The 239,590-nt window shown below is 44.1% G+C and overlaps 4 protein-coding genes and 1 non-coding gene across 6 annotated transcripts; 1 reads left to right on the top strand and 4 right to left on the bottom strand.

The window, feature by feature from the left end:
- Positions 1 to 4,731: 4,731 nt before the first annotated feature.
- On the bottom strand, positions 4,732 to 123,051 carry Usp13 (ubiquitin specific peptidase 13). The gene is made up of 21 exons (XM_059265342.1): positions 122,851 to 123,051; positions 99,224 to 99,349; positions 91,535 to 91,595; positions 86,389 to 86,510; positions 76,826 to 76,968; positions 74,118 to 74,302; positions 61,727 to 61,821; positions 59,924 to 60,111; positions 49,829 to 49,900; positions 49,417 to 49,510; positions 39,878 to 40,003; positions 38,790 to 38,943; positions 35,112 to 35,286; positions 30,248 to 30,336; positions 27,369 to 27,491; positions 26,786 to 26,812; positions 25,685 to 25,828; positions 23,540 to 23,697; positions 22,096 to 22,249; positions 9,158 to 9,242; positions 4,732 to 6,877 (listed from the first exon to the last, which is right to left on the bottom strand). The coding sequence occupies exons 1-21, from the start codon at positions 123,010 to 123,012 to the stop codon at positions 6,784 to 6,786; spliced, it is 2,577 nt and encodes an 858-aa protein (XP_059121325.1). The 5' UTR covers positions 123,013 to 123,051; the 3' UTR covers positions 4,732 to 6,783.
- Positions 123,052 to 171,096: 48,045 nt separating this feature from the next.
- On the bottom strand, positions 171,097 to 171,228 carry LOC131913928 (small nucleolar RNA SNORA70). Its single transcript, XR_009379999.1, has one exon. It is a non-coding gene; the product is annotated as a small nucleolar RNA SNORA70 (small nucleolar RNA).
- Positions 171,229 to 178,269: 7,041 nt separating this feature from the next.
- Ndufb5 (NADH:ubiquinone oxidoreductase subunit B5) lies at positions 178,270 to 196,070 on the bottom strand. The gene is made up of 6 exons (XM_059265341.1): positions 195,911 to 196,070; positions 187,087 to 187,175; positions 185,644 to 185,710; positions 183,968 to 184,029; positions 182,999 to 183,105; positions 178,270 to 178,469 (listed from the first exon to the last, which is right to left on the bottom strand). Exons 1-6 carry the CDS (start codon positions 196,032 to 196,034, stop codon positions 178,349 to 178,351), a joined length of 570 nt encoding a protein of 189 aa, XP_059121324.1. The 5' UTR covers positions 196,035 to 196,070; the 3' UTR covers positions 178,270 to 178,348.
- Positions 196,071 to 196,363: 293 nt separating this feature from the next.
- On the top strand, positions 196,364 to 206,767 carry Mrpl47 (mitochondrial ribosomal protein L47). The gene is made up of 7 exons (XM_059265340.1): positions 196,364 to 196,463; positions 198,951 to 199,096; positions 199,570 to 199,630; positions 201,650 to 201,746; positions 203,482 to 203,612; positions 204,793 to 204,888; positions 206,554 to 206,767. The coding sequence occupies exons 1-7, from the start codon at positions 196,366 to 196,368 to the stop codon at positions 206,675 to 206,677; spliced, it is 753 nt and encodes a 250-aa protein (XP_059121323.1). The 5' UTR covers positions 196,364 to 196,365; the 3' UTR covers positions 206,678 to 206,767.
- Positions 206,768 to 207,473: 706 nt separating this feature from the next.
- Positions 207,474 to 226,666, bottom strand: Actl6a (actin like 6A). Of its 2 annotated transcripts, none has more exons than XM_059265338.1 (14): positions 226,442 to 226,666; positions 222,967 to 223,043; positions 222,643 to 222,817; positions 220,083 to 220,183; positions 219,109 to 219,206; positions 215,813 to 215,907; positions 215,456 to 215,562; positions 215,269 to 215,358; positions 214,076 to 214,137; positions 213,759 to 213,873; positions 213,483 to 213,563; positions 211,776 to 211,871; positions 209,145 to 209,231; positions 207,474 to 207,921 (listed from the first exon to the last, which is right to left on the bottom strand). In XM_059265338.1, the coding sequence occupies exons 1-14, from the start codon at positions 226,464 to 226,466 to the stop codon at positions 207,841 to 207,843; spliced, it is 1,290 nt and encodes a 429-aa protein (XP_059121321.1). In that variant the 5' UTR covers positions 226,467 to 226,666; the 3' UTR covers positions 207,474 to 207,840. The 2 variants fall into 2 exon arrangements, with proteins under 2 accessions (XP_059121321.1, XP_059121322.1); XM_059265339.1 differs by lacking the exon at positions 226,442 to 226,666 and adding an exon at positions 225,978 to 226,293.
- Positions 226,667 to 239,590: the final 12,924 nt, after the last annotated feature.

Genomic DNA, 239,590 nt, shown 5'->3' with positions numbered 1-239,590 from the left:
CTAAACAAGAGTCCTAAACTTCAGTCAGATGGGTCACTGCTCTGCTGAAGACCCTTGATGGTCTATACTCTGGAGTCTTGCCCCAAGACAGCTGTCCCCCTCCTTTGACCTCCTGTCCCATCATGCCCTTCTCTCCAGCCCTGCTGACCCTTCACTGCTTGTACAAGAGAGTAGACATGCCACCACTGGAGGCCTCCACACCAGTTCCCCTCAACACCCACCTGAATGGCTCCTCCTCCTGCAAGTCTTGGTCTAGGTCTCATATCACAATGCCACCCCATCCCTGGATACCCCGTTTATCAGAATCAGCCCCCGTTCCCTGTTCCATGCCCCCACGGCACTCCGTATCTTTACACACATCACAGAACATTACTATTTTGTACCTTTAGCATCTGGTGTTGCTAGGAAACTAATTCAACAAGGGCAAGGAGCATGTCTACTTTATTTACAGACACACTGTAAACAAAATGACACATAGAACATGGTAGATGTTTGTTTATTGTAGGATGCACAGATTAAAAAGCCAGTTGGCTGAATGAAAATCTCCAGGAAAGTTTGTTTGGAAAGTAGTCATTAACTGTGGTGAGACATTTATTTTTAAAAATACCTTGGACTAAAACAAGGGCTCAAAACCCCCCACAGGCTGCAAGAACCATATTTGGTTTAATGGGTCCCGTGTCCACCAAACTATCATGTTTTTCATACCTCATCTGAAGAATCATACAAGGAGAGATCAAGTCACACTTATGCAAGTCAAGTGAAAGGGATATGACGTTGAGCCTGTATGCCCCATCCCTGACATGCTACCTCTCTACTATCCCACCTTTAAAAGGATTGGCCACCTGCAAAGACAAATTTCACCTTTTCCTATTACATTTTCCTACGGCGACTGCATTCTGTCACTGACTACCTTGGAAAAGTTGAGCTAAAGAATCAATAGCATATAGTTGAATGATGAGAAGGGAAGACTCTGCTGTTAGGCAGTAGCAGCCAGCTTGCAAGCATTTTTCTCTGAACCATAAATAATATCTCACCATGCCAACCATTCTTCTCATCCTCTCACCAAAACCATGGCCTGCCACTGACGTCAGGCAATGACTAAGACTTTTAAAATGCATAGGTTCGTTCTTTTAAAACCTTTGAGCCACAGAGATATATTTGCAAAAAGTACCATACCCTGTGTGCTAAGCAAAACAGTGTCCCCAACCCCAAAGACATTACTAACGTCTACACTCTAATACCTGTGTGTTATGACTGTGCTGTCTGGTATGGCCAAAGGAATTTGTAGATGTGATCAAAGTAAAGGTTTTTGTTGGTTTGCACAGGGTCTCTTGTAATCCAGGCTGGACTCTAACTGCCTACATTGCTGAGGACTCTGAACTCCTGATCCTCCCGTTTCCAGCTCCCTGGTCACAGGAATATACTGAGGTTAAGGACTTTGAGGTGGGAGTGGTCTCAATCACCAGAGTGAGTGAATGCAACCCTGGAGTTCTTATAGGAGTGAGACAAGGGACTCAATGGAGCATGGCTGATATCAAAGCTATCAGGACTCTGCCAGCCTGAGAGAGAGAGAGAGAGAGACCTGGAAACCACAGGAACGAATTCTTCCTGCCCCAGGGTTTTAGCATAGGATGAGAGAGCGGATGTGTTATTTTAAAGCAACTTTGTGGCAAAGTGCTATAGTAGCAATAAGGAACTTATACACAATAGAAATGTACTGTCAGATAGGCTAAATCCCCCATGTAACACATTCGCTCTGCTGCTATCACTGGAGAGCCAGAGCCACAGAGGTTTCTGTAACAGGGAAAGTCCAGATGCAGCCTCCTGGACCTCCACCATCCCAACCCTCCTTCAAGGTGCTGACATCTGCTGGAGATGGGGACCAAGGCTGCCTGGTCACATCAGCAAGCCATGGTCAAAGGAAATCAGGTATGGTCTTGAGTTCCCCATTTACCACGGACATCATCAATTTATTTGGCATTTTTCAAACAAAAATAAACAAGAGTCATAAAGGGACCTGAGTTTGTGAGAATAGCTTTTAATTTAAAACTATCAAAGCAATAAATTATCCATCTCTTTCCATCACAGGCGAGTACTCTCCCAAACACTTGAAGTAATTTCCACACCAACCGTGACTAGTGCAAAATAAATAAATACCAGGTCTTCCAGCAACCAACTACAACCCTGTTGGGCAGGTGGACACAGGTCGGGCTCAACCTCCAAGCTGAGGAGCACTGAGAGCCACGAAGCCTTTCCACATGCCCAGCTGTGAACAGACTAGACGACACCCAGGGAGGGGAGCCACAGGAGAATGCAGCCTGAGGAGGAAGCAGTGTGCTCAAACGCCTGCCACAGCTAACACCCACAGCACGCCGAGGATGCTGGGAAAACAGGTGCTGGTCCACAGGGCAGCGCCAAAGCAAGGATGAAGGACGGCCATTGGGGATGCACTACGTTTGTCTCTAAACTGGGGAGATGTATTTTCCTACGCAGAAAGATCTTGTAGTTGCTGGGGCTTGTTCAGTACCTCAGGTGTTCCCGATGTGTTGCTTTGATTTGGAGCCTCTCTAGAATTCTCTTCTTATACATGGGATTCCCTGCCGACCTCACACTGTGGCGCACTAATGGAAGGACATTAGCCACAGAACCAAATGTTTCAGTAGCCCCACTAAGAACAGACGGCAATCTAGTGAAACTAATTTAAATATTAAGTTACCATTACATTAAATCAATGTATCCCACGTCATTTGCAAACCACATGATAAGATAGACTGTTTGTTGAAGCCTTCAAGTTTTTGTGTACATTTTAAGTGTGCAGGACAATCTTACCACACTAGAGGGCTACAGAATCTTCCACAAACTCTGATGATTTATTGAGTAGGTGTACTGATTAAGTCTTGTCTGTTTTTGTTAATTTGACCCAAGCTAAGGTCATCTGGGAAGAGGGAGCCTGGATTGAGAAAATGTTTCCATTAAGATTAACCTGTGGGCAAGCATATGGGACATCTCCCTGATTAATGATTGTGGGAGGGCCCAGCCCACTGTGGGTGGGGCCACCCTTAGGCAGGTTGTCTTGGGTTGTATAAGAAAGCAGGCTGAGCAAGCCATGGGGAGCAAGCCAGTGAGCAGCACTCCTCCATGGCCTCTGTCTCAGCACTTGCCTTTAGGTTCTTGCCTTGAGTTCCTGCCCTGCCCTTTCTTCATGGTGGACTATAAGTTATAAGAGGAAACGAACCCTTTCCTCCCCAAAGTGCTTTGGTTGTGGTCTTTATTACACCAATGAAACACTAAGTCGGACAAGAGGAAACCCTGGTGGCATCAGCAAGGAGGTCCTATTCAACAACTTAACAACACGGGCCTTGTCTGTCATCTGGAGTGTTTACCTAACAGGAAGAAGCACATGTATCTAACCCCATCGTCTGTTCGGCCCAGGTCTCCTGGCAGCTCCTCACAGGCTCTAAAGACCTGTGGTGAGTGATGAGGAAGACAGACTTTCTAGGACAGACAGCTTTGTCCGCACTCATCAGGGGATCGGGGCTCTCCTCAGGGGAATCGGGATTTTAAAGCATTGTTCATGTTAGACTGAGCTGAAGGTCACTCTGAGACTTTTCCAAGAGGGTGTCACAAATGGACTACTGCTTGCTTTTGCTTTGGAGAGGGACAGTCACAAAGGCCTCACAGACTGAAGAGTTGTGAGCTCCAAAGAAAACAGACCAGGAACAGAAACAGGGTATAACCTAACAATGACAGACTCAGACACCCCAACTTCTGATGGCCACAGCTCAGGCATGATTCTGGTTGTAATCACTGAAAAGTAAAAACAAAATGTGGTTGTAGGGCAGAAAGGGACTTCCCAGATTATCTGGTCTAACCTCCTGGTCCACAGACAAAGGCCCGAAGAGGAAGGATGACATAGGCAGATCACACCGCGGGGCAAAGCCAGGATGTAAGCTCTAAGTCTGCAGCTCAGTTAACAGGAGCCCAGACGGATTCAGGAGAGACGGCAGGCACATTCTCTTGTAGGTTTGGGGAAACGGCAATTCCAAAGTACTACAGCAACATCGATATAAAACGTCATCAAAATATGATTCTTCTCAGATTCTTTCCGTTTAGAAGAAAAAGAAAATCTCAGCTGTACCAAATTGGATTTCTGACTAGTTATTTGGGTATTTAGACCAAATGACAAAACAGAAACTTTGATCCATTTTCCAAAGACACATTGGGAGTCTACACAAGTGAATATCAAAAGCTATTTACAGGAAGAAAGCTCTGCCCTTCACACAGATGGCGACACATGGAGAGCATGCCACACAAACACACCACCACATCTCACACAGAAGACTCCTGGCAGGTGGGTCACCCGACAAAACCCACACACCGTTCCAGGTGCAGCCAAACACGTGTCCTGTCTACACACACGTGTAAGTGGTCTATCCCACTGCTGCTCCAGAGAAGCCTGATGTGCATACACCAGGAGACACAGGCAAGCACATTTCTAACAAGAAAGCCACTGCTCATTCCGGTGCGGCCAGCTCCTACTATGAATGAATAGCGCATATACAAAACCTTGCCAGGAAATAGCCCTTGTGTTCGTGAGGCAGGGGGGAGGCGGCCATAATACACTTTCTTCAAGTATGTCTCGGCATCGGAAGGGCTAATTTGCTTAGTCTACCTAATGAAATTAAGGGGTTTATAGCCTGAAATCTTTAATGCAGATTTTTACACCATTGATATTGCAAAGTTTTTATAAAATTTTTATTTTGTTCAAAATATACATGCTATCTTTGACCACATTTGAATTCAAACTTCCAAAGAGCCCCCTACCCCCTCAGAAGGCCTTTGCTTTGTAACACTGCAAACCAGCCACCAGTAAGGTGTGTTCAGAGTCATTATTCCATGACATGTGGCCCTATAGGGAGTGGGTTTTGTAAGGCTGCTTTGTGTGGGAATTCCCACGGGGGTGGGGTGAGGGGGCAGGCTGGTCAGGGACACACATAGCAGACTCGGGATCTCAGAGCCAAGCCTCAAGGGGTCAGTGGGACAGTGTGGTAGAGAACGACTGCATCATGCACTCCCTCCCGCCATGTCCTTTGTTCCCAGAGGGAAAAAGCATCAGCTAGTCGAGGAGGCAGGGATCGTACTCTCCTGGTCTACCATGCTCCACCTTCTGTGCTCTGTGAAGGTTCCTCGCTGGTCAAAGCCTGCTAGAAACAGGAGATGCGCCACCTCACCACCATGCAGATGAGGAGTGAGGCACAGGTAAAAGGCAGGACTGGCCAAGGCCCACAGCCAGTTGAGGCAGCACCCAGGTTTCCGGGCCTCTGGCCCCAGTTCCACAGCCCGGGCTTGCAGTACACATGACCTTCCTTCAGACAGGGACCCTGGCTTAACAGAACCCTGGCTGTTCAAACTCACCACATCCAAGTCCTATGCCTCTGCTTTACTCAGCCCAGTTAGTTTTACTTCTTTATTTTCCTGCAGTTTCTAGAAAGATCTTTCCAATCAAACAAGTAAGCAGACAGCAATAAATCCTTTTTCACTTGATCGACTAGTCTGAACTAGAAACTCCAGGGACAGGAGTTTGATGAAAAGCAGTAAGTACATGACAGTGAGCTCATTCCTCTCCATAGCACATTCAGAACTCTGCTCTGATCTCAGGCTGCAGCTAAGACACTGAGATGAACAGCTGGAAAGGACAGCTGTCCAGATGTTACAGAAGTGCCTCTGCAGCTCACATCCTAAAGTGCCCAAGGTCACACTTGGGGTCACAGCAGATAGGCAGCAAGGGCAGAGGTGAGGCTGGGCCCTGAGAAGCAGAGAAGCGAAAACATGAGAAAGTTCAGAAAATCAGACAAACTAAGGGCATTTAACATGATTCCAGGGACTAAGCACAAGGCTTAGGAGACCACTGACCTAGCTACAAATAAACACAAAGCTTTGAGGGAATACGCTGCTGAGGAAGAGAAGCCATCTGCCTTTGGCAAAGCACAATAGGACAAGACTTAGGCACCTGGCATTGATGTCAACTGGCACAAACCCACATGAATGCCAGAAAGCACTTAGAGGCCACAGCACAGCCCTTTGTACTCCTTAAAATCCAGGTGGGGAACTAATTTTTAACAATTGTTCCTGAGTTATAGGTTTGTTAAAATGTTTGCCTGCCTTTTCCAAATATGCTTAACAGCAACTATTGGGCCTTTGAACACCAACCCATCAGATTTCCAGCGGACTACAAAGGCCACACATACACTCTCACACACATTCATACAGTGGATTATTAAGTCTGATGTGATTTAAATTAAAAATAGCTTCCATTGCAGATGTCCTAGTACACATAGCTAGGTCAGAAATTATTGTGGGAAATGAAAACATGATGCTACAAATAAAAACCAGCCCAGGTTTTGATTTCCCATTTAGAGGCATTTTTCCACTGTAGGAGAGGCCTCACCACTGACCCCCAAAGTGGAAAAGAGAGAGAAGGACACTCTGTATCTGATGTGCTGGTGGCCATGTCTTTGCTTACATCATCCACTCCCTGAACAGTTACAAAATTCCCTACAGCAGAGTATTGCCACCAATAGAAATAAATGTCTTCTCGTTCTTCTCCAGGAGGCGTCCAGTTGAGTGACCAGGCTCTTGGAAGAGGCAATAACTAGCCATGTAGTCCTCTATGTCCAGCTGTCCCAACTTTTTTCCTTTACTTTTCTGTTTTCTTTCTTTTTTTTTTTCTTTTTTGGCAAATTAAAAAGATGTATGGCTTCTTCTCGCCAACTCTTGTGAGGCTTAGCTTGGTATCCTACGGTAAAAGTACATATATCCCAGGTCTTTAGGAGGCCTTTCTGAGGCACAAACTCTGTGGTCATTGTAGATCACCCATCTGAAAACAAAGACAGAAGCATGTGGTGGGTTTATGTCAGCAATGGACATGCGGTAGAAAAAAGGCATTGTACACCATGGACGAGAGTCCTTAACAGCTCAGAGGCTTCCCCATGACCACAGCCCAACCATTGCATAAAAGGAATGGAATTCTAGTGAAAACTCCCCACCCACCCCAAATCTCTCTCTCTCTCTCTCTCTCTCTCTCTCTCTCTCTCTCTCTCTCTCCCTCCCTCCCTCCCTCCCTCCCTCCTCTCTCTCTCTCTCTCTCTCTCTCTCTCTCTCTCTCTCTCTCTCTCTCTCTCTCTCCCCTCTCTCTCTCTCTCTCTCTCTCCCTCTCTCTCTCCAGACACGGTTTCAAAGCTCAGGCTGGCTTCAAACTTGATAGCTAGCCCAGGATGCCCCTGAACTGTGCACCATTCCCAGTTTATGTGGTGCTAGGAACTGAGCTAAGAACTGTTCATCAACAGTCCACCAACTGAGCCACACCCATAGCCCTGCTTTTGAGTTCTTGAATTCAATCAAAAACTAGTTACTAAAATGTATTGGAATTATTCAAGTTATTTAAATTTTCCATCCCATAATTCTCTTTGTGGAAACCTATAAAGAGCCTCAAAAAGCAATCCAAGAATTATATCCAGTGATATGTATTTAAATCTTGGTATAGAACAGCCTAAAATTCAGAGGTAAACATGCATCAGTGAACTATTAAATAACATTTCTTCAAAAAATATTTGATAAAGCAAGAAAATAATTATAATATAGTATGAAGATGTAATATGGACAAGTCACAATAAAACATGGAAGGGCAAGCAGGTTATATTTAGTAATATATATGTATATGCATATATGCATGTAAGCATGCAACAGCAATTAACCAGAAAAGAGGCCAAGAATTTGAAAGGGAGCAAGGAGGGGAATGTGGGAAGGTTTGGAGAGAGGGAAGGGAAGGGAGAAGAAATGTTGTAATTACATTATAATCTCACAAATTTTTTAAGTTAAAAAGAAAAAACACAAATTCTAAGCAAAAACAAAAAAACAACAACAACAAAAAAAAACAAAGAAAGGGTACAACTCCCTGTACATACTTTAAGATTCCAAAAAGGTGAAAGTGCATGTGCACAAATGTGTGTGTGTGTGTATGTATGAGTGTGTGAGCATGCGTGTATGTGTGTGAGTGTGTGTGTATGTATGTGTGTGTGAGTGTGTGTGTGTATGACTGTGTGTGAGTGTGTGTGTGTATGTATGTGTGTCCTCCCCCAATGACGCCAACAGAAAAAAGAAAGAAAGATATCAATATGCAGACAATGGCTATCCTTACAATTACAAAATACATATTCTTTGCATTGTTTTGTACTGTCCTAATTTGTTACAATTATTTGTACTGATTTCTCTAATTAGGCCATTCCTTGAGGTCATCATGTATGTAAGTTCCTGTGTAAAAAAAAAGACTGTCCATTTTCAGCACGAGGTGCATTTAGGGGTTTTAGAAAGGAACAGGTCTCCTGCTACAGACTAATCCCAAGAAAGGGCAATCTCAACTGTTCATTGGATAAGGCTCTGTGTCCCAAGCCAATGAGATAAGGAGTTTGGGACAAGACCCGGCCAACAGAAGTTGCCAGTTAGGCAACTTGAAAAACCACTGTCTTGTACCAGATGAGTCCACCAGCCATGTTTGCCTTTTCTCTATGCTGTATCCCCTTCTACAGAATGGTATGTTAAACACTGCTTCATTTTCAGCAGCCTCTTGAATTTGTTAATATCTTATTTCCAATCACAGACCTGTGTTCTCTGCTTGACTCTACTGATCAAGCTGAGAAGCTAAAAGACTTGAAAAAACAAAAAGAAAGAGAGAGAGAGGGAAGGAGGGAGGGACGGAGGGAGGGAGGAAGGAAGGAAGGAAGGAAGGAAGGAAGGAAGGAAGGAAGGAAGGAAGGAAGGAAGGAAGGAAAAAACAGTTGAGTCTGGACAGGAACAAACTGTCTTGGTCATGGGAGACATGGGTGAAAGGTCAACACCCTACCTGGGTGGGCAAGCATATGTGTTATGCTACTGTCCATGTGATGTGAACAAGCAAGAAAGCCCAGCATAGGCTACAGCAGGAACAGAAGGGACCCCCAAGGAGAAGGTGTGAGGTTATGTCGCCTCATTCCTACCTCTTTGCAAATCTCCCAAGTTTGACTCGAGAACCAGAAACGACATAGAAAATACTAGTACAAGAGTTGAACCCAGAAGGGGCTCAACACCCCAGCTATCCACCATCTTTCTAAACAAGACTCACCGTCCCTCCTTTTTGATATGGCAGACATAATGGCCACTCATTGTAGATGTTCCCATGTGACTGATGAATGCAAATAACTCGTACACTAGGGAAAAGAAAAGAATTCAGTTACAAGGCAGCAGTCAAGAACCCAGTATGCTTCTGAACAGCACCTGGAGCCAAGAGAAGACTCACAACTGACTATCTGGACTCACAATTCAAGTCAGTTAACCGTGCTGTTGATCGTGTGTTCACACACACACACACACACACACACACACACACACACACACACACACACCGATATGGAACCCTACCAGCAAGCAGGAATAAACTGTCAAAGCACAGCAAGCTCTGCTGGTGCTAAACTCAAATCCAGAAGCAGGACCCCCACCCGACCCCCCAGTCTGCAGCACGCTCGCAGGTCTGAAAGATGCACGAGGGTGGAAAAGTTGCTCCATCTTTTTGAGTCTGTTTCTATCACTGAGTTGGAAGAAAACAGAAAAGGGAGAAAAGGAAAGGAGAGAGGAGAAGAGGAAGGAGGGCAGAGAAGAGGGGGTTGGGAGAAGGAGAGAGGGAAGGTTGGAGGGAAGGATGGAGGAGAGGGAAGGAGGAAGGGATGGGAAACTTAAACACCACCCACGTTGCAGAGCTTTGTGAAATTTAGAGTCAAATGTCATGAACTGTCAGGAATGTGAGGAAGAACATTGCTGTTAGTTTTAGAAAGGGCCAATGCTTCACACAGGATGTCTAACTGACTCATGCTACAACCAATGGGCATCAGAGGATATCAGCTTCCTGCTTTTCTGGGGATGTGTAGACCCCGTAGAGAGCGGGGCTATCTCTATTCTCTTCTCAGTAGCCTCTGTCACCAAGCTCAGTGCTCTGATCAAGTTCTTGCTGAGTTAATTTCAGTTCATGTTGCCGCTACTAATGCTGGACTCACACAGCACAAAGTGAATCCATGGACAAGTCCCTATGCCCTCAACAAACTGTTATGGATGATAATGAGGTAACTAGAAGACAGAGCAAGTATTTGCAGACTTTCACAGTCACTAGTGGGTGCTGTGGGATAATGCTTTTGTACACTGGTTTAATAAAACACTGATTTGCCAGTAGCTAGTCAGGAAGTATAGGTGGGGCGAGCAGACTAAAGGAATTCTGGAAAGAGGAAGGAGATGCCAGCCACCACTAAAGGAGAAGCAGGATGCCAGCAGACTGGTAAAGCCACAGAATACGTGGCAAAACATAGATTAATAGAAATAGGTTACTTTAAGATATAAGGGCTAGCTAGGAAGAAGCCTGACCCATAGGCTTTGAAAGTAATATAAGCCTCTGTGTGTTTACTTGGAATCAAACGGCTACAGGAAGCAGAAGGGAGAGATTCGTCCTGACCGCAGGGCAGGACAGGACCGGAGAAACCTGCAGACTACAAGTGGGAAATATTCCTATGTGAGTAAGAGGCATAAAAATGGGCTTGCATATCCATTTTTAATACCCAATTTTTCATTATCATTTTCCAAAAAAAGAAAGTTCTGGACCCAGCCTCATCTCACTCTCCTCTTCCCTTCTCTCCCACTTGCTTTTTACCTGCTGATCAAATACTTCTTCTCCAAATACTTGTCCCTAGACATGACCTCTTGGCTACCCAGAACCCATACTTGTGGTCTCCTATCTGTCCCATCTGTTGGCAGCCCCCTTATCTCCTTACCTACCGAAGTCAGTGCCTGTAGCTTTGATACCAGATATTTATTTCTTCCTCTCTATGCAGACATCCTCTTTCTGGTTAATCCTACCCAGTCTCCTAGAGCAAACGCTATTGCTTTCATAGTTTCATTTCTAGAATGCTAATCCTTCATACATAGCATAAAACTGCCCAGGCATGGGGGAGCATGCCTGCAATCCTAGAACTCAGGAGGCTGAAGCAGGAAGATACAGAGTTTGAGATGAAACCCTAACTCAAAAAGCAAAAGAGAGAGAGAGAGAGAGAGAGAGAGAGAGAGAGAGAGAGAGAGAGAGAGAAGAAAGGAGGAAGGAAAAAAGAAAGAAAGAAAATGAAACAACAGCATAACCCTGAATTTTGTACCTTGCTCTTATTTCCAGCCAACCCTGCAGTGCCTAGTTACCAGTTCTAAGAACCTGAATAGAGTCCTTAAGGTTTTCTACATGTAAGACTATGTCACCTAGATACCTTTCATTAGGTCGAGGAAGTTTCCTTCTACTATTCTTAGTTTGTTGACAGCTTCCCCTCAGCCTTACCATCTCAATCAGTGGCAAGTCCATTCTTCTAGTAACTTGAGTCAAAAATCTTGATATCTCTCTTGCTCCTTCTACCTAGCCAAATCATTAGCATCATCTCCTTCAAAACGGATCCAGAACCCAGCCATCACACCCTCCCCCACTCGTGCTCCTGGGTCCGTGTCGCCATCGCCCTTCTCAGGACAGGTTACAAGTCTCTTAACTGTTCTCTGTCCTTCCCTTGTCTCTGATGACGTGCACTACTCTCAGCATGGCTCCCAAAGCTGTCTTTTACTTTCCTTATTCTTTTTGAATGGAAGTCAAATTGTGGTCATTAGTCCTCCCAATGCCTTCTGTGACTTCCAACAGACCACAGGAACTTCCGATTCTTGCAACAGCTCATGAAATTCTCCCCACTTCTTCCCATCTTTCCCCTTACTTCACTCTAGCTACTCTGGCCCCTAGCCAGGCATCTTGCATACCCGGTGAGCTCTGTCCTCAAGCCTCTACACCTACCATTCCTTCTAGCACAACTTTGTCCTTCAATCCTCACATGACTCAAGGTTGCAGGTCAGATGCCACCTCATCAGAACCACCTCATCAAATACTCACCTCTTTCCCTCCTCATCTCTCTCACCCTGCCTTATGGTCCAAACAACACAAAATACCACACACTGACACATACTTTTTGAGCATCTACTTATCATCTACCAACTGTTAGCCCAGTCTAAAACACAACTTGACAAGGACAGAGAGTTTGGAGTTTTTCTTGAAATATTCTAGGCACAGGAAAAAAAAGTGATTTTCATGAGGTTGTTGAATGTTTTAATAAATAAGTGAAAGGGGTAATTTTTCTCATGTCCACAATTGTTTCTTTAACTTCTTATATTGTATATTTTTCTAAACCTCATACCAACATGTAAATTTAGGTATATGCCGGTAAATCAATATTAACAGGAAATCAATCAACTGCTAAGTGTCTGTTGCTATCATGTTGACTGGCTGAAATATAATCCCAGTTTAGAAATTAGAAATTTAAGTATGTACACTCAGCATCATAAAAATAAGAATTTGAAGTTTAGCATGAATCTCAGTCTCATAATTTAAACAGTCCAATCAGGCAAAGGCTGTAGAATAATCCTTTTGTACACTGTGAATATGTGTTGCTCTCATTGGTTTAATAAACTTCTAACTGGCCAATAGCTAGGCAGGAAGAGGTTAGGTGGGAGAGTCAGACTGAGAGAATGTGGGAAGAAGAAGGGTGGAATTGCTAGCCAGACACAAAGGAAGCAGGAGATGAACATACTGTGCTTAAAAAAAAAAAAAAAAGGTACCACCATGTGGTAGAGCATAGATAAGAAATATGGGTTAATGTAAGTTGTTAGAGCTAGCTAGTAACAAGCCTAAGCTATTGGCTGAGCACTTATAAGTCTCTGTGTGGTTATTTGAGAGCGGCTGGCAGGACAGAAACTTCTGCCAACAGGCAAAACCATTGCAATGACAGTTATCATACCTGGGATTCAATTTTCAAAAAAGGTATCCAGAGATTTTACATTTGTCTGCCCTCCTCTGAGCCTCCCTCCCACACTAAGAACCCACTCTGCCTCAGATGGCTGGGAAGGCAATGGGGGAAACCATTCCTTAATGCCAAGTGGTTTTGTAGGCAAACACCTTTGGAATAATTTCATATCAAATCCTAAATTTTCAGCTGAAGAGACACAACGCTGCTATCCCCAAATGCAGCTCCCTCTATAGTTCATGAGGGGAGCAACTGTTCCCTAAACAGTAATTTCTGCATTCAATTAGAGCACCAAAGGAGCACTCCCCACCCCAAAACATATTGTTCATATACCCACACAGCCGAATGCTCAGCCAGATGGAGTAAGACAGACACACACCCAAATATTCTCAATAGAGCCACACTATTAAATCCTATCTTGGTTAGTTTTATAATGAGGTGATAAAACACCACGACCAAAAGTAACTTGGGGTGAAAAGGGTTTATTCTAGTTTATGATTCTCAGGTCACAGTCCATCATCAAAAGAAGTTGGGGCAGTAACTGAAGGCAGGAACCTAAAAGCAGGAACTGAAGCAGAGGCCATGGAGAAACACTGCTTACTGGCTTGCTCCTTATGGCTTATTCAGCCTGCTTTCTTATACCATCCAAGGCCACCTACCCAGAGGTAGCAACATTCACAGTGGGCTGAGCCCTCCCACATCAATCAAGAAAATCTACCACAAACTTGCCTACAGGCCAATCCTTTCGAGGCATTTTCTCAATTAAGATTCTTTCTTCCCAAATGACTCTAGCTTGTGTCAAGTTAACATAAAATTAGCCAGCACAGTCCCCAGAGGTGCTTTCCCCTCTTCAGTAAAGAACTAAATGTATGTGTATAGTCAGAATCATAAAAAAATTTAAGTATGTACACTCAGCATCATAAAAATAAGAATTTGAAGTTTAGCATGAATTTCAGTCTCATAATTTAAATTCGCCATGTTTATCAATATCAGCAACTTCCGCATGCATTATTCAAAACCTCCTGCTAGGGACTGACAGCAAAAGGGGAGACTTTCTTTCAACACATCTGCAGAAGCTAAGTAAGCTAGAGATGCCGACTTTTATCTGTTCCCAAAAGAACTGGGAAGAGCAGAGCCAACGGGAAAGCTACCTGGTTCTTCTCCATGTCCCCTGAGATCCCACCCCAAACAATAGCCTCATCACGCATGTTCCTCCCGAGGCAGAGGGAAAAGGGAGCTTGAGTCAAAAACAAATGGTTCAGAAATGGTAACTTTCAAAGAGAAACACTCATCTGGAACAATTTGAGGTGCTTAAGATGTGGCTAGGTCCTCCATCTGGAGAGAAGCAGCTCAACGACCAGGCTCGAGCTACACGTGAAACAAGCACTCTGCACCTCACAGAAGGTGCTCTGCTTGAACTTTATGAAAACCATCTCAGTCTTTCAAATAAGGAAGGCTTGGTTTCGTAGGTTTTTTTAATATCACATGGTACCACCACTATCCCCATCCAACGTAACACCAATTGTACTCTATACTATTGTTTTTTGAGAAAGCATCTGTCAGGAAAATTCCACGGAAGTTCAAAGGTCAAAGAGGCTGACAGCATTTGAATGTCATGTGGAGTAAAGGTCACCCAGAGATCACCCTCAAGACAGAGATTCCATGACTCGAAGTCTGCCCTACAGCCTGCTTTTTTTCTGGTGGGAGGAGTTATGACTCGGCTGTGAACATGACTGTCAAATTCTGAAATCACAGGGTTAGGGTTGCACTCTAACAACTCAAAACTCCCAGAAGTGATGACATTCGAGCAGGTCTGCCGCTCCCAGTTGAAAAGGTCAGCTTGGCTCCTCTCACCATTTATTGCTGAAGTCCCAAACTTTGAAGTTATGGTTTCTGTCCCATGGGACACACAAGCTCATGGGTACACAGTTTGAACACATCAGCCTTTGGCCAAACTCAGACAAGCTCACCCTAACCTTTCTTTGCTAACTCTTTCTCAAGTAGCCCAGCATCCTGAGCTAGAACAGTGACTCAGAAATAGACCTCTTGCCTGGTGTGCACAAGACCCTGGGTTCGATTCTGAGCACTACAAAACAGGAAATAAAAACAAATATCTGATTTGTTATTCTGATGTGCTACACAGTGGTGATGTCCGACTGATTGATCTGAGAGTTATGTTCATTTCAAATTCAAAGTCATGACTTTGCCTCCTTGAAAATCACACTTTAACTACATGTCATTACACTAATCAACTCCAGCTTTGGAGCACCTTGGTATGAACCTACTGTCATAAGCAATTACTATACACAACAAGCACCAGTGTCTCCTAGGGGCATGAATCCAGTCTGCACAGAAGAGAAGAAAAAGCTACTAGACCATTTAGAGGCTGTGGAGCTCAGTGGTTCACTCCCATTAGCTGTACTGTGGGGAACACCTTTGGCATCTGCATCCCAATGCTAACAGAGACTCAATTGCTTTTCAGAAACTAGGAAGCCTGGCTACCTTAATCCAGTTGACACCATCCACAGCCTTTGAGACAGGGATTGGTGACACCATGGCAATTCTGGACAGATCACTGGAGCCTTAGCTCATAGCCTGTTACCCATTGAAAATGTAGCATGTGATCTTCCCTACTCACTCTCCCAACAGTCTTAGCCATGGAACTCAGGAGCATAAAAGCCAGGTGCCTCTGCCGTAATGTCTCCAATAACAAACTAGCTAAACAAATGAGATTGCTGTGTGTCCCCCAAAAGGACAGAAGGTAAACTAACCTCGGGGTCTTAGTCTGCTACACATAAGAGCTCTGTTTTCCACACCAACTCATAAGTTCTAACAGCTTCAGTGACCTGTGCTTGTCACAAGGCTGGCCAGGCTGCCATACAATCAGAGTATCTGTGTAGTGTGGTTAATGACGACGGAAGAAAGGCAGCCATTGCTATGGTGAGCTACTTGCCCATTGCTCAAGGCATGACTACAGAAAAGTCCCTGGAGTTCTGTCAGAGGGTGCTCTCTCCCTTTTCCATGGGGCTTAGCCTGTATGTTCAGAACTATTTGCTTTGTTTTCATTTCTCTTGTTCTTGAGCCTAAAAATTCTGGTCTCCAGTCTCCAGTCTCGCTGGTACTGCACAAATGTTAGTGAACATGATAAAGCGACACACTCCACCTGGAGTACCGAGACACCGCTTTCTGAATAGAGCCCATGGCATTTGCTTGTGTATATGCACAGACCACAAAGTCCTGCATGTCTGTCTGTCTATGTTACTGTGGATTGAACCAGGGCTTTCACATGTGCTAAGCAAGCTCTCTACCACTGAGCTGTATCCCTATACCCCACCTTATAAGGCTTCACATTACCAAGACCACATGGATTCCAAATATAAGGGTCCTCAGGCATTCATTCTTGGATGTAAAATAACTGACTCCAGAGAGCGGTCTTTTGTGGTGTTAGCTACCCCTCGGGGTGGGAGCTCTGAAGTTTGGGTGCCCAAGTACTGAGAGGATGAAGTAAGTCTCTGCTTCCTGGTTGAAAACTCTCAGCTGCTGCTGAGGCTGTCTGAACCACAACAGCAATGCTGGAAGGGTGCAGACTTGAAGCACTCACAGTGTAATCATATGTTAATTACACCAGCAATCAGTGGGCTCTTTAAAATGTTACACACTCATTAAGTGCAACATTGAAGGGGGATGGATTTGTAGGAGCGGGAGCCCAGACAGGCCAGAGTAAAGGCTTGGTTTCCCAGTCTAGAAAATGTTCAAAATCAACAGAAAATGAGGTGCTAGGCCTAAAATGTGAAGGGCCCAGTGATGAGTAAGCCTAGTGAAATGAAGGCCTTCACATCCATCCCAATATAAAACACAAAACTAGATGAAACCCTGAGAGAAACAAGGAGAAAGGGAGGCCATATGGTGGCACCAGACCCTCCTGCTGAGCAGAAAAGGAGGAAGCCCAGGGCAGGCAAGGCTGAGAGGACAGCAGCTGCTTCGTGAAGGGCTGAGAGTGTAAGTGGCCCTTCCCAAGCAGTGACATTCTTGCTCAGTCAGAAAGACAGGAGCATCAGTTGGTTCATTATCCATTACCCAAAATACTTGGGACCAGAAGTGTCCAAAACTACAGATAATTTTTTGTTTTCTGTTTGTTTTATTTTTAAATATTGCAAATGTTGGGACCTAAGATAAAACACAAAATTCCCTTGTTTCATACACATTAAAAAAAAAAAAGTGTGCCTGCCTCTGACTGTAGCTACTATTAGGAGGTGTGGCCTTGTTGGAGGAGGTGTGTCACTATGGAGGCAGTCTTTGAGGTCTCATATATGCTCAACATACTGCTCAGTGTCTCAGTTCACTTCCTGTTGCCTGCAAGATGTAGCACTCTCAGCTCCTTCTCCAGCATCTGCCTGCCTGCATGCTACCATGTCCCACCATGATGACAATGGACTAAACCTCTGAACTGTAAGCCAGCCCCAATTAACTGTTTTCCTTTATAAGAGCTGCCATGGTCATGGTGTCTCCTCACAGCAACAGAACACAAAGACACCATCACAGAAGCTCAGGTGTAACATTTTTCATTTGAGGCATCATGTCAATACTCAAAACTTTTGGACTTGGGAGTATTTGGAATTTCAAATTTTAAGATGCTCAGCCTGTAGCTCTTCATAACCCATAAATCCTCTACAAGAAGACCCTGAACAAGTCCTCTTTTAACCTCTATTTTGGCAGTAATCACTTCTGAGTCAGGCACTTACCTCACTGTGTGCAGTGCTAACCTAGTGTGGAAGGTTCTGGAAGCCACTCTCTACTTTCTTACAGCTATATTACCCTGATATTGCTTTTCAGGGGGTGGTTCTCAGGTAAAGACTGCATTTCCTGGCAGACTTGTTGAGCTATGTGTGTTACTGGGTGCCCCAGAGTCCCAAATTTGGCAGATCTGAGTAGGGCCCAACCATTTTCATTCCTGACATGTTTTGAAGAAAAGTTCTGCTGGCCCAGCCTACATCAGAAGCAGGCTTTCAGAAGACTCACTCTGCTCTTCTCAGCTCACCTCTGAGCTTCCTGTGTGGGGCACATCACCTGAATAGAGCGTATGATAGAACACAGACTCTTGGAACCTGAGAAGGCTGGAACAAACCTCTCTGGGCTGGTCACAACCAGCAAGACACAGCTGTGAAGGAGGACCCTGGAGGCCATCCTGGAGCTTTTGGGGAGAGCCTGTCTGAGAGTGGGACTGAAACAAAAGCCACAAGAGGACAGCGGCACCCAACTCCTGAGCCTTGTCTATTTTCCTCTGTCCCTAATGGAACAGCTTAAGCAGCAGCTTAAGCACCTGAAGTCCCTCGAATAAGATGACAACACCAGGAGCCTGCCCTGGCAAATCAATTAGAATCTCTCTGTATGTTGGGAAATGTCTCTGTATGTTGGGAAATGTCATGTAACTATCTCCTTGAAATTAAAACATTCCCTACAGAGAGGGAGCAGAGGTTCTTACAACTGAGGAAGCCAATGAAACTCACAAGGCTTAGAAAACTGGAACTTACAGGACTCACAAGCCCTTCCCCAAGGTTCTAGAGCAGTGAGCAATTGCTGGGGAGAGGAGACTCCAGTGGAGCAGCCTACAAGCTGTGCTCCAGGGATGCAGCATTAGGTCTTCACCCAGAGTGGGATGAGCTTTTTAATGATGTAGCTACCTTTGCCTTCCTTGTGTTCCTGTAATTAATCCAATAAACTCACAGGTTCAGTAGGCTTGACTCGGGTGGAACCATTTGATTACTGCCCTATTTAGGGTGAGCAGACTATTGCTTCTGTCTCCACAGTAAAAGTACCACAAAAGAGCTTGGTCTCTCTGGTCAGTACCAATTCCCTTCTGTTGGTAACCTGAAGCCTCAGTTCAACACAGGCCATCTTGCCTTTATGTGTCCCCACATGCTTGACCTCATCTCCTTTTCATCCTTCTCAGGTAACAGACCCACCCCCAGGAAGCCAGGACCTGGGACCTTTCAGATAAAAGCTATTGCATCCTGATTGCGTTGGTTAGGGTCAGTCCCGCCTCCATCCCAGTAGTTGCCAGATTTTGTGAAATAATATTTTATTTTTGCTTACACAAGTTATGCTCCCCAGTTTTCAGCTCCTCAAATAGGGATATCTTATTTTGAATGGCATTCACTACATCTAAGTCAAACATCTCAACCAACTAACACGGGTAGAAATGACTTGGGAATTTAAAACAATATACTTGAACAGAACACACATCTCCCCTGGTTAACTTCTGTGTTCAATGTAATTACAATCAAACCCCACAGAACAGCCTACCACAAGGCCAACAACTATACAACACTCAGTAGTCAAAGGAATGCCACCCCCTTGCATTCATTTCATTATCTCAATGATTTGTATGCTGACCACTCACCATAGGCCAGTGACAACTGAAACAATACACAGAAAAACATTTTAAATAAAAATTTTAAAGGAATATCATTCTGATAAACACTAAGCCAGAAACATAATGATTGTTTATAAAGAAAACCAGAGAGCTCTGCAGAGGTAGGAGGAAGGAACCGATGGAGAAGTGTAGCATTGTTCTGCCCAAAAGATTTAGTTTCAGAAAACTCTGAGGTGTGCCCAAATTAACCTATAACAACAAGAAATTCTCATGCTGATCAATTTTAAATGCACCTGAAAACCTCAATAAAAAATGGGGAAATGGCCAAAGGAAATGAGGAAGCCATTCACAAGAGAAAACTGGGTAAGAAAGATCAACTCCAAGCCCCACTAGGGGAGGGGTGGCCAGTGAGTACATGTTTCTGGAGGTCATGTGACAGGGAGCTGCTGAAGCCTTCAAAGTTTGCATCTCTCACTTGAAAACCTCACTTACAGAAGCTTAGTTTAAAAAAGAAATAAGCTGAAGGCCTTGCACAGCTCATTACATCATTTATATTCTTTTCCTTTTCTATTTTCATGGGTGTGCAGTGTGTGGAGGGTGGGTGCATGTACATGTAAAGGCCTGACGTTGACATCAGGACTTGCTCTGGGTTGCTTTTCCACTTCATTCACTGAGGCTCTCTCAATCAAACCCAGAGCTCATCTATATGGCTGGTCTTGCTAACCAGCTTGCTCTGACAATCCCTTCTCTCTGCCTTCTGAGGCTGGAATATAGACACATTTACCACGTACCTTTTCATAACACTTCTGAGAGTCCTCATTCCCCACCAGCACCCTCAACTCCATGGTCCAACCCAAGTGTCTTAAAGATACTTGAAATAAATTTTATAGTGTCCTTCAAGGGCAAAATTCAATATGCAGCAAGATGCGAGTATCCTCACATGGCCCTAAGACACAGTAAGCCTGAGGGATTATGTGTCTGTTTCTATCATTAATGACCCCTCAGAAGAAAGGAAACTCTGAGGATCAGAACCCCCACCACCCAAGCCTAATGTCGTGGCAGCTTTACAACAATCCAGTCCTGAAGTCCATCCTTCTGCCAAAAGGGTTCAGCATCTCCAAAGACCATGAGGACATCTACGAAGCAGTGGACCAGTGGTCACAGAGTGTGGAACAAATTCTGCTAAGAATCACCGAGAGCTTGTCTATTAGAGCATCCTATGTTTGGGACTACTGCTTTCTGGAACAAAACACAAGGCTTTGTAGATGAACATAGAATTTGGGAGAACCGTGTTCTATCCTTTTCCTAATTAGCCAGAATGAAGAGTTTTAGTGAGTAAATTCCCATTTTATAGAGAAAGAGGGATAAAGGCATGAGACAGTGGAAGGAGGAAAAGAAAGAACAGGAGGAAGTGGAGGAGAAGAGATCATGTGGCCAGTGACAGGAGTGGGTATTTCACAAACAGCGATTTGCCTGGCAAAGGCCTGGAGCAGACAAGAAGAGGGGGTGGTGGCTGAGTGTGGTACTGTGCTGCTGTGGTGCAGACATCTAGGCTGCAGGAAGAAGGATGCAGAACTAACAGATATGGTTGGCTGGGTTGTGACTGCAGGGCATGTCAAATGGCAGGCTAAGGAGCTAAAAGTCATCCCACAGGAAGGAACAGCCCGACAATGGGATGGCATGATGGTAAGAACATGGATAACGCATCTGAACTGTCCCCACCTCTGAAGAGCTGTATGACCTTGGGCACTGCACCTGCTCTTCCCACTCCATTGCCTCACCTGTGAAGTTGGCTATGGTAAGAATTTAAGGAGTGTTTACATACAAAGTGCTTACAACCATGCCTGGCACCCAGACATAACATAAGAGTTGGCTACTGAAAGATGTAACACTAGTCTGCCTGTGGCACCACTTCTATGAACAGTCCTTCAGAAATCTGCCAGCAGGCAGCCTGGAAACAGGAGCATCATCGTGGATCTAAGAGTGCTTTCCCATAGTCAAAGCATTCCTCTATGAATATAAATGCTTCTTTTGGCCACGCTGCCACGCTTCATGAAGAAATGTAAACCTCACTGGAAGGGACAAAGCTGGGTTGGACATGTAGCTCCATGATAGAGTGCTTGCCTAATCTAACCAATATCCAGCATGCACAGAAAGGAATATACAAAGTCTAAATTGGTACCTAACACATACACACACACACACACACACACACACACACACACACACACACACACCAACACTCCTGTGGCATGACTCTACATTATCTAGGTTTTTATAAAACCATGGCAGCCAAAGTGGCAAGTGCTGTGGGATGGTCTGTATGTCAAATGTGTTGTTAATTGGTCAATAAATAAATCACTGATTGGTCAGTGGCCAGGCAAAAAGTATAGGCGGGACTAACAGAGAGGAGAATTGAGAGAACAGGAAGCTGGGTGAAGGAGACACTGCTAGCTGCCATCAGGACAAGGAAGATGTAAAGTACCGGTAAGCCACAAGCCACGTGGCAAGGTATAGATGAATAGAAATGGATTAATTTAAGCTGTAGGAACAGTTAGCAAGAAGCCTGCCACGGCCACACAGTTTGTAAGCAATATAAGTCTCTGTGTTTACTTGGTCGGGTCTGAGTGGCTGTGGGACTGGCGGGTGAGAGAGATTTGCCCTGACCGTGGGCCAGGCAGGAAAACTCTAGCTACAGGCAAGATACCCATTTATGAGAAGATAGCTCTGTGCTGAAGTGGAATGCTGTCAAAGGGTTTGGTACACTGAGGGAGGTGTAACCTGAAATACATTCAGAGCGCTGCAATGATGTCTAGGGCAGGGACTCACTTCCAGATCCATCCTTGACTCGGGGCCCTTCAGGCTTGGCCTCAGACATGATGTTTGCATTGGCATTGTTCTCCATCTCAATCACAAAGTCGCTGTCCTCTTCAAACTCCGGGTGGCTGAAGATCCAGTCCAGTGCCCTTTCCAGGTTATGATTCTGAAGAAAGGAAGTTCACAATGTTTCAGTGTCCAGGCCTCATCACCTCCTGAACATTTGCACCAGGTGTCAGGCATCCAGGCAGGAAGCCTGAAGTAATTGGCTCTAAGCACCTCTTAGTGAGGAGCTCAGACTCTGCCACTCTCCCACACATACCCCACCACAGCAGTCACCAGAAACTGAACTCCAAAGTCTACATCTGTCTTAGTTCAGCATTATTGCAGGCTGGTACCAATGATAAGGGATGCAAAGTGTCCAAAGGAAGGGCGGTATTTCTGCACAGCCCTTTCTACAGCCACAGCAATTATATATACCAATGGCATCTTTTGCAGATACTTTGTAAGATAAAGGTGCCAATGTGCACGCTGGGTTAGCACCTCCTTGCCTTAAATATAGGAAGACTGCAGAACAAATGAATGTCTAGGTTAATGGTTGCTTTAGTAGAATCACATATGGTTCAAATCAACTAAACATCAAGTTATTTCCACCTTTCCCTGTCTGTGACAGCACTAACAAGCTAAAGAATTTGTATATAGAGACTTCAATGAAACAAGAAGGGCTCATGAAAGTACCCAAGTGAAATACTTTGTAAGAATTTTTAAAGGAAAATTCCCATGACCTGATCAAGACTCACTATGATCTCAGCAACAGGCCTGGGCAGGCACCTAGTCAGGACAGGCAAAAGGACCTGGGAGCTGACAGCCACTCAGAATGAGTTCTGATGTGGCAAGGGAAGGTGGGTCTTAGCAAAAGTACTTCCCTGACTATTAAAGAGATACCTACATCACTATCCCATTGTTGCATAGTCCCTGCTGATGAATCGAGACATTCGTAACTACAGAAGTTCTTCTCTGCACAAGGGAACAGCAGCAGAGAATCCCAAGGACCTTCTACAAGGACCTTCAAGACATATTTCTCCAAAGTCTCGATATCAAAACAGCATAGTTTCACCTTAAATTACCAAGCCAGAACCTTGTCATCTACTTTGCTTGAAGCTGGCAAACTCCAAACAGACCTGTGAGCCCCACTAAGGAACGTTCAAGATCCTGATCATATTGCCCCAGCTCCATATCCCCTCATACCTGAGCTCACCTCGAGTTGCTCACGCATTCAGTTTAGCTTTGAGTGTACTACATGCAAATAAATCTTCACAAAGTGTGATGGGACACAGTCAGACAAAGATGACTCCAAATGACCAAAGGACACTGGGAGGTCTCTGTTGCCAGGGACCAAACTGAAACCACCTCTAGCCAGGGCAGAATTCCCTAACACGCAGTCCCCAGTGCTCACCGTTGCTCGGAGGGCCTGCACTGCCTGATTGCGCTGAAATCCCATGGAGGTGATGATAGCTATGCTTTCCTCAGGAGGTTGGTTGTCCAGTCCAGCAGCACCAAAGACAGAGGCTCCAGCCCCTCCATACCCAGGTACAGCCAGTGGTTCAGCAAAATCTGAGGAAAATAACTGTACTAAAATTTTTCTGGGTTTTTGTCTTGAAAACAAACATTGTAGGTATAAAGTGGAAAAATATATAGAATTGTATAATCAAGGGATCCTAGAACCAGATCTAAGGCTAGACATACAAGTCAATTTAACAGAATTGGGAGGTCAGAAAGGCCAAAGATCAGGTGATTTCCAAGCAGACTTTTCAGCAGGAAAAGACAGCCTTTTTAACAAATGGTGCCAGGACAATTAGCTGTCTGCATACAAACCATAAAGACACATGTCCCTCCTCATGCAACACACAAAGTCAACTCAAGGTGAATCATTGTCTTAAACACAGGACTAAGGGTATTAATTTTAATTTTTTTAATTAAATGAGAAAACACGGGAGTCAGTCTTTGTGACGCTGGGTTAAGCAAGAATTTCTTGTATACAACACAAAAAGTATAATTCATAAAACAAAAAGGTAGCTGTATCACACCTCATCAAAATTTAAAAAGTGTCTACTTCAAAGACATCACTAAAGAAGGAAAGACACAGCAGAACAGGAAAATATCTCTGCAAATTATGTGTCTGAGAGGAAACCTGTATCTAGAATTTAAAAGGAACTCTTAGAACTTAATAATAAAAAGACAAAAAACTAATTATACCCCCAGTGTTATTAGTCACTAGGGAAATTACCTCTTGAAATCACAGTGACATACCATGGTCCACCCAGGAACCACTATAACAAAATCGCTAACAGTGGGAATTCAGAGAATCTGGATCCCTCATTCGGCATGGGTGAGAGTGTGCAACGGTTCAGCCACTGTGTAAAATTGTTTGACAGTTTTTAAAAAGTTAGGCATAGAACAACATCAATTCTGCTCAAGAGAAAAAAATTATAAATACACATATGCAAAGAAGTTTCTGTTTACAGCAGCATTAATAAATGCCAAAAAGTAGAAACAATCCAACTGACTCTCGCCCTACGGTGAAAGCACAAATAAACCATGGTACAGCAATACAGTAGAACGCAACGCATACAGCCATAAAAAAAAAAAAACTACTGTTCACGCTACAGTGTAAGACCCCTAAACACACTATGAAAAGTGATGGAAACCTGACACAAAAGGCCTCATGCTGTACAATTCCATGTATATGAATTGTCAATATAGGCAAATTCATAACAACTGTAGGACATCCAGCGAGTAGGTTAGTGAATGTTAGGTACTAGAGAGAGCAAGAACGGGAGAGATGGTGTCCTAGTCAGGGTTTCTATTGCTGTGAAGAGTCACCATGACCACAGCAACTCTTCTAAAGAAAATATTTAATTAGGGTGGCTTGCTTATAGTTTCAGAGATTCACTCCATTATCATCATGGTGGGACATGGAGGCATGTAGGCAGACATGGTGCTGGAGCTGAGAGTGCTATATCATACAGGCAACAGGAAGTCAACTGAGACACTGGGCAGTTTCCTGAGCACAGGAAACCTCAAAGCCCACCTCCACAGTGACACACATCCTCCAGCATGGTCATACCCATTCCAACAAAGCCACACCTCCTAATAATGCCACTCCCTATGAGATTATGCGGACCAATTATATTCAAACTACAACAGATGGCTCCTCTCTACAGTATTTCTTTTGAGTATACAAAAATATTCTAGAATTAGACAGTTGCTTAATTGTGAAGTGACTAAAATCCTTGTGAATGTACACTTCTGATGGATAGATATGTGAATGATATCTTCAGAAAGTAGAGAAAACAAGAAGCTAAGGACAGGGCCTCCATTTCTTCAGTTTTCTATTCCAAGCTTGAAACAGACAGCACACCTTTCTAATGATCTTTTGATCAACCAAGTGTGGACACCTTAAAGGAGGAAGTTAGTCCAAGAAAGTTGCTGTTTAAAAGATTAAGTGTGTGACTTTGCCCAAACTGCAATCTGAAAACCCATCTTTAGGGACACATCCTTGAGGACATGAACTCCAAAGTGCTCCCACACTGCCACCTACCAGGTTCCTCCATGTGCACGATAATCCAGTTGAAGGCCACCTCAGCTCCAGTGTTTCCAGTGAAGTACACAGCCTTCCGGCAGGCTTCCAAAGGGAAGCCCATCTCTGCCAGCTGCATCACGGAGGATTCATCAATGTCTGAGGCTGCAGAGCACAGCAGGATATCCCACCATGAAAAACCGAACTTTCCACTTCTGCCCGCCTCCATTGCTCTTCGACCCCTTATCTACAGACTCCCTGAAGAAAGGTCCATTTTGTTGGGTCTTAATTTAACTTCTTTATAGGCCATCTAACTATTGAGCTATTCATGATAAGAAACGATATTATTACCTCAGTTTACAAATGAGGTAGCTCAGGCATATAGAGTAGGAAGTAAATATTTCCAGGCCACACAGTCCTAAGCAGCAAAGCCAAGGTTCCCCCACAGGGCTGCTGGCTCTCAAGCCTACACTCACCCTCCTGAGCCTTAAGGGCCTCATAAGCAGTAAGTCATTGGTCTCCACCTGTTGCTTACTCAACTTACAGACCCTTCCAACAACTGCATATATCCAGCACAGAATACTACTTTGCTGAACTACCTCAGAAAAATTTGTCACACTAGAGGGCTGGAGAGATGGCTCAAGAGTTAAGAGCACTTACTGCTCTTCCAGAGGGCCCAGGTTCTGTTCCCAGTGCTCACATGGGGGTTCACAACCCTCTCTAACTCTAATTCCAGGGAATCTGACACCCTCTTCTGGCCTCTGTGGGCATCAGGCATTCACATGGTATACAGACATGCATGCAGGCAAGACACTCCTATGCATAAAATAAAAATAAACAAATTTTAAAACATGTCACACTAGGCTGGAGAGATGGCTCAGAGGTTAAGAGCACTGGCTGCTCTTCCAGAGGTCCTGAGTTCAATTCCCAGCAACCACATGGTGGCTCACAATGAGATATGGTGCCCTCTTATGGTGTGCAGGTAGAATACTGTGTACATGTGTACTTAATAAATAAATTAATTAAAAAAAAAAAAAAAAAAAAAAAACAAACAAACAAAAAAAAAACATGTCACACTAACAACAAATGTAAGACACCAAAAACATTTTTAAAGATACCTACGGTCTATCAACTGGTTCATCAGGCGATCTGGAAATGAAGGGACAGGTCATAAATGAGAGCTAGCCCCAGCCAATAGTTTTAGAAAAAAGAAACTGCATCAGTCCAGGACATCCTCAGACCCTCTCACTCCTGCTTACCCACCACACACCACCTGTAAAACATAGTTCATTATAGTAATGAGGGGAAACAGCAGCCTTTGGGCACTTAGACACAAATAAAACAGAGGTTCTGACATCTCGGTGAGCGAAATGATTTCCCTGCATTTATTTCTAAGAACACTGTCTACTTGCAAATCAAGGGTTCTAGCCTGAACATTACTGGTAGGAGCCATATGAAAAACTGCCCTGGTCCCCCTGTTGCTCACCACTGTCAGTCTGTAAGCCCTGTCAGGGGCCACCTGCCACCAGGACCCAAATCAATGACTCCTAGTGCATGTGTTTCAAGTGTACAGTGACAGCCATGCTTCATTCCTATGTGTTTAGGTTGATGACCTCACAAGGAGCAGATTAATGGTGGATCAGTGGCTGTTCCTGGCTGGAGGAGGGTGGTAGGGAGAGAGTATCCTTCCAGTAGGAGACAGTACCTTTGGAGTCATCAGGAATGACTATAGGGGGACTGATGTCTGGCAGTTCCTCTTCTCCTGGCTGTAAGCCCCTGGCTCTGAGATGGCTGATATCTAGTAGGTCTGGCATATCAATAGAAACATCTGCAAAACAAAGGATTATATTCACTGGACACTCCAGAGCCCACAGTCAGCTCATTAAAAATCCGCTTGTGTTCACTACATGCATGTATCTAGACAAACTAAGGGACTTAGCAGATTTGTCAAGCCACATAAGAGATTAATGGAGGGCTCAGGACAAGGGCAGAGAGTAGTGGGACGTAGGTGTCACACTGGACAGCAACAGTCAGATAAGCCAGAGGTCACACACTTGCAGCTAGGCTATCTGTGGTCTGGACACATGCCATTTTGCATTTTTAAAATATGGACAAGATTCAATTTAGACTTCTAGATTTCTAAAACCATGAAGCTGCAGCACATTCTCCTGTGTTAACTGCCTGAGCCTCCCTTTAGCTTCCATTGTGGACAGTGGTGGCCTCTGTGACCACTTCACACTGACCCCACTGCTCTGGACGGCCTCAAACGTGCACATCATGCACATGGGAGAGGATGTCTCTCTGACCTATGCGATTACACATGGTGGAGCCCACCAGGAGAGCAGGCTGTGTATGCCCGTCAGGAGAGCAGGCTGTGTATGCCCGTCAGGAGAGCAGGCTGTGTATGCCCGTCAGGAGAGCAGGCTGTGTATGCCCGTCAGGAGAGCAGGCTCTGTATGCCCGTCAGGAGAGCAGGCTGTGTATGCCCGTCAGGAGAGCAGGCTGTGCAAGCCCGTCAGGAGAGCAGGCTGTGTATGCCCGCCAGGAGAGCAGGCTGTGTATGCCCGTCAGGAGAGCAGGCTGTGCACCCCTCTACCCAGCAGCTCTTCTTTCCTACATGTTGCTTCCCTGTCCTTGGTTCACATTTAAGTTTGAAAACTCCTTGTTTATACTTTTTTCAAATCATGACAGATACTATGATGATTCTAAGTTATAAATTATAAAGCTCAAAAGAACTTGACTAAATCCTAAGTGCTCACCCCTGGTGCTCTGGGAGGAAAATAAAACCCTCTTGGCTCAGCTGCTACTGCATTTGACTTGCTCAAATGCAAGCTTTAAAAGCCAAAGAGCATCTGAGACTCAGTGCTGCACCTATGCCCAGGAATAGAAGTAGGTTCAACTACAATCTCAGGGTTATGACCTTCAGGCCTGAAGAATAACTGCCTCCAAATGATGCAGATATGTAAACCCTACTTAAGACAACAAAGCAGGCTGGGCGTGGCAGCCTATGCCTGTAAATACAGAACTAGGGACATGGAAGAAGAAAGATCAGAAGTTCAAGGCTAGCCTCATCCACACAGTAAATTCATGGCCATCCTGGGCTACATGAGATCCTGTCTCAAAAAACAAACTGAATAAATAAGTATAAATAAAACAATAACCCAAGAACAAAAGCTAAGTTTGAAAAGTTAAATTTTAAGGACCAGTAAATCTAAACACAAGGTAAGACTCACCAAATTGATACAACTGTTCCTCAAGAGAAAAGCCCAGGCCTTCCCTGAGACTCCTTTAAACTCAGTCAATAAAATCTGATTTCATTTTTGTTCCTTCACAAAAATTCCAAGAACAAAAAGAAGGAAGGAAAGAAGGGAGGGAGGGAGGAAGGGAGGGAGGGAGGGAGGGAGGGAGGGAGGGAGGGAGGGGGAGAGAGAGAGAGAGAGAGAGAGAGAGAGAGAGAGAGAGAGAAAGAGAAAGAGAGAGAGAGAAAAGAAAGGCTGTGCAAAGCAGCCCAAAGTTTCCTATCTCAAGTATCTAGTCCCTCCCAGAAGCCAGTAGAGAACAGAGTGGTTAGTGCCCTGCCCTCAGACCTTCTCTGCTCCCTAAACTCTTCCAGCAAGAAAGTCAAGGGTCTCCTGAACACCGGGAATAGCCCAGCACAAAGGATGAGCAAACAGTCACTGTGTGCCCACCAGCACCAGGCTCCCTAGAAAATCACCCTGGCTGATTTTCCTCCTCACTCCCTGTCCCCTTCCACCAGGATCTGGATGACTCTGAAGACTTGCAGTGCTTCTTACAGAAGTGCTCAAACACAAATCTGTAAGAGACTGGCAAACAGTTTGAAGTCCTTGCTTGAGAAGCTATACAGGACAAAATACACATTTTTCCACATTCTGGAGCCACTAAGACCCATCAGATTCAACCCTGGTAGTGGAGAAAATGGCCTTTATGCCTTGTCTGGAAAATAAGCCTTCCACAATGACCAGCGCCTTGCATATGGGTGAGAAGAAAGTCCAGTGGAGGCCAAACCACATCCTTCTTTCAACTGTGCAAAGCAACTGTTTCCACATGACTGTTAGTAAAATTTATATGATTTAGATGAATGTCAGCAGCACCTACTGTGTCTCAGAGGCAGGGGAAGGCTGCTAAGAGGAGCGTATACCTCCAGCTACCTACGACTCCAAGGGTGGTGTCTAGACTAGCAATGCCAACCCAAGGCTGTGAGTCCAGAGAAAAGTGGGGTGGATTCGGAACACAGTCTCTCAGCCCACCCTGCATCTGCCAATTAGCATCTGCATTTTCTAAGGATCCCAAGTGATAACTATGCACAGTAACATCTGGGATGTGCACTTTCCCTCTTAAAGCCTGGTCCTTCCAGGGCTCAGTAGTGAAGGGGTCGTTAGCCGACGGCATTTCTTATTGTTGGTGTTTATCATAGGCTGTGAGTCCAGAGAAAGGCGGGAGTTAACAGAGAAGCAATGGGTTGGGCACCTTGGGGGCAGATGTTCCCACAGCCTCTTCCACATGCCATGTCTTGTTAAGGGGCTCACTCTATAGTTTAAGCAAAAGCATGCAAAGGATACCTACCAAATTTTCTGGGAACCCAGTCAAGACCAAAAGTGAACTTCTTTATCTGCACTACCAAGTATTCGGGGAATGAAGCAAAGCGAGATGTTCTGGGAAACACAAGGGGAGGAGATCAATCAAACAAGGCAGAACGAAAGGCAAACGCAGTCTAGGCACACAGGCAGCTTTGTCTGCGGCGCCCGGCAACGCCCAGGACTGCCCTGTGAGGAGGAACTGGACCACAGTCAAGCGCACAGCTACTCACACACTCGCTCCACCCTCCTGGCCTCTCCACAAAAGAAAACACTGAATGGAGGACATAGCGAGCATGGAGTGCGGCCGCTTCACAGCAGCTGCTTGGCCGCGACGTTCTGAAAAGTGCTTTTACATCATTTGGTTTCCCAGCATCTTGCAGGGTTTCCATGCATGCACTTGTAGGTGTTCCAGTCAAGCATGCACCGTGTCTGTGACATTCTCGAAGTGATTCAGAGAAGCCTTGCTTCACTGCAGCCTAGAATGATTGCCTCCTGGCAATGGCTGGTGCAGGGGAGACTTACCAAAATTGGGTTTAGGCTGACCTTACAGAGTCTCTTCAAATACCTGAATCCCTGGTAGCATGAGTCCTACAGACAGCTCCGTTTCAGAGTAATTATCTAAACTATCTAAATCTAAGCCTTCCTTTTGAGAAGATTTTAGTTTATGTGTATGAGTATTTGCCCGCATGTGTGTATATTCACCACATTTGTGCCTGGTCTTTGCAGAAGCAAGAAAATGGGGTCATGTCCTCTGGAACTGGAGCTAAAGGTGGTTATAAGCCACCACGTGGGTCCTGGGAATCAAACCCTGGTCCTCTGCAATAGCAACGAGTTCTCTTAACTGCTGAAGCATTTCTCAAGCCTCCTAAACTTTACATTTTAAAATTAATACGTTAACTCTGAGTTCACTTCAAACTGAAAGACCAGACATCCTGGGCTCGGTTTACCACTTCTATGCACAGGCTGACTATTCTGTTGTACATGAAATCCGTGCCTTTGTTCCTGCTCATTCAGTCACCAATCATTTCCAGCATCCAGTTCTATTTGGTTGTCTATGCAAACAAACAATGAGCCACATCATTTCTCAGCCTTTTAGCTAAAATCAAGGATAGAAAATGAGCCATGGACAGTACAATGGGCCCATTTTAAAATAAAAGATTCTGAGCTACCTCCTCTAAACCCCACTTTTTGAATTAGAGCCTTCTATTTGGAATACATCTTTTCCCAGAATGCACAAAGCAAATGTCAGTGTTTTACTGCCCTCTACTGCACAACAGTAGACACAGCACAGGGCTGACCAGGAGCAAAGAGAAAGGTAGAGCTTTGGTCTTCAGTAGGCTCCTTAATTCACTCCAAATCTGGGTAAATCACTGGCCTTCTGAGGCTTTTTCTACATCTAGAAATGAACTCACTCGTGTATCTGCTGCCAGCGTTGTACAGTGCTCACACTAGTGAGAACCTCTTGACACACTAGACACACTAGAACTGAAGTGAATTGTCAGCCCTGAGGTCTTGGACACTGAATCGGTCCATCATTGGCCTGTATTTTCCCCCAGACAAGTTACATAGCCTGCTGTGTCTCAAATTCTCCATCACAAGGATGGTAGAAGGGAACAGGCCGTAATGCGAGGCAGCTACTAGAGCTTGGTCTTGTCAAGGAACTGATCTAGGATTGTCCTGGCTCTTGGAAGAAATGTATAGTCCCTGCAACCAGGTTCTCTGATTGTCTGAGAAGCCTCAATAAACATCATTCTCACTTAAGTGAAGCCAAGACCTCCGGTTTATCAAAACCAACAAATTCACCTGCTACCATGGCATTATAAAAAACCTGCTAAGTAGAACAGAGTACTAGTCCCTTTCTACTAAATGTGCCAAAATATGATAACTAGTCAACCACATGCAGACCACATGATCCAAGGCAAACACACACTCACACAGACACACACACACACACACACACACACACACACGCACTCACTCACTCACTCACTCGGAAGATCATAATAGTGACAATAAGGACACCACCCATCCTACAGCTACTGACAGGTGTCATGCAAAGCACTTTGCTCTGCTCAGCTCCCTTGGACCACCTCAGTTCTATAAATACTCCTGTTATCCCTGCTTTACAGATAGGAAACAGGGCCCTGGGAGGAGGGTCATTTGGCCAAGGTCACATCGCAGCTGACCTGGAGAGTCTTCTCTGGAGCCCACACTATGCTCCTCTCCCCCAAATGACAAAGAAGAAATGGAAATCCCTCCACAGCCATATGGGCTCAAGGACAGGAGGTGAGTCTTGTCCAGTCCTCTGCAGATGTTCCAAACAATAACAGTCTTCCCAGACACAGTCTGCTAGGGTCATTTACACCAGTGCTTCTCCACCTTCCTAATGCCTGGACCCTTTAATATAGTTCCTCATGTTATGGTGACTTGCAACTATAAAATTATTTTCGTTGTACTTTATAACTGCAATTTTGCAACTATTATGAATCATAATGTAAATCTCTGCATTTTCCAATAGTCTTAGGTGACCCTGTGAAAGGGTGGTTCAACCTCCCGAAGAGGTCCAGACTCACAGGTTGAGAACCCCTAATTTAAAGGATCATTATGTCTGGGCCATCCTGACCTACAGACCCACCAAGATCAACCCACTCTTGGTTTTGTTTTTTGTTTGTTTTTTGTTTTGTAACACAGAGGTGTGTATGTAGCCTAAGCTGACCCTGATCTCTCTCTCTCTCTTTCTCTCTCTCTTTCTCTCTCTCTCTCTGTTGTCTAGGCTACCCATGAAAACTCATCATCCTCCTGCCTCAGTTTTCCAAGTTCTGGGATCACAGGCATGCACTACCACACCTGGCCACCAAGGATACCTTTTGCCTTTTTCTGGCTTTTCAGGCTCTGGGTCTAACAAAAGGAAAGTTCAAGACCTTACATTAACAAAATGTCAGTCGAGTCACAGCCTACATTGCTAAAAAATAAATTAAAAATAAAGAATTTCCAGAAGTTCACTAGCTGGATTTGCTTATCATTTGAAACATTATAAAGTATAATAAGGAACACTAAGCATGGCTACACATGGACATGAGCATAATATGGTGGGTAACAGAGACAAGCCTGGGTTAAGTAGGAGTGCCGTCCCTGAGCGCAGTCAGACCAGTTCTATCTCCTAAGCATGCCATTCACTGGCAAACTGCTTCTTCTTCCATTGACCCATCTATAAAGTGAGAGACTAAAGGAACCTACCTCACACCACTAAGACATATTACATCTGATAACTGGTGGGTGGGAGGTTGGCCTACAGCAAGACCCTATCTCAAAACACAACAAAAATAATAATAAAGAAACAGCTGACGGCAAGTTCATTGCCAGCTCCTCAGTAAATAGTAAATGGTGGGGATTTTAGCAGCTCTAGTCCTTTTCTTCCCCACGAGGACTGTTTCTTCCAATAATAACAATTGTTATACAACACTAATTCTTTTCACACATAGAAAAAAGTATATGCAGGCTGAGGACATGGCTCTTTGGATAAAGCCCCATAGGTTTGGGGTCCTGGGTTCAGATACCCAGAAACCATGTAGTGCCAGGCAGTGATACACTCAAGCGTCCCAGTGCTCCTACAGTGAGGTGAGACATGGAATCCCTGGCAGCTTGCAGGCCTGCTGCAGCATGGCTGATATATGCAATGGCAATAAAAAGAGAGGCCATGTGTCAAACCAGGGAAAAGTGGGAGAAGACTGTCCTCTGACTTACACATACACATTGAGGTAAATGTGTACCAGTATGCACTGCACATGCTTACACACACACACACACACACACACACACACACACACACACACACTTCAGAAGTCCCTGCAACAAAACTTACCCAAGGATAGACAGCTGATAACAGAATGAAAGGCTACCAATCCTCATCCACATTGGACCTTCTCAAACTTACTTTGATTAAAAATGGGGCTTTTGATGGGTTTTGTTTTATTTTGCTTTGTTTTGTTCTTTTGGTGTCTTTGGTTTTGCTGTGAGGTGTGTGAGGACTTGGCTTTTGGAGTGGTAGTTGTTTTGTTTTGTTTTCTGTAGTACTGGGAATCAAACCCAGGGCCTCACGCCCACTAAGCAGGCACTCTACCACTGAGATGCACCTCTAACCCTGAGTGTTTGAAATAAGGTGTTTTGTTTTCCCATCTCTGGCATGTGAAGTCTAATATGAAGCAAAGCACTCTTGCCCCAACTCAAGTGGCAATACGAAGAGTGTCAGCAAGGACTGACTGTATCAAATGATTAAGTGGAGGAAAAAAACTGCATGTACCTGACAGTCAGACTCACAATACGAACATGAGGTATCTCCTGACTTGGTCGTAAGCAGCTCACCAATGCTCATGCCTATCTAGCATGCCCAAGACTTCCCCGGAAGGCACACAATCAACCAGGGCCTATGCTAAAACTTAACTGTAAAATTACAACATAATGCAGTGATGTTTACATATTGAAGGCTGTCATGAGTACCTTTGTGATGTATTTATCAGTTATCATTCTTGCCATGTGGGAGTGAGGGTGTTTCTCAACCCTACTCTCATGGCAAGAGAAAAAAAAAAGGCAAATTTTAGCTGCAGAATAAACCACAATTTTGCTTTAAAAAAAAAAAAAAAGAGGTGGACCCTCCCCCACTCAGCACAGAACTCAAATCATAGGACTGTCTTATTGGTCAGGCTCATCAAGTGACATGAGTGACAGTATTTCACACACCATCCCACCCTCATAAATAGCATTCATGGACTCTCAGAACACCCAGCCCCCTCCCCTGCTTCAGCCCCCACCTCAGTAGCCTCTCTTTCCCTGTTAAGGGAGGCCTTACTCACTTCACCCCTGCAGACTTGGCCTGCAGGGCACTGCTCCAGAAGTCGTCCACGTTGTCTGGTTCAGCAAAGGCCTGAAGGCAGGCACTGAATGGGATCTTGGCTCGCACCAGCTCGGGAAGGGGTCTTCGGTTTGCTTCCGCTTCCCTTCTCATCAGTTCATAGGCGATCAGCTCATCTGAGGAACAGGAAGGAGCCTGCAGTCATGCTTCTCTTCCTCTTGAGTGAGGGCTGCTGCCTGTCTGTCCGTTCTGGAGAAGCCTGCCCAAAGCCCCTTCCTAAACCTGACAGACTGTGTAGAGTCAGAAACACTCTTTACTTCTATTTTTCGTGCGTTTGCTTGTTTGTTTTGTTTTGAGACAGAATTTCTCTGTATAGCTCTGGCTGTCCTGGAACTCACTCTGTAGGCCAAGCTGGCCTTGAACTCACGGAGATCTGCCCACCTCTGCCTCCCCAGTGCTGGGATTAAAGGTGTGTGCCACCACTGCTATTACTTCTATTTTTTTATTCTTGTTTTTGCTATTTCATTTTGAGACCAACAAGAGGGAACTGAGTTCAGATCAGATCATGTATGGAACATCAATGATACGGGGGACCTGCTGCTCCATTTTCCCAGCCTGTGGTGACCCAAGTGCTGCTCTTCATACTTCACCCTAGAGAGTTCTGCAGCTGTGAGAGAGTCAAGGGCTCTCCTCTCCCCAGGCCCTTCACTCCCCTGAAGAAGAAACTGAGGCTGAAGATCAAAACTAATCAATCACTGACAAGCCTAGACACTTATAGTCTTGGTCAACAAACACAGACGAGGCCCAAAGGAGATGTAAAATCGATGTAAGGTGCTAGCATTCTGAACCGCCCCTTGGGGACTCGCCCAGCATCTTGATGTCATCTTACATAAAGCTCCCTTTAAGAGGAAAAAAATCCCTCCTCCCCTCTTTTCTCTCTCTCTGTCTCCATGGGGTGTGCACCTCCATGCTTTCGCTTCTCTCTCTCTCTCTCTCTCTCTCTCTCTCTCTCTCTCTCTCTCTCTCTCTCTCCCTTCTCCCCCCTCCCTTCCCTTCTCCCTTTCCCCTTTAATAATAAAACTTTCCATGTGAATGCATGGTGTGAGTAACTTTCCACTGTGCCCCCTTGCCCCCCGCCTGCATGGTGTGTCTCTTTGGCTCAAATCCACCAAGGCCTCTCTCACGCCGCTTCACAACACAAGGGGTCAGATTTTTCAAATGATCAGGTGTTTGGAGGCGGCAGAGGAGGGGTGGGGTGGGGGGTGGGGTGAGAGGGAGAGGAAGAAAAAGAAAATCCCTGCTGCCAACTTCAAGTTGTCCGGAAAATAACATGACCAAGGAAAGGAGATGACATCAGGACTGTCGCTGAGCTCCAGACAATGGCCAGAGTCGGTGTCTCGTGCTTTCTGATTTGGTTCCTCCAGCAACTGTGACTGTGGTCATGGGATCCACAACGGCATGCAGGCATGGGGAGTATGTGTCTAAGTTTGCCCTTATCCACCAGCACCACCCCAGAAGTACACTGGGGTGTACTTCAACACTGATGAAACAGCATCCAATCCACTGACCGGAGGCCTCTCAGGCAATCTCTACTTATAAAGTGATCAGACAAATACTACGAGGAAAGAAATGAGTGTGCTGGGAACCCTTTAGGAGTCAGAGATCTGATCCTATTTTGACACTAACTGCAGTTAAAACATCACAGGTACTTGGAATGTCATTTCTGGTTGATTATTTCACAATAGCAATAACAACAACAAATAGTCCCTCCTAATAGATTGGCTGGTGCACACACTTATTTCCTAAAAGCCCCCCAGAAAGCTTTTAAAGCCCCTTCTCTGTCTACAGTCAGCTTGCAGTGTAGTACTTCTATCTAGCATACAAATGTTAAGTAAATCTCTTTTCTTAAAAAAGATTACCACTCACATAGTACAGCGAATTAGAGATCACAGGACTGTGAAAGCTATCAAAATCCAAATTCTGCCATTCATTCTGATTCATTCTGCCAAACTCTACCAACCAAATAAGCAAAGTAAGCGTTAAGGGGGGGAGAGGGGTCTTGTGCTTCTACCTGGCAATAAGAACTATCACAAGAGGATCCGATCACAGTCTTGCATGGAAGCTGCTTCTTCTGCAATGACACCCACTCGGCCTGAATGCTGCTAAGCCTATTAATCCTATAGCCCGGGATTCCTGTATGCCACCAACTTATGCAACCCTCCTCATTTTGCATTTAAGAAGGTCCCTCTGCCTCACCATCCTTGAACACATACACAACTTCCTATACATCGTGTGCATTCCCTCTGCATTGACACTCTCAAAACTACATTAATTTTTGAAAACACTCTTTGTCACCGAGGCTGACAGAACTGAACAGAACATTAAGTCTGAGGTGAGCAAGTAAAACTGATTGTTCCTTCTAATGGCTCAGACTGATTGTCAACTTGGCAGGCGTTCCCATCATCTAGGAGGTAAAGCCTTCAGGCACAGGTGTCAGGGATTATCTAGATTAGTTTAGCCCCTGACCGTGCCTGTGAGGGATTATCTTGGTTAGGCTCATTGGAGTGAGAAGATCCACCCTAAAAATGAGTAGCACCATCAGCGTCCTGAGTGCATTAGAAGAAAGCAAGCTGACCATGAGCATTCATCTCCCTCTGCTTCCTGGCTGGAAAACGTAATGTCACTGGCTCCCATCAACATGACTTTCCTATCACGATGGACTATATGCTGTAACTTTGGCACAAAGTAAACTCTCTCTCTTCCTTCTCCCCTCTTTTTTTTCAGCAGTTTTTGTCAGGCACTTTATGACAAGAGGAAAATTAACTAAGATAGCCCTCACTCTCAAAAGGCAACAAACTGCACACTCCACAGCCTTCCGTACCTCGGATGATGGACAAGAATCTAAATGTAGTCCAAAGCTGTGTGCATACATAGACAACGGAAATAATTTCATCTTCAATCATCAGAGTCATCACTTCCCAAAATCACAGTAAATTAACTCCCCCAAAGAGTAGCAATAGGCGCTCAGAGAGGAGTTTTTACAAGGATGGCAAGTACCCCAAAAAGAGCAACAGCCATCTTGCCCTTTTCTTCTCTAAGACCTGAACTCTAAGGGATACTGTTCATCCCTTCTACCTGGAAGAATCAGATCGTACTGATGGCATGAGAAGGAGCCATGCCCTGAAAGCCATGGCGGCACCTCTCCTGAATTTCAAAGTCCAGACATTCTCCTATTGGGCCTCCTTGCTACAGTGTGCCCGGCCACAAGTTACCTCCCAGGAGGCCTGCCTTAAAGACCCAGACAGAAAGCATGGTTGCTTCCCAAGGTTTCTGATTCCACTTCTAACTCCAAAAGAAGCATTTTCATCCAAGTTTATACCACAGCATATCATCAATGACATGAGAGCATCCCTACCCACATCACCACAAGTAACACAATTGTGCCAACTGCAGCCTAACCATGAGTCACATTTTCTGGGCTCTAAAGTAGCCCCTGTCCATAACTCCTCCACCAAGCCTGCTATGATACATTTAGCATCCTCCACAGACAAGTCACACGGGGACTTGGAAAAACATGAGAAGGACCGTACAACCCAAACACAGCCCATCCCAGGGACTGGGCTCCTTGTCTCCGGGGCAGGGAGACATATGTGGCTCTTTTCTCTTTGGGGACCGTTACCTTTGTTGGTTGCTGCCTCCATGGCCACAGGTAGCTGCATGAGATAGTCCACCCGCTCTGTGTAGCGGACTTTTCGGGTCTGACAGCACTGAATGCGTTCCTCCACCAGAAACCGGAAGACATCACTTGGGTTTTCTGAGCCAATTCGATTCCTCTGAAGGGCAGATAACACCAGGTTAGCGGATGCAGGGGAGTGAAGCCACGGATGGAAAATAGCACAATGTCAGCTCTGATTCTGCCATTAAGAGCTTGCTTTACATAGCATTTTTTCTGGACATTACAGTCAACAAGACTAAGACATTGTGATTCATATTGTGTCCCAAAATGAGAGGTTGGGTAAATAAATTCAGATTCACCTGTGAGTAATATTACACAGTCATTAAAATCATAGACAGTTGAGTATGGGTGGAATTAGAAGAAGGAAGGGAAACAGGTTAATGAAATAATAGAAAGAGGAAAAAAGTCTGTCCTGGGAAAACCAAGGTATGTTTGATACAATTTCAAATGTATTTAATGTAAACTATATATACATAAAGAAACTGCTATATTAGGATACACAAGGATATGGCAACATCCTTCCAACAGGTTAAGGGAAAACACTACTCACAAACAGAATTCACACCTGATTGGGAAATGGCTGAAGGATTAGCTGCTAAATGTTAACTCAGCCATTGCTACTGTGGCAGTTCCGATTTTCTCCTGAGTTTCCTCCCTTTACCATAAAGAATACTTCCATAATCAAGGGGAAAGGCTGCTGTTTTGTTTTCAGGTAAATTCTTCATGGCTTCTACAAGCTGCACCGGAAGTGTGATCACGTGAGTGGCAGCTGGATATCATATACCTGGAGAGGCTCTCAGGGGGCTCTGTCCAGAGACCATCACACCCATAACAGGCACAGCATGAAAGCCACACAGAGCCAGCAGCATCTGGAACCCAAATGGGAGAGGCAGCCACATCAAGTGTACATGGCAGAGACAGCCAGCAAGAGGCCCAGTGAGTGACTGATGGAAAGAGAAGGGGCATTTGGTGAAGCCGTACCAGAGCAGCTGCTGCACTTCTGACCACCCCGCAGGATTCTCAAGACTTACCTCCACTAGATTGACCAAGTGCAAGAAAAACTCCTGGGCATCTTGCTGTCTGTTAGAGGAGAATTCTGGGTGGCTCTTGCTGACAAAGGCCTTGAACATGCGTGGAGAGATTCCATTCTGCTGAGGCTAGAGTATAAAGACAAAATCACCTTATATAGGTGAAACCCTACTACAATTATTCTGCTTAAAGGGACACAGTAATAAAATGCCTCGTAGTGACATAATGCTATACCCATAGATAAGAGCATCACTTGGCCCACATCAGAGAAGCTTCTTGGGTAATTACCACAGAGTCCTACAACTGAACAATGGCAGAGAATGAGACTTTACAGAGCACCCGGTCCTAAGTCCCTTCAAGGCTCAGGAATCTATGCAGAAGAGGAGGCAAAAAAAATTGCAAGAGCTGGAGGTGATGGATGACTCCAAAGAAACAGTGTCTTCCAGACACAACAGGACTGATGCACCCATAAGCTCACAAAGACTGGTATCATGCACAGGACCCGCACAGATTCAACTAGATAAAATCCCAGCACTGAAAGAGGAAAGTGGACACGTGATCCCACCTCTAACAAGGAAACTGTCTGCAATGGTACTTGCTGACAGAGAAGACTGTTTTCTTTAATGGAGCATCACTGGATATAGCAACTATACTTTAGGAAAGGCCCTGTGGCCAGTAGTCGGCAACACGAAATGAAGTCCATGTTTTGTTTTGTTTGTTGGTTTTTAATGGGCTTTTTGTTTTGTTCTGTTTTGGAATTTTGTCTTACTGTTTTTTTGTTTGACTGTTGGTTTTTTGCTTTTGTTTTTGTTTTTCATTTTAGAGAAAGAAGAAAGAGCATGAAGTTGGGTAGGTGGGGAGGATCTGAGAGGAGTTACAGGAGAAGTGTTAGAGCCCACAGAGGTTTCCTAGTGAGAGCTGAGCTTGCTTTACCAGCAGGGCTGCATAAGAGGATGACTGGACCACGGGCCTGGGTACCAGGTGTTTGGAAGGGTCTACACTTGGTTGTATCTAGCAAGAGGGGAGGTCTTTTGCCTTGTTCCTTGGCATTGTTATAAAAAGCCCTTTTGAATAAAGTTCTGGGCTGGTGGATAAGAATGCAGGCCCTCCCGAGGCTATCCTGTGTTTCTGTCTTTTTCTCTCCCCTCTGTCCTTCTATCTAAATCTCTTATCCCTCTCTCTTCAAGAGTACCCTGGGGTAAAGGTGGGGACAGGTCCTTTATAAATAAACGCTAAATTAAAAGAATAATAAATCAGCAGATAGCCCTTTCATATATATCTGAAGCCTGAATGGCAAGTGGGTCCAGTCTAACTGTAAATTCCACCTTTCAAATGAGGGAAAAGGTAACCATGACAAGAGCCAGCATCTACAGGATATGGGGACAATGCTCTGTAAACTTTATGAGAACAGGGATGATTCCACAGCAAAGTATTCATCTAGCATGCATTAAGCCTGGGGCTCCATCCCCAGCACCATAGAAAGCAGGTGGGGTGGTACCTAACACTCAGGAGCTGGAGACAGGGAGATCAGAAGTTCAGTGTAATCAGAAGTTCAGTAGTACATAGCAAGTTCAAGAATCACCTGGGATCCATAAGGCTGTCTAAAAATACAGACACATATGTATACATATATGTATATGGATATACAGAGACACACACACACACATACATAGCGAAACCTTACATGAGAACAAATTGGGACTCTTCCTGTGGACTCAGAGATCAGGACAATGGGTGAGCAATGTCCTACTTTGTTAACAGGCTTGAGGCCCATCCTCACAGTACGAGTGACACACTGGTCAAACTTCAGAGCAAAGTAGAGATGCGCTGTGGAGGGGAACTCTGGCAGTTAAGAGGAGAAGCTGGTTCACGGGGCCAGGGAGGTGACTTGACAGTTAAGAGCACTCACTGCTTTGCCAGAGGATCTGAGTCCAGTTCCCAGGCCCCACACCAGGCTTCAGGCAGCCCACAACCACCTATAACCTTAGCTTCAGAGGAGTCTGATGTCGCTGACCTCAGCACACACCTGCACTCACAAAGGTGGATTATTGACGCCTGTCAGAGCTCAGAAGGCTCACGGGAATGCAATATGCTTTGCTCTCTACACACAGATGCAAATTTGATTTTTTTCTTTTTTAGTTTATGGATATGTTCATGTGTGTGTGCAAATGTGCAAGCATGCACACGGAGGCCAGAGGTCCATGTTGGCTGTCGTCCTCAGTCACCTCATCACCTTCCTTTTTGAGACAAGATCTTTCACCAAACCTGAAGCTCATGCACCAGCTAAACCGCTGGCCAGTATGCATCAAGGATCACCCTGCCTCTGCCTCCCCAGACTGGGACTGGAAGTGACTGCTGCCTCCCCTGGCTTATTTCTGCCGCTTCTGATGGATTGTTCCCAAAGCCCTACATCCAAGGTTGATCTCTAACCACTAAATGCATGCACACACAGACGATACACATACACATACACACATACACACATACACACACACACACACACACACACACACAAGCAAAAGGCTGGGCTCTGCATACGACAATTTCTAAAAAGTCAAAATGAAAATTACAGAATGGAGTTACAAAAGTCACACTTTCCCTTTGACAGTGGCCTAGTGACATCACCTCAGAGTTCCTACAGCCCTAGCATGCAAAATGAGGGCAGAGGATGACACGTGGCCTGCTGTCTTGGTTGTAAGCTGTCTCTTGACCATTCACTTTGTAGAAGGGTGGCCCAGAGTCTCCATAACAGCAACCTCTGAGGGAGCCTGTGGTCCGACTAGGTTACTGTACTTCTTTCTCCATCAGCAAGTGGAAAAGAGACCAGCTAAAGTTAGAGAGGACTACAGTGCTCAGATTCTCCCAGATGCTTGCACAGGACTTTCTAACAGCATGTTGGCACACAGCCAGCATCCACTCATTCCCCAGAGCCCAGTGCTTTAATTAATAAGCAAGAAGTGAGCTAGCTGGAGCTTCCAGCACATCAGAGCAATGCCTGAAGATATGTCTGACCACAGACACAGCTCAATCTGTCCCTAACACGTGGTGATATTTTACTTGTGCTGAAATGTGATATTTTATTTGTATGTTAATAAATAAAGTTTGCCTGAAGATCAAAGGTCATAGTCAACCATAAACAAAAGTCAGGTGGTGATAGCACACACCCTTAATCCAATCACATGGCAGGCAGAGTCTCTGTATGTTCAAGGACACAGCCAAGTGTGGTGACATATGCCTTTAATCCCAGTACCAACCATAGAGACCTGGAGGTCTGTATAGACAGGCAGTGACGAGGAAGTGATGAGGCTGGGCTTAGAGCCAATGAGAAGGCAGAACAGCAAGGCAATAAAAGCTCAGGTTAGACAGAAAGAGGCTCGCTTGGGAAGCAAGGCGGTGTGGTGAGCTAAGGTTAGTTTGGTGGCTATCACTATTGCTCTGATCTCTATGGCTTGCACCCCTGTATTTGGCTCTGTGTTTCTTATTTAATAAGACTGTTTAGAAGTTCGTCTACAAACACACAAGTTTACAAGACAGTTGCTGGTCAGCTTCAGTAAGGCACAGTACTTGGAGGAAGAAGTGTTAGCATGACTGCTTTGAGTAACTGACATACAGGAATGCTTCAGTGTGCGGAGTATAACTGGGAATGGCGAGTTCCACTGGCAGCTCATTCTCCAGCAGCTTCAAGCCCAATGGGAACTGCTAACACTGAATCCCAGGCAGTCCTTTCTCCTCCTCCTCCTCCTGTTTGTCATGTGATTTAAAACAAGCAGCTGAAGTTGGTTCATTTGAGTTACATGACAACTCAACATGGTGGAGGGAGACACTTGAGGGAGACTGTGTCTACGGTTTGATTCTCGTAGAAACACTATTATCTTGCACTTATGTGCAGGGAAATGTGCTTTTTCATGTTAAGAAAAAAAGACAAGAATGTTACATTTGCCCAAGAGGGGTAAATACAAGTTAAAGAAAGCAAATCCAATGCTTAAAGCTAAAATCCTATCACCTCAGTGTGGCAGGAGGCTAGCTACCTCGGGCGATGCTAAAACGCACAATGGTGTCAGCCAAAATTATTTAATCTGGGAATCAGTGTCCCAGACACAGTTTCTCAGAATACACGACCACTTCAAACATGCTATTTTTAGGTGGAAAAAGCTCGAAGGGTTTCCACTGTTAAGTGGTTTGAAAGCACTTGTCGAGCATGAACAAGGAAGGATCTGCGTGTGAGCCTCAGCATACACAAACAAGTACAATAAATATCAAGAACAAACTCTTAAGGGCATGGTAGAGTCCTCCGTATCAAATACTGGGCTGGAGAGACGACTCAGCAGTTAAAAGTGCTTGATTTTCATTTCCCTGATGACTAAGGATGTTGAGCAATTCTTTAAGTGTATTTCAGCCATTTGAGATTCTTCTGTTGAGAATTCTATTTAGAGATGCACCCCATTTTTAAATTGGATTATTTGGTATTTTGATGTCCAGTTTCTTGAGTTCTTTATATATTTTGGAGATCAGCCCTCTGTCAGATGTGGGGTTGGTAAAGATCTTTTCCCATTCTGTAGGCTGCCATTTTGTCTCATTGACATTATCATTTGCCTTACAGAAGCTTTTCATTTTCAGGAAGTCCCATTTATTAATTGTTAGTCAGTGTCTACACTGGTGTTATATTCAGGAAGTAGTCTCCTGCCCGAGACAGCTGACCTGAGCTTATGGGAGATCCTTGACTCTGGACCAACAGTTAGGGAGCTTTCATGGGACCGAGCTAGGCCATCTACATGAGTGTTGCAGTTGTGTAGCCTGCTCTCTTAGTAAGGCTCCTAGCAGTGAGATCAGGACCTGTCCATGGCGCTTAGTGAACCTGTTCCCCACACTAGATTACCTTGCCCAGCCTTGATGCATAGGAGCTAGGTCCTGTCTCAACTTAATGTGCTATGCCTTTTCAAGCCCATGGGAGGCCTACCCTTTCCTGAATGGAGATAGGGGAGGAGTGGATGGGGAGGGAGGCAGATTGGGAGTGGGCAGGAAGAGAGAAGGGAGGAGAAACTGTGTAAAAATAAATTTTAAAAAATGTTAATAAAATAAATAAATAAAAATTTTAAAAAGTGCTTGATGATCTTCCCAGGTTCAGTTCCCAGCACCCATACTGGGCCACTTACAATCACCTAATTCCAGCTCCAGGCAATCCGAAGCCCTCTTCTGGCCTCCACTGACATATGCACACCTCTCTCTCTTCTCTCTCTCTCTCTCTCTCTCTCTCTCTCTCTCTCTCTCTCTCTCTCTCACACACACACACACACACACACACACACACACAAATAATAATAACAACAACAATATCTTTTATATTAAAACACTGGGTGGATGTCAATGTAACACAAACTCAGACATATCTGAGAAAATAAACCACAGTTGAGAAAATAAATGCCTCTCTAAGAACGGCCCATAGGCAAGCCTGTAGGCAAGGCATTTTCTTAATTAGTGATTAATAAGGGAGGACCAAGCCCACTTTGGGTGGTGCCACCCCTGGGCAGGTGGTCCTGGGGTGTATAAGAAAGCAGGCTGAGCAAGTCATGAGAAGCAAGCCAGTAAGCATTGCTCCTCTATGGTCTCTGTGCCAGCTCCTGCCTCCAGGTCCCTGCCTGTTTAAGGTCCCTCAGTGATGGACTGTTCCCTAGAAGTGTAAGACAAAACAAACCTTTTCCTCCCCAAGTTCTTTCTGGTCACGGAGTTTTATCACATCAATAGAAACATAACTAAGACACTGGGATTCTTTATAGATGAAATGGTTTATTAACCGAGACATTACTAACAATCCAGGCCTTCCCTTGGTCTATGGCAGATGGTCTGATATCAGGATGCGTATCTATCAGGAATGAGCCAAGATACAAGACAAAATGCAGAGGTGAGAAGTGAAAAGCTCATGCTACTGAGCTAGCAGGTAATTTGCACACTTGAAATGTCCCATCTACGCAAGTGCTGGAGCAGGATCGCAGAGCTGTCCACAGCTGCACAGACACCAGATAGCCCGGGTCAATTCCCACATCCACAGCATTCTACCGTTCAGCATGGATTTCTGTCTCCACACAGGAAGAGCCTGGCCCCAGCAAACATGATGTGAGCTGTTTGCAGAATAATTCCCTCCACCATCAGAAGTAGAGTTCTGCTGTGGACTATTAGTCTATATGAAAAACTGCTTAAAGCCAACATGCTCAGGACTACAAAAGAAAATATGCTCAGTCCCTGTTCTACCCTAAATGTCACAGGAGCCACATCGATGTTGAACCAAAAGCCTACTCCCACCCTCCACCCCCAGACAAGACCTTCTCTCTACCTCCAGGGAGCACAATGCAGCTACTCATGGTCAGAGGTTTTTTCTTTTTAACTTTTGTTTGTTTTAGGTAGGGCCTCATTTAGGCCAGGCTGGCCTAGAGCTCACTATGTCCCTTGAATTTATGATCCCCCTGTCTCCACCTCCTGTTTGTTAGAACACAGTCCATTGATGGAGTCATGTGAGGAGAATTCTGCATGCTTGTGAAAACTCCAAGAAAACAAGACAAGAGTCTCATTGATCCCAGTTTCTTCAAAACATGGAATTGTCCTTGGAATGTGTTTTCCTGCTCCTCCCAGGTGCAGCAGATAGGAAGGAGTTTACTTTAGATTACTCATTATTGCTTGCCTTTGTTGATCAGTGTTTGAACTATCCTTTATATGCCTCCATGAAAAAACATGTTTTTGCCATGTGCAGCTTGTCCTTGTGATTGTATACAGCTTGAACTCATGCGAACTTTACTGTTGTGTTTTTTTGTTTGTTTGTTTTAATTCTCTGACGCTCTGAACAAAGACTTCAGCCTTCCTCTTTGATCGGCTCCGTTCTCCCAGGTCTGACTGCCTCTACAGCAGTGACACTTTGTGACGGGATTACAGCCCTACACCACCACACTGTCTATGCAGGGCTCTGTACGTGTTAGGTCACTGCTCTACCAATAAACACTCCAGGACTCTTTCCTCCAGACCAATAGTTTCTACACTGCAGGGAAGTGTTTTCTAAGTCATCTAGACCAAATGTCACAAACCCAAATGCCAGGAGCACTAAACAGGTCTCAAGTCACAGCGATTGGAGTCATCTGGGCATCGTGTCCTTCCTCATATTAGAGGGCTGCCAGTGGGCTCCAGCTGTCACTGAGGGGCTAGGGCTTGCATAGCATGCATGAACCAAGAAAACACACTCAGCCCAATGTGGCCCAAGTGAAGGCAGTCATACTCCGCCAGACAGAGTAGAGGTTCCCACTTGCCTGCCCAGCCGGTACCAGCAACTGGATCGGATGCTGAAGGGCGGAAGAGCTGCAGGCAGTTGTCTGTGAGATGAAATATATTGTACCCTGATCATCCTAAGAGCTACCTCTTCATCGGTGGTCAAGGACATCATGATAAGAGCAAAATTCAGTTTTATTTCCAGACACTGCTCACCTGGAGAGTTTACATTTCCTTAAGTAAGGGGATTCTAAAAGCACAATAATGGTCATAATCGCACACAGATTTTCCCATCGTCAGGACACTCCTAAAAGTACCCCAGCTGCAGCCATCTGAAGGCTGTGGCTTGATGATCTGCCTATAGTTGCACAGCCCTGCAGGACCAGGCTCCTTGTCTCCACCAGACAAGGTGGAGGAGTTTCCACCACCCCCCCATAGAGTTTCCCGAGGCCCAGCCTAAACAATATCCCAGAATAATGAGATCAGAACACCTAAACAATGTCCAAGAATAATGAGATCAAACACAATTTTGTTTTAATCAACCATCACTCCTTCAAAGTTTCATGGAAGCTAGAGAAAGAAGCCTGGGTGATGCCACAGCCCAAACATCCCCCGTGTGTCCCCAGTGAGGCTCCCTTGTGTCCTGATAGATCTGTGGTCCTTATCCTACAATGCTGGGTAAGAAGACAGCCTGAGAAGGTGTACTCTCCTGGGCTCTCTAAGCAAAGCATCTGTTTCCCTACCTCCCTCCTCCTTCCTAGCATGCTTCCCTCTCCCCATCCAGAAACCTATGTGGATATACTCCCCTTCACATCCTCCTATCCCTTGTCCACTTCCACCAGCAGCTGGCTCCATATGACTAAAATGAACTCTATTTCCACTCCTGCTCTTAAATCATGTCAGTTAAGGATAGCTGAGCTAACTGAGGAGCACAGAGGTCAAACCTTTAAGACGCAGCATGGAACAGGTCTGAGCACTACAGTGTACAGGTGAACACGGGGTACTCTGAAGAGACAGAGGAGGAAGCGGGTCTGGGTTTCACTCAGGACGCTTGTGGCCATAATTGTGAGGCATGCTGAACCCATCTATACAGGCTGTGCATTGCCAAGGGCACCATTCAGAAGAAGCGGGCTGCAAGCCGTGTCCCTGGAGCTGTGTAAGACTGAGGCTGGGAGGAGATTGCAGCTCAGTGTGCACACGGAGATCCAGCAAACCCATTTTTCAGTTAGTCTACCTATTAGCAGCAAGCAGCCGACTGACTTTCCCTAGCTGAGCATGCTGGGAAACCACTCAGCAATGTTCCACCAGCAAGAACTTAACAGAAACTCTTAATCCTCAGCTCTGGGAGAGGCTGAGGAACCCATGTGCTGTGGTTTAACAAAAGAGAACCTGTAGTGAGCACTGTGGAAGCTGAGGCAGGAAGATCAAGAATTCAAGGCCAACCTGGGAATCTGTTGTAGAGCTTCTAATATTTTCTCCCAGTTGAAACATTCTCTCCAGAGACTGTGCACTCAGGAAACTCAGGAAACTTACAAGACTAAGGATGGTTCAAAACTTACAAGACCCTCCCTAAGGTTCTATAAGCAATGAACAATTCTTAGGGAAAGGAAACTCTTCACTAGAGCTGTCTGCAAATTGGACAGAGAGCCATAAGGGATGCTGCTTTTCTGAGTCACTGCCCATCCTGGGGTGGGCTGTCTTTGAGGAACCCACACTCTGTCAGTCATCCCTCATCCTTGTTTCTCGGAGTACTCCCCAAGAAACTCACTGGTCCCCCAAATCAGACTTAGGTAAACTGTTACAGTGGCCTGTTATGGGTGCCCTACCTCCAGTGAGTCCATGCTGTTCATATCTCTGAAGAAAAAGTTATACAATGCTAGCCTACACAGGGAGACTCTTTAGAAGGAAGAAAAGGGGGCAGAGAGGGAATAGAGAGGAAGGATGGAGAGATGGAAGGAGGGAGACAAGGGGACGGAGCAAAACTATCTGGAGCTTAAGATAAACACTGAGAGGCCCAGACTGAATCAGGGAAGGGGTAGGTTTTAAGCTTCATGATCCGATCCCAACTCTGCCTTAAGAAAATCACAAGAGCACACATTATCACCCATGTGTGACCCACGTCAGTGGAAATTGACACTGCCTTTTTTTTAAGAACACAGGGACAAGGACCCACTCACAGCTACCCTGACAGCCTCGCTCAATTTATAGCAGCTTTTTGCCAACACAGGAATCCCACATCACTGACCAAAGTCCCGCCCACCTACATGTCAACATGGCACACAGGGACACCTACCTTGTGTTCCTCCTTCATCACCTGCTCAATGAGCTCGGATTTCACGGGAGGCTTCGAGTACTGGCCAGAGAGGAGGCCATGCCCCAACTTAGTCCTAGCCAGGAGAGAGACAAACAATAAAGAGGCCACTGCTGTTTCCCACAGAGATGTGAAGGTCACCCATGAGTTCTTGTGGCGGGGGCTGCTCCTCACAAACAGCTTGGTTTTTGCCTCTGCTTGATTCTGACTCCACTCTCAAAGTTTCCTCAGTACTTTATAACTTTATTAATCTCTTCTTATAAAGGTAACACACACCCATTCTAGAACACTTAAAAATACAGAAAATAAAGAAGAAAAAGGAATTGCCTTCAACTCAGCAGTAACCAATGCGAACACCCCACCAGAAACTTCAAACACAGCATTGGACACTTACATCTGGGTGTTGAAGTCCTGCGTTGGATCTAATGGCGAGTAGTCAAATATCCTTGGGAGGTTTCCTACATACCTAGGAGACAACAGAACAGTCACCACAGAAACGGGACATCAGAAGCAAGGTGTCGCTCTACTGACACCCACTTGAGCAAAGGCTTTTCTGAGGTCCTCCCTCCACAGCAGACTCATCCCCAAATCCACGACGGACAGTCTCACCCTCCCTCGAGGCTCTGTGAAGCCTTCAGATGTGCCCATCTCCTCACCTGAGACAGAGGCTTAAGACTTAGAATTCTCTCAACAGTCTCCCACGTCATTCTGACATATCAGAAACCATGTCACTACAATCACTGCCTCAAAAACAAATGGCATCCAGCAAATGGGGAGGGTAAAGGAAGAGGGTTGCGAGTTCAAGGCCAGCCTGCTTGTGCTCCACAGTGAGACCCTGTCCCACACAAAACAGGTTAGGTTAGTGAGAGCCTTCTTCAGGCAAAGGGAAGACCAGACCCTGAACTCTGCCTGGCTCAGCTGTGGGTTCCTCCTTGTCCTTCCTTCTCAGAGTCTTTCTTTTTTTTCTTTTTTTTTTTTTTTTTTTGGCCTGTGAATTTTGCTCTATCACTTTATTGAAAGTCTCCATCCTCAGTTACGCACGATTGTGGTCTAATACCAACAATAATCTGATTGTAGGACTTTTATATAAAAACATTTTCCTTTACTGTTAGGAATTGTGCCAGTAACTTCAGGTAACAGCAATGACGACTACCCTAACTGCCTTTCTTGAGGTAAAGGTCTCTTGAAAAGAGACTTCTGTGAGGCTGAAAAATTTTTCCCTGCATCCCTCTGATCAAGGGGTTGATATTGCCATTATTTCATGAGAGAGATAAGAACTTGGGATGCACGTTTACTAGGTAGCACCCAAGTCACCCAGGAGTAGATGATGGAGCCCAGAATGTACGTACGTACGTACGTACACACACACACACACACACACACACACACACACACACACACACACACCTGGCTCCAAAGCTGAGCTCTGAAGCTGCAGGCTCTCACTGCTTGGCCACTCTCCCCCTGAAGGCCACAGTCCTGACAAAGCAGTAGGAGCCTTAACCCTGACATCTAATATTAACTTGTACTCACTCCCTCCACTCCCACAGCCCATGTCCTGTCCACCCTCTCTACTTTTTGTTGTTGTTTTGTTGTGAATTATTTGAGACAGGGTGTCACTCTACAGCCCAGGCTGGCCTCTGTCTTCATGAAGCCTACTGTTGCTGACTTTTCTGATCTCATTGTAAGCTCTCTCCCCATGTCCATGATTCTCCAGCTATTCACCAAGCTCACCCCTGCTTCCAGACCAGGCCATCTGCTGTCTCTTTTGCTAACACTTGATAACTCTTCCTCAGGTCTGTTGAAAGCCCCTTCCCAGACTGGGCAGAAAGAAGAGTAGCAGTTCACCCTCCTAGCTCCCTGCTGAGCTTCTCAACCTCCATCACTAGCTAGGATTACACAGTTTATTTATATTCTTTGTTATTTTCTGTGACTCCAGATTCCATACTAAATGCAATCTGTGCGAAGACAGAGACTCTATCGAGGCAGCATCTACAGTAACAGAACAGTGTCTAACATGGGAAAGCCTTTGGTACCAACTGAATGGGCTCATGTCATCTGTAAGGTTAAGGTCCCAGGAAAAAAGAAAAGCCACACCTGTGTTAAACACAAGCAATGCCTGAACTTAAAGATTATGGAGAGTGAAAATGTAGCAGACCAGAGCTAAATTATCTTAGGCTATTTTCAGTCCCTTTGAAAGTCATGTAATGCATCTAACCTAACACACTATTTATTAAGGTCTTTAAAATGTATTCTTAGCAAACAACTAGTTTCCACAAATCCAAAAGCTAAAACGCCGTTAGACAGTATCAATACCTATGGCAGATTTTCTGTGACCTGTCTGCCTGTGGTTCCCAGCAATGCATTTGGTAAACACTCTGATTTATGACCTTCTTTGTGCTGTAACTAACAAAATCTCATGTGACCAATCCACAGTGAGCATGTCTCTTGGGGCAACCTGAATACATGTTGTTCGCACATGTCACTCACGTTTGACCCAAGCATAAGCTATCTCTGTTCCTTTTGAGATGAGAGCTATGTTTACACACTGAAACGTCACATAGCCACTTTCAAAAATGACTCCCCATAACCCAACAGGGAATGCACTGCTACTCCTGGATGCCTGTCCCCAGCGGCCACATGTTCACAGCTGGTTCCCCAGCCTGTGGCATTACTGGGAGGTGGGAGCACATTTAAGAGGTGGGTCCTAGTGAGAAGAAGTTAATCCCTGGGGAAGTCCCTTCAGAGCAGACAGTGGGACCTCTCCACACCACACAAAGCACCCATGAAATGAATGAGTCTCCTCCACACACTTACTGCCACCACATACTACACCATCAAAGGCCCAAAGCAATGAGGCCAATGGTCAAGAACAGAGAGAGGTTTAAATCTTATATTCAATACCCAGGCATGAGCTAAACATTCATTAAAGAAAACATGTACAAAGTTAATTATTTGTCAAACTTCACAATGTAGAAAAAATTTCCTAGATAAAAAGCACTAAAAATGTTGAAATTTGAAAGAGCACAAGTTTCTTCTATTATAATTTAAAATAAGTAATAATTATATGCCACCTTCCAGAAGGGCATTTTACAAGCACTTCAGAAAGAAACCTTGAAGTGCACATCATGTAAGACAAACTTACATTAGCCCATACTCAAGAGATGATAAAAGACAGAAACATGGGTAAGAATTTATGAAAATAATATGATCCATAGTACATGCCTATGAAAAAGTTCCCCACGCTAGAACTTCAAACTTCCTGCCCCTTTCCCATCCCCCCATTCAGCTCTCAGTAGATGTCTCCCTATGACTGCCTTCTCCCCTTACCTTCATGGGATAGAGCACCTTCCTAACTATGTTCTTACACTCATCTACCGAATGTCTGTCTTGTGTGTTGCCTCAGGCCAGATACCAGACCCCTGAGTTTACTCTTGAATCACACACACACACACACACACACACACACACACCACACAACACACACACACACACACACACACACACACAACATAACATAGCTTATTCTTTACTGGAAAGCGGAAAAGTACATGTGGAAAATTGACAACATATTTTCAAAGCCAGAAAACAGCAAAGAACGGCTAAGTACTCAAATTCTGAGAGGAAAAAGGAGATTATCCGACCTAACATACCCTATGTAACCACGAGGGCTTCAGCTCCATGTGGGAGAAATAACGCCTTGTGCTGTTCTCGGCATGCTCTCTGCCAGTCAGTCTATCTCAACACGAATGTCCTCTCCCACACTGAACCCAGTGTGGAAACCTGCCCACTCTAGAGTCCTGGGCTGTGAGGCTTCCTGTCCTAAGCACAACCCAAGGCAGAAAATGTCCACAGACACAGCAACGTGTGTGGGGAGGCACGGGGAAGAGGCCACCTTGTACCTGCGGAATTAGGACGCACCCTAATTGGTGTGCCCAGAGAATCTGCCTGAAGAGTCAAATTTTCCAACTCAGATAGATGATAGCCATCATAAAAATAGTTAATTGTGAAGGGCCCAGGAATATAGACATATACAATTCTAAGTTTAATAAATAAGAGCTGACAGTCATCAGCTCTAAAGGTTAACTGCTAACAATGCTGTCTGCTTCACAGCCAGCTCCTCTGTCACAGCCAGGGGTGAACTGTTAACCCCCTCCCCCCTTATAGCCAATGACTGCCTGGACCAAAGTTAACTTTTAATAGTTGTTTCTACGGACTCCCAGCATGCACCTCATGCCTGATGTTTCTGTGTGACTCCTAGCATGCACCCCATGCCTGATACTATAAAAGGGGGCTGGTACTCGCCTCCATTGCCACAGCCCCAGAATTCCAACATTGGCTGTGGCCTCAGCTAGCTGATAAGCTTTTGTGCCCTGCAGTGTTTTAATTTTAAATTTTTAGTTTTCTGGAATAAAGTTTGCTTCTGGTTTAATAGACTTGGTGGTCTGTCCCCATTATTGTGTGACCCCAGACCCAACATTTTGGTGGCCCCTACTGGTTTTGGCCCATCAGTAGGTTCTGGTTCTGGTTTCTGGTGTCGGAGAGACTGGAGCTCAATAAGAGTAGGTGGACGCACCAGTGACCTCTGAGCTGGACGGGAGGAGGATGCTCCAAACCCTCTTCTGGCCATTCGGTTGCTTATCTGCAGCCCTTCCGGACTGGTTGGCATCCCGAGGTCCCTGAGCACAGCATTCTCCCTTGTGAATGTCTCCTCTGTTCTGTTGTCCTGTCACCTGTGGTCAGTCTCTTTGTGATGATTGTCAGTAAATTAATGTTTACCTGGGCCAATGTCCTCTAGCCTCAGGCCCCTTTCAGGTTTTGTTTTCTCATTTCTAGGATGTCAGGAACGTAAAGGGAGTTTTGCCACCCTGCCCTGCCCTTGGCTGCCTCAGGAGTCCAGGCTTCCCAAGGCAGTTGAGCTTGCTCCAGTCTTGGGAGCAGCCTGCAGCCAGGGAGAAGATTGCCCCTCCCCCCCTGCAGGTACCACAGTCCCTGGAATACCAAGGAGGAGCCCAGCAGGGGAGGACAAAAGAGACTATGAGGCCAGGCACCTCCGGTGGCCACTGCCAGCCAGTGCTTCTCCTGGATGATCTCTCAGGGAAGCAGGAACAACCTGCCGTCACCCCCCACCCCCCTACACCCCCACCCCCCACCTCCACCTAAAAATTCAGCTGAGGAAAGTAAGAAAAGTTTTGTCTGGTTTGAATGCATGAAGGTGGCCACTAAATGCTTATTTCTAAATGTACACGTCACTATGTTCACTATATACTGGCTGCAGCCCTTATTTGCTGCCCAAACTTAAAATGTACCTCTGGATGCTCTGGTCCTTAGGTCTGATATAATAAAGGTAAATAATAAGAATAATATTTTAAATTATACTATACACTCATATCTCAAAATTTATAAATTGCTTTTGAAATATGATTTAAATCCATTAATTTATAACAAAATTTGGCTTTAAGCTTATGACAAAGGGCTTATAATTAAAGTTCCATACATGGGTATATATATTTAATTCAACTCTTGTTTAAGATATATATGCACATATCCATATGTGTTAATATATGTTTTGACATATAGTTAAACTTAACTATATATATGAACTGGATTTAATTATGCATATATATGCTTATAAATTTAGACACAATTATTATTAAAAAACTGCTGGTTTCAGATGCTTCACGTTAGTACAATGTTGATATAAACTTAAAATTATTCTTGTTATGGTATATGCATATATTTCTGTTCTTATCTAAAATATTGTAACCATACAATATATTCTAGACTACTGAGTGAAACCACAAGGAAGATTTTGGTAAAACTTTCTGAGTTGTGTGGAAAACAACAAAAGGCCAGAGGGGATATAAACTATGTTGGTTATGGTTTCTCATACCTACACATACTGAACTTAAAATTTGACCATATTAGGTTAATTCTGGTTGATTTTCTTCTTTTTAAAATAGCTAATGATCCTTCACACAAAATGTGTATGTTAATATAGAGATATATACATATATGTACACAGGCTGGAGAGATGGCTCAGAGGTTAAGAGCACTGACTCTCTTCCAGAGGTCCCAAGTTCAATTCCAGCAACCACATGGTGCCCACAACCGTCTATAATGAGATCTGGTGCCCTCTTCTGGTGTGCAGACATGCATACAAACAGAACACTGTATGCATATATGAACATATAATTATTGTTTAAAAAACATGTTTTAAACAACCACGTGGCTTTTGGCACCCATCTTTTACTAAGGTTATAAAGATCTATTCAGATTAACAAAGGCTGACTTGGAGATTTACACCTAAATATTTATGTCATTGCCAAATGTTCAACAAGCTTCTAGAAAATTTAAATAAATGGCTACATATGTCTAATAGATAAAGTACTTGATAAATATTATTAAAGCTGCACCTCAATGCTTTTATACAAAAAAAAAAATGTACCTTGCTCTGACAGCTAAACTTTATAATTTAAGAGTCACGCAGATGATAAGATGATAATGGTTTAAAAAACATAAAGGATCATAAAAAACAACTAAAGATTACAAATATATGACAGGGCTAGAGTGCCAAAGAGAATCCAGTTGCAATGATGGATCTTAACAGTTTTAGAAATGCTAGGGCCCAAAAAATGATTCAAGCCTCTAAGTAAAAGAACCAAAAGAATTATAAATGAATCCCAGATATTGAAGTTTGAGATTGTTTGCACTCTGGAGCTTGGTTTTACTTTATACAGATTATGGTTATGCCATGTTTTCCCTTCTTTAAGTTAAAAAAAAAAAAAGGTATTTTATTTTTGATATTGCAAAAAGACATTTGAGAGATCTTAATCTTTTTAAGAACGGTTTTTAAAATATTTAAGTTTATAAGGCTATGGGACATTTTCAGTTTATAAAATGCTCTATATTATTAGTATTTGGGCTTAAAATAAAAGACTAAAAATTAAGGTCACAGCCATGAACACCAAATACTAACCAGAAACTGGGATGTTCATTTCTTATGATGCAGTAAGACAACAATAACCTAGACAAAGGGACTCCATGAGTCTAGACCCTTCAAGGATTAAAACAAACAAACAAAGAACCTTTTACAGGGGTGGCCTAGGACCACCTGTATGTCAGATGTTTACATTGAGATTCAACAATGGCAAAACTACAGTCATAAAATAGCATTGAAAAAGTTGAAAACCATTGATTTGGAGAATGTTTCTCCTTACCCAAGGTACATTCAGGCCTAAGAATGTTGTCTAGCTCCTTGTCTTTGCTAAATTTGTTAAATTTAAGCTATTTAGATTAACTGAGTTATATTAATGTTGTTATATCAGTATTTTGTTTTGGTTTCTTTACTGAACCTGTATTTGATACTAGAAGAGATTCATTTCAAAATCATTGTTTTTAAGGCTACTTATTGTAGACTGTTAGAAAACATAACTAAATAAACAATCATAAATAATCAAGTTTGTAGTGGGTAGCCATTCCAGCTTAGATCTGGAAGTTCCATGGAATGGCTACCCACTACACAAGTTCTTTAATTGTAGTCATGGTAAGTACTGATGTAATTAATTATAGGGATAAGCTTTACTTAGTCCCTTGCATATATTTTCAGGATAGAAACAAAGTTTGTCTATTCAGATATACCTGGACAGCCCTCATACTTCAGAGATCTGCAGAATATGGCATTTAAATGTTGATCTAAAAGCTTATTCTATCAGACAGACCCCCAGACCCTAGCAGTGACCCAAGGTCTCCAAAGAAGCCTACATATGGGGCACCACTATGTCTCTGCCTGGATTAAGGCAACACTGACCACAGGGCAAGATGCCCCAATGCAATGCCTGCCGCAAGGACCCAGCCCAGACTGTGGACAAGCAGCAAGACACTGGAATTGATTGCACCCTTTTGCCTGGACAAAGTAAAGTCAGTCTTCCGTTTCCCTATTCCATAGGAAAAAACTGCCTTATGGGCCTGATGACCGAAGAAGATGATGCTGTTCTGATACTTGTGATTCCAACACTATGGAGATCTGGGTATGGACTGGTCCCTGTCATTTATAGAATTGGAAGCTGCTTGGTCTGCACTCAGATATAATTTATCCTTCTCAGATCTCTGATAGTACTGATAGTAGGCTAGCTATAACTTTGTCAGCTTGACAGCATTAGACAACCAGATCTATAGCCAGCTTGTTAGCTCGTGTTTAAGAGAATGTTCTAAGACAGAAAAGTTTAAATAAGTCATAAAGGTTTAAATATGGGTCTAGAAAAAGGTTTGAGGATATAAAAGCTTATAAGCTTTGAGGATCTCAAAAAATGATTTAAAATATAAATATAAGTTATAAAGAAATAAATAAATGACATTATAAAAAAATGTTTCAGATTGTTCTCCTGTTCTATGATATAACAGTTCAGAGCTTTACATTTAATAGAGTTCTAATAAGCTGGTAAAACAATGATTACTTACTGTTCAGTCACAAGCTCAACATTTTAGATTTATTTTAGATGTCATCTAAATATATCTAAATATAAACCTAAAAGTATTTCTCATAAAAAAAAAAACCCTCTGTCCAATTTATACCTGACTCTTACATGCTTTTAACTCAAATCTGTAGTTCTTGTTGGTAATCAAAGGTATGAGTCCACTCCTGCTGTTTTGCAGGTACTCATTACCTGCTTTGTCTACGATATGCATTTCAGTACAGATTGGTAATACCAATGTATCTAAAACTTTTATGTCATTTTGTAAGATAGTTTATGTAGGGCTCAGAGGATTAAAAGAGTTGGAAGACCTAGATCCACTTCACAGAGGTTGAAAGGACCTCAGATGAGTACAGCTTATTCCTAAAGATGATATTTTTTTTTTTCTCTCTCCTGGTCTTAGGACTCCTGAGGATATGGACCTAAGGGTTCCAAATAAGTTCATAAATTTTAACTTCTGTTCCTAGTTTAAGTTTGTCTCAACAGGTTTCCACTTGGCTGACAGACACTCCAAGCTTCAGTTGCTGACTGCACTGTTCTGGACTTGCTAAAAGATGACATGGACTAGCCTAGCCAATGTGAATGCTCCTTGTCTCCAGCTGGGTAAAATCAGATGGTTGTCATAAGTGCCCCATTTCCTAAATTCCCTCCTGACCTTTGACTAGCCTTTTTTAGCCTTCCTGGATCCTGACCAACTATGTCCCGATTCAGCTTGAAGAAGCTATAGAAGAGAATACATCATCCCTGCTCCAAAACAGGCTAAAAAGGTCAACTCAAAGAAAAACTCCCTGACACAGGGGAGTCAAATTAGCTAACTATAATGCCCATTGATATACCAAGGAAATGGGCCCAGGGTTATCAATTGATAGATTAACTAAAATGATTCTACAGTAATATAAGACATTTAACCTTCTTTATACAGAGCCAAAAAGGTTATTATATAGCATAAAGTTATTATTTTATATAAATCATTCAAGATTATAATCTGGCTTATATTTAGACCTAAAAGAATCAAAGGTTTGATTCTGATTATAACTCAAGGGGAGAATGAAGGGTCCAGGAATATAAAAATATCAAATTATAAGCTTAAGAGATGAAAACTGACAGTCATCAGCTCTAAAGGTTAACTGCTAACAATGCTGTCTCCTTTACAGCAGCTCCTCTGTCAACAGCCAGGGGTTAACTGTTAACCCCCTCCCCCCTTATAGCCAACAACTGCCTGGACCAAAGTTAACTTTTAATAGTTGTTTCTACATGACTCCCAGCATGCACCTCATGCCTGATGTTTCTGTGTGACTCCTAGCATGCACCCCATGCCTGATACTATAAAAGGGGGCCAGTACCCACCTCCATGGCCACAGCCCCAGAATTCCAACATTGGCTGTGGTCTCAGCTAGCTGATAAGCTTTTGTGCTCTGCAGTATTTTATTTTAATTTTAATTTTTTTTTTTCCTGGAATAAAGTCTGCTTCTGGTTTAATAGACTTTGGTGGTCTGTCCCCCATTATTTTGTGACCCCGGACCCAACAAACTGGACATATGAAATGCCCCATATAAGATGTAGTGATATCAAATCACTTCACCAGTCTCTAGGAGCTTCATCAATGTCCACTTTTTCCTTACTGTAGACCCACACCTAGCAGCGCAGGCCACTATCTGGGAAGTACACTCCCAGTAATAAAAAGTAATAACCTAAAGTTCTCCACAGAATTCTCCTCTGGAGACTGGATGCTGACCACACAGGTCACTAGCCCTCTACTGGCCCATCTACAGAAAGGATCTGGCAGGTGTGCTATGAGGATGGACGGCTGGTCTAAGAGCCGTGATGACTGACAGTGGAGCTGCTCAGTCTCCAAGCACTCTTCCTGTCACCTCATCTGTAGTACTAGGGGTACTGTCAAAGGGGGCAGAGGAGGATGCAGCAGAATCCCCAAGGCAATAGCAATGGGTTTCCCCATCACACAGGATGGACTAGCCCAGAGAGACTGGCAGCCATCAGCAGTGGGGCCCACTTACGCTCTCTGGAACTCTGGGATGCTGAAGATGGCCTGCATGACAGAGCTGAGGTAGCAACTGTTCCCCAGGTTCTTCAGGCCCGTGTACCCTGGTCCATACATGGGCTTCAGCTTAGTCCCTGACTCTTGGATCACTTCCCACTCGCTGACTCTTGGCTTGATGTCATTGTCCCGGAGCCCATTCTCTGTCTGAGACATCATGAAAGAGAGAGAGAAGAATAAGGCTTTAAGGGGGTTCACAATCAAAACTTATGAATTATTTCTAATGTAATAGTTGTTTCTGCCATTTTCCTCAAATTACATGGGGAAAATGAACAATCTATTTAAAATATTAAGAGACAATGATGATTACATAAGAATGTAAATGTACTTAATGTCACAAAACAGTATACTTAAGATTAGCTAAAAGGACAATTTTATGTATATTTTACCACAGTTTTTTAAAACATGAAAAGATTTTGGGTTTTTGTTTGTTTTGTTTTGCTTAGTTTTTTCAGGAAAGAGAAAGAACAAGAAGGAAAGAGATAGGAGGCATATAAAAAAAGAAGTCAACACATGAAGGATGCAGCTCAAACACTTGCAGAGCATGAATGAAGTCCTAGGTTCCATCCCCAGCACTACTGTAGAATATTATTTTAAGATGTGTTACATTTGTCTATGCTGTGGAACATATGTTTAATGATGCAAAGATGTGTTGCATTCTTTTATGTTGCATTTTTTTTTTTATCTCTGTGAAGCTGTGTTACTTTGCCTGTCTAAAACACCTGATTGGACTAATAAAGAGCTGAATGGCCAACAGCAAGGCAGGAGAAAAGGTAGGCAGGGCTGGCAGGCAGAAAGAATAAATAGGAGGAGAAATCTGGGGAGAGAGGATGAAGGAGCAAGAAAAGAAGGGGCCAGCCACCCAGCCACATAGCCAGACACGAAATAAGAAGTAAAGATATACAGAAATAGGGAAAGGAAAAAGCCCAGAGGCAAAACGTAGATGGGGTAATTTAAGTTAAGAAAAGCTAGCTAGGAACAAGCAAAGCTAAGGCCAGGCATTCATAAGAAAGAATAAGACTCCATGTGTGTATTTATTTGGGAGCTGGGTTGCAGGCCCCCCAAAAGAGTCAAAAGAGTAAAGAATAAATAAAACAGCCAATTACACAGCACCACATAACCTGGGCGTGGTGCACACTTGTAATCCCAGAACTCATGAGGTAAGGCAGGAAGATCAGAAGTTCAAGGTCACTTTCAGCTACACAGTGGGAGGCCAGGCAAGGCTGCATGAGATGCTCACAAAAACTAAAGTAAACAAACAAACAAAACTCAGGTAGCAAGACAAGGGGATGACCAAGGACCTGCAGTAAACAAAAAAGGCAGATAAGGGGGAGAGGGAGGAGAAAGGGAACCATCTGAGAGAGGGAAGAAAGGAAAGGGTGAGGAAGTGAAAAGATGGGCATTAATGAGAAAGAGCCCAGCAGCATGAGAGCATACAGAGTGCTGGCCCAGCAGGGGAGCAAACACAACTTCACACCACAGGCCTCACAGGCAAAACTGCTCCATCATCGTGGAATGGCATCAAGTTAGAACAAATGAGAAGCAAAGTTTACAAGGTTTACAACCGTTTACTCCACCCACTACCCAGCAGCCCTCATTCCTTTTAGAAAATTCAACTAATTCAGCAAACTAATGCAACAATTAAAACTATAAAGTAAAGATGCACTTCAGTAGAATTCTATATTAAATAAACTAGAGATGTCCCCCCACACACACACCCATCACAGACACAGCGTAGAATTAGAGACAAAAATTTTCTCACCCTGTTCGCATGAAGCATGTCGATCCCGAAGTGTGCTAAGTGTTTGGCCAAATGAGGATCCAAAACAGGTCCCTCTTCTTGAAAAGAATAAACATCTGGAGGGTGAAGAGAAAACAGCGCTAAGGTCTGTACATGACATCCAGGCACACTAAGCCTACGGGGGGGGCTGGGTGTACCAAAGAGCAGACCACAAAAAATAGATGTAATAAATACACATATTTTATAAACACACATCAATTCTCTAGAAAGTCTCAAAGACTTAAGAAAAAATGGGTTTTCTAAAGCTAAGTGGGGAGAAATAGCTGAAGGTAAGATAACTTAAAATGAGATGAATATGAAGACCTAACCATTGGGCTTTATAACCAGTACCCATGAGGGCATAATTCTAAGGCTGGGAAGCAGGGCGAAAAGGGGTGGGGAGAGGGTGACAGCCATCTGCCAGGGCAGAAGACCCTTGGAGTAGCCAGGGGATACACAGGCCCTGAGGTGCAGCTGGATCACCGGTGAGATGTGGTCAGACGGGCTCCTGTCTCTATCCTTTGGGCCATCTCCTTCCTTTCCCTTTGCCCTTCTCTCCTGCCGTAGTGTCTATGATTCACAGAGCTAGTGAGAGATGGAAGTGAGAATGCAGACCCATGCAGCTTCCCAAGACAGCCACTCACCCAGCAGCCCACATCAGAACTGAGGAGGCAGGCATGCTCACCCTGGGACTCACACCAGAACTGAGGTTGGCAACATGATCAACCCATCATCCATAACACTATTAAAAAGGTAGGGATGTGCTCCCAGACTGAAGAGATATGCTCACTCTGAGGTCCACACTGAACCTAGGGAAATGGACACATGATTACCCTAAAGGCCCCACACCTGTACTGAGGAGGCAAGTGACTGAGGAAGTCTCAAAAGTTATTCCCCCTGTGGCACCCTGGTGCTCGAGGGCAGTGTCTGGCCTCGGGATATTAATATCCCACAGGATAACATGTTTTGGGTAAAGCCCCATCAAATGCACAGACCGTGGACCATGAGTCGGGGCTCCTTGGAAATGTTCCACCCCAGACTTACCCAATCAGACTCTCCATTACCAACAAGACCCCAGAGACACAAAGTTTCAGAAGCACTGTAGAGCCCTATCTGTCCTGAGAGAGTAATGCAAGGAGGGAGAAGAATGCACATTTCCTGTGTCTCATGGAGAGACTAATAAAGGCTAAATGATTCCCTCACATCTCACATGTGGCCCAGAACCCTAGTGCCTCACTCCTGTCCCATCTCCTTCCTTCTATCTCAGCATATTCAAGGTTTCTCAGGCTATAGATGGTAAGGTACCATCCAGGCACATTCTAGGAATGGAGACCCCAAACCACAGTCTCTTTCCTTCTAAATTTGGAAAATAAAATGCTTTAAGAAAAATAGATACAAGGTTGGAGAGATAGCTCAGAGGTTAGGCGTGCTGGCTGCTCTTTCCTGAGGTCCTGAGTTCAATTCCCAGCAACCACATGGTGGCTCACAACCATCTATAATGAGATCTGGTGCCCTCTTCTAGCGTGCAGGCAGAATATTGTATACATAATAAATAAACAAACCTTTTTTTAAAAGAAAGAAAAATAGATATAAAGACATCATCCTTTAGAACAGTCTCTTCAGCACTGCCTAAGGAGTTTTCTACTCCTTGGGACTTGGAGGATTGACAGAGGGATACTATGCAGATGCTATGATGCTAGGGTGGTCCTCTGACCTACTGTGGCAAAGGGAGTTGGCGTTCTATCACAAACAGATGGGCTGTTGTAGAGATTTCTCCCTCCACTTTGTATTGTGGGTAGCAGCCTTCACCAATGTCTGCTTAACTATAATTCAAGTATTCTCGAAAGCAAAACCAAAAGATGAAATCCCCAATTCAACTCAGGCAGTTTCGAGAGAGTGGTGATCTCTGGATCCTAAGACGTAAGGGAGACTGCCTCTGTGTGAAAGGTAAAAGGTTCACAACAGGAAAAGACTTTATCACAAAGACAGAAGTAAAGGAAGAGTGCCGAAAACCCACAAAGGAAGTGAAAAGATTCTGTTGTGAGATGTTCTGTATGTTACGTGTGTTGCTTGATTGGGTAATAAATAAAACACTGATTGGCCAGTAGCCAGGCAGGAAGTATAGGCAGGACAAAGAGAAGAGAATTGGGGGAAGTGGAAGGCTGAGGAGAGAGACCAGCCAGCTGCTGCCATGACAAGCAAGAAGTAAGGTACCGGTAAGCCACAAGCCACGTGGCAACTTATAAATTAATAGAAATGGGTTAATTTAAGATAGAAGAAGTAGATAACAAGAAGCCTGCCACGGCCATACAGTTTATAAGTAATATAAGCGTCTGTGTGTTTATTTTATAAATGGGCTGTCAGACTGTTGGGTCTTGGCGGGACCTGGAGAGAAAACTCTCCAGCTACAAGATTCTAGAAAAGAGTAGAAACAACAAGTTTCCAAAAGGTTTAAATTTAAAAAGAAAAATGCTTTCTGAACTAACAATTTGAAACAAATACATTAACATTTTTAATCAATGAGTGAGAAGAAATAGAAAATATCAAATACTTGGCAGAATGTGAAAAATGACCGTCCTACGGCACTGCTATTCTACTTTCTTCAACCGGTGAGACTTTGAAAGCTTAAGTCACAGCTCTATTAGAAAATAATGAAGGCCGGGCAGTGGTGGCGCACGCCTTTAATCCCAGCACTCAGGAGGCAGAGCCAGGCAGAGTTCTGTGAGTTCAAGGCCAACCTGGGCTAGAGAGTGAGATCCAGGAAAGGTGCAAAGCTACACAGGGAAACCCTGTCTCAAAAAACCAAAAAGAAGAAGAAGAAGAAGAAGAAGAAGAAGAAGAAGAAGAAGAAGAAGAAGAAGAAGAAGAAAATAATGACACTGCTAGAATAACCTCACCCCCACCCCCACCCCCACCCCCACCCCCACCCCTAGAGACAATGCCCCGGGATCCTGAAGTAAGTGAAAACTACAGTGCCTCCGGCAGTCCTTAACCTACCAGGTTTTCTTACACTAAGAAAACACCATTTCCTACTTCAGGTAGCTAAGTGTCCAAAGATACCACATGATTTCGTCAAATATGATAGTTATTTCTCATGTCAATAGCAAAAACAATTTAGGGAGTTCAATACTAGAAACTGAACATGAACTTAATCCTCCTGTGGCAACTATGAAGATCTGTACAAATGACACAAGATGTCTTCAGAGGTGAGTGCTGCTGCCTTCTGGGTTTTCACTGGAAAATTCACATTCTCTCCCAGTTCAGCTTAGCAAAACCGTCTTGGAACTATCAAGAACTATCCTAGCTTGTAAGTATTGCTGGCCAGGATGCTTCCACACTCCCTGCCATGGCATAAAACCTGAGTCAGAAACCGCAGTGATGAAGCCCAGGGAGAGGCTTCTGGGTAGTACAGACAGTGCTCAGTATTAGCTGATTGGTCGGTTCCAGTTCAAGGATAAGATAAGCCAAAGAGCCAGAGGTTTCAATCCACACAAAAGATAAAGGAGAAGGTTAGAGTGGAAATGCCCCATGCATGGGAGAAGCATGTTACAGGTTCAAAGGACAGTGAAGGAGCAGGCTGGCAGCAGAAATGGACACTGGCACTGAGGTGTGAAACAAGAAAAGGATCTGTAAGAAATAACCAAAACAGTAACCGTGTGTCACCTGAACAGAAAGATTTATTTTACTTTTTTCTATTTTCTCACATTGATTGTAGTATTTTAACTGAAAAATATACACATGGCCTGGCAGTGTCTCTCAGTTGCTAGCACGCTCGCCTAGGAAGAAAAAGCCTTAGGTGTGTTCCTCAGCACTGCATAGACCAGACCTAGTGCCACATACCTGCAATCACAGCATTTGGGAGGAAGGATAGAAAAGGGCCTCAGGTGTTCAAGGTCATCCTTAGCTACATAGAAAGTTCGAGGCCTGCTCGAGTTACATGAGATTCTTTTGTTTTGTTTTGTTTTTAAGTTTATAAGTAATTCCTACAACTAGGACAATTATCTTACATAATATGTTCTTAGGATTCGTAGACCTCTAGACAAACTTGTTCAGCCACATTGATTAACCCATTCATTACAGTCAACAAACACAACTGAACACAAAATACACACAGACAGGAAGGGACAACGTCGGGTAAAATAAGCAGGGTCCTTGCTCTCATGAATGTAAAGTCTAATATCCCCAAACAGTCCTAGAAGTCATGCTGGACTATGGCGAAGGACCACAGACACCATATTAGAGAAGGCTCGTTTGTGTGGTCCAGGCTCTTAACCTCAAGGAAGCGCTCAAGCTTGGGAAGGAACCAGGTAGTCCCACTGCTGGCCTCCCAACTTAGAGACCCTGTCAGATACTATGGGAACAAAAGGCCGAGGAAATGCAGGCTGGTCCACAGAGGCACACCTCTCATCAAGAGCTACCTGTGTCCCTCAGGCCATCTGCCAGCCACAGAAAAGAGAAATGAGAGGCTGTGCCAGCAATAGCACTAGAAAACTAAACACAAAATGGATGTACTGACGACCTATGGCCATCCTCGGGGCAGGCAAAACCCACACTGAAGTCAGGAAAGGAGGCCTGCTGAGACTAAGCCATCAATCGGTATCAATGAGGAGCATCTCTCCTCTATTTGTTCACTGCACAAATCCTTACAGCGACTACTATGCAGACGGCAGAGTCAGAGGGCAACAGAGATGCTGTCCAGGCTTCACTGTCCCCGTTACCCCCACTAACCTAACTGCCACAGGGTCCTGTAACAGCTCCGCTGGGAACCAGCACAAGGTGCTTCCAGCACACCAGAAGAGGACAGGCCACGTTAAAGCTAATATGAAGTCATCAAAGCCTTGATTCCGACCCTGTAGGCTGTGAGAGATAGAAGGGAGCTTATGTCCAGGTCAAGGGTGAAAAAAGCCAAAGAAGGAAGGCCCAGGTGAGGAGCCACGCAGCTGGCACAGCCAGTGAGATGAACCAGTTTGCAGCTGCCTTGGGCATCTGGACTGTCTGTGTGCAGTCATCCTGGCACAGAAGTACCTTCCCAGGTAAACAAGCCGCTTCCATGACGGGATTAATACAACCCTCTCCTACCTCCAGCTCATCTTACTCCCTTCCTGACAAGAACCCTCCTGGCTTGGCCAGAGGGCGTCTCCTCCCACACAGGGGAGCTTGGTTTGTTTGTGTGGTGATTTGGTTCTTGTTTTGTTTGTGCTGTACCCATGGGGACCCAGAGTGGAACTGGATACGGGGTCCATTTTTATGAAACATGCCATCATTTTGGCCTACCCTGCCGGGTCAGGACTTCTTGGGAAAACAAAACCCTAAGCAGAGGCCTTATGAATGGAGAGGGTCTCACTGAGCAGGTACAACGTCACTGGGAAAGGAACCAGGGTGGACCGACCAGGATACCACTGGATATTTGAATACACAACCTTAGATTCCATGTCCACCTAGCAATCTTCTAAATATAATTCAGCTCCCACAGGGAAAGAATGTACTGGTTGAGTTGACATAAACAGCCCACAGATTTGCAGTAGTGGTTCTCATTATGACCTAAAAAAAAACAAATGTCCTGACTTTGAGACTGTCTTTTTCACAAATTAGCCTGAGGGACCTATTGAGTGGAGAAAACCATTCCTCAGTTACCCTGTCCCGCAGCAGAATTATCTGCCCCAGAGTGTATCCCAAATCCCACACAGTAGGCACCATGTCTTCTTCCATGCTTCAACATCCTAAAGGCTCAATACTGAACCCTTAAAGAAACCTACATTGTTAGGAATGTATTTGGCTTGTAAAGAAGTAGAAAGTTGAAGCTAACCATCTATTTAAAAAGATATAAGGGGAAACCACCTATTAAAAAGATGCAAGAGAACAAGCATTGATTGCTGCAACCAACAACTAACAGGAAATAATCAAGAGACTGAACAAAGACTTTAGGAAAACCAGCACCACACAGCAGGGGTTCTCAGCCTTCCTAAAGCTGTGACCCAAACCAACACCACATAGCAGTGGTTCTCAGCCTTCCTAAAGCTGTGACCCAAACCAACACCACACAGCAGGGGTTCTCAGCCTTCCTAAAGCTGTGACCCAAACCAACACCACACAGCAGGTGTTCTCAGCCTTCCTAAAGCTGTGACCCAAACCAAAACCACACAGCAGGGGTTCTCAGCCTTCCTAAAGCTGTGGCCTAAACCAACACCACACAGCAGTGGTTCTCAGCCTTCCTAAAGCTATGGCCCTTCAATACAGTTCCTCATGTGGTGGTGACTCCCAACCATAAAATTATTCCATTGCTACTTTACAACTGTAATTTTGCTACTGTTATAAATCATAATGTCAATATCTGTGTTTTCTGATGGTCTTAGGGGACCCCTGTGAAAGGGCTGTTCAATCCCCCAAGGGACATACAACATACTGACATACAACAAACACAAGAAATCAAAGGCTGATCCTTTTCCTAAAGTATGAATTCAGAAAGTCTCATGTGGGGCACACAAGAGGCTTGCTGCACTCCCCAGAGTATTGGACTCTACATGAAAGACTTAAGAGCATGTATTCAAATGACCTTGGCTGCCCTGTAAGACCAACCCTCAAAGTTCTCCAGTACTCCACCTTTACAACAGCTATGACAGATAATAATAGAAAGAATCCATAAAACCTAATAAAAATACATATATATATATATATATATATATATATATATATATATACACACACACACACACACACACACACACACACACACACACACACTGATAAGAAAAGACCCTAAGATGCTACCTGTGGCAGCCTATATCTATTGTGGTGATACTGTGTTGCCCCAATATATTGTGCATCCTAATAAACTTATCTGGGTTCAGAGAACAGAATAGCCACTAGACAGACATAGAGGCCAGAAAATGGTGGCACTCACACCTTTAATCTTAGCATTCTGGAGGCAGAGATCCATTGGGATCTCTGTGAGTTCAAAGCCACACTGGAAACAGCCAGGCATGATGACACACACCTTTAATCCCAGGAAGTGATGGCAGGAAGCAGGAAGGTATATAAGGCATGAGGACCAGGAACTAGAACCTTGTTAAGCTTGAGACTTTTGAGCAGCAGTTCAGCTGAGATCCATTCAGATGAGGACACAGAGGCTCCCAGTCTGAGGAAACAGGATCAGCTGAGGAATTGGCAAGGTGAGGTGGCTGTGACTTGTTCTGCTTCTATGATCTTCCAGCATTCACCCCAACAACTGGCACCAGGTTTGTTTTTATTAATAAGACCTTTTAAGATTCATGTTACAATCTATAATTGAAGACTAGGAAGATCACAAGTTCAGGACTTCCTGGGCTACTGAGTGAGTTCATGGCCAGCCTGGGCTATATATACAACCAAGACCTCATATTGGGGAAAAAAAAAAAAAAAAAAAAAAAAAAAAAAAAAAAGATACTCTAAAATTTTCAAGAAAAAAAAAAAAAAAACACAAGTAGCCAAGAATATAATGAAAAGCTAGGTATGTGGTACATGCCTGTAATTCCAGCACTCAAATTTAGAGGCAGGATGGTCAGGAGTTCAATGTTAGCCAGGGTTACATAAGACCTTACCTCAAAAAAAAAAATCAAATAAATAATATAATGAAAACTGTTTGACCTCAGTAGAAAAGCAAATTCAAGTAACATGGCAGATCAGCAAAGATTTTTAATGATCCCCAAATGTTGTAGGATATTTGTGTACTGTGTGAAAATGTATTGCTGTGATTGGTGTAATAAAAAGCAGAACAGCCAATAGCTAGGAAGAGGTTAGGAGGGACTATTGGGGACAGAAAGGACTCGGAGAAGAAGAAAGCCAGAGACTGGAGAAGACACAGGGGAAGCAGGATGGGCAGTACATGACAGAATATAGATTAATAAAAATGAGTTAATTTAAGTTATAAGACCTGGTTAAAAACAAGCCTAAGCTAAGGCCAAGCTTTCATAATGAACAAGTCTCCGTGTCATTATTTGGGAGCTGGCTAGTGGAACAGAGAAAGACTCATTACACCCAAAGTCATCCAGGATTTATGGGAAGGGGTGTTCTCATACACCTCTAGTGTGTGAGAAATGATGTCTCTCTAGTTACAACTCTAGTGTAACTGAAATGATGACAACTTTAAAAGAGAATCTTGGGGCTGGGAAGATGTCTTAGCCAGTAGAGTGTTTTCCACACAAGCATGAGGATCTGAGTTTGATCCTCAGATACACGTAAAAAAAAACCAAGCATGGTGACATGGAGCTGTAATCCCAACAGAGGAGAGGAAGAAACAGGTAGATGACTGAGTTCACAGGCCAGCAGCCTGGCCCAATCAGCATGCTCCAGGCCAAAGAGAGGCCATGTCTCAAAAAACAGCAGCGGAGCCTAAAGAACCATGCTCAAGGATGACCTCTAGTCTCAACACACATGCACACATATACACACACGCTAAATAAATAAATTTAAAAGATACACAGGAAAGAGAATTAACCTGTGTTATCATGACAGACACACAAACAGAAGCTAATTATTTATTTAAATACTTATTTACCAGTTGGTTAACAAAAATATTTTTGCCTAATATGCCTAAGATTTTGTGCAGAATCCAAAGATGAGTGAGGCATAACCCTTACTTCAAACTATTAGTGTGGGTATTCTGTTTTGTGCAGGTCCGTGGAAGAGTTAGGGTCACTCCAGGGTGAATTTTGGCTCAGTCAGTAGAGTGTAAGACTCTTAATCTGAGGGTCCTGAGTTCGTGCCCCATGTTGGGTGCCAAATGTAGTCAGAAGGTTTTCTCCAATCCTGCCAGGCCTCACAGTCCCACGGCTGCTTATAAAATAATCATTCAGAGGCTTATATTATTTGCAAACTGTATGATCTATGGCAGGCCTCTTGCTAGCTAGCTCTTATATCTTAAACTAACCTGTTCTACTAATCTATGTTTTGCCACATGTTCCATGACTTTACCTGCATCCCATTACATGTTGCTCCTTGGGCAGCTGGCTTGCATCTGCCCAGATTCCGACTTTCTCTTTCCTGTTTCTCTCCTTTCCTGCCTGCCTCTAAGCTGCCTTGCCATAGGCTAAAGCAGTTAATTATTTATTAACCAATGGGAACAACATATATTCACAGCATACAGAAAGACATCCCCCAGCAGCAGAGCAGCAAGGGTGCCAGCTTCTGGTGAACTCACTGCCCATTGCTTCACAAAAAGCCTTTTTTGTTACATAATTTACACCTTAGCAAGTCAGTTTGCACGAACCAAAACCTCTTACCTGGAGTCCTGAAGGAACCAAATACCTGAGCAATTCTCAGTCACAAGAACTCTCGGTTTTCCAAGTGCTCTCCTCACTAAGGCCTTGAATCCTTCAGGAAGAATTTGGCTAAGGTTCAAACACTTCAAACAAAAGGTATCAGTAAAAAAAGGTAACCACACAAGGCAGTTCAAAGCCTAGGTGCTTTGAACACTCTGGAATCCAAGCCAGAGGCTATGCTCCTTGGGATCCCCTGCTACACATTAGAATTGTAAACAACCCACATTTGTAGCTAGGTGAAGTGTTGATGCTGTCGCTACTGTGACAGAACACCTGACACAGGTGACCTAAGGAGGAAAGATTTATTTTTATCACAATTCGAGGGTATGTTTCCACTAGGGTGAGGGAGTCAAGGCAGCAGGCATGTGAGACAGCTGGTCATGTGGCATCCGCACTCAGGAAGCAGACAGGGATGAATGCTTCCGCTCAGCCTGCTTTCTCCTTATTCTGTAGTTTGGGACCTGTGGGGTGGTCCCATTCAGGGTCAGTCTTCCCAGTAAATTAACCCAAGCTGGAAACCCCTCACAAATACGTCATAGGTGATTTTAGGTCCTGTCAAGTTGACGAGAGAAACCATCACAGTCAGGTTGTTCTGAGAACTGAGTTTCTTATATACTGGTCTCCACTGACTAATTTTGTCTACTTGACAAAAGCTAGAGCCATCAGAGAGAAAGAAACTTCAACTAAGAAAATGCCTCCATAATATCAAGCTGTAGGCAAGCCTTTAGGGTGTTTTCTTAATTAATGATTGATGTGTGAGGGCTCAGCCCATTGTGGGTGGTGCCATCACTGAGCAGGTGGTCCTGGCTTCTATAAGAAAGCAGGCTAAGCAAGCCATGAAGAGCAAGCCAGTAAGCAGCATCCCTCCATGACCTCTGCATCAATTCCTCCCTCTAGGTTCCTGCCCTGCTTAAGTTCCTGTCCTGACTTCCTTCAGTGATGAACAGTGATATGGAAACATAAGCGAAATTAACCCTTTTCTCTCCAATTTGCTTTTGGTCACAGTGTTTCATTGCAGCAATAATAACCCTAAGTCATGGCTCTACAAAACACTGCCCAATACGGCACATAACATAGGAAAGTCTAAACTGTAATGTTCTCTTCTTGCAGTAATTGCTTTTTAGTAATGATAAAATATCATGATCAAGGCAACTTATAGAAGGAAGAGTTTATTTGGATTTATGGTTCCATAAGGCTAATCTATAATGGTAGGGAGGCATGGCAACAGGTGTGCAGAGTAGAAAACTGAGAGATCACATCTCAACCTCACAGAGGAAGTAACAAGAGTGAACTGGAAGTAAAGGAAGGCTATATAAACTTTCAAAGCCCACCACCAGTGACACACTTCCTCTAGCAAGACTTGTGTTCTAAAAGTTCCATAACCTCCCCAAACAGCGCCAGCAACAGAGGATCAAGTGTTCACGTTCATGAGCCTACAGGAGATATTTCTCATTCAAATCATCACAAATTCCTGAATTGCACATCTTTCTGTAACCCCTAAAGAACACAGAGAAAGCTTTCTGTATCTGGTTTCCTCATTATTGAGTTCTCATTACCCATCAGGCGGTATTGTTACAGTGTTGGCCATCACGTATCGGTATCATTGCAGTGTGGACCCCCCAATGCATGGCCTGAATTTCTCTTTAAATCCCAGAACACTCAGAATAAGAGTTGGTTTACAGAGCCATTCACTTGGAAGGAAAATGTTTCATACCCGCAACTCATACTTTTGCAACTACTTTTCTCTGTTCAAATTATGAGTTTAAATAATTCCCTGATGAGAATGACAAGTCCGAGGCCAGTCTAACTACATAGTGAGTCTGAGGCCATCCAGATATACAGTGAGACTGTCTCAAAAAAAAAAAAATAAATAATAATAATAATAATACCACCATTCTATGAAATCTGGATGTAGGAAAATTCTCCAAAATGTAAAACAAAAGAATCCCTCCCACCATTTTGTGATGGAAAACTTGAAGACCAACTCTTGAGTAGGAAGACTTTGGCCAATGAACTCTGAGACAAACTAACTCATCACAAGAAACCACAAAGAGGAAAGAGAGAAGACAGGCGTCTTTACTCTTCTACAGACAGACATCATCACAGCTTAGAACAGAGAGGAAAGAGACATAAAAGCTGAAAAGATGGAGACACCAGGGCTGATTGCTGCTCTAGATGTGAGGTTAAAAACTGTTTCCAAGATGGCAAGATGACAGGTCCTCATGACCACTGCTCAGTGTTTAAGTTTTGTGTCTTGACCTGGTATTACTTCCCTTTTCCATCACAAAATGGTGGGAGGGATGAATGCGGTGTACAGATGTGGTCCAAAGCCAACCATTTAGAGAAGATGGATTGAGAGCAGAGAGGGACAACACAGCTGGCTGTCTGGGGAGCTGAACCTTCTGAAGGTATGAGAATCATCACTGCTGGGGCTCGAAGCACAGGAAAATGTTTCTGTTTATTGATTTTATTTTCACATTTTTATCTATCTCTTTATTCACACACACACACACACACACACACACACACACACACACGCATGCATCTGCAGGTACACACTCTTGCATGCCACAGCACACATGGAAATCAGTGGACAACATGTAGGAGTTGTCTTTCTCCTTCCGCCATGTGAGTCTCGGGATCAAACTGTTCAGTAATCAGCTTGTCAGGTTTGGATGCATTGTCTTTACCACTGAGCCAGGTACCTCTACAGCCCCACTGATTTCTCATATATCACTCATCCCTGAATGGTACTAATAATGTCCACAGTGAATTCTAGTGTTGTCTTCCGCCATCTTAACAGAGGATTCAATATGCACATTCACTCCCTAGATCCATTTTCCTGCTCGGGTCCCCACAGCCATGAGATAAAAAACAGCAGTTAATTTTACTCACACCTTACTGAACACCGCTGGACTAAAGGTGTTACGCTCGTGAACAAACACAAGAGAAGCTCCATCAACGTCCCCAGGATGAGGAATCTCAAGCACTCATACCACAATTAATGAGAGGCAAAGGTCAGGTCTCAGACCTGTGCTGATAAATGTGAGATGCCAGTCACGCAAAGCCACACTCACCTGCCCCATCGGGTGTGATGGTGCCCAGCTTCACGGCCAGAGGATAGCCCATGTCTCTGTAATGCTCCAGTGCATGGCCATTGCCCCCTGAGCTGTCAAAAAACCACTTCCCACACAGAACAGAGCCGTCAGTCAGATTCAGCCAGAGGTTCTCCCGCAGGTCACACCGGGCACACTTCCAGCCGCTAGAAAGGCACCAGAGAACAGTGAGAACAGCTAGCACATCAGAAAAACACTGACGTGTGAAAAATGAACAGCATCTCCTACAGGCAGCACCGGGTTCTCACCCCAGGACAGTACTGCTCCCCATCCAGAGCACAGGACCATCCATCCAGTGCCCTGCCTGCCTCCCAGACTGAGCCAGAGACTATCAGCACCTCCGGCATGGCTCTTTAAAAAAGTGGCACATGATATGAAGGGCAAGAAAGAGGTCATGTCCTCCAAACTCCCACTTACAGGACAGTGGCTCCTAAACAAAGTGCAAATGTGGAGGATCCCATGTGGACGACATTTCCAAAACATTACCCATACACGGTAAAACTGACGTGGATTAAAACTATGCTGTAATCCAACGTGGGCATGTCCCAGGAAGACCTGTACATTAAAGGCACGGTCCTCAGTATGGCATTATGAAGCCAGCATAGTTTGCAAGTGGACATAATGTACCTGTAAAACAGTTGTCTCAACATTTACATTTGGGGTTGGAGATCATTGGTACAGTCGGCTTTGGTCAAAGGGGTTTCTCTTTGCAATGGGCAGCGGGGACTACAGAGACTAATAACTGGTCAACATGCTGAAAACAAGAGGCTTTTGAATGCTCAGCCATACATGGGACTTCTACATCACCTCCCCTAGGGCTCAGAATACTGCAGAAAGAATATGAGAGGTGGAGTGTTGTGGAACACTGTCTTCTAGGCACGACACAGCCACTGCCCTCTTGAATTCATAGTGGTTGTGTCTACAAGATTGGGCCCATTCTATCACAAAGTACGAAGACGCTCATGTGTTTACCCACATGTAAGTGCACTGTGTATGTGCTGGTGCCAGTGGAGACCCAAGAAGGCACAAGATCCCCTAGAACTGGAGCTAGATGGTTTTAAGCCTCCATGTAGGTGCCGGGAACCAAACCCAGGTCCTCTGCAAGAGCAGTAAGTGCTCTTAACTGCCGAGCCACCTCTCCAGCACCCATTGGGAAATACTTTCAAAGGGCACATTAGAGCTCAGGACCCCCTCCTCTCTCCTTTCACTCCACCATGAGCTAAACAGCCTGTGCCACCGCAGATACCCTACCTGATACACTGTATCACCACTGACTAAAAGCAATGGCCAACTAACCATGAGTGATGCTGCCAACCATGAGCCAAGACCAACTTCCCTCCATTAATGGCTGATCTAGCTCAAGCGTTTGCTATAAAAGATGACTGACGTACCCTACTACACTACAATTCTAAATTAAGAAAATAAGTCACCCAAACTGAACACTAAATGCCAGTTACGGGTCAAATGGCTAGCAGAAAGTCCTATCATCTAATTCTAGAAAATTCTACAGAGGGAGAAACTGAGGTCCAGAGGTGATGTGCCTTCTACAAAACTACTTTCTTAAAACAGACAGCAGTGTGGTCATGGGTCAATGAAACTGGACATATTCCTAAGCACCATCTGTTCTTTCCCCCTGACATCTGCCTTCAGAGATGCTGCTGAATCCCACTGAGCACTCTGGCCTGCTGGAGACAGCCCAATATTGCTTCAAGTCAGACCCCTGAGAATGAACTCAGACACATCGATCTGGATGTGTGGGAGCTGAACCCAGCAGAATGGGGACAAGTAAGAAAAGGCAGAAGCCAGCACAAGATGTCACCAAGTGACCATGACCACTACGGGGCCTGAGCTCAGGCCTGATGAGGAACTGCAGGGGATAAGTGTTCCCCAAGCGGGAAGGGGCCGAGTGTTGATTCACCCACTCCACTGCCAGCGTGAGGTCCCAGAGGACAACAGCTTCAACTGGCATGTCTGACCATCCCACGCACTGCGCAGCTGTTGCTGCCAAGTGCAACATCCCTGCACAGAGCTGCAAATGTGTGCAAACACCAGCTTTGCTGCAGGGCAGGACCTGGGCTTAGGTTTAGGGCCGAGAGCACTCAGCACCACTGTAAAGGTCTAGGTACGTTCAGGAAGAGGTTTTTATCTTTGTTGGGTTTTTTTTTCTTTCTTTTGTAAAACAATTTTTAAAGTTAGCATGCAAAATGGTGGGTCTCATTATGACATTCCATGCACGTGGATCATTATAGTTTGTTCTAATAAGTCTTCCTCCACAGCCCCCCTCATGCCCACACTTCTCCCCTCTGCTTTCATATCCCGTGGGTTCTATTGTCCCCTTTTACTCCATCACTTCAGATCTCTTCCTGCCATCATGACCCCCTTTCAAGTTTCATGATCTGCACATACACAAATGTGCAAATGTGTATATGTGTGTAAACACTTAAATAAATTTAAATCTAAATATGTATATGAGAGAAAACAGACTTTGTCTTTCAGAGTCTGACTTATTTCTATGAACAATTTCCAGTTTTTATTGGATTTGTAATAAAAGGCATCTGCTAAGAAAATATTTAAAACTCATAATTCAGAGAAAAAGTAGAAAATCAGATGTTGCTTTGACCAATTTGGGGGGGGGGGGCTAAAGTTCCATTTTTCTAGCAGACTCTCACCTGGGAGGAATCCTGACCCCGTTGTCCAGCTGGGCCAGATTGCTGGCATACTTCGATACTGGCAGTTCATTCTCCCACGTGTCTGGATCCTGCTTCCTATAAGGCGACTTTGAGCTGAGCACTGCATCACATGCAATTGTTACCTAGGAGGCAAAGCCAGGGAGAACAGTGAAAACCCAGCTTCCAGACATGATCATAGAGGCTTAGAAAGGAATGCAGCAGCCTCGCTGTGGGAATTCAGTTACACCACGGTGAGGTCCGTTCCCCTCCATCTGCCTAGACTGGACCCTGGCATGGGGCTTGGGTACTGATATTGACAAGAAAACATGGAAGCAAATTCCAGTCATCAGCTCCAGCTTAGCATTCACACGGAATAATCCCTACCACTTAGCAAGTGGGGTGAAAAGGGTGAGGGAGCAAGCCAGGAACAGGAGTGCCCAGAATCTGCCCGAGGGCTGTGTTTCCTCCTAATGTACTAAGATATCCAATATCCTCGACTCACATGGCATGGGGTCAAGGGCACTTGAGTGGAATGCACACAGCACAGCTCCACTTCTTAGTCTAATGCAGATATGAGGTTGGCAGAGTGTTCCTGAGTGTTCCTGGGCTAGATGGGTCCGCTCACAAGCAGGTGTGATGCCCTGCTCAGTACCCTCTGCTCTCTCTCAACACACCTGCCTAATGCTGCAAGCTGTTCTCTAGCTCCTATAAAAGTTAAATTCTGCTGGAAAGTAACAGTACAGCCACTTTGAAAGCAGACCAGTCATCCTTCAAATGATCAAACAGTTGCCGCAGGACCAAGCAGATCTACAGCTAGAGGTATAACCAAGAGACGTTGAAAACATGTTGTTACAAGAGGACGGATTAAAAGACAGCTGTAATAGCATGTTAGCTACATAACAAAAGCAGCCCAGATGCCTGTCAATAAGGAATGAAAAGCCAAATGTAGGATGTTCATACAATGGAATTTTACTTGTCAATAAAAAGAAACAGGATTCCAACCTATGATGCAATGTGAATAAATCTGGAAAATGTATGCTGAGTGAAAAGAGCCAATTATATTCTTTGGGGCCTCAGAAAGCTTAGTAGCATGAGTGGATAGTTAGACCTTTCAAAGTGGACACCTACTCATCTTGTAATGGATACAACCTGCATTGAGCTGTCCTGTCAACAACCATCACAATGCATCTCCCACCAGTATACAACCTGCAGTGAGATATCCTGTCAATAACCATCACAATGCATCTCCCTCCAGTATACAACCTGCAGTGAGATATCCTGTCAATAACCATCACAATGCATCTCCTGCCAGTATATAACCTGCAGTGAGATATCCTGTCAACAACCATCACAATGCATCTCCTGCCAGTATACAACCTGCAGTGAGATATCCTGTCAACAACCATCACAATGCATCTCTTCCACCAGTATACAACCTGCAGTGAGCTACCCTGTCAACAACCATCACAATGCATCTCTTCCACCAGTATACAACCTGCAGTGAGATATCCTGTCAACCATCACAATGCATCTCCCGCCAGTATACAACCTGCAGTGAGATATCCTGTCAACCATCACAATGCATCTCCCGCCAGTATACAACCTGCAGTGAGATATCCTGTCAATAAACATCACAATGCATCTCCTGCCAGTATACAACCTGCAGTGAGATATCCTGTCAATAACCATCACAATGCATCTCCCGCCAGTATACAACCTGCAGTGAGATACCCTGTCAACAACCATCACAATGCATCTCCTGCCAGTATACAACCTGCAGTGAGATAACCTGTCAACAACCATCACAATGCATCTCCCGCCAGTATACAACCTGCAGTGAGATATCCTGTCAATAACCATCACAATGCATCTCCTGCCAGTATATAACCTGCAGTGAGATATCCTGTCAACTATCACAATGCATCTCCCACCAGTATACAACCTGCAGTGAGATATCCTGTCAACCATCACAATGCATCTCCCTCCAGTATACAACCTGCAGTGAGATATCCTGTCAACCATCACAATGCATCTCCTGCCAGTATATAACCTGCAGTGAGATATCCTGTCAACAACCATCACAATGCATCTCCCACCAGTATACAACCTGCAGTGAGATATCCTGTCAACTATCACAATGCATCTCTCGCCAGTATACAACCTGCAGTGAGATATCCTGTCAACAACCATCACAATGCATCTCCCACCAGTATACAACCTGCAGTGAGATATCCTGTCAACAACCATCACAATGCATCTCCCACCAGTATACAACCTGCAGTGAGATATCCTGTCAACCATCACAATGCATCTCCCACCAGTATACAACCTGCAGTGAGATATCCTGTCAACTATCACAATGCATCTCTCGCCAGTATACAACCTGCAGTGAGATATCCTGTCAATAACCATCACAATGCATCTCTCGCCAGTATACAACCTGCAGTGAGATATCCTGTCAATAAACATCACAATGCATCTCCTGCCAGTATACAACCTACAGTGAGATATCCTGTCAACTATCACAATGCATCTCCCGCCAGTATACAACCTGCAGTGAGATATCCTGTCAATGACCATCACAATGCATCTCCCGCCACCTGGCAGATTCCATGCCTGGACCGGAAGTCCTGCAACCCGTGTCCTCAGCGCGGCTTCCCATTGCCAGCAGGAGCTTGTTTTCCCAGCTGCCTGGCATGTGCCATCCTTCTATGCATTTTCTCCACATACCACACACACATTATTGACAGGGGTTTTGACTTACAACAGTCAGATAAAAATCTTTTTTTCTTTGAATATCTTTTCAGAAGACATCCAACAAATTTTCCTCAGGCCCCTGGGGCTGCCATAACACACGGGCCTAGTGTCTTCAGAAATCATCCTTTTCGTGGGACCTCAGCCAAGGTCAAGCTGATGCTCCTGTGACTACACTGAGTTCGTTCCCCTGGAGGTGATGCTGGACTGAAATGAAGAGACCTGGACTCCTCCTCAAATCTCAGAGGCCTCAAATCCCTGGAACTGGCTCCTGAGAATTGACTGTTAATTTTAAAAAAATTCAGTATCCTTATATTTGTCTCAATGCTATTCACAATTGTCAAGGAAAGAGAAATAACTGCGTGTCTATCAACTGATGACCGGGAAGAAAATGATGTTTGCGTACAATGGAATGCTGTATACCCATGGCAGTGAACCAAAACCCTGTCACTTGCAACAACATAGAACTGAAGATCATTACGTTAAGTAAAATCAATCAGCCAGGCACAGAAAGACAGTACCACATGCTCTCTCGTGTGTGGAACACTACAAAGCTAATCCCATTAACTTTAGCAGTCTGGTGGTTACCTGGAGCTGGAGAGAGGACTGAGCCAGGAGATGAAGGTTGGTTACTGAGTACGAGGTTGGCTAGATAAGGGAATTCGGGGTACTCATACACAGCGCAGACTTCACACGTAATAAAGGATTCTGAATGTTTTTATCATAAAGATGTTAAGTGCTTGAGAGGACAGATATATTTTGTATAATACTAGAGGAACCAGCCTCAATATTATACATCCCAGGGGCTCAGGAGAGAGAACTACTAATGGCGAAGACTATTTTCGGGAAAAATGAATCTCAGCACACCGAGCTCTTGGTCCATTCACTTTAATTTTCCCCATCATCTCTTGCTTTACACTTATATATCCCCCAAAAATCACAATCCTCCCCTCTACCCAGGACACCCAGCTTGAATTTCCTCAGGCAGTGATTGTCCCATATCAGGATCAAATGGAGGGGTGATAAGAATCACAAAGAGGGGCAATAGTTGTTAATTACCATTTGCAACCCAAAGGGGAAGTGACTAATGAATTAACTAAAGGCTAAATTCAGGTAATATCTAAGAAGAGGGATCTTATGTGCACAACTATAATCTTAAATGTGTTTGGTAAAAAATGTTAAAAATCTATAAGTTACTAGTGTAAGGATTCTGTCCTTAATTACGTCATCAGCCTGTGATGGCATCCCAGCCTAAAAAGTGGGTGGGCCCTCTGTGAGTCTCTCTCTTTCCTTTCTGCTCCTTCCTTCCATCTGGACCTCCTCCTTCTCTTTCCGCGCTCCCTCCCTCTCTCTCTCTCTCCCTCTCCCCCCCCCCCCAATAAAGCTCTAAAAAGGTAACGATGGCCTGTGATTCCTCCTCCAGCACTCTCCTCCATCGGCATGGCTGCCACGGGCGGCGGCCAGCCACGAGCAGCATGCCATTTAACCAACATTGGTGCCGAAACCCGGGATAGACCACTGAGGACCTGCTGACTGCTGCTGCCTGCCACCTCCTCCCCCATCCAGCGAGACCACGAGACGACAAGCGTGCATACATCCCTCGCCTCCCCTGGACCCCTACACAGCTACCACTACTGCTACCGCCATGATTCTTCACCACAGTGAGTGAGTCTGCCGTTCTCACGGCTGTAGTCTGAGCTATATTCTTTGCAACAGACACCCCGGCAGTTGTCCTCAGGCTGCGCTGACATCGGCAGACACATTTTCGCTCCTGATGAGGTGGTCAATGCTGTCTTGGGTCTACCAGGTGGACCAACTGCAGTGCAGCCGCAGCCCTTCCCATCCCTTGACGAAGAGGATGGTGAACTTGAGCTGATTCTTAGATCTCTCTTCACTCTCGGGGACGCCCGAGATTGGAGTCTGATCCCGGTTTGTTATTTTAATTTTTTATTTTTCTCTTGGCTACAGCCATGAGACAAAGGGGTGGATACGATACATTTACCACCTACAATTGGCGGATGGGGCGGGCACCAGTAAACCTGGCAGCATAACAGCGTAAACCTGGCCACATAACAGTGTCGCGGGAACTTCTGCCAGCAAATGGGCAAATACAAGTTACTTTATCCCCAAGCTTTCTGCTAAAGTTCTAAACCCTTCTGTTTCCCCACTTCTGTGTCTGCCAGTGCAGCCTTTTCTGTCTGACTTCCGCCAGCAGTGGGCGGGCTCAAATGGGCGGCCTTGGGTGGCTTCTATGACTTGCCCTAACTCACCTTAACTCCACCCACTCATTACAAGCTTTTCTCTTCCCAGTTGCCTGTTCTAACTCACTGTTCAGCCAATGATACAGGACCATCACAGAACCGGAGTCCAGAGATTATCAACATCTTGTCAAACAGAAAGTTCTCAGCCACAGCCAAGAGGGATACATGTCTCCAGAGCAAACGGATGACAGACAGCATCCCACAACGCCTGTCGACCTCAGAAAACTCCCCTTCTCCATTCCCCCCAGAGCCAACCGATGTCCAAAAGTCAGCTGGAAGCAGTTTTTGAGAGGAACAACGCCCCTATTCCCATCTACCTGCTTTTTTTATAATAAGCGAAAGTCTGGGATGTAAGGATTCTGTCCTTAATTACATCATCAGCCTGCGATAGCATACCAGCCTAAAAAGCAGGTGGGCCCTCTGTGAGTCTCTCTCTTTCCTTTCCGCTCCTTCCTTCCATCTGGACCTCCTTCTTCTCTTTACACTCTCTCTCTCTCTCTCTCTCTCTCTCTCTCTCTCTCTCTCTCTCTCTCTCTCTCCTCTCTCCATCTCTCTTCCTCCCACTCCCTCTCTCTCCCTCTCTATCCCTCTCTTCCCCTCTGCCCCCGTCCCAATAAAGCTCTAAAAAGGTAACCATGGCCTGTGATTCCTCCTCCAGCACTCTCCTCCGTCGGCATGGCCACTGCGGGCGGCGGCCAGCCACAAGGAACAGCAGCGCCATTTAACCAACAGCTAGGTCAATGGGAGAAAATAAAACTGTCTTCTTTTTTCCTGTGGTTCCTATCTGTCCAAGCTGTCTGCCGTTTTTCTGCAGGGTGGGAGAAAGTGTGCTCAGTCTCTAGGCAACCTGTGTACAGGTGATAATTACAGGGAGGCTTGAACTGGGGTTCTGGCTGAGCATAGCTGCTAGCACACAGGTTATCTAAATATTCCTAGAAGTGGTTAGTTAAGGAGTTAGAGGTCTAAAGTTAGTAAGGCTGTAAGAAGGAAGAGTCTGAGCTAAATTGTATAAAGCTACTACTTAATGTCTACCTGACCTAGGTGGTGTCCCCTTGTGGAATTTACCTTAAGTCAGGAGAATTGTATGTGGGCTGCTATCATTGTTAGTCCTTGAAAGTTGGGCGCCCACCTGGGCAGTGTCTCCTTGTGGAATTTAAGTCAGGAGACTTGCACATGAGCTGTTATCACTGTTAGTCCTCAGAAGTTGGGCAACCACCTGGGCGGTGTCTCCTTGTGGAATTTACCTTAAGTCAGGAGACTCTCCTGTGGGCTGTTATCACTGTTATCCTCGGAAGTTGGGCGCCCACCTGGGCGGTGTTTCCTGTAGTCTTTGAAAGTGGCTAAGGGAGATATCTGATTCCAGAGAAAGCCTTTCCTGAGGCTGTTCTCCAAATACCTGGAATGTGTATGTCCAGAGAGTAATCAGTCCACACTGTTAGCCCTTCTTAGGGAAAAGTCAATTGGGAAAACTATGAAGGCACACATGATTTTTCATAACAGAATACAGCTGATATATAACAAGCCAAGTAACACCAAAAACTCCTTGGGATTTGGCTTCCTCTGAAGGAACTCCCTGATCCCTCCAGGTAGTGACTGCCATAACCAGCTGAGTTCTTATGATATATTCCTGCAGCCTGCAGCAGATATGAATCCCAGCACACAACCCAGGAGTCATGAGGACTCTGAGATGCGACACAGCCTAGGCTATGCAGCGAGGCCCTCCCTGTCTCAGAGCAGAACAAAACAAAAGGCCATTTCACAGTATAATTGGCACTCTGCCCTAAGATTATGTTTTAAATATATCAAGTAATTTGAAAAAGGAAAAAATTAAGAAATTTTGCTAAATGACTTAATTACCCTTGAGAAGGCCACATACTCAAACTCCGATCCTTCCTCATTGCTTTACTGTAACTTTCAGTCACCCGTGCTCCTGATGTTTTTACTTCTGTGTTAGCTGGATGTGGCAACTTCCAAACAGTAGTCTTTCTTCCCAATACATCCAGGGATACCTCATTGTTGGCCTAGAATCAGCTATGGTGGGGGTCTACTGTAGCGATCACCACTCAGAGTTGTTGAGCAGGACAAGCACACCACTGGCAGATTCCAGGCTCTGGGGTACCCGCTATGAGCCCCTCCACTCAGAGGTGGTCTGCTCTCTGGTAGGACTTACAGGATAATTCAAAGTGTTCTGTGGTAACACACCTAAGAGACGTTGAACACTTTTTTTAGACAAAGCATTTTCTTTTTAATTAAAAGTTCAAAAGAAAATCCTCAAACGCTAAAAACCTAGCAGCAAACGCATGGAAAGAAGGTGAACTAACTAACTAGCTAAAGCCTGTGGCTTAGCATTAGAGATGCAAACCCAGGCTTCCCTCTCAACCGGCCCACCTTCAGAGTTCTCTTGTTTTCCATTTTTTAAACCATTTCTTAAAGAGACATTTTATTCAAATTTTCACTTAAAGTACTTTCAAAGACTGTTATTAAGGATTTTATGTATCTTGCTAGTTTGGGATTTCTAGGGCACGTTCTTAAACCTTTCAACTTACACTCTGAATGAAGAAATGTTTTAACAGTAGTGTATGGGGATGGTTCTTCATTTGTTTTTTGAGTTTTTTGGGGGGTTGGTTTGGTTTGGTGGAGTTTTTTGTTTGTTTGGTTGGTGTGGTGTGGTGTGGTTTGGTTTGGTTTGGGGTTTGGTTGTTTGTTTGAGACAGGATCTCACTCCATAGCAGTAAATTCCTAGCAATCCACCTGCTTCAGCTTCCCCAGTGCGGGATTACAAGCATGACTCACTGGGCCTGGTTTGGGGCTTTTTCTTAATATTTACATTTTTCACATAAAAAGGTGAATGAATGAAAATTTTTCATGGCATTTATTCACAATATGCTCTTTACTTCCTTCCCCACAGCAAAACCAGAGTTTTATTGAACTGGAGCATAAGAACTCTCAGCACTGGGGCTGGAGAGATGGCTCAGGGTTAAGGTTCAATACCCAGCACCCAGAAGGCAGCTCACAACTGTCTGTAACTCCAGTTCCAGGGATCTGATACCTTTACACAGACACACAGGCAAAACCCCAATATGCATAAATTAAAAATAAAAGAACTCTCAGCATTAGAGACACAAGTGTTGGTACACTTCAGGTTAAGACCATTTTATCCACTAATGTATTTTATTCCTGGTAACAGCCATGAGTCAGCATGGGAAATCCGAGAAAGCGACAGTCATTCATTTCCACAAGCCTCACTGAACACCTCATGCGAAAAAGGATGCCTTACATTTAGTAAGTGGGAGGGCTGCAGCAGCTAGATGCACAATGCTCTTAATTCTATGGTCTTAAATTTAGCTGTATGATAGATCAGAAGAAAATAGGTTACGTTAGAAACTTTGTCCCTCTGAACATGGAAACTCTAAGCACAAGCATCCCCTTTTGGCAGGAGCAGCTGAGCAGATGGTTCTCGCTGGTCAGGGTCTGTCGAAGGTTCTGGTGGAGTTTGAAGAGGGGGAAATGAACTGGCATGTTTAAATGGAACCCACCTTGTCCCATTGCTATCTGGGGCCAGGCTACAGGAAACAGGTATCCGTGCACACAGTGAAGAAGGGGGAGAGAGTTCTGGAAGCCACACAGGAAGCGAGGGAGGAGAAGCAAGGACATCTTGGGTCACAGAAGCCCTGTGACCTCTCTGAGGACTCCAGAATCAAATACAACAGGCAGCTTGCCCATCCTGCCACCAACCCAGCACCCAGTTCCTCCAGGAAAAGCAAGACCCTTCCATGAAACTGACTCTGAGAAAAGAAAACAGGAAAAAGGAAGGGAGTGGAGGAGCGGGAAGGGGCTCACTACCAAAACTAGGAGACAGCCATCCTGGTTCCCGGAGGGGCGAAGCTGAGGTGAGCGTGTCTTCCCCGGGCTCTCCAGGCCAGGATGTGAGAGCAGCTGGTTCTTTCTATAACTGTGCTGCTACTGTTCCAGCAGGCAAACTCTTCCAATTTTTCAAACAAAATCTCACATGGACGGGCAGCATAAAAACCTAACAGACACGTTGTCATCCCTCCGACCGAAACACAGTCCCTCTCCAGCTGTCCCAGCACCTGTGAGGTGCATTCTGTGACAATCCCAGCAACAGACCGGCCAAGACATAGGAGCCAGCCCAGGCCAGAGGAGCCCAGCCTCGTGGGCAACGAATACCAAATAGAGGTGGCAAGGTGGTGTGGGCCAGCAATAAGGAAAGGCCACTCTGTGGACCTTGGAGGAGACAGATACTCCTGTCCATACTCTGTCTTTATTTACTTATTTGAGGTTTTTGTTTTTTGAGACAGGTCTTATTATGTGGCCCTGGGTGACCTTGAACTCGCTATTTAGCTCAGGGTAGCCTCCATCCCAACCTTAGTGCTGGGATCATAATCATATGCTCCACTTTATCCTCTTCTTCCTCTGGACCAGCCTTCCCCACCCCGCCTCCACACACAACATACAGCCACGTGCACACACACACACACACACACACACACACACACACACACGTAGACAACGTGCATACTCACTGACCAAGGCTGGCAACTCCTCGATGTTTGGAAGGTCTATTTCATAATGGTCTGGGAATATAACAAGTTTGGCTTCATCTTCATATTCATAATCTTCACTATTTAAATCGTCATCCGAATCTAGATCTGAGGAAAGAATAAAAACAAAAGGAAGTGAGGAGAGGGTAGGCCATGCCAAGGCAGCTCTCACAGGGAATCCACAGGCTTAGAAGGACACTAAGGACAGGATCTGACCCTGACAGAACCGACCATCCTCCCACCCCACACCAGGAGAAGCAGGCCCTCCCATCTTTCCTAAGAGGTGTATACTTGTTTATCAATGACTGTCACATCATAAAGCCTCACAGAGTGGGCACACGTGCTAAAATCTGAATTTATAGGCTTTAAAGCAACAGATGTTTCCACTATGAATTTAGGGCCATACTTTCACTAGAACAAAGAAAACAAATTGTACGTGTGTGTGTGTGTGTGTGTGTGTGTGTGTGTGTGTGTGTGTGTGTCTAGGCCAAAGGTCAGGTATCATTCCTCAGGTGCCATCCATCTTCTATTTTGAGAGAAGGTCTCCCACTAGCATGAAGCTCACTGATGCAGTGAGACTGGCTGGCCAGTGAGCCCTAGAAATCTGCTATTTTGGCCTTCCCAGTGCCGGCATTACAAGCATATACCACCACATCCATTTTGGAGGGAGGATATCTGGGGACTTTCCTAACTGAGCCGTTTCCCCTGCCCAGATGCACGTGGGTCTGAGAGTGGGTAAAGCTGGCTCTAACGCTGGTCTACACATTTAACACAACTTTAAGTAAGTCACAAACGCTAACCTCAGTACTTTCATCATGTTCAGCGTGAAAAGGGTAGCACTCCCCTTCAGAGGGGAGAAATGAGACACGGTAGAGAGGAGACCCAGCCCAAGGTAGGTTCCAATAAACAGTAGCTGTTACTTAGAAACCCACCCCATCTCCATCATTGCCTCTCCCTTCTCTCTGTTCTCCCCATCTCTAACAGTGGTTGAAATCTTGAAAACCAAAAAGAACCCATCATGTGAGAAGTCCTGTTGTCCTAGGGCCTAGAAAATTCTCTAAGTAAAACAAGCCTCTCTGACCCATCCTCTGCCAGGCCACCCTTGTGCTTGGTCCATCGCTGGTAAAGGTTAGGTGACAGTTCAGGGGAATGTCTTGTCATAATATTTACATGGACAGCACAGCCTTGTCCTCAGGGCTGCCAGCATCCCAGGTCATGTTTGTGTGTTTATATGTTTGGGACTATGGTGATGAAAAACAGTCAAGTGATGTTCCACTCACACCCAAAGCCACACACACAAATGGACTCTGTTGACAGAAGGAAACCGCTGGGCTGCACTACAGCAGGGACCCGAGAACCAAGGGTCTAAATTCTATTACCACCGTTAATGAAACGCTGCCCTACTTCTGTCCTGCCTTTCACTCTCAAAAGCAGGACCATTCTAAGCAAAAAATAAGACACAGCAAAAATATAACCCAAACATAATAAAAGACTCTAAATCTTAAGATTCAGAAACACCAAAATAAAGACCCCAACGTTACAAATTGCTCACTTAACAAAAGGCAGTTTCAAAGGAGAGTCTAATAGTTTAAGAAACAACTCAAAAAACTTACTTAAAGGGAAAAATTCAAACGAAAAATACCAGAATTATCCAAAATTCCAGATATTTTTGTTTTCTGTTTGTTTTATTTTTAAATATTTGCAAATATTGGGACCTAAGATAAAACAATAAATTCTTTTGTTTCATACACATTTAAAAACAATAGTGTGCCTGCATCTGATTGTAGCCCATCTATGGTAGTTTGAAAGAAAATGGCCCCAAAAGGGAGTGGCACTATTATGAGGTATAGCATGTTGGAAGAAGTCTGTCACTGTGGGGTTGAGCTTTGAGGTCCCATAAATGCTCAAGCCACGCCTATTGTCTCAGTTCACTTCCTGTTGACTGTGGATCAAGATGTAGAACTCTCAGCTCCTTCTCCAGCACCATGTCTGCCTGCGTGCTGCCATGTCCCACCATGACAATAATGGACTAAACCTCTGAAACTGTAAGCCAAGCAGTTAAATGTTTTCCTTTATGAGCATTGCTGTGGTCAAGGTGCCTCTTCACAGCAATAGAAATCCTAACTAAGACACTGTGTTATAAAAGATTGAGGCTCCACCATCTGTAACAAAAATTAGAACCAAAATGTTCAATGAAAAGCATGGTCAGTCTAGTACTACAGCAGAAGTATGGAAATGTTTACTCTGTATAACAATGGAAGTAAATAGCCTGGGACCCTCACGGCAAAGGCAACTTTGGGTCACTCCCACGTTCAAAAATTGGAAAGGAAGGAAGGAAACTGAGCAAACAAAAATTTCAAATGAGTTGCTCCACTTCATGCTCCTTTATTATTCATATATTATTCACACAGCAGTTTTAAGGAACAGAGTATAAATCTTGGGCTTTTGTGAATAGACTCCATACACACAAGATATTACCCATTTCTTTCCTATAGAGAACAGTCACTTAATGCTACTTCAAACATTATCTGGACTGAATAAAGTGAAGGAAAAAGACCTGCTCTAGCATTTACTAAGAGTGGAACTATGGGTGAGTTACCTACTGGGCAGTCAAGTAGATTCCACAGAATCAGGTCTTCAGGAACCTCAGGTCAGGTCTGAGATGCTCTAGAGTCACCACAGGTGACTGCCTACACCACCAAGCTCCTCATCATCTTCTTAAATTCCTAACAAATAACACGAGGAGCCTCCACACACACCCCAGGGTGGTCCAGCTCTGAAGCAAAGCTGACATAAGCTTCAGAAAGACCATGGTGTCACAGAGGGCTCTTGTGTGTCCCCTAGGTGTGGAGAAGACAGGGACTTCACATGCTTCTATAAAGTTAAGCTCAGAGAAAGAGGACAGGTATTATCTACCTCCCTCATCCCAGGCCCTATGTATTGGTGTCCCGAAGCCTCTTTGACAGCATATACTACACAGAACACCGACAGCTGTTAAAAATGCTTCAGGATGCCAATACAATGCTATGCTCAACAAACGAAAACATCGAAAGGGGTATAACTGTTACACAGGTAACCAACCACTCCTGATTGGATTAGAGGTCTACTCTACAGGAGGGAATCCATGCCTGCTACTATAAAGTTGGCTTAAAATACATATACACATGGTTGGGCAGATCATAGGCCATATAGGGGAACTGAATATTATTGCTTAGCTTGCCTAACACACAATCAAGCTGCCTACTAAATACATCTGTTTACACCCATAGACAAGTGCTACTCTCAGACTTAGTCAAGAGACGCTTCTCTTTCCAGTGAATGGTGAAGATGTAGAGACTCATGGCTCTATGTGGTAATGAAAACACGTGACAGAAGACTGCTCAGCCCTAGACAAGACATTTATAGCCTATCCACCAGAGCTCAGGGAACACTGCAGAAGGCAAAGCAATAAGAACACAAGAGCAAGAGAGAGAGAGAGAAGAGCTATGTAGTACCATCTTTGGGGCATGGCACAGCCATTGCAATCACACATTCCCAGCAGCTCTGGATGCTTGCACTAGATCTGCACAACAACGGGACCATCCAGCGCTCCTGTGAGCTTCAGAAAAGCCTTTTGTTTTCTGAGTTGTGGACGGCTGAGGAAGCACAAATTGCAGCTTGTAGCAAAGGCCCCACTGAAATGGACAGCAACAAGGCCTCAGAGGCTGCCTTCCCATTCGTTTTTAGAACTGTGACTTGACAATAACCGTAACAATCAAAATAATCGCTAGAAAAATAAAGCCTCAAAATCCTTCAACACCATGGTTGCAAGCAAAGAAGTCAGCTAACTCCTTCATGCAAGCCAAGAAAATGTTTCGTTTTGTTGTTTTGTTTTAAAAAGCTGAACATAGTGGCCCACACCTGTGACCCTAACACGTAGGTGATAGAGGTGGGAGAGTCAGAAGGCCATGGTCAGCGTCTACTGCGGTGAGTCTGAGAGCAGCCTGGACTACAGAAGACCCTGTCTCAAAAAACTGATCCACAGTAACAACAGAGTCACACTGTTTAATGACTTCCACCTCCACAGTCATGCTGACGTCATGTGACTGGCAAACAGTCCCATTCCTGATAACAGTGGCAGGCGCCGGGAGACCAATCACTCAAGCACTTCACCCTTTCAGTCCTGGAGCTCCTTTCGAGCTGTTTTCCGGTGGCTTGGTTGGTTGTCTGGTTGGTAGGTGGGGGCTGAGGCACAGGGTGAGCTATGCAAAGGAAAAGTGAAGGAAAGCTGCTCCAAAGAGTCTTGAGGTGACTCTCCTCAAGAAAACCACAAGCTGGAGAGCCGGAGAGAAGACATGACCTGGGTGGCACACAGTGCTGAGGACCAAGCCAAGAGGCAAACTTAGCTTCACGGCTGCTTCACAGGCTTCACGTCTCAATAGTTAACGTGTCTTTGTGTGTGTGGTGAATGTATGTCTGTGTGTGTGTGTGAGCGCATGTGCATACATGTTTGCACATGCAAGGTGAAGGCCAGAGGTTGTCAGTAGTCATTTGCGTAAGCAAGACTAGCTCTTCTTAATGAAGACTATCACACAACACTACCAACCATTGTTGCAGGCAAGAACTACTGATGGGTGCTAAAATTAGTAGGCCAACCCAATAGGTGATACCTTTGGGACGTTCCTGTGTGTACGTTTTATTATGTGTAGTTGTATGCGGCTGAAATCCCTGTGCTGGGGAGACAGAGACATGAGCATCCCTGGGGCATGTTTGACAGCGAGTCTAACTGAATTGCTGAGCTCTAGGTTCAGTGAGAGTCCCTGTCCCAAAACATATGATGGAGAGCGATAGACTCAACCACCAGACTACATGGGGCAGGGTGAGGAGGAGATGATACAGAAAGAGAGACAGAACAAGACAGAAAGAGAGACACAGACAGGAGGCACACAGAAAGACCGGAAGCAGGACTGTAATTCCTCTCTAGCTGCCATAATTGCTTCAAAGCCCGGGACTCCATGCTCAAAGCACACTTCACTGCTAGGGAAATGGAAAGTGAAGGCAATGCTTAACCCAGCATACCTCATCCCTACACCAGAGACCACAAGACAGAGAAAGACAGAATACAGCATGCACACTATTGATAACTGTGTTACCTAAAAATAACTTGGAATTCCTCCTTTTGGGTAAGGCTCCAGCTGATGCAGCTCTTACCTTCTGAAAAGAAAACAACAGATCATTAAAACATAACCCATAAAACAGTTTGCTAACAAAATATGTGACCCAGAGGCTCCCAGTTGAAGCCAAGAGGAAACTGGACCCCGATCCTTGCAGAGGGGTGGAGGACCATTCTCTTGTCCCCATGGCTATTTTCAGAGTTATAAAGCGATCCCTCTGGAAACGGGAGGTACAGACCAGAGATGGAGAGGAAGCGGATGCTTGAACTTCAGTGGTCAGTGCTCCCTCCTGGAGTCCACACTGAAGGACAGACAGACGTGAGCCACATATCCCCTTGCCAACACAGAGACCGTCAGTCCTTGGCCCGGGGTGTGCTCAACACTAACTGTTCAAAGATTTACTAACTGTTGATACACAGTCACTGATACTCTGATCGTCTGAAAATGTAAACCGACCCATCTAAATGGTGTTTGGAGGACCACCAGAGGGCCAGCTGCCATGTCCAGCTTCACGTGTGGTCCGCCACTGGTGGGAGTCCACAGCAGCAGTGAGTGAGTTCCCATCTCATGGCTGGACAGAAGCAGTCAAATATGATTATAATAATTTTCTTTCACTCATCTATTTTCATACCATACGTCTTCTTGACTATTAGAGAAGAATACAGATTCATTATCTGCAGGCCCACCCCCAGCACCTCTCCACACAGTCACATGCGTCAAGGTCACCCTGTGCACTCAGTATTTCTTTGTTTTCTCCTTACTTGTCTTAGGAGTTCTAAGTCGAGTTTCCCACATTTTATTATTTGCTGCTAAAAGCCAGCTCATCTTTGTACAATTCTCATATTGTTTTAATAGCTTCTACTATGGGTTCAAAGTTCTCCTCAGAGCAATCTCAAAACACTCAGCTCAAAAACATGGGTCTCCAAACTCTAATGCCACTTCTGTCTTAGACTCTCTCTCTCCTCCATGATCCCAGAACCTCTGTCCCCTCCCCACCACTCACCTTCCGAGAGAGAGAGAGAGAGAGAGAGAGAGAGAGAGAGAGAGAGAGAGAGAGAGAGAGAGAGCGCAAAACCTGGACCAAAGACTCACTTCACAATCCCAGGGGTCACTAATCTCTACAGAGAGTGAAGACTCTTGTCTCTACAGACTTCTGTGGTGTATTCTTCCATCTCTATTTCTGCATGATCGAAGAGGAAAATGAAAAAGAGGATCTACATGGAGACCAGCTGGAATATGTGTTTCTCCCTGATGGTAAGTTCAAATCTTAGACTCAGATCAGAAACATCCCCTGAGGGTAGGGGGAGAACAATGGGACTTCCAACTCAAGACCTTTGCTCCTGCTCCTAGGACAGGGCTCAAGCACTAAAACTCCTCCCTTAGCAAACAGCACTGCGCCTGTTTGTCAGGTTCTGTGTGAGAGCAAACTGAACACATACAGGATTCTTCTCCTGGAGAGCTCGTCAACATGGAAGGTAACTGAGTGGAGGCAGAAAGTGAAGAGGTTCTGAGAAGTCCTAAGTCTAAGAGACAATATGATGTTTGTGGAGATGTTTGGTTTATCTGGAGGGAGCGGGATGATCAGGATTGATCATGTGAGAAGAGCATTGGTCCTCAAATATAGAAGGTACTTAGTAATAGGGACAGATCAGTGGATGAATGGATAAATTAATAGATGGATGGATGAATGGATGGATGGATGGATGGATGGAGGGTTGGGTGGGTGGGTGGGTGGGTGGATGGATGGATGGGTGCTTGGATGAATGGATAGATGGATAGATAGATAGATAGATAGATAGATAGACAGACAGACAGACAGACAGACAGACAGACAGTAGATAGATAAACAGATGATAGATCAACAGACAGACTGACAGATGGACAGATGGGTGAATGGGCAGATGGATGGAATGTCACATGGGTGAATGAATGGATATTTTTAAGAATACAACAAGTAAAAGAGAAGTAAGGATAGAAGTAGAGAAAACACACTCACGTGTAGAGAACACATGTACATAGGCACTAAATCATAGTACATTCCATAACAGCTATGTGGAGAAAACAAATTTGGTGCAGTAAGAAAGGGTTAAAAAGCTATGGGGCCCAGTCCTGAGCACCTTGTAACTACACTGAAGAGTTTTGGACTTTGGCCTGAAGGCATGTCAGATGGCACAGACAACAGCAGCATACATTTAGAGAGATCACAGGGAGGGCGTAATATAGCCTGGCTAGGAGTGAAAGCTATAGGTTTAAAAGAAGAAAGATGGCCAGGCCGTAGTGGCACACGCCTTTAATCCCAGCACTCGGGAAGCAGAGGCAAGTGGATCTCTGTGAATTCGAGGCCAGCCTGGTCTACAGAGTGAGTTCCAGGACAGCCAGACTGTTTCACAGAGAAACCCTGTCTCGGAAAAAAAAAAAAAAAAAAAAAAAAAGAGGAAGAAAGACGAATCAGCAAGCTACGGGACAAGTCCACCACAGGAACAGGAAGACCTAATCAATGACAGCAGGGGTGGAGGAGACAGGATGGACTTCAGAACTTCAGAGCTGTGTGGGAAGTTCAGACAACAACACCTGGTTACCAGAAGGATCCACAAGGAAAACAGAGCCCAAAAAATATCTCACTTTCTGGAATTCACAAGAAAGGACAGTGTTGACAGAGCGGATATTGTGTGTAGTCTGGCATGTTGAACCTGAGGAGCTTATGAGGTCCTAAAAAGAAAATCAGAGGTCAGATTTGGATGGTCCAATCCAGTTCCAGGAAGGTATTAACTTGGAAACCTACACTTAGAACAGCAAAACAAAGATATAGAGAACACATGGAGAGGAGCATCTCCAGAGAAAGAAGGCAGACTGGCCAAATGGCTTCCTAGGAAAGGCAGGTAACTAACGACTAAGGGAAGGAAAGGCTTGAGCTTAAAAGGCAGCCGGAAGGGAGAAAACAAAAAGAATGCTGAGGAAAGGAGAGTGAGAAACAGCCTCAAATCTTCCCTGACTGTAAATAACCTCAGACCCAACACACATGCAGCAGGTGTGGCGACCAAGCTCTCCTGAGGAGCCAGGCACTCCCAGTGATCAGCAGCAGCGCTGCTCAGTCAGATGCAGTGTGGGTCCTCAGTCCTGCAAGGACACAGGGTGATGACTGGAGAAGAGAGAGGTTTCTAAAAGGCTTCAATTGAAGATCACAATCTAACCACAGCAGGATAGAAGGGACAGGGACCGTTCTGTGCAGTGCTCTAGCAAAAGACTGGAGGAAAGAAACCAGAGAAAGGAAAGCTGAATTAACCATAGTGAGTTCCCCAAAGCAGGGGGACTCCGGACCACAAAGACAGGTGAATGCAGCTTCCCGCTGGGGTGAGGGGGAGAGGGATGCAAACCACAGGTAGCTTCCAGAAGGTGAGAAAAAGTCCCATGAGTTGCAGTCAGGGTCTCTGCAGAGGCTGTAGAGTCCCAGTCTAAACACAGTGGCACATTGCTCTACTCAGCCAATGCTCAGTGGCCACTTGAGGAGCGGGAGAGGACACAGCAGGACACAGCGGGTGAGGAGACCTAAGAGCAAGGCCAGGCCAGGACCCAGGACTGCACTGCTAAGTTTGACATTGTGTCTCCTACCTCCCCTCAAAGGCTCATGTGTTAAGTCTGGTCCTTTGCGTGGTATTGGGCAATAGTGAGAACTTTAAAAAATGAGGTAAATTGGGATATCAGGGTCCATTCTCAGAAGGAATCATGGAATCCTGGTCTCTCTGTCATCCTGTTTCATAACGTGACTTCCACACATGCACACACTGCCATCTATGAGCTCTCTGCAGGGCTCTTATCAGGACCTGTACAGTGCTTTTGGGATTTCCAGACCCCAAACGATGAGGCAAATAAATCTCATTTTTTTATAAAGCTAGTCTGTCTTATGATAGTAATACAAAATGGACGAATATCATTCCAAACCCCGCAGTGGTGGGAAAGTTCTGGCATTTGTGCACAGAAGCACCAATGCATCGACTGGGTAACATCTGGAGCATTGTTGAAGACGAGGGTCAGCTAAGGAGACTGTTGTTGATACAGTGTTTTATGCCATGAGTCATAAGAGGCAAGCTGAGCAAGTGACGGGCCTAGGGGCCTGGAGCCTGGAGAACAGAGATCAAAATAGGAACACACGAGCAAAAGGGCAGACCGAGTGGCGGTTGTCACCGAAGAGTGGATGGCTAACCTAAAGGCTTAGCTGCAGAATCACAGGTCCCTCATTGGAGTCCACAGTGCCACCGCCAGCTCTGGGACCCAGACAAGCAGACTCTCTGGGTCTCAGTTTTAACTTCGTCACTTTACACTAAGACGTGAAACGACCTGAACTTTATAAGAATTATTCCAGATCCCAACAGAAGAAACATGTAAGCAGGACAAAAATCAAATGATTTCAAAGCTTATCTTTGAAACTGTGACTTCGCAGCATATCAAGCAAGGGACAATGGAAATAAGTAAAACTCAAATCTAAATTGACTACTTAGAAGATAGTTTATAAATTATCAAAACTATATAAGATGGATATTTGAAAACTACCAATCTCAAAAATCAAATAAATATGTAATAAAATAAAAGTGGTCACAAAATGTAAGGTTGGAAAACTAAACTAAAGTTTAAAAATTAAAAAAAGAAAGAAAGAGAGAAAGAGAGAGCGAGAGGGAGAGAGAGAGAGAGAGAGAGAGAGGTAACAGAAGGTAAGGGGCCAGACATGGCTCTTTGCTGCAGTCTAATGATCTGAGTGTGATTCCAGAAACACAGAGTAGCAGAAGCAAACTGACTTTCAAAAGTTGTCCTCTGACCTCCACACACACACACACACACACACACACACACACACACACACACATCTGTGGCAATGTAAATGAAAATGGCCATAAGCTCATATATTTTAATGTTTGGTCCTATGGAACTGTTTTGGGAAAGATTAGGAGCTGTGGCCTTGTTGAAGGAGGTGTATCACTGGGGATAGGCCTGTCTGTCTCTCTGTCTCTCTGTCTCTGTCTCTGTCTCTGTCTGTCTCTCTCTCTCTCTCTCTCTCTCCCCCTGCCTTCTGTGGATCAGATGTAAGCTCTTTCCAAAGCAACAGAGCCATAACTATAGAAAAGTAGCTAAGATAACAATGATAATCGTAATTTCCTAAATGGGTGATAAATACATAGGAAAATATTCAATCATCACAGAATGAAATGCCAAATATTTTTATGTCACTTCACAATCGTTAGACTGGCAAAGATTGAATATGGCCAAGGAATGGTAATGGTGTGGACAAACAGACATTCCTCACCTCTTAGACAGGGGATGCACTAGCACAAACACACTGGGAAGAATTAGCCTTCTCCTGACAAAAACAAAGCTCAGCACCCACAGGCCAGTGGGGTCACTAGCTAAGTTCTTACAGAAACAAAGGTTTCTGTAGAAAATGTGTTAAGCCAGGCGGTAGTGGTGCACGCCTTCAATCCCAGCACTCGGGAGGCAGAGGCAGGCGGATCTCTGTGAGTTCAAGGCCAGCCTGGTCTACAGAGGAAGATCCAGGACAGGCACCAAAGCTACACGGAGAAACCCTGTCTCAAAAAATTAAAACCAAAACCAAAAAAAAAAAAAAAAATGTGTTAAAATGTCCACTGTGGTATTGTTTATCATGGCGAAGAACAGAAGCAATCTAAATGTTCAGCAATAGGAGGAGAAAGGAACTTATAGATTATTCAAGGAGAAAATACTAAACATCTCTTAATATGAAGTAAATAAATCCACAGGCATCTCAGTGTGGCTGGAGTCCAGAACAACACTTAGTGGTGAGGAGCTATGCAGAATCATAGATGAGAGTGTGAGGATATGCATCTGTATCTTTAAAACACACAGTCATACTACATACTATCCATACAGAAATGCAGTTAAAGATATAATGATATGCATGAAAATAACAGTGAGAATGAGTGATGGTCACTTTGGGGGAATGAAGGGCTCCAGAGGGAACTGGGGATGTGGTTCCGTTGACAGAGTGCTTACCTGGCATGCACAAAGCCCTGAGGTCAATCCCCTGCACCACACAAACTGGCCTTGGAGCACACAGCTATAATCCCAGAATGTAGGGTGGGTTAACCAAAACTAGGGATGTATGAAAAAGCCTTATATGGACACCCACTAGTTAGTAAGCTAACTTCAAAATATAACTTTAAAAAGAGTTCAAACAGAATTACTGTGCATCAGAGGACAATGCCACTCCTACAAGACATGGGTTATTAAATGCAAGGTCAAAAGCCCCAAGAGGTGTCCAAAACAGCACAGGCTATTGCCACTGCCCTTGGCCACCCACCACAACTGCATGGTAAGACCCTGCTGCTGAATATGCCACATGATCTGGCGGCAGGCCATAGCGAAATCAAACAAACTGAGAACCATCCTCTCCACTGGCTAGATTTCACAGTTTCGGGGGCAAACTTCTGAGAAAGAAAAGAAATCATTGTTCTTATTGTGTGCTGGGCCCTGCATGAGGGAATATCAACCTGGCAGGCAAGATGTACCCACTGATGCCATAGTGGCATGTCAATCACAGGGTAACTAACTGCTTTCTGGTTGGATTTGAGGCCTGCGCCACAGGAGAGAAATTCATGCCTGATCCTGTAACCCCAGTCAAAAGCCCAGAGCTACAGGAGGTCATAGACCCTATTATTGTTTTGATAAATGGTCATGTTGTCATTGCTTTCTAATATTTATGTTTATACACAGGCCTAGACTACTCTCCACTTTGGTCAAAGAAACTTGGGCAATCAGTCAACGGTGAGATGCATGACCAGTCTAAGTGCTGAGCATTGAGACTGAAGGTTCAACCCGAAGTGGGGCATCTTTCTCCACCATTACCACCATGGCTGAGGGAACATGGTGGAATAAGAGAAAGAATGCAAGAGCTGGAAAGTGGGAAGTAGGGCCTTGCCCTCATCGGCTCACGGCAGCAGTGATGACCTGCACAAGATCTTCACAAGAGCAAGCCAGCCGAAGTTCCAGCATAGGTGAAGCCTGTGCTCTCCAGGCCCCACTGCTTGCTGAGGAGCGACCAGCAGCTGACAGTTGCTGGAGAGGGAAAGGCACTCTTGTCTGAACACGTGGCCACTGGTACACTTCCCATGTTCCAGAGGGTGGTCCCACACCCGTGCACATATGGGTGGCACTAATCAGACTCAGTGGGTTATCAAAAGAGATAGAACACACCTTATGGAAAGGGACATGTTGGGGGCAACTTGGGGATGTAAGTTGGAGGAAGAAATGGGGTGGCTATGATCATGTTTTATACTATAAATGTATAAAATTCTCAAAAATAAAGAAAAATTATATTTTTTAAAGAGACAAAAGGATGTGGACTTTCAAGAAAGTTTTCCTTTCACTTAAGGAAAACATTGGGATGCATTAGGTTTGCACTTTTTCATAGTTTTAAAGTTAAAATTACTTTTTCCAATCAATCAGCCACATAGCTTCTTAACTCCAACCGGTGGTCTAGAAGAAGAAAAATAAAACTGGCTAAGGTAAGGGCTTGGGTTAGAGGGAACCTCTGAGTGTCTACAGAGTGCTGCGGTTTCTTGACATCAAAGAGGATTCGCAGTTGTGAGGGTCTAGTAAATTCCCTCTGTGGAGCATGCAGGACCCTCCAAACACCCATCTCACCTCTCGCATGTGCCTTTTCAGGTGCATGTACACACTCTGTCCAGTTTTTCGAAAATGTCTTTCAACGTGCTCCCTTCCAAAGGCCAAAAATGTATTCATGCATACATAGAGTCCACCTTCAGAGTTCTAGAAGAAAGAGAAGGGGTACAAAGTTACCAAGGGCACCTGGCCAAGCCATCAAGATACAGACAACTGGAAGAGGAAGAAAGGTAAATGATTAAGGGTCAACCTCAGCAAAGGGCTACAATGATTCTTGGTGTCTGCCAGAGCCTGAATGGCTTCACACCCACCCCAGTAGAGCACCATGTTTATTGAGTACAGGCTACTTTCACCTCAGATGAGAAACGTGTATGTGACATTTCACATAGGGCAAAGGAAGAGAGACAGAAAGGAGCTATACATTACAGCATGCCATGAAGCGCATCTCAACTTTCAGTTTGAGTGGAGCTTCTGGGTTCATCGAGTTTCCAGAGAATTCACTAAGAAAAGAGCCCTGCCCTTACCATGGGCGCAGCAGCCAATAGGCCAGGGGCTAGATGGGATAAAAGAGGAGTAGGAAGAAGCGTTGTAACACACTCATTTTCTCTGCTTCCTGAATGCAGTGAGGTGAGCAACTCTGTTCTGCCACACCAGAGACCACAGCAATGGATCTGGCCAACCAGGGACTGAGACCTCTAAAGTCATATGCCAGAATAAATCCTTCCTCCATCAAACTTTTTCTCAAGTGTTTGTCACAGAGACAGAAAGACTAACAGACATGCCTGGTATGCTGTCCAAGAGAATATGTAATAGCTGCTGTTGTTAGCCACTTCAAGTTATTGATTAATATTTCCATTTCATAATTTAAAAAACTAATCATGAGTCACTTTCCCCAAGTATATACAGCCTGGAAGTTTCAGAGCTAGGTTTCAATCTGTTTCTCTTTTTCTCTCTCCTTGCCACATTTCAAAACACATAAAGTTATTTCATCTACTTGCCTTTCTGTCTCACTTTCGTGTCTTCTTCTCTTACTTTGCCTAACAGCACCCTCTGAATACCTAGTCTACTAAATTACCCAGCCTTTCTTCAAGGAGGCGGATCCTGTGAGACCACTGCCAGTCCCCCCCTCCAAAGAAAATGAGAAAAAGATGCAACAGGTACACAGACATCCATGCAGTAAAACACCCATGTGTGTAAAATAATATAGGAAAAATAAAATAAAAAAATAAAAGGAAAACAAACCTGAATGGGAAATACTAGCCAGCCAACACATAGAGAGATTCCTTACACTAACATCAGGTGTATACCTGTACACCTGTGAGTCCAGCACTCAGGAGAGTGAGGCAGGAGGATTGTGAGTTCGAAGCCAGCCTGGGCTACAAAGTGAGATCAAAGGAAGGGAAAGAGGGAAGAAGAAAAGAAAAATCCTTTAAATAAAGGTAACATTCACCTGATCAATACTTTAGAGAAGCCTTCAAATGTTTTTCTTTTAAGCAAACATGATCTCTAGCATAGCTGTACTCAATAGATAAAAACATACAAATATAAAGATATTATATATACATATAATATCTATGATGGTCATTGATTTATTACATCAAGCATTATATTGTGATCAGGAAAAAAACACTTCCATTTGCTCTCAATAAAATGTTAATTCAATTAAAAAAACACTTCCATTTGCTCTCAATAAAATGTTAATTCAATTAAAGAATCTAAACTGTAAGGTATGGGGCAGGGTAAGTGACACATGGAATCTGTAACAAAGGTCATGAACGAGCCAGCCAGCTCTGCAGCTTGATGGGATGCTGAGAACCTTGGGCTCCATGTTATCCAGAAATGATGCCTTGGTAACTCCCACCTCATGAGGCTGCTTAAGTAGAAAAGAGAAAAAACACACCAAAGAGCTTCCTGTGCTACAAAACATTACACAAATGTTGGCTATCCACTGTTATGAGGTAATTAATTCTCCTACTAGTGCAGTCATTCTATAATTGGGGAGATCAGCAGAAGGGAGATGAAGCAATTCTCACGGCCATGCAGGCTAGGGCCAAGAAATAGTCATCAGTCAGACTGAAGGAAAATGCAGGCAAACAGTGAGAGAAGAGAGAAATTGGTAAATGGAAGAAGGAAAATGCTACATTATAACATTTTCCTAAAGACAAATATATAACTGCTCAATAATGCATATTCAAAAGAATAGCCAGGCTAATCCTTTGATAATCTATTAAAGCCATCTAACAGTTTTTGTTTGTTTGTTTTTTACTTTCTAGTGCATTTGATAGAAATTTAATACATCAAGCACTGGTGGCATTGTCCCAAAGTCCATAATCAAACAGAACAACTCTGGACAAGAGAGAGAGACAGAGACAGAGAGACAGAGAGAGAGATGGAGGCTGTTATAAACATCCACAGACATCTTAAACATCCACAGACGTCTTTCATCTGACACATAAGATTGGCCTCTAAAACAGGAAGTGGCTACTGTGCTGCTGTGAAGGTACTTCATGGGGAACTTGTCAATAGGTGCAAAGTTCAGGGCACACAGGACCAGAGAGCTCTGTCAAAGCTCCCCAGCAAACAGTCAACAAGCAGTCCAGTCTAATGAGCTACGCTCTCGTCCCCCTTGCCTCACTAATGTCTACATACTGGTCCCAGCTAGATGGTGTCTCACGTCTCTAATCCCAGCACTCAGGAAGCTGAAGCAGGGGAATAGCCACTAGTTTAAGACTTAGACTACAGTCAATTTCAGGTCAGTCTGAGCTACAAAATGATACTCCATCTGTCCTGGATGGGTTTTTATCAACTTGACATAAGCTAGAGTTATCTGGAAAGAGAAACCTCCATTGAAGAAATGCCTTCATCCAGATTACCTGCAGGCAAAAGTCTGTAGGGGGTGTGTGTGTGTGTGTGTGTGTGTGTGTGTGTGTGTGTGTGTGTGCGCGTGCGCGCGCGCGCGTGTGCGTGATTGATGTGAGAGGGCCCAGCACATTTTGAGTGGGGCCACTCCTGTGCAAGTGGTCCTGACTTGTATGAATAAGAAAGCAGGCTGATCAAGTTATGAAAACCAAGCCAGTAAGCAGCACCCCTCCACAGCCTCTGCTTCAGTTCCTGCCTCCAGGTTCCTGCCTTAAGTTTCTTCCCTGAGTTTCCTCCGTGATGGACTATGATGTGAAAGTATAAGACGAAATAAATCCTTTCCTCTCCAAGTTGCTTTTGGTCATGGTGTTTTATCACAGCAATAGAAACCCCAATTGAGACAGATATTAATACAAGGTATGGGGTACTGCTTTGAAAGGCCAGATTTGCAGTTTGGGGAGGACTGTGGGAACAGTTTGGAACTTCGTGCTAGAAAAGCCACTGAGTGATCAGATTTAATGAGCTATTGTGAGAACTTAGAAGATAATGCCCAGAGTGGTGCAAATGATAAAGTCCTGGATGAGAAGTTGCACAGGGAGGTTTGAGAGTCCCTTAAAAGCTTTGTCAGGGTCACTCAATATTTTGAGACTTAAAAATCTGTGGTACTAAGTCAGTTAGGGCTGAATAATTAGCTGTGATTAATGGGAGACCAGAACCACTAAAGTGATTCTTTGCTAGGAGGATCAATACTAGCCAGCTGGGGCTGAAGAATCAGCTGTGCTTAACAAGAGACCAGCATCCTCGAGGTGGCATCTTCTGTGAAGTGTTTCCTCAGGTCAGCACTCAGGAGCTGTGGTCCAGAGGCAGCCAAGGATGTACCTCATGCTGGCAGCTGCTCTTGGTAATATGTAAGAGTCTCTCAGTAGGTGCCTGTTCTTGAAGGCTTGACAGCACTGAGGCTTGGCATTGTGAGAGGCAAGGAGGGGCCACTGGTGAAGGTGAGGCCTCCACTGCAGGAGAAGCCCCGGGACTGGAGTGGCCATGGAGAGAAGGTGAGGCTTGGTACCATGTGGCAGGCCAGAGACCCTGAGGAGAGCCCAGGAGAGGCTACTGGTGAAGCTGCGACCCAGGTGCAGTGGAAACACCAGCATTTTGGAGATGCCAGTACCATAAAAGGACCATCGAGAACAGCAGCAGCTGTGGAGTGGAGCCCGCCTGAGCCTGTGAGACAAGCCGTATGTGCTGTGGACGGCAGAGCCCGAGACCGGCAGAGCCCGAGACCGGCAGAGCCCGAGACCAGCAGCTGCTCAGACCTTTAGAGCCCAGAAAACCATGAGTCCCAGACGGTGGACGCAGAGCTTCACACGGTCGGACTTCGATCTTGCTTTGATTTGATGGCTTTGGTTCATGACTGTGCCCTGGTTATTCACTCTTGGAATAACAAAATTACTTGATTTTACAGAAATCCACAATTATGAGACCTTGGATATTTTAGAGAAACTTGGTAAATTTTAGAGAGACTCCAAAGTTTCAGAGAGACTCTAGAGTTGTAGAGATTGGATTTTTAGGGAGACATTGAAATTTTTAAAGACTTTAGACTTTTAAATATTAAAAATTTTAAGGACTGTGAGACTTTTAAAACTTGGAATGCTTTACATTGTCCTATTAATGACATCTTGGGAACAAGAAAGGAAAAGTTACGGTTTGACAGTGATGTGTTTTTGTGTCAAGTTGACAAAAGGTCAATTTCCTGGTTTTTTGTTTTGTCAATTTGACACAAGCTAGAGTTATCTAGAAAGAGGAACTTTAATGGAGGGAAACGCCTCCATCCAGAGGGCCTTAGGCAAGTCTTCGTGGCATTTTCTCGATTAATGACTGATGGGGAGAGGCCCAGCTCCTTGTGGGTATGCCACTCCTGTGCATGTGGTCCTGACTTGTGTAAGAACGCAGGCTGGGCAGGTCACGAGGACCAAGCCACTAAGCAGCACTCCTCCATGGCCTCTGCTTCAGTTCTGGCCTCCAGGTTCCTGCCTTCAGTTTCTTCCCTGACTTCCCTCAGTGATGGTCTGTAACGTGGAAGTGTAAGATGAAATAAACCCTTTCCTCCTTAAGATACTTTTGGTTACAGTGTTTTAACACAGTGACAGAAACCCTAGGACATCATATATATATATAATATATAAATATATATAATATATATATATATATATATATATATATATATATATAATAGGTACAGTCAGTGTTGGTTAAACAGCGCTGCTTGTGGCTGGCTGCCATGGGCGGCGGCCATGCTGGCGGAGGAGAGTGCTGGTTGGAAGAATCACAGCCATAGTTACCTTTTTAGAGCTTTACTGGGAGAGGGGGGGAGAGAGAGGGAGGGAGAGAGAGAGAGAGACAGAGAGAGACAGAGAGACAGAGAGACAGAGAGAGGACAGACAGAAGGAAGGAGCGGAAAGGAAAGAGGGACGCACAGGGGGCCCACCAGCTTTTTAGGCTGGGACGCCGTCGCAGGCTGATGATGCAATGAAGGACTGAATCCTTACAGTCAGAGTATTTTTTTTCAGTCAGCCCTCAATGACATGTGCTCTGTGCTCTGAACAACTTCTTTTTTTTTTTTTTAAAGATTTATTTATTAATTATGTATACAGTGCTCTGTCTGCGTGTATCCCTGCAGGCCAGAAGAGGGCACCAGATCTCATGATAGATGGTTGTGAGCCACCATGTGGTTGCTGGGAACTGAACTCAGGACCTTTGGAAGAGCAGCCAGTGTTCTTAACCTCTGAGCCATCTCCCCAGCCCAACAACTTCTTTCAAAACTCATGACACATTGAGGCTGATAAAGTTCCCCCATTCACTTGTACCAAAGTCCAGAGCTAGCTGATGAGAGCTCCTAGCTCTCAGCCTCTTCCCATCAGCTAGCTAGGCCCTCTCCTCTAAATCTGCCACCAAGGAAACCTGGAGAAACATCTGCCTCCACACTACCTTCAAGCCAACTACATCTGGCGAATGAGACGTAAATGGAAGAATACGAGGGCAGAACGCAGAAGCACACCTTTTAAAAAAGCACAGAAAACACTGGCGGGCTGGCCCAGTGGGAAAAGCGCGTCCTGTGAAAGATGAGGACCCGAATCCAAATCCCCAGCACCCACATGAGAATGGATGCAACAGCATCAATCTGTAATCCCAGTGCTCCTGCAGGGAGATGGGAGGCAGAGACAGGCAGAGCCAAAGATGCTCTCAGGCCAGACGGTCTGGAATAAGCAGCAGCAAATCAAAAGAGACACCCTACCTCAAGCAAGGTGGAGAGTGAGGACAGACATCAGAGGTCGTCCTACGACCGCCACACGTGCACTGTGTCACAAACATGCACGTGCACACATATACCCACAGAGAGATAATAAAGGTGTGCTGTTAGAATACACGACAGGGAATGAAGAGATCCCCCAGCAGGCAGAAGGACAAAGTGTTAGGAATAAAGTTCACATCCACACAAGAGCCAAGCTGACACAATCATAAGGCATCGGCACTGAGTGAGGTTCACCTCAGCAAGTGGTTTTTGGGATTTTTTGTTTTGTTTTGTTTTAATTTTTTTACTCTTCTCTCATACATTATGTCCCGACTGCAGTTTCCCCGCCCTCCACTCCTCCCTGCCCACCCTACCACCTCCCCTCTCCCCCAGATCCACTGCTTCTCTGTTTCCCTTCTGAATAGAGAGGCCTCCCGGAGATGTCAACAGAACATGGCATAACCAGTCGGGCTTCGCAGGGAGATGCAGTTTGTCATTAGAAACAGTCTCACTATGTAGCCCAAGCTATCCCTAAACTAATCCTGTAACTCGGGCTGGCCTTGAGCTACATATTCTCCTCCCTCAGCCTGTGGGATTACAGGTGTGCACCACCACACTAAGCATTTTGGTATTAAATGTGTAAAAACTAAAACATTAACTCCTCACATTCTCACAACCTCCGGAAGGAAGGGTTACTAAGACAACCCAAGGCCTGTGAGAGGGCTCTGCAGTTAAAGGGCCTCTCCGTCTTCTGCATGGATAAGTGTCCACTTTTCCTTTGCCACTACTGGCATTTATATATTTTGGGACAAACAACATAACCTTGCGTAGAAATAATTTACCTTCCAGCTGTTTTTACACACACATACAATTACACATGAAAAAAGACCATTCAGAACTCTATGATGAATTTACATTACAACTTCTCCCACACAGCAGTGTCAAAAGCTCGTGTGATGCCTTTAAACATGTGGATGACATTTCCACGGCCATTTGCTATTACTTAGGATGTACTGCCCTACATGCTATTCCTACGCACCATCAAGGACAAAGGGACTTCTTTTACATTGTCTGCCATTTCAAACAATGACAGAAGATCCCCACACAAAGGTCAAGGTTACATGTCTCCAAGACACATGTGAATGAGTCAACAGCCATTTCAAATAAAAATATTCCACACTGTCAATCAGCAGGTGTTCAGAGAACTCTGTTTATGAGGGCGTTTTCTTGGAGACCAGCCTCACTGGCAGGCCGAAAAGTAGAATGTGCCTGCAAGAGTGACAACTCGGGAAGCTGGGGACACTTCCAGCATCTCCTGCGGAAAACAAGTGGTCACCACCACAATGAGCATGACACAGGGAGCCAGAGTCAGCACAGGGCCACAGCCAGGATGGAGACTGACCCACACTCCTTTATAGTGGGGAGGCAAGAGGGAGAAGGGCGCAGAATCTTCTAGAACACAAATAATTAACCAGCTGCCTGGAATCACGAGATGAAGTAACACTCATTCATGACCCATCCTTGAAATGTCAGCTATGAAAACAGACAGAGCACATACTGAGGGAACACGCATGTGGTAATGGTCCTGCAAAGAAAAGGTAACCAGCAAGCATGGTGTACACACCTGTAATTCCAGCACTCAGGAGGCTAAGGCAGAGGACTGAGAGTTCAAGGTTAGCCTGGGAAACACAGGAAGACCCTACCTCCAAAACAATGTAGACAACCAAACAGTATATATTATAACATACACAACATACATCCTCTAGCATGCAACATTCCCCTCATGTGATGGGGTAGGGATAATGTGGGATTGTTTTCTTCATATTCTTTTGTCTGAGTGGACTCAACACATGTGAGTACACATGTCCCAGTGCATGTGTGGGGGTGCCTGTACATGTGAAGGCCAGAGATCAACCTTGGATGTAGTCTTCAGGCACAGTCTTCCTTGTTTTTCTGAGAAAGGGTCTCTAGTGGGCCTGAACTCACCAATTAGGCTGGCTGGCTGGCTATCAGCCTCCAGGAATCCACTCCTCTTTGCTTACCAGTGCTGGGGTTTAAGTACCTGCCACCACACTTGGCTTTTTGTACACAAGTTCTGGGGCTCAAACTCACGTCTTTGATTGAGCTATTTCCCCATCCCTCTTGGCATTTTCTACTTGTTACTCTGGTACACAGATTTGTTTCTTAATTTAAAATGAATAGAAATTGGGGTTGGGCCAGGCAATGGTAGTATATGCCTTTAATCCTAGCACTTGGGAGGCAGAGGCAGGTAGATCTCTGTGTTCAAGACCAGCCTGGTCTACAGAGTGAGTTCCAGGACAGCCAGGGATACACAGAAAAATCCTGCCTCAAAAAAAAAAAAAAAGAAAAGAAAAAAAAAAGAAAGAGAGAGAGAAGGAAGGAAGGCAGAAAAAGAAAGAAAGAAAGGAAGGAAGGGAGGGAGGGAAGGAGGGAGGAAGGAAGGAAGGAAGGAAGGAAGGAAGGAAGGAAGGAAGGAAGGAAGGAAGGAAGAAACTGAGGTTGGAAAAATGGCTCAGCAGTTAAGAGCACTTACTGTTCTTACAAAGAACCTGGATTTGGTTCCCAGAACCTACACTGGCTGGCTCACAGGGGACCAGACGCCCTCTTTTGGCATCTATGGGCACCTGCACTCACATGCACATACACATAAAGATAAGAGACCAAGCATGCAAAGATGGATAGGCAGCCTAACCAGATGTGCAGCAAGCCAAGCTCTGGTGATCACAGAATAAAAGAGACAATGGGGATGCAGCTCAGTTGGCACAGCACTGCCTGTAACCCCAGAACTGGGAGGTGGAGACAAGAGGATTGGCAATTCAAGATCATCCCCAGCAACATAAGGAGTTCCAGATCCTGTCTCAAAAACAAATAAGAGGGCTGGAGAGATGGCTCAGAGGTTAAGAGCACTGACTGCTTTTCCAGAGGTCCTGAGTTCAATTCCCAGCAACCACATGGTGGCTCACAACCATCTGTAATAAGATCTGGCACCCTTTTCTGTATATATAATAAATAAATCTTAAAAAAAAAATAAGAAAATAGAACAGAAGAAAGCCAGGGTGTGAAGGAGCTTGAGGCCAGAGGAGACAGGAGAGGAGGAGAGGCCTGCAAACCCTAGCTCTGTAGGCCCCACTAACAAGAGAAGAGCTGGCTTCCGCCTTCAGTGGGAGTAAGACACTGATGGCATCCAATGGGGAGTGCCTGCCTCCCGCCACATTTAGAAGGTCACTCTGCCATCCCGCAGCCCAACAACTCCACCTTGGAGTCACTTGTTCACCGGTCCACTGAGCTGTCAGATGCTTTTTCCTCAAGTACAAAACTGAGTCCCCACTCTAGGTGTTCTGAGCAATGAGGATGCTGTCACTACCGGCAGCTGGAGATGGGGTGATGAAAGGATTAAGAAGTGTGGCCTTGTTGGGGTAGGTGTGGTCTTGTTGGGGTAGGTGTGGCCTTGTTGGGGTAGGTGTGGCCTTGTTGGGGTAGGTGTGGTCTTGTTGGGGTAGGTGTGGCCTTGTTGGGGTAGGTGTGGCCTTGCTGGGGTAGGTGTGGCCTTGTTGGGGTAGGTGTGTCACTGGAGGTGGGCTCTGAGGTATCAAGAGCCCATACCAGGCCCAGTGTCTCTCTCTTCCTGCTGCCTGTGGATCAGGATGTAGAACTCTCTGCTCCTCTGGCACCATGCCTGCCTGTGTGCTCGTCATGATGGTAAAGGACTGAACCTCTGAAACTGTCAGCCAGCCCCAATTAAATGCCTTCTTTTATAAGAACTGCCATAGCCATGGTATCCCTTCACAGCAACAGAACACTGGCTAAGACTGGTATTAACTATGCAGAACAGCATGGAGCCATGTTTGACAGGCAGCAAGATAACACAGGTCCTAAGCTGGGGACCCCTAAGCACCCATAAACGTACAGAAATGAAGCCCCTGCTGAGGTCACATGGCTATTAAGGAGTAGGGGCTAGACTGAACCAGGCCAGCCTGCACCCCCAGGCTGCCTCGTATGTCTGAGAAGCAGATGTCATTTTGTTGGCAGGAGCCGGGTGGGCGGCTGTCGGCAAGCACAGAAATTGCTGCCAGGACTTGCAAAAAAAAAAAAAAAAAGAGCAGCTTTTCCTTCCGGGCTGTTGCATTCAAGGCAGAAGAGGCAGGACCAGCCACCCAACTCGTGAGAGGGGCCTGCGCCAGGCACTCTGCCAGACTTTCCTGCAGAGGCAGGAGAGGTGTACCCTTCTCAGATACCAAAGGGCGGCTGACTCCCTGCAAAGGGGCCACTCCTGGTTGAACTTGTTCTATCCAGAACAGTTGAAGACCCCAAGGACTGGGCTGGAAGATGCTGTTGAACTACCCAAAGGATTGGCAATCCTCGGTCCTTCTTCCCACATCAGCTGTGTCCAAAAATCAAATGGGGGCCCTGGATAGAGAGAATTCACACTCACTGAGGGCCAGCCACACCACAAAGCCTTGGGCTGGAGACCCGCCATCCAATACAGTGAACCCCAAGTGGCCACACACATGAGCTATTCAACAGTCTTACCCCCAAAACACAATTCCAGAATTAGCTTCACCCTGCTTCTTGTACTCCCACCCCCACATTCCTGCTCTGATGTTCTCTTTCCTCCTGGCCAACCAATGTTCTGGTCCCCACAACAGACCACCAACCCTGTTTCTAAGAACTGTTGGGAACAGAGGCATCTATGTCCAGGTCATCCCTCCTCCACAGTCACACCCAAAGAATTAGCCAGTGCACAGAAGACAACATTTGACTTCACTAGGAGAAAGTTTGCATAATTGCAGCCACTTACAAGTGTCTCTTAAGGCATTTCCCCTTCTTAGCTAATCGCATACACAGGTGCCCACTGCAAATCTACTCCAGGGTGGTTTTAAGTCACATGTATTCTGCTCAGAACAGCTTGTGATAGCCTGTTCACATGTCTAACACTTGGAGGAAATACTACACCAGGCTCCTGCCTGAGGGTCCCTGAACATGAGTCAGTCAGAGGAAAGGCAAGAAGGACAGGGCAGGCACTGCTTCCTCCAAAAGTGGGTGACAAGACTCCAGGAACACAGAGGTGGGTCCCAGGCCCTCACAAATCCAGAGAACTCAGACTGCCACATTCCCAGATGCCAACCCTGGCCCCCCGAGGTCCCTACTGTTCCTAACTTCCCAGCCAGAACAAAGTCCCAACCCACTTGTATTTCCTGTCTCACCTTCCTCATGGCCACCCTTGACACACTCCACTCCAAGATACTGGCCAGAAGTCCTCTTATACTCATGCTCTGTGGACTCAGTCACCAAACTCGAGACTGGCTTATTACCTGCTCCCCCAAGCTCCACCTCCATGGCAACTGTCCTGAGGAAAGGCTGTCCTCCAGCACAAAAGCAACCTTCTATCTAGATCCTTTGCTACAGGTTTCCAACTCCCCACACTCCCCACCTGGTCTACATTCCACTTCTAGAAAAGCAGCCACCTGGCCTCCAGCCTCTCTCTATTCCCTCACTCCCAAGTGGCCAGCCCATCTGGACTAATCTTGTTTTGAGGCAGGGTCTTACATAGCCCAGGCTATCCTTGAACTCCCCTATGTAGTCAAGACTGGCCCTTAACTCTTGGTTCTCCAGTCTCCATCTCCCACATGCTAGGATCACAGACATTTGTCACCACTGCCAGATCTCCACCAGGTCTAACCTTATCAAGACCATCATCCCCTACAGCCCCTGGAATGGTGATCTGCCCTGTTACCCAATCTCCCCAGTGGCCTGCTCTTCCAGAAGACAATTTACTGTCTCAAATTTGTGAAAGACCTCATACCTTCATACAGATCCCATCCAGGAGTCCAGGCCTTATGCACTGCTTCTTCTCAGGCCTGAAATCTGCACACATATGTTTTTAAGTGCCACATTTAAATATCCCATAAATGCTTTTGTGGGGGATGGGGTCTAGTCACAAAACACATCAGAGCTTACATAGCATCTCTGTCACACACCAGACTCTGAATGAGCCCTTGAAGGAGGTCACCTAGCCTCTCTGACTGTTTCCTTACCTGTGAGACAAGGTAACAACAGAATCTCCCTTCTACCAATTACTATACCCATGGTACACAAGAGGATGTGCAGAGAAGTCCCCCGTGCTTGGTGGGTCCGTAATGGACACATTAAAGTAGAATGCACAGAGATCCATCACTGTCCTCCATTCACTCACATCTCTACCACTTTATCACCTACCCCAGTGCAGGCTGATTGGTAGAGTCTAAATATGAAGTGACACTGGCCCGGTGAGACACAAACACAATGGAGGTGGGATTTAGGGCTTTATGTAGCCCAGGCTGGCCTTCAACTCACTGCCTACTGGAGGAGGACCTTGAACTCCTGATCTCTCTAGTACTAGGATTCCAGGCTTGCACTATTACCCTGGTCTTGTGCATTTCTGGGGACAGACCAGGGTTGTGTACATGCTGGGCAAGCACTCTACGCACAGAACCCACCGTTCTTTCCTTCTTATCACTGGAAACACACTATCCTGCACCCAGTCACTGTCTCAGGGAAGTACTGGGCATGCACAGATCCATCATATTTGTGTCGCTATTGCACTGTTCTGATGTTTCAGCTCTTGTTCAGATCGTCACTGTGCACACAGATAAGGCAGTCTGGGACCAATCGCACAGTTCTGAACATGAATGACAGCACAGACTCGGCCTCTGAACCTCTCTGGAGAATTCTACAAAGCCCCTGAGGCAATGCACAAAACACCCAAGACACCATTCCCTGGCATCTCAAGCATCAAACTTAGGACTTTAACAATAATATAGCAAAATTAAAATACCACACTGGTCATTTTTAGTAACATTTTTCATTCAAAAATACATGTGCAGGGTCTTAAAAATAAGGAATCAGAAAAAATTCAGGCTTAGTAACACAGACTTACAGTGTAATTTTCACTTTTCTGTTCTTTTCCCTTTAATTCTCTATTCTGGCCTTACTTATACCATGGTTTGAACAGTCTGCATCCCTCCCCCTTTCAAGATCAAAGCACAATGTACAGCCAAGTGTAGACTCTTCCAAACACCTGGCAACCATGCCCCTAGCCAAATCATCCTATTATGTAGCCCTGCTGGGTAAAGCAAGCTCAGATTCTCTGACCCTGAGTAAGGTCTCACTAGATAGCCTCTGTGGATCTCCACAGTTCCCCCTTCTTAATAATATAAAGTTTTCAAGTGAGGGTACAAAGCTTAACTCGATGCAGCTCTGAATCAGCTTTCCACTAAGAGCTTGCAAGTAGCTGGAATAATTATAGCAATACTCCTGCTCCTATGGTAAAGGAGTAGAGGATGATAAAGATGGAATGGCCTTTTGAATGGGTCTAAGATGACTACAGCAGTCTTAGCTGCACCAAGCCCTTTTTTAAAATCAATAAACTCCTGATGCAACTGCATCAAATAAATCAATAAACTCCTGATGTAACCACATCAAATCTAAGGACGCCTTAGCATCATCATTAACACTAACAGGTTAACATCATAATTCTATTGTGAATATTACGATACATAATTACAATTCTTACAAACTTACATCCAAAAGCAAACTCTCAATAGAACTATTTACACTTCATAAACTTTAGCAAATATCCAAAAGCAATCTCTTAATAGAACTATTTACACTTTTTGCTAACAAAATATAAGGTACATTAACACAAGCTAACATTAATCCACTCAAGGGACAAGAAAATATGTTTTTTAATTAAAGAGACTGAAAAATATTAATTTCCCCTTTTCTTTATAATTTTTTTAAGCTGCATCTTGAGCCTGGGTAGAAAAAACAAATTTCCCTATTTCTACACAAAACCGTCCCATTTTTACACAAACAGTTCATGAGTTACCACAGTTAATAAAGCATATATACATGCACAAAACAGTTCATAAGTCATCATAGAGTCTATATGTGTAAGTTAATTCATAACTGTCCCATTGCAATTGAATCACTCCTGTCCATCTCAAGTCTGAAAAGTTCAAAAAGTCAGTTCTGATACCAGTCTTAATGTTCTATTGAATGCTCGAAATCAGGGCCTGGCTCATCAGCAGCCATAAAGTCTTTGTATAGCTGTCCAAGTCATAATGAATCTGAAGCAAAGCTCATAATACAAAAAGTCCCACAATCAAAACTTGTTGTAGTTCTTTTGCTTGCAACAACTCAGTTCAAATCAGAGTCTCTGAAACTTTGCTCTAGTTACAGCAGCATTTTACACAGGTCACCTTCCATTAGGCAATTTGCCCCAGGGTGAAGGTGGCTGTCACAGTAAGGGAGCAGCTGCAGGCCTCTTTGCAAACAGAAGCTGAGTGGTTCTGCCTGCTGACTCTGTCCATTCAGGCTTTATAGCCTCAGTCCTTGAATACCATATAACAGCAAAAACCTTTGTCCCAAACTCCTGCTCCTCCCGTCACTGGCCCACCCACCCAGGACCCCTGAGTCCTGAGGCCCCAAGGGCTCTCTTGTGCCTCTCACTGTACAGCTCAAGTTGCTGCTCCACTGCTATGAGCTAACTCTCTCATTCAGCACCTTGGGTCTGGGAGGAAACCCAGCCTCGGCCAGTCACAGCCGCTGCACCCCAGCTCTGTTACCTGCTTTGCTGATGGCCTTGTATCCTCTGGCACTGCCTTGCTTGCATGGCTTAATACCACCCCTAGGGCAGCTCCATGGCTCCAGCCACACCCTGCCCCTAGGAGCTGGGGCTGCCCTGAGTTCCAGCATGTCTCACTCGGGCATTGTGTCAGCCAGCAGTCTCCCCTGGGTCCACCTCCACCATTGTTCCGCCCTTGGGGGGGATGCTGCCCCACCTCCACAGGGACCCCAGTGTCCTCAGAACGCACTCCAGCTCAGAGGCGCCTGCTCCCTGGCATTCCTGATGTGCACTCCACGGGCATCCCTCTCTGGAGGCGCTGTCTCTTGAGTAGCCGCCATGGTGCCACCCTGCACTCTCCCTCCAGGTGCCCACTGACAGACCTGCTCCGGCCACTGGAGTCTGAAGCCGCTGCCGCTGCTTGCCCTTTGCCTCTCCCGCATTTGCCTTTCCCGCAGCGTCTCTGCTCAACTTGTCAAGGTTGGGCATAGCCTCAAGCCATGTCAGTCCAGCTGACTGCATCCTCCTCAGCAAGGTTTGTTCAGGCAGAAGGCATGCAGAGCCCCACTGCTTGCCCTTTGCCTCTCCCACTGCGTCTCTGCTCGGCTTGTCAAGGTTGGGCATAGCCTCAAGCCATGTCAGTCCAGCTGACTGCATTCTCCTCAGCGAGGCTTGTTCAGGCAGAAGGCATGCAGAGCCCCACTGCTTGCACTGGCTCTCAGCATCTGCTGCCTGCGCTGTGATGATGCCCCGGGTGTCTCAGCTACCAATGCCTGGCTGGGGCAGCCACTGCTCTTGCTGCTTCTGCCGCTACGGCTTGAGGTGGGGGCTTCTGAAGCCACTTTCGGACGGCCAAGTCCACAGTAGCTGCTCAGTCCCTGATGCTGCTTTCTGCATCTCAGATCCCGTGCAGGGGAAAGCTTACTCTACACTAAGTTTCTATTAAACCTTCACTGTATCCCTAGACCTAAAGTCTGTATTTCTCAACCTTCACCTTTTTAACAACTTTAAACCTAACTTAGTAAATAGACATAGAGAGAGAAACAGAGACAGAGAGAGATACTTGCTGCAGCCTAACTCTAACTACTTGCTTTATATTTACAATATTACTCTCAAAGAAAAGAATATCACCGCCTCAATTAATTAATTCTGAGCATGCCCACTTAACCCACGGTGTTCCTTCTCTTTATCCTCTGTCCCTAAGTCCCTGTTCAGGCACCATATGTGGGAGTCTGTCAGAGTCCAGCTCCCACCTGCTCCCACCTTTTGAAGGGTTCTTGGGTGGAAAAGAGAGGAATGAGGAAATATTAGGTAGAAAGATAGAAAGAGACAAGAAGAAAGACAGAGACACAGAATAGCTTCAGGAGGGCCCTGGGTCAATGCCCAGTCACCCAGAGCTTTATTCAAAAGGGCTTTTTAGAATATGCCAGCAGGAGAGGCAAAAGACCTCCCCCTTGTGAGATCAAAGCACACTGTACAGCCAAGTGTAGACCCTTCCAAACACCTGGTAACCACCCTCCTAACCAAATCATCCCATTATGCAGCAAGCTCAGATTCTCTGACCCTGAGTAAGGTCTCACTAGAGAGCCTCTGTGGGTCTCCACAGTTAAACAAATGCAACACAAAAGAATACAACATATCTTTGCATCATTAAACAAATGTTCCACAGCATAAACAAATGTAACACATCTTTAACTAATATTCTACAACAGAGGAGCTGAGGTACAGCCATCTGAAGAGCAGCACTGGGGAGTTCTGGGCAGGAAATGATATCAAACGAGCATTCTAGAAAAGTTACAGAGGACAGTGTACAAGACTGGAGGGAAGGGCATTGGTTTAGAAGCTTCTGGAAGGCCCCAGCAAGAGCTGATGAGGGCTTGAGCCTTGGCATGTAAGGGAGGGAGGAGGCTACTCCAGATCTGGTGACTGACAGAGTGGGATAATAGGAGAGAGAGAGAGAGAGAGAGAGAGAGAGAGAGAGAGAGAGAGAGAGAGAGAGAGAGAGAGACTGTGTCTGCAGCAGAACAAATCACAGAGCCAGAAGGAGAAGCACTCCAAAGCCTGTGAATAAATAAGGAAGAAAGTGAGTATCTGTTTACGAGATGGAATACTATTCAGCCTTTAAAATAAAAAAAAAAATCCTGACATATGCTGCAGTGTGGATAAAGACATCTAAGTGAAATAAACACACACACACACACACACACACACACACACACACACACACATTACATAAAGTAAGAACAGTCAAAACAGCAGAGGCAGAAGCAGAATGGTAGAATATGAAAATAGAAGGTGACCAGTTGAGGAGAGGGAGGAGATCAGCGGGGCCTGAAGGGGGACAAGTGTGGGGCAAATATGATCAAAATTCATTATATACATGCATGAAAATGTCATAATGAAGCCCATTATTATGTAGAAATAATATAGGTCAATAAAATACATCTGGTTAAAAATTATCTGTCTGTGTGTGTTTGTGTTTGTGTGCCAGTATGTTTGTGTGCCGGTATGTTTATGTGTTCACCTGTGTTCATGACATGGGTGTGTGTGTGTGTGTGTGTGTGTGTGTGTGTGTGTGTGTGTTCATGTGCTTGTGTGGGGGGGTATGTGGGTACTGTATATGCACAGAGAGGCCAAAGGTTATTGTTAGATGTCTTCCTCAATCGCTCCTCACCTTATCTTTTGAGGCAAGGTCTCTCACTGAGCCTGGAGCTGGACAATTCAGCTAGACTGGATCCCTAGCAAGCCCCCAGGATCCTCCTGTGTCCCCAGCAGTGGGATTATGGCACTTACCCCCATGCCCAGCTTTTTACGTGAGATCTGGGGATCCAAATTCAGGGTCTCACACTTGCACAGCGAGTATTTCACTGACTGAGCCATCTCCCCAGCCCTTAGGAAACTGTTTTTAAAACACAAATAACTAGGCTCCCATGCCATTTCTGTTTCAGAAGATCTGGGATGGGATGCTTAAACTCCGGTTTCTAACAGTGTTGGTGCTGCCTTCTCAGAGTACAGGTTAAGCATGTGGGAGGTACTGCTGCTTTTGATGACACCTGACACGGCAGCAGGTGTGTCAGTGACATGTGATGGGCAAGTTCAGGAAGATTTACCAAACCCCTAATGTGACTTTTTCCCACAAGTAGGTCACTTGTGACTACCAGGCCCTTCTCCACCAGAATCTGGGAAGACAGACAACCAGTCATGATGTCACCATCTAAGAAACTTGGGAAATGGGAGAGAAGTTCCTTCTTCGCAAACAGTCCTGCTACTGGAGGGGAGGTAAGAGGTCCCGGGACAATCCTCAGGCTCTCTCATCCCCTGGGCACACATGGAAGCCCTGTGAGCTACTTCTCAGCTGTGCCTGCTCCTGGAAGCCTGGGTACAGAAGAGATCTTCCAGAACAAATGCTGAGTTGGAAAGTGAGGGTATGTCCTGGATCAGCACTCTACCAGCAGGGGGATGGGGCTGGGAGCCAGAAGATAAATACTCTCTCCCCCTTCTCACATCAAGTGAGGGCTGGAAGTGCATTCCACAGCTCCCTCCCTGGGACCTGCTGCCAGCTGCAGGCTGTGGAAGCCAGGGCTTTCCTTGCTCCCTGTCACTGTCCCTTTTCCTTCCCTGAGACAGCTTTCCAACACGAGCTGCCTGTTCTGAGGCTTTGTCTCAGCCTCCTCGTCTTCAGCAATCCAAGGCCAGTGTGATCGCCAACATCGATTGTCAACTTGACAGTCACCCAGGAGACAAACCGCTGGCCATGTTGTTGAGGGGGTTTCTAGGATGGGTTGATTGTGGTGGGAGACTCTATGCCATGGGCTGGGGTTCTAGACTGAATAAAAATGAGAAAAAGCAACTCAAGACCAGGGTTCACGTCCCTGTCTCTGCTGTGGACGTAGTGACTAGCTTCCTTGAACTCTTACCGCCATGGCTTCCCTGCCAGGATGGACTGCACCCTCAGCCCTAAGCCAAACCGTGGCTTCTGTCATGGGTTCTTTCATAACAACAAAAAAAGACACGTAAAACACGAGGGACAGACAAGAGGCTCACTCTGCAATCAGAAAGTGGAGTGCCCCGGATAGAACCTCCTGCTCCGTCCAAGATTCCACACCTCGTAAATGACTCAAAAATGGGAATTAAAGGGATAAAATAAAGAGAAAGAAAGGCAGAAAGGGAGACGAGACCTAAGTGCAGAAGCCTGTGTACAACACAGACTGTGCAGCGTCGGCACTCCGGCAGGACGGCGTCAGAAGCGGATGAGAAAGAGCCTTGATCACCAGGGACGGTAATATTAGACAAGGAAATGAGTGTCGCAGAGTGAAAAGCCATAGACTGGCCTCACCAGAGCTGCAAACAGGAGAGAACAGTGTGCACAGTGTGGAGAACGACTGAACCTCAAAGGGCCATGCTGGGCTCCTGAAGGAACTGACTAGATGTGAAAACCATCACTATCCCCACCTTCACCTCACAGAACTCGCAACACAGTATCTGACCTCCAGCTCTGCTAGGAAGGACATCACAGGCGTGGTAGACAACCAAGGAGAGACGAACTGAACACACCAGGAGCCAGAGGCCAGATCTGGGCACCGGCACAGAGGTGGGGAAAACAACTCATCTTTTACATCTGTTCTCTGCTACACTCTAAAGCACTGGTTCTCAACCTTCCTAATGCTGCGGCCCTTTAATACAGTTCCTCATGTGGTGGTGACCCTCAACCACAAAATTATTCTCACTGCTACTTCATAACTGTAATTTTGCTACTGTTTTGAATCATAAAGTAAATATCTGAGTTGCAGGATATCTGATGTGCAAACCCCCTCCCCCCGCCACCGCCATGGGGCTCGAGACCCACAGGTTGAGAACCCCTGCTCTACAGGGAGGGAAGGAAAAGCAAAGTACAAGAATGAGTTTTACACTGTCCAACACACACACCACAGCCTACAAAGTTCTTATGACTGTGCCTAGGATCTGAGACATCGATGATACAAACCCTTGGAATCGCTGTCTTCCTCCAACCCCACTATACATCACTGTATTCCACGGGAGGGATCACTACTTATCTTGCTTATGGTCATGTGGCCTCATGCACTTGAACAGAGACCCCACAGTGGTATATGTGTGGTAGAGGTGCTTCCTGGTTCCCAGCAGGCAGGAACAGAGAGCCAGGAAGGGACCAAGGACAAGGCCCCCCACCAAAGACCCACCCCCAGTAACCCTCTTCCTCTGCTAGATCTAAAGTCCTGGCATTTTCCGGCTCCCCTAAAATAGCACTATCCTAAACTGGGGACTAAGCCCCTAACACATGAACCTGCAAGGGATATTTCATAGTCAAAACACATAAAATCATGTCACCTAAAAGTAGCTTTTCAAGAGGCAGCGAAATGGCTCAGCAGACAAAGGTGCTCGCCACTAAACCTGAGGACCTCAGTTCAGGCCCCAAAACACAAGTGACGGGGAGAGAAAACAGGCTCCTTTTGTGTTTGCACATTGTTCTCAGTCCTCAACAAGCAAGCCATGTGCCGGGCAGTGGTGGCGCACGCCTTTAATACCAGCACTTGAGAGGCAGAGCCAGGTGGATCTCTGTGAGTTCGAGGCCAGCCTGGTCTACAGAGCGAGATCCAGGACAGGCACCAAAACTACACGGAGAAACCCTGTCTCGAAAAGCAAAAAAAAAAAAAAAAACAAGCAAGCCATTGCTCATGTGGGCACATCTCATACACACACACACACACACACACACACACACACACACACCACCACCACACACAAATACAAACACCACACGAACACACATTAATTAATACTTCCTTTTAAAAATAAATGTAAAAGTAGCTTTCTAAGCCGGGGCTGATAGTGCAGGCCTGTAATCTCAGCTATTTAGGAGGTTGAGGTGGAAAAATCCCAAGTTCAAGGTCAGACCAGGGTTCAGAGTAAGTTGTCTCAACTGAGACCTTATTTTAAATTATAAAAAGAAAACTAGAGCTATAGCTCACTGGCAGAGTACTTGTCTAACATGTATAAAAACTTAAACCCAAGATCAGAATGGAGTAAGAGGTTAGCATGTACAAAGCCCTGAGTTCAAACCCAGCACCAAAAGGAAGAAGAGAGAGAGAGAGAGAGAGAGAGAGAGAGAGAGAGAGAGAAAGAACGAAAGAAAGAAAGAGGGGTTGGGGATTTAGCTCAGTGGTAGAGTGCTTGCCTAGCAAGCGCAAGGGCCTGGGGTCGGTCCTCAGCTCCAGAAAAAAAAAAGAAAGAAAGAAAGGTGGATAGATAGATAGATAGATAGATAGATAGATAGATAGATAGATAGACAGATAAAAACCAAGTACCCTTCTCAGTTCTGAAGTCACATCTTACTCTCCCCAGGTGGTGGTACTGTGAAGAGGTGGGTGGCAGAAGTTTTAGTGGAATCTGCCTAGAGAAACAGGTCACTGGGGGCTATTCCATCTGCTTCTCACGTTGGCCTGAGCGCTCTGCTTCCTTGAGTGGCCTTAGCTGCTCCACCATGCCATGCTTTCTAACACCAACTGCACAGTGAGCCAACACAAACCTTGCCTCTCAACGGCTACTCCTGTGAGAGATTCTTAGCAGCCAGAAAACTACCACACTTGGTCAAATCAGTCTTTTTGTTTTCCAGGCATTACAGGCAAACAAGGAAGAGTTCGCACCTTTGCCCCTCACTTGAGATGTCCACCTCCTTTATCTTCTATCCTTAGCTATGAGCCTTTTCAAATTTACCGGAAAGGAAGATGTCTTCCCTCACACCCACCCAAATGTAACGGTTTTTGACCTTTCTCTGGAAGCCCCACAGCACTTATGAATGAAAATGCTGCCATGTTGGGCACCATCCACCCGTGTTTTTCACATGTATGAGCTGGTAAAGTCAAGTGCTGAAAAAAAACACTGGATTCTCAATGAGCTGTTAAAGTGCCACACGAAAAGACTTCACAGTATCAGGCACCCTGGCCCAAATTATCAAGTTATAAACCCTTGTCATTTTCCCTGAAATAGAGATAACCAAACAGGATGATTCAGAGCCTGCAAACGGTCCCAGTCTCTGAAATCATCGCTCACATGGACAAGAAGCCTCTAGAGCGCTGTCTGGCACACAGAAAGTTCCAGCTCCTTCCAATCTGTGGAAACCAGTTAAAACAATTGGCTATTTCTCACACCTGCCCGGCAGTAACAGTCTATGAGCAGGGCTTGAAAAGCAACCCGTCCACCAAGGAGAATGCCATTTTACATGTCCCAAAGAGTTAGGCCAGACGCTAGGCAGGCTCCACTCTTGAAGAATTTTTAATATCACCTACCCACAGGGTCCACACAACCTGAAAAACAGTCTTTCCAATAATGTTGGAGGTAAAAGATGCAGTGGCAGTCACTGTGGGTAATGTGGTCAAAATATACTATAAAACGTAATCTTTCACTCCACTCTATCCGGGTCTTTTTAAAAGATATGAAAATAATTAACAAATTAGGTAAGTGTGATCCCCAAATCATGCGGAATACCTTAACAGAAAAACCAAACAATCCCAGCCGGGCGGTGGTGGCGCACGCCTTTAATCCCAGCACTCGGGAGGCAGAGCCAGGCGGATCTCTGTGAGTTCGAGGCCAGCCTGGGCTACCAAGTGAGTTCCAGGAGAGGCGCAAAGCTACACAGAGAAACCCCGTCTCAAAAAAACCAAAAAAAAAAAAAAAAAAAAAAAAAAATCCCAAAGAAAATAATAATACTAGAACGTCCATGTATGCCCAACAAAATAAGGATCACCACCCAGCCAGAACTCCGATGTATACGAAACAAAATAAGGATCGCAACCACCCCAAATCAACCCACAGGCTTAAAAAAAAAGGAAACTTCTGAAATTTTGCCTCTCATTTGGTGGTCTCCCTCCCCCGCCCCCAATAACTCTCTATATTCTAAGAATAAAATATTCCGGACAATTTCTGTGAAACCTCCTCTCCAGCCCATCCACCTCGCTCGCGATGCCCCAAGATCTGCTGGGTGACATATGAGATCCAAAGTGGAGGGATAAAAATAGCCTGGTCCTCAGAAAGGCAGATAGCCTCCAGACAGCTGAGTCACTTTGAACCCATTTTGACGACTGAAAGGGGCATTTCCCCCTGCTTCTGCTTCGCACGCTTTCACAACCTCACAACCCACCGAGTTGGAAACCTCCACCAGCCTCCCTGGTGGAAGGCCAGGATGCCTTTTAACTTCCCCTCCTCCTGCGGGGTCACGATTCGGGAGTGAACTTTTAATAATTCACATAGCGCACGTCAGCCCAGTGACTCACTTAGAAAGGAAGGATTTGAGTAAGGCTTTGGGGAGCCATCATAAGCTAGCGACAGGCCCCTCATTTCTGCTACCCTAGTGGACCACCCGGACCTGACAATGGCCAGAAAGGAATGGGATGGGAAGTAGGGGGAGGCGAGCTCAGAAGCCATCAGCATTGTCCCGCAGTGGCAAACCCCGGGCAAGGAAAAGCTTCTAGACTAGAGAGACAGGCTGTGCGCGCCGCGGGCTAGGGGACTCTCACCTACCACGTCCCCGCCCTCTGTCACCCGGGAAAGCAGCTCGGAACCCTGGACTAACTCTTCTTTGCCTTTCTCGGTGCTGGAGCTGTGGGCGGGATGCTGATGACCCGGAGCCCTGGAAGCCCAGCCGCAGGCTAGCGGAACGAAGGCCCCAGAGGACCTTGTCTCCGGCCGCCGCAGCCCGGGGGCGCTCACTTGGCGCCGGGGAGCCAAACCCTGAGCCAGGAGGAGAAGCAGCTGGAGGAGAACAGGGTCCCCGGCCCGCAGCTCATCTGGTCCCCTGCCCCGCGCGCCACCCAGTTCCTAGGCCGCCGGCTGCGCGACCACGCCGGGGATCTTCCTTACCGGGGAGTCGTAGGAAAAGGCGCACTCGTTCTTGTAGACGCGGTCCCCCGACCTGGGCACGCGGATCGTGGGCATGTGCGGCACCAGTAGCTCGCCCAGGTCCCCTGTAGCCATCTTCCTGCCGCCGCCCGGCACGCTGAACAGGGCGCCCCGGCGCTGCATGGCCGCGGAGCGCAGCGGGCCTGGGAAGAAGCGCGGCGCAGCGGGAGAGCCGGTCCCGGGCGCAGAGGCCGGAGATCCGCTCCGGTTGGGGATCGACTCCAGCTGGGGAGGCTCGGCCCCTGCCCCGGCGGGCGGGCGGGCTGGCGGGCGGGCGCTGCTATTTTTAATCCAATGGCGAGTCGCCGGCCCAGCTGCAGCGTCAGGCGGGGCGCGCGCCAGCCGCAGCACCGGGGAGGGGGATGCCGAGCAGGTGAGGACGCAGGAATCGGAGCCAGGGAGGTCCAGGGGTCCCCGAGCACGCAGCCCGACCCGCGGTGAGTCCCACCTCGGGGATGCAACCCCCAACTGCCCAGGACTAGGTCCGGGGAAGCCCGCACAAAAAGCGGTACGCAGCTCGACCTCCCCCATAGATCGGGAAGGGGTGGGTGGGACTCTAGTGTTGCCTCATTCTCAGGCTCTTCCTTGCTCCTTACTTTTTAACATGCAAAGCTCCATAAAAGACGCTAGGATCCAACAGGGCCTAGAGAGGGGAGAGGTATATATTATTTTCTTGCGACAATATATAGTTTTCTTATATGTTGCAAGGGGAGGGGCCATCGGGATCTACCCTCCCCTTTCAGGATAAGGGTGTCTGTTTTTCTCTGACTTTACAGTATCTCCTGTATGACTCAAGGTCCCCTGTTGAACAAATTCGGTGGCCTGATTTTAGGATCCATGTGCAAACGTACATAGTCCTGCCCTTGCTTGTGAGTTCTTCAAAATAAAATAATGGATATTGGGGGGCTTAATGATGTGCCGATAGAGCATCCCCCATGGCATATACTTTCATTTCTATCATTTTCTCTAAAAAAGAATAAATAAGTAAATGACCCGTGCAATCAGGAGATGGAGACCGGAGGATCAGGAGCACGAGATTAACCTGGACTTAGCTTTATGAGATGCTGTCTTCTAAAAACAAAACAAAAAAAGATACCCATCTTTCCTACAATAAGGTTTAGTTCCATTCTTACGGAGCAGATCCTATCGCATTGAGGTTCGCTAACTACATACAGCATACTACCAGAACATAGCACTTCAAGAGTAGCAAATCCAAAGTATTCTGTAAGACTCTACAGATAGGATGGTTCTTAAAGTGTTGTTGCTGTTACTAAATATCTCTTCCTCAAATTGCTTCAGAACAAAGAATTAGACACATCTCTTGGCTTCCTTGCTGTCCAGTAGGATCTGTGTCTGTTCACAAATTGACTGTAGAGAGAAACTTGATTTAAAATGTCCAAAGCTTAAAATTCAATATTGGATTGAATGCAAATCAAATCAGTGAGATTTGTTTCTCATCTTTGCAGATGATAAAAGATTTATCAAGTTAGTCTGGGTTTGAGAAATGCCATCATACACGTTGTTGGTGGGGACAAACACTGCAAACCTCTGACAGGGATTTTTGTAAAATGTTTGTCATTGTTGTTTGTATCCCAAGCTGATCTTGAACTCCTGGTGATCCTCCTGCCTCAGGCTCACCCGTTATCCCCACTTGGTCCCCCAGAGCTGGGATTTCAGACCTGTGCCATCACGCCTGGCTTTCTGGAAGGAAATTTAATAACACTGATGTGAATTTTATATGCATATGCTGTTTTCCCAGCAATCTCCTGTGTGGCATTCGTGCCACATTTAAATTCAGTCTGGGTAGGCTGTTTGTTTGAGCAGTGTTTATGATCGCAACTGGGAACAAAGAAAAGATCCACCACTGAAAACAGTGAAGTCACTCTGCACTATCATCATTCACGTCACTAGATGGAAACAGAATGCAGCTCAGTGTGGGAAAGCCAGGGCTGTGTGAAGCTGGCTACCCACAGTGTCCCGATGGGCCTTCCTCCCAGTCAGCTCTGCCGTTCCTGTACACATTTGTATGCATGCCTTCTGGGCCCCCATAAATCTCTTAGAAAATGTGCAAACTGTATAATTGTCAAGATTGTGGAGAGGAACAGAAAACCTGCAGTTACAGGGAATGCATTACCACTTTTCTATAAGATTCTTATGGTTTTGTTTCTCTTTGCTTGTCTGTAACACTGGGATTGAACCCAAGAGCCTGCTACTAGTCAAGGACTCCACCACTAAGCTACGTCCCCAGCTCTTTTTAAAACTATATATTGAGACAGGGGCTAGCTAAGTTGTCCAGGCTGGCTTTGAACTTGCCATCCTCCTGCCTCAGTGTTCCCAATAGCTGAGATTATAGGCTGTGAGCCCCATACCCATTTGCAACATCTTATTAGGTACAGGCCTCATAATATGGCTCAGCAGGTAAAGGTACATGCTGTTTAAACCTAATGACCTGAGGCCATTCCCCAGAGCTCACATAGAGATAGAAACAGAGAATTGACTCTAAAGTTATCTTCTGACATCTACACGCTCAAAGTGGCAGCCCACACACAGACACTAATAAAAAGAATTAACTAAAATTCAATTATAAAAACATCTTAGCTTCAATAGCCAGTAACAGAAGTTGAAGGCCGTCACTGTATCACTGCAGTGACGTCAACCCTTTTCATATAACGACATAGATTAGAATGATGGGTAATAAGTAAGTACTGTTGCACACCTGTAATCCCACGGAGGGGGTGGGGGGCAGAAGATATCATAAATTCAAGGCCAGCACTGGCTTCCCAGTGAGTTCCGGGCCAGCCTGAGCTACAAAGAGAACCCATCTCAAAACAAAACAAATTACAGGAAGTGATATTTGTAAAACACACCAAAGTCAAAAAGGCTTCCTACAGCGGAAGTGACTAGTCTGGGGACTGTAATAACTTCAGGCTCCACCTATGGCCTTCCAGAGAGTTAATGAGTATGTGCCAAGTATGCAGCATATAAACATATATTTACACACACATAAATATCACATACAGAAACAGATATATGTAAAACCTGTCTGCACAGCAGAATGCCAGTGGCATCCCAGATGACAATTCTAATCACAACAGGGGAAAGTGGACATCAACTAAACATAAAGAGATAATTAAACTAGGTACGTCTACTCAAAGATGCAAAACATAAAATGATCATTATGAACTTGGTCTTAATAATTTTACTGTATCTTGGTTAGCATGTAATTCTTGTGTAATACCATTGAAAACAAGTTAAACAAGGCCAGGCATAGTGGCACACACCTCTAATCCCAGCACTCAGGAGGCAGAGGCAGACAGATCTCTATGAGTTCAAGGGCAGCCTGGTCTACAGAATAAGTTCCAGGATAGCCAGGGCCTCCAACAAGATTATATGTGCTGTATAATATAAAACACTATGAAGACAAAAATCTGAGTAAAAGAAACTGAATAAAGAAAATGTCTTAATCAAGACATTTTAAGGCTGGACACAGTGGCACTTGCCTGTAGTCCCGTCTACTTGGGAGTCTCAGGGAAGAGGAGTCTGGGTCCAGGAGTTCAAGGCCATTCTGTGCAACACACTGAGTCCATCCAAATGGAAGGAAGGAAGGAAGGAAGGAAGGAAGGAAGGAAGGAAGGAAGGAAGGAAGGAAGGAAGGCAAGCATAGGAGGAAAATCTGGCTCAGTTACTGCAAACTTTAAACATAGTTTTTCAAATTCTAGATAGGGACTCATCACTGGACTGCTTTTATTTCAAGGCCAGTTTCTGCACATAGCCCTCAATCAAGAAGCAGACTGAAGAAGCAATGACAAATGAACACTTAACTTCTAACAAATCCAATGTCTCAACATTTCAGACTCGCTTTTGCCTCATCAGAGGACTACAGTCCCAGGCCATTCTGCTTCTGCCAAGCTTCTCCCATGATGTCCTGGCAGAGCCCAGCTAAGCAGACAGCATTCTGGGGCCCCTCCCCTGCCCTTCAGAGTCCACCTCACCCCAGTACTTCTGAAGAGATCCAATTACTGTTCCCTAAGGAGAGATGAAGGAGCGCCAGTCTCAGTCGAAAACGCCCCCCTCTCATATCTATCATCTCATCCCTCTCAAGTGCAGTTGTTTTTCCATGAAGTCCTTTCTGGCAGCTCCAGTCACTCTCAGAGATCTGTCTTTACAAATGATAGCAGTGGGCTCAGCAGGTAAGAAAGTATACTGCTCTTGTAGGGGACCTGAGTTCAGTTCCCAGCACCCACTCCAGCTCCAGAGGAATCCAACACTTCCCACCTTCACAGGCATCCTGCATGCACACGAGTGTGAAAGAACATATGAACATGCACATAATTTAAAACAATAATAAATCACAGCATCTCTGTGGTGGAGAATTCGTACTTAACATATGCAGAGCCCTGCATTTGACCCTGAGCACATAAAAATAAATGCCAATCAAAATTATAACCCTTGTTGCCTGTCTGTCATCAGAAACTCCATTATGACATGTCTTATACAGTTGCCCCATTAGCCTAAGTTCCATGTCTAAATCTGTGAGCTCTGTATTTGTGCAATGTTGACTGCCCAGAATAGTTCTATTTGGGGCATTCAGTAAGTCCCTGACAAGTGACTGACTCACTTTACTGACATTGTAATAAATGCTCTGTGCAGTCAGCTTTGTGCATTTTTGGTTAAATTCATTGCTGCACAAATTTTATTTCAAGAACTGACAGAGGTTACATCAAATGTGATATGAATATTAGTTATAATGACTAATGCCAAAAGGGAAAATCGAGGGAATCTACAGAGTAAAAAAGATATCATAATTATTTCAATTAATGAAATAGCTCTTGACCTCAGAGGCTTGCCAGTAATGTCAGTGATCCCAAAGAGCCATTATGGTGAGACTTATGGAGAGTGAACCCTAAGACCTTCTGTCCTGTGGGTAACCTTCATGAGAAGCGCCATCTGTTAACTGCAAAACAATAGGCACTGAGAAAAGAAAATTACAGTGTTTTCTCCTTGAGACAATCCTACAAAGCCATGAAGCACGCATAGATTACCCAGGAGCTGGGGAAATGACTCTGTGGGTAAGTGCACTTGCTATACAAATATGAAGACCTGAGTTCAAATACCCAGTGCCTATATTTTTTTAAAAAAGCTGGATATGATTGCTGTTGATTGCCTACCATAACCAGATAATTGGACTTTATTGATGAAGATACAACACCCTTGGCTTCAGAACATGGAAAAATCAAGGTGAAAGTAACCTGAAAATGTCCCCCCTGCTGGCTAGCTTTCATAGTGCTCGAAGATGCTATGCAGGCCACTGAAGTAGAAAAGGTATCAGTGATCTTAGCCAACAGTGAATACTGATTACCACAATACTGACCTTCCAGGCAAGACAGGGTCACTGGTGCAAAAGTGGCATGAATATTATAGGGGTAACCAACCACTTTCTAATCAGATTTGAGGCCTGCTCCTCAAGAGAGAATTCATGACTGACACTGTAAACATAGTCAAACGTACATGGACTCAGGAAGTCATAAGCCCCAGCAGAGACCCTATTGATGTTGTTTGCTAAATGGACATGTTGTCAAAGTGCCTTCTAAATATTTATGTTTATATCAGTAGTACAGTTCTCAACCTTGGCCACAGAAGCTTTTTTCTGCAGTAAGCAGCAGTTAATGCAGAATCATAACTGTTCAACTTGCCCAGAATGAGTAACTGTTGCATGCTCAGCCCCACCAACAACATCAAGGAAGAGGAAGCAGGAAGAATGGAAGAGCCAGAAGGTGGAGAGGAGTGCTAAGAAAGGCTGTCTTCTGGGACGACATAGCCATTACACTCTCGAACACGCTGCAACAGTAGTTGCCTACACAAAACATGTACAAGATCAAGCCAGCCACATCAGGCAACGTTCCAGCAGGCAGCATCAAATGGACTTAGTGGGTTGGAAAACACAAAAAGTGACAGTCTATCATCAATGGAAACCAAGGCAGGAACTGGAGCAGAGACCATGGAAGAATGCCACTTACTAGCTTATTGCTGATGTATTGGTAGATGTTTCCTCTGAGATGGGAACATTCAATACTTCAGAGAAGCTTCTTAAGCCAGAAGGCAAATAATTCAAAAAACTTCAGTAAGTCCCTAAAACTGATCAGATACACGCCCTTCCAAGAGTAAACAATAAAGGCTGCTGAAAGTCACTGTCAGACAAGCTGAGCTGCAAAGACTCTTTAGACCAGACCAGCTGCCTGGAAGAAGCAGAGACCAGCCAGGCTGCCTGGAAGAGATTTAGAACATCTGAGTCACCTAATGATATTCTGCTATACTCATAGATCAGTGTGTTATTCAGTCATCATCAGAAAGGCTTCCTCTGGCAGCAGATAGGAGTGGGTACAGAGACCTACAGCCAGACATTATGTGACAAGAAAGTCTAAATGGGAGTCTTCATCAAATCTCTCCCCTCAGAGCTCAGGGTGTCCAACAGAAGAGGCAGAAAGAACATAAGAGCCAGAAGGGATGGAGGACACCAAGAAAACAGGGCCCTCTGAATCAACTAAGCAAGGCTCATATGAACTCAAAGAGACTAAAGCAGGATGCACAGGACCTATATGGGCCTGTACCAGGTCCTCTGCATACATATTGTAACTTTCAGTTTAGTATTTTTATGGGACTCCTGAGTGTGAGAACGAGTGAGTCTCTGATTCTTGTGCCTGCTCTTAGGACTCTTTTCCTTCTGTTGGGTTGTCTAGTCCAGAGTTGGTGTGATTTTTTTCTTCATCTTACTGTATTTTATTCTGTCATATGTGGTTGTTATCTCTTAGAAGCCTGTTCTTTTCTAACGAGAAACAGAACGAGAGTGAATCCAAAGGGGAGGGGAGGTACTGGGAGTACTAGAGGGAGGAGTAACTATAATCAGGATATATTGTAATAGAAAAGAATCTATTTTCAATAAAAGGGGGGAGGAATATCTGAATCACTTGGAAAGGACACTCTCCAAACTGTTGAGCTGCCTGCAGGCTGTGCTGCTGCAAGGTGCAGGGAAATGTGCTGGAATCCAGCTACTATGACAAAAGCTGCTACCTGGAAGGTCAAGGACTTCTCCAAAGGTCAAGCCATGGCTTAAAAAGTCTTGGTGATATTTTAGCATATATATGCCGATTCCTACAATGATTTTCTTGTATGCTATGTGTACTTCCAAGAACTCCTAACAGTGTATTTATCTAAAATACCAATCAAGCATCCAAGGCCAAATGATCTCCTGAATTAAGGTAACACCCTTATGGAAACAACGCCTGTCTCCTAGGTCAGGAGGATAGCTTTATTTCTTGTGCAATTTAAGCTGAGATCCCCCTTTCTTATATAGCTTTGGTGGTATTTATACTAACAGTATAGACTTCTAACATTTTACCTAACCACTTCTAGGAATGTAGATTGAACACATAAGTCACCCTCCCCCCCCCTTTTTTTATATACTGACTGATATTAGTATAGCTCTCAGTTGACCTCCTCCTTTAATCACTCTTTTTTTGGGTTGTAAAAGAAAGCCAGACAGTCACTGCCTGAGGAAAATTCTTACCTGCCTTTATGACCCTGTAGGGATTCAAGCCTGGTGACCTGGCTGCAGGGGGAGGATTTATATTGCTTGGGTTTATAACTGAATACCCTAGAGAACTTGAGGACAGAGAACTGAGAGGGATAAGGAGGATTTTGACTAGAGAACTTGAGGACGAGATGGAAGATGAGGAAGTCAGATGGGGAAGTACTAGCTGGGTAAGAATGAGATGAAAAGAACCTAGATGAGGCAGAATTAAGATGAGAGAATTAAGATAGAACTTAGAGGGGACAACAGATTAAGGTAGACAGAAATCAGGCAAGAAAGGAGCTAGGCACGAGAACAGAACTGAAGCTGTGTAGATAGGATTTTATCCCAGAGGAATAAAGTAGATGGACAAAGAGCTTGGTGTACTTAGATTCATTTTCCAAAAATAATTCTCGCTGTTCGTAGTTTCTCGTCTGAGCCCCTGGGAAGAAGATTATTAAGGCTGGTCCTTAATCATATTCAAGACTGTGCAGTACATTCCAGGTCCCCTGCATTGTGAGCTGTCCCCCATGCTGGGGTGGGCTCTGATGATGCAGCTGTCTCTGAGTCACTTCTGCACCCGTAAGTAACCCACAACCCGCATTCCTGTAAGTAAACTCAATGAAACTCAGTGGTTCACCAAAGTGGACTTCAGTGGTATCTGTGCTTTGGTCTGTACTGAGCTCACTGTCTAGGGAGAGTAGATGTAATGTCTCCCCAAGAAAATTCTTGTCATACAAGGCTGTGGCTTGCTCGGTGTTCTTTCTTACACAACCTGGGGCACCTGTCCAGGGATGGTACTGCCCACATAGGGCTGGACCCTCCCATGTCAATTATTAATCAAGAAAATGCCCCCACAGAGTTCCTACAGGCCTATCTGGTGGAGGCAATTCCTCAACTCATGTTTTGTCTTCCCAAGTGACTCTAGTTTGTGTCAAGCTGACAGACACTAATCAGCATGGCATCTATTTTCATGAATACAAGGGAAGTGTTCATTTTTTTACAGTGTTATTGATCATGTCAATTTTTCCTCTGCTGGCTCTTACTTGCCCCTTTCACCACACATATTAAAAAGTAAGATGGTTTCCGCTGTTAAATTCATAGGACAATTGTCTGACTAGATGGTAGGCTTGTGTCAGAATGAGCAAACTCTGAGGGTAGCTCTCAATGTTGGAGTGAGGTAAATTGTTATTCAGCTTTCCAGGAGACCTGGTGACTTTGTGATATGTAGCACTTTCCACAGTCTTTCAGGAGCCTGGCTCACAGGATACTCACCTCAATGGTCAGATCATCTCTCAAGGCAATTACAACACCATCCTCTGATGGCCATCACCAGACAGGGAAACTTGTCCTCCCAGGTGGTGGAGAAACCCCTACGAGCATGGTCATAAACACCAGCCATGCCTCCAGTGCTGTGTTTCAGAGCCCAGCAAGTTGGTCAAAGCGAGATCTTTAATTATGACATGAATGAAGCTCACTCTGTGGTAGGAGGCAAAGATAAAAACCTTGAGCTTCTCTTTCTAGATTATTATGATGCTTAGTCTTCGTTATTAACTTGATGGCATGCCTGTTCAGGTTTTGTTTTGCTTGATTTTTTTTTTTTTTTGAGAGAGAGAGAAGGGCTCATGCTATGGCTCAGGCTGGCTTTGAACTCCTGGAAGTCCTCATCCACTTTGCCTCCCAAGGGCTGTGATTATAGGCATGAGTCAACGGCCACTGGGCCTTGCTTTTTGGATTGAAAATCACCTAGAAGAGATCAATGAGGCTCACTTCTGAGAGTGTCCAGGAGGACGTTTTCAGAAAGGATTAACTGAGGGGAAAGATTTATCTGAATATGGGCAGTACCACTCCCCAGGGACTGTCACCCCCTATACACACATATGCTGTGTAGGGAGGCAGCTGAGCACCAACCTTCCCTTTTCTCTTCTTCCTGGCCACCATCATGTCGACTAATTTGCCCCACCATGATAAACTTAACCTTTTGAAACCCTGAGCCAAAATAGATCATTCCTCCCTTAACAGCTTAAGTTGTTTCTGTCAGATATCGTGGTCACAAGGACACAAAGGTAACCAATAATTTCTAACCCCTCCCCCCAAAATTTCACCTGATGGTATGCCCTGTATTTCTTCAGAATATATCTCTCACCCTCTGCCACTGGGCACCTACCACATTCCTGGGTCCCATCTGCACATTACCATCACCGTCGGGATTAGCATTATGCCCTATGCAGTTTGATGGTAAAGACCAGAACTGGGTAGACTGTAGCCTGCCTCTGTTAGAGCTGAGGCTGCGTTCCTGCTTCAGTGGTGAAGTTGAATAGCTGCATCAGATATCTTATGGCCTAAGGAGCAAAGATATTTACCATGAAACCCTTTACAGAAAAGGTTTCCCATCCCTGGTCAAGGTCACTGAAGACCCAGAATCAGATACTTGACATGACCAGTAGTAAGAGAGTAGGTCATGTTACTTATCTTCAGATTTAGCTTCATGAGAAACCAGCAACTGCAAACCAACTGCAAGAGATATTTTAACTTGCTTCAGGGAGATCTTCTCTGAAATACCAACCAGATTGAAATCACCACAGTGTTCACTGTTGGTCGGTCATTGGTTATTGTCATAGTTTTCCCTTCTAAAGCCAAAGACAGATCAGGGGCATGGTAAGAATAACCACGTCCACTTCTTGGTCTTTGGTAACGGTGCAAATTCCAGGATTTCAGTTTTCATCATAGCTGTAGTATGTTAGGGGTCCTTTCCGCTAAGGTCATTATTTCTCCATGGCTCAGGGATCCAGTGTGGAGACCCTGGGCAAGGGATACCAATGATGCCTCCAGAAACTTAGGTACTACCTCCAAGATGAACTGACAGTCCTACTGGGTCCAGCAACAGATGCATTAGCCCCCAATAAGCTGCTCCTGGCAGAAAGGATAGGCACCCAAACATGTTTCAGTTTTGCTCAAAGCCAATTTCCAGTGGTCTCTAAAAGACCTGGAACACACAGCTCCTTGGGAAGTGGGGAAATGTCCACAGTCTCTGTATGTGATGATGCCATGCCTCCACTCTTCCAGGAGCCTGCCTCATCTTCCACCAAGGAACTCGGGGGCTTTCAATAGCCATATGGATAGGACCAGTAACTGCTGAGTGTGGTGACTTGCCTCAGGCCGCTGTTTGTTAGCTGTGGAGTTGGGGAGAGTGGAATGTGACAGCTTAGTGGAATGTCCACTGCCTTCACTCTTGTGCATCCGTGAGGAACCACAGTCAGAGCTGTGTGAATTAGTCGCCTCTGAGATCTGTTACTTACACTTGGATCTCTGCCTGATGTGATAAGCACACTGGATTTGCTTCTGGCAGAGCATCACTACCACCCAGGCCTCTGTCAACACAACAGGCATAAGAAAGTCTACTGTACCAGTAACTCCCGTCATTAGCATTCTCGGCCAGGAGCAGCAATTAGTAAATTGCCTTGAAAAGATTCCAGGCCCTGCTGGGAACATACTAGATGGGCTGAACTCAGCAGTTCTGTCTCCTGAGTCCCTGCTCCTCTGCCATGCCAAGAGACTTCTAGCCCTTGTCACCATGTAGCTCGAGCCAGCATCTGGTCCAGGCTTTGCACCCAGCATCCAAGGTTTGCACCAGAATCCTAGCGCATGCTGAGGCCATCGGTAAGTACATCACGATCAACCAAATTTGCTGGACCTAGACTTCCAGCTTCTGTTCCTATGTCAAACATTTTCAAAAATCTAGCCCTACAATCACAGTCCATTTTGTGAAATGTATTGATTCCTATGATTTTCAGGATAACTACTGGATTTTTTTTCACACTGAATCATCATATAAAATGGTTATCAGCAGAGAACACAGGAGTGTTGGACAAGGGGGGAAATGCTGGTTAGTTCCAGGAGGGAAATTGTGGGTTCATTACAGAAGAAAAATGCTGCTTGTTCAGAAGAACTTCAGAATTGAACATCTACCAGTCCCTGCACAGTCCTTGATGTCTCTATTTTAATCGTAAGGGCACATAGTACTATTTTCTCATATGACATTGACACAAAAGTAACTCTTCTCTCTCTCTCTTTCTCTCTCTCTCTCTCTCTCTCTCTCTCTCTCTCTCTCTCTCTCACACACACACACACACACACACACACACACACACTCACATTTTCTCTCTTTTTCACAGGGGCTTCCTTCTACCTCGGCCTAAGAATACTAGGATTACAGGTGTGTGCTACCACATCTGGCTGGAAATGAATTCGTTTTTCATGTTCACTTAGACAATAGGTTCATCCTATTTGAAAATTTTAAAGATTTGAGTATGTTTGACCCTTGCATTTAATTACTAACATCTTTTAAAAGAGTGTTGTTTCCTCTCCTTCCTTCCCACTGTGTGTCTAGGATATTGGACACATGTCTGTGGCTCTGGCACACACACATGATGCTAACATCAGACAACACAGATGCTAACTTGATTGACTGACTTCACATCTGAGCGCTGTGGTCTGCAACTTGCCAATTGGAAATGGAAGGGAAGCCCCTGCCTTCCTTCCATCAACTCAGAACTGAAAATGCCAGTTGGAAATGGAAGGGAAGCCCTGCCTTCCTTCCATCAACTCAGAACTGAAAAGTATTGCAAACACCCACCCTGCCTTCAAGGCTCTCAGGCTTGCAGCATGTTCTCTAAAACTAACCAGGGCCTACCACAGTAAATGCTAGAATCTAGCTTTGAATAATCAACAGGAAGAGTTCAATGAGAGAGCAAAGAGTGCCTCCAGCACCGAAGGCCACATAGCCAGACACTCAGCAAGTCAGGATCTACTTAAGAGGTTTTCCTCTAGCTGGGCATGGTAGCACTCACCTTTAATCCCAGCACTCAGGAGGCAGAGGCAGGTGGATCTCTGTGAATTTGAGGCCAGCTTGGTCTAGAAAGTGAGTTCCAGGACAGCCAGGGCTGTCTGAAAGAACCAGACGGGGTGTGGAGAGGCTTCTTTCTAGACATGCCCATCAGCTGATGCAATGCCTTCCCTCTTCAGATAGCCAACCTAAGTTCCAGGTTTCTAGAAAACAATCTACTTGGCTGAGCCTCAGAATATACTGAGGCAGGCCTATGATAGGGAGGGAGTCATTCATCAAAGAAGAAATAAGGCCAGTCTAAATAAACAAGACAATAAATAACGATGCCTTGAAAGCCTGTTGAGGATAGGAAATGTTTGTAAGATACCTAACAGCTGGCCTGGAGCTGCTGCCTGTTCCTCTTCCAGCGTAAGACCAGCTGCTGGTGCTTTATAAATGTTTCTTATTCTAGTAACACCTCTAACATGGACGTTTCTCTGAGAAACAGTGTAGAGTCTCTGTGGTAAAAGATGTATTAAGACAATCTCTACTCCCAAGTGTCCTGAAATCTAGCTAGGAGGGCAAAGCACACAAATAAAACATGTCCTTTAAAACTTGTTTTATCATGTGATGAATAATGGATAGTATGCCTACTAGAATTTCTGAAAATGTGGAGAAAGCAGAATTTAGGAAAGTGGACTGAATGAAGGAGAGTCTTCCAATCAGATTCATCATGAGCAAAAGCGTGAAAGCCAGATTGCTCATGAGTGGACCAATGAGCACAGAGTAGACCGAGTTAGAGGTTCATGCAGAGAAAGGCAGCTCCCCCAAATTATCTGCAGTTCAGCCTTAGGAAAAGGAAAATGCCTCCTCAGATGCCCCGGCCAGCGGGGTATCAACGGGGGCGACCCACCTGTGGGAGAGAATGAGAGGGGTGGGAGACACGAGAGAAGACAGCAAGACAGTGTGTTCTGATCAAGCTGCAAATTTTATTCTCCTCAGCAAGGCTTATATATCATGGGAGGGGGAGGGAAGGAGGGAAGGGGTGCACGACGTGCCGTACATGCAGGTGAAGGGGGACATGCAGGTGAAGGGCTACGTGCAAGTCTTGAGGCTGCTAGGTGGTAAGGTCACTGGTCAGGGCCCATTGTTCTGTTGCTATGATACCTGACCTGCCTGACCTGTTCTTTATCTTTGGGGGCATCTGGTTTAGGGCAGGGGCTTGTTCTCTGGCCTAGCTAATACTTTTCCATGGTCCATGTTTGGTCTCTGACACTCAGAGGCCTCTGTGTCCTGATCCCTAGGACCTGTGAAAATGGCCTTACATGCAAAAGAAGATCTTCAATTAAGTCCTATGGAATAATCCTTTTGTACACTGAAGATACTCAGATTGGTTTAATAAAAAGCTTATTGGCTGATAGCCAGGCAGGAACTATAGGTGGGACAATCAAACTAGGAGAATGATGGGAAGAAAAGAAGGGCAGAGTCAGGAATACCAGCCAGCCACCAAGGAAGCAGGACATGTAGAAAATGAGGTAACAAGCAATGAGCCATGTGGCAAAGCATAGATAAGAAATATAGGTTAATTTAAATATAAGAGTTAGGTAGTAACAAGGCTGAGCTATCATCCAATCATTTGTAATTAATATTAAGCCTCTGAGTGATTATTTGAGAGTGGCTGTGGAACAAGAAAACTTTGCATATTAAGGATTTGGAGGTGAAGAAACTAGCCTAGATCAACAGATTCTACCCCAAAAGTACGTGTAGGTGTCCTCATGAGACAAAGTGAGCTGACATGTACAGAAGAGGGAATAGAAATGTGACTGTGGAAGGCAAGATCTTGGTGCAATAGTACTGGTTTCGGATTCAGCATCCAGAACTGGAGAGAATAGATTTTCATTGTTTTAAACTGCCATGTCTGTGTCCACTTGTCATACCCACAGGAAACTAATTTAAACTTATCTCGCTGGATGTGGTAAAGCAGATCTAAACCTCACAGTCAGGATACTGAGATGGGAGTATCAAGTTTGAGGCTACCCCAGACTAGATGACAAGTTCCAGAACAGCCTGGACAAATGGAACTCTGGTTGCACACTGCAGTGGCTTCACCCATAAAATGTTCATATAGAAAATAATACCTCTGATAAAATCCTCAAATACACACCATTCCCAGCTCCCCTTATTCTTATCACCTCCTCTGCTATTGCTTCTGACTTACACATGAAGAAGTCTTCCTGAAAAGCTGAATTTACGAAAGATCATGCTAGAGAGAACTTCAGAGTATAAGCAGAGGTCACAGTGGATTAACAGATTGCCAACAGAATCATGAGACTCATTGTATGAACTACATTTGTTTCCAGTGTTTGTGAACAGTCTCATGGAAAGCAAGTAGCTTCAACAGTTCAGATACTTGAATATCTCTCAAGAAAAATTTGTCCTCTGAAAAGGACAAGTGAAGAAAGAGGCAAAGGGGTCAATAAGACGGCTCCACAGGTAAAAGCACTTGCTGCTCAAGCTTGGTGACCTGAGTTTGATCCTCAGAACCTACATAAAGGTGGAAGTAGAGAACCAACCTCACAATATTATCCTGTGACCTCCACACACAAGCCATGTGTGGTAGTTTGAAAGTGAATGTCCCTCATAGGCACATATGTTTGAATATTTGGTTCCCAGTTGGTAAAACTGTTGGAGAAGGATTAGGGGGGTGTGACTTCCTTGGAAGAGGTATGTCAATGGGATGGGCTTGCTACAATATCAAGGACTCTAGCCCTCTGGAACAGTATGCTAATTAAATGCTTTCTTTTATAAGTTGCTTTGGTAATGTGTCTATCACAGTGATAGAAGAATAACTAAGGCCCTATGGCATGTACACACACACACACACACACACACACACACACACACACACACACGAGACACACACAGAGGAAGAAAGAGAGAGAGACAGAGAGACAGAGAGAGAGAGAGAAAGAGAGAGAGAGAGAGAGAGAGAGAGAGAGAGAGAGAGAGAGAGGGAGGGAGGGATAGGGAGGGAGGGAGAAAGTAATAATGAATAAAATTAAATATATTTTTGTGAGATAATATAACTGTATAGCCCTGATTGGTCTGGAACTCATTATATAGAGCAAGCTGGCCTTGAATCACAGAGATCTACCTGCCTCTGAATCTTTGCTGCTGAAATTAAGGGCATGTGCTACCAGGCCCAACTAAAGTGTATTTTTAAGAAAAGGAAAAAGGGGGCTGGAGAGATTGCTCAGCGGTTAAGAGCACTGGCTCTTCCAGAGAGGTCCTGAGTTCAATTCCCAGCAACCACAGGGTGGTTCACAACCATCCATAGTGAGATCTAGTGCCCTCTTTTGGTCTACAAGCATACATGCAGGCAGAACACTGTATACATAATAAATATTTTTTTTTTTTAAAGAAAGAAGTAGTGACACATTAGGGAGGCACATAAAAGGGGAATGTATTGGCACACCTTGGTGTTCAGAACTGATTGCTGTCATTTAATAATTTATTCTGAACTGAAAAATTCCAAACTGAACCAAGGTTCATTAAGAGTCAGGAAGTGGCCGGGCGGTGGTGGCGCACGCCTTTAATCCCAGCACTCGGGAGGCAGAGCCAGGCGGATCTCTGTGAGTTCGAGGCCAGCCTGGGCTACCAAGTGAGTTCCAGGAAAGGCGCAAAGCTACACAGAGAAACCCTGTCTCGAAAAAACCAAAAAAAAAAAAAGAGTCAGGAAGTGAGCCGGGCAGTGGAGGTGCACGCCTTTAATCCCAGCACTCGGGAGGCAGAGGCAGGCGGATCTCTGTGAGTTCGAGGCCAGCCTAGTCTCCAAAGTGAGTTCCAGGAAAGGTGCGAAGCTACACAGAGAAACACTGTCTCGAAAAACCCAAAAAAAAAAAAAAGAGTCAGGAAGTGAGCTGGAGGAAGCAGAGGCAGGCAGATCTTTGTGAGTTCTAGGTCAGCCTGGTCTACAGAGCAAGATCCAGGAAAGGCACAAAGCTACACAGAGAAACCCTGTCTCCTGTCTCAAAAAAAAAAAAAAAAAAAAAAGAGTCAGGAAACAGAGGCCTGTAGATCTCTGTAAGTTAGAGGCCATTGTGGTCTACTAACCTGGTATGGTTTCCATCCCTATGATAAATACTGTGTTCAAAAGCAACTTGGGCAGAAAAGGGTTTATTTCATCTTATAGCTTACAGTACTTCATGAAAGGAAGTCAGAGCAAAACCCAAGGGGAAATCTGAAGGCAGCAAATGAAGCAGAGGCCATGGAGGGGTGCTGCTTACTGACTTGCTCTCTGTGGCTCTCTCAGCCTACTTTCTTATACAACTCAAGACCACCTTCCTAAGGGTGGTAGCACCCACAGTGGACTTAGCCCTCTCACATCAGGCATCAATCAAAAAAGTGTCCCAAAAGACTTCCCTACAGGCAAACCTTATAGAGTTATTTTCTCAGTTGAGGTTCCCTCTTCCTAGATGATTCTAGCTTGCATCGAGTTGACAAAAAAAAAAAAAAAATACAGACAGTACATCTACATGGTGAGTTCTAGGATAGCCAGGGCTACATACTGAGTGAGACCATGTCTCAAAAAGAAGAGGAGAAGAAGAAAAAGGAGACAGCTTACAATTGGTCTTATGCACCAAAGGGCAAGTTAAATGGGTAATCCAAATGACCAAACAAGGCATGACAATATGGGATCAAGGTCAGTATTTGGTCCAGACTCATTAATGCATGGCCTGCCCTTTCATGTTTCCCTGTGGATAGAGTGTTTTCCACACCCCACACCCTGGAGATTTGGAAAGAGAAGATACAAGTATCCCCCCACAGCAGAGTCCAGTGGAGCCCAGCAGAGCCCAGCTGAGCAGATTCGATGGTAACCTCAGCCTCATAAACAAGAAATAGTTACCAATTATTGTAAGCCATTGAGATCAGCAATTACCATAGCAAATGGCCACTGGTCAAGCTTAAATATGCCTTACTGCTACAGCAGTCACATTCTGACTAACCTTTGACCCTTGTGCTGTTATTTTCATGACTAAAACTGTATCTTCTAAAATTATTTTTCATGTATTCCCTCTGTTTCCTGCTCTTGAAGAATATAGATAAAATTGTGTCTGTGAACAGCAAATTCATTCACTCCAACAGAAACGATTCTTAAAATTTTCCATCATCATTGTTTAACAAACAATATGAAAATACCCAGGAAAAAAAATTAAAAGGACTCAATCATGCTGATCTTCAAAAATCCTTCCATGCAGAGTGAATATTGTTAACGCATGGTGAATTTAATTCCAGATAACTAGTATGTTTATAGGTAGAAAGCAAGATGGATGGATGGATAAAAAGAAATAATTTCACAAAGGTAGAAATATGGGAAACTTGGAGCAGCTTGACTTTTTTCTTCCTTATAAGTAATTATATTTATCTGATGGTAATATCCCCTAAACTCCATTTTTAAAGCTCTGAAGTGAGAATGTGTCTTAGGGCCAATAGTGCATCCTTTCAATTTTTGGGTCTCTACATCTTGGAAATGACCCTGCTTATACATCCATCTCAGGGATTCCAGTGTTCGCTTCTCTTTCACATAGGGACAGTGTGGCACTGTGCCCAGGGTAGACTTCCCAAAGGGCTCTTGCTTCCCAGAGGAGTGGACTCTTGCCAGCATCCTGGCATTCCACACACAGCTATTTCTGCTTTAACATGTCTCCTATTTTTCTTTCCTCCTCCAAACTTTTCTATGTCTAAGACAGAGAGTCTCTATGTCTCTCTCTGTCTTAGTTTCTTTTCTATTGTAATGACAAAACACCATAACCAAGGCAACTTATAAAAAGCTTAACTGGGCTAACAGTTTCAGAGGATTAGCATCCATAATGGTGGAACAAAGGCATGAGAACTCACATCATCATCAGCAAGTAGGAGGCAGAGAGAGCCATATGAGTCTTTTGATCTCACAAAGACCATCCCCAGTGACACATCTTCAATGACACACCTGCCTCCTAATACTTCCCGAAAAGTTCCACAAATTAGGAATCAAATATGTAAATGTATGAGTTTCTTGTGGGTGAAGTTCTCATTCAAACCACCACTTCCTCTCTCTCTCCCCCACAGTCACACGGCCATATCATAATACAAAATGCGTTTAGTCCAACTTCAAAAGTCCCCGTAGCCTTTCAGTCTCAACACAGTTTAAAAGTCCAAAGTTTCTTCTGAGACTCAAAGTAATCTCTTAATTGTAACTGCTTGTAAAAGAAAGAGGAAATTCATATATTTCCAGCATACAATGGCACAGAATATGCATTGATATTCCCAACGGAATGATTGGGCCATAGTGAGGAAATGAACCAAAGCAAGACTCAAACCCAGCAGGGCAAACTCGAAATCCTACAGTTTCATGTCCAATGCCAAAGGGCTCAACTGGCTTGTCCCTTCTGGCTTTGCTGCCTGCAGCACATTGCCCTCTCTTGGGCTGATTCCACCCACTGTGTGCTGGTTTCCTAGGCAGACAACCCACATCTCTGGCACCACTAACATTGTGGGGTCTCCAACTCAATCCAGGCTTCACTTTCACAGCTTCAGGCAGTGGTCTCTCAGGGACTTTATACAGGAACACCCCTGCCAAATGCCTGGCCTCCAAGGCTCTCCTTAACCCCAGAGAAAGATTCCACAACCTCTTTATTCATGTATTCTTCCTGACTCTCAAGCCAGAACTACATGGGCAACATTGCCAAATTCAGCTGCCCTCTTGTGATGGAGTCTGGGCCCCTCGAACCACATTTGCAGCAGCTTGTACTTGTTGTTACTTTTTAGGAGCAGAAAATTCATTAGTCATTTTCATAGCTAGGTCGGGTCTTGTCCTAAGGCTACCCCTCTCCTTTTCTCGTTATAATCAGGTCTTTCTTTAATCTTTTCATCTCTGTCAACATAGACCTTGGCTCCAACATTGAAATTCCTGGTGACCTTTTTCTATTCAAGGTGTTTATTTGTTTATTTTTTTTTGTCCTACTTGTTCTTTTTCATTGTAGACCTGTATAAAAGTGATTACTAAGAACCACATAACAGAGTCAGTATTGGGCTGCCTTGAAATCTTCTCTACCAAGGATATTAGTTCATTACTTTTCAGTTAGCCTTGGGAAAATTCTTAGGACAAAGGCAGAAAGCAGCCACATTTTTTACCAAAATATCGTAAGAGTGATCTCTGATTCAGTTGCTAATATTGTTTCCTCCTGAAACCTCTTGAACTGGACCTCCACAGTCCACATTGCTCTCATCACAACTCTCTCCCAATCCTCTACCATGATGGCCCTTTAAGCTGTGCTTACAGAATTCAACCACTTTCCTAGTCCAAAGTCTCAAGATTTTCCACATTCAAAAATAAGTAAATAAATAAACTGACCAAGTGGTTCAGTCTTTCATAGCAATACCCCACTCCTGGTACTAACTACTGTCTTAGTTATTTTTCTATTGCTGTGACAAAAAGCAACTTATAAAAGAAAGCATTTCACTTGGCTTCCTGCTCCAGAGGGTTGGAGTCTGTAATGGTGAAGCAAAGACATCAGCAGCACAGCTGATAACTGTTAAGCTGATAATTTACATCTTGATCTGCAAGTAGGAGGCTTAGAGAGGCACACTGAGAGTGTCATGAGTCTTTTGAAACCTCAAAGCCCACCCACAGTGACACACCTCCTCCAACAAGGCCACACTTCCTAATCCTTCCCAAACAGTTCCACCAATTGGGAACCAAGTATTCAAACATATGCAGCTGTGGGAGTCATTCTTATTAAAACAACCATACTGTCTGTACTGACTAGTTTTGTGTGTCAACTTGACACAAGCTAGAGTCATCAGAAAGGAAGGAGCCTCAGTTGAGGAAATGCTTCAACGAGACTCAACTATAAGGTATTTTCTCATCTATTGATCATTGAACAAGAGTCCAGACCATGGTGGGTGGTGCCATCCCTGGGCAGGTGGTCCTAGGTTCCATAAGAAGCTAGGCTGAGCAGGCCAGAGGAAGCAAGCCAATAAGCAGCTCCCCTCCATGGCCTCTTCATCAGCTCCTGCCTCTGGGATCCTGACCTACTTTAGTTCCTGTCCTGACTTCCTTCAGTGATGAACAGTAATGCTGAAGTATAAGCCAAATAAACCCTTTCACCCCCAGTTTGCTTTTTGGTCATGGTGTTTCATTGCAGCAATAGGAACCCTAACTAAACACTCTCTCACACACATTTGGCTCCAAACAAACAGAAATCAAAGATTATAACCTGAGTTTCCTTCCTTTCCTGTCTTTCTTCTCTCCAAGAACCTGAATGGGGTGACACCTCCACTCCCACTCCATGCCCTCCTTTGGTCAAGATTTCCCTTGCTATAAAGGTGGCATCAATTTTCCCTTTCTCTGGAGTACAAGATCTAAAAAGAAAAATATTAAAACTGTTTTTTCAAACCAGGTAATTTGGTGCCTTTGCTCTGCTGGTCTGCTGTATACCTAGAGGTTCAGACAAGACAATCACAAGTTCAAAGCTAGCCCTGGTTACACAGTGAGGCTATGGTGGTTTGAATAGAAATGGCCCCATAGACACTTGAATGCTTGGCACTATTAGGAGGTGTGGCCTTGTTGTAGTAGGTGTGGTCTTGTTGGAGGAAGTGTGTCACTGTGGGGGTGGGCTTTGAAGTCTCATATGTTCAAGTTATGCCCAGTGTGGCTCACAGTCTCCTTCTGCTGTCTCTGAATCAAGATGTAGAACTCTCAGCTCCTACCATGTCTACCTGAATGCCCCCATGCTTCTTGCAGGGATAATAATGGAATAAACCTCTGAAACTGTAAGCCACCCCAATTAAATGTTTTCCTTTATAAGAGTTACCATGGTCATGGTGTCTCTTCACAACAATAGAAACTCTAAGATAGTGTGGGGGCCCACAGAGACTCCGTAGTATGGCCTTATTCCATCTTGACTCAAGGTCAAAGAGTCTGAGCTTGTTTTGCCCTACAAGGCTGCATAATAAGATGTTTTGGTCAAAGGCATGGTTACCGGGTGTCTTATACTTCAAGGCCTAAATACAGGATGCTTTGCCATAAGGCATGGCTACTAAATGTTTTGAGAATTAAGGAAGTCTTTATAATTGTCTGTACTTTGTCCTTGAGAGGGGGAGGTTTTTTGCCTCTTCCCTTGCTGATATATGAAAAGCCTGTGAGGAGTAAACTCGAGGCAACTGTGGTATTGACCCAGAGCCCTCCCAAAGCTATTCTGTGTCTCTGTCTTTTTCTTTTATGTCTACACCCCTATTTTTCATATCTATTATTTCTTAATCTTCACTCTTCCCTTCAAGGACTGTTTGATAGTTGGGTGGGACTTGACAAATGACATCCTGAATGTGTGGCTTTGAATACGGGGGAATCCAGTGAAGGACAATGCAAGTTGAAGAGTGCTCTCAGATCAGATATTAAAATGGTAATGTGCAGTGATTAACTCGGGAGAAAACTGTAAATATAAAACATGATAAAAATAGACAGCCGTTTAAAGATATTGTAAAAGCAAGAGGAAGTTAGAGCTGCAGCAAGTATTACAAGTCATGAAGGTTTCTGTTTGTAATTTTTTTTAGGCCTGAGAAAGAAGCGTGAAAATGTAAATGTCTGGGTGTTGTGAGAATGTTTGAGTGAGTGACACTTTGAGTCTGACTGGGTGATCTGTATATGCTGAGGATGCAGACCTGAGTTGGGTCTAGAGTTGTGAAGTAAGTGGGTCATGGAGTTCTGGGTATGGGTAAAGTTTTTGTGAGGTCTGAGAAGTGTAGGCTTAAGGTATGGAGCCTGCCACCATGGCTAGAGTCTCTGTTTCTCTGTGTGTAGGGTCTAGAGACTGGGCTGTGGCAGAGGAGGTAGCATGGCTGAGCCCCTGAGGATGAAGGGGCAGCAGAGGCAGGGTAGCATCTCAGGAAGGGGCCACAGGCCTCTAGGCAGAGAGCCTGGGCTGCACTATAGCCACACAAGTACAGCTTGGCTGACACACTCGCACCCCCACACAACCAGCCCAAGTGGGTGCTCGCCAGGGGCCGTTGGCATGGCACTGGGGCTCTTGCCTGGGTACCAGCATGGGGACCTGCTGCAAGCCACAGGAAAATGTAATGGAATTCAGCTACTACAAAAGCTACTACTTTGAAAAGTCAAGGACTTCTCCAGAGGTCAAGCCATGGCTTAAGAAGTCTTAGTGATATTTTAGCATATATATATATTAGCTGGTTCCTGAAATGATTTTCTTGCATGCTTCCAAAGAACTCCTAACAATGTATTTATCTAAGATGTCTATCAAGCATCCAAGGCTGAACGAAACTACACCTGTCTCCTAGGTCAGGCAGATAGCTTTATTTCTTGTGCAATTTAGGGTGAGACCCTCCTTTCTTATACAACCTTACTAATGGACCCCTAACTTTTTACCTAACCACTTCTAGGAATGTAGACTGAGCACATAGATCCCCCTTTTTGATATACTAACTGGTCATTAGCACTCAGTTGACCTCCTCTATTACCACTCCCATTTTAGATTGTAAAAGTAAGCCTGGTGGTCACTGCCTAGGAAAATTCTTACCTGCCTTTATGACCCCGTAGAATTCAAGCCTGGTGACCTTGCTTGACCAGGGGATTGCTATTGCTTGAGTTTATAACTGGATTCCTGAAAGACTTAGAAGGGATGTGGAGAACTGAGAGACAGAGAATGGAGAGGAATAAGGAGGATTTTGACCAGAGAGAATGTGTGGACAAGATGGAAGATGAGGAAGAGACAGATGGGGAAGTACTAGTTAGGTAAGAACGAGATGAAAAGGACCTAGATGAGGCAGAATTAAGACAAGAAAATTAAGATAGAACTTAGAAGGAGCAGCAGATAAATGTAGAGAGAACACAGGCAAGAAAGGAGCTAGGCATGAGAGCAGAATAGAAGCTTATAGAGAGAACTGACACAGAATAATAAAGTGTATGGACTAAGGAGTTTTGTGTACATAGACTCATTTCTTTTCATCAAAGATTACTTATCAGCTGGTTGTAGATTCTTCCCGGACACTGGGAGGGGACTATTGAGGGGCTGGACCCCCTTAGACTCTGATAGGGACCGCTAAGGCTAACAAAGCCTGGGCTCCCAGCAGCAGAGGGTGTTTCTCCCTGAAATGGACATAAGTGAAACAAAGCCCTCCTGCCACTGGAGGAACTGCTAGAGGGAGACGCCTTTACAAAGTTGTTTGATAATGAGTTTTGCTTGCAACATATGCAGAGCTTCAGCAGGGCCTTGCCCATGCAGGGTCAGTCATTGCCACAGAGGAAATGCAAAGCCAGCTTGTTATTCATTAAGCAGTGCTGTTTACTATGTGAGAAAAGCCACAAGGTATAACAAAACCCACTGTAAGAGTTTATTAAGGGAAGGGAACAGAAGGAATGTACTTAGGCCTATGGGAATGAATTGCAGGAAAAAGGGCAGAAGGATAAGTGGGACTTGCTTTTGTAGATTCCCCCACACATGCACATATGGGCTTATGTAGCTATACCACACATGTGCATAGATTACATGATCATGCTGCCCACAGATTAGGTAGGATGTAAGGCCCTGGGATGACTAAGAATTTTGCCTGGCCACTGGACAGTGCATGTGTGTTCATGTAGCTGAGGGAATTGCTAGGAATTCTAACACAGCTGTCTTTTCAGTATTTGGTACATATTTTGTATCCTAAAGAAATTAAACTTCAGAAATTAGAAATTAGGAAAGATAGCTTACAAACTTTGAATGACTTTCAAAAATTATTGGGGGACATTCAATGGTTGTGGCCCTATTTGAAGTTGTCTACAGGAGATCTTGAACCCCTCAGTAAGATTCTTAAGGGGAATAGTGATCCCAGTTCCTTTAGGTATCTTACAGATGCTGCTAGACAGGTAGAACATGTCATTCAACATCAGCAAGTAAACTGTGTCAACTATGAGAAACCATGGGAAACCTATGTGCTTTCTTCATAACATACTCCAACAGCTGTGGTTACATCTGCCTGTTTCCCTGATCCAAGTGCTGAACATTTATTATGAAGCAGTAGCTTGTTTAGTACACAAAAGCTGGATAGAATCTAGGCAATATTTTGGTAGAGAACCACTGTAATCAGTGTTCCTTTTACTAAACAATAAGTTGATTGGTTATTTTAAAATAATGATTCTTAGGTAATTGCTTTTTCTCAGTATTTGAACCAAATTGGCAACCATTTTCCAGCTGATCAATTGTTTCAATTCACCCAAATGCATTCCTTTATATTTCCTAAGGTTGTGATGAAAGATCCCATAAAAGATGCTATGCTAGTTTTTACTGACAGTTCCTCCAATGGGAGAGATGCTTATGTTGTCAATGGTAAATGTTATGTAGTACAAACAGTTCTAGCTTTAACTCAGATAGTAGAATTGTGAGCTGTGACTATGGTTCTCCAGATTCTTGTAAATAGTTCATTTAATTTGAATACAGACAGTCATTATATTTTCAAAGCCCTTCAAATTATAGATATTGTTCCCTGCATTGGGACTAGTAGTGGTCAGGTTAGGATACTATTTCAGCAAATTCAAGATGCCATTCATCAAAGAAAGTTGCCATGCTTTGTGGGTCATATTAGAGTTCATTCCAATCTTCCTGGCCCTTTAGCTGATAGTAATGCATCAGCTGATAAATTAACATGGATGGTCACCTTATCCCAGGTAGAATTGGCTCAACAGTCATATGCTCTTTATCATCAAAGGAGCAGAAGTTTAAGAAAACAATTTGGCTTTACCAGGGCAGTTGCTTGTCAGATTGTTAAGCAATGTGAGGTATGTCCACAATATTTTCCTGTGCCTCACTTTGGGGTAAATCCTTGAGGCCTTCTTCCTAATCATTTATGGCAAATGGATGTTACTCATGTTGCAGAATTTGGCAAATTAAAATATGTGCACATGACAATAGATACATAGTCAGGGTTTTTGATGCCCACTGCACAAAATGGGGAAGCCACCAAGCATGATAGCTCATTGCTTAAAATGTTTTTCATATATGGGAATTCCTAAAATTATAAAAATGGATAATGAATCTGGATATATTAGTAAAGCATTTCAGCAATTTTGTTCCCAATGGCAGTCTCAAGATTCAGCTTCAAAAAATTAAAAGGGGAGAGTTATACTCTCAAACATGGCATAATGCATGACCTCTCAATTTTGAATTTTTTGAATGTGGATGCCCAAGAGCAATCTGACACAGGCAGATTTTTGGCATGATGGCGCCAGAGTGACTTTTGCTCAGGTGAAATGGAAGGATCCTTGCACTGGATTATGGAAGGATCCCAACCCTGTTTTGATATGGGGTCAAGGGCATGTTTGTGTTTTTTCACAGGAAGAAGATGAGACTCAATGGCTGCCTGAGCACTTGGTGTAGTACGTGGAACAGAGGAATGCTGGCCTTGATGACACTGTAGCTGCTGATGCTCCCCCAGAGGAATTGGAGTGAGATTTGCTGAACCTGTGTTCCTGATCCTCCAATGTTACATCCTGCAGTCTGGGAATGGAAAGAATGATTCCCAGCTTCCTGATAGACCTGCAGCACAAATTTCCCAGACCTCTGTGAGTTCTAATTATTCTGAATCCAGCCAACGAATGCCTATCTGTTTGTGAGTGGGTGTTTGGCCATTTATCCACACTCTATCTTGGAACGAGGAGGTGACCTTTGCTAGTATAGTGTTCATCTGCTGATTGCTCAGAGGAACTAGAAGGCCTGGAAAACAGCTGCCTCAGAGATTTCCCCACTATGGGAAAAAGACTCATTGTAGCAATGGAACATTTTTATAGAGGCAAAGTGCTAGACTGGTTGGGAAATCAAATTGGAGGTACTGAAGAGACACCCTAGACTGATGAGGAGGAGTTGGAATAAAGTTTTTGCTGCTGGTACTTGGTACTTAGGGACTGGACAACTCACCTCATCCCACCACAAAACATTTTCTTGTCCCTTGAATGGATCAAGGTTATGAGACTTGTAATTTAACCAACTGTGTCCATTGTTAATAATCATACTAGAATTATGGTATTAACCTGTTAATGTTAGTGATATGATGCTAATGAGTCCCTAGAATTGATGTGGTTGCATCAGGAGATTACTAATTTTAAAAAGGGCAAAGTTAGATTTTGATGCAGATAAAACTGCTGTAGACATCCTGGGCCAATTTTAAAAGGCCATTCTGTCTTGGTCATTCCTTTACTCCATTACCATGAGGTATAGCAGCCATAAGGAACATTATTTATTTGCCTATGATTATCAAGCTACTTGTGAACTCTTGATGGAAAGCTGATTCAGAGCTGCATAGAGTTAAGCTCTGCACTCTCCCTTGCCAGAGGCTACTAGTCCTTTTTACCACCTATCAACGTAAAATAGGATGGACAAGGTGACCTAAGACAGGCACAGTCATCTGAGCGGTCCAAGGGACCCTTTATATTATAAAGAAGGGGGAATCTGTGGGGGCCCACAGAGACTCTATAATATGGCCTTATTCCATCTTGACTCAAAGTCAGGGAGTCTGAGCTTTTTTTGCCCCCCAAGGTTATATAATAGGATGTTTTGGTCAAAGGCATGGTTACCAGGCATCTTATACTTCAAGGCCTAATTGCAAGATGCTTTGCCATAAGGCATGGCTACTAGATATTTTGAGAATTAAGGAAGTGTTTACAATTGTCTGTACTTTGTCCTTGAGAGGGGGAGGTCTTTTGCCTCTCCCCTTGCTGGTATATAAGAAGCCCATGAGGAATAAACTCGAGGTGACCGTGGTATTGACCCAAAGCCCTCCCAATGCTATTCTGTGTCTGTGATGACATTTTATTTGTGCTGAAATGTCATGATATTTTATTTGTATGTTAGTAAATAAAGCATGCCTAGAGATCAAGGGGGAAAAGGCCAGCCATTTTTAAGTAAACATAGAAGTCAGGCAGTGATAGCACACACCCTTAATCTGATCACATAGCAGACAGGGTGTTTGTGTGTTCAAGGACACACTAGGGAACAGCCAAGCATGGTGACACACACTTTTAATCCCAGTACCAACCATAGAGACCTGGAGGTCTGTACAGACAGGCAGTGACAAGGAAGTGAGGTAGCTGGGCTAAGAGCCAATGATAGGGCAGAACACCAAGGCAATAAAGCTGCTAGTAGACAGGAAGTAACTCACCCTTTTGATAGCTGCAGAGCTGGAGAGGTAAGTTTGGTGACTATCACTATTTCCCTGATCTCTAAGGCTTTTACCCCTATATTTGGCTCTGTGTTTCTTATTTAATAAGACTATTTAGAAATTCAGCTGCATGTGTCTCTGCCTTTTTCATTTGCATCTACCTCTCTATATTTCCTAGCTGTTATTTCTCAGTCCTCACTCTTCACTTCAGGACCATTCAACAGGTTAGGCAGGCCTTGACAAGACTGAGGCCTTGTCTCAAAAAAAAAAAAAAGTAATGAATAATCCCAAGCCTCAGTGAATACATCGTTAGCACTGGTCCTACATCTATCTATGGCTCAGGGAATATTGAGGAATAAGAAGTGGAAAGAGCCAGACTTTCTTTCCTAGAAATGACTGAAAAAAAAAAAAAAAACAAAGCCGGGCGGTGGTGGCGCACGCCTTTAATCCCAGCACTCGGGAGGCAGAGCCAGGTGGATCTCTGTGAGTTCGAGGCCAGCCTGGGCTACCAAGTGAGTTCTAGGAGAGGCACAAAGCTACACAGAGAAACCCTGTCTCGAAAAACCAAAAAAAAAAAAAAAAAAACAAGACCTAAACAATGATAGTATCAATAGGCATGCTAACACAGAAATGGGGAAATCTCATGGAATCTTGCCCCAGAAAAATAGCTACAGGCAACTTATGACTGCTGAGAGATGGGGAACTAACCTCTCCTAGGGATGTATCCCATCATTGGTATCCCTGAAACTACGTACACACAAACAACAAAGCTAACTCAGCAAGTTGTATTTATAGATCTATGCATGTGTATGTGTGTAACAATAATAATCAAAGGAAAAAGGTATTGATTTGAGAGGTAGGATATGAGAAAGGTTGAAGCGAGGAAACATAGGAGAAGGCTGAGGGGAAGAAAGGGAAAGGGAAAAGTTATGTAATTATATTTTAACTAAAAATGTATTAAAATAAATGTTCAAAGAAAATACCTAATATTGAAACTAAATCATAAGAGAAAAATTAGCGTGAAGGGTGATTCCATAAAACTGTACCTAGAAAAAAAGAATGATGTTAACATTATTTAGGGACTGGGGAAATGGCTCAGGGGGTAAAGACATTTACCATACAAACCTAATGACCTGAACTCACTTGAGGTAGAAAGAGAGTACCAACTCTACAAAGTTGTTCTTTGACTTCCACATACACACTATGGCACACATGCCCACACATATAATGAATACATAACAAAATAAATAAAAGAATGCTATTGTTATTTCAACCTAAGTGTGGCTTCCCTTCTGTAAGGTAAGAGCTGGAGTAGAATGAGAATGCACACACACACACACACACACACACACACACACACACACACACACGAGGTCCTCACAGTCTGAGGCCTCTGCACGAAAGAGTACATCCTAAGTGGTAAGCCAGCTTTACCTTTTTAAAAAACAATTTCTATTGCTGGAGAATTTTATACACACATGTACTGTGTTTTGGTCAAATCTACCCACAATCTCTCCCCTCCAATTCCTTCCTTGTCCCCCAACCACTTTTTCCTCCCAAGTTCTTCTTTCCTAAACCCATTGAGTCCATTTAGCTCTGCCTGTATGGCCATAGTGTAGGACTACCTGCTGGAACATGAGCACCTTCTCCAAGAACACATTACTGAAGAAAACTTATGATCTCCTGCCAGCAGCCATCAACTGCCAACAGCTCCTCAGCCTGGGATAAAGCTTCACGAGCCTCTATCCCGCTATGCTGGGATGTTGGCTGATTTGAGCTTGTGTTGTTTGTGAGCATGTTGTTTTTGTCACTGTGAGTTCATGTGTTCAACAGCCTGTGCAGAAATTGCAGAAACTGTTGCACTGCAGATGTCTACTACTCCAGCTCTGACAGTCTTTCTGCCCCCTCTCTGCAATAATCCCTGAACCTTGGTGTGCTGATTTGAATGAGAGTGGCTCCTGTGGGCTCATACATTTGAGTGCTTAATTTTAAAGGATTAGGAAGTGTGGCATTTTGGAGTAGGTGTGGTCTTGTTAGAGTAAGTGTGGACTTGTTGGAGGAAGTGTGTCACTGGGGGGTGGGCTTTGAAGTTTCAAGGGCCCAAGTGTCTTTCTCTTCCTGTTGTCTACAGATCTAGATGTAGAACTCTGAGCTAACATGTCTGCCTGCATGCACCCACACTCCCTGCCGTGAAGATAATGGACTAAACCTCTGAAACTAATGCAAGCGCAATTAAATGCTTTCTTTTTATAAGAGTTGCCATGGTTATGGTGTCCCTTCATAGCAACAAAACACTGGCTAAGACACTTAGGGAATTGGGTGTTGTCTTACCTGGGCTTCTATTGCTATGGTAAAAATACTGACTAAAATCAACTTGTTAAGGAAAGGGTTTATTTGACTTACAATTCCATTAGATTGTCCATCACTAAGGGAAATCAGGGAAGGAACCTGGAGGCAGGAACTGAAGTAGAAAACACAAAGGAGCACTGCTTACTGGCTTGTTCTTCCTGGCTTGTTCAGTTTTATTTCTTACACAAGTCAGGACCACTGGCCCAGGAGTGGAACCACCCACAATGGGCTATGCTTACCCACATCAATCATCAATCCAGAAAATACCCCCACAGCCTTGCCCACAGGTCAATCTGATGAAGACTAGGTTTCCATCAAAGTTTCTCTTCATTGATGACTCAAGCTCATGTCAAGTTGGCAAAAAACAAGACAGGTGTAATTAGAAGTCCTGTTAGAGCTGAGCACAGCATACTCTCATAATCTAAGTATATTAACCAGGCATGGATCTTTGTATTAATTGCCATACACTATAATTAATCTAATGAGGGTTGAAAGATGCCCTAATCAATAGGTATCATAGTAAAAACTTGGAAGGCAGTTTATTACTTTGTCCATTTAGGAAAGTGATACTATGGGGCTATACCCTATGACATAGCCAGCCACGAGTTTTTGGCCCAGTTAATAGTAGAAAGCATGAGTTTCATCTTATGGATCAGACCTTAAGTCCAATATAAAAGGGGTTGGTCACTTCTGCTGTGGGATAATGCTTTTGTATACTAGTTTAATAAAATGCTGAGTGGCTGGTAGCCAGGCAGGAAGTATAGGCGGGGCTAGCAGACTAAAGGAATGCTGGGAAGAGGAAGGCTGAGTTAGGAATCACCAGCCAGACACAGAGGAGGCAAGATGACAAGGCAGAACTGAAAAAAGGTACAAGCTAAACATAAATAAGAATTATGGGTTAATTTAAGTGTAAGAGCTAGTCAGTAATAAGCCTGAGCTAATGGCCAAGCAGTTATAATAAATATAAGCCTCTGTGTGTTTACTTGGGGAATGCGAGTGCAAGAAATTTGTCCTGACCACTGGCCGGGCAGGACACAGGAAAACTTCCAACTACACACTTCTGTAGTGTTTGTGTCACTATTCTACCAGTGGACATATCTTGCCAGGAAAGTTTTTACTGCAGCTCATCAGGTTCAAAGCTAGATAAGATCATTGATTACATTTTCCCCCTGTAGAATGCAAAGAGCTTTCAACATTATGAAAGATAGCTAATAAGGATGAGAATTCTTAGTTGGTACCAGCTTGATTTCTCTATGTCCTATGAATCAAGTATATGGTATCTTCAGCAATAAAGCCTTCCCATTAAGTTCTGGAGGTTAACCAAGAACAATGGCAATAGCCTGTAATGTTTGGGGGGGGTGGTGGCAGGGGAGAGCTATGCAAACTCACTGACCAATGAATCAAAAAGAGGTACCCTATAGATGGCACTGAGTTATTTTATTTGATAACCTGTAGTGTCTGGGAAAGGCCTTTTGCCCCTGCCACGTAACTCCATTTGAACTTCTTTTATGTATATATTTTAGGAAGCTTCTATAGTAGTAGGTTTCTATATTAGTTAGTGTTTCTCTTGCTGTGAAGAGACACCATGACCACAGCAACTCATAATGGCAAAATTTAATTGGGCCTGGCTTACAGTTTCAGAGGTTCAGTCCATTATCCTTATGGTGGGAACATAGCATGAAAGCAGACATGGTGCTGGAGAAGGAGTTGAGAGGTCTACATGTTGATCCACAGGCAGCAGGAACTGAGATTGCTTGTTCAGAGACCTTAAAGCCCATCCTCTTGTGGCACACCTCCTCCAAAAAGCCACACCTACTCCAACAAGGCCATACCCCCTAATAGTTTCACTCCTTGTGGCCAAGGATTCAAACACATGAGTCTATGGGGGCCATACCTATTCAAACCACCACATTCCACTCGTTGGTACCCATAGGCTTGTAGCCATAACATAATGCAAAAATGCATTTAATCCAACTTCAAAAGTCCCCATAGTCTATCACAGTCTCAATAATGCTTAAAAGTCCAAAGTTCAAAGTCTTTTCTGAAATTCATGCAATCTCTTAACTATAATTCCCTACATAGCCGGGCGGTGGTGGCGCACGCCTTTAATCCCAGCACTCAGGAGGCAGAGCCAGGTGGATCTTTGTGAGTTCGAGGCTGGCCTGGGCTACTGAGTGAGTTCCAGGAAAGGCACAAAGCTACATAGAGAGACCCTGTCTCGAAAAACTAAAAAAAAAAATAAAAAAATTCCCTACATATAAAATCAAAATTAAAAAAAAAAAAAACAGATCACATACGTCCAACATATAATGGCACAGGATATACATTAACATTCCAAAATGGAGGAAAGGGAGCATAGTAAGGAAATACTGGACCAAAGCGAGACTAAAAACCATCTGGGCAAACTCCAAACTCTGCATCTCCATGTCTGATATTGAAGCACTCTTCAGATCTCCTACTCCCTTCAGCTTTGTGAACTGCAGCACACTTCTTTCTCTTGGACTGGTTCCACTCCCTGTTAGCAGAAGGTATCCAATGGCTTTGGAATCTCTACCATCTTGGGGTCTCCAAGGCCAGCCATGTTTCACCTTAACAGTTTCACATAATGACATCTCTAAGCCTCCATTCAGGGACAGCCCTGACACATGCCTGGCCTTAGTGGCTTTCCTTAGTTATGGAGGTAGATTTCATAACCCCGTTCTTCTATCATTGACTCTACAGCCAGAACCATGTGGCTAAAGCTACCAAGTTCTGCTGTTTGCTGGGACTGGAACATGGCCCCTTCATTCAAGTACCTCTTTACCAGTTTTCTATTTTTGTTGGTTGCCTTTACTGACAGACAATCTAAGCTTGGGCTATCCTGGAACTTGCTCTGTAGAAATCCACTTACCTCTGTCTCCAGAGTGCTGGGATTAAAGATGTGTAACACCACACCTGGACCTAAGATGTTCTTTAATTCCTTTTCACAAGTTGGAATCTCAGCTGGGTGGGGTCTTGCTTTGAGGTCACCATTCCCTTTATTCCATTTCTTAATCCATTTATCTCCTTGAACACAGGATTTAGCTTCATTCCACTTCCTGGTGACCCTTTTCTCCTCAATCTGTACATTTTGTATTTTTACCTGCTCAACTTACTCCTTTTCATTGTAAGTCTTCATAAGAGTCAACACTATATACAACGGAGTCTATACTAAGCTGTTTTAAGATTTCCTCTGCCAATGGAATTAATCCAAAACTCTTCACTTTAGCTTTGGGCAGACTTTTCAGACAAGGGCAAAAAGCAGCTACATTCATCACCAAACTATCACAAGAGTGCTATGTAGGCAACATACTAAAATTCTTCTCCTCTGAAACCTCTTGAGCCAAGTGTCCACAGTTTAAATTACTACAGCACCACTGTCTTCCATGATCCTACTAGTATGGTCCATTAAGAAGCACTTAAAGCATTCCACTGCTTCCCTAACCCAAACTCCCAAAGTCCAAATTCCTCTAAACAAAAGCATAGTCAGGCCTATCATAGGAAGACCCCACTCCTGCTACCAACTTCTGTCTTAGTTAGAGCTTCTACTGCTATGAAGATACACCATGACCATGGCAATTCTTATAAAGGAAAACATTTAATTGAGTCTGGCTTATAGTTTCAGAGGTTTAGTCCATTATCCTCATGGTGGGAAACATAGCAGTATGCAGGCAGACATGGTGCTGGAGAATGAGCTGAGAGTTCTACATCTTCATTCACAGGCAGCAGGAAGTAAAAAATCCTGAGTTTCAGAGACCTTAAAGTCCACTCCCTAATGGCACACCTCCTCCAACAAGGCCACACCTACTCCAACAAGGCCACACCTCCTAACAGTGCCACTCTCTATGAGCCAAGAATTCAAACACATGAGTCTATGGGGGCCATACTTATTCAAACCACTACAGTTTTCATATTTTTGTTTGTCTGTTTGTTTTTTATTTTTCTAGACAGGATTTCTCTATTTAGCCTTGGTTTTCCTAGAACTCACTTTATAGATACCAGGCTGGCCTCAGACTCAGAGATCCACCTGCCTCTGCCACCTAAGTGCTGAGATTAAAGGCATGGCCATCATTTCCAACAAAACTCTTTGCTTATGATTTATTTTTATTTTATGTGCATTGGTGTTTTGCCTGCATGTGTCTATATGAGGGTGTTGGATCCTCTGAAACTAGAGTTATATGCAGTTGTGAACTGCCATGTGGGTACTGGGAATTGAACCCATGTCCTATGGAAGAGCAGCCAGTGCTCTTAACTGCTGAGCCATCTCTCCAGCCCCTCCACATGGTTTCTTAGCACTTGTAATCCGTCTTCATATTCCCTCTTTTTCCTAGCCCTCCCATCTTCTATCCTATTTAATCTTTTTGTTCCATTATTCCTCTTTCTATTTTCCTATAATCTGCATTCTATCCTTCTCTATTGAGACCACGTACTGTGGCTCCTTACTAGTTCTCTGACTTCTATGAGTAGTCCAATTTAAGCACACGTATCTAAAGATTTAAAACTAGCATCCACATATGAGAAAGAACATGCAGCATTTTGTCTTTCTGGGTTTGGGTTACCTCACTCAAAATGATTATTTTCATCTCCATTTATTTACCAGCTGTGGTGGTTTGAATGAGCAAAGCCCCTGTAAGCTCATATGTTTGAACACTTGGTTCCCAGTTGGTGGAACTGTTTGGGAAGGATTAAGAAGTGGGACTTTGAGGTTTCAAAAGGCTCTCATCATTTCCAGTGTGCTCTCTATCTTCCTCTTGCTTATGGATCAAGATACAAGCTCTCGCCTGTTCATACCACCATGGCTTTGCTTCACTGTCATGGATGCTCACCCTCTGAAACTATACGTCTAATTAAATGCTTTCTTTGATAGGTTGTCTTGGTCATGATGTTTTGTCACAGCAAGAGAAAAGTGACTAAGATAAAAATTGGTACCAGGTAATGGGCTATTACTATGACAAGCTGGACCATGTGATTGTTTGTTTGTTTGTTTATGTTTGTTTTTTGAGGAAAGTGGAAGACTTTGGGACTTGGGACTAAAAAAGTGATTGGATGTTATAAGTGTTACTGAATGGGCTATCCTCCTAGGAGCTTGAAAGACAGTGGTGCCGAGAGCAATGTACATTGTGGAGACCCAGCTCAAGAGCTTTCAGAGGAGAACAATTTTAGCGACTGGGCTAGGGACCATTCTTGTGATATTTTGGCAAAGAATGTGGCTGCCTTTTGCCATTGTCTCACAAATTTTCTTGAGGCTAAATTGAAAAGTAATGGAATTATTTCTTTGGTGGAGATTTCATGACAGCATAATATTGACTCTGTCACATGGTTATTGTAATCATTCTTATGCAAGCCTTCAATGAAAAATAGCAAGGGGTGCAAAAAGAAATACAGAGTGTACAGTTTGAAAAAAAAAATCACCAGGAAATTTAGTGTTAGTGCCAAGTGTTATGCTGAAAGAGATAAAGAGATCAAGATGAGGCCTGACTTGCATTGAGTGGGCAAGACTCCACCCAGCTAAGCATTCAACTTGTAAAAACAAAAAGTCCAAAGGATTATCTGCTCCCCAAAAGCAACAACAACAACAAGAACCTGCTATAAATGTAAACCATTGGGACCAGGCTCCTTCCCAAGTGGGCAGGGAAACTTAGCATTGTTGTCCATATGGTTTTAGCTTTAGAGTCATGAAGGAAACTCAAGTAAAACAACTGTAGAATCCTTCTCTAAGGTTAAGGAGAATGACTGATGCCATATACATGGCAGGGGAGTCTCCATATGGAGGCCATGAGAGGTCATTGCCTGAAGCTGTGGAAGTTAAGCCTGGGTTGAGTTGAAGACCCCATGATGTTAGAGATACCAGAGTCATGGGATATTGGCCATATGGTCCACACAGGGAGTGGGCCCAGTAAAAGAGAGAGAAGTATGTGGTAGTCTGCAAAGCCAGTAGGGGCAGAGCATCTAAAGCTTTGACATCAGAAATGGAACTACAAGGGTTGGAGTTTCCTGCTGTGATTTGGTCTCACTTTGGTCTGGTGTTTCCTCACTGTGCCCTGTTCCTCCCTTTTGGAATGGTAATGTGTATTCTGTGCCACTGTGTGTTGTGAGTTTGTAATTCACATTCTGATCTTATAGGGGTTACAATTAATAGATTTCCTTGAGGGTGAGAAGAGATTTTGGCTTTGGACTTTGAAACAGTGTCAAGACTGAAAGACTTTTGAACTTGGACTAAATACATTTTGCATTATGATGTGGCCATGAACCTACGGAGTGGAGTATGGTGATTTGAATGAGAATGGCCCCCATGGGCTAATATGTTTGAATACTTGGTCAGATATTGGGGAGGGATTAGGAGATGTGGCCCTGTTGAAAGTGTATGGGAGAATTCCTGCTATGCTTGGCCTGACTCCAGAGAGTAGCGCCTAGCCCTAATCCATCTTTTGTTTAGTAGATACCTTTTGTTTTTCTTGTTGCCCTATGTGGATTTTGACTCAGAGTCTCCCAAGGATACAAAGTCTATGCAAAATTTGGTTCAGGAACCCCAGAAAACTGTGGTACCTGATGCATCAAGAAACTTTCACTTGGCATTGTATTTTTTGGGAGTTTCTTTCAGGTTGTTTTGAACATGTGGAAATCAACTGGCTAAAGTGTAAATATGGAGAAGAATAAAAATGCCCTGGGCAAAGGGAAAATGCTTCAGTCCTTACAAACTGGATCCCCCTGCAGCCACAAAGACTAGATTCATTCTTAAGGTGCCTCTGAGTCTTCATTCAACAGTCTGGTCCTGAGTGAACCCACACACACTCACTGCGACAAAGGTGTGTCACTGAGGGCAGACAGCGTTCCAAGTTAGATCTGTCTACCTCCTACTTACAGATCAAGATGTAAATTCTCAGCTCTGTTTCCAGTCTTGTAGAATAATTCTGTTCTGAGTGGCCCATGAATTTAACATCCGCTTTACAAAAGGTGAATGCATCCCATATAAAACTATTGCTTCCTTAAATCTCTTCAAATCTAACATTTCTATAGGATCCCAGTTGTTAATATTCTGACCCGCCCCTTGGGGCTGTCCTGCAACCTGACATAGAAGCCTCTTCTTAAGGAAAAACTCAGTCCCTTCTCTCTCTCTCTCTCTCTCTCTCTCTCTCTCTCTCTCTCTCTCTCTCTCTCTCTCTCTCCCCCCCTCCCTTTCTTCTCTTCTCTTCATCTCTCTATTATAATAAACTATTTCCACATGGATGTAGCATCTGGGTTGTGAATGTCACCTGCCAGCCCACCACAACATCTGCCCAGCATGCCAGCATGTTTCCCTGCATGCATAGGATACCTTCAGGGTCCCTGCATAATATATCATAACACCAGTTAACTTCTGAATACCTTGGGGGTACCTATCATCTGGTGATCGTTCTTTTTTTCATTTGTATTTTATTTTGTTTTTTGAGACAGTGTTTGTCTGTGTAACAGCCCTAGCTGTCCTGGAACTCCCTCTGTAGACCAGGTTGGCCTTGAACTCATAGAGATCCACCTGCCTCTGCCTCTGCCTCTGCCTCTGCCTCTGCCTCTGCCTCTGCCTCTACAACAGGAAAATCTCAGACTCACTCAAAGGGCTTGGGAAGAGTTCCTCAATCCAAAAAGGGCCAAGACTCTCTCTAAGCCCCACCCTACTACTTCCTATCTCTCTATCTATCTGCAGTTCTCCAAAACCTCTATGGTTAACTTTGGTCAGCTAGTAGCTATCTCTGCCCTCTGATTCAAAGTAAATTTTATTGGCAGTCTTGGGAGTGTCAGAATGTAATCAAAATATCACACAACAATTACCTGAGTAAACAGGAAGTACAGAGCAAACAACTTCCAAAACTATAGAAATGACAGAAACAGCTGGCTGCCTGGACAGTCACCCAAGGTTCCTCTGCAATGTTTGGGCATCCATCTTTGACCTTTCTAGGAGAATAAAATCATCCAACTAAGGAATCCAGAGACTACTGGACAAGTGAGACATCTGAAGAAGGGAAGATCAACAAGAGAAAATGTCCCAGGAAAAAGATTAAATTGGCCAAGTGATATTGCCACTCCAGCCTCTTCTACCACCAGGTTCTGCACAGTGGACACTTTTGAGGTCTCCAATAGGATTACTAGGCCCTGCAATGACAAATCCATCTGACTTGTGGTAACACCACTAAGCTGACCAACACCACACAAAGATCAGCTTCAAACTACAAACTGCTCAGGGCATTCACTTCAGATTATAAACTGCTCAGGACATACAAATCACTCAGTTCATAGGAGACTGACATGAGCATTTTACAAAACTTTGAATTCAGAAATACTTGGTCCCAAGACTGTCAAATAAGACCAAGCTGGACACTGTAGAAAGCTTGATAAAAATAGATTCATTATTGTAAATAGTTTTACTGTATTAGAGTTAAAACCTTCCCTTTTTATTAAGACAAAAGGGGGGGAAGTTGCAGGATATTTTATCACACTGTGAACCCTGAGATTTCATTATTTAAATAAAATCAACAATAGGTCAAGAGGCAGAGTAAACAACCAGTTGGCTGGAAGTAACCATAGATAGTAAGGGGAAGTTGGGAGGTCAGAGAGAGGGAGGCACAGGAAGTAGAAGGGAGGGACATCCAGTTGGAGGAGTTTTGTCTCAAATGGCATAGGAGAGAGCCCTCTGATGGGAGAGGAGGAAGTTCAGATGGCTTCTTTCTCTGCCTCTCTGAACTAGCAGGTTTTCACCCCAGCATCCGGCTTCCAAGTCTTTGGTAAAATAAAAAGATTGGGACTTAAGCAAAACAACATTTGCTTCCTGATGTGGAAGTGGCTGAGGCAGTGGTTGAGGTGGCTGCAGTATGTGAAGGCTCCCCCAGCTGTGGGCTCAGCAGTGAGGCATCAGTGGCTGCAGAACTGCAATCAGCAGCTGAGTCAGCAATAGGATCAGGTGCAGCCACTATGCCACAGATTAAAAAAAACAAAAACAAAAACAAGTCTTCATGAGGCTAAGCCTTTGCTCCATCATCATGGAATCTAACCCTCTGAAACCATAAGCCCAATCAAATGCTTTATTTTTTTTAAGTTACCTTGAACATGGTGTTTTATCACAATAAAAAGTAACCAAGATAGCTGCTAATTACATAATCTCATTTTTTCTTTATAGCTGAATATTCCAATGTCTATATTACCACATTTTCACTATCCATCAATTCATTGATGAGCATGTGAAAGCAGAGCTGTGATGGCCATGTACAATAGTCAGGTGCATGGCAGTGGCTGCACCCAGAGTGGTTAAAAAAGGAAACAACCATAACTCTCCACACAGCTCCCAGGAAGGGTTCCAGATAGGGTCAAGGAAGGTCCAGCTAAAAAACAGTCCACCGTGTTCTAAAAATTCATTTCTTCATGTTCTAATACTCTAACTTGCCAATCAGCACCATTTGTGAAGCATCTATCCAGACATTCACTGCTTCTGTCTTTTCCATTTTCAGCAGCAAATGTGAAAACTGGAGCTTGGGAAGTTCAAACAGCAGCAGTCATGTAACCCTGACATCCAAAACCTTTCTGTTTAAACTTTTTTCACACAATATATATATATATATATATATATATATATATATATATATATATATATATATATATATATTTTGGTTTTTCGAGACAGGGTCTCTCTGTGTAGCTTTGCGCCTTTCCTGGGACTCACTTGGTAGCCCAGGCTGGCCTCGAACTCACAGAGATCCGCCTGGCTCTGCCTCCCGAGTGCTGGGATTAAAGGCGTGCGCCACCACCGCCCGGCCACACATTATATTTTGATCACTTCTCCTTCCCTGACTTCTCCCAGGTCCTCTCTAGTTCCCTACCCACCCAAGTTCTTGCTCTCACTCTGCAAAGAAAAAAATTTTAAAAATCAGAACAAACAAACAAAAAACAGTAAGGCCAAAAACATAGCCAAATAAAATGAAGCAAAAAGCTCACAACTACTCCAGGGCATGGGGCCTGTTTTGGGATGTGGTTAATATATATTTCATTGGAGAAAACCGATTTTTCCTTTCCCAGGAGGCATCAATTGCGAATAGCTTCTTGGTTAGGGCTGGGACTTGTTGCCCACTTCTCTTTATTAGGGCTGGGACTTTGTCTGGCCAGAACCTGTGTGGGTCTTTATGTGTGCTGTCTCAGTGTCAGTGAGTTCATCTGTATCAGTCCTGTTGTGTTTGGAAGATGCCATTTCCTTGGTGTCACCCACTACCTCTGACTCTCGGAGTCTTTCTGTCTCCTCTTCCACAAAGATCACTGAGCACTGAAGGGAAGATTTTGATAAAGACATCCTACTTAGGACTGGGTGTTCCAAAGTCCCTTACTCTCTGTACACTGTTCAGTTGTGGGTCTCTGTGTTAATTACCATCCATTAAAATAAGATGTTTCTCTGATGAAGGTTGAACAATACATTGATCTATGTGTATAGCAACTTATTAGGCATCATTTTATTGCTGCGTTCCTATAACAGAATAATAGTAGTAGGATATAGATATAGATATAGAGATATAGAGATATAGAGATATAGAGATAGATAGATAGATAGATAGATAGATACTAGATACTAACCCATTATCAGATTACAATTTCTAAACAATTTTTCCCATTCTGTAGGCTGCTTCTTTGCTTGAATAATGGTGTTCTTTGTTGTACAGAAGAAGCTTTTTAGCTTCATAAGATCTTGTTTATTAATTGTTGGTCTGAGCACCTTTGCCAATAGTGTTCCATTCAAAAAGTCCTTTCCTGTGCCAATGAGCTAATTCCTCGCTTTCTCTTCTATCAGATTCAGGTCCTTAGGTCTTTTGTTGAGGTCCTTGATATATCTGGAGGTGAGTATTGTGCAAGGTGATAGATATGGATATATTTGCATATTCTCCTTCATGCAGCTATCCAGCTTTACTGGCACCATTTGTTGAAGACAGTGTCTTTCCTCCTGTGTGTATTTTTACTTCTTTGTTAAAAATTAGTTGTCCATTGGTATATGGACTTATATTGGTGTGGTCTTCAATTCAATTCCATTAGCAATGTATCTGTTTTTATGCCAATACCATGCCATTTATAATTACTATAGCTCTGTAAAACAACTTGTAATAAAACCTGAGATTGATGATACTTCCAGAAGTTCTTTTATTGTTCAGCATTGTTCTAGCTATCCTAGGTTTTCTGTGTTTTCATATGCAGCTGAAAATTATTTTTTCAATTTATCTGAAGAATTATGCTGGAATTTTTATGGCGATTGTATTGAATCTGTAGATTGCTTTCGGTAGGATGGAAATTTTCACAGTATAACTCTTATTTTAATCCATGAGCATGGTATATATTTCTAGTTTCTGGTGTCTTCTTCAATTTTTTCCTTCAGTAGCTCAAAGTTTTTATTATATGAGTCTTTTACTTGTTTAATTAGAGTTGCCTCAAGATGTGTAGATGGAACATTTCTCTCCTGCCTGCCTGTTCCCAAATACCCAGTAGCTGCTTCCCAAATAATTGACTCGAGGCTTAATATTACTTATGAATGCTTGGCCGGTAGCTAAGGCTTATTACTAACTTGCTCATACACTTAAATTAACCCATAATGACATTCTCTTCTAGCTTCCTCTGCATCTGGCTGGAGACTCCTGACTCCACTCTTCCTCTTTCCAGCATTTTTGTTTTGTTTTGTTTTGTTTTTTTCGAGACAGGGTTTCTCTGTGCAGCTTTGCGCCTTTCCTGGAACTCTCTTTGGAGACCAGGCTGGCCTCAAATTCACAGAGATCCGCCTGGCTCTGCCTCCGAGTGCTGGGATTAAAGGTGTGCACCACCACCACCCAGCCTTCTTCCCAGCATTTTTATTTTGGTTGCCCCACCTACACTTTCTGCCTGGCTACTTGCCAATTAATGTTTTATTAAACCAATTCAAGTGACAAATTTTTACAATGTATGAGAGAATTATTCCACAGCAAGATGTTTTAATTTTGTGAGGCTATTGTGAAAGGTGTTGTTTCCCTGATTTCTTTCCAGTCTGTTTGTCATTTGTATATAAGCAAGCTGATTTTTTTCATGTTAACTTTACTTAAGGCTTCTACCTTATAGAAAGTTTATCAGCTGTAGACATTTCTCTTCATTCGGGTTGTTGTTGTCTGTTGATGTTGGCTTGCTGTAAATTGCCATTATTATGGTGAGATATGCCCCTTGTATCCCTAATCTCTCCAGGACATTTATCACAAATGGATGTTGGATTTTATCAACATCTTCTCTGAATCTAGTGATATGATCATGTGGTTTTTGTCTTTCAATCTGTTTATATAGTGGTGTGATAGCTTAAATGTAATAGGCCTCCATAAACTCATAGGGAGTGGCACTATTAGGAGGTGTGGCTTTGTTGCAATATGTATGAACTTGTTGAAAGAAGTATGTCACTGTGGGGTGAGCTTTGAGGTCTCATATATGCTCAAGCCATGCTCAGTGTCCCAGTTCACTTCTTATTGCCTTTGGATCAAGATGTAGAATTCTTGGCTCCTTCTCCAGAACCATGTCTGCCTGCATGCCACCATGTCACACCATGATGATAATGAACTAAACTTCTGAAATTGTAAACCACCTCATTAAATGTTTTCCTTTATATACAAATTGCTGTTGCCATGGTCATGGTGTCTCTTCATAACAAAAGAAACCCTAAGAAAGGTGAATCATTTTTATTGATCTTCATATGTTGAACCAATCCTGCATCTCTAGGATGAAGCCTACTTGATCATGGTAGATGATCTTGTTGATGTGTTCTTGGATTTGGTTTGCAAGCATTTATTGAGAATTTTGGATCTATATTCAAAATGGAAATTGGTCTGTAATTTTCTTTCTTTGTTGGGTTCTTGTATGGCTTAGGTATCAGGGAAATTGTGGCCTCATTAAAAGAATTAGGCAATATTCCTTCAGTTTCTAATTTGTGGAATGATTTGAGGAGTATTGGCATTAATTCTTCTTTGAAGGTCTGGAAGAATTCTGTACTGAATCTATCTGGACCTGGGATTTTTGTTTTTGTTTGTTTTGTTTTTGGTGTGTGTGTGTGTGTGTGTGTGTGTGTGTGTGTGTGTGTGTGTGTGTTGGTTGGGAGACTTTTAATTACTGCAGTTTATTTCAATAAGAGGTTATAGGTCTCTTTAAATTATTTATTTCATCTTCATTTAATTTTGGTAGGTTGTATTTATCATGAAATTCATTCATTTCATTTAGGTTTTCCAGTTTAGTGAAATACAGATTTTTAAGTATATCTTAAAATTCTCTAAATTCCTTTGGTATTCATTGTAATGTCTCCCTTGTAATCTGTAATTTTATTAATCTGGATCTTCTCTCTATGTTTTTGGTTCATTTGGCTTAACGTTTGCCAATCTTGTCAGTTTTTTCAAATAATAAACTCTTCATTGCATTGATTCTTTGTAGCGTTCTTTCTCTTTCATTGATTTCAGCCCCAAGTTTGATTGTTTCTTCCCATCTATTCTTTTTGACCATTATTTCTTCTTGTTTTCCTAGAGCTTTCAAGTGTGTTGTTAAGTTATTAATATGAGATTTCTCCATTTTTTAATATAGGCATATAGTACTATGAACTTGCCTCTTAGAACTGATTCCATTATATTCCATAGGTTTAGGTATGTTGCTTTTTCATTTCCATTCAGTTCTAAAAAGTTTTAAATTTCCTTCTTGACCCAATTTTCATTCAATAGTGAATTGTTTGGCTTCTGTGAGTTTTTATACTTTTTGTTGTTGTTCATATCTAGCTTTAATCCATGGTGGTCAGTTAGGATGCAGGGTGTTATTTCAATTTTCGTATATCTGTTGAGATTTGCTTTGTGTCCTAATATGTGGTCAAATTTGGAGAAAGTTGCTGAGTTGCTGAGAAGAAAGTATTTTCTTTAGTGTTTGGGTGGAATGTTCTGTGTCTGATTGATCCAATTGAGTTATGACATTATTTAACTCCAGCATTTCTCTGTTTAGTTTCAAGTATTGAAGTCATTCACTATGAACTGTGTGTGGTGGTTTGAATGATAATGGCCCCCACAGGCTCCTGTGGTTGAATGGTTGATCCCCAGTTGATGGAACTGTTTGGGAAGGATTAGGAGCCTTGATGGAGGAGATGTGTCACTGGGGGGTGAGATTTGAGGGTTCAAAAGCCCACATTTCCAGTTAGTTTTCTCTCTCTCTTTCTCATATCATATGTAAGCTCTCAGCTAATACTTCAGTGCCTGCCTGCTGCCATGGTCCCTGCCCTGATGGTCATGGTGTCTCTTTCACCCTCTGAAACTGTAAACTCCCATTAAATGATTTCTTCTGTTGCCTTGGTCATGGTATCTCTTCACAGCAACAGAAAAGTAATTGTTTTTACTTTCCTTCCTTCCCCATCTCTTCTGATTAGTTTTAGTTTAAAATCTATTTTGTCATATATCAAAGTAGATATACCAGCTTGCATCTTGGGTCCATTTGCTCAGAACATCGCTTACATACTTTTCCCAGAGATGATGCCTGTCCTTGGTGATGAAGTATGTTTCTTGGATGCCACAGAATGATACATTCTGTTTTCTAATCCAGTCTGTTAGTCTGTGTCATTTTATTGGGGAATTGAGACCATTGATATTGATTATTAATGAGCAGTGTTTATTGGTTGCTGTTATTTTGTTGTGCTGTGGAGCTTCCCCTCTTTTGCTTAACTGTTCTGGGATTATTTATTCATTGCATCTTCTTGGGTGTAGTTAACCTTTTTAGACTGAAGTTTTCCTTCTAGTACCTCATGTAGAGCTTGATTAGTGGACAGAAATTGCTTAAATTTCTTATTTTGAAATGTTTTTCTTTTCTTATCAATTGTAATCGATGGTTTTGCTGGGTATAGTAGTCTAGGCTGGCAACAGCAGTCTTTCAAAGCTTGTAGAACATCTGTCCTAGGCCTTCTGTCTTTCACAGTCTCCCGTGAAAAGTCAGTCATTGTTCTAATTGGCCTGCTTTTGTATGTAACAAGTTCTTCTTCCCTTGCAGCTTTTTTGTTTGTTTTGATTTTCAAGATGTGGTTTCTCTGTGTAGCCCTGGCTGTCCTGGAACTCACTCTGTAGACCAGACTGGCCTTGAACTCAGCAATCCACCTGCTTCTGCCTCCCAAGTGCTGGGATTAAAGGCATGTGCCACCACTACCCGGCCCCCTTGCAGCTTTTAATATTCTTTCTTTGTTCTGTACATTTAGTGTTTTGGTAATTATATGTTATAGGGTGTGGCAGTTTGAATGTAACTGGTCCCTATAAGTTCATAGGGAGTGGCACTATTGAGAGGTGTGGCCTTGTTGAAGGAAGTATGTCACTGTGGAGGTGGGTTTTGAGGTATCCTTTGCTCAAGCTTCCCTCAGTGTGACACTGAGACCACTTCTTGTTGCCTGCAAGATGTAGGACTCTCAGCTACCTTTCCACCACCATCTGCCTGCATGCCACGATGCTCCCCACTAATGGACTGAACCTCTGAATAGTAAGTGAGTCACCACAATTAAATGTTTTCCTTTATAAGAGTTGCCGTGGTCATGGTGTCTCTTCACAAGCCCTAACTAAGACATGGGGAGTTTCTTTTCTGGTCCTGTCATTTGGTGTTCTGTATGCCTCTCTCATTGGTATGTGAGAGAAAAAACAGAGGCGTTCAGGATAGTATAGGTTGGGCATTTAATATTGAAGTTTATCATTTACCTTTTCACAAAGCATGGTGTGGTAGTTTGAGTAAAAATGGCTCCCATAGGCTCATAAATTTGAATGCTTAGGGGGTGACAGTATTTGTTGGAATAGGTTTGGCCTTGTTAGAGAAAGTGTGTTACTAGGAGTGGGCTTTGAGGTTTTAAAGGCTCAAACCAAGTGTAGTGCTCTCTCTTCTCACTGACCTTGGATCCAGATGTAGAACTCTCAGCTCCATCTCCAACATCATGTCTGCCTGCATGCTGCCATGCTTCCCACCAAGCTACTAATGGACTAAAGCCCTGAAACAATGAGCAAGCCCCAACTAAATGCTTTCATTTACAAGAGTTGTCTTCATCATGGTGTCTCTAGAACACTGACTAAGACACACAGAGTGTTCCATGGTGCTATGGTTGGGGAGGTTTGACTTGTAAGGCTCAGTCATACCTGTTGAAACCTGGGGGACTGGACAAATGGAAAACACCAATGTAGACTTCTTGACATAATCAAATGACAGACATTCTACCAGAGGGAGGTGAACCCAGAGCCATTTCTTCCACCAACACTCCTGAAATCAAGATGCCCTGAACACTTGTGCACTGTCAACCTGTATGGGAGAATAAAAGATAAAAATCACAGTATACACTTTCTTATTTAGTACTATTTATGACTCTGTTAAACCACAAACCATATCTAACTGATGCAAGCATGAAGACTTGATACAAGAGATCCATCACAAATTGCCCCATAACCTATCAACATAGAAGTCCAATCAGCACAGTGAACAACCTGTTACACATCTTGGCTGGCACTGAAGAATACTAACAATCGACTACTCTGTTAAACGTGTCTCCCATTTAAACACATATCAGTATATAGCATTTACCAGCTTCTAACTTGATCCAAGACAAGGCCCCTGCAGTGGTATAGTGCTGATCAGCATAAACTGGCAGCACCCACCTTGTTTATGATGATCTGGTGAGAGTGGAAGAGTTGATGGCAGGGACCAATGAGAACTTCATCTGGAAAAGAAACTCAGGCACCCATATACATGCTGGCTCACCCGGTCTTGAAGGATAGACTCAGTATGTAATAATGAAGGAAGATCGTTGTAGAATATTATTTTAAGATGCGTTATATTTGTTTATGCTGTGGAACATTTGTTTAATGATGCAAAGATGTGTTGCATTTTTCTATGTTGCATTTGTTTAACTCTGTGAAGCTGTGTTACTTTACCTGTCTAAAACACCTGATGGCCTAATAAAGAGCTGAACGGCCAATAGCAGGGCAGGAGAAAGGATAGGTGGGGCTGGCAGGCAGAGAGAATAAATAGAAAGAGAAAGCTGGGAGGAGAAGAAGAGCAAGAGAACAAGGAGAGGAGGATGTTAGGGGCCAGCCACACAGCCACACAGCAAGCAACAATAAAATTTATAGATATGTTAGGTATACTTTCCAGATCATATAGAAATATATTTTAGATAGATAAATGGTCTCCAAAGACCTATAAAATATGGCATTTAAAATGTTTTATTAACCTAAGATTTTTCATGACAATGAGACATATCTGCTCTTGGCACCACCAATTTATTTCAGAGATGATGGGCATTGAAGAAATTCCTTATGGAGTTTGCTTTCATTGTGACAAAGTTAGTCACTGGACAAAAAAACTGCTCTTGCCTTTGACTACTGACAATGTGCTATGCAGACTGGACATGCAGGACATCAGGACATACGATAAAAAGACTGATGAACTTTGCCAAAACAAGGCAGGGCACTCCTTCAAAATTCCTGCTTCACAAAAGAACCTGGCAGACATTCTGCAGGACACACAGGAAAACAACCGACCAACTTTGTCAATACAAGGCAGGACAGTCATTCAAATTTCCTGTTTCCCTGAGAAGTCTGCCTGATACTCTAGGCCTGTAGGCTGAAGATGGATGCCCCAGCATTACAGAGGGACTTCAGGTGACTGTCCAGGCAACCAAATGTCTCTGTTGTTCGATAATATTACATCCTTCTGGGTCTTTGATGGAGTTAAAGACTAGATAGATATAATTACAGTTTTCCTTAGTTATGATAAAAAAATAAATTAGATATAAAACTTTAGATTCACTAAGATAGGATAGATAATACATTACTTTCTCTAAATATACTGACTGTAGATGAACAAAATATTGTAAATATAATTCTTGATAACTGTTTTTGTTATGTATAGTTTTATTAAATGTAATTACAGTTAAAAACCTTTCTTTTTATTTAGAAAAAAAGGAGGAAAATGTTAATAATAAGCCTCCATGTGTGATTTATTTGGGAGCTGGGTGGTGGGTCCCCCAAAAGAGTAAAAGATAAAAAACAACAACAACAGAGGACTGCAGGCCAGAGCTCCTTGACTCACCGATGACTGTCGGCTCCAAGCCTATGAACACAGTTGTCCTGCCAGAGTCTGTCTCTCTGAAGATGGTGAAGAAGCTGTCTCCTCCTTCAGTGGTAGTGCCACTCAGCATCTGGCTTCCAGGCTAGATGTCATGTTCCAGGTAGTAGAGCTCCCAGAAAGCATTACTATCCTCTGAAAAGCTCTCTCAGGTCCCTAGGAACAACTCATGAAACAGCAGGCTATGTGCACCAGCAAGGGGGCTGCTGCCTGCAGCCACTGCACACCAGGCCCCATGAGCAAAGGAGTCTGGCTTTGTAACTGGCTGCAGAGTATATGAGTCTCCTTTATGAGTGTTGTGGTTTGAAAGAAAATGGCTCCCAATGGGAGTTGCAATATTAGGAGGTGTGGCCTTATTGGAGGAAGTGTGTCATTGTGGGGTTGGGCTTTGAGGTCTCTTTTCTCAAGCTTCACTTAGTATGAGTCAGTCAACTTCCTGCTGCCTTCTGATTAAGATGTAGCACTCTTAGCTTCAGAACCACATCTGCCTGCGTGCCTCCATGTTCCCTGTCATGATGATAATGGACTGAACCTCTGAAACGGTAATTGAGTGATTCTAATTAAATGTGTTCTTTAAGAGTTGCCATGGTTATGATATGTCTCTTCACAGTAATAAAAAAATAAGACAATGAGTGACAGTCATTACCTTGAAATCACCTTTTATCATAGATTTAACCCCATTATTAAATTTGCCAGCTCAAAATATGTTCATCACTTTTGATCAGCTCACACACACATACACACACCATTTTTTTCTTTTGATTTTCTTGTTTGTTTGTTTGTTTGTTTGTTTGTTTGTTTGTTTGTTTGTTTTTGAGACAGGGTTTCTTTGTGTAGTCCTGGCTGTTCTGGAACTCATTTTGTAAACCAGGCTGGCCACAACAACCAGCCCCTATGATTTCACAGCTTTTGTAGAACCTGAAAGTGCCTTGCATTACTATTTAACATCCCTCCCTTTATATAAGCAATATGTTGATTTGGATGTAAGTTGATCTTGGTCACAGTTATCCAGTTTTCCATTATGGTAACAAAGTACCTGAGGAAATCAATTTAAGAAGACAGAGATTTATTTTCACTCATGGTAAGAGATTTCACAAGTGATTGGTTGTGGGGGTCTCTGCAACCTTCACAGCAGAGCTACAAGCCGAGGGAGGGCAGTTCAGCACAACACAGGTCAGTAGACAGTGTTGGTTCAAACTTCGGGAGTCTGACCCCGAGTGGTTTATTTTAGGCCTATATAAACTCAGCACAATCTGGTGAAAACTATTCTGATGACGATTATCTCAATCCCATGTGCACAACAAAGCACACCTAAATCTCTTTGAGGAACAAAGTAAACTAAATACAGATTAAATGTGACTATATCAAAACTCTTTGGAAAGTAAATGTGACATCTTTCATAAAGAGAGGTTCTATATGTTGGCTGGAAGAGGGTCTGGTACCAGAAAGTCTCCAGCTACACAGACTGTGCAAAGGCCACCAGTCTAGAAAGCATGTCCATTCCAGCCTTCTGGGCAGAAAAGGGTTTTGCATTCCTTACCTTGAAGGAACAACCCCGTGAGCTTGACATTTCAGGTTCCCCTAGAACACGTCGGTAAGCACAAAGACTTCCATGCCACCTACAATTAATTAGTCCTGTTGCCTTTGGGCCTGTGGCAAGACAGTATATTAATCATGGGATTACCTGGAAAGCAGGCAATGGGAAAAAAAACCAGGCATGGGAAGCAGTTGTTCCCCTTACAGCAACGGGGAAGTGAAAAAGAAGAGGCGTATCCAGGTCCAAGTGAGGCAAGCAAGCATAAGGAATAGCATAGCAACCTGGGGCTCTTCTTGTTCGGTACCTTATGTGCCCTTTTCTAACAATGTACTTGAAAACCTAAGACTCTCACCCATGTACACACACTCTTCTCTGAACAAAGCATCTAGCCACCTGTCAGCAACCCAGAACCCCCATCTGCATCATATTCACTTACCTTCTTAAAACAAGTAGGATAAACAATGGGTACTTTCTTCTCCCTCTAGCAATCATCAAACAGTTTCTATTCAAGTATATTACCAACACATTCATGGCGCCCAACAAGTTGGCAAGAGTTTCCACCTAAAACCTGAGAAAAGATTCTAAAACGAAGCTAAAAACAGCTTCCTAATTGTCTCTCTCAAACGAGCGGCAGCTGCCGGTTTGAGCTACTGGCGGTTTCCTAGCATTCGTGCTCCATCTGCAGTACGGCGGGAATGAGGCCTCTGCAAGTAGCACATTAAGCTGCGTGGTGGATTTGGCCTTTGCTGGTACAAAACAAAAAAAGAGGTTTCTGGGCTACACGCTGCTTGGATAAAAGCATAGACCCACGATAGCTCCCAGAGCTGGCGGTAAACGTACCACCACCATGTTGGGAAGCTGAGGTGGGCGGAGCCAGCAGCCATAGTGCCGGTTCAGTCTTACAAATGCTGCAGTTTAAAGCAATAGATTCACAATAAGACAGATTCAGATGTAATAGTTTACAATGTGTGTAAAAGATACGTAGGCTTGAAATAGACAGAAAAGGTGATATATATACAGTTATATAAACAAATACAGTTTTAAAAAATAAAGTCTTTAAAGAGACAGTAAAATTAATATAAAAAATAAGCCACGTAATGATGAATATTACACAGAGAATCTGGATTGTGTTGTCTTTGGGATTTTTAACTGCAGAAAAACATTTGATCGTAAAAGATGTTGAGTTAAACCAATATGTATATTTTAAAGATACTTTGACTTCAAAATTTGGATCTAAGGATGTGTTGCTTTGGAAAGGAGGCTCTGCTTTTGTTTTCACAGAAAGCCAAAGGCTATGGATTTGTTCCAGATTAAGATACATCAGGTTTGACCAGCCAAGACCCCCTGAAAGGTCTCCGATGACACCATGGCCCAGATGATCCAACATCCAGAATGGTTTGAAGGCAACTGGCTCAGACAATACAGCCTCATGGACTATTCCATAATCCTAAAATTTTCTTTATGTTCCCATAAGATACAGCGCCCCCCTCCAGCAGGAAGTAGTAAGAGAAGCTACGCCCAAATTCCCAAATTATATGTAATTTTACTTTGTTAAGGTTAAAACCTTCCTTTTGGAAAAAAAAGGGGGGGGTAGTGCTGTGGGATGTTCTATATGGCAAATGTGTTGCTCTGATTGGTTAGTAAATAAAACACTGATTGGCCAGTAGTCAGGCAGGAGGAAGTATAGGCGGGACAAGGAGGAGAAGAATTCTGGGAAGTGGAAGGCTGAGTCAGAGACACTGCCAGCTGCCGCCATGACTAACAGCATGTGAAGTTGCCAGTAAGCCACGAGCCACGTGGCAGGGTATAGATTTATAGAAATTGATTAATTTAAGATATAAGAACAGTTAGCAAGAAGCATGCCATGGCCATACGGTTTGTAAGCAATATAAGTCTGTGTTTACTTGGTTGGGTCTGAGCTGCTGTGGGACTGGTGGGTGTCAGAGATTTGTCCTGACTGTGGGCCAGGCAGGAAAACTCTAGCTACACATTCATCTAAGAGGGTAGGAGAGTTGATCCAGCCTGAACTGGTCTTGGGTGCTTTACAACAGAGCAAACTGTGTCCTCTAAGTGAGGTTTTAGGGAGAATCAGCTCAACTATTTACCATCTCATGCTTATGCATAATTAGATATGCTGTTGTGGAATATTATTTTAACTATATAAAGATGTGTTACATTTGTTTATGCTGTAAAATATTATTCTGTGTAGAGGTGTGTTACATTTGTTTATGCTGCATTTGTTTAACGATGTAAGGATGTGTTTAATTAGGCAAAGATGTGTTGCTGTTTCACTTTGCCTGCCTAAGGCACCTGATTCGTCTAATAAAGAACTGAACGGCCAGTAGCTAGGCAGAGAAAGGATAGGTGGGGCTAGTAGGCACAGAGAATAAATAGGAGGAGAAATTTAGGCTCCAGAGAGAAACCAGAAAGAAGGGGGAGAAGAGGATGAGGGGATGCCTGGGGCTGGAAGCTAGGCCGTCACCAGCTGGTCAGACAGACACAAAAAGCAGGAAAGTAAGATATAGAGGGAAGAAAGGTAAAAAGCCCTAATGCAAAATGTAGATAAAGAGAAACAGGTTAATTTAAGTTAAAATAGCTAGCCAGAAATGAGCCTAAGCTAGGCCAAGCCTTCATAACTAACAGCAAGCCTCATGTCATGATTTGAGAGCTGGTTGGTGGCCCAAAAGAAAAAGCCTGGTACAATATGCATATGACTAAGATCATATGCATAATAGGAAGGAACATAAACATTGATCATGTTACTCACATGGTCCAAGTGTGCAGTCAAAATAGAGAACCACCCAAACTAGACCCCAAGTCACTGAACTCCCAATAAAAAGTAACCACAATGAGTGTCCTCACTCATATGGCAGGCTGTGAGTCTCAACAGTGTATCTGACCTGAACTGTCACCTTGTTTTGAATGAAGTCAGCTTGCTGCTTTTGAATCTCTGTGTGCCCTTAGAAGAACCCTTTGAATAAGAGGCCAAGGACCTAGACACAGGCAGCCCAGACCTGATCCCTGGTAACGTGTTTGGCAAGCCTGCCAGGAGAGAAAACATTCTTTCCTATCTTACTGAAGAAATCCCCTTTTTCATTCCAATGTCTGTGGTGACAGTTGGCCCAACTAGCCAGCTTTGTCAGAGAGCTGTCAGTCCATTTAATTGAGCCATGTCAGTTTGTGGGAGTTGTTTCTATCTTTATGTACTGTTTTGTACCCTGAGAAGGAGCCCTAAAAATAAACTATGTGCTGTTCTTGATATATACCTAATTTTAAGATCTCTCTTCTCTCTCTCTCTCTCCTTCTCCCCTCCCTCTCTCTCTCTTTCTCCCTCTCCCTCTCCCCCCTCTCTCTCTCCCTCTCCCCCCTCTCTTTCTCTCTCTCTCTCTCTGTGTAAATATGAACACTTAGAGGATGACTTCAAAATTTATTATTATGTGTGTTTGAGTACCAGCCTGTGCATGACATCGTACACACATAAATGTCAGAAACACTTTCAGGACTCAGTCATCTCCCTCCACTGTGGGACCCAGGACTCGGTCATCTTCCACTGTGGGACCCAGGACTCGGTCATCTTCCACTGTGGGACCCAGGACTCGGTCATCTTCCACTGTGGGACCCAGGACTCAGTCATCTTCCACTGTGGGACCCAGGACTCGGTCATCTTCCACTGTGGGATCCAGGACTCGGTCATCTTCCACTGTGGGATCCAGGACTCGGTCATCTTCCACTGTGGGATCCAGGACTCGGTCATCTTCCACTGTGGGACCCAGGACTCGGTCATCTTCCACTGTGGGACCCAGGACTCAAACACAGGATTGCACAGCAAGCACTTTTCACCCTCTGACAGTCCAGGGATGATTTAAAATAAATTTTTTTTCATTTGTATGTGTATGTGTGCATGTCAATAGCACACATGTAGAGATCAGAGGACAATTTCCAGGAGTTTGTTTTCTTCACCCATGAGCCTGGAAGTGTTCATAAGACCTGAGGTTCTATGTATGTATGTGTGTATGTATGTATGTATCCATTCATTCATCTATCTTTGCAGAGCCGAGAACTAGATGAAGGGCCTTACTATATCTTATATTTTCAAAGTCTACCACTGAACCTAGAGCTTGATGATTGGCTAGAAGCTTGGCTGTCTGGCCAGTGAGCCACCAGGATCTTCTTGTCTCTGCCTCTCAGTGCTGGGATTACAGACACAGTCCACCAAACCCACTACAAATGCAAGCCAGTATTTAATTATGCAATAAAAGGCAAAATGAATATTGGGAAAGGACCTCATTGAACAAAGTTTGTCATCCAAGGGAAAGGAGCTTACAAGACAGATATGTCCCAGGGGCAGACAGGTGCTTCCTAAGGCTGGTGCGCCTTTTTACCAGTGCTGGTGTTTGAACCCAGGGCCTTCAGTAGGCTAAATACACACTCATCTCTGAGCCAAGTCTTCAGTCTCCAACTGAAGTGTGCTTTTACTTTTAGATCCTTTTAGAAGGCTGATGTAGGGTTGAAGATTTGGGAAAATAGCAGTGTTGTCCCAGCATACATGAAGCCCTGGGTTTGGTCTCCAGTACTACCACCAAAAATCATCTAAAAAGACCAATTTTTAACTCCCCTCCAAAGGAAATAACTTTTATCTTATGTATCGAAATGTGACATTCAACTTTTCAAAGCCCATTATCTTAAATTTGAGTGAGAATAATGTGTGTGTGTGTGTGTGTGTGTGTGTGTGTGTGTGTGTGTGTAAGCATGGTTGTAAGGAATTAGATAAAATATGGTGAGTTCCTATTTTGTTACATATTGGACTTAATGACAGCTATTTTTAATAGGATTGAATAGTCCTATTAAATATTTAATAGTCTTTCTGTGTCAAGCTTTCCTTACATTAGTAGAACATAAGGAGTGAGCTATCCCTATATTAGTAGAATGGCAAAGTGAGACCTACTACTCAGGTTGGGGAGGCTGAGGAGAGTGGGGGTCGGGATGTATTGTATGAGAGAATAATAAATAAAAATTAAAATGATAGCCATAAAGATGAATGCTGCCTCTAGATCCAAAACATCCAGGGCCTACGTCTTCTATCCTATTTCTCCTACAAACTGGTTTGCATAAACAGGGGCCTGGAGACCTTGTGTCCTTCTCTCAGCCAGTAGGCAGCCCTACGTCGGCCTTCTAAAAGGACCGAAAAGTGAAAACACGCTTCAGCTGGAGACTGAAGACATGGCTCAGAGGTGAGTGTGTGTTCAGCCTACTGAACACCACCACCAGCCCCCGTAAAAAGGCGCACCAGCCTTAGGAAGCACCTGTGCTTTATATCCCTACTTCCCAGTGTTTACAAAACAGCACTCTAAGGAAGTTTAGCGACTGTCTCTGTTTGTAGTTTTAAAAAGCATGACACGCACCCCCAAAATAAAGCAAGATGTCACATCATAAACTTTAAGACTGGTTTACTAAAATTTGTTTATTGTGGTGCTAACATTTTTTGTATGATTGGTTCAGTATTTCTTAAAGTTAAAATTCCAAGTAGTCCCGAATAACCCCATCTGCAATGCAGTACATTGCCGACTACAGTTCCTGCATACTCACAGGACCGCTGCACTTTCACCTGCTAAACAAAGAACTCAGCAGCCTATCAACACTGTCATTTTAGGGATTCACAAATTCCCAGACCTCTAGTTCTTATCACTACCTCGTAAATCTCACCAGATGAAGCTGAAAAGCCCACGTGGAATTCGTCACCTGAACCAAATGAAGCAACAGCTATGGAAGCCTGTGTGCATCAGAGTAAAAATACAGAATATTTATTCATTTCTTTCCACTAGAGAGAACGCACTGTTCTTAGACAAACGAATTGTCAGTTGTCAGGAGTTGCTTTTGGAGAATGATCAATGAATTCCTTCTCAAGGGTTGGAAATTGAAACCAGGGTCCATCACCCCGGGCACGCATCAGTCTTCGAACTTCCTGCTCCTTTAACCTGAAACAAAGGAAACAACAACAGTGTGGGAATGGGCACATCAGCAGGTGAGCTCCTACAGCAGTCAGCACAGAGGTTCCTCAGAAAAGCAAACAGAACTACCACAGGACACAGTTACACTGTTCATGGCACACCAGACACACAGCTGACCATCCATGGTCCTGTTCACAACAGCCAGATATGAAAGCATGTCATGTGATATTTTGTTTGTGTTCTGACAGATACACCTTGGCTTGGAGTCAGAGGATGGAGCTAGCCACTAGTTAACCACAGAGGTCTGGAGGTCTGTACAGAGAGGAGACAGGAAGTGATGGGTGGGGCAGAGAGGGGATCTAGGCCTTTGGGGATGGAGGAAGAACGGTAGAGGTAAGAAGCAACTGGCAGCTGCTCCCCTGCTTCTTTCAGGTTTTACTCCATATCTGACTCCTGATTTTTATTGATAAAGACTAATTAGATTAGCACATAATCTGGCATCCAACTTTTGGGTCATAAATTCATAAACCAGTCACCTGCCAGTGGCTTTGCAGCCATTGGCACACAAGGAAGCCGCACACGGGAGCTGTGTCCACCGGAGTCATCTTCCCACTGGCTAGGCTTTCCCTTTCTTCCCCAAGCCCTCCAAGTGAGTCTGGGAGTTTTCTGTTGCAGCCTCTCTACAGCAATCTCCACAGGCACTTGGGCTCTGAATGCCACTGGAGTTAGCCCCTCACAACTCACCAGCTCTGCCTTCAGGGAGCTCCCACTGTGCTTCTTCCACACGCTCCCGTGTGCATTTTTCAGACAGCTTGCTCCCCCTCCCTGTGGGTTTTGGGCTTCCTCTGAACCTCCCCCTTGGGCTGCTGTTATACTAGGTAGCCACCTTGACACCTGCTTGGGCTTCTACTATTCTTGCAACACCACACTCTCTTAGCTCACAGCAACATGCTAGCAGCTGCAGCTGTCCTCAGTCAAGCTGTGCACTGCCTGTGTTCTCCACTCAAACATGCTGGACAGCAGCAGCCAGCCTCACACTTCATCATCATCAGATTTGGTGAGACAATTGGGAACTCTTAAAGGGGGAAATTAGTTTTAAAAAAAGAGACATGTCTGCTCCTGGTAGCACCAATTTACTTCAGAGAAGATGATGGGCATCGAAGAAACTCCATATGGAATTTCTTTGTGGCAAAAGTTAGCCACTGGGCAAGAAAGTGCCCTTGCCTTGGCTGCTGACAATATGCTGTCCAAATTGGACAAGCAGGACACAAAAGAAAGTGATTGCCAATCCTTGCCAAGACAAGGTGGGACAGCCCTTCAGAATATCCTGCTTCACAGAAAAATCTGTCAGATATTCTAGGCCCGCAGGCTGAAGATGGATGCCCCAACGTTACAGAGGAACCTTGGGTGACTGTCTAGGCAGCCAGATGTTTCTGTCATTTCTTAGTTTTGGAAGTTGTTTACTCTGCACTTCCTGTTTACTCAGGTAATAGTACATCCTTCTCAGGAATCTGATGGAGCTGAAGACTGGATAGTTGTATTTATGGGTTTCCTTAACAAATGGTATAAACTGTAAAAGGCTGAGAGACATAAAAAGCTATTTTGGGGTTAGTAATGCAAGTTAGGATAGAAAGTGAATTAGGTACAACACTTTGGACTCACCAAGATAGGATAATGGAGTATTTTTTCTGAATTTTTCAAATGCTCTGGACTAGACATTGCTAATGTAATTATTACCTGTATATATTTGTATATAGGTATTGTATTTATTGTATATAGTTTTTCTGTTAGTTAAAACCTTCAATATTTATTTAGACAAAAAGGGGGGAATGCTGTGTGATATGTTGTATTCTGAAAAATAAAGCTTGCTTGGAGTCAGAGGATGGAGCTAACCACTATTTAACCATAGAGGTCTGGAGGTCTATACAGAGAGGAGACAGGAAGTGATAAGGTGGAGCAGAGAGGGAAACTACCCTTTTGGGATGGAGGAGAAATGGTAGAGGTAGGAATCAACTGGCTGCTACTTTCCTGCTTCTCTGGTATTTCAAGTTTTTACCCTAATACCTTACTCCTGATTTTTATTGATAAAGATTAATTAGATTAATGCTTCAGAAGCAGCCTAGGAGTCTATCAACAGATGAATGAATAAAGAAAATGTAGTACATGTACACAATGGAATTCTATTTAGTCAAAGAAAAATGGAATCATGCCATATGAGAAAAATCCACGAAGCTGGAGATCATCGTGTTGAATGATAAAGCCAGACAAGCCTAACGTGTCTTCTCTACTATGTGGAATCCAGATTTCATACATACTGATATATACAGAGATACACAGGACACAAAAGTAGATGGAGAACTATTGGGAGCAGAATGGGACCAGTGTGAGGGAGGAAGGACAAGAAGAGATCAGAAGGAGGAGAGAGAATAAAAGAAGGTAAATGGGAGGTGAAGACGAATAATGTACAATGAAATATGTTTATGAAGGTGTCATCAGGAAAACCATTATTTTACACAGTAAAAAAATTAATGAAAAAGAAAATAATGACAGTCTTGGCTACAGATTTAATCATTACATACATCATGGTCTGGCTTTAATGCACACAGTCACATGGAGGTAGACATCTACTACACATTTACAAACAAAGTTAGGGACTCATGACTTTGACCATGTGACTTACGTAGTTAAAGCATCACTTAATCAGTTCTCTCCACAGGCTCTGCTCCATGGCTTTGTGACAATGCTTGTCTGTTTTCCCATCTTTACAATTAGCTACAGAATGCCTACTAATGTGTCCATGTGAGAGTCCTATGCTGCAGGGTGATAGTCTGCCCTCGTGGAGGACTTGCTGCCCTCTGCCTATACTGCTGCTATCATTGTTAGGAAAGGGAACTTCTCCACGGGAAGTGGAGTCTCCCTCAACAGCATCAAACTAAATGGCCTACATTTGATATTCAGTTGTTAAAACAGAAGAAAATCCCATCATCCTTCTTTAATCTAGGTGGTCTTGTCTGCACAAGATGCTTTCCTTATGCCACATCCAAGGCCATCCCTTCTCCATTAACCCTTGGCCTCAAATATTAATCTTTTTATGACTAGAAATGTGCAACTATATAATCACTTCATAAATGTTAGCCAGCTTTCTAGCCTTACTTATAAGATTATTATATACCTTTGTAACTGTGACCTAAAGAGTATAGTCACTCAACTTTTTAAAAAAGACCAAATACAATCCTTTTCCCCCCTATTCTTTTAAATATAATTATGCAGAATGTGTAACTATAGTAATTAAAGAGAAAGAGTTCATCAATTTCAGGAGGGGGGACATGGGAGGAGTTGGAGTCAGGAGAAGAAAGGAAGCAGAAATGATGCAAATTCAACATTCATCTACAACGTTCTTACCAAAATGAGAAATTAAAAAACAAAACAATTTACAGGCAAAAAAAAAAAAAAAAAAAAAAAAAAAAAGACCAAGGCTGAGGAAATGGCTCAGTCCATAAAGAGCTGGCCTTGCAAGGTCATGATTTCAACCTCAAAACCCATGTGAAATTATCTGGGCTCATATTCCAATACTGAGGAGGTACAAACAGTCCTGGAGCTTGCTAGCCAACTGTCAGCCTAGTTACTTGACAAGCTTCAGGCCAGTAAGAGAGAGACTCTGTCTCAAAATTAAAAAAAAAAAAAAAAATGGTGGACAGAGACCGAGAACAATACCTGAGATTGTCTCTGGCTTCCACAGGCACAGGCACAGACACACACACCCTCTTCCCCCACACACAAACTCTCTCTCTCTCTCTCTCTCTCTCTCTCTCTCTCTCTCTCACACACACACACACACACACACACACACACACACACATACACACACACACCTACCTGTACACAGACACACATCAAGCAAAACAAAATCAACCAAATAAAAAACAAAACTAAAGCAATCCCTGGACTGAGAGAAGCCCAGTATTTAAGGCACGTGTCATCACAGACAAACGGTTAGCTGAAAGGCACAGTGCTGAGCAGTGTCTGCAAGAGGGCTGTATCTGCACCACTGTAACTTAATAACTATTTTCTCTAGAAACAGGTTCACAGGGTTACAGATGGTAGCTCCTGATGCTGTATAGCGCAGTTCCTAATGAGGTGGGACAGGAGGGAACCACACGTGTGTGCAGAGCAGTTTAAGAGTTCCTTTCCAGGGTTCAGAGCACTGCTGCACTCATGTCTGGCGGCTCACAAAGGCCTGTAACTCTAGCTCCAGAAGATCTGATACCCTCCTGTGGCCTCCGTGGCCCTGCACACACGGTAAACACACAGAGACATATACCCATAACCATTAAAAAAAAAAAAAAACAAAAAAAAAGGGAAAGTTCCTTTCAATTGAGCTATCATCTCCCCAGTCAGCAACACAGTGACACTGTCCTCCTCCTCCTCCTCCTCCTCCTCCTCCTCCTCCTCCTCCTCCTCCTCCTCCCAGGCAAGCCCTCTCCCCAGCTCAAGCTTCACACAGACATCTAGGTGCTGACACCACTCTATTAATCCCTCCCACCCCTGTCTCCTACCGTAACTCAGCCTTTTCAGCTTCAATCTGGAGAATAGCCAGGGTTCTTTCATAATTCTTTTCGGGACTATCATAGAAAGTTCGGGCAATCCATCTTGATATTGGATGCTAAGGGAAAATTTGTTTAAAATCAATTACCTTTTGGAGGATGTTTGCTTTTCTGGTTGACTACTGTTTCAAATGACTAAAACACTACATGCCAAAAACTTTGCTATGTTTTAAATCATTTTATCCACTAGGTTCACACTTTTTTGCCCCCACTTTTGAGATAAGCACCGAGGTGCAGCATCTGACCAGTCTGCCTCAGGCCCAAGCCTGTGAGCACCGAGGTGTGGCATCTGACTGTCTGCCTCAGGCCCAAGCCTGTGAGCACCGAGGTGCAGCATCTGACCCGTCTGCCTCAGTTTCCAGCCTGTGTGCTCCCTTCACACTGCACTGAGGGCTACAGCTCAAGCAGGGCAAGAGACAACCCAAATTCTACTGATCCAAATGCAAAGACCTTTCTGCTAGAGTGCAGAAATAAGCATAGTCTATGCTTATTTAGTTTAGCCTACAAAGTTTATCATAATTTTTTTAATGAAAAAAGTACCAAGAATCGTTACTTATAAAAAGAAATTAAACAATACTGTGGGCTAGAAAGATGGCTCAACAGTTTAGATCACTTGTTGCTCTTGCAGAGGATCTGGGTTCAATTCCCAGCATCCACAAGTGGCTCAAAAGCATCAGCAACTTCAGTTCCAGGGGATCTGATACCCTCTTCTGGCTACCTCAGGTACCAAGCACACATGTGGAGCACACTCATATATTTAGGCAAAACACCCAGTCATATAAAACAAATCTAAAAAAGAATTTTTAAGTTTAAAATGTATCATCTCCTTGATGTGAAAAACTATATCATAATTGTCTAATTAAGACATTTACCACAACATTAACAAGCTATCCAACAAGAATTTTCAAGAGCTGTGCAAACCTTGAAATACTCCCAGTGTTCTGGGATGTAGCCTTCTGGGATTTCTGCAAGTTCAGCTTCACCTAGTGAGAGAAAACGGTGATGACGCTCGGTTAGCACTGAGAGTCACCAGCTCCACACCAGCCCCTCCACAGCAGTCAGCAGCCAGCTCCTCATGGTTCCAAGGGCTGCTTCCTCTAATGTGCTAGACTCACTAGGAAAAGATGAGTCCCTCGGAGAGTTCTAGCCATCTTCTAGTGTACAACAGGACCACCAGCATCTCCGCAGAGCCTCCCACCTGGTTCTTATATAACAAGACATACTAAAGGATACACTGTTTGTTTTTCCTTTTGCTCTTCTGTGTAGTGGTATTTGGTCTGCCCATGACTTTGGGCTATAGGGCCCAAAGGAGACAGACCTACATGGCCCCTTTCCCTTTCCTTTTAGAAGTCCCATACAATGGCAAGAAGCATCGCCTCCTTTGGGCCTTATAGCCCAAGGTCACAGGCGGAGCAAATACCACTACACCTCTGTAAATCTACCAGACGAAACATTCTAAGACTCAAAATCAATCAGTATTTTAAGATACTGCTCAGAAGACCTTTTATAAGCATTCGACACTTAGAGACTCCAGGATGAATTTTACTATTCTCTCTCTCTCTCTCTCTCTCTCTCTCTCTCTCTCTCTCTCTCTCTCTCTCTGTCAGTGCCTGTTTGTCTATGTGTGTGTGTGTGTGTGTGTGTGTGTGTGTGTGTGTGTGTGTGTTTCACTCTCTTCCCCCGTTACTCTATTTTCCTCATCCAGCTTGTCAAAGCTGATTTTAGAAAAGGAGATGAAGTGGTTTGAGTAAGAATGGCCCCCCTAGGCTCATATATTTGAATGCTTAGTCACCAAGGAGCAGAACTGTTTGAAAAGATTACAAGGATTATGAGGTGTGGCCTTGTTGGAGGAAGTGTGTCATAGGGGCTGGGCTTTGAGGTTTCAAAAGCCCACAGCAGGCCCAGCTTCTTCTCTTTCTGCTTTTTGATCAGGAAGCTCTCAGCTACTGCTCCAGCACCATGGCTGCCACCATGCTCCCCACTATGATAATGGGCTAACCCTCCAAAACTGTAAGCAAGCCTCCAATTCAATGTCTTCTTTTATAAGAGTCCTCATGGTCATGGTGTCTCTTCACAGTGACAGGACAGTGACTAGGACAGGAGAGAAGGAAGATGAGGCTTTGGAAGCCACTTCCTCTGCAGAAATGTCCCCACAGGCTCACACGCTATCTTAAAGGTCACAGAGCTTTTAGGAGGTGGGACTTGGAGGGAGGAATTAGTGACTAGGAGAAGCCTTTAAAGGTCAAGACCACCCTGGTTCCAGCCAGTTTCCTCTGCTTCCTGGTGCCCCTCCCAGTCCAGCATCCACCTCATGGCAGGCCAATGTCTCTGAAACCATGACATATGAACCTTCCTTCCTTCCTTACGCTGCCTGTGTCAGATGTTCCGTCACAGCAATGCAAAAGTAACCAATGTAAATGTTCACATTTTCCTTTTTAAAGTTTGTATATAGGACTACAAATGTTACCGTTTGGAGGAGTGAGGGGCTAGATGAGGGACTTACCAATAAATATATTCACAATTTCTTTTTTAAAGTTTGTATATAGGACTACAAATGTTACTGTTTGGAGGAGTGAGGGGTTAGATGAGGGACTTACCAATAAATACGTTCACCAGCGTTATGCCAATTGCAACTGGAATCCCAGTCAACAAAATGTAGAACCTCTATGAGGAAAAATAAAAAGGTTCTCATGATCTTTTTTACTTCTCCTACCAAAATTATCCTCATTCAATTTTCTTAGTATCCTTCTAAACAAACATGTGAACTTGGGAATCAGAATCCCCAATTTCTGTCACATTCCTCTGATTTAGTTCTTAAACACAACTATTACGTACAGTACAATATATTTGAAATGACTGACTTCTTGGCTAAAGCAATGCAATAAAGAAAATTCTGTATTGGAACAAAGTATGAAAACAATAGCATTTCAGATACTGAACGTCAGGGGAGTTGGTCACGGTAAGAAAAGAGGACACTCGGGATGTGACAGCACACTCCTGGGAATCCAGCATTAGGAGGTGGAGGCAGGAGGATCAGGAGTTCAAAGTCAGCCTTGGCTATGTGTCGAGTTTGAGGCCAGTCTGGGATAACAGACAGATCTGTGTCATTTTTAAAAGAGGGCTAAGAAGAGGTGGTGAGAGCAGGGGGAGGGGGAGTCCTCAGGCAGCCAGAGTCTTGTCGACGAGCATTTCAGGGGCAATGGCGGAGTCCAAACAACCCTCCATTCTTAAGCCTCTGGATAGTATTTTTTTAGACCATGAGATACGGACAAGTAGCATTCTAAATAAGCAGGATTATTTGCCCTTCTGCTAAATTAGGAATGCCACCTTAAAATCAGTATTCAAATAGCATAAATTAAAAAAAAACATCACATCCTAAAATAAAGATGCTTCACTAGAAGTCTTCCAGTGGGTCTTTTGCTAATTCAAAAACTGTCTTAGCTGGAGAGATGGCTCAGCAGTTAGGAGCACTTGCTGCTCTTCCAGAGGACCTGGGTTCAATTCCCAGCCTGACTGCTGCTCACAACTATCTGTAACTCCAGTGCAAGGAGATCCGATTCCTCCTCTGGTCTGAAAGGACACCAGGCACACAGGGTACACAGACATATATGCAGTCAAAACACTCGTACACAAAAAATGAAATAACTGTCTTAGTGATACAAATAACCAGCTGACTGGCTTTCAAATTCTGAAAATCCTCAGTTTTTCATGGTGCTGGAATGAACCACAGGGCCTGAGGCAGACATGCATTGAGCAGACACTGCCCACCCAATGCTGCAGATTTATTTTTATTCTTAAAGAGGAAACACACATTGGACTTCAGACCCCATAACCCTGAGCAAAAGGAATGGCTGGCACCTGACCTGCAGTTTTGAAAAAGGGTTCTAACTAACTTTAAAAATTCAGTAGCAAATCAGACCTTCTACACAATCTAGTATCTCCTGAGGAAAAATAAATAGTAATTTTAAAATGAAAGACATTTCCTAAATGGGAATTACCCCTATGCAAACATTTTGTAGTTAAGAACATTTTCAACTCACCAATAACCTCAAAAAGCGATCTTCATAGTATGAAGAAGCTTTGATGACGAACATTTTCTTGCCATGGTCCCCACTGTGCCGCACAGGAGCTGGAAATGTGAGACTGTTTAACAGGGCTCATGCAGGGGTGAGCAGAGAAGACAGTGGGACATCGTGAATGCATGGGCTTGGTTTGCACATCAGAATGGGTAGGATGGATGCATTTCAAAGACTGACCGGCTGTCTCAAATACAGCTGCTGCTGCTTTTATTTTCTTTTAATGTTTAGTAGTAACCAGGCTGAAGCCCAGTCTTCACACATGCTGGTAAGTGTTCTGCAGTTACAGAGTGCTGCTCATTTCAATTCCTGCAGCAGCATCGAGCAATCATTTCACTGTACCTTAGAAGTAGGCAGGGAGGGCAGATGCTCCTGACAAGCTGCTCACCTTTGCTTCCCCTACAATAAACAAACACGCTAAAGCTACCTAAAAAACAAAGGTGAATAATACCTCCTAGCCAAGAAAGTGGAAGGCAGGAAGCTGCTGCAACACAGACGGACAGTATCTACTCCAATCTCCAGCAGAAACTTGATTATTATAGATTACACATTCTATCGTGTGTGTGTGTGTGTGTGTGTGTGTGTGTGTGTGTGTGTGTGCGCGCGCTGGGCTAAACTCAGGCCTTTCATATGCTAGCCAGGCATTTCTACCACCAAGCTATACCCCATCCTTTACATCTTGACAAAATCTATTTGTAAATCATATCTGACTAAGAATATCCTCCTCCTCCTCAAATCAAAGATTTGGAATGATTTCAGCCTTGTTGGAGATAAGTGGAGGTGGAAAGTGACTCCTGAATCCCTTTCTGCTCTTGTCCCATGATGACTGACAAGACTCACCATCCACAGGCTAATAAGCCCAGAAGGACCACTACTATTCAGAAGGGATGGCTATGCTGCTGCTCAGACTCCCACTGAACAAACTGCAGTCATCACAGCAAAGAAAATGCAAAAATGAACCCAACTGAGAGCCCTAGATGGCGACACTAACAGACATAAGAAAGAACAGTACCCTTTATTCATGTTTAACGTCTAGAAACACCCCCCTTTCAGGACCATAGAACATATATTCTGCAGGAAGCCGATGCTGTTCCATCTGACGACATGCTCCCTTTGACACACTACACACCCAGGAATGTGCACAATTATCCTTTGGTGTCAGCATCCATGAGGAACTAGTTTTGGGTCCCATGGACAACAAAACCTCCAGATGATCAAGGACCTTAAATAAAATGACATCAGCATAATAGCCCACACACATTCCCCTATATACTTTAATTTCTAGATTTATAATACTGATTACAGTGAATACCATGTAAACTGTTGCTATATTGTATTGTTTGGGGAATAATACCAAGAAAAATGGTTACAGGAGCAATTTATTTTTCCAAATATTTTCAAACCATAGTTGGCTGGATCTGAGAATCCTGGCAAGTAAGTGAATACAGAGGGCTATAGTTGGCCAGGTCTGATGCTGCTGCTGCATGGGTACAGAGGACCAACTCTACCTGCTATTATTCCTGTCACTTCTAACTATGTTTTGAAGGTGGGATCTGTCTTGATTCTTGAGTCACCTGAAGCAGCTAACAGTGGGTTTAGGAAGTTAATTACCCAAAGAACTTACTAAGTACAAATCATACTAGTAACACTGCAGAAGTGACAAGATAAGAGACCCTGACATGTCTTCACAAACCCTTTTAAAAAGTTACCATTATGGAAAAAAGTCAGCTGGATGATACAACAAACCATTCACTAGTCACTACGGACTGAAATGCCCATTTGTGTGCAGGTCCTCTGCCAGGCCTAGAGTCCGAGATGGGTAGAGACCTTGCTGGGAGAAAAACAGTGGACAAGGGATCTCAAGTCTATGAGGGCAGCAAAGGAAGAAACAGAACCAGCAGCAGAAAACAGGCCCAGAAGGAAAGAGCCAGTTCAGAGAGGAAAGTGGAAGGAACAGAGAACAATCACTGTTCACTTAGGGAAGAAGTTGGTTGGGTTTGTTCTACTTGCGCTGGTTTATGTCAACTTGACACAAGCTAGAGTTGTTGGAGAGGAGGGAGCCTCAACTGAGAAAATGCCTCCATAAGACTGGGCTGTAGGCAAGCCTGGGGGGGGCATTTTCTTAATTTGTGATTTATGGGGGAGGGCTATGCCTGGTCCTGGGTTCTATAAGAAAGCAGGCCGAGCAAGCCATGTGAGCAACCCTTCCATGGCCTCTGCATCAGCTCCTGCCTCCAGGTTCCTGCCCTATTTGAGTTTCTGTCCTGGCCTCCTTCAGAGATAGATACAATGTGGAAGTGTAAACCAATAAACCCCCTCCTCTCCAACCTGCTTTCCGTCATGTTTCTTCGCAGCAACAGAAACTTTAAAACAAATTGGTACCAGGATGTGGAATATTGCTGTGACAGACCTGATCAGTTTGTTTGGGGGACAATTGTGGAAGAACTTTGGAACTTCAGAATGGAAAGTCCATTGCACACCCAGAGCTCAGGGAGCTGTTCTGTAGGAGCTGGGAAGATAGGAATGTTGAGAGCAGTATAGTCAATGGAAAAATGGCTTGTGAAGTTTCAGAGGGAATCAATGACCCTACTGAGCCTTTTGTGTGAAGAAGCTGAGGTGTCCGGTCAGCTGCTGTTGAGGAACTGGCTGAGATTAACATCAGACCAGAACCACTAAAGTATAACTTTTGCTTTGCTGGGACAACGGATGTTGGGGCTAAAGAATCGGCTATACTTAAGAGGAGACCAGTCTTCTTGAAGTGTTTCCTCAAGGTCAGCACATGGAAGCTGTGTTCCAGAGCAACCAAAGTTGTACCTCATGCTGTATGTCTAAGAGTCACCCAAATGGTAATGGGTTTTGAAGGCATGAAAGAGTCATGGAGAGCAGCTGAGGCTTGGCACTAGGAGGCAAGGCTGGAATCGCTGAAGAGTGCAGGAGAGGCTATTGGTGAAAGTGCAGCCCAGGTACAAGGAACCTCAGCATTTTGGAGATGCTAGTACCATGGGATGAACACCAAGAATAGCAACAATGGAGGAATGGAGCCAGCAGGAGCCTAGAATAAAAGCTGTGTGCGCTGCAGAGCCAGAGAAGAGACCTAAGCCCTTTGGAGAAGTCCAGAAGACTGTAGGTGAATCCCAGACATTGGACATTGAGCTACTTATACTGTTGGAGTTCAGTTTTGTTTTGTTCAGATTGTGACTGTACCCTGATTCTTCCCTCTTCAAGTGAGAAGGCACTTAATTTATTTCTGATTTTATAGGAAGTCACAATTAAAAGTCTGAATTTTAAACAACTTTGCATTTTAAAAGAGATTGGCTATTTTAAAAAGACTGAATTTATAAGTGTTTAAATTTTTAAAGACTGTGTGACCTTTAAAATTTGGAATGTTTATATTGTAATGTTGATATTAATGTGTGATCTTGGGAAAGAACAAGAAAGGAAAAGTTATAGCTTAATAGAGATGTGTATGTATGTCAATTGTGCTGGCTACTTTTATGTCAACTTGAGACAAGCTAAAGTTATCTGCAAAGGAGGAAACCTCAAACGAGAAAATGCCTCCATAAGATCCAGCTGTGAGGCATTTTCTTAATTAGTGACTGGTGGGGGAGGGCCCAGCTCATTGTGGGTGTTGCCATGCCTGGGCTGGTGGTCCTGGGCTAAGCAAGCAGGCTGAGCAAGCCAGTAAACAGCACCCCTCCAGAACTTCTGCATCAGCTTCTGCCTCTAAGTTTCTGCCCTAGCTTCCTTCAATGATGGACTACAGTGTGGAAACATAAGCCAAATAAACCCTTTCCTCTCCAACTTTTTTTTGGTCATGATGCTTCATCACAGCAACAGAAATCATAACTAAGACACAACCTAAAACATGCAATCCATCAAAAGGATCTCTCAAAAGCCCCAGAATCTAGATTCCTGTAAATGCCTTGAGTGGGGTACAGACAGTGTGGTAGTTTGAATAAGAATGCCCCCACAGACTCATATTTGAATGCTTAGGGAGGGGCATTAGGAGTGTGGCCTTGGAGGTAATGTGTGTGTGTGTGGGGGGGGGGGGGCTTTGAGTTTTAGAAGCCTAAGCCAGGCCCAGTGTCTTACTTTTCCTTGCTGCCTGCCTATCTAGATGTAGAACTCTAGTCTTCCCAGTGCCCACCTTTCTCTTTCAATTGGAGAACAGTGGGAGGACTAAATTATATGTAGCTTTAGTGAACAGCCATTACAACTATACAAACATAAAAACCAACAGGCACTTGGGAGGCAGCGACTGGAGGAGAGAGTCTTAAGTTGGAGGCCAACCAGGGCCCCCCAGTGAGACTTGTATCAATGCTTCATGCCTCCAAAAAAGAACAACAGAAGAAAGCTTGGACTGGCTGCATTGGAGGAATACTACTGAGGTTAGCAAAGTGAATTGCTTTCTCTTTCTTAACATCATTACCTAATTGTTTAGCAATTACATTTGGTTAAATATGCCTGATAAGTGATACTCCCATCAACTATCCTGAAATCTACTTCAGAGTAGTCAACTTCCCACAGCGCTGAGGTCTCTGCTTGCTGATGTGGGAAGGCCATCTGCTCACATTCTGAAAACATAGCATACGCACAGCTTACAGGCCTAAGTCTTCAATAAATGATTTTTTTAAATTATTTTTTAGGTGTGTGTGGGTATATGCAGGTGAATGCAGTTGCCTACGGAGGTAAGACACATGAGGTAATATAGTGGGAATCTAGTAGTCATTGTATCTAGGGTAAACATTAGAATGAAAAGTTGTTTCTCACTGTATCTAGGGTAACAGTAGAATGTATTAGTGTTTGTTGGAGGTACCTAGACCTTGAAGAAATCATAGTAGAGACAATGTTGTCTATGATTTATAGTGTTATTTTTCTAAGGAAGTTTTCCATCCATTGCATGGCTTTGGTCACAAGACTATCCAGGCACACTTGAAGTATCTTGAATTATTAGATACTTCAAGCAGTACACAAATAAAGACTAAAGTTACAGGGCTGTGATGATTTCCTTCAGAGAACATATAGATCAAAGGGACTTTGGTATGAGGAACTTGTGCCCAAATACAACCTTTGTGTACAATCAATAAATACGAATTTCTGAACAGAGGTTCAAGGTTCAGCTCACAGAAACTGTTCCTCCCTGCTGCCAGAGAGCCTAAAATTACATTCTGGGGTGACTATCCTTTGAATGGCCTGTGCAACAAAGAACACCCAACAGGGTCCCTCTGAAGCCAGAGTTACATAGGCTGTTTTAAGATATGCAATGTGGGTACTGGGAACTGAACCCAGGTCTTCTGGAAGATCAACACTATTAACCACCAAGCCATCTCTCCAGCCCCCTCCAATAAACAGTTTTAAATACACAAATCACTCAGGAAAGTTAGAGTTTGCTGACCGTAATTGATGTCAAGATTAAGAAAATGTAGCAACTTTGTTTGTTTTAAACCATCAAAAACTGGTCATTCACCGTCTTTCTCTATATTCTCAGTTAAAAGTACCATTTTAATGGTATCAGGTCCAAGAATCTAAGTCCTCTTCCTTACACCTGTCAGTCTTTCATCACTTACCAATGACAAATGGATAATGATTCAAAGGACTAGTGAGGTGGCTCAGAAGGGAAGGGCATTTGTTGCCAAGCTTGGAAACTTGAGTTTGGTCACCAGATCCCACACAGTGGAAGGAGAACTGATTCCCACAAGTTGTCCTCTAATCTCTACATGTATAGGCACTTGAGCTTTGTATCCAAGCCCCCTCCACCCCAATTAGGTCCTGACCACCGTCAGCCCCACTCTCAACACCTAGGTCTTCCAAAAGTCCCACATCCAGACAACAGAAAACCCACCCACTACTTCTGCCAGTTTTGATTGTTAAAACAATTTTCATATTCATTTTACACATTGTACATTCCTTGTCTGAGTTCACAGTATTTTGTTCATATAGCATTCCTCTACCTGAAAAATATCTGTAATATATTAGCTTTATAATGGAAAGGGATTCAGTGTTTCCCATTCATAAGATGCAAGCCTTGCTGTTTGAGCCTGTGACAAAGCATGATGGGGAGTATGTAGCAGAATAGACTGTTCATCTTCTAGTGGCTGGGAAGCAGAGAGGAAGAGGAGGGGCTGATGTACCAATATTCCCTTCAAGGGCACAACTTCAATGACAGGAAGCCCTTAGATTGGAATTCCACCTCTTAGATGCTCAATCCAACTACCTGTAAGATTGGGACAGGAGCAGCACAGGTTCAATGCTGTGGAACAATCTTTGTACACTGTAAATATGTATGACTCTCATTGGTAATAAAGAGCTGACTGGCCTATAGCTAGGAAGGAAGAGATTGGGTGGGAGAGCCAGACTAGGATGACATTGGGAAGAAGGGTGGAGTCTGAGAGTTTCCAGCCAGATGTAGAGGAAGCAGGACGTATAAAAGATGAGGTAAGAAGCCATGAACCACATGGCAGCAAGTAAGTAAGTAGAAATGGGTTAAGTTACAAGAGCTGGTTAGTAGCAATCCTAAGCTATTGGTCAGGCTTTTACAATTAATAATAAGTCTCCATGTCAGTTATTTGGGAACCAGCGGGTGGGAAAGAAAAGTTCACCAACAGTTCAAAGCCAGGCTGTAATGCAGAGTGTATTCAAAGCCAGCCTGTAATGCAGAGTGTATTCAAGACCAGCCTGTAAAGCAGAGTGTATTCAAGACCAGCCTAGGCAACTTAGTGACACTCTGTCTCAAATTTTTATAGAGTAAAGAAAAAGGAAAAGAGGGTTTAGGGATGCAGCCCAGGGGAAAGAACTCAGCTGACTAGCATATGCAAAAGTTTGTATTTCATCAGCAGTACCAAAGAAATAAGCAAATAAAACAAAGGGCCAATTTCATGCTGTGTGTATTTGATGACTTGTTTTGAAAAGACTAATGTATGGGTGCATGGTGCTAGAAACATTTCCTACTCAACGCTTCTTCACAACTACTCTGTAAGATGTCTACAATGATCATCTTCCAGATGAGGAAATGAAGATCATGACCTTCAGCTTCCAAGAGGTGCTGACTCAAGGTCATAGAGCTTCTAAATTCTGCAACCAAGACTTGAATCTAGGCAGTCTAGCACCAGAGAAAAGATGGGGGAGGGGTTAGCAATCTTTCTGGAGACAGTGACACAGTGTGCCTGTGAAAGCAGTGACATAGTGAAACAGTCACTGTCAGAACAAGCAGCTAGTAGTTGTCCCCTGTTCTCATTAGAGGACATGCAACATCCCCCTGGTCCTCTCAAAACTGCAGAAGTGGGGAACAGTACAGAAAGAGAAACCTGGGAATCTTACTCACTATAGTTAGATTCCATCAAGCACCCTTTTGGGGAGGAGTCGAGGGATCTCTACCTGGATATCTGAGGATATTTGTAATAAAAATGGTTTGTGAAAAGATTTTACCAAGTAGTGTTAGCACATGGAGTTTGCATGAAATTTAAATTCCTGCTAGAAATTTTAAAAGCACTGATCGTTCCCAGAAGGTCCCTATGCATACTGCCTCATTACATAATGGTGCCACTCAACTTGAGAGAAAAAAAGAGGGAAAATAGGACAAGATGTTTAGAGACTGGAGAGAATGGTTTTGGTTTTAGGGTAAAATTTTTATTTTTCTGTATTGCACAAGGCAAATTAAACTGTCTATCTCTGACCAAGAGGATTAAACGAATTAATACTTAAAACAGTGCCTGGCACTTAACAAGATGCTCGATAAACATCGGCCACCATTATTGCTAACGTAGTAAAGTGGCGGATTATTTTTTAATATTAATTAAGTAGATTTCCTCTTTTGTAAAATGAGGGACTAACATTGCATTACTTTCCAGAGTCTTTGGAGCGAGAAAACAGATCGAATACTAAGCATGTAGTATTTTGCTACGTTTACTCTTCTAGAAAGCAGAGGGACCTGGGTCAGGTTCCTAGGCCCTCACTATGACTGTCCTGAGACCTGAGCACTTTTAGGCTCTTTTCTAAATAGCAGTGGTCCTTAACTTTCCAATTGCTGCGACCCTTTAATACAGTTCCTCATGTTGTGGTGACCTCAATCATGAAATTATTTTTGTTGCTATTCCATAATTGTAATTTTGCTACTTTTATGAATCATACTGTAAATATCTGTGTTTTCTGATGGTCTTAGGAGACCCCTGTGAAAGGGTCGTGACCCACAGGTTGAGAACCACTGCAAGATAGTTAAGCCTGCAATAACACATAACTCATTATAGAACATTCATTCAATTTGTCTTTTAAAAAACAAACATAAAACATTTTTGTGGGCTTCTAAAATGTCGTGAGCTCCTCAGGCAGTTACTACTGTGCCTAACGGAGCTGTCACCTCGCACCTAGAACATCATTAGAGCCTTCAATTCAGTGCGCTTCTCAGCAAATTCCTATCTGCGGGTTAGAACCAGCTGCAGGTGCCACCAATCCAGATTCTGCGGTGATCCCAGCGAGGTGGCGCAAGCCTGTAATCCCAGCACTGGGGCCGGAGGGTGGCAAGTTGGGACCTCCGTGTTGCCCTTGGAGACGCGGGCGGCAGCTCCACCCGGTCTAGCCTGGCCGCAAGTAAGCAGCACCCGGCATGGTGAGTTGTCACAAATGCTAAAAAAAAGGCCATCGGTTTTCTGCAGCAGCCCCTCACACAGTCAGCGCCGGCTGACTCCAGAAACCCCAGGCCAACTCTGTCCCTGCTCCCTCCCTCAGAGGCCCCCAAGGTCACCTGGAAACAGCCCTCCCACCTCTCACCCGCGTCTCCAAGGCCTGCACCCACCGACAGTCTTCGGAAAGCTCCGTGTGAGAAAACTTCCGACTCCGAGTCTGGTGCCAGCACGGCGGCCAGACAGCGCTGTCAGCGCGGCGACCGAAGCCCGCTGCAGGAGGCTCATGGCCGCCATGGCTACTCCGGGCAGGGGAGGAAGTGGGGTGAGCTACGGGAGCCGGGAGGGACAATCCACCAGCGAAGGCGAAAGCTGGGGCGGCCATGTTGAGTAAGGGCAGCGGCTGTTCGCTTCAGATATAGGCGCTCGCGGGCAGACGTGACGACATCGTCGGTGGGGAGCGAGAAGAGAGCCCATAGGCGCTCTATGGCGGATAGTGGGTTGGGGCGAAAGCAGTGAGAGAGGCCGCATTTAGTAAGGGCAAAACCTGTTCCTGTGTGCTTCACTTGTCGGCACGCAGCAACGGAAGTGACATTGTAGACTCAGCCCAGTGAGTCTACTTAGAAACATGGCTGCGACCAGGGTAGTGGGTATTTGTAGAGGAGTCTCAGCCTTCCTGAAGGCTGCCGGCTCCCTAGTAAACCCCAAGGCCCCCGCTGGTTCCGGGTAAGTGATGAAGAAGAGGATGACCGCCTCCGCCTTTGGGAGCTTGTTGCAGAGGGCGGAGGGCGTGACCTTGGAGTCGCCCACCCTGGCGCATCCTGCTCTTCGCCAGCGTTCCGGTGCTGCGGGCGGTGGGTCCGACGGCCTGCGTGTTCGGATGCCCTGTGTCCTGGGACACGCTCTGTGCTGGGCTGCGCGGGTTGGGAGACACGTTTCCCAGAGTCTTGAGCTGGGAAGGGAAGGCTTCGCCAGGTGTAAGGCAGAGAGGGATCTGAACCGTCGGGTTCGGACACAGACTGTCCGGCAGATACTAAGTGATGAGAACTGAGGCCACAGAAGGTGTTTGTGCAAGTGTGAGAAAGAGACAACTTACTCTTCGTTGACATTTGCCTGCACGAGCCGAATTTTATAAATAGTAGTGTACCTCGGATTAATTGAAGGAAGCAACCCATGTTTGGTCGAACACACAGCTATTGTGCGTCTGTTTTGCTCTGTATTATTAACACTAACTTCGGAAATTAGCTTTTAAAAATTTTGCAGAGTTGTAACTTGATCAAGGTGGCAAATTTGAAAAAATTATTTCGTCTTTCATCATCTTTTTTCCTAACAATGAAATAAATTGGGGATGGAGAGAAAATAAATAAAATAATTTGGGGCTCAGGGTTAAGAGAACTTGTACTTGCAGAGGACTCAAGTTAGGCTCCTAGCACCCGTGTATCTTTAACTGGGGATCCGAGGCCTACCTTCTGAACTCTGAAGGCATTAGCCACAGTCTCGTGGTGCACACATACTCAAGGAAAACATTCATAGACATAAACCTTAAATTTTTTAATGAAATAATTTTAGTATGTTTTTTTTTAATAAAGTCACTCAGAAGAGAGGCAAAGAATTTGAAGATGGTAAAGGCAGTTGTGCATCCCCAGATAACACATTGCCATTTCTTCGTTAATTTGGCAGATATACACACTTCATTTGCCATCATTTCCAAAGAACAATAGTAAAGTTATTAGAATAAAACAGTAACCATACTTCACTGAATAGCCAGTCATTGTCACTTTGTCACATTTTCAAGATCTCTGTGTTTATGCTTCTTTTTCTGCGCTTTTTGACAGAGGTCCAATTTGAACCTAGAACCAAGGGCATTTCCTTACCAAGTATGATCCAGCGATCACCCTCAGGGATACACTGCTGTTCAGCATACAGTCCACAGTAGAAATAAAATTGCACTAAAAATTCCCTTCTTTACTCCTTCTTTTTTTTTTCTCTCTCTCCTATTTCTTTGTCTCCGTTCGGTTCCATTCTTTTCTTCAGGACCCAATGAAAGATCATTTATTTCACCAGTTGCCATTATTCCAGTATGGTTCTTTTTTCCTTTGTCGTGATACTGGCATTTTGGGTAGGATTAGTTTTTTTAGAATATGCCTCCATTTGATTATTTCATCATCATTAGATTCAAGTCAAGAGTAGGGAATGTAGCTCAGTGTAAAGCACTTATCTAACATGCCTGAGGCCCTGGGCTCAATCCCCATAACACATACAAAGAGTCAAGTCAAATACTCTTGGTTCAGAAGACAGCACTTGAGAAACATTTCACATTTTGTTTTTAGGTCATTTTACCAGGTCATTAAATATTTTTAGAAACATAATTTCTAAATTACTGCATAAGATTTTCATGCAGTTGTACGGTAATTAGCAATTACCTAGTTGTATGTTTATGTAATTAACAACTGTTTGATACCACATTTAACTCCTTTGTGGACATCTTAATCTGTGAACTGCCATTTCTGATGTTAAAAGTCTCTAGATACAGAATTACTGGATTAAAGGAGAAAACATTGTGCCTTTCTAATGTTGCAAAGTTGACTTTCGGGATGGTTCTGATCTGCTCATAGATGGACTTGCTACAATGGAGGAAGACCTAAAAATGTTATCTAGAATATAATTGTGGGGTCCAGCAAGGTGGCTCAGGAGGCAGACTGGACTCGCCATTCATGCCTGTTGACCTGAGTTTGACCCCAAGAACCTGTGTAGCAGAAGCTGGGTGCAGTAGCACACATCTGTGATCCCAGCATTCCTATGCCCAGATAGGAGGCAGAAAAAGTGAAACACCCAAAAGCTTTCAAACCTGCTGACCTGGAGTATTCAGCAGAGCAGCATTAAACTAGAGACTGCTTCAACAAGGTAGAAAACTGGGGTTGTCTTCTAACCCCTACATGTGTGTCATGGCACATGAATGTGTGTACTCACACACATACACACTAATAGTAAAATAAAAAGATACATGTATGTAATTGTGTAAATATGTTGTCTCTGAGACTATAGGGCAGCAATCTATAAAATAAAAAGTACTTCCTAACACGTTTAAAGTTTACTACCTCTGGGGTCAAAATCCTGGGTAGAATTTTTGACGTTGTAATAAAGAAATGTTTCTTGCTTATAAAATATAAACATTATGAACTTTAACCATTACTTATTTGTGTTTGATTGCAGGTTTTCTCTTAGTTTGTGGAACAAGAACACACCACATGTCACATCTTTTCTCCAGTGTAAATTACTTCATACCACATTGTCAAGGAAAGGACTAGAAGAATTTTTTGATGACCCAAAGAACTGGGGGGAAGAAAAGGTCAAATCTGGTCTGTATTAATTGACTGAGCCTCCATCATCCTAGGATTGTCCAATTTAGGGTTTCCTTTTAGAATTTGCTGTGGGTTATAAAGGTTATTCTCGTAACAGAAGGAATACTTCCTTGGCAGGTTGGTGGGATGTCTAAGAGAAGGGTACTTTGAAAGTGAAAGTGTTAATTAACATGAGGTTGGGATTTGTTTTAGTTGGCTTTTTTTTTTTCTTAAGTAATAATTAAAATAACTTGTAGTGGCATTAGGGAATGGAAATGCATTTGACACAAAAAGTAGCAGTCTTTGAATGCTGTTGCCAGTCATGTTACTAATGTTTTCATGTTACTTAATTGAATTCTAGTCATGTAGAATATAATAATTCTGTTCCACATTTTACAGATACAGAAACAGATTTTAAGAGTGGGTGGTAATCAGCCAGGGGCACAGAGCTAGAAGCATCATTTAATGTTACACATTTCTCATTCCCATAGGAGCTTCATGGACCTGCCAGCAGCTAAGGAACAAAAGTAATGAAGACTTACATAAACTTTGGTGGGTGTTCTGCATTGAAATGCTACAGTTTAACAGTGGGGTCAAAACTACACCCATGTGATAAAGAATTGGGCAAAATGATTTGTTTCGTGGTACAGTGGGTGATCATATGAGCTTTGTATAAATATGTCAGAGGATTACATTGAGACAGATGTTTCACAGTTCAAAGGCAGTAGGAATTTAAAGTTTTTCCGTAAGTACTATAAGAGCCAGACTGATGCCATTAAACCAGTAGTGTCAAGAAACAAACTCAGAAAAGACATTGGGACTGGTTGGTCACATTTACACTGCCTTCCTTTTTCCTCCTTTCTTGTTAATTTATTGTTTAATATAAATGCTGACAGCAGATAAAGACCTTGTAGACACTTTCTTATATTTATAGTCCAAAAGGTGATTCACCTGCTTGTTAAAATGAACCCTGTTATCTGCAACTCATAGGAGCCTTAAACACTAGCAAGAAGCTAAGCAGGCCTCCAAGGCAATAAAGTATCAACATTTAACAAAATGTGAGGTCTTTAATAGAAACAGCATGCACACAGAGAAGACCCTAGTCCTCTAAAAAAAAAAAAAAAAAATCTGCAACAAGTGAAACATGGACCTACTGAGATCCAGAGTTCTTTTGCCCTAAATACATTTCTGTTTCTTTTTTCCCCACCCCATTTGTTTAGAAGGCTGTTTAAAAACTGGAAATATTAAAAGAGCAAGAATGTTCCATTTCAAGCAGGTTTTTTTCCTTTGTTCTAAAAAAAAAAAACATTCAGAAGATAATGTCTCAACTAAAGTCTTACTGTGGGCCAGATCATTCCCAACTTCTGCCTTCCTTTTTATTCCGTTTCATGGCTTGGGGTTTTAGCCTATTATCCCAGTTAGTTGGGAATGTAGGCACATGGCCCCGGGAGGTCTGAGAGGGTTAAGACAAGGTCATATTCTAGTATTTAACCCAATCTGTTTTGTTTAAACCGTACTTGTTTGGGGGAAGTTTCACGATGTATGTAGGCTTTTGGCTTCTTGACTAATTAGATCTCTCTGCCTCTTTGATAGCACTGGTCAGTGTGCATATCAATACCTACACAGCTCCTCACCTATCCGCTGTCACTCAACCCACTTCCCTCACAACTGTTATCTGCCTGGGCACTCTAGTAGACACTTAATTTTTTATCCCAATTGAAGGATTATTTCTCTTTCTTGGCAGATTAAAGAATTGCCTAGTGTTTAACCACTCATCCTGTGCTTATTTATTATAGAGAAGTAAGTTTTAGTTAAAGCACTGTTATGAGTTATCAATAAACGTGAATTTAGGACTGTTTCAGCCCTCACTGCTATAACCAGTGTCTTCTGTCACTCCTCCTCCAGGACTGTGGACCCTAGTTTAAAGCTCCCGATTCCTTTGTCTTGTTTGCCCTGCCCTCCACGGTTACTACTTTAATTCTGAAACTGGGATGTTCACAAAGCCCCCTTTTCCCAGCTCAGCCAAGTCAATGCTTTAGATTCTGGCTGGCTTGTTCCCTTCCATCTTAAATCCTATCATTAGGAAGCTTTCTCTAGTCACCTTAGCTCTAGAAGAGGTGTCTCATGTCTACCCCTTAACTGTTGTAATACATGTCGTCTCCCTTACCCAGTAGGTCACATTGGAATGGCATTGTAGCTTAGAGGTAGACTTTACACAGAGGGTCTGAAATTTGAATCCAGAATTTGCTTTGTGACCCACTGTCTTCATTAGAGAGAGGGAATTAGTAGTGCCAACTCCAAAAGTTGTGAAAAGATTGGGATGCTTAGCATTCAGGTGTGAAATAGCCCCTCAGTAGATGTTACCCATCTTCCTTCCCTGTGGGATGGAGGACTATGGCATGATAACCCTCCAGCACTCCTCCAAGGTATAGCACCTGGTTAGACTGAAGGACGGCTCTTCAGAATGATGCCCTGTGGGAGGTTTCCAAAGGACTTCAAGACTTTGGGGGCTTTTAATTTTGATGTAAGAAATCACTATAGAATAGCACCGTGCCTTTGTGTTTGGTACAGGTATGTCCTTCTGAAGGAAAGAAACATGCTTCTAACTCTAGAGCAGGAGGCCAAGCGACAGATACTGCCAATGCCAAGTCCAGAGCGGTTAGAAAAGGTAGGCTTGTGGGGGCTAAGACTCCTGGATGGGGTAAAAGCTAGAAGGGAATGAGTATATGGTTCTTATATTTCTTTCAAACCTTTTTTCTATTTGTGTGGTTTTTTTAGTAAGTTTGCAGAATTTTATACACCATTCCAACAGTTTCACTTGAGAGCATTTTGTCACCCCCAAAACAAGTGTCATGTCCCTCTGTCTCCTTATTCTTAGTTGCAACTTCCAACCTACAGATGGGTATTGATTTTTATTTACCATGAGTAGCTACCTGGAGTAAAATTGCCAGGCCATACGGTAAGTCTCTCTTGAACTGCTTTCTGAAGCAGCCATGTGTAGATGAATGTTTCCCTGTCCTAACTGCCGGGTCCCAAATAACAACTCAGAGGCTTACTATTACTTAGAAATGCTCAGCCAATAGCTCAGGCTTGTTACTAGCTAACTCTTACACTCAAATTACCCCATATTTCTATTTATGCTTTGCCATGTGGCTCATGGCTTGTTACCTCATTTTTACACATCCTGCTTATTCAGTGGCTTGCTGGCATCTCTTCTGACTCTACCCTCCTTCCCATCATTCTGTTTGGCTTTCCCACCTAATTTCCCGCCCAGCTACTGGCCTGTCAGCTTTTTATTAATCAGTGAGAGTAATAGGTATTCATAGTGTAGAAAAGAATTGTTTCACAACATTTCCCCCTTTTTGTCTAATTAAAAAGGAAGGTTTTAACCTTAATATAGTAAAACAATATACAACAAAAACAGTTACTAAGAATTACAGTAACAATATCCAATCTATTTGCATTTGGCAAAATTAGAAATAATAATTATGTATCTTCATGAATCTAAAGTTTTTTATCTAATTTACTTTCTGTTATAACAAGGAAAATTATAATTATAATTATTTAGTCTTCAACTCCATCAAAGACGCCAAAAAGATGAACCTATTGACAGGAACATCAGGTTGTCTGGACAGTCACCCAAAGTTTCTCTGCAACATTAAGGCATCCAGCTCAGGCCTACAGGCCTAGCATGTCTGACAGACTTTCCTGTGAAGCAGGAATTTTGAAGGTCTGTTCTACCTTGTCTTGGCAAAGTTTAGCAGTTGCCTTTCTTGTGTCCTGCTGGTCCAGTTTGGACAGTAACTGTCAGCAAATGAAATGAGGCTGAGCATGTGAGCAAAGCAGTGACCAGGCAAGCCAGAAGCTTGTTTTGCTCTAACAAAGGCAGCCACGGTTATGCATGGTTGGCTTACTGTGTTTTCAAATGTTGTTAGAGCTGTGTCCACTCCAAACAGAACTGATACATTGTTACGAAATATTCCTTTACAGTATATGAAGGTGTGTCACTGTTTTTAACAAAGAGCTAAATGGCCATTAGCTAGGCAGGAAGAGGTTAGGCAGGACTTCCGGGACAGAGAGGAAGAAAGGTGGAGTGCCAGCCGGATGTGGAGGAAGCAGGATGGGCAGTACAAAGGTAACCGAGCCATTTGTGAGCTGGTGGCCCAAAGTAAGGCCTGCATGGAAACCAATTATTAAGAAATGAAATGATAAAACTTTAAATAAGTTACAGAAAAGTCATACTGTAGACACCTGTGGGCACACACCTGTGCCAAAAGGGCTTCCTAGGAAGTACTAGAAAGAGCGGTTTCTAAATAGAAATGTCACCCATTCCCTGCTTCACAACCTTGAGTTCTGTGGACCGCGGCTGAGGCGAGGCTGACGCTGGCTCTTTGTCACCTCAGGTTGTCAAGTCCATGGATGCCTTAGATAAAGTTGTCCAGGAGAGGGAGGATGCACTAAGGCTTCTTCAGACTGGTCAAGAAAAAGCAAGACCTGGTGCTTGGAGAAGGGACATCTTCGGACGAATTATCTGGTACATGATTACACTGTGACTTCTAAGAGTGGAGATCGCTTGCCTTGTTACCCCTCTCGGTACCTTTAAAACTCTTCCCCTGTGGATATATTAGAGATCTTAGGTAGAGAGAGGCCCCCATCCATCTCCTAGAGCACAAAATATGCACCAAGCTTGCTTTGGTAAAACAAATTCCATACAACTCATCCCTGTGGGTTAGCCACTTCTGCCAGAAAAACCTGCCTATACACATGTAATTCCAGATTCTAAAACTCCGAGAGCTAATTTCAGATACTCCTCTGCCCACCTTGCCCACTAAGAACCTGGGACTTGAAAGTTCCTGAGTAACAAAGTCAGTTTGCTTCTTTCACAGGCATTGGGATAAGCCCTGGGCCAAGTAATGAACAGCTTACCTTCTTCAGGGAAGGGCCTGATGTCACTCACCCCAGAGGAGCCAGGATAAACTAACTCATGGACATGTAGTATCTTAAATGTGAGTTAGCAAGTGTCGAGGCTTGAGGTGTCTGGACATTCTCCGAACCTAAGGCCTTAAAAACAGCACCTTCCCACTTGATATGGAATCTCAGCCATCCAATCAGGAGCCATCTAATCCAACGCAGAAAGAGAAATTGCCAAAACCTCTCACTCTAAAGCTCTTCCAAGGAGCTGGGCTGTGGTGGCACACGCCTTTAATGCCAGCACTGGGGAGGCAGAGGCACCTCAAAGTTTAAGGCCAGCTTAGTCAGGACTACACAGAAAAACTGTCTCAAAATGTGTGTGTGTGTGTGTGTGTGTGTGTGTATGAAAAAACAACAACAAAAAAAAAAGACGAAAAAAATTCTTCCAAGGATTTAGGGATATAGCTCTGTTTGAAAAATCTCCAGCACGTAATTTTTAATTGTATTTTCTAATAACTAAAAAGAACATTCATTACTTTACCTATTTGTATGTGTGCTTGTATGTGCTGTGGCACATGTGTGGAGGTCAGAGGAAACTTGCAGGAGTCGGTTTTCTGCTCCTGTTCACACACTTGTCCTAAGGATTGAACTCAGGTCGCAAGTACCTTCCTACTTAGCTGTCTCCTGGCCCCATTTTCTATTGTTTTTATTTGGGTTAATTTATTTGAGGCCAATTAGGAAACAATGAAGAGTAAAATTTGTGAAATATTCTGTATAAAGCAATAACTTCACTTTTTTGGCAGGCACAAATTCAAGCAGTGGCCTCTACCTTGGTACCTAAATAAAAGATACAACAGGAAACGCTTCTTTGCGATGCCTTATGTGGATCACTTTGTCAGGTGAGCACAATGTCCTCATGATGAAGCTGCCTCCTTATACCATGTTTTATGTTCTTTATACTTTGATTTCTATTACATAACTAACACATTTTCATTACCTAAAAAAAAAGCACTAGGTTAAAAAGGAAAATTGAAGCCATGTATCTGAAATCTAACTCTTCATAAAGTCACTGTATCAATAGTGTGTATCCCTTGAAAGCTGTATGACTTGTGTGTGTCTAAAAATAAGAGTGAAATCCTACTGCACCGTGTGGAGTGTAAGCTCCTGTTCCAAGGCTCATGGGAAGGGGTGGGTCTGAGATCGTGCTGTGCTGCAGGCTGTAACGTCAGGCATTTCCGGTAGCAGATCCTGCATTAGTTTACATGAGACAGGGAGAACATGGTGCTGCTGATAGAGGACTGTAGTTGCCCAAGAACCACGAGCTGACACTTAAGAAACTAGGCAGGGTTCTTGGCAGACAAGCTGAAAGACAGTTTAATCCCCAAACCACAGTTAGAAGGGAGACAGGGAGATGCAAGATGCATGTCAGAGTGAAGTGACATGCCCACAGTACAGAGCCCCCTTTAGCTGGGTACACCTGTGACCCCAGCACCGAGGCGGCTGCAGCAGGACTGGGTACAAGACCACTAGTCAATCTTGTTGCAAATAAACAATCTTCCAGGGATACTTTCTGCTCACAAAGTTGTCACAAACTGATGTTTCTACCCCAAAACTTAATCCAGAGAAAAAGAAACTTAATTGTTTGCCCATATGTGTGCACATGTACATACTATGCTAGCATGGATGATATGTGTGTACAAGTTAGAGGACAGCTTACAGGAGCAGTTCTCTCCTGTAGTCCAGGTTCAGGGGATCAAAGTCAAGTGTCTCTCTGCTGATCCCCATCACCAGCCATTTTAGTTTTTAGACTGAGCATTAAAATGTTTAATATACTTTAGAATCAATTCGAACTATTCGTCTTCCTCTCTGAACCATCTCCCTCTGTTCCTTTTGTTTTTTGATTGGGTCTATGTAGCCCTGGCACCTGCCATCCCAGGCCTAGGGCAGAAATCTGCCTGCTGGGATTAAAAGCATGCACACCCAACTGCATTTTTTGCCATAGTGCATCTGTGCAGTGAAGACCCTAAAACTGCCTCTTATCTCAGTGCCAGACTTGTGGGTTCCCTCTGCCCTTCCAATTCTTGCACTGTTTCGAATCTGCCTTCTTCCAGTGTCTGCTCTAATATCGCCCCTTGCTGAGGAACCTTACTCTGCACTATGCTTCATGATTTTCAAGGCTTTTATCACATTGTTTCAAGCTATACACTAGCTCCAGGTCTCAGATAGTCACATCCTGTACCACCCAGTCTAGTTAGATGCTCCCTTCACCAGTGAGAACTACGGTCCCCTAACACCTTGCTCACTCCCACCCACTGGTGTTGATCCTAAGCTTTGAAACCTGTCCACACTTAAGACCTAGTGAAGATGCCAGGTGGCTGAAGAAATCTTCATGGCTTCTCCTCAGCTTCTGTAGGCACAGTACTGAGATGGTTTGACCTCCACAATCCTTAATTTATACACAGCAAGTACTGCTGACATGACTGTGGCTTTTACATGCTTGGCTTGGACGTGCTTTGAGAAACGGGGATGGTTTTGTCTAAGTTGCTGTTATGTTTTAATTCTAGACTGAGACTTGAGAAACATGCCCGAATTGAAGCAAGAAAGAAAAGCTTACAGAAAAAGAAAGAAAAACTTCTTCAGGCCAAGTTCCCACATCTCTCTCGAGACCAGAAGTCAAGTACTGTCTAAGATGAGATCCAGAAGTCCAGTTGTTCTTGCAGCAGTCTGTGTCCTGACGTGACTATGTCAAGCAGTGATAAAGAAATGCTCTTGCCGGGCGGTGGTGGTGCATGCCTTTAATCCCAGCACTCGGAAGGCAGAGGCAGGCGGATCTCTGTGAGTTCGAGGCCAACCTGGTCTACAGAGATCCAGGACTGGCACCAAAGCTACACAGAGAAACCCTGTCTCAAAAAAAAAAAAAAAGAAAGAAATGCTCTTATTCAAATGACATGAGTTGTTCTTGGGGATAACATAGCATGTTAATTAACTCTAGAAGTGCTGCTGCTTCTACTAAAACCAGGCAGAGTTCAGATTCAGTCTCCACTGAACAGGTCCTGACATCTAAGCAGGCTTAACACCTGGCATCTTGGTACAAATCTGATGCTAGCTGCCAGAGTGATGCTAGAACCGAAGTCAGTTTGTGAATGCCGTTTTCACCACTACTGTTTGGGGGGGGGGGGCTGCAAAGATGGTTAAGAGCACTAGTTGCTCCTCCAGAGGACCCAGATTTGATTCCCAGCACAAACATGGAGGCTTACAACCATCTCAAACTCCAGCTGTAGGGGAACCCACACCCTCTTCTGGCTTCCACAAGTAGGAGACAGTATTGTGGTGCAGACCTACATGCAGGTGAAATCCCCATCCATACACATGAAAGGGACATGGATACTGTGAGTGAAACAGTTGATTGCTTCCTACTATCAAAATAATGGTAAAAGCAGTACTGACAGTAGCAAGTTACAACAGAGACAAGAATCCAAAGCCCTTCTAGGACGGGTAGTGATTTTATTTAGTTTTATAAGCCTAAGATAAAAAGCATAGGCAATAACTTTTACTAGTCAATAAAAAGTAACTCCACCAACCCACAGGAGAGCCGGAAAGTACTCACTGAAAGCAAAATATTTAGAGAAAATAGACATTCATACAAAATTATAAAATGCCTGTAATAAGAATAAGTGCATTTCAAGGAAAGCACAAACTCATTTTAATTTATAGCCAGTTAAAGCCTTAAAAAATTTAAGTGGACATTGAAATATGCAAACATGTATAAACATTCTACAAAAGATGGTCATCTTTTCCTGAGTGTACTAAAGCTACAGACGTGAGGTGGCGGGCAGGCAGGGTGGGAGCCTTCAAGGGCATTTTCTTTCTACACACTGCTTCCCTCCTTCTTCATATTCTTGTTTGGAAATCCACATCTGTTGAAAGGTACCCTGAAAGATAGAAATATTCCATAATTATGCCTCATCTTTTATTAAAAGGTAGTGCTTTTTACTTAGAAATGTCTTAAACAACTGCTAAACTATTAAAATCCCTCCTCCAAAATAGTACTGTCCCCTATTCCTTCTGCCCTGCTCTAAGACAGGCCAGAGATATTGTTAACCTCACCTAGCCTTTTTGGTCTGAGAACACTAACCCTCTACACCTGTTAGAGTGAACAGAAATTAAAACTCTCTGGCAAAGACACAACAGAGCATCCTAAGGCAGTAAGGAACCTGTCACTGGGCCCATGCCAGTTATTTCAGCTCTTAGGAGGAAAAGGAATGCTCTACCTCTAGCCTCCTGAGACACAATCTAATTCAAAGTGGACCCCTGATCTCACTGGCCCACAGAGCCATCATCAGGAGTCAGGAACAACGGAACTTCCAGAAGGACTGATTAGAACTAAGTGCACTACACTAGGCCTGCCCAGTGCCCAAAGAGGTATTCCAAGCAGAGGCTCAGCTGCTCCCACTGCAAAGGGAAAGTCAGTGTAGGCTGACAAATGTCCACTGGTAAGATGTTCTGTTGTACCCCAATATGGAGCCAAGTGTGACAGTACAGAGCTTTAGTCCCAGCACTCTAGAGGCTGAGGAGGAAGACTGCAAGTCAGAGGCCAGCATGAGGTTGCTGGAGGGTAGGGATGTCATTCTTACATGTAAATGTTTTTAAACAGATACTCCTACCTGGTCCTCCACTCATCTGTCAGTTTTTAAATGCAAAGATCGATGAAGCGCTGAAATCATTCTGAGTATTTCCTATTAAACTTAGTATTTAATGGTATATTTAAGCCAAAGAATCATTTTTAAAAGAAAATCTCTGCTTATATTGAAAATTTATATTATTACAAATACTATTATTACAAAATACTATTACAATATTGTAATAAACAAACAACCACTACCAGAAAAACCACAGTACTGTTCTAGGAAAAAAATGTGAATCAAGAAGGGTTACTCATAGAACCAAGACAGATTTTTATCAGTACAGAATAAATATTAAAAGTATGCTGAAGCCCCAACAAAAAGTAAGAACCAGGAAAGATGTAATAAAGAATTATTGAGAGAAAAGATGGTGTGTTGTCAGATGATAAAGCTCTCCATAAACCGCTGCACACCAATCCCGTTCTCAGGCCCCTCTCACATGTGTATTCGTATAAAGCAGCGTATCTACTAACCAAAGATGCTAGGATGGAGCCTCCAATCCAGGAGCTGAACCTCCGTTCCACCGTCGTGTTGTTTGCAATCAGCTTCAACCGCATGCTCTACAACAGAAGAAGCCTTAGGATATTAGCAAAGCCCCAGCAGCCAACCTGGGGATCCAGTGCTGAGAATCAGCCTCCGGGGCCAACACATACTTAATCCCGGCACAATTGGGACGAAGAGACAGGCAGATCTCTGGGTTTCAGGCCAGTCTGGTCTACAGCCAGAGCTAGACAGCATCCATATCGCACATCCACTCACTCATCCACACCTCCTTCCTTGCCCCCCCCCACATATGCAAACACACACAATACAAACAAAAAGGGAAAACAAGTAATTTTACATGTGTCAAGTAGATGCACTAATAGTTGGCACAGGCTAGGAAACTTCATAAAAAAGGTCTTAACAGATGGGGTAAGAAAAACTGTAACTCAGAACTGGGCAAATACAAGCAGGCAGCATCTCACCAGGCAGGAAAACACACTGGACTGTAAAAACTGAAACCTGAGCTCTAACTTTCTTTGGCCGAAAGGTGTCTGAATACTGTCAGTATGACAATCTGCTGTGAATTTTCATTTCTGCAGCAATAAAGGAAGAGACTACGTAGAGCCTGAAGTCTTTCCCCTTGAGCAGCTCTACTAAAAAAGTTTTCTGATGCTCCTTTAAACACTGACGGTGTTACTTTGTAATCTCATTGAGAGGTGTAAAGATAGAATGTGTTTAGTTTGTATGTGTATATAAACCCTTAACTGTTAAATATAACAAATTGACAAATAAAGCAATAAAAACAAAACTTTGAAAACTGCACAGTAAAAGGACAGCAATTAAAATTCATAGACGTACTTCTAAAGGTACCACACTAGGTGTTTCACTCACTTTCACTAAAGTTTCCCACCCTACCCCAGATGCCCTATATCTATCTCAACTCTTCCCAATCAAAATGCCAGATCTCAAGTATCTTTTGATTCATACTGCTTGTCTTCCAAACCACTGCTTCTGCCCAGCAGGGTAACTCACATCTGCAACCCCAGCATTCAGGCTGAGGGAGACAGAGTGCTGAGTTCTGCTAGCCTGCTTACAATAAGACTACAACATATGCCCCATCTCAAAACACTACAAACTTCGTGCTTCTGTTCTGAACATGGTACAGTCCAAGCTGGCCTTGAACTCATGATCTTCCTGCCTCAGCCTCCCTGTAGCTGCACCACCAGGCCTGGTTCAATACTGTATTTATCTCACTTCCTGTATTAAGGGACTTTCCCCTCCTCCCAAGGAATCTGCCTCTGGGGATAATTTTCAATGCATCCATACCAGACACATACAACACATATGAGGAGGACTTTCACAGCGAAATAAACGTGTGTGGTGGGGTTGAGCATGGGACCAGGGAAGGTGCTAATTTGGGTGTCTATTCCAGAATGAAACTTTTCCCCTGACATTTTCGTTGACTTTAATTACTCCCTAAAGGACAAGAGTTTCTAAATTACTCTTCAAAGGGGAAAAAAAATAATTCATTTTATTATTTTAATTATGTGTAAGCCTACATGAGGGTATGTGCACGTGAGTACAGGTGCCTCAAGAGGCCAAAGAGGACACTGGATCCCCTGGAACTGGAGTTACAGGAGGTATGGCCTGCCCACCGTAGGTTCTGGGAACTTGCGTCCTCTGTAAAGAGTTTATACAGATGAGGCTGAGCCATACTGCAGCCCCTAAATTACTCTTCGGCAGACCTTGGACCATTCATGCCTACAATGTATTTGTGGGTTTTCTATGAAATCCAATGGTCAGGGCAACTACTACAGATTCCCTAGACCAGTGGTTCCACCTGGTCAAGACCCCTTTGGGTCAAATGACCCTTTTATAGGGGTCACATGTCCTGCATATCAGATATTTACATTATAATTTATAACAGTAGCATATAATTAGTAGCATATAATTTATCACAGTCATGAAGTAGCAGTGAAGTAATTCTACAGTTGGGGTCAGCATGTGAGGTAATAAGGGTCACAGCGTTAGGAAGCTTGAGAACCACGGCTTTAGAGCACCATCTCCAACAATGCAGTATGCTGATGGCAGATGTCAACCATGGAAGTGTATCAACACCCAAACAGCACTTCTAACTACGAACATACAGCACATGTAAAACATGAAAGCCAAAACAAACAATTTCTACAGACACACATAACACCCTTTAAGCATATTATACCTGGTATTAGTAATGTGCATGTAAATTACCTCTCCAGATTCTCCTCTCTGAAAATTACCACCATGTGCCCTGTGAGTGAATGAATGCATGTTCATGTGTGCACACTCATATGTGAATGTGTATGTGTATGAGTGTGTGTGTAAATAAGGTGGAGAGAGAAGATACCTAATTTGACCTCTGGCCTCCAGACAGATGTGAAGGGTGAATGCACCCACACATGTACACACAGCACACACAAATATTAAAGGGATTCAAGTAATAGAAGAGGAACCAATAGGTCTTATGTAGGACATCTGGATTAACAACAGATATTACTAGAACTGTAAAGGCACACAATTATCAAATTCCACTCAGTGAGAATGCACACAACTAAGTAACACGAAGAACAGAAAAAACTTACTGGGGGAGTTTTCTGAGAAAGCTCTCTATTTAATCTGTCAGTGAAACTCTGTATTAGCGTGTTTCCTCCTGCTACGATCACACTGCCATAGAGACCCTAGAAGAGAAACACAGCATTTCCAAATGTTTCCAACAACCCTACAGTGGTATCGTTTGGTGCTGGGAGGTGGACACAGCTACCAATTTCATTGTTTTCCCATTTAGAGAGAGAGAGAGAGAGAGAGAGAGAGAGAGAGGGCACGAGAGCGAGCACATGCCATGTGTGGACATTAGAGGACACTTGTGGGAAGTGGTTCTTTTTCCAGCATGTGGATCAAATTCAGGTCGTCAGGCTTTGGTAGCAAGCACCTTTACACACTGAGCCAGCTTGCCAGCCCAGAGTCACTAACTTAAAATAATTACTCTTAAAGTTGTCATCTTATTGGCAGACAGCTACTAATATCTGAGGCCCATTTGATAACGGTGTTCATTTGTTCATCTGGAAGTCGTGGTACTTTAAGTTAGGTAATGATGATACTCTCTGCTCTTCTCTTCTGCAGGAATGTTGCAACTGTTTTAGAACACAGGCTGAACCTCCCAAATAAAACAACTTCATATTCATAGGAATATAGCTACTCCTAATTTACATGTATTTATCAAAATGTAAATGCCAGCCTTCTCTTTTAACTGGCTATGTTCTTAGTTTTAAAACCTACTCCAACCATCTAAATCATCTAAATTTTGAAACAGAAAATGCAAAAATTGGGTCCCATCTGCTAACAGCATTAAGAAAACAGAAAACAATCTCAGTACAAACAGTCCCATTCTTGCAAATGTATTTAATTCCCTGCCCTGAAGTGACCTTGCACAAAAAAATTCAAAACTTAGAGCAGAAAAACAGCTCAGTGGGTTACGGGTACTTGCTGTGCACATTTGGACACATGAGTTTGATTCCTGGAACCCATGTGGCGTTCACAAAACTGATCCTCCATATGTAACACACAAAAAATGGTTTGTTTGTTTTTTTTAATTTTAGACTAACACTTCCACTGTCCTGGAAGGGTATAATGTGCTAGGTCACTTGAAAGAAATTATTTTCATGGTCACTTAATGGCCTTTTGTGAATGTTGTTTATACATTCACATCTATTCATACCATACTTTAAACAAATTAACTTCAAGAAAACCAAGGTAGTATGTGGGTTGTAAACTAAGTGGATTATGGAATAAATCAATACCTTAATAAATTATAACTAAATGAGTATAGTATATAATCACGTCAATACATCAGCAGTTTAACACTTGACAGAACAGAACAAATACAAAAAAATCATCTAATACAATTCATGTAAAAGCTGCATACTTTAAACCACACCTTTCTGAGAAGCACAAGCAGATATCAAGAAAAGTCACCAATTTCTATGTACTCTGATTTACCACATTTTAGGAAATTGGGAACAACACGGTCCAAGGAAACTTTGTAAGGATAGAAATGTTCTAGGAATCTGCCCTGTCCAGTACAGCAGCCATAAACCATGTTCCCAGAAAAGTTAGTGCAATTCAGGAGCTGAGCTGAGTGGTCCGCAGCACTGGGTCCAACACCCCTCCTCCTGGTGTCCATCTCTTTACTCATGGTTATCAACAGTCCTCAAAGCCAGTGGCCACAGCTACAGACTCAATCCCAGGCATTTCACTGCCATAAGAGACAGTGACAGGAGACTGGCACTTACCGGTCTGATGTCAATGTCACACATTCCAACACTTGTAGTGACCACATGACTGACTCCCAGCATTGTGTTCCCCGATAATCCCTGGAACAAGAGTACAAGTGTTCACATGGAGAATCCCCATTGCCAAATTTAGTTTAATTTAGGCCTTATAATCCCATAAATTCTCTACACAGGAAAAGCCACACCTTTTATGAAAGGGTCATAAAATATGTATATACTTATATGACCTTATGAAAGTCATATGAAATTGACTTTTTTTTGATATTGGCTTCACACCTTTACATTGGAAGGGTCAAATAATCCTTCAGGAATTTTTAGCCGCTCTGCACCAAAATCACAGTTGTAGCCGTTGGGGAATTCGTAGTGGACGGTCGGCATCTGTGCGGCCACCCTGCAAACAGCAAACAGTGTTTCACAGAAAGCAAAACAACCCTGTTCAAATGATAAACCACCTATAAGGAGTTCCTAATCTGTGAGAAGTCAGAGTACAAACACCTACGAGAATACTTTTCAGCTAAATACACTCTACAACTCTTTATGTTTAAACAAACAAAAGCCCTTATTTCTAAAGTACGGTCACACAGACAACATACTGTTCATCGTAGGTGGAGTCTGACACCTGAAGAACTGAAGCCTGAAAATCCTGGATGACGCACTGTGGACAGAGAGAAGAAACAAGGTTGAAATCTCCTTTGTAACCTGCTCTGCATGTGACAGTCTGCTGAGTGACATCAGACCAGTTCAACATGGAGAGTCCTGTGAAGAGTGTAACTCCACCAAAGGCTGAGCATCAACATACCCAATTCTACAGTTACCTGAGAGTTACAACTTATAGCACAAATTAAATTCCTTTTTATCTATAGTTGTAATTACACAATTTAAGTACATTTCAATTACAGTATTTATGGAATAATGAAAAGAAATTAAAAACAACTAGGAAACTGCCCCACTGCCCCACCAAACTGAACCAGTTTCAGAAAATCATTCTTTTCCTTAAAAACTCCTTGATTTTTAAAAGCAAGAGTTTATCACCTGAATATGTGACAGGCAGACACATCACATCTCATGGAAATTTCTAGCGATTGTTGTGAAATGAACATGGCCTACAGGCTGCTATGGGAAAACCTTGTCTGTTGTCTACACAGAATCATTAGTATACAAGTAACACATACAACTTTGGGTACAACATGCTCTCAGAATACACTCAGTCAATTATGTCTTTCATATCCTTTTACTACTAGAAATTATTATGTACCTATGGAACAGCAAATGTACCGACCTCTTACCCACATACGTCTACACATTCAGACAGGTTTTCAGTAAAAAGTCTCATTGGCTCACTGTTGAAGCAGTGAGATGTACTTCTGAATGTCTGATTACCGTTGGAGAAGAAATCCTACCTAAGTAACACAAGTTCTACACAAACTAAAAGCATCTTCTTTTTTTTTCTTTTCTTTTTGGTTTTCAGAGACAGCGTCTTCCTTTGTGGTTGTCCTTGAACTCACAGAGATCCACCTGCCTCTGCCTGAGTGCTGGAATTTGAGGCGTGTGCCACCACCGCTCAGCTAAAAGCATCTTAACAACAGTATAAAATAGTGTGCTTGCTTCTACCCTAAAACCCAAACCTCTTCCATGTCTTCAAGCTGCTATGCAGTCATCTGTTTGTAGAGACTGTTTCAATAATATGGAAAGTGCTCCCCACCCCTAAGTATTCATTTGGTTACACAGTAAAAACATATAACTTAGAGTCAACACTTTATTTATAAAGATAGTAAGGGTTACTTACATTGCACATGTAATTGTGCCAAGACCTTGTAACCTGGGGCAGTTTCTCTTTTCTTTTCCAGTTTGCTGGAGAGCCTTCCCGAACAGCCTCCTGAGAACACCAAGAGCACATGCTAATGAAGAGACTGCACGACACAGGAGAGGAAGCGGAAGGTAGGTCTCAACAAGAACCGTCACATGCTGCTTACTTTTGATGCAATCATGTATGGAGGAATGAGTTCTATATTCATTTCCTGGAAGAGTTCTCTGCACTGCATGGTTATGAAGTCTCCAGCAAGAGGGGATTTCACAATGCCTGAGAATCAAATCAAACAAGGATCAAGATGCCAAAAGTCTGATTTCCTTGGGACTGTGAATGTGTTTACATATGAGTAGGTTTCTTTTAGTAGAATTAACCAAACTATCCTTTCAAAGACTAAAGCCATGCATTCATTTAAAACATATTACTTGGGAATGAACGGGCTCCAATAGAATTCCTGGTCTGTCTTCATTATCTGTGTCCCCAGGACAGGGAAAGTCATCCTGTGCCCTCATTAAGCAGTTACCTTGCTGAAGGACATAACCATCATGGACTGGAATTGCAGTGGTGTGGGTGGCTCCACTGTCCAAAATCAGCCCAGTAGAACGACCATTAGCAAATCTAGTTTAAAGCATTAAGGAAAATAAAGTATCAAGGCTGCAAGGACAGTGCTGATTATGAAAGGCTGGCTCTTGCAATGTTTAAGCCAGTTCTTTAAACATACATCATCACTTACATTGTGTAAAAAAGCTTATCTAGGAAGGAAAGCTGGTGTAAGGAATTATTCTATCTTGAAAACAAACTTCCACAGGCAGGCCTCCCAGAGTGGTTCTATGCAGAACCCTTTTTAATCACTGTAGTGGTTCTTCACTGCTCTCCCCCAGGGAGCCCAACAAGCAATTCCAGGTGGACTCGAAGAGCTGGTGAAAAGGCAGATTCCATTTCCCTCACCTGCACGCTACAGACCCATATGCAGGATTAAGAGCTGGACCTTTCACTGGTTCCTCAACAACTTACTGTGAACATCTATTACGTCCTCCTGAGTCTGGTGTCTGATAACATTTCAGAGGAGATAAACGATGGAGAATGGGTTGGGGTGGAGGGCACAAACAAGGCTGCCACTAACGCTCCTTAAAGGCAGAAGATACACAAAACTAACGCCAAGCCATCTCTGCCCTAAAGGGTATCTTGTTTAGTAAAGCAGAAGTCAGTTTATCTGCAAAAAGAAAAGCTTGGGATGTCCTGGAAAGATAAAGAAGAGACCACCCAACCTATTCTTGGGACTTTAACAATAACCTGGGGGAGAATGTGGATGGAGTAGGAGCAAGTAGGAAATACAGAGGCAAGAGGACACGGTAGGTGCAGAAGTATGAAGTTCAACACAGCCTCAAAGCAGAGAAGGAACACAGAAAACCATCCTGACTTAACACAGAATGACTTTAGAGGATTCCAGAAGTGCACAGTAGCCTACAGAAACTGCAGAGAATCTGCTGGCATACTTCGGACAAAGGATTACTATCTAGAATACATACCTAACTCAACATTAGACTCAACACTAGACCAAAGACAAGCAACCTAATCAATAATGGCCTAATTAAATGAATACATAGCTCTCAAAAGATGAATTACCAATGGCCAATAAACAGAAAAATTCTCAATACCCCTAAAACCACCATGAAAATATAAATTAAAACCACAGTGAGAATTCATCTCACCCTAATCAGAATGGCTATCAGCAAAAGAACCAGAAGCCGAGGAGGATGTGAGAAAGGAGAACTCATTGCTAGTAGTAGTGATATATGCTCCACCCATGACCTTGGGCTATAGGGCCCGAAGGAGGTGGTGCTTCTTGCCATAGTACTCGACCTCTTAAAAGGAAAGGGAGAAAGGGCTCGTGACCCTTCTCCCTGTTGCCTGCTTCCTGGTGTGATCGAACTGCCTGGTGGATTGGTTCCCAGTCAGATCAGAGGACTTCAGCTATCTACTCAGTTCTGTATTTGTGAGTGTATTTCCTCAATTTATATCTTAATAAATCCCTATTACTCATTAAATAGACTCACGTGGACTGATCTTAATAGCTAGTAGTAATGTAAATTAGTCCAGCCACTATGAAAATCAGTAAAGAGGGTCTTTAAAAAATTAAAAAGTTGGGAGCTGGAGAGATGGCTCAGGGGTTAAGAGTACTGGCTGCTCTTCCAGAGGTCCTGAGTTCAATTCCCAGCACCCACATGATGGCTCACAACCATCTATAATGAGATCTGGTGCCTTCTTCTGGTGTACAGGCATATAATATACATGGTCAATGAATAAATCTTTTAAAAAAATTAAGAAGTTACTTAGTATCCAGTTAAACCTACTAGATCTATGCCAAAAGAACTAAGTCAACATAGCACAGAGATACCTACATGCCCAGATTCATCACGGCACTACTTGCAACAGCCAGGTCATAGTCAGCCTAGGTATCCATCAACATGAAGAGAATGTGGTCCACACTCACACTGGAGCTTTGCTTAGCCAGAAGGAATGAAATAATCTAGCTTGCTCGAAAACTAGTGATCAAACTATGTGAGACAAAGCAAACAGATACTCCATGTACACTGTTGTTTGCAAATCCAAAAATTCTTCACACATACACTAAAAACACATGCATTTGCATGTGGCGAGCCACAAGAATATATTATAGAGATTCAGCCGTGTATTAAAGCTATACTTTGACCAGCCAAGGGTCTGTCAAAATGTAAGCCATTTATTATGAATATTTGGTGGTATCCAGCCTTTAATACTTCAGCTGTCTTCTGCTATGAAATTCTTGCATGCCCAGACCATTTGTCAAACAGTTCAGCTCCTCAGACCTGCTGAACTTCCAGGTAACTACTTCCCTGCTGGAGTCAGTATTTGGACAAGGTCACATAGGCAAAGACAAGCTGGAGGAGACACATAGCTTTGTTTCTTGTGCTAATGAAGCTCAGACCATCCTCTGGCTTTGAGGCCTAGTGGCTCTCCAGGGCAATTGACTGAGAACAAACGAGGTTTACATAACTTTCCTGAGGCAGAGAACCATGTGGCCAGGGGAAGGACAGACAGGCATTTTTCTGTAGAAGAGAAATGGCATGACCAGGGAGAAGAGAAGAACACAGAGGTAATGTAGATGGTAAGGCAGAACTCTTGAGCCAGGAGTAGAGAGTAGTGGAGATGGAGAATGAAGAAACAGAGGACGAAAATGAGGCTGGAAGCATAAGAGCTTAGTCGTTAGCAGGACTATGAGAGGGAACCAGACAGAACTAAAGCTATGTAGACAGGATTTCATTCCAGAGAAATAAAGTAGACAGATAAGGACCTTGGTGCATCTAGAGTTATTCTTGCCCTGAATGTCTGACGGAGCTGTAGCTGTACTGATAGAATTTTGTCCTAGAGGAATAAAGTTAACAGACATAAGAGCATAGTGTACACAGATTTTTTTTCCCTCAGATATCCCATGACGGACGTAGTGAAATCCCCAGAACCCTGGGTATTCCATATTTGCACACTCACATGCACATGCACATGCACATAGACACACATAGAGGAAAAGAAAGGAGACTATTAGAGTAGGCAGGGGAGTCTAAGGAGATGAAGCAGGTGAATATGGTCCAGGTACATGATATATTAGAAGGAGATTGTGTTTATGAAAGCGAACACTATGTACAATGACTATACACCAAGAACAGGGGAAAAAAGCTTAAAAAATACTTAAGGACAGGTAAAATGCTAGAGAGAAGGCAGACACTGCACTCTATCTTCCATGCAGAGAAAAGCCGCCGCCGCCGCACTGTTTAAGGATACGCCGTCAAAACCGCAGTTTTGCAAAGGAAGAAGGCAGGGATGCTATAGTGCTCGAACATCAGCTCCGTCAGCTTCTCTCTCTTGGCCCTGGTGTTCCACTGCGGAAGGAGGAAGGACCCAGGATATTCCCTGTGTTGTAACTAAAGCACTAACTATTTCATGCTACAGTACAGAGCCATTCTGGCAAAACAACAATGTTAAGGACTGCCTTTTTAAATAAATCATAAAGTAAACTCTATTATTAAACAGGTAAAGCTGCCAGCTATTATGAGTTCTAGAAATAAAGACTTTTCAAATCACAGGAAAAATCAAGATTCTAAAAACAAAAATATTATTAGATATTAAATCTGGTAACCAAAATTCTAAGTATGAATTTTAAAATACCCAATTACCTCTCTTGTAACTGGTATTCACAAACAAAGCCAATTATTTCATTTGCTGAAATTTTTTTTTTTTTTTTTTGGTTTTTCGAGACAGGGTTTCTCTGTGTAGCTTTGCGCCTTTCCTGGAACTCACTTGGTAGCCCAGGCTGGCCTCGAACTCACAGAGATCCTCCTGGCTCTGCCTCCCGAGTGCTGGGATTAAAGGCGTGCACCACCACCGCCCGGCTTTTGCTGAAATGTTTTAACAATAATAAAAATTAAGCTTTCCCCAAATTTCCAAACTCAAAATGTGAAATTTCAACAACTCTTTAAAAGGAGGGCCACCAAGCCTAGTGATAACCCTAGTTAGATAAGCCTAGTTAGAGGGCCACCGAGCCTGATAACCCTAGTTAGATCCCTGGAATCCACATGGCGGAGAGAACTATGCCTCAAGTTGCTGCCTGACTTCTCCATGTATGCCTGGCACATGAGCACCTATGTATGTGTAAACACACACGATAAATTAATAAGTGAATCAATTTTTAAAAAGAAAGAAACAGAAAATCTTCAAGTGAGTGGGAAGTAAAGAAGAAAAAGGACAGTGGGTCTCACCGGCGCTTCCGACATGAGAACAGGGTGCAGGCTGGCTTCAGACTTGACATGCATCTTGTAAGTATGATCCAAAATGGCCTGGAAACTATCCCAGTCTTCAACTAGAACAGAAGAGTCACAGCCTGACACAAAGCTTAGCATCTTCCAAGGTGCAGGGACTGTTTCTGTGACTTATAAATTAATGTCTTAACATACGGAATCTACTTGATAATACAGCACTTTATAAACGAGGCCATTATCGTTTTCTACATATAAAACCTCTTTGGTTCTTCCAGGTGGGCCTCAGATCTGCCCCAAGTATAAGTGGGATGCTTGACAGACACGTAACAATTCTCGCTAGAGGTCAGGTGGGTGATCAGAGAAAGAGGACAAGGAAAGCTGCTCCCGGCTTAGACCAGCCACCCTGAAGCTAGGAAAACAAACGAAATTTACTATCTATTAGAAAAATGGGATTTACAGCATTTAAAAACTCAGAGAGTAGCCAGACATGGCAGTGCACGCCTTTAATCCCAGTGCACAGCACTGCGGAGACAGAGGTAGGCAGGTTCAAGGCCAGCCAGGATACAGAGATAAACTTTGTCTCAAGAAACAAATAGACAAAAACACAGATGTCTTCAATCTGACATCCCCAATTGCTCCTGAGTTACCCAATAACTAGTGACAGTTCCATTGGACAATTAGCATTTTCAATTGCCTGTGACCTTTTGACATTACTTGGCACTACTGATCACAATGATTTATAAACTTTTCTCCCACAAACACAGCTTTTTTTTTTTTTTAAACTCTGTGGACCTCACCAGTAGCTGGAACCTATGTCTCTTTTAGTGTAGTCTCAACCCACCTCTGAGAAAACTGACTACCACTTGACTCTCTGAGTCTTAAACCTCTCTTGAATTTTCCCCAACCCCTAACTTGAGACTGCTCATTCTCCTTCCTGGGCATTCATCTCTACTGGTTAAATATCAAACAAGTTTTCAACAGAAAGCCCATTCTTAACTCTTACCAGTTCCATGTCCTTTCTGGGTCATACGGTGCAATTCCACATCTTCAATGTTTTCCCCATGACTTTTCACTGACCTGCTTACTGGATCATTACCAATGTTCCATACACTCTGAAGTCAGGCCATTCACTTGCTGTGGAAGACTACAGCAAACCTGACCCTCCACTGCTGTCTGGGCACTCAACTAGTCAACAGTTCCTTGCATAGACATAAAACTTTCCCTGGCCGGGCGGTGGTGGCGCACGCCTTTAATCCCAGCACTCGGGAGGCAGAGCCAGGCGGATCTCTGTGAGTTCGAGGCCAGCCTGGGCTACCAAATGAGTTCCAGGAAAGGCGAAAAGCTACACAGAGAAACCCTGTCTCGAAAAACCAAAAAAAAAAAAAACACAACTTTCCCTGTCTGTGTCCAACCTATCTGTACAAAGTGGCTCATGTCGAATACGGCTTCCCTCCTGCTCTAGCTTTGGCACATGATAGGCAGAGGTGGTCCTACGTGACCGGCCTTCAAAGCCTTACACAGAGTCTCTGCTGAGCTCCTTGGTGGACAATACACGTTGTCATATGTGTAATCATATTGTGCAGCTGAGGCAGGCAGCACACCCTAAGCATCCACAGTGAGAAGATTTGGTCTCCTCTGGATTTCATCCCCTTTCCCTTTTTCCTGGGATGACTTCCTCATGTGTCTTTTCAGTGTGGTCCCATGAGTCCTAGGAGTATTTACCTCAGAGTTTTATCCCAAGATTATAAAACTTCCTCCTCCTTCTATAATTCTTATCTTAGTGAATGGCACCATTTATTCATTACCTCAACTAAAATTCTACGACACCTTCTCAATTCTCCTCTCCTTTCTGCCTCCTCTTCAGTCTCTTAGTGACAACTGTCACCTGGACACCTAAAAGCCACTTCATCTGCCATCAGTGTTTTAAGCCCTCACGTCCCCCCGACACTTTCTCCTCCCCAGTCATTGTCCTGTCTCCAGGATCCCCTCCAGCAGGCCCTACATACTGTCAGCACGTCTTTCGGAGTGGCAAGTATGAGCACACTGCGCCTTTTCATTTCCCTAGGACAGCCTTCAGGGACCACCTCAGTGTGTCCAAAGGAGATACTGTTCTCTGCCTGTCTTTCCTGCATGACCCTAACACCCAAGAAGGCAGCCATACCTGTAACCCATTTGAAATGTGTTTCCTTCACAACTGCCATCTCTTCACACAAGCTGGGGTTTTCTGCTTTTCTCAGGCTTGTGGGCCAGTCGAATTCTTCTTCACTGGCCATAGTTCAGCAGGCTGCCTCCTTTGTGAAAACCAGCATGAACGCTGGTCTCCTCTCTAATACCACTGTTTCCTGACCACACCTCCACAGCTCTTACCCAGTATACAGTTTTCTGGGCATGCACCAAACTCTCCTGACCAAGCTTAAGGAAAAGAACACTTCTTACACATCTTTGTATTCTCGGCACCCTAAATATTACTTTGTGGAATTCAAACAAACACAGCCTGCTATCCATCACTTACTGTTTTACATCTAAAAGGACGATGAACACTCTATAATCAAATCCATACCCATTCCATTCTTGAGTGGAGAGATGGCCTCCATGTTCTCCCTGGGTACTCGGAGGGCATTGGTGTCTATGTAATAGGTGGGACCGCCCTGTTTGCCTTTGTCACCGTCTATCTCCATCATGGTGCTGCCGTCGTCTCTCTCCAACACCACACCAATGGCCGTGGGGAAATCCACCTGGGGAGGGGACATGCCATCAAGGACCAGCTGCTTTCACTGGGGGTGTTTCGAGTGTCTACTGGCATTTCTGCTTTGAGTTTCTGCCTGAATTTAATTTTGCACAGATGACTCTTGCCTATCTAAGTAGTTCTGATCACTGGTCTTACCTTGGGGCAGTCCTCACCAGCATAGCCAGCCCTCACTGTATATGATCCAATGTCGAAAACAAGGGCGCCAACTTCATCTGAAGAGATTAAAAGAGAATTACTGAAGAGATTAAAGGACAATTACACATGCCTTTAATCCCAGCACTCAGGAGGCAGAAGTAAAGGCAGACAGAGCTCTGAGTTCCAGACCAGCCAAAGTGGTATACAGAACTGGTTCCAGGCAGCCAGGGCTACACGGACTCTGTCTCAACAAAGCCAGAAAAAAAAGGGGGAGAGAGAAAATTACCACTTGCTGTGGGATGTTCTGTATGGCAAATGTGTTGCTGATTGGTCAATAAATAAAACACTGATTGGCTATTGGCTAGGCAGGAAGTGTAGGCGGGACAAGGAGGAGAATAAAGCTGGGAAGTGGAAGGCTGAGTCAGAGAGACACTGCCAGCCACCACGATGACAAACAGCATGTGAAGATGCCGGTAAGCCACGAGCCATGTGGCAAGGTATAGATTAATGGAAATCGATTAATTTAAGCTGTAAGAACAGTTAGCAAGGAGCCTGCCACGGCCATACAGTTTGTAACCAATATAAGTCTCTGTGTTTACTTGTTTGGATCTGAGCAGCTGTGGAACTGGCAGGTGATAGAGATTTGTCCTGACTGTGGGCCAGGCAGGAAAACTCTAGCTACAACCACTAGCAACTTCTAAGTGTCCTATGAAAATTAAGGACATTATTTTATGTGTATAAAATGAGACTACTTAAAACTTTGCAAAAAATTCATTACGTTCATATTCCATTAGCTAGAAACTAGTTTTTGTCATTGTTGTTTGAAAGAGGGTCTCTTTATGTGATCCTAACTGTCCTGGAGCTCACCAATATCCACCTATGACTCCCAAGTGCTGAGATTAAAGGCATGCACCACCATGTCTAGCTGGAACCTAGTTTTAAATACCTCCAAGATTTATTTGATTAAAATATGGCAAGTCATACATTGTTTATCAGTAGAGGTTTAATCAGGAAAGACATGGTACACTGACATCAGGTAGTAAAGTTCCCTTACTAAAAGGGCTGTTGATAAACATCTACAGTCACAGCATAAAAGGGCAAACAGAAGGGACAGCCCCCTCCGTGCCTGGGTAATCCTTCGGACTGAAGAAACAAGAAGGAACTGTCACCAGAACCTAAGAGAAAAGATTTTGTGTGGGGAGGGAGGGTGGGAGCTGTGACATGGCAGTGAGCTACGGCTGCCTACTCAGGGAGGGAGGACCAAGCTCAGGCCCCAAACTCCAGGGAGACTCCATAATTCAGCATCCAAACTGGAACACTTTTAACTTGGGGGTGGGCGGTGGGGTGACCAGCTTTTTAATGATTACACTGGAACAAAAGCACAAGCAAGAAGTACGGTTACCCTACTATCACCAAATGAAAGCTAAAACCAGAGGCTGAGGCGGCCCCTGAGGCCATCTGTACGGCACCGGACGGGTGCAAATGGCAGCAAGGATCAGACGACAAAAAACCCAGAACAACAACAAACCACCTAGTACATTATAGTACCATTTACTCAACTATAAGGGAGTATGTTTCATGTAACCAAGAAACTTAGCAATACATGAAACCAGAGAGCTTGGAGAATCTGAGCTTAAGAGTGTAATTATACAGGCCAAATAAAAAGCATTAAATCCAAGCCTCATTAAAGTTACACATGCTAGACATTAGGAGATAGTTTAGTGCTGAGTAAGAAGACTAGCAAAATGTTTCAGTCTAATTCAGAGAAAAGCCTTCATTTATATTTTCCATGTACTTCACCCCAAACAGCAGGCATCCTAGAATAATAATACACTTGGGTTTTTCAGTGTGGATTTGTCAAAGGATTTTCCCCCCAACATTTAAAATACTAATCCTATTTACCATCATTCAATTGCTAAGGCCTTAAGAGAAGCTCTTCCATAACGCTAGCTAAAGCTATAAATCACAATAGCCACTATGTGCAGTTTAGTACTAGCTACAAAGAGGCACCCAAAGAGAAATCACACAGCTCTTTAGAGTAATTCATAGTTTAAAAGGAAACACACATGCAATTGTTTGAATGAAAATGTGTCCTATGGGCTCTGATGTTTGGACCTCTGGTTCCCAGTTGATGGTGCTATTTGGGGAGACTCGGAAGGTGTGGGCCTTGATGTAGTCACTTCATGGTGGAGTCTGAGTGTGTGAGCTCCCAGATTCCTGCTTCTACCACCACGCCTGCCACGCCTCCCTGCCATGATGGACTTTTCTCCCTCTGGAATCATAAGCTAAAGCAATTTCTTCCTTCTAGAAGTTGCCTTGGTCATGGGGGGTTTTGTTGTTGTTGTTTTGTGTTAATCACAGCAACAGAAGTGTCCAATGCACTATGTGAACCGGGTTATTTACCAACTTCTCTGCCTCAGTGTCCTAATTTGTAAAATGTACTTAGTATTTCCTATCTCATAGGATACTATGGTGACTAAATGTTTTAACGTATAAAGGCACTTCGAATAGTGCTGACAGTAAGCACAATAAATAATAGCTAATTGTAATTATTACCGTCACGCAGGGAAAAGATAAATAAACTTAACGTTTTCTGGAGAAACAGCTACAGTTCATTCATACAAAAGCCTACACAGCAGTTAAAAAGAGTGGGCATTGATCTACTGACTCAACACAGACACAAATTTGTAGCGTGTGACGATACTATTGGGTGCATGCATCGGTACACGGCAGAGAAAGAATGGCCTTTCTGAAATGCCTTTTCCTCATCCCAGAAACTATTCGCTCCCAACTTACAATGGAAGTCTTATAATTTTTGGCTGGTTGTTTAACTTTCCCGATACTTTCTTCATTAACGCGGGGGATAGCAGCCTCATCTCCCGTCAGCATCCACCCAGAGAAGAGTCCTTAACTGGTTACACGTGAGAAAACAAGTACTTGGGAGCCTTGATTTCGTAATCGTCAATCTACAAAAGGCTCCTGCCCAGCTGGACGGGAACAGTAGCGTGTACCTCAGCGCTCCGCTCATCTAGGGACCGGACACACCAGGAGCGATGTTTAGTCTGCAGCAGTTGCTGCAGGATCGGGAGCAGCAGCCGCAACACCAGGTGCGATTCGCACCCAGTGCTCACCCCGAGGGCCCGGAACCTCTGCGAATTGCCCGGGACAAACGCGCGGCGGAACCGGTACGGCGAGGGACCCGGCGAGCCAGGTGACTGCAGTCAGAGTCCCGCCGGTCCCAGAGCCCCAGGTGCAAGACGCTGCGGCAAGGCCCTCCCTCGAGGCCATCTCCGGGAGCCCAAAGCGCGCGGGCTCCGGGTCCGAAGGGGCGGAGAGGCCGTGGCCCGTTCGGGGACCGGAAGGACTGGCCAAAGACCGGAAGGGCCCGCCGGGGACCGGAGGGAAACGAAAGCGGCCAGGGACCGGGCCGGTCGTTCCGGCCCGCACGCCCCGAGGCGCTGCCGCGCTCACTCACCTCCGCCGTACACGCCGCCGCTCATGGCTGCTGTCGGGCGGGGACTAGCTGAAGACTACTGGGGGGGAGATAGCAGCGGCCGCAACTCCACGTCTCGAGAACGCTGGCTCCGCAAGCCTGCAACTTCCAACGCCGCCCCCTCCGGCAACAAAGCAGCGGCCGCACGCCCGCTGCACAGCCACTCTTGCTGGTTTCTCGTATCAGCCAATGACAAGGGGCCCGGCTTAGGCTTTAACCAATCAGAATGCGGTTCTGCTGCATCCCCGCGCGGTTTAGCCTTTTTAGCCAATGAAAGGTAGCTGTGGGGGCGGGGAGAGGTAGAAGCGACGGAAGAAGGGAAGGAGTTGGGATACGGGCAAGAGGGGGCGGAGCTTTGTGGGCGGGTGAAGTGGGCGGGGCCTCGTGAGCGGGCAGCAGAATGGGCGGAGCTTCCACAAACAGGAGAGCGGCTGGAGGGTGTGAACTGTGCTTCGCGCGCGAAGAGAGTGGGAGGGGATTTTCAGGTGGGCGGGTGCTGGGAGGAACTTCGTGGGGGAATGGGCGGGGTTTCAAGGGTGATCTAATAAGGTACTGGGAGTTGCTAAGCCAGGCCGGACCAGCAGCCGGCCTGGTCCTGGAGAGTGGCTGGCCCCAGGAGCCAATGGGAACTCAGGCAGAAAAAGGCCGGTGTCTGCACCGAGTCTGGAGATGCGGAGTCTGAACATGAGTTAAAGTTAATGCGTAGGGAGGGATCCCTGGCCTTGGATTATGATGAATTCGGATTATTTTTAATCAGGAAAAAACTTCAACAAACATTTATACTTGAAAAGTAAAAGTGTGCTACAAATCAGATATAATAATAGATTCCAGCATTTTTTAAAAATGTCGCACTCGGGAGGCAGAGCCAGGTGAATCTGTGTGAGTTCGAGGCCAGCCTGGGCTACCAAGTGAGTTCCAGGAAAGGCGAAAAGCTACACAGAGAAACCCTGTGTCGGAAAAAAAAAAAAAAAAAAAAAAAGTCTATATAATAAGAGATGGTATATTATTCCAGTTAGATTCAGATAGTATTTAAAAAATCATGACAACAGTTTCTTTCATTCTGAGAAAGCCATTCACCAAGCAAAAATGGAGCATCATTCAAGGAAGCACCCAGTTCTAAAAATATCCCCAATCTGTATCTATTTTTCTTAGTCTTCACTGACGACACTGGTAGAACAGTGTCGTCCAGAATACTATCTTTTCTTCCCCAGATTACTGAAACAATTTGTTCCTCTGCTTCTTCAGGCTTTACCAACAGCTTGATCTATAAAAATGCCCAAATTTGTCCTGCCATTCCAATGCTCAGAGTTTAAGATTGAATGTATCTTTGTAACTAATAGCAATGCTTAAGAGGGTCTAAGGCACATAGATGTGGTGGTATTGTGTTCCCTGAAATATTGTGCACTCTAATAAACTTATCTGGGGTCAGAGAACAGAACAGCCACTAGAAAGACGTAGAGACCAGAAAATAGTGGCACTCACACCTTTAAATCCTATCACTTGGGAGGCAGAGATCCATCCAGATCTCTGTGAGTTTAAAGCCACACTGGAAACAGCCAGGCATGGTGACTCACGCCTTTAATCCCAGGAAGTGAGGGCAGAAAGCAGAAAGGTATATAAAGTGTGAAAACCAGGAACTAGGCTGGTTAGGCTTTTGGGCTGGTTAAGCTTTTAGGCTTTTGAGTAGCAGTTCAGCTGAGATCCATTTGGATGAGGACTCAGAGGCCTCCAGTGTGAGGAAACAGGATCAGCTGAGGAACTGGCAAGGTGAGGAAGCTATGGCTTGTTCAGCTTCTCTGATCTTCCAGCATTCACCCCAATACCTGGCTTCAGGTTTGTTTTTATTAATAAGACCATTTAAGATTCATGCTACACATAGAGGCTACTCATGACCTTAGGAAGGCTGAATAAAACCCCATCCATCCTGAGAGCAAGATGGTAGAAATTAACCTGTCATAGAATTAGGAAATACAGCTAGTGAAATAACACTTTCCTGTTCACCTGACACTGTGCTGTGAGCTAACAATGATGGCTTGAGTTTGGGTTTTTTGAAACAAGATTTCACTATGTAATCCTCCTTCTTCTGCCTCCTGAGAGCTGGAGTTATAGGTGTCTGCCACCGTGTATATCATTACATTTTAAGTGGCTCAAAAACTTTTTAAGAGGGGTTGGGATTTAGCTCAGTGGTAGAGAGCTTGCCTAGCAAGCGCAAGGCTCTGGGTTCGGTCCTCAGCTCCAAAAAAGAAAAAAAAGAAGAAAAAAACTTTTTAAGAATGCTATGATATTGCCGGGCGGTGGTGGCGCCCGCCTTTAATCCCAGCACTCGGGAGGCAGAGCCAGGCGGATCTCTGTGAGTTCGAGGCCAGCCTGGGCTACCAAGTGAGTTCCAGGAAAGGCGCAAAGCTACACAGAGAAACCCTGTCTCAAAAAACCAAAAAAAAAAAAAAAAAAAAAAAAAAGAATGCTATGATACATGTCAGTACACTTAAGCTGTTTTATTGGGGCATGGCCAAGTTTATTCATTGCTTTGGCTAATCGAGCTATTAATTGTGACTGGGGCTGTGTGCCTGATTACACTGTAGATTAAGCCTGTTTACTGCCAAATGACCTACTGGGAGGGTTTGCTTACTTCTCAGACAACGCACGTGACACCTAACACAACCTGCCTGAGTGCTGTGTGCTATGTGACGTGGTCCCCATGATCGCGGTGCTCACTGCAGATCAGCACCCCAAAATAGTTCTATTTCCAGTCCATGTTTGCATGATTGACTAAAGAAAGCTAGTGAGTTATAAGGGACTGTGATTCCAAGCCAGGTTTGATGGCACACTTTTAGTCCCAGAATTCAAGAGGCAGAGGCAGGTGGATTTCTATGAGTTTGAAGTTAGCCTAGTCTACATAGTGAGTCCCAGGCCAGCCAGGGCTACACAGTGAGACCCTGCCCCTTTACCCCCCAAAAAGGACTATGGCTCCAAGAATGAAATATTGGAGAGACATTATTTTTAGTTTATAATATACAGTAATGTATTTAAACCATTACCATTTAAATGCCTAGCAATTCATTTACAAGTTTGATGGATTTACACATTTATATCCATTACCAATAGTATCTGCAACATCTCCCATGAATGTAAGAGAATATACCCTGGAACTATAATACCTCTTTGGACTGAAGAATCAAATATGTGTCATGCTAGTCCAGAGTTAAACAGAAGTCAGAACTGTTCAGCAGGGCTGATGATGGCATCCTGAGCTTGCTGCACATAACCCAGAGGAATCCAAAGACTGAGTGTAGGGTAAAAAGGGGCAGCCAGAGCCACACCCTGCCCCTAACCAACTCAGGACTTGAAATCCAACCAATACCTGAGCACAAAATCCAACAAATCTCTAAGCTTGTCCCAAGCTCAGGACTTGAAATCCTACCAATCCCCACCCTGAAAATCTTCACTCTGGAAGGTCCACCCCTAAGAAATCCTAGATAAGCCCTGTACCTGTTTAGTTTGGGGCTGCCTTTTCTGCCCTGGCAGAGTCGGCCACTCTCCTGGATTCCCCCCTCCCAATAAATCTCTTGAGTGAGGTTTGTTGTCACGACTTTCTTTTGCCCAAGTGGAAGAGAGCAGAGTTGTAATGGCTGTCCTCAGAGTAGAGCAGAACTTCTGTACTTCCTTGGGGAAACTTTCCCTTAGCAGAGAAGAGCTGTTAACTACCTTCCCCAGAGCAGAGCAGAGTGGAGCTGGAGCAGAGCAAATCTGTAACACTTTGGCTAGGGAAATGCTGTGGGATGGTCTGTATGTCAAGTGTGTTGCTGATTGGTCAATAAATAAATCACTGATTGGCCATTGGCCAGGCAGGAAGTATAGGCGGGACAAGGAGGAGAATAAAGGTGGGAAGTGGAAGGCTGAGTCCAGAGAGACACTGCCAGCCGCCATGATGACAAACAGCATATGAAGATGCCGGTAAGCCACGAGCCTTGTGGCAAGGTATAGATTAATAGAAATGGATTAATTTAAGCTGTAAGAACAGTTAGCAAGAAACCTGCCACAGCCATACAGTTTGTAACCAATATAAGTCTCTGTGTTTACTTGGTTGGGTCTGAGCGTCTGTGGGACTGGCAGGTGAGAGAGATTTGTCCTGACTGTGGGCCAGGCAGGAAAACTCTAGCTACAGGGAAACTTTCCCTTACTGGAGCAGAGCTGTAACACTTCTCCAGAGCAGAGTTCTCACTCTTGCATTAGGGAAACCTTTCCTGGAGCAAGGACTGTAACACTTTGCTGGGGAAACTGTTCCCCCTGGAACAGAGCTGTAACACTTCTGCCAGGATACCTTTCCCTTCCGAGCTGTAGTTATTCCTTGGCTTCTGACTGCCAGGATACCTTTCTATCAGAGCTGTAACACTTACAATGAGACCAAAGAAGACAGCTTGAAAGAATGCTGGTAGGCAGTGCTTAGATGTTTTTGACAAAGCAAAAGATAATGAGAAAACTGATTGTTCATAATTTCAGCTCAGCTGTCTCTTGACATATCACTGGAGTGTGGTGATATAGTGTGTCCCCCAATATATTGTGCATCCCAATAAACTTTTCTGGGGGTCAGAGAACAGTACAGCCATAATATTAAACAGAGGTTAGGCAGTGGTAGCACACGCCTTTAATCCTAGCATTCCAGAGGCAGAAATCCATCTGGATCTCTGTGAGTTCAAAGCTACACTGGAAACAGCCAGGCATGGTGACTCATGCCTTTAATCTCAGAAATTGATGGCAGGAATCAGAAAGGTATATAAGGTGTGAGGACCAGGAACTAGCAGCTTAAGCTTTTAGGCTTTTGAGCAGCAGTTCAGCTGAGATCCATTTTGGATGAAGACTCAGAGGCTTCCAGTCTGAGGAAACAGGATCAGCTGAGGAATTGGCAAGGTGAGGTGGCGGTGGCTTGTTCTGTTTCTCTGATCTTTCAGCATTCACCCCAATAACTGGCACCAGGTTTGATTTTATTAATAAGACCTTTTAAGATTCATGTTACACTGGAGTAGTGACTTCTTTTAATGAACCAATATGGTGAAATTCAAATTAACTTCATACTATGTGTTAAATACATGAAAGCACACATTTAACCCTTTGATAATTATTTTTCGAGACAAGATCTCTTACATCCAGGCTGGCCTTAAACTCTCTATGTGGCTGAAGGTGGCCTTGAATTTCTGATCCTCCTGCCTCCACCTCCAGTGTTATAGGCATGCACCACCACACCTACACTTGGCTTCATACTGTGCAGGGGATCAGACCTAGGTCTTCCTAATGCTCAGCACTCTGCTACCTCAGCTAATTATCAAAAAATGAAACAAGACACTAATATTACTGACTGTGAAGTAGTGAATTGCTGGAAGAATCTTGGGAAGGTAAAACTAAGAAGCAGCCTAAGAGAACTCAGTAGTCATAGCATTACTTCCGTTGATATGATAGTGTGGCAGCTTGAGTGTGTGGTTGGTTGGTTGGTTGGGTGGTTGGATGGTTGGTTTGGGGGTTTGGATTTTGGAAAAAGTTTCTCAGCCCTGGTTGTCCTAGAACTCACTCTGTAGACTAGGCTGACGTCAAACTCAAAGATTCGCCTGCCTCTGCCTCTTGAGTACTGGGATTAAAGGTGTGCACCACCATGCCCAGCTGTAACTTGTGTCTTTTTAATTCTTAAATATTAGGAAACTTGGAGCTGAAGAGATGGCTCAGTGGTTAAGAGCACTTGTTGCTCTTGTAGAAGACAGGAGTACAATTCCCAGCAGCCACATGACAGTTCACAATCATCTGTAACTCCAGATTCCTGGAGATCTGACACCCTCTTCTGACCTTCCCAGACACTGCACATGTATGATGCACAGACATACATGTAGACAAAACATGTAAAATATGTCTTTAAGAAATTAGAAAACTTCCAGGTGGTGGTGGTGCATGTTTTTAATCCCAGCACTTGGGAGACAGAGGCAGGCATATCTCTGAGTTTGAGGCCAACCTAGTCTACAGAGTGAGTTCCAGGACAGCCAGAGCTACACAGAGAACCCCTGTAGTGGGAATCTAGTAGAGTCATTGTATCTAGGGTAAACATTAGAATGCAACAGTTGTTTCTCACTGTATCTAGGGTAACAGTAGAATGTATTAGTGTTTGGTAAAGTTACCTAGACCTTGAAGAAATCATAGTAGAGAACAGTGATTGTTTTCTTGTGGGAGCCCGTTCTCGGGTTCCTTGTGGCTTTACCCAGCATGTCCTCATAGAAGATGATTAGACCACGGGCCTGAGTGCAGGTGTCTGGGATGGTCTGCACTTGGCTGTGCTGGGGGAGGAGGTCTTTTGCTCCACCCCTTGGCATCTCTATAAAAACCCTGGGGCAGAGACAGTCGGGGCCCATTGGAATAGGTTCCAGGCCCTCTCGAGGCTATCCTTTATTTTCTATCTGTTTATCTCTACAATATTCTCCACAATAAATCCTTCTATCTAATATTTCCTGCTGCTCGCACTCAAGAAAACTGGGGAACTGTGGGGGTGGTTGGGTAAACGCCCCACATTTTCTATGATTTATAGTGTTGTTTTTCTGAGGAAGTTTTCCATCCATTGCATGGCTTTGGTCACATGTAGAGAGCTGCGGGGAGCTGCACCCTTAAGATGGCGCTGGCTTCTGCCCCCCCCCCCCCCCCCCCCCCCCCCCCGCCCTCCCAGTGGCAAGCGCTCTTTGTGTTAAGCAACACTTTATTTGGCTTGGTTTCAGATTTTGGCTTGCTAAAGCATACATGTACCTATCCAGGAATCCCATGTGGCGCATGGTGGCTGGTGGACTGAGACCTATATAAGGCTGGGGCGGGCTCTCCCCAGGGATAGAAGAACAAAGGAAACAGATTAAAAGGCCTGAATAAAGCAGCTTTGAAGAAGAGCTCGGTGTTGTGTCTTCCTTGCTGGTCGAGGCGGGCGCAACAATTGGTGGCCCGTACGGGGGGGGGGGGGGGGGGGGGGGGGGGGGGGGGGGGGGGGGGGGTGGGGGGGGGGGGGGGGGGGGAGGAACTCTTTGAAAAGAAGGAGCTCAGAACTTCTCGCTGTCAGGGGTAGGTATACCTGGTAAGTCCCCGGGTTAATTGGGGAACCGCGACAAGAGCAGATATTCGCAGAGCTGCCGACAAGAGGCAGACGGGATAAATTGAAACAAAACTAGTTTGGCTGTTACTTCTCCGCGGACGCGCAGAACAAAAGTGAAAGTGATAAAACTGGGGCTGTTTGGCAAAGGCTCCAAGAAACCCCTTAGGTTAAAAAGAAAGGGTTGTACAAGGATGGGCACTTCCTCCTCGCACCCAATTTTTTTGGCTCTCAACGAGCTGTTTCTAACAAAAGACTTAAAGATAAAGAAGGGAACTTTACAAAGATTCTTAGAGGAATGCGATGTTGTGGCCCCATGGTTCGCTGTTTCTGGGAGTCTCACAGTGTCCTCCTGGGAAAAATTGGGACGAGACTTGGATTTTGCAGCAGAACAGGGGACCCTGAAACCGGGGGTGAGACCAGTTTGGAAGTTAGTACGTGGCTGTTTAGAGAATCAGCATTGTAGCAATGCTTTGGAAAACAGACAAGCAGCTTTAGAACAATTACAAGAGGAGAGATCAGAAAAGGCGGAGTCTGAAAAGGCGGAGTCTGTAGAATCCAAGAGCAGTAAAAAGAAAATAGGAAAGGAGACACGACTCTATCCCTCCCTATCGGACCTTGAAGACCCCGAGTCTACTGACTCTTCTCTCGGTTCGGAGGAGGTAGAGTCTCTAGTTAGATCATTACAAAAGGTAAGGATTAAAAACAAGGTGAGAAAAAAAAACAAAAGAAAACAGGATTATGGGTCCATTATCCTCCCCCCCCCCCCCCCGCTCCTCCCCCTTACCCTGAGGCTGCGGCAGCTCCCGGAGCGTTGCCGGTCAGCAGCAGCCTTCACCCACAGCTGTGGAGGGAGGTTAGGAGAGAGATGCAGGTAGCTTGTCCTGTTTTTGTAGATAATCAGAATCAAAGATATCATAAACCTTTGGATTTTAAACTTGTCAAGTCTATAGCGGAGTCTGTAAAAAGTTATGGGGTCACCGCTGCATTTACACTTACTCAGATTGAGACTCTGCAAAGACAATGCATGACTGCCTCAGATTGGATGAATCTTGCCCGTGCCTGCCTTAGTCCAGGCCAGTATTTAGACTGGAATGCCTTCTTTATTGAATTTGTTAATGAGCAGGCGGCGGCCAACCACAACACAGGCCGGCAATGGGATGCTGATATGCTGCTTGGTCTGGGCAGATATGTCAATCAACAAACTACTTATCCTCCTAATGTATATACTCAAATTAATCAAATAGCCATCAGAGCCTGGAAATCTTTGCCTAACAAAGGTGAAGTGAGTGGCAATTTGACCAAGATACTCCAAGGTCCCATGGAGCCCTTTTCAGATTTTATGGCCCGCTTGATAGAGGCTTCTGGTAGAATTTTTGGGGACACAGATGCCGAAATGCCCCTAATAAAGCAGCTAATATATGAGCAGTGTACAAAGGAGTGCAGGGCCGCCATCACCCTATATAAGGCAAGGGAGTTGGAAGCCTGGATGAAGGCTTGCCAGGAATTAGGAGGACCTCTGACCAATGCAGGTCTGGCAGCTGCAGTCCTTCAGCTTACCCAGAGAAAAGGAGGTAATACTCAAGATGCTTGTTTTAAATGTGGGAAAAGAGGACATATAAGACGCAACTGCCCACGGGGGGGGGGGGGGGGGGGGGTAGTAGACAGAAACAAGGAAGTAGCCAGCACCGCGTTCAGCCGGGGCTCTGCCCAAAATGCAGAAAGGGGAGGCACTGGGCTAATGAATGCCGGTCCGTTAAAGATATAAACGGGCAACCCATTGCGGTAGACAGCTTTCCAAAAAACGGCCAGCGGGGCCCACGCTCCCAGGGCCCTCAAATAAATGGGGCAATGGAGACCCCGAGACAGGACTCCCCTCCGGAGCAGTGGCCCTCCCTTCGCCATCCCAAGCACCGCGGAGAGCCACTGCGGGCTCAGCAGGATTGGACCTCCGTGCCACCGCCAGACTGGTACTAACTCCGCAAATGGGGGTACAAGTAATAGAGTCTGATTTTCAAGGCCCCCTTGACCCAGGAACAGTAGGGCTGTTAATAGGGAGATCATCTACCTTATTGAAAGGATTGCGTATTCATCCAGGGGTGATTGACTCTGACTACACAGGAGTAGTAAAGATTATGGTAGAGTCACCAAAAGGAATTACTGCCATATCCCCAGGGGATAGAATTGCACAACTTATTTTACTCCCCAGTCTGCATGGTGCCCACCCGGCTTATGACAAAGAAAGAGGAGACAAAGGATTTGGGTCATCAGGGACAGATATCACATTCTTATCACTGGATTTAGATCAGAGACTTACATTACAACTAACTGTTAATGGTATTAAACTTATGGGAATTTTGGATACTGGAGCAGACCGCAGTATTATTGCTAGCAAAGATTGGCCTTGGGATTGGCCAATACAAGTTTCTTCCCAGACATTACAAGGACTGGGTTATGCTAGCACTCCTAATATTAGTGCAAGTTTGCTAAATTGGCATGAAGAAGAAGGAAATTCTGGCGTTGTGCAACCCTATGTCCTTGAGCTTCCAGTTTCCCTTTGGGGGAGGGACCTCATGAAGTCTATGGGTTTCAAATTAAGCAATGAGTATTCCAAAGAATCTCAAGATATTATGAAAAAGATGGGATGCCATCCCAATTTTGGATTAGGAAAGTTTTTACAAGGGAGAAAGGAGCCAATACAGGCAACACCTAGAAAGCCCAGGCAAGGGCTGGGTTTTTCTTAGGGGCCATTGAGGAAGGAATTCCCATATCCTGGAAATCGGAGGAACCAGTGTAGGTTCCTCAATGGCCACTTTCCTCCGAGAAACTGCTAGCAGCAAGGCAGCTAGTGGAAGAGCAGTTGAGAGAGGGACATATCAAACCTTCCCTTTCTCCTTGGAATACACCCATTTTTGTTATAAAGAAAAAATCAGAGAAATGGAGATTGCTGCATAACCTTAGAGCAATAAATGACCAGATGAATATTATGGGGCCTGTACAGAGAGGTCTTCCATTATTATCAGCCTTACCAGAGAACTGGCCCATTATTGTGATTGATATTAAAGATTGTTTTTTCTCCATCCCCTTGCATGACAAGGATAGTGAAAGATTTGCATTTACAGTGCCATCTGCTAATCATGAAGAGCCAGATAAGAGATATCAGTGGATTGTCCTACCACAAGGCATGGCCAACAGCCCTACTATGTATCAGTTGTTTGTAGCACAAGCTCTAGAGCCATTAAGGGCCCGCTTCCCTACTGTTAGATGTGTCCATTATATGGACGACATCCTCCTCGCAGCAAAAGAAAAGGATGTTTTACAAGCTGCATATCACTTTTTAGGGACAATGTTAAGAACTAAAGGGTTGTACATTGCTTCTGAGAAGGTACAACAGGATCAGGTGGTTACTTATTTAGGCTCTAAGATTACCAGTCAACAGATTAGGCCTCAAAAGGTAGAATTGAAAAAAGATCATTTATGTACATTAAATGATTTTCAAAAATTATTAGGGGACATAAATTGGATAAGAGGCAGTTTAAAAATGGCAAATTATGAGCTAAAGCCGCTTTATGATACATTAGCAGGTGACACAGCTTTGGATTCCCCTAGACAGTTAACCACGGAAGCACGTGAAGCACTATGCAAAGTTGAGGATAGATTACAGGAAGCCTTTCTTCAGAGAGTTCAAGATCCCAACACAATTATATTATGCATTCTGCCCACCTTTTTGCAGCCCACCGGTATTTTATGGCAGGATGGACCTTTATTGTAGGTTTACACTAGAATTTCCCCTGCAAAATCCATTGAATATTATCCCACAACTGTGGCACTACTTGCCCAGCAAGGTATTCAGCAGTGCTTGCAATATTTTGGAACTTCCCCGCAAATGCTGATTGTACCTTATGATGTCAATCAGGTGAAAGTTTTATGTGCTACTGTTGATGATTGGGGCCATATTGCACTGTAGCTATGCGGGGCATATAGATTGCCATTATCCAAAACATCCATTATTGAATTTTTTAAAGGAACATCCTGTATTCTTTCCTAAAATAACTGCTTCCCAGCCAATTCCCGGAGCCACCGTTGTTTTTACTGATGGATCTAAAACAGGTTGCGGGGCCTATATGGTGGGCTCAGGGGAGCCTGTGAAGCACCAATATTTACTGGGCACACCTCAGCAGGTGGAACTTTTAATTGCTCTAGAAGTTTTTTTTTTTTTTAATTTTTATTTTGCAATACAATTAAGTTTTACATACAGGCACAGATTCCCTTGTTCTCCCCCCTCCCGCCCCCCTCACCTTCCCCCCAAGCCCACCCCCCATTCCAATCTCCTCCAGGGCAAAGCCTTCCCCACAGACTGAGATCAACCTGGTGGACTCAGTCCAGGTGGGTCCAGTCCCCTCCTCCCAGGCCGAGCCAAGGGACCCTGCATAGGCCCCAGGTTTCAAACAGCCGACTCATGCAATGAGCACAGGACCCGGTGCCACTGCCTGGATGCCTCCCAAACAGATCAGGCCAATCAACTGTCTCACCCAGAGGGCCTGATCCAGTTGGTGACCCCTCAGCCATTGGTTCATATTTCATGTGTTTCCGTTTGTTTGGCTATTTGTCTCTGTGCTTTATCCGACCTTGGTCTCAACAATTCTCTCTCATATAAACCCTCCTCATTCTCGCTAATTGGACTCCCAGAGATCCACCTGGGGCCTAGTCATGGATCTCTGCATCCAGATCCCTCAGTAGTTGGATGAGGTTTCTAGCACGACAATTAGGGTGTTTGGCCATAAGTTTTTTTTTTGTTTTTTTTTTTTTTGGTTTTTCGAGACAGGGTTTCTCTGTGTAGCTTTGCGCCTTTCCTGGGACTCACTTGGTAGTCCAGGCTGGCCTCGAACTCACAGAGATCCGCCTGGCTCTGCCTCCCGAGTGCTGGGATTAAAGGCGTGCGCCACCACCGCCCGGCTGGCCATAAGTTTTTAAGGTTTGTCCATTTCCATTTAATTTGGTATCAGATTCCTGCTATGTTGTTAATGCCTTAAGAATTCTTGAATGTGCAGGGCCTCTTAAATCCTCTAGTCCTGTACAGTCAGTTTTTTGCCAGTTGCAACAACTGATTTGGCAGCGGAAAAATCCATTCTTTGCACAACATATTCATGCTCATACTGGCCTACCAGGCCCATTAGCTGAGGGCAACAATGTTGTAGACCTCTGTACCAGGCAAGAGTGGATGTTTGTGGCCTCAGCAGTGCAACGAGCACAAGAATTCCACAAGGAATATCATGTTAATGCTAAAACATTACAACAAAGGTTTTCTCTCTCACGTGCTGATGCATGTAAAGCAGTTCTAGATTGTCCTCAATGTGTCGTTTTTCAGCACCCTCCTGCATTAGGAGTCAACCCTCATGGTTTGCTCCCTCTGAAAATATGGCAAATGGATGTTACACATATCTCTGAATTTGGATGGGTCAAATATGTCCATGTTTCTGTTGACACTTGTTCTGAAGTCATCCACGCCACCCCAATGGCAGGTGAGAAGGCATTTCACGTAATCACCCATTGCCTAGAGGCATGGGCAGCGTGGGGCAAACCGCAACAAATAAGGCATTGTGGAGCGCGCACATCACTCCTTGAAGGAACTACTTCAAAAACAAAAAGGGGGAATAGGTCATAGCCGTACCCCTAAGGATAGACTCTCTCTTGCATTATTTACCTTGAATTTTTAAAATTTGGATGGATCAAACTGTTCAGCTGCAGATAGACATCAATGTCAGCACAGTCCCTCTAAAGGGACGGTAAAATGGAAAGATGCCTTGACGGGTATCTGGTATGGACCTGATCCCGTGCTTGCATGGGCACGAGGCTCTGTTTGTGTTTTCCCGCAGGGTCAACAAGATCTGATCTGGGTACCGGAAAGATTGGTGAGAAAAGCACAATTGACACAGTCTCAGGAAGATGCTTCTGCAAACATGCCTGATGTTCCTGCTGAGTCTACAGCCAGGGAAGATGGAACAGAGATGGGGGATCCTGTCTGC

The sequence above is a fragment of the Peromyscus eremicus genome, chromosome 6 (assembly GCF_949786415.1).
Source record: "Peromyscus eremicus chromosome 6, PerEre_H2_v1, whole genome shotgun sequence".
Taxonomy (NCBI): domain Eukaryota; kingdom Metazoa; phylum Chordata; class Mammalia; order Rodentia; family Cricetidae; genus Peromyscus; species Peromyscus eremicus.
The sequence above is the reverse complement of the archived record's forward strand: the minus strand, read 5'-3'. Positions and strand labels throughout refer to the sequence as shown.

Coding starts and splice junctions, on each gene's coding strand:
- Actl6a (XM_059265338.1), bottom strand. CDS start 226,466: ATGAGCGGCGGCGTGTACGGCGGAG. Junction 223,044..226,441: donor CGGCGGCGTGTACGGCGGAG/GTGAGTGAGCGC, acceptor TAATCTCTTCAG/ATGAAGTTGGCGCCCTTGTT. Junction 211,872..213,482: donor GTGACATTGACATCAGACCG/GTAAGTGCCAGT, acceptor TTTCTCTTCTAG/GGTCTCTATGGCAGTGTGAT.
- Mrpl47 (XM_059265340.1), top strand. CDS start 196,366: ATGGCTGCGACCAGGGTAGTGGGTATTTGTAGAGGAGTCTCAGCCTTC. Junction 199,631..201,649: donor GAAGACTTACATAAACTTTG/GTGGGTGTTCTG, acceptor TGTTTGGTACAG/GTATGTCCTTCTGAAGGAAA. Junction 203,613..204,792: donor ATCTTCGGACGAATTATCTG/GTACATGATTAC, acceptor CTTTTTTGGCAG/GCACAAATTCAAGCAGTGGC.
- Usp13 (XM_059265342.1), bottom strand. CDS start 123,012: ATGCAGCGCCGGGGCGCCCTGTTCAGCGTGCCGGGCGGCGGCAGGAAG. Junction 49,901..59,923: donor ATCCCAGAGTTCCAGAGAGC/GTAAGTGGGCCC, acceptor GTTGTCTCCTAG/GTATGTAGGAAACCTCCCAA. Junction 40,004..49,416: donor TGATGAAGGAGGAACACAAG/GTAGGTGTCCCT, acceptor TTTATACTCTAG/CCTCAGCAGAATGGAATCTC.
- Ndufb5 (XM_059265341.1), bottom strand. CDS start 196,034: ATGGCGGCCATGAGCCTCCTGCAGCGGGCTTCGGTCGCCGCGCTGACA. Junction 184,030..185,643: donor GCTGGTGAACGTATTTATTG/GTAAGTCCCTCA, acceptor TTCTCTCACTAG/GTGAAGCTGAACTTGCAGAA. Junction 183,106..183,967: donor AACACTGGGAGTATTTCAAG/GTTTGCACAGCT, acceptor ATTTTCCCTTAG/CATCCAATATCAAGATGGAT.